The sequence below is a fragment of the Anomaloglossus baeobatrachus genome, chromosome 10 (assembly GCF_048569485.1).
Source record: "Anomaloglossus baeobatrachus isolate aAnoBae1 chromosome 10, aAnoBae1.hap1, whole genome shotgun sequence".
In the NCBI taxonomy this organism is placed as follows: Eukaryota; Metazoa; Chordata; class Amphibia; order Anura; family Aromobatidae; genus Anomaloglossus; species Anomaloglossus baeobatrachus.
The window spans coordinates 25232158-25520515 of record NC_134362.1 but is presented as its reverse complement, the minus strand read 5'-3'; the positions used below and the strand labels follow the sequence as shown (position 1 = coordinate 25520515).

General features: G+C 50.0%; 3 protein-coding genes and 1 long non-coding RNA gene across 5 annotated transcripts in view; 2 read left to right on the top strand and 2 right to left on the bottom strand.

Annotated features, from left to right (window-relative positions):
* Window positions 1–38135, bottom strand: part of LOC142255274 (embryonic protein UVS.2-like) — a 53562-nt gene extending 15427 nt beyond the window's left edge. Inside the window, exons 1-10 of one of the 2 annotated variants that reach the window (XM_075326804.1) lie at window positions 38023–38135; window positions 32162–32186; window positions 30504–30575; window positions 30290–30424; window positions 27701–27818; window positions 12859–13037; window positions 12460–12541; window positions 2995–3122; window positions 1402–1517; window positions 194–419 (exon numbers count right to left, since the gene is read on the bottom strand). In XM_075326804.1, the coding sequence (XP_075182919.1) occupies window positions 194–419; window positions 1402–1517; window positions 2995–3122; window positions 12460–12541; window positions 12859–13037; window positions 27701–27818; window positions 30290–30424; window positions 30504–30575; window positions 32162–32186; window positions 38023–38079 (1138 nt within the window). In that variant the 5' untranslated portion in view covers window positions 38080–38135. The remainder of the gene's footprint in view (window positions 1–193; window positions 420–1401; window positions 1518–2994; window positions 3123–12459; window positions 12542–12858; window positions 13038–27700; window positions 27819–30289; window positions 30425–30503; window positions 30576–32161; window positions 32187–38022) is intronic. The other variant, XM_075326805.1, reaches the window with a different exon arrangement.
* API5 (apoptosis inhibitor 5) lies at window positions 37786–78810 on the top strand. Its single transcript, XM_075326803.1, has 14 exons — window positions 37786–37998; window positions 51933–52094; window positions 52377–52470; window positions 52677–52742; window positions 53865–54016; window positions 54179–54388; window positions 68493–68597; window positions 68692–68781; window positions 69881–70062; window positions 70253–70346; window positions 71240–71296; window positions 71495–71571; window positions 77238–77374; window positions 78064–78810. Exons 1-14 carry the CDS (start codon window positions 37930–37932, stop codon window positions 78141–78143), a joined length of 1575 nt encoding a protein of 524 aa, XP_075182918.1. The 5' UTR covers window positions 37786–37929; the 3' UTR covers window positions 78144–78810.
* A 42791-nt stretch (window positions 78811–121601) lies between these two features.
* TTC17 (tetratricopeptide repeat domain 17) lies at window positions 121602–258421 on the top strand. The gene is made up of 25 exons (XM_075326381.1): window positions 121602–121936; window positions 148136–148225; window positions 148303–148472; window positions 150065–150176; window positions 150655–150786; window positions 153454–153563; window positions 154837–155002; window positions 155443–155582; window positions 155670–155830; window positions 159368–159480; window positions 165661–165798; window positions 167494–167609; window positions 175323–175491; window positions 176117–176194; window positions 176722–176946; window positions 209615–209801; window positions 225323–225442; window positions 233761–234005; window positions 234123–234285; window positions 241964–242084; window positions 242246–242405; window positions 242483–242566; window positions 255242–255361; window positions 255759–255902; window positions 256667–258421. Exons 1-25 carry the CDS (start codon window positions 121676–121678, stop codon window positions 256796–256798), a joined length of 3657 nt encoding a protein of 1218 aa, XP_075182496.1. The 5' UTR covers window positions 121602–121675; the 3' UTR covers window positions 256799–258421.
* On the bottom strand, window positions 206556–214843 carry LOC142254975 (uncharacterized). Its single transcript, XR_012727329.1, has 4 exons — window positions 214573–214843; window positions 213098–213173; window positions 209648–209881; window positions 206556–207441 (listed from the first exon to the last, which is right to left on the bottom strand). It is a non-coding gene; the product is annotated as an uncharacterized LOC142254975 (long non-coding RNA).
* Window positions 258422–288358: the final 29937 nt, after the last annotated feature.

Here is a 288358-nt window from a genome sequence, read left to right as displayed (position 1 = left end):
ATATACATATATATATATACATATATATATATATATATATATATACCACATATACATATATATATATACATATATATATATATATATATATATATATATATATATATATACATATACATATACATATATATATATATACACACACACACACACACAGTATATACACAATACAGTGTGGACCTGCTTCTCATACCTAAACCATAAGAAGCCTTTAAATCAACGGCTGCAGGAGGAACCTCATAAACGAACTCCACCAGCAAGGAGTTCCCAGATGCCACCAGTAGGGGGAGCTCCTGAGCACCGCACACTCGGTCCAGCAGTACGGGGGACGTCTTGCTCTGCCCATCGTATACCGTAATGTGATATGCGGCACATTCAGCAGAGGATGGAACATCAAACTGGTCAAATTGCAAGAACGCCTGTAAGACACGCAATATAGAATACTGTACTGTAAAAAGCGTGATTCAGGAAAGCAATGATACAAGCGCAATACATGGTCTAATATAATTGGATGTTATTTCATTGGCATCGGTTAATGTAACCCCAGTGATCTCTCTAACTGCAGGGTTGCCTTTCCTCTTTATTTTTATAAAAATATAAAAATTCAAGTCCTTTTATCTAGTAAACATATTTTGTATTGCTGCATCCACAAAGATCTGTTCTATTAAAATATACAATTATATAATGCAGCAAAGCAAAAAAAAGAAAGAAAAAAATTCGAAACAGAATTTATTTTACACTGCCTAGTTTAACTATGCAAGTATGGTAATGTGATGACTGTCACTAGGTGGCGCTAGACACTACTTGCATGCAGTAAATGGAGAGGTAGGCAGACAGGCCATGATCATAAACCAGGAGGATATGATAGTACACAGGGCCAGACAGAGACAAGGTCAAAATGCAAGCCGAAGGTCAGGGTTCCAGGAGAGTATGTACAAAATACAGGGAGCAGGCGAGGACGTGGTCAGGAGGAAGTCCAAGGTCAGAAGCCGGGAAGTCACAACAGAAACAGGGGAGGACAGGCAGAAATGGGTAAACAACAGTCCGGAGTTGAGAGGCCAAGCTCTGAACACTGAGCATCACGGGAGCCAACAACACAACTGTAACCAGGAAGTACGACAGGTTGCATCCTGAGCTAATACGCTCCCTAAAGAAGCAGAGCAATCACCGGGAATGAGAAGCATCTGTGAGAGCACCTCCCAGGACCAGCATGAAACCCAGTGCTGTGAAATAACCAGCAGAGCATTCATCCTGCAAAATGCTCTGCATCATAAGCAATGTATACCGGCTCTGTAGGAGAGCATAGCAGAACAATACAGAATGTTCTGCACGTAGGAATCATGACCGGTATTGCCATAATTGTACTGACCTGCAGAATGGTGTCGACGGAAAAGCACTCACCTTATTTCTGTTGACCCTTACAAGCCAGACGCAGCTCGTCGTATCCTTATAGGAGGAGGTGAATGTCTCCAAGTCTAAGGACCCATTGATACCAGTTAACAAGAAACTGCAAATATCTGAAAAACAATGATATATTAGAAAACTGACCATGTAAGCCCAATCTCACCCACAGGCAAAGCCCCTTGTGGTCTACGGGGAGGACACCCGTTACGGCATTGTGTTAGATTACTAGATACTGACACTAGTATTAATCCCGGGTTTATTTTCTATAATGTTAACAGTATTGTACGGGATATAAATGCCTGAACCTGCCAAAAACAGGGCAACATAAATCCACTGGTCATGGGGGTGCTGCAGCACAGCTCCATTGAAGTTACTGGGACTGAGCTGGAATTCACACTGAGGGGAGTTGGGTTAACAATGAAAGAACCAGTAGAGATAAAGCTTGTGGGGTTATTGTATTTGATACTTGGGGGGCTGGAGATTAGACTTTGGGGGTAATCGGGCTGATGCATAGGTAGGTGCCAGAGATAATATTTAGGGGGACACTGGGGATAGAAATGGAGATAACGCTGAGGATGATACTTGAGAAGAACATTGGATATTACACAAAGGGGAGTGCTGGAGATGATACTTGGAGACGCACTGGGGATCACAGTTGTGGGGTGCTGGGGATAACACTTGAGGGGTGCCAGAGGATGACACTTGAGGGGCACTGGGGATCACACTTGAGGGGGGCCGGAGGATGACAGTTGAGGGGGGCCGGAGGATGACACTTGTGGGATGCTGGGGATAACACCTGAGGGGGGATAGAGGATGACATTTGTAGGGTGCTGGGGATAACACGTGAAGGTGTCCAGAGGATGTCAGTTGAGGGGGACCAGAGGATGACACTTGAAGGGCACTGGAGATAACACTTGAGGGGAATCTGAGAATGACACATTGGGGGTGCTAGAGATAACATTTGAGGGGATGCTGGGAATTACATGTGAGTTGGTAATGAGGATGACACCTGAAGGGTCCTGAGGATGACATGTGAGGGGACACTGTCACTGAGGATGATACTTAAGAGGGACTGGGGATAACACTTGAAGGGGTCCAGAGGATGACACTTGTGGGGTCCTGGGGATAACATTTGAGGGGATGCTGGGAATTACACTTGGGGTCACTGGGGATCAAGTTTAAGGGGGCAATGAGGATGACATTATATTGCTTGACACAGATATATCACTTGTGTAGGACAATTATTAAAAGTTTTAATCCCATCCCTTTAATTTATGTATTGATACCCATCACCCCTGGTTCCTTTATGACCCGCCCCACATTGTATGGAGAGCTTGATACATAACATTCCGTACAGCGGTCATGTGACCTCAATATATGACTGCATACGCTACATATCTGTCATGAGACAAGCTCAGGTGACCGCTGTACACAGTGTTTGGTATCGAATAGACCTTCCATGTCCAGGTTGGTCCGTGGCCTCAGCGCTTGTATGTGGCCTCTGGTCTGTGGTATATTGTCCCGTATATTCAGTCTATATACACTGGTATATACGTGCTGTTTCTACAAGGAGTGCACCGGATCACGTACTGCAGTTATACAGCGTCTTCACTTTGGAGATGTCTAATGGGCTGAGCCCGTATCTCTGTCCTATCTCTACAGACTGGTCCGGTGTGGGATTAAGGCTCGGCTGACCGGACGTGTTAGAGTAAGAAAACCTGCAAATATAGGAAAGAAAGTGCTCTGTATCACACACAACAAGGCCGGAATTCTGCACTGAGGATCACACAGGCATCATGCAAAAATACAAAGGTCGAAAAGGACAAACGTAATTAATTATAGTGAGTAGAGTACAACGACTCACTAATTACTTATGTAATGTAAGTGACTGCACCAGCAGAATAGTGAGTGCAGCTCTGGAGTATAATACAGAATGTAACTCAGGATCAGTACAGGGTAAGTAATGTAATGTATGTACACAGTGACTGCAGCAGCAGAATAGTGAGTGCAGCTCTGGAGTATAATACAGGATGTAACTCAGGATCAGTACAGGATAAGTAATGTATGTACACAGTGAGTGCAGCAGCAGAATAGTGAGTGCAGCTCTGGAGTATAATACAGGATGTAACTCAGGATCAGTACAGGGTAAGTAATGTAATGTATGTACACAGTGACTGCAGCAGCAGAATAGTGAGTGCAGCTCTGGAGTATAATACAGGATGTAACTCAGGATCAGTACAGGGTAAGTAATGTAATGTATGTACACAGTGACTGCAGCAGCAGAATAGTGAGTGCAGCTCTGGAGTATAATACAGGATGCAACTCAGGATCAGTACAGGGTAAGTAATGTAATGTATGTACACAGTGACTGCAGCAGCAGAATAGTGAGTGCAGCTCTGGAGTATAATACAGGATGTAACTCAGGATCAGTACAGGGTAAGTAATGTAATGTATGTACACAGTGACTGCAGCAGCAGAATAGTGAGTGCAGCTCTGGAGTATAATACAGGATGTAACTCAGGATCAGTACAGGGTAAGTAATGTAATGTATGTACACAGTGACTGCAGCAGCAGAATAGTGAGTGCAGCTCTGGGTTGCGGGGAGGGGGGCGTGGGGGGGGGTACTGTCACGCTCCCCGGGTCCTCGGATCCCCTCCCCGGGTCCCCTGCTCCGATCCCCGGGTCCTCAGCTCCGCTCCCCGGCTCACCTGCCACGCTCCCCGCTCTCCAGCCTCCGGTGCCCGCACTTCCCAGGCCCCCTGGTCTCCGCTCCCGGTGCCCGACGGCTTCCCAGTTCCTGGCCGGCTCCCCTGCGTCCTCCCTTCAGCTTCCTGCCCTGGCTTCTGGCACCCGGGCTGCGCGCACGCGCATTAGGGCGCGCGCGCGGTCACTGAACCTTTCTTAAAGGGCCAGTGTCAATTAACAGGAAATCATGCACTCAGGTACAGGGTATATAGGGGGTTAATGTCCAAGGGAGCGGGGCCTGTTCTTCGTGTTTTCCCAAGCTAGGAGTCAGGTCTCCTTGTGTTCTATGAGATACTTACCTCTCTGTCTTCTAGAGCCGACCCTGCATCGCCATCCGGTCCTGCGGTACCTCGAACCCCGAACGCTGCCCATCTGCCATCCTGACAGTCCGTACCATCTCGGATCCCTGCGGTGACCCGTCATCTCGCTCCAACGGTTCCAGACCCTGCCTGACACCATCACGGCTTCCGAACCTGAGCTCCGTCACCCGGACCACCATCCGTGACCTCGTGGTCCCAGGGACTTCTCCATTTGCTCTCAGTGCACGGACTGTCCTGCTACCTACAGTGCTCCGGCTACCGGACTCCTTTCCCTCATCCGGGAGTTCGGCCCAGTGGATCCACCTCCAGGGTCTACCCGTCCATCTGGCCCTAACAGTAAGAACAGGCCATGGATCCCGCCGAAGCACTAGCGGCCTTGCATGAGGAACTCCAACGCCAGCGTGAAGTCCAGACCCGCATGCTGAACTTTATGACTTCCGTGGACACCCGCCTGACCACGCTACAAGCGGCAGTCACGTCTTCGACATCCCGAGCCTCCACTAGTCAAGCCACGACCCCCGCTCCCGTGGCCGCCTCTTCGGATGCTTCCAGACTGCGTTTGGCCTCACCACCCCGGTACGCCGGAGATCCCAAGACCTGCAGGGGGTTTATAAACCAATGCTCCCTCCATTTCACGCAGCTGCCACATCTGTTTGCCTCCGACCAAGCCAAGGTCGCCTTCATCATGTCTCACCTAGAGGGCGAGGCACTGGCGTGGATGAACCCCTTGTGGGAGAAGGAGGAACCTATGACCAAGAACCTCCAGGAGTTCCTGCAGGCCTTTCGCAGCACTTTTGACGAACCCGGACGCGCCTCCGCGTCTGCGTCTTCACTTCTCCGGTTACGTCAGGGAACACTGACGGTGGGTCAATACGCCATCCGTTTCCGCACCTTGGCTTCAGAACTCGGGTGGAATAACGAGGCCCTAACCGCCGCCTTCTGGGAAGGACTATCGGGTCGAATCAAAGATGAGCTGGCTGGACGTGATGTACCGTCCACTCTGGACGCCCTGATTACCCTAGCGACTCGAGTGGACATACGCTTTCAGGAGCGGTCCAAAGAACTGTCCCGTGAGAGACGTCCGGTAAGGCATTCCTCTCCTCCACCGAAGCCCACCGTACTCCAGTCAACGGCCTCTGGTGTCTCCGTCCATGAGCCCATGCAGATCGACCGTGTGCGACAGTCGGAACAACGTCGAGCAGAGCGGCTCGCCAAGGGTCTCTGCTTTTACTGCGGAGAGGGCACACACCTGCTACGCGCCTGTCCAGAGAGGCCGGGAAACTCCAAAGCCTAGGGTTGGTAGGAGAGGCCACCCTAGGTGCTGGAACTCTCTCAGACCCAGTTACATGGACTGTGCAAGTGACAACGGGAGAGACGCGGTTTACGGCTGAGGCATACCTCGATTCTGGGGCAGCAGGCAATTTCATCCAGCAGGCCACGGTGGACAAGTACCAGGTGCCTGTTACTCCACTCGACAAGCCCCTAGTGATTGCCTCTGTGGATGGGAGACCCCTCTCTGACACCATCTCCTGGATCACCAAGCCGCTTGAACTGCGTATCGGTGCTCTGCACACCGAGAACATCGCTCTCTACGTCCTCCCACACATGTCACATCAAATCCTGCTGGGACTTCCCTGGTTGCGGACACACGAGCCTTCAGTCAGCTGGGGCACTGGCGATATCACTCGATGGGGGTCTTCTTGCCATGAGAGATGTCTGAAGACCATACAACCCATCCGGCGACCTCCGGTTCCCGAGTCCCTACCGGGACTGCCCTCAGCCTATTGGTCCTTCGTGGACGTCTTTGATAAGAAGGAGTCCGAAGTACTCCCGCCACATCGTCCTTACGATTGTGCCATTGACCTGCTCCCGGGAACTACACCACCTCGAGGACGGATATATCCACTATCTCCAGCCGAAACAAGGGCTATGTCTACGTACATCACAGAGAGCCTGGCTAAGGGATTCATCCGGAGATCCTCCTCTCCTGCTGGAGCAGGCTTCTTCTTCGTAAAGAAGAAAGAGGGCGACCTACGCCCATGTATAGACTACCGGGGATTGAACCTAATCACCGTGAAAAACAAGTACCCCCTGCCGCTCATCCCCGAATTGTTTGATCGGCTCAGAGGAGCTCGTGTGTTCACCAAGTTGGATCTTCGGGGTGCCTACAACCTGGTCCGTATCCGTTCAGGGGATGAATGGAAGACCGCGTTCAACACTCGCGATGGGCACTATGAATACTGCGTGATGCCCTTCGGCCTGTGCAACGCACCAGCAGTCTTCCAAGAATTAGTGAACGATGTGTTTCGGGACCTTCTCTACGTCTGTGTGGTGGTATATCTGGATGACATCCTTGTCTTCTCTCCGGACCTCCAGACCCACCGAGAGAACGTGCAACTGGTTCTACAACGACTGAGAGAGAATCGTCTGTACGCCAAGTACGAGAAGTGTGTCTTCGAACAGTCTTCTCTCCCCTTCCTGGGGTACCTCATCACCGATACCGGACTGCAGATGGATCCCAAGAAGGTCTCCTCCATTCTCAACTGGCCTCCTCCTTCTGGACTGAAGGCAATCCAACGTTTTCTGGGATTCGCTAACTATTACCGCCAGTTCATTCCTCACTTCTCGGCTCTGACTGCTCCTCTCTCCGCCTTGACCAAGAAGGGGGCTAATCCAAAGGACTGGTCACCTGCGGCCGACGCCGCGTTTGGCGCTCTAAAGCGAGCCTTTGCCTCCTCTCCTGTACTCCACCGTCCAGAGTTAAACCGCCAGTTCACCTTGGAGGTGGATGCCTCCTCCTCGGGAGCCGGAGCAGTGCTCATGCAGAAGTCCTCCTCCGGGAAGATGGTGACGTGCGGTTTCTTCTCCAAGAGCTTCTCCGCGCCTGAACGCAATTACACCATCGGTGACCGAGAGCTATTAGTGGTCAAACTGGCTCTGGAGGAATGGCGCTATCTTCTGGAAGGAGCAGTGTACCCTGTCATTGTTTACACGGACCACAAAAACCTGGAATACCTGCGGACTGCTCAGCGACTGAACCCACGGCAAGCCAGGTGGTCCTTGTTCTTTGCCCGGTTCGACTTCCAGCTTCATTTCCGACCCGCGAACAAGAATGTACGCGCTGATGCCTTGTCTAGGTCTTTCGTGCCCCTGGAACAGGAGGAAGAGACATCTCAACCCATCATCTGTCCAAGTAAGATTATTCCGGTGGCTCCTGTCACCCTGGCCCAGATATCACCTGGGAAGACTTATGTCTCTGAGGCTGACAAGCAAAAAGTGTTACACTGGGGCCATGCCTCGAAAACAGCCGGTCATGCAGGTCAGAAGAAAACATGGAGCGCTATTGTACGTCATTACTGGTGGCCATCCCTGCGCACGGACGTCGCCTCTTTTGTCTCTGCCTGCTCCTCCTGTGCCAGGAACAAGACACTCAAACACCTGCCATACGGCCGTCTTCTGCCTCTGCCCATACCCTCAGTTCCCTGGCAACACATAGCGATGGACTTTATTACGGACTTGCCATTATCCTCCGGACACACAGTCATATGGGTCGTGGTGGATCGGTTCTCTAAAATGGCCCATTTCGTTCCTATGGCTGGACTGCCCTCTGCTCAGGAACTCGCGGACGCCTATATACAGCACATCTTCCGCTTGCATGGCTTTCCATCACACATAGTGTCCGACAGAGGAACCCAGTTCACCTCCCGCTTCTGGAGGGCTCTCTGCAAACATCTGGGAGTAACGCTGGACTTTTCTTCTGCCTACCATCCTCAGTCGAATGGCCAAGTGGAACGGATCAATCAGATATTGACCTCTTTCTTGCGTCACTACGTGAACGCCCATCATGACGATTGGTCCACGCTTCTTCCTTGGGCTGAATTCTCCCATAATCACCACGTCAGTGAGTCCTCCTCCAGTTCTCCCTTCCATGTCGTCTACGGACTTCAGCCGTCTGTCCCATTGCCTGTATCCTCTTCCTCGGACATCCCTGCTGCTGATGCAGTACTCCGTGACTTTACATCCATTTGGGACTCAGTTAAGGCCTCCCTTGCACGTGCCTCCCTGCGGATGAAGAGACACGCGGACAAGAGACGTCTGGATCCTCCGTGTTTCTCTCCGGGAGATCTCGTCTGGCTTGCTTCCAAGTACATCCGAATGAAGATACTACCATCCTACAAGCTGGGACCTCGCTACATCGGACCATTTAAAGTCCTCGGCAAGATCAATGAGGTCTCCTACAAACTGCAGCTCCCGGCCACGATGAGAATACCCAACTCCTTTCACGTCTCTCTGCTCAAGCCGGTTGTCCTTGGTCCCTTCTCCGCTGCCGCCAGTCCGGCCCCTCCTCCTATTGCTGAGGACGACGTCTATGCGGTAAGGGATGTCGTGGCCATGAAGACCGTACGTGGTCGACAGTTTTTCCTGGTGGACTGGGAAGGGTATGGTCCTGAGGATAGATCCTGGGAGCCCAGGGAGAACGTGGGCACTCCTCTGATCCGTGCCTTCCTGTCCCGGTTGCGGGGAGGGGGGCGTGGGGGGGGGGTACTGTCACGCTCCCCGGGTCCTCGGATCCCCTCCCCGGGTCCCCTGCTCCGATCCCCGGGTCCTCAGCTCCGCTCCCCGGCTCACCTGCCACGCTCCCCGCTCTCCAGCCTCCGGTGCCCGCACTTCCCAGGCCCCCTGGTCTCCGCTCCCGGCGCCCGACGGCTTCCCAGTTCCTGGCCGGCTCCCCTGCGTCCTCCCTTCAGCTTCCTGCCCTGGCTTCTGGCACCCGGGCTGCGCGCACGCGCATTAGGGCGCGCGCGCGGTCACTGAACCTTTCTTAAAGGGCCAGTGTCAATTAACAGGAAATCATGCACTCAGGTACAGGGTATATAGGGGGTTAATGTCCAAGGGAGCGGGGCCTGTTCTTCGTGTTTTCCCAAGCTAGGAGTCAGGTCTCCTTGTGTTCTATGAGATACTTACCTCTCTGTCTTCTAGAGCCGACCCTGCATCGCCATCCGGTCCTGCGGTACCTCGAACCCCGAACGCTGCCCATCTGCCATCCTGACAGTCCGTACCATCTCGGATCCCTGCGGTGACCCGTCATCTCGCTCCAACGGTTCCGGACCCTGCCTGACACCATCACGGCTTCCGAACCTGAGCTCCGTCACCCGGACCACCATCCGTGACCTCGTGGTCCCAGGGACTTCTCCATTTGCTCTCAGTGCACGGACTGTCCTGCTACCTACAGTGCTCCGGCTACCGGACTCCTTTCCCTCATCCGGGAGTTCGGCCCAGTGGATCCACCTCCAGGGTCTACCCGTCCATCTGGCCCTAACAATAATACAGGATGTAACTCAGGATCAGTACAGGATCGGTAATGTAATGTGTGTACACAGTGACTGCACCAGCAGAATAGTGAGTGCAGCTCTGGAGTATAATACAGGAGGTAACTCAGGATCAGTACAGAATAAGTAATGTAATGTATGTACACAGTGACTTCACCAGCAGAATAGTGAGTGCAGCTCTGGAGTATATTACAGGAGGTAACTCAGGATCAGTACAGGATCAGTAATGTAATGTATGTACACAGTGACTGCATCAGCAGAATAGTGAGTGCAGCTCTGGAGTATAATACAGGAGGTAACTCAGGATCAGTACAGGATCAGTAATGTAATGTATGTACACAGTGACTGCACCAGCAGAATAGTGAGTGCAGCTCTGGAGTATAATACAGGATGTAACTCAGGATCAGTACAGGATCGGTAATGTAATGTGTGTACACAGTGACTGCACCAGCAGAATAGTGAGTGCAGCTCTGGAGTATAATACAGGAGGTAACTCAGGATCAGTACAGAATAAGTAATGTAATGTATGTACACAGTGACTGCACCAGCAGAATAGTGAGTGCAGCTCTGGAGTATATTACAGGAGGTAACTCAGGATCAGTACAGGATCAGTAATGTAATGTATGTACACAGTGACTGCATCAGCAGAATAGTGAGTGCAGCTCTGGAGTATAATACAGGAGGTAACTCAGGATCAGTACAGGATCAGTAATGTAATGTATGTACACAGTGACTGCACCAGCAGAATAGTGAGTGCAGCTCTGGAGTATAATACAGGAGGTAACTCAGGATCAGTACAGGATCAGTAATGTAATGTATGTACACAGTGACTGCACCAGCAGAATAGTGAGTGCAGCTCTGGAGTATAATACAGGAGGTAACTCAGGATCAGTAATGTATGTACACAGTGACTGCACCAGCAGAATAGTGAGTGCAGCTCTGGAGTATAATACAGGAGGTAACTCAGGATCAGTAATGTATGTACACAGTGACTGCACCAGCAGAATAGTGAGTGCAGCTCTGGAGTATAATACAGGAGGTAACTCAGGATCAGTACAGGATCAGTAATGTAATGTATGTACACAGTGACTGCATCAGCAGAATAGTGAGTGCAGCTCTGGAGTATAATACAGGAGGTAACTCAGGATCAGTACAGGATCAGTAATGTAATGTATGTACACAGTGACTGCACCAGCAGAATAGTGAGTGCAGCTCTGGAGTATAATACAGGAGGTAACTCAGGATCAGTACAGAATCAGTAATGTTATGTATGTACATAGTGACTGCATCAGCAGAATAGTGAGTGCAGCTCTGGAGTATAATACAGGAGGTAACTCAGGATTAGTAATGTAATGTATGTACACAGTGACTGCACCAGCAGAATAGTGAGTGCAGCTCTGGAGTATAATACAGGATGTAACTCTGGATCAGTAATGTAATGTATGTACATAGTGACTGCATCAGCAGAATAGTGAGTGCAGCTCTGGAGTATAATACAGGAGGTAACTCAGGATCAGTAATGTAATGTATGTACATAGTGACTGCATCAGCAGAATAGTGAGTGCAGCTCTGGAGCATAATACAGGAGGTAACTCAGGATCAGTAATGTAATGTATGTACACAGTGACTGCACCAGCAGAATAGTGAGTGCAGCTCTGGAGCATAATACAGGAGGTAACTCAGGATCAGTAATGTATGTACACAGTGACTGCACCAGCAGAATAGTGAGTGCAGTTCTGGAGTATAATACAGGAGGTAACTCAGGATCAGTACAGAATAAGTAATGCAACGTATGTAAACAGTGACTGCACCAGCAGAATAGTGAGTGCAGCTCTGCAGTATAATACAGGCTGTAACTCAGGATCAGTAGAGGATTAGTAATGTAATGTATGTACACAGTGACTGCACCAGCAGAATAGTGAGTGCAGCTCTGCAGTATAATACAGGATGTAACTCAGGATCAGTACAGGATCAGTAATGTAATGTATGTACACAGTGACTGCACCATCAGAATAGTGAGTGCAGCTCTGGAGTATAATACAGGATGTAACTCAGGATCAGTAATGTAATGTATGTACACAGTGACTGCACCAGCAGAATAGTGAGTGCAGCTCTGCAGTATAATACAGGATGTAACTCAGGATCAGTACAGGATCAGTAATGTAATGTATGTACACAGTGACTGAACCAGCAGAATAGTGAGTGCAGCTCTGCAGTATAATACAGGCTGTAACTCAGGATCAGTAGAGGATTAGTAATGTAATGTATGTACACAGTGACTGCACCAGCAGAATAGTGAGTGCAGCTCTGCAGTATAATACAGGATGTAACTCAGGATCAGTACAGGATCAGTAATGTAATGTATGTACACAGTGACTGCACCATCAGAATAGTGAGTGCAGCTCTGGAGTATAATACAGGATGTAACTCAGGATCAGTAATGTAATGTATGTACACAGTGACTGCACCAGCAGAATAGTGAGTGCAGCTCTGGAGTATAATACTCACTGCTTTATGCAGATTAATTCTATTTAAAAAAAAAAACCAAAAACAATTCCATAAAAAATGCCATTTCCATTCATGCTTTTGAAAATGTTATCATGTGTTAAAAACGAACCACACAACATACAAGTCTATGAATAGAAGATAACATACTGTACCTTCCATAGTGCATGACTGATGCATAATCATACGGCAGATTCATGTTGTCTGTGTCGACCAAACTGAATTCACCCCAATCACCTGTAATTATAGAAGTGACAAGCTGCTCTTATAGATACAATAGTTACTTGTGGCCTCGTGTCCATACTATGTAGCAGAAAGGATTTGTATAAAGATACATGGCAGCAGTATAAAGGAATACTCCGGACAGGGCTGAGCGGGATCATGGAGCTCCGGAGTCATGTTCTGCACATTAGGTGGTGCACTAGGTTCTGTCTGGAGCATCCCTTTAATATGTACTTTATAGTGAATATCATAGATAAGAATTAAGTGTGATATATTATCGGATGAAGGATGGTGATATTCCCATGACACTGGCGACTGACGCTCACATGTACCTCCATCGATGTATTGCCACATGACGTCAACATGCTGATCGCGGTCACTCCGGCTCTGCTCATGGTAAAAGCCAAGTGCATGGTTAATCTCGTGCTGCACCACTCCCCTCGCCATACAGCCACTGCTCATTAGGGACAAGGGCTGAGCTCCCCCAACCTTCCCTATAGACGACCAGCACCTAAAGGCAAGAAATGGAACACAAAGAGTCACTAACAATGTAACATTTTCAAAGGAACCTTACAAATATATATAAGAGCAGAAAACCAAAACACAGATGTGAATGCATTTTTGCCACTTTTTATGCGTTTTTAGACCGCATTGAATGCATATGAGATGGCTAAGGTGCCCTAGTGTGAAATATCCCCTGGGTGTCCATGGGCCACATTGATATGGTAATTATTCTCCTGCATTGGCTGCAAATGTATTCACATAAAATAACAGTTATGTGTGGTTGTTAATTGATCCCCACTTGATTGCATCTCCTAAGTTCTCTCTTTGTGAGATTCCAAATTTTCACACCTTGGAGCCATTATTCATAAAGAACTTTTTTTTCTTTTTTTTGTATTTATATATATACCTGTTTACCTAATCACCCTGTTTTTCACAGTACAATCCATTATTTACATGTTATCTGTGTTTTAATATGTATATCCCTTTGGATTGTTGGACTAATAAAGGATTTTTACATTAGTCAATGGACACTAGTCTCTATTTTTTTCGGATCTATAGAAATAGCTAATAGATAGAAATAGATATACACTGAGTCCACCCATATCCTGTCCACCGCCATAAACTTGAGAACGGCGGCAGCTATAGGCATAGAAGTGGTGTCTAGGTATAGTAAAGTAGCCTTGAGTTATGCAATGAAACCACCAACAGCGCCACCTGGTGGAAAACAACGGAGTTAGAATTTTTATCTCGAAAATGGAACGAGATAGAGAAAAAAAGTGAATTACAAAGTTGTAGAGCATCATCAATTCAATACGAATCGACATCTTGCATACAGAAATGCTATGATTAGAATGTGTAAAACTCACAAGGCTGCGGACGTGAAGAGATACCTCATGGAGACGTTCCTACAAGTCACTGGGTATGGTGGCTGTGTGGAGTGGCCTCCACGCTCACCTGACCTGACCCCATTGGACTTCTTTCTGTGAGGTCACATCAAACAGCAGGTGTATGCGACCCCTCCACCAACATTATTATAGCAGTTATATTCTTGTATATAGAGGGCAGTATCATAGTAGTTATATTCTTGTATATAGGGGCAGTATTATAGTAGTTATATTCTTGTACATAGAAGCAGTATTATAGTAGTTATATTCTTGTACATAGAGGCAGTATTATAGTAGTTATGTTCTTGTATATAGGGGGCAGTATTATAGAAGTTATATTCTTGTACATAGGACGCAGTATTATAGTAGTTATATTCTTGTACATAGGGGCAGTATTATAGTAGTTATATTCTTGTACATAGGACGCAGTAATATAGTAGTTATATTCTTGTACATAGGGGGCAGTATTATAGTAGTTATGTTCTTGTATATAGGGAGCAGTATTATAGTAGTTATATTCTTGTACATAGGGGGCAGTATTATAGTAGTTATACTCTTGTACATAGGAGGCAGTATTATAGTAGTTATATTCTTGTACATAGGGGGCAGTATTATAGTAGTTATATTCTTGTACATAGGGGGCAGTATTATAGTAGTTATGTTCTTGTATATAGGGAGCAGTATTATAGTAGTTATATTCTTGTACATAGGGGGCAGTATTATAGTAGTTATATTCTTGTACATAGGGGGGCAGTATTATAGTAGTTATATTCCTGTACATAGGGGGCAGTATTATAGTAGTTATATTCTTATACATAGGGGTATTATTATAGTAGTTATATTCTTGTACATAGGGGCAGTATTATAGTAGTTATATTCTTGTACATAGGGGCAGCATTATAGTAGTTATATTCTTGTACATAGGGCGCAGTATTATAGTAGTTATATTCTTATACATACGGGTATTATTATAGTAGTTATATTCTTGTACATAAGGGGCAGTATTATAGTAGTTATATTCTTCTACATAGGAGCAGTATTATAGTAGTTATATTCTTATACATAGGGGTAGTATTATAGTAGTTATATTCTTGTACATAGGGGCAGTATTATAGCAGTTATATTCTTGTACATAGGGGCAGCATTATAGTAGTTATATTCTTGTACATAGGGCGCAGTATTATAGTAGTTATATTCTTATACATAGGGGTATTATTATAGTAGTTATATTCTTGTACATAAGGGGCAGTATTATAGTAGTTATATTCTTCTACATAGGAGCAGTATTATAGTAGTTATATTCTTATACATAGGGGTAGTATTATAGTAGTTATATTCTTGTACATAGGGGCAGTATTATAGCAGTTATATTCTTGTAAATAGGGGGCAGTATTATAATAGTTATATACTTTTACATAGGAGCAATATTATAGTAGTTATATTCTTGTACATAGGGGCAGTATTATAGTAGTTATATTCTTGTACATAGGGAGCAGTATTATAGTAGTTATATTCTTGTCCATAGAGGCAGTATTATAGTTGTTATATTCTTGTACATAGGGGGCAGTATTATAGTAGTTATATTCCTGTACATAAGAGGCAATATTATAGTACTTATATTCTTGTACATAGGGGGCAGTATTATAGTAGTTATATTCTTGTATATAGGGGCAGTATTATAGTAGTTATATTCTTATACATAGGGGCAGTATTATAGTAATTATATTCTTGTACATAGGGGGCAGTATTATAGTAGATATATTCTTGTACATAAGGGGCAGTATTATAGTAGTTATATTCTTCTACATAGGAGCAGTATTATAGTAGTTATATTCTTATACATAGGGGTAGTATTATAGTAGTTATATTCTTGTACATAGGGGCAGTATTATAGCAGTTATATTCTTGTAAATAGGGGGCAGTATTATAATAGTTATATACTTTTACATAGGAGCAATATTATAGTAGTTATATTCTTGTACATAGGGGCAGTATTATAGTAGTTATATTCTTGTACATAGGGAGCAGTATTATAGTAGTTATATTCTTGGGGTAAATAGCAGTATACCAAATTGTGAATCCACAGTAATTGAACGAAATTAGCTGGATCAGAAAATGAAAAAGGATAAAACCTAAAACATAACTTTTAATATTATGCTGATAAAGTGAGAAAGCTCACAGGTTATAAGCAATGGTGGCACAAAACCACCCGAACTAAAATTGGGCTAAATATGGTAGGCCCAAACAAACAGTATCCCAGACAGGTACCACGGTAGGACTTTCTACACCTTATAGTTGCTGGTCACCACCTGGGACATTGATACACAAAACATCAACGATCAGAACCCCAACCGTAGGGAAGATGTATGTCTATGTGTGTCAGAGCAATTAGAAGTTCCTAGACCATTACAAACCGTATTTTTCATAAATCCCACTATATGTGGGAACGGTCTTACCGGTCCGGAGCTCCGCAGGCATTGAACAATTGGTTTAGAGGTTCAGGCAGGGGGCTGTTTTACCAGCATGTCTAGATCCCTCGGAGACCTCAACCAAAGTCCTACCGTGGTACCTGTCTGGGATACTGTTTGTTTGGGCCTACCATATTTAGCCCAATTTTAGTTCGGGTGGTTTTGTGCCACCATTGCTTATAACCTGTGAGCTTTCTCACTTTATCAGCATAATATTAAAAGTTATGTTTTAGGTTTTATCCTTTTTCATTTTCTGATCCAGCTAATTTCGTAGTTATATTCTTGTCCATAGAGGCAGTATTATAGTTGTTATATTCTTGTACATAGGGGGCCGTATTATAGTAGTTATATTCCTGTACATAAGAGGCAATATTATAGTACTTATATTCTTGTACATAGGGGGCAGTATTATAGTAGTTATATTCTTGTATATAGGGGCAGTATTATAGTAGTTATATTCTTATACATAGGGGCAGTATTATAGTAATTATATTCTTGTACATAGGGGGCAGTATTATAGTAGATATATTCTTGTACATAAGAGCAGTATTAGAGTAGTCATATTTTTGTACATAGTGGCAGTATTATAGTAGTTATATTCTTATACATAGGGGACTGTATTATAGTAGTTATATTCTTGTACATAGGGGCAGTATTATAGTAGTTAAGTATTATAGTAGTTACATTCCTGTACATAAAAACACTCTAGTATACCAGAAAGGAATATAATTCATAATGATAAATTATATCATGTTTCAAAGTCATCACAGTTGATTTCCTTTTATGATCGCCATCTTTCAAAGGTTTGTGAACTTTCTCAATGTCCACTATCCTAAAGGAATCACTATCACCCCATGTCTGTCAATGCTTGGAGGCTGCAAAACCTGTAATGCTTAGGGTAAGTTGACACAGTGCGTTTTTCGCGGCGTTTTTGCGCAGTTTTCGGGTGCGTTTTTGCTCAGAAAACTGCATGACTTTGCTTCCCCAGCAAAGTCTATGAGTTTTCATTTTTGCTGTCCGCACACAGCGGTTTTTTTCAGCTGCGTTTTTGTGGTGCCACAAAAACGCAGCATGTCAATTATTCCCGCGTTTTTCACTGCGCTTTTCATCCATTGAGTTCAATGGGATGTTGAAAGACGCAATGAGAAACGCAAATAGCTGCGTTTTGGTGCGTTTCTAAGACCAAAAACGCAGCTATAAACGCAGGAGGTGGGTAGTAAAGTGACGTGTACAGGAAGAGGATTCCTTCTGTCAGTATATACAGAAGCGTGAATCCTCCCGGTACCGTCACCGCCGCTTCCACCTCCGGTCCTGTGCATGTATTCTGCCGTGCGGCGCCATGTACAGGCAGGAGGTGGAAGCGGCTGCGAAAACAAAAGTTAACAGTAGAAAAAAAAAAAAAAGTTATACTCACCTGTCTGCAGCCTCCCGGTGCCATGCCCGCTCCCATCTCCTCTCACGGTATCGCCGCTCCGGCTGTGTGCAGACGGCCGGGAAACCTCCGATGGATGCAGGACCTGGCGATGGATCACCTGATGCAGTCACCTGACGCATCAGCTGATCGTAAGTATTGCGGTGACGCGGGCGCCCGGCCGGTATCAGCGGATGCGTCAGGAGACTTCATCCCTGTTTACCGGCAGCTGCTGCAGCGATCGGACAGGATCAGACTCCCGCCCCATCGCTCCAGGAGCTGCCGGTAATCAGCACATAAGTGAGTATTTTTTTTTTTTTTTTTTTTGCACCGATGCATCAGCTGATTGTATAATCGGCTTTTATACAATCAGCTGATGTGTGATGGGATTCAGGCACTTGATACTGACACATCATCTGATCGCTTTGCCTTCCAGCAAATCCATCAGATAATATTGGATCCGGATTGGACGGCGCGGGACCCTTGATCCAGGATTACTGCGGAGGGGGGTTCTTTATTTCAATAAAGATGGAGTCACTAATTGTGTTGTGTTTTATTTCTAATAAAAATATTTTTCTGCGTGTTGTGTTTTTTTTTTATCTTTACTAGAAATTCATGGTGGCCATGTCTAATATTGGCGTGACACCATGAATTTCGGGCGTAGGGCCAGCTATACAGCTAGCCCTAACCCCATTATTACCCAGCGAGCCACCCGGCATCAGGGCAGCTGGAAGAGTTGGATACAGCGCCAGAAGATGGCGCTTCTATGAAAGCGCCATTTTCTGGGGTGGCTGCGGGACTGCAATTCACAGCGGGGGTGCCCAGAAAGCATGGGCACCCTGCACTGTGGATTCCAATCGCCAGCTGCCTAGTTGTACCCGGCTGGACTCAAAAATTGGGCGAATCTCACGTCATTATTTTTTTAAATTATTTCATGAAATTCATGAAATAATTTAAAAAAAAAAGCTTCCCTATATTTTTGGTTCCCAGCCGGGTACAAATAGGCAGCTGGGGGTTGGGGGCAGCCCGTACCTGCCTTCTGTACCCAGCTAGCAAACAAAAATATGGCGAAGCCCACGTCATTTTTTTTTTGTTTGGGGGGGGCAAAGAAATCCTGCATACAGTCCTGGAAGGAGGATGCTGAGCCTTGTAGTTCGACAGCTGCTGTCTTCTCTCCTGCATACACTATTGGATGGAGGATGCTGAGCCTTGTAGGTCTGCTCCCCCTGACTCTCCCTCAAGCATACAGTCCTGGATGGAGCATGCTGAGCCTTGTAGTTCTGCAGCTGCTGTCTGCTCTCCTGCATACACTATTGGATGGACTATGCTGAGCCTTGTAGTTCTGCAGCTGTCTGCTCTTCTGCATACACTAGTGGAGAATGAAGAACACATTGAAGAAGGAAATGACATCATACCTTTTTTCTTTGTTCACTGATAAATAAACGCATAAAGACGCAGTGAGCAAAACCGCAGCAAAACGCAGCAAAAAACGCACCAAATCGCGGCAAAACTCGTGCGTTTTTTGCTGCGTTTTTTTTGACGCGGGTGCGTTTTTGTGCAGTTTTTGCCGCAAAAAACGCACAAAAACGCAGCGTCAAAAAAACGCAGTGTGTGTCTCCTGCCCAAGCCACCCAGGGACCCATTGGACTGTGCTAATTATAGACCAATAGCCCTTTTGAACTCCGATTTGAAGATGTTCACCAAGCTCTTGGCGGCCAGGCTTAATCGATGGTTGCCCCAACTCGTGTATAAAGACCAGGTGGGTTTTGTCCCTTGCCGTCAGGGGGGGGACAACACCAGGAAGGTCATAGACCTGGTGGATGTGGCAAATCGGACGAAGCAACAGGCGTTGGTGTTGAGTCTAGATGCAGAGAAGGCTTTTGACCGCCTTGCGTGGCCTTTTCTCTTCAAGACAATGGAGGTCTTTGGGATCTCGGGTGGCTTTATGCGGGCCTTGAAGTCCCTATATAGCGCTCCTACGGCCTCTATCAAACTCCCCCTCCACATCTAGAAAACCACATAAACTAAACCTCAAAATAAATATCTTTATTAATAATATTGATTTAAAATATAGACACCATATGTCTTCCAAACAACAATAAACAAATACAAGGTGAGTGAAGCTTAGTTGAAAAATAGAAAAGCGTGATAGAATGAGTAAAAGATCAGTGGTAGGTAACGGGTTTCATAGAACCTAAGCTATATCTCAATGACCCTTCCTACCAGCGGAGGGTGTCATAATGTTTAGGACCCCCCCCGCTCCAGATGGCTGGCCCTCACTATCCCTATTTCCAACTGGCTTGTGTCCACCACCAACATCCAGGTGCAGAGTGTGTTAAAGACAAAACTACATGTAATACACAATAGCGTTAAATGTAGGTTTTTTCACTGAATAGATATTCAATCTGAAAACTTGATATTTGTTAGAAGGGAGCGACAGGGTCTGCCACGCAGGCTCCTGCAGCTCCTCCCTCCCGACGCGTTTCCCCCCCTTCTAACGCAATGAAAGGGGGTTCATCAGGGGTACAAGATAGAAGACACCTGTAAGAAAGACAGGCATGTGTCACTAATCAAATTCAGGATTAAACATGCTTCCTTGAACCAATGCGTGCAGCAAAGATGACTTACTTAGAAAATGATTAGAGCCAGTGACTCAATAAGTCTTCTGACCAGGATAGGTGCGACAGGTATTACTGTATCCTTTTTTCACAAGATCCCCTATTGTTCCATCAGGATAAGTGGACTTATAAGAGGAGTTATGTCTTTGGACTTACTACAAAACAAAAAGAGTGAAGAGGAAAAAGTCCCTTAGGGCAACATGCAGATTGCACAGAGTCACTATGACAAGGATGGCAATAAACACATAGAAAGAACCTGATTCCTCCTCAATGAACCATGGCCCAACGGATGTGTATTGGTCTCCAATTCACGTGAATAGAGAACCTGCGATGTATAATCAAAATATCACCATTAGAGTAATGATGGAGTAGGGGGCCATCCCCCCCCAGAGAGAAAAAAAAAATTTGCTGATTGTTCTTTCTATGTGTTTATTGCCATCCTTGTCATAGTGACTCTGTGCAATCTGCATGTTGCCCTAAGGGACTTTTTCCTCTTCACTCTTTTTGTTTTGTAGTAAGTCCAAAGACATAACCCCTCTTATAAGTCCACTTATCCTGATGGAACAATAGGGGATCTTGTGAAAAAAGGATACAGTAATACCTGTCGCACCTATCCTGGTCAGAAGACTTATTGAGTCACTGGCTCTAATCATTTTCTAAGTAAGTCATCTTTGCTGCACGCATTGGTTCAAGGAAGCATGTTTAATCCTGAATTTGATTAGTGACACATGCCTGTCTTTCTTACAGGTGTCTTCTATCTTGTACCCCTGATGAACCCCCTTTCATTGCGTTAGAAGGGGGGGAAACGCGTCGGGAGGGAGGAGCTGCAGGAGCCTGCGTGGCAGACCCTGTCGCTCCCTTCTAACAAATATCAAGTTTTCAGATTGAATATCTATTCAGTGAAAAAACCTACATTTAACGCTATTGTGTATTACATGTAGTTTTGTCTTTAACACACTCTGCACCTGGATGTTGGTGGTGGACACAAGCCAGTTGGAAATAGGGATAGTGAGGGCCAGCCATCTGGAGCGGGGGGGGTCCTAAACATTATGACACCCTCCGCTGGTAGGAAGGGTCATTGAGATATAGCTTAGGTTCTATGAAACCCGTTACCTACCACTGATCTTTTACTCATTCTCTCACGCTTTTCTATTTTTCAACTAAGCTTCACTCACCTTGTATTTGTTTATTGTTGTTTGGAAGACATATGGTGTCTATATTTTAAATCAATATTATTAATAAAGATATTTATTTTGAGGTTTAGTTTATGTGGTTTTCTGGTCATTCTACCTCGAATTTCTATTATTTTGTGGTTTTACGTCCCCCTCCACATCTCTAAGCCTTTTCTCATCTCCAATGGCACCAGGCAGGGGTGCCCCCTGTCCCCCCTCCTTTTTGCGCTATGCATAGAGCCCCTCGCGGCCTCGGTCAGGAGCAATCCAGACATCTCGGGGGTCCTGGTCAGGAATAAACCATTTAAAATCTCACTTTTTGCCGACGATGTGCTCATTACACTTACTAACATCCATGTGTCCCTTCCAATTTTAATGTGCACCTTGGGTAGGTATGGGAGCCTTTCGGGGTATAAGATCAACTCTAGCAAAACGGAGGCAATGCCCTTGAATCTCGACCCGGTGGCCCTGGATTACCTGCGTTTGAATTTTAAGTTTCGTTGGAAGACAGATGCGGTCAAGTACCTGGGGGTTAACCTCACATCTACTTATGATTCCCTCTATAACCTTAACTTCCCCCCCCTTTTCCGAGAGCTGAGAACTCTTTTGAGCAAGTGGTTGCCCCTCCCTCTTTCGTGGATGGGGCGCATTGCTGCGGTTAAAATGAGCTTGCTCCCAAAATTATTATATTTCTTTGAAACCCTCCCAGTTAAGGTACCAATAAAGGAGCTGAAGTCCCTTCAGGCGGCTATCCTTAGATTTATTTGGTGTAACAAACGTCATAGGGTGGCCAGGGAGGTGTTGATGGCTCGGAGAAACAGGGGGGGGCTTTCTGTCCCGGACATCCTAAAATACTATTGGGCGGCCCATCTTAGGAGGATCCCCTGTTGGGTGTCCCTTTGGGCATACAACAGGTGGACTAAGATTGAAAAACTTTGGCTGGCGCCTATACATCCAAACGCGCTCCTGTGGCCCCCGGCCCGGTGTGATTCGCCCCCCCCCTCTTCTTGGACCGATGCAGTTCACTAGGGACCTCTGGGCATTTTGCATTAGAAGATTTCCTTTGGCATCCCCCTGCTCCCCTCTGGTGTCCTTCATATACCAACCCTTGCTCCCAAGCAGTCTGGAGTCGGACATGGTGCACCCCTGGCTCAAGGCAGGTCTATTCAGATTTGCAGACATTATAGATGGAAGTACAATGCAGATCCATTCCTTTGAGTACCTTAGAGATAAATTCTCTCTCTCTAATCGAGAGTTTTTCCAATATCTGCAGATCAGAGACTTGGCTGGCTCCTTGTTTGGCAGGGCAGGGGCCTCGATTCCCACAGATTTTGAGAAAATTTGCAGAAGGGGCACTGATACTAAGGGGCTGATTTCAGAAATTTACATTTTGCTTTCTGAGTCACGGGAGGGGCCCGAGGGGTCTTTTCCATACATGCGGAAATGGGAGTCTCTATTGGGAAGGCGGATACTTCCTCAGGAATGGGCAGCAATCTGGGGAAACGCCGCCAAGACGTCAATATGCACACTATATAAGGAAAATATCTATAAAATTTTGCTATTTTGGTACCACACTCCAGATTTCCTTCATGGCATAGACCCCTCCATACCGGCTTGTTGCTGGAGATGCGGGGGAGGCAGGGGCACCATTCTGCACATATTCTGGTCCTGTCCAGGGATAGTCCCCTTCTGGGAGCGGGTTAGAGGGTTGATCCATAAAGTACTATATATAGAGGTTGATCTTGATCCCCTGATCTATGTTCTGGGTCTTGGGAATGGGGGATTGGGAAAAACGGCCTCTAAGCTTTTGTCCCACATCCTTACGGCGGCCAGATGCTTAATTGCAAAGAATTGGAGGCAGCCAGGGACACCCTCACTCCAGAGCCTCAAGTATAGATTACTGGACGTTAGACGCATGGAACATCTCACGGCACTATTGCATGACACAGTTGACCGTTTCCAGGCCGTGTGGGCACCATGGGACTACTTTGCGGGACAGGAGGATCTGTGAGACTGAGGCCTATGGGTCCTATGGAAGGAGCATGGACTCTTGAAACCCTTCCCTCTTCCCTCCTATTTCTCCTCTCCCCTAACCCTCCTCACCTGTCCTGTCATTGTTTGTCTAGGTTCGATAAGAATTGTGAATTTTATGTTTTATTTTATGTATGAAAAACGTAAATTGAAAATCTCAATAAAAATTCAAAGTTTAAAAAAAAAAAAAAAACGCAGTGTGTGAACCTAGCCTTAGTTTGCTCTTAGCATTAGATATGTGTCTGCGGGTCACGGTGCGTAACTATTCTGATGCTATTAACAAACTTAGGATCTGCAGCCTCCAAGTCTTTCATTGTCATTCACAATTCCATAATAAAGGTGTAAATAATTTGTAAACATTGACCATTTAATTAAATACATGAGTCAATTGCACACAATGAACCACACAACAACAATTAACCTTTGAATAGACAAACATTGTGAAACTACAACTTAAAGGCTATGATTGAAGAAAGAAGAAACAAACAAAAAAGTGTTTAGTTTCTCTAGAATACAGTAAGGGTACCTTCACACTTAGCGATGCAGCAGCGATCCGACCAGCGATCTGACCTGGTCAGGATCGCTGCTGCATCGCTACATGGTCGCTGGTGAGCTGTCAAACAGGCAGATCTCACCAGCGACCAGTGACCAGCCCCCAGCCAGCAGCGACGTGCAAGTGACGCTGCGCTTGCACGGAGCTGCCGTCTGGAAGCTGCGGAGACTGGTAACTAAGGTAAACATCGGGTATGGTTACCCGATGTTTACATTAGTTACCAGTGTGAGCAGGGAGCAGGGAGCCGCGCACACTGAGCGCTGGCTCCTTGCTCTCCTAGCTACAGTACACATCGGGTTAATTAACCCGATGTGTAATGCAGCTACATGTGCAGAGAGCAGGGAGCCGCGCACACTGCTTAGCGCTGGCTCCTTGCTCTCCTAGCTGCTGTACACATCGTGTTAATTAACCCGATGTGTACAGCAGCTACATGTGCAGAGAGCCGGAGCCGGCAGCACAGGCAGCGTGAGAGCTGCAGAGGCTGGTAACTAAGGTAAATATCGGGTAACCACCTTGGTTACCCGATGTTTATCTTGGATACAGCTTACCTCAGCTGTCAGACGCCGGCTCCTGCTCCCTGCTCGCTTCATTTGTCGCTCTCTCGCTGTCACACACAGCAATCTGTGTGTCACAGCAGGAGAGCGGCTTTGAAGAAAACGAACCAGGGCTGTGTGTAACGAGCAGCGATCTCGCAGCAGGGGCCAGATCGCTGCTCAGTGTCACACACAGCGAGATCGCTAATGAGGTCACTGCTGCGTCACAAAAAGCGTGACTCAGCAGCGATCTCGGCAGCGAGCTCGCTGTGTGTGAAGCACCCCTAACGCAAATGATATATTGTTGCAATTGATAACTTTTGTCATTGAATGTAAATGTAAAATAATGTGAATACACAGTCAAGTGTGTGACCATTTACATCACAACAATTTCACATCAGTTACAGGTAAAAGTTCACAAGAGACAACAATAAAATAAAGTTTTATCCACATTTGGAAAGCAACAAAATTCTACTTTCTTCCCAGTAATATATCAGTTATATTCCTGTACATAGGAGCAGTATTATAGTAGTTTTATTCTTGTACATAGGGGCAGTATTATAGTAGTTATATTCTTGTATATAGGGACAGTATTATAGTAGTTATATTCTTGTACATAGGGGCAGTATTATAGTAGTTATATTCTTGCATATAGGGGCAGTATTGTAGTAGTTATATTCTTGTACATAGGGGCAGTATTATAGTAGTTATATTCTTGCATATAGGGGCAGTATTGTAGTAGTTATATTCTTGTACATAGGAGCAGTATTATAGTAGTTATATTCTTGTACATAGGGGCAGTATTATAGTAGTTTTATTCTTGTACATAGGGGCAGTATTATAGTAGTTATAGTCTTGTACATAGGGGCAGTATTATAGTAGTTATATTCTTGTATATAGGGACAGTATTATAGTAGTTATATTCTTGTACATAGGGGCAGTATTATAGTAGTTATATTCTTGCATATAGGGGCAGTATTGTAGTAGTTATATTCTTGTACATAGGGGCAGTATTATAGTAGTTATATTCTTGCATATAGGGGCAGTATTGTAGTAGTTATATTCTTGTACATAGGAGCAGTATTATAGTAGTTATATTCTTGCATATAGGGGCAGTATTGTAGTAGTTATATTCTTGTACATAGGGGCAGTATTATAGTAGTTATATTCTTGTACATAGGAGCAGTATTATAGTAGTTATATTCTTGTACATAGGGGGCAGTATTATAGTAGTTATATTCTTGTACATAGGGGCAGTATTATAGTAGTTATATTCCTGTTTATAGGGGCAGTATTATAGTAGTCATATTCTTGTACATAGGAGGCAGTATTATAATAGTTATATTCTTGTACATAGGAGGCAGTATTATAATAGTTATATTCTTGTACATAGGAGGCAGTATTATAGTAGTTTTATTCTTGTACATAGGGGCAGTATTATAGTAGTTATATTCTTGTACATAGGGGCAGTATTATAGTAGTTATATTCTTGTACATAGGGGCAGTATTATAGTAGTTATATTATTGTACATAGGGGCAGTATTATAGTAGTTTTATTCTTGTACATAGGGGCAGTATTATAGTAGTTATATTCTTGTACATAGGAGGCAATATTATAGTAGTTATATTCTTTTACATAGGGGGCAGTATTATAGTAGTTATATTCTTGTACATAGGGAGCTGTATTATAGTAGTTATATTCTTGTACATAGGAGGCAGTATTATAGTAGTTATATTCTTGTACATAGGAGACAGTATTATAGTAGTTACATTCTTGTACATAGGGGCAGTATTATAGTAGTTATATTCTTGTACATAGGGGCAGTATTATAGTAGTTATATTCTTGTACATAGGGGCAGTATTATAGTAGTTATATTCTTGTACATAGGAGCAGTATTATAGTAGTTATATTCTTGTACATAGGGGGCAGTATTATAGTAGTTATATACTTGTATATAGGGAGCAGTATTATAGTAGTTATATTCTTGTACATAGGGGACAGTATTATAGTAGTTATATTTTTGTACATAGGAGCAGTATTATAGTAGTTATATTCTTGTACATAGGGGGCAGTATTATAGTAGTTATATTCTTGTACATAGGGGCAGTATTATAGTAGTTACATTCTTGTACATAGGGGCAGTATTATAGTAGTTATATTCTTGTACATAGGGGCAGTATTATAGTAGTTATATTCTTGTACATAGGGGCAGTATTATAGTAGTTATATTCTTGTACATAGGAGCAGTATTATAGTAGATATATTCTTGTACATAGGGGGCAGTATTATAGTAGTTATATACTTGTATATAGGGAGCAGTATTATAGTAGTTATATTCTTGTACATAGGGGGCAGTATTATAGTAGTTATATTCTTGTACATAGGGGCAGTATTATAGAAGTTATATTCTTGTACATAGGGGCAGTATTATAGTAGTTATATTCCTGTATATAGGGGCAGTATTATAGTAGTCATATTCTTGTACATAGGGGGCAGTATTATAATAGTTATATTCTTGTACATAGGAGGCAGTATTATAGTAGTTATATTCTTATACATAGGGGCAGCATTATAGCAGTTATATTGTATAATAGTGATGTAGAGTATGGGAAATGTATTCAGTTTAATGTCTACATACGCTGATAGAATAGCTGTAGGGCATTGAGGAGTGACAATCACCTGACCTGTTTTTTTTTGGCAGGACAATCCTAGAAATTGCTCCCAAGTCAAATAATGGATGAATGACAAAGTGATAGTCGCCATCTGCACAACTCTCAAGACTGTGGTTATAAGGAGGCAGCGTTTATGATCAGCACGTTCTTTCTGACTATTTTTTTGGCAATTGTCCTAATATAACTTTTTCACTGCTCATTTCTAGCGCTCCTGTCCTATGTGATACCGGAGCTTTGTCTGCGCTGCTCCAGTATACGCCGTCGTTGTATAGGATGGCACCAGCATGGCTGTCATTGGTGTGAGCTTATATAAACTATCCCCATACCCGCTTCCAGAGTGGATATCCAGATAGTCCTTCTCTTTGGTTCTTTCTATAAAACGGATACAAGTTAGGGTGGAGAAGGTCTCGAGGGCGGCGGTAATCAGTTCTTTATTTTCATCACCTGGAAGAATAATAAGATACATTTTTTAGCTTTGCTCCTGTATAAGATGATAAAATGTCAATGACCGTCCATGCAGTGACATAACAAGAACAAATGGAGTGACAAGCGCGACATGCAAAAATATCATCACATGCTGCAACCTTAGATCTTTAAATCACAAGCAATACTCCCCAAAATTAATACATTAGGATATATGGAGCATCTTTTATTGCCTCCTGCTTAGGCAACTGTAGACATATAAAGCATATATATATATATTTTTTATATATATATACAGTGCCTACAAGTAGTATTCAACCCCCTGCAGATTTAGCAGGTTTACACATTCGGAATTAACTTGGCATTGTTACATTTGTACTGTAGATCAGCCTGGAAGTGTGAAATGCAGCAAAAAAGAGTGTTATTTCTTTTTTTTTAATTTTTTTTTTAAATTGTGAAAAGTTTATTCAGAGGTCATTTATTATTCAACCCCTCAAACCACCAGAATTCTGTTTGGTTCCCCTAAAGTATTAAGAAGTATTTCAGGCACAAAGAACAATTGATAAGGCCGTAATTTAGGTTGATGCAATCTAGTCATGCATCCCTCTTAAACTGTCTGCAGTCCAAATTATGAGTCACTCGTGGTAGCATGCATAACCACTATCTTTCACACACACCAGAGAGACGTACTCGGATATGAATAGAAAGTAAGACTGACTTTTAATACGGAAGTTGTACGGATATATATAATCTTATTGGCTAGGTGCCAAGAATACGTAACACATCTCCTATTGGATAAAGTAGAACAGCTTATTCTGTGATATACAATTTACTGTAATGTGCTTGCTTCCTCATTTATATTAAGCAATGTCAGCATGATTCACTTGTCACAAGAATAGCCCAGACTGTCTGTCTGAGTCTTATGCCAAGAGATATGTGGGGTACAGTTCAAACACCATCTTAAATCCTGTTCTTTATGGATATCTCCATGTAACTCTTATATACTTATAATAATTCATAATCTTGTCCATAACACAATGAGCTTCACATGTTTGGATTAATTATCTCTTTTTCCAGCCTTTTCTGACTAATTAAGACCCTCCCCAAACTTGAGAACAGCACTCATACTTGGTCAACATGGGAAAGACAAAGGAGCAATCCAAGGCCATCAGAGACAAGATCGTGGAGGGTCACAAGGCTGGCAAGGGGTACAAAACCCTTTCCAAGGAGTTGGGCCTACCTGTCTCCAGTGTTGGGAGCATCATCCGGAAGTGGAAGGCTTATGGAACTACTGTTAGCCTTCCACGGCCTGGACAGCCTTTGAAAGTTTCCACCCGTGCTGAGGCCAGGCTTGTCCGAAGAGTCAGGGCTAACCCAAGGACAACAAGGAAGGAGCTCCGGGAAGATCTCATGGCAGTGGGGACATTGGTTTCAGTCAATACCATAAGTAACGTACTCCACCGCAATGGTCTCCGTTCCAGACGAGCCCATAAGGTACCTTTACTTTCAAAGCGTCATGTCAAGGCTCGTCTACAGTTTGCTCATGATCACTTGGAGGACTCTGAGACAGACTGGTTCAAGGTTCTCTGGTCTGATGAGACCAAGATCTTTGGTGCCAATCACACACGTGACGTTTGGAGACTGGATGGCACTGCATACGACCCCAAGAATACCATCCCTACAGTCAAGCATGGTGGTGGCAGCATCATGCTGTGTGGCTGTTTCTCAGCCAAGGGGCCTGGCCATCTGGTCCGCATCCATGGGAAGATGGATAGCACGGCCTACCTGGAGATTTTGGCCAAGAACCTCTGCTCCTCCATCAAGGATCTTAAGATGGGTCGTCATTTCATCTTCCAATAAGACAACGACCCAAAGCACACAGCCAAGAAAACCAAGGCCTGGTTCAAGAGGGAAAAAAATCAAGGTGTTGCAGTGGCCTAGTCAGTCTCCTGACCTTAACCCAATTGAAAACTTGTGGAAGGAGCTCAAGATTAAAGTCCACATGAGACACCCAAAGAACCTAGATAACTTGGAGAAGATCTGCATGGAGGAGTGGGCCAAGATAACTCCAGAGACCTGTGCCGGCCTTATCAGGTCTTATAAAAGACGATTATTAGCTGTAATTGCAAACAAGGGTTATTCCACAAAATATTAAACCTAGGGGTTGAATAATAATTGACCCACACTTTTATGTTGAAAGTTTATTAAAATTTAACTGAGCAACATAACTTGTTGGTTTGTAAGATTTATGCATCTGTTAATAAATCCTGCTCTTGTGTGAAGTTTGCAGGATCCAACTTATTTGCATCTTATCAAACCTGCTAAATCTGCAGGGGGTTGAAGACTACTTGTAGGCACTGTATATATATCTATATATATATATATATATAGATATCTATATATATATATATATATATATATATATGGGTCAAGTCATTGAGCCCTATGCTAGGCTGCCCCCAATACCAACACAATACCCCTTCCACACTTACTATAATCAGAGGCCAGGCTATAGGGCACCTTTACCACACCATCGTCAGATTTTTGCCACACACAATAGGGGCATTTTACGGCACTGTAGCTTGTGTCCATCACAATATCTCCATGATACAACTTAGCTGTTGAGTCTAAATGACAGAAAGGAGAAGGTGTGTAATAAAAACATAATTCTTACTTTATGTTCTGGGAAGAAAGGATGATAGTTACCTTTGTTGGACCTTAGTATTTGTGAGAAAACATCTTCAATCTCTTCAGCCTCTTTGTTGGTTATTGTTGGAGCTGAAGGATAAAAATAAATTACCTTTTATGCGGAATGCACTTATATGGAACATTATGGTGTGTTGTAGGCCCCCATTGCGGTACCTTTTCATTAAAATAGTATTAATGTACATAGGGTCTGACTGAATTTTAGAGCATATACAGTGTAGTGACAAAAGTAAGGTGACACATACAGATTACACTTATGAGCACTTTTTATGTTATACATTGGGGCAATCATCAAGAAGAGGCGGATTCCCCGGCACATAAAAAAGTCCATAGAAGCTTGAATTAAAATTAGAATTTCATTTTATTCCAAAATTGGTTAAAAAAAGGGAAGAGGGATTAAAACATAACTCCTATGATCAACGCGTTTCAGACACGGTCGTCCTTAGTCAGGATCGATCATGACTAAGGACGACTGCGTCTGAAACGCGTTGATCGGAGGATTTATGTTTTAATCCCTCTTCCCTTTTTATTTAACCAATTTTGGAATAAAATGAAATTCTTATTTTAATTCATGTTTCTATGGACGTTTTTCTGTGCTGGGGATCCGCCTCTTCTTGATTGATCACAGCCTCTCTGACCCACGAGCACCATCCGGAATTTCCTTCCAGGAATGACTACATGATGGTGAGCTGATTCACTCTTTTTTGACTATTGGGGCAATTATGACGGATGTTATACACTGAGGGTAGTGGGTTTGAATGAGAAAACAGAATTCAATGATGAAACCGTGTGCATGATACTTTTCTCCTGCATGTATGGTAGCCTGCTAAAGACATCCTTCTGTGGAGGTGGCACTGAGCTATAGCTTGTTTGTTCAAACGTAATAAGAATATCTGTGTATATAAATAATCAAAATGTAGATGTAGTTGCATAATTATCTGTCTGTCTATGTAGCCATCGCATATACCCATAATATAATTCAATGCTGTATAGTCATAAAGGGGTTACCAAGAATGAGTGAACAGATGTACAAATGATGGAAGTTTTTTAATAATGAGTAAAAGTCTTATCAGTAATGTTTACACAGAAAGAATGTTTTAATGAGCAAAGATATGTTTTATAATATGCTGGGAGAAAATAAGGAGTTGAATACTCCTTACTCCCTTGTTCTAGCTTCAAGGTTAGAAATGCAAATTGTATAATTGGGTGTCTTGCAATACACGAGTTCAGTTGATGATGCTGGCTCAAGGAGAACATGTCTGTGTGTTCAATGTCTGATACATTGATATATCGGCACTGATATACAGCTAATACGGCACCGTCTCTGGATTCCCCGTATGAAGACTCCATTAGCAGTCTTTACCTAAATTCCTCCATTGACACTTCCAGTACCATATCAGTACATTCACCGAGTGCAGGCAGATTAGGGGATTTGGCATCATTTTCCACAAAACCTTGTCAAAATGCTATTGTTAAAGATGGTTTTATATCATGTAACTACGACCTTACAAAACATTCAGAATAGTAGAAATAAGAGGCCTTTTCCGTTAATACTCTATTAATATTTTGCTACATAGGATTCTCGCCCATGAAAGCAGTATGGCTCCCAGTCTCTGCCGGCATTTAGCTAAAGTATACTATAGATGCCAATAACTCACCATCTGTTTCCAGTTTGTTTTGTAACTGAAAGGAAATAAAAGGTTATTAGCATAATCAATTGCAAGAACAAGAAAGTATGGAGTCCTGACCCCACTCATCACCATGTCTGTCCATACTCAGTATGGAGTCCTGACCCCACTCATCACCATGTCTGTCCATCCTCAGTATGGAGTCCTGACCCCACTCATCACCATGTCTGTCCATCCTCAGTATGGAGTCCTGACCCCACTCATCACCATGTCTGTCCATCCTCAGTATGGAGTCCTGACCCCACTCATCACCATGTCTGTCCATACTCAGTATGGAGTCCTGACCCCACTCATCACCATGTCTGTCCATCTTCAGTATGGAGTCCTGACCCCACTCATCACCATGTCTGTCCATACTCAGTATGGAGTCCTGACCCCACTCATCACCATGTCTGTCCATCTTCAGTATGGAGTCCTGACCCCACTCATCACCATGTCTGTCCATCCTCAGTATCCAGATAAAGATAATCTGAGAATCCAGCTCAAAACATAGGAGGTTTCTTTATTTATAGAAATTCTGCGTGTTCTGCATACAAATGTTACAGAAAACATGCAAATACAACACACAATGTACAAATAAAGTGAGATAACAACAAAGCAAATAAATGCAGATTATTCTGTACATTTGAATATTTATGGTCACAGGTATGCGTTTGTTACTTTGTTTTTAACATGTCATTGTCTTAGATCACTCCCTCCTTTTGATGAATCACCTGTAAAGGTTTTCTACGTTAGGGAGAATCTATTACCTGGACATACTCCTTTTAAATAATGTGTGTTACAATATGTGGATTGGACCTGAGGAAGGCGCTATCGCCAATATGCATTGTCCTCACTCCGAGCAATATTGCACCGTCAGTATGAATATGCCAGTGCCATTATAGATTTTTAATGCTATAACTAAAAGCTAAATTCTATTTTTTCTCTGTGGATGCCTAGCTGGATTTTTTCCTGTTTTCTTTTTTTCTGGAACACTGTGTATATATAATTTCCTATGCCTTAGAAAAGGCAGAAATCATGTAGTAAAAAGTTGCAATAAATAACATGTCGATAATGAGTTATATATTTAGTAAGAGGACATATCAAAGACTCTATGAAAAGCTATGAAGCGAAACATACGTCGGAGATTCAAGGGGGTCCAAGGTGGCCATGTTCTTTCTTATATCTGGTATGTATTCCTCCTGAATACATAAACCATTCTTGACATATTGGTTACTGCAACTTTTTGCCTTTTCTAAAGGTATAGGAAATTACTACTACTAATAATAATAATAATAATTGTATTCATTTATATAATGCTATCAATTCCACAGCGCTTTACATAGATTGGCAACACTGTCCCCATTGGGGCTCACAATCTAGAGTCCCTACCTGTATGTCTTCGGAGTGTGGGAGGAAACCAGAGAACCCGGAGGAAACCCACGCAAACACAGAGAGAACATACAAACTCCTTGCAGATGGTGTCCTTGGTGGGATTTGAACCCAGGACCCCAGTGCTGCAAGACTGCAGTGCTAACCACTGAGCCACCATGCTGCCCATGTATACTGTGTTTCCCCAAACGTTAGAGAATTATATATATATAATATATATATATTCAAGCATGCCCCAAAATCCTGTAAAATTTTGCTAGGGCTTATTTTCGGGGTATGTCTTATTTTTAGAGGGAAACATTTTATATATATATATATATATATATATATATATATATATGTTTCCCTCTAAAAATAAGACATACCCCGAAAATGAGCCCTAGCAAAATTTTACAGGATTTTGGGGCATGCTTGAATATAAGGGAATGATATATACCCCGTGTTTCCCCCCCTAAAATAAGACCTATCCCAAAAATAAGCCCTAGCAAAATTTTACAGGATTTGGAGTATGGGGCAGCACAGTGGCGCAGTGGTTAGCACTGCAGTCTTGTAGCGTTGGGATCCTGGATTCAAATCCCACCAAGGATGACGTCTGTAAGGAATTTCTATGTTCTCCCCTTGTTTGTGTGGGTTTCCGCTCCAAAAACATACTAATAGGGAATTCAGATTGTGAGCCCCAATGGGGACAGTGTTGCCAATGTATGTGAAGCACTGTGGAATTAATAGCGCTATATAAATGAAATTAATGAATAAATATAATTATATTATATACACCTGTTTTCCCCGAAAATAAGCCCTAGCAAGAGTTTACAGGATTTTGGGGCATGCTTGAAATATAAGGCAATGATATATACAACGTCTCCCCCCCCCCCCCCCCCGAAAATAATGCAAAATTTACAGGATGTGTGAAATATAAGGGAATGATATATACACTTGCCAAAAATAAAATAAGCCCTAGCATGATTTTACAGGTTTTTGGAGTATGCTTGAAATATAAGCCCTAGTTACAGTCAAGGCCGGAGCCTGCACAATTTCTTAGGGCCCCACTGTCTTAGGGACCCCAAAGTTTGTATTTTGAGGTTAATATTTAAGGACCTTTAGTAGTACATACCGTAGGGTGACTTATCCATATACTAGTACCTTCTACACCACCATTACAAATCCTACACCCTCACCCCCTTCTTCATCTGATGGGTCCTGTTTGCACTTTCTTGCTCAGTATCTTACATTCTGCCATGTTTATTCCGTTCCCTGCCATCAATATGTTTTATCTCTAAATAGAGTTTATTTTAATTATGTATTTATATAATAAAAAATATTCAATCTATACCGTATTATCCCTCTTTTTTGTGGTTTCCTCTTTGTTATCTACTATGTATTTCCAGTAATAACATCTGTCAGCAGCACCTGCTTGTTGATGGTTTCCATTCAGTAACATTATTTTTGTTTTTAAATAAAAAGAGAAAACTTAAATAAAACATTTTTAATTATATATTATTTATATATTTATATCATATTATATTATAATAATATTAATATATTATATATATTAATATTTTTATATATATATATATATATATATATATCTATCTAATAATATTTATATATTATATATTTTTATATATATATATATATATATATATATATATATAAAAAATAATATGTATATATATTTATATAATATTTATATATTATATATTTTTATATATATATATATATATATATATATATATATACATATATATACATATATATATATGTAATATATAATATATATATATATATATATATAATATATAATATATATATATAATATATATATAATAATATATATAATATATATAATATAATATATATAATATATATAATATATATATATAATATATAATTAAAAATTTATATATAATATATATTATTCAACAAGTACAGTGCCATAAATTTCTTATAGGTGTTAGCTCCGGGGACCCCACTTTTCCAGCTGCATTATCCATAGAAATGAATGGAGGGGTCCAATGGGGGACAAGGCAGTCACAAAACCAATGAAAGGTGAAAAGCAGCAGCCATCAGACTGGAATATCCCTTTAAGTGAGCGGCTACTGTACTTACCGGGAGGGTATTGGTCAATGGAAGAAATAGGAGGCAGATGAGGACCGGACTGCGCATTGTTCTGCTTCCGTGTAGCAGTGCCATCTGCTCGGCTCTGCTATATGTACCCGGCTCACCCACCAGCTGCCAAGGTTCCTCATTGATAAGGATGATGGGAGTCATTACAAAGTGTTCACTTGTGAATAACTCTGGAAGACCTTGGTATAAATAAATAGCCCCAGTCATCAAGGTGCTTCCATTATTGGCACCATTACCTGTAGTGGGATAGGCAACATGTTGGCTTCATATGCAGGATCATTTGCCTATTTGTGCCACCGACCCTCGCCCCCTTAAGCTATCATGGCACACTGCAAATATCTGCTCACGTAAAAGTTACAAACTCTCCAATTGGACCTTCAGAATAAGCTCACTGATAGATCCTCAGTTAACTCCAACAATAGACAATACAGCACAGAGACTATAGAAGGCAAACTGAACAAAATTTAGCATGAAAACTAATTACAAATGTTATTTTTAGCCTAAAATACATGATTTAAATTGTTTTAAAAAGAATTGCAAGTTGGTTTTAATACCCTTTTTTGCATTGTTTAGCATTTTTTTATGCACATTGAACTTTGATGTGGTCTGTGGTCATAAATCAGCTGAAAAGAGCTAAAAAAAAGACATAAAAGTTAAAAACCCTCCAACTGAACCTTCAGAACAAGCTCACTGATAGATCCTCAGTTAACTCCAACAATAGACAGTGCAGCACAGAGACTATAGAAGGCAAACGGAACAAAATTTAGCATGAAAAAAAAATTACAAAAGTTATTTTTAGCAGAAAATACATGATTTTGTTTATTTTTTAAAAATTGCAATTTGGTTTTAATAATAATTTTGCACCATTTTGCTTTTTTGACTTGCACACTCAACTTTGATGTGGTCTGTGGTCATAAATCAGCTGAAAAGATCTAAAAAAAAGACCTAAAACTTGGAAACTCTCCAATTGGACCTTCAGAATAAGCTCACTGATAGATCCTCAGTTAACTCCAACAACAGACAGTGCAACACAGAGACTATAGAAGGCAAACGGAGCGAAATATAGAATAAAAAATAATTACAAAAGTTATTTTTAGCCAAAAATGCATAGTTTTCTGTATTTATTTATTTTTTTTTAAATTGCAATTTGGTTTGAATAACATTTTTGCATTGTTTAGCATTTCATTCTTTGCACATTTGAGTTTGATGTGGTCTGTGGTTGTAAATCAGCTAAAAAGAGCTAAAAAAAGACATAAAAGTTATTAACTCTCCAATGGGACCTTCAGAATAAGCTCACTGATGGATTCTCAGTTAACTCCAACAATAGACAGCACAACACAGAGACTATAGAAGGCAAACAAAGCAAAATTTAGCATGAAAACCAATTACAAATGTTATTTTTAGCCTATAATACATAATTTAAGGCTTTTTAAAAATAATTGCAATTTGGTTTTAATAACATTTTTGCATTGTTTAGCATTTTTTTATGCACATTGAACTTTGATGTGGTCTGTGGTCATAAATCAGCTGAAATGAGCTTAAAAAAAGACATAAAAGTTAAAAACCCTCCAATTGGAGCTTCAGCATAAGCTCACTGATGGATCCTCAGTTGACTCCAACAGTAGACAGCGCAACACAGAGACTACAGAAGGTGAACGGAGCAAAATGTAGCAAAAATTTTGCCGTGCACATTCAACTTTGATGTGGTCTGTGGTCATAAACAGCTAAAAAAGGCATACAAGTTAGAAACTCTCCATTTGGACCTTCAGAATAAGCTCACTGATAGATTCTCAGTTGACTCCAACAGTAGACAGCGCAACACAGAGACTATAGAAGGCACATAAAAAAAATAGAATGAAAAATAATTACAAATGTTATTTTTAGGCGAAAATACAAGATTTTAGGTTTTAAATTAGAAAAAGTTTTTCCAGGGTGGAGAATCCTAGGAAACGCCCCCACAAAGACCACGCCTATACATAGACACGCCTCTTGTAGAGGCCACGCCCCCATAAAGACGTCCGCTCGCGCCGCCTGGGAGAGCCGCATTCTGCAGGGAACGCTCCAGGTGACGCGTGCGCACTGTGAGCTGCAGTACGTGCAGGGGCCGCCAGGTGACGCTGTGGTTTTGTAGCCCGGGCGCTGGGATCTGGTCTTTTCCCGCTTCGCCGCCTGTACAGTTGGTCTCTGCGCACACACTGAGGAGATTACCGTCACCGAGAACATCCCCGGAGCCAGATACAGACATGCCGACCGTGGAGGAGCTGTACCGGAACTACGGTATCCTGGCCGACGCCACGGACGACGTGAGCCAGGTAAGAACCGACGCGTGGTCATACCGTGCTCCGGCCGGCGCCTAGGCCTCTGTGCGGCGCCCCGGCCTCAGCCTTGGCCATGGACCTCCCTTTCGCGGGCTTTGCCTTCCCCCTTCTCGTTTTCCCAGGCTTGGTTGTCGAGGCACGAAGCATCTTTAATACTAGCCTGTGCGTAGCAACCAATCACAGAGCTTCTTTCATTTTGAAAGCGCACAGTACGGAATGAAAGCTGTGCTGTGATTGGTTGTTAGAAGAAAAGCTCTCCCTGCAGCTTTTAGGCCCCACCATAAAGCCCACTATTGTTTCTGCTGCCGTAGATTCCGTCTGTTTTGACTTGTGAAGGCTTTATTGTCTTTACAGGTGTCCTTTTTTTTGTTGCTTTGGGTGGGGGTCCTAGTCATCATTTCCTCCCTGTACCCCAAAAAAGGGCGCTATTGTTTGTCAACTGGTGGGGGGGAATGTTCTAGAACTAGAAACCCAATCCCCTCCCCCACAGCAGATGTGTATTCAAGGTTTCCAGACCTTTTATCGCTGTTTTTCACTCCGTTTTATACTTGAGATAGGTGATTATTGCTGGATCTGACACTAAAGTTTGTGATGGGGGCTGTGCAGACTGGTGCACATTCTGCGTCCTCTCCATTCATTGTCTATTAGACAAGGACAGTCCCATAGACAAGTAACAATGGTTTGCTGATATCTGGATGGTTCATATGACTTTGCTCCTGTGTATGGGCAGCAAAGCAATTTGGAAATATATTACTGATCTCTTCCAAAAACTGCACCCTACCTGTCCACAGGTTGTCTCGTATTGCAATACCACACACAACCTGTAAATGGGTGTGGCGCTGTTTCTGGGAAGGTCATTCGGGACTTTTTATCTGAGGGTCTGACACTCCTCAAAGGTACTATACTGATTAGTGATGAATGCGCAGTCCTATGTCAGGATTGCTCATTCCCAGGATATAACCAGGGAAATGGTCATGGCATGAAACTATGGGGTGCAGTTGTCTGTTTTCATGCAATATCCGTCTTTTGAGCGGCACATGTGACATCTACATACATATTATAAAGGACTCTTACTATTTTAGGTGGTAATTTTTTAGAAATTTCAGCCGACTTACCCCTTTAATAAGGAGTAGGATCATCCTTGTGCTGTATATGCTTAGTGACATTTTATGTAACCTTATACCTTTCCCTCCAGGCCTCACACCTCTGCTGTGATATGTGGCTGCCTTTTAGTGTTTTTTTTTTTATTTAAAGTTTAGTAGTTTTCTGTAGTAACTTGCCTTATTTGAATGTCTTCCCCCAAAAAGTCACATTTATGACATATCCTTTAATGTAGATAATGGCCAATTGGGCTAATTCCTTAAGATCAGCTTGATATCCGTTTTCTTCCTTCTAGAGGAGCGCTGGCTTGTGCACCTTCTCTGTACAAGGCTTCAGTTTAATTAGATTTATATTCCTTTCAGAAATAGCGCCGCACCAGTCTACAGGTTGAGTGTGGAATTGCAGCTCAGCCTAAGTCATATACATATACATTTATATTATAATATATATTATATATATATATATATATATATATATATATATATATATATATATATATATATATATATTAATTATATATATTTTCTTTGTCGCTCCATTGGGAGACCCAGACAATTGGGTGTATAGGCTATGCCTCCGGAGGCCGCACAAAGTATTACACTAAAAGTGTAAAGCCCCTCCCCTTCTGCCTATACACCCCCCGTGCTCCCACGGGGTCCTAAGTTTTTTGCTTTGTGCGAAGGAGGCAGACATGCACGCACAGCTCCACAGCTTAGTCAGCAGCAGCTGCTGACTATGTCGGATGTAAGAAAAGTGGGCCCGTATAGGGCCCCCAGCATGCTCCCTTCTCACCCCACTCTTGTCGGCGGTGTTGTTAAGGTTGAGGTATCCATTGCGGGTACGGAGGCTGGAGCCCACATGCTGTTTTCCTTCCCCATCCCCCTCGGGGCTCTGGGTGAAGTGGGATCCTAGCCGGTCTCCAGGCACTGAGACCGTGCTCCATCCACAGCTCCTGAGGACCCTGCTGGATAGGAGCCGAGTATCGTTCAGGGACATGGCCCTGCTACTTGGAGGTACTCTGTGTCCCCGTGGGAACCGCGCACAGCAACACTCCAGCATTGCTGGGTGTGCTAGTGCACCGGGGACCGCGGCGCTGACCGTGTTAAATGTGCCATTACACACTGCAGCGTCGCTGAGTGTGTTGTGTATGGGGACTACCGCGCTGACCGCCGCTGCCTTTGTTAACACTGCGGCGCGGCTGGGACTTGTAGTGCGCCGGGGACTTCCGCGCCGGCCGCGCTTGTACGGCGGCCGCGCTTATTACTCGAGTCCCCGGCTTTTGCGGCCTAGTCTTTCTTCCTCCCGCCCCCAGCCCTGCCAGTCAGGGGAAGGGCGGGACGCTGCACAGGACGAGCAGCACTGAGAGCTGGAGCATGCTTTGCATACTCCACCCCTCTCACTGTGCACAGTGGGGCACCAGTTCCCGCACTTTCTGGGTCACGCCCACGGCTCCCTCCTCTCCTCAGGACGCCGGCAGCCATTCCTGTCAGCTCCTTGAACGCTGCAGAGGGGGACAGATTCTGGGAGACCCAGGCAGGGATTCTGGTGGCCTCACAACCGCTTTAAGCGGGTGGTAAACAGCACCTGTGGTGCTAGCCCCATTTGTACAGAAGTGTAATTATAAATTATATGTTTATAGGATATACTTTACACTGTATGGTGCACAGTTGATTCTGGCTATATACCCTATTGTGTTGCTCAGAGAAGACAACAGCATGGCGCCCACAAAAGGCAGGGGTGCCAAACCACAGGCTTACTATGCTGCCTGCGCCGCATGTACGACCCCGCTACCGGCAGGTTCCACTGACCCTCATTGTGTGCACTGCTCGGCCCCTGTGGCACTTACTCAGCCGGAGCCTCTGCTAAGGGGGGCCCAGGGGGAACCACCTGCTAACACTGTACAGGTGACAGGGACGGAGTTTGCAGTTTTTACAGATAAACTCTCTGAGACTATGGCTAAGATACTAGAAGCCTTGCAGTCCAGACCGGTATCTCAGCACAGGGGCACTGTTGATTCATTGCTCCCTGGCCCCCCTCAGTTGGACCAGCAAGGTCCCCCCGGGGTGTCTCATAGATCCCAGGGTGAGGTCTCTGACACAGACCCCAGCCCCAGACCGACTAAGCGAGCTCGCTTGGAAATTCCCTCGACATCTTCATATTGTTCAGGGTCTCAGCGGGGGGAATCTCTGGATGATGAAGCGGAGGTAGCTGATCAGGATTCTGATCCTGAGGCCGCTCTCAATCTTGATACTCCTGATGGGGACGCCATAGTGAACGATCTTATTGCGTCCATCAATCAAATGTTGGATATTTCTCCCTCAGCTCCTCCAGTGGAGGAGTCAGCTTCTCAGCAGGAGAAATTCCGTTTCAGGTTTCCCAAGCGTACACCGAGTATGTTTCTGGACCACTCCGATTTCAGAGAGGCAGTCCAGAAACACCGAGCTTGTCCAGATAAGCGTTTTTCTAAGCGCCTTAAGGATACACGTTATCCCTTTCCCCCTGACGTGGTCAAGGGCTGGACTCAGTGTCCCAAGGTGGATCCTCCAATCTCCAGACTGGCGGCTAGATCCATAGTTGCAGTGGAAGATGGGGCTTCACTCAAAGATGCCACTGACAGGCAGATGGAGCTCTGGTTGAAATCCATCTATGAAGCTATCGGCGCTTCTTTTGCCCCAGCATTCGCAGCCGTATGGGCGCTACAAGCTATCTCAGCAGGTCAAGCGCAAATTGACGCAGCCACACGCACGTCCGCGCCGCAGATGGCGTCCATAACCGCTCAGACGTCGGCATTTGCGTCTTACGCTATTAATGCTGTCCTGGACTCTGCGAGCCGTACGGCGGTTGCAGCCGAGAATTCGGTGGTACTCCGCAGGGCCTTGTGGCTACGGGAATGGAAGGCAGATTCTGCTTCCAAAAAAGCGCTTAACCAGTTTGCCGATTTCTGGCGACCGGTTGTTTGGCGAGCGTTTGCATGAAATCATCAAACAATCCAAGGGAAAGGATACATCCTTACCCCAGCCCAAACCGGACATACCCCAACAGAAGAGGGGGCAGTCGTGGTTTCGGTCCTTTCGGGGCGCGGGCAGGTCCCAATTCTCCTCGTCCAAAAGGCCTCAGAAAGATCAAGGGAACTCCGATTCATGGCGGTCTAAGTCACGTCCTAAAAAGACCACCGGAGGTGCCGCTACCAAAGCGGCTTCCTCATGACTTTCGGCCTCCTCACTCCGCATCCTCGGTCGGTGGCAGGCTCTCCCGCTTTTGCGACACCTGGCTGCCACAGGTAAAAGACCGTTGGGTGAGAGACATTCTGTCTCACGGTTACAGGATAGAGTTCACCTCTCGTCCCCCGACTCGATTCTTCAGAACATCTCCGCCCCCCGAACGAGCCGATGCTCTTCTGCAGGCGTTGGGCACTCTGAAGGCAGAAGGAGTGGTGGTCCCTGTTCCTCTTCAGCAACAGGGTCACGGTTTTTACTCCAACCTGTTTGTGGTTCCAAAGAAGGACGGGTCTTTCCGTCCCGTCCTGGACCTGAAACTGCTCAACAAACACGTAAAGACCAGGCGGTTCCGGATGGAATCCCTCCGCTCCGTCATCGCCTCAATGTCCCAAGGAGATTTCCTTGCATCAATCGATATCAAGGATGCATATCTCCACGTACCAATTGCTCCAGAGCACCAGCGCTTCTTGCGCTTCGCCATAGAAAACGAACACCTGCAGTTCGTGGCACTGCCGTTCGGCCTGGCAACAGCCCCACGGGTTTTCACCAAGGTTATGGCTACTGTAGTAGCGGTCCTCCACTCTCAGGGTCACTCGGTGATCCCGTACTTGGACGATCTGTTGATCAAGGCACCCTCTCTAGAGGCATGCCAACACAGCCTCGACGCTACCCTGGAGACTCTCCAGAGTTTCGGGTGGATCATCAATTTTCCAAAGTCAAATCTGACACCGGCCCAATCGCTGACATATCTTGGCATGGAGTTTCATACCCTCTCAGCGATAGTGAAGCTTCCACTGATCAAGCAGCGGTCACTACAGACAGGGGTACAATCTCTCCTTCAAGGTCGGTCACACACCTTGAGGCGCCTCATGCACTTCCTGGGGAAGATGGTGGCAGCAATGGAGGCAGTCCCTTTCGCGCAGTTTCACCTGCGTCCTCTTCAATGGGACATCCTACGCAAATGGGACAGGAAGCCGACGTCCCTCGACAGGAAGCTTCCCTTCGGTGGTGGCTTCTTCCCACTTCATTATCGAAGGGGAAATCCTTCCTACCCCCATCCTGGGAGGTGGTCACGACGGACGCGAGTCTGTCGGTGGGGAGCGGTCTTTCTCCACCACGGGGCTCAGGGTACGTGGACCCAGCAAGAGTCCTCACTTCAGATCAATGTTCTGGAGATACGGGCAGTGTATCTTGCCCTGAAGGCGTTCCAGCCGTGGCTGGAAGGCAAGCAGATCAGAATTCAGTCGGACAATTCCACAGCGGTGGCATACATCAACCACCAAGACGGCACACGCAGTCGGCAAGCCTTCCAGGAAGTCCGGCGGATTCTGATGTGGGTGGAAGCCACGGCCTCCACCATCTCTGCAGTTCACATCCCAGGCGTGGAAAACTGGGAAGCAGATTATCTCAGTCGCCAGGGCATGGACGCAGGGGAATGGTCCCTTCACCCGGACGTGTTTCAGGAGATCTGTTGCCGCTGGGGGGTGCCGGACGTCGACCTAATGGCGTCCCGGCACAACAACAAGGTACCAGTGTTCATGGCACGGTCTCAAGATCCCAGAGCTATGGCGGCAGACGCCTTAGTTCAGGATTGGTCGCAGTTTCAGCTCCCTTATGTGTTTCCTCCGCTGGCACTGTTGCCCAGAGTGTTACGCAAAATCAGGGCCGACTGCCGCCGCGCCATCCTCGTCGCTCCAGACTGGCCGAGGAGGTCGTGGTACCCGGATCTGCGGCATCTCACGGTCGGCCAACCGTGGGCACTACCAGACCGACCAGACTTGCTGTCTCAAGGGCCGTTTTTCCATCTGAATTCTGCGGCCCTCAACCTGACTGTGTGGCCAATGAGTCCTGGATCTTAGCGTCTTCAGGATTATCTCAAGAGGTCATTGTCACTATGAGACAGGCTAGGAAACCAACGTCCGCCAAGATCTACCACAGGACGTGGAAAATGTTCCTGTCGTGGTGCTCTGATCAGGGTTTTTCTCCCTGGCCATTTGCCTTGCCCACTTTTCTGTCCTTTCTTCAATCCGGATTGGAAAAGGGTTTGTCACTCGGCTCCCTTAAGGGACAAGTCTCTGCGCGCTCTGTGTTTTTTCAGAAGCGCCTGGCCAGACTTCCACAGGTACGCACGTTCCTGCAGGGGGTTTGTCACATCGTCCCTCCTTACAAACGTCCGTTAGAACCCTGGGATCTGAACAGGGTGCTGATGGTTCTTCAGAAACCACCGTTCGAGCCAATGAGGGATATTTCTCTCGCACGACTTTCGCAGAAAGTGGTTTTCCTAGTTGCAGTCACTTCACTTCGGAGAGTGTCTGAGCTAGCAGCGTTGTCATGCAAAGCCCCTTTCCTGGTGTTTCACCAGGACAAGGTGGTTCTACGTCCGGTTCCGGAATTTCTCCCTAAGGTGGTATCCCCCTTTCATCTCAATCAGGATATCTCCTTACCCTCTTTTTGTCCTCATCCAGTTCACCAATGTGAAAAGGATTCGCACTTGTTAGATCTGGTGAGAGCATTCAGATTCTACATTTCTCGTACGGCGCCCCTGCGCCGCTCGGATGCACTCTTTGTCCTTGTCGCTGGCCAGCGTAAAGGGACACAAGCTTCCAAATCAACCCTGGCTCGGTGGATCAAGGAACCAATTCTCGAAGCTTATCGTTCCTCGGGGCTTCCGGTTCCCTCAGGGCTGAAGGTCCATTCTACCAGGGCCGTGGGAGCGTCCTGGGCCTTGCGGCACCAGGCTGCGGCTCAGCAGGTGTCAGGCAGCTACCTGGTCGAGCCTGCACACTTTCACGAAACACTATCAGGTGCATACCTATGCTTCGGCGGATGCCAGCCTAGGTAGGCGAGTCCTTCAGGCGGCGGTTGCCCACCTGTAGGACGGAGCCGTTACGGCTCTATTATGAGGTATTATTTACCCACCCAGGGACTGCTTTTGGACGTCCCAATTGTCTGGGTCTCCCAATGGAGCGACAAAGAAGAAGGGAATTTTGTTTACTTACCGTAAATTCCTTTTCTTTGTCGCTGCATTGGGAGACCCAGACAATTGGGTGTATAGGCTATGCCTCCGGAGGCCGCACAAAGTATTACACTCAAAAGTGTTAAGCCCCTCCCCTTCTGCCTATACACCCCCCGTGCTCCCACGGGCTCCTCCTCTGTTTTTTGCTTTGTGCGAAGGAGGTCAGACACGCACGCACAGCTCCACAGATTGGTCAGCAGCAGCTGCTGACTATATCGGATGGAAGAAAAGTGGGCCCATATAGGGCCCCCAGCATGCTCCCTTCTCACCCCACTCTTGTCGGCGGTGTAGTTAAGGTTGAGGTATCCATTGCGGGTACGGAGGCTGGAGCCCACATGCTGCTTTCCTTCCCCATCCCCCTCAGGGCTCTGGTGAAGTGGGATCCTATCGGTCTCCAGGCACTGAGACCGTGCTTCATCCACAACTCCTGGGAGACTGCTGGATAGGAGCCGGGTATCGTTCAGGGACATGGCCCTGCTACTTGGAGGTACTCTGTGTCCCCGTGGGGACCTCGCACAGCAACACTCCAGCATTGCTGGGTGTGCTAGTTCACCGGGGACCGCGGCGCTGACCGGGTTAATATGTGCCATTACACACTCAGCGCTGCGGAGTGTGTTTATGTATAGGGACTGCCGCACTAACCGCCGCTGCCAGGGAAACACTGCGGCGCGGCTGGGACTTGTAGTGCGCCGGGGACTTTCGCGCCGGCCGCGCTTTTACGGCGGCCGCGTTTATTACTAGAGTCCCCGGCTTTTTGCGGCCTAGTTTCCTTTCCTCCCGCCCACAGCCCTGACAGGCAGGGGAAGGGCGGGACGCTGCACAGAACGAGCAGCACTGAGGGCTGGAGCATGCTTTGCATACTCCACTCCCCTCACTGTGCACAGTGCGGGCACCAGCTCCCGCACTTTCTGAGCCACGCCCACGGCTCCCACCTCTCCTCAGGACGCCGGCAGCCATTCCTGTCTGCTCCTCGGACGCTGCAGAGGGGGACAAAGTCTGGGAGACTCAGGCAGGGACTCTGGTGGCCTCACAACCGCTTTAGGCGGGTGGTAAGCAGCACCTGTGGTGCTAGCCCCATTGTGAAGTAGTGTAACATTATATGTTTATGGTATATATGTTTTACACTGTATGGTGCACAGTTGATTTCTGGCTATATACCCTATTGTGTTACTCAGGGAAGATAATAGCATGGCGCCCACGAAAGGCAGGGGTGCCAAAACACAGGCTTATTATGCTGCCTGCGCCGCATGTATGACCCCGCTACCGGCAGGTTCCACTGACCCTCATTGTGTGCACTGCTCGGCCCCTACTGCACTTGCTCAGCCGGAGCCTCTGCTAAGGGGGGCCCAGGGGGAGCCACCTGCTGACACTCTCCAGGTGACAGGGACGGAGTTTGCAGTCTTTACAGATAAACTCTCTGAAACTATGGCTAAGATACTAGAAGCCTTGCAGTCCAGACCGGTATCTCAGCACAGGGACTCTGTTGAATCTTTGTCCCCTGGCCCACCTCAGTTGGACCAACAATGTCCTCCTGGGGTGTCTCATGGATCCCAGGCTGAGGGTTCTGACACAGACCCCGGCCCCAGACCGACTAAGCGAGCTCGCTTGACAATTCCCTTGACATCCTCATATTGTTCAGGGTCTCAGCGGGGGGAATCTCTAGTTGATGATGCGGACACAGCTGATCAGGATTCTGATCCTGAGGCCGCTCTCAATCTTGATACTCCGGACGGGGACGGCATAGTGAACGACCTTATTGCGTCCATCAATCGTATGTTGGATATTTCTCCCTCAGCTCCTCCGGTGGAGGAGTCAGCTTCACAGCAGGAGAAATTCCGTTTCAGGTTTCCCAAGCGTACACCGAGTATGTTTCTGGACCACTCTGATTTCAGAGAGGCAGTCCAGAATCACCATGCTTGTCCAGATAGGCGTTTTTCTAAGCGCCTTAAGGATACACGTTATCCCTTTCCCCCTGACGTGGTCAAAAGTTGGGCTCAGTGTCCCAAAGTGGATCCTCCAATCTCCAGACTGGCAGCTAGATCCATACTTGCAGTGGAAGATGGGGCTTCACTCAAAGATGCCACTGACAGGCAGATGGAGCTCTGGTTGAAATCCATCTATGAAGCTATCGGCGCTTCTTTTGCCCCAGCATTCGCAGCCGTATGGGCGCTGCAAGCTATCTCAGCAGGTCAAGCGCAAATCGACGCAGCCACACGCACGTCCGCGCCACAGGTGGCGTCCATAACCACACAGACTTCGGCATTTGCGTCTTACGCTATTAATGCTGTTCTGGACTCTGCGAGCCGTACGGCGGTTGCAGCCGCCAATTCGGTGGTACTCCGCAGGGCCTTGTGGCTACGGGAATGGAAGGCAGATTCTGTTTCCAAAAAGCGCTTAACCAGTTTGCCAATTTCTGCCAACCGATTGTTTGGCGAGCGTTTGGATGAAATCATCAAACAATCCAAGGGAAAGGATACATCCTTACCCCAGCCCAAACCGAAAATACCCCAACAGAGGAGGGGGCAGTCGAGTTTTCGGTCCTTTCGGGGCGCGGGCAGGTCCCAATTCTCCTCGTCCACAAGGCCTCAGAAAGATCAAAGGAACTCTGATGCATGGCGGTCTAAGTCACGTCCTAAAAAGGCCACCGGAGGTGCCGCTACCAAAGCGGCTTCCTCATGACTTTCGGCCTCCCCACTCCGCATCTTCGGTCGGTGGCAGGCTCTCCCGCTTTTGCGACACCTGGCTGCCACGGGTAAAAGACCGTTGGGTGAGAGACATTCTGTCTCACGGTTACAAGATAGAGTTCACCTCTCGTCCCCCGACTCGATTCTTCAGGTCATCCCCGCCTCCCGAGCGAGCCGAGGCTCTTCTGCAGGCGCTGGGCACTCTGAAGGCAGAAGGAGTGGTGGTCCCTGTTCCTATTCAGCAACAGGGTCACGGTTTTTACTCCAACTTGTTTGTGGTCCCAAAGAAGGACGGGTCTTTCCGTCCTGTCCTGGACCTGAAACTTCTCAACAAACACGTAAAGACCAGGCGGTTCCGGATGGAATCCCTCCGCTCCGTCATCGCCTCAATGTCCCAAGGAGATTTCCTTGCATCAATCGATATCAAGGATGCATATCTCCACGTACCAATTGCTCCAGAGCACCAGCGCTTCTTGCGCTTCGCCATAGAAAACGAACACCTGCAGTTCGTGGCACTGCCGTTCGGCCTGGCAACAGCCCCACGGGTTTTCACCAAGGTTATGGCTACTGTAGTAGCGGTCCTCCACTCTCAGGGTCACTCGGTGATCCCGTACTTGGACGATCTGTTGATCAAGGCACCCTCTCTAGAGGCATGCCAACACAGCCTCGACGCTACCCTGGAGACTCTCCAGAGTTTCGGGTGGATCATCAATTTTCCAAAGTCAAATCTGACACCGGCCCAATCGCTGACATATCTTGGCATGGAGTTTCATACCCTCTCAGCGATAGTGAAGCTTCCACTGATCAAGCAGCGGTCACTACAGACAGGGGTACAATCTCTCCTTCAAGGTCGGTCACACACCTTGAGGCGCCTCATGCACTTCCTGGGGAAGATGGTGGCAGCAATGGAGGCAGTCCCTTTCGCGCAGTTTCACCTGCGTCCTCTTCAATGGGACATCCTACGCAAATGGGACAGGAAGCCGACGTCCCTCGACAGGAAGCTTCCCTTCGGTGGTGGCTTCTTCCCACTTCATTATCGAAGGGGAAATCCTTCCTACCCCCATCCTGGGAGGTGGTCACGACGGACGCGAGTCTGTCGGTGGGGAGCGGTCTTTCTCCACCACGGGGCTCAGGGTACGTGGACCCAGCAAGAGTCCTCACTTCAGATCAATGTTCTGGAGATACGGGCAGTGTATCTTGCCCTGAAAGCGTTCCAGCAGTGGCTGGAAGGCAAGCAGATCCGAATTCAGTCGGACAATTCCACAGCGGTGGCATACATCAACCACCAAGACGGCACACGCAGTCGGCAAGCCTTCCAGGAAGTCCGGCGGATTTTGATGTGGGTGGAAGCCACGGCCTCCACCATCTCTGCAGTTCACATCCCAGGCGTGGAAAACTGGGAAGCAGATTATCTCAGTCGCCAGGGCATGGACGCAGGGGAATGGTCCCTTCACCCGGACGTGTTTCAGGAGATCTGTTGCCGCTGGGGGGTGCCGGACGTCGACCTCATGGCGTCCCGGCACAACAACAAGGTCACGGCATTCATGGCACGTTCTCACGATCACAGAGCTCTGGCGGCAGACGCCTTAGTTCAAGATTGGTCGCAGTTTCAACTCCCTTATGTGTTTCCTCCGCTGGCACTGTTGCCCAGAGTGTTACGCAAGATCAGGGCCGACTGCTGCCGCGCCATCCTCGTCGCTCCAGACTGGCCGAGGAGGTCGTGGTACCCGGATCTGCGGCATCTCACGGTCGGCCAACCGTGGGCACTACCAGACCGACCAGATTTGCTGTCTCAAGGGCCGTTTTTCCATCTGAATTCTGCGGCCCTCAACCTGACTGTGTGGCCATTGAGTCCTGGATCTTAGCGTCTTCAGGATTATCTCGAGGTCATTGCCACTATGAGACAGGCTAGGAAACCAACGTCCGCCAAGATCTACCACAGGACGTGGAAAATTTTCCTGTCGTGGTGCTCTGATCAGGGTTTTTCTCCCTGGCCATTTGCCTTGCCCACTTTTCTGTCCTTTCTTCAATCCGGATTGGAAAAGGGTTTGTCACTCGGCTCCCTTAAGGGACAAGTCTCTGCGCTCTGTGTTTTTTCAGAAGCGCCTGGCCAGACTTCCACAGGTACGCACGTTCCTGCAGGGGGTTTGTCACATCGTCCCTCCTTACAAACGTCCGTTAGAACCCTGGGATCTGAACAGGGTGCTGATGTTTCTTCAGAAACCACCGTTCGAGCCAATGAGGGATATTTCTCTCGCACGACTTTCGCAGAAAGTGGTTTTCCTAGTTGCAGTCACTTCACTTCGGAGAGTGTCTGAGCTAGCAGCGCTGTCATGCAAAGCCCCTTTCCTGGTGTTTCACCAGGACAAGGTGGTCCTGCGTCCGGTTCCGGGATTTCTCCCTAAGGTGGTATCCCCCTTTCATCTCAATCAGGATATCTCCTTACCCTCTTTTTGTCCTCATCCAGTTCACCAATGTGAAAAGGATTCGCACTTGTTAGATCTGGTGAGAGCATTCAGATTCTACATTTCTCGTACGGCGCCCCTGCGCCGCTCGGATGCACTCTTTGTCCTTGTCGCTGGCCAGCGTAAAGGGACACAAGCTTCCAAATCAACCCTGGCTCGGTGGATCAAGGAACCAATTCTCGAAGCCTACCGTTCGGCTGGGCTTCCGGTTCCCTCAGGGCTGAAGGCCCATTCTACCAGAGCCGTGGGCGCGTCCTGGGCTTTGAGGCACCAGGCTACGGCTCAGCAGGTGTGTCAGGCGGCTACCTGGTCGAGCCTGCACACTTTCACGAAACACTATCAGGTGCATGCCTATGCTTCGGCAGATGCCAGCCTAGGTAGGCGAGTCCTTCAGGCGGCGGTTGCCCACCTGTAGGACGGAGCCGTTATGGCTCTATTATGAGGTATTATTTACCCACCCAGGGACTGCTTTTGGACGTCCCAATTGTCTGGGTCTCCCAATTAGGAGCGACAAAGAAGAAGGGAATTTTGTTTACTTACCGTAAATTCCTTTTCTTCTAGCTCCAATTGGGAGACCCAGCACCCGCCCCTGTTTTTTGTATACACATGTTGTTCATGTTAAATGGTTTCAGTTCTCCGATATTCCTTCGGATTGAATTTACTTTAAACCAGTTTATAATTTTTTCCTCCTTCTGGCTTTTGCACCAAAACTGATGAGCCCGTAGCAGCACGGGGGGTGTATAGGCTGAAGGGGAGGGGCTTTACACTTTTAGTGTAATACTTTGTGTGGCCTCCGGAGGCATAAGCTATACACCCAATTGTCTGGGTCTCCCAATTGGAGCTAGAAGAAAAGGAATTTACGGTAAGTAAACAAAATTCCCTTCTTTATGTATATAAAATATATTTATTTTTTATATATAATTTTATAATATATATTTATTTTTAAATCTATATATTATATATATTATTTTATATATTTATATTTATTTTCTCATATATATATATATATATATATATATCTCTTCTTTATATTATATATAATAACATATAATATATTGCCCTTGCACCACTGAACCAGAAGCATTTATTGGAAGTTTTTGATCTGTCAGTGTCTTTAGTTGTAGTATGTCCAGCCTTTCTCCTGTTACCTGCCCTCTGTTACTTGCCCTTGGTTCGGTAGATGTTGGCATCGTGTGTCAGTAAATCTGCAGATTGTCTTCTCATCGTTGTCTCGGGCGGCAGCTGTTTCCATTGCCCCTGGGCTCGGCGTCCGCACTGAGCTAGAAACATCTGAGCACACAATGCTCGGCGGCGGTGCTGCATACTCAGCTGTCGGCTGATGCTTGGACGGGGTTTTATCTCCCAGTTCATTTCTGCCTTTTCAATTTCTTATCTGTAAAATTCATGCAAATTACCATTTTCTCTCTTGTATTTTTCTTCGCAGCACAAAGCTGCATATCAGGTTATCCTGGACGGGGTGAAAGGAGGAGCGAAGGAGAAGAGATTGGCGGCTCAGTTCATCCCCAAATTTTTTAAGCATTTCCCAGAGCTTTCTGACGCTGCTCTCAACGCTCAGCTGGACCTGTGTGAAGATGAGGATGTGTCGGTACGTAATAAGCTGTGCTTTTATCAGTCAATGCAAAGTTCAGCAACTGTTTAATATTTTGTCTTAAAGGGATATTGCTGACATTTTGCCTGTAGAGTAGTTTAAAGACTTAATGGTTATGCGCTGTTTTAGTGTGTTGATTTTTAGCTGACATTTTTTCCCATATCAAGGAGCAAAACGTTTCAGGTCTTGTGTTTGCTGCTGTAATAATAATAATTTTCTACGGGAATTGTAAACCCTATTCTTTTTTTTTTTTTTTTTTTCTCGTGTCTTCTTTTTTAGATCCGTCGTCAGGCTATTAAAGAACTGTCGCAGTTTGCTACAGGAGAGAACCTTCCCCGTGTGGCAGACATCCTTGCTCAGCTTTTGCAGTCAGGTATAGCTTTTCACTGACATTTCTTAATAAGTTGTGAGTAAAGAGGTATTGTTCTTCAGCGCACACTGCAGATGACACCACAGGGCACCTCTGCATGCAATACTTATGGCAGTATGGAAATGTCCAAATGTTGTGGTTTATTGTATTAATTGTGACCAAGCTTAACCTTCTCATTAATCTCAATAATGTTTTTTTTTTCTTTTCAGACGACTCCGCTGAGTTCACGTTGGTGAACAACGCTTTGCTGAGCATATTCAAGATGGACGCCAAAGGTAATTGCAGATATATATATAATTTTTTTTTTTTTTTGCTGGTTTAAAGCACCTTGTAGAATTGTAAAGTAAGAGTTTGTATACATCTAATAAAGGCATACTTTAAAAAGCGCCTGGTATGAAAAATCGCCCCCCTGTTTTGTTTTTTAAATTTAAAATTAAGCTATGTGCCCTAATTGCCTTTTTATGTCCAGAAAATCTGCCCAAAAAACATGTTTTGGCAGTAGAAAAGCAACTAAAATTTTTTTGTATTGCAATTGTGCGTTTTTTTCCCACATGCTTTTTTCCTTTGTGTGCGTTTTTTAATCATGGTGACCACGGGGGTTCATGTATTGTACCCCTGCAATCGCTGCTGGGTCACCAGCATTCAGGAGACGCTTACCTCTCTCTGGCGATCAGGTCCCTGTAATGCGATCACAGGGACCTGATTGCTGCCATGGTAACCCTGCGTCGTCACCGTGATGACCCTGGGTTACTGAGGTACGGATCGCCTCACTAACCCTGCGTCGTCACCATGACGACCCTGGGTTACTGAGGTACGGATCGCCTCACAGACCAGGGCACCTACGTCACTGAAGTTCCTTGTAGCAAGGTAAAGACCGAGAGATGAGAAAATGTCTGCTGACAACTGGCTGTGGCCTATGTGCAGGGAATCCTGGTGACGTCACAAGGTGAACAAAGCTCATGCCGGTGGATCTTTTGATGAACTCGATTCACCTTGTGATGTCACCGAAACTCCCTGCAGCAAGGTCCTGCGGTAAAAACCGCTAGATAAGGAAATGGCTGTAGGGAAACCGGTAACGTAAAAAAAAAAACAACCCTTCTATAGCTGCTGTGTCTTACTGTCTCTTGTTGGCTGCAAATGAGTTAACTGAGAAACTGTCAGTCAGCCCATTGTCTTTTTGTGAACTTTTCTCAGCTGATTTATGACATCAGAGTCGAATTTTCAGGAAAGTGATAAGCCTGTAAAAGCCAAAAGGTGCAAAAAAATTTAAGCAACGGAGTCTGAGAATTTTTTTTTTCTTTTAGACAAATACATGCATCAGTTTTTGCCCCATAAAAGTTGACAACCCCTTTTTAAGTTTAGAAATATATTTAAGTTGCTTCTTCTGTCTCACTTAGGTACATTGGGAGGCTTGTTTAGCCAAATCCTTCAAGGAGAAGATATAGTCCGTGAGAGAGCCATTAAATTTCTTTCCTCTAAGCTGAAAACCCTTCCAGACGATGTGATGACGAAGGAAGTCGATGACTTAATATTTACTGAATCAAAGAAGGTAATTGTTTAATATTATTGGTTTATTGCTCAGAAAAATCATCAAATGCAGTGTGGGTGACGGTGGCCAGAATGGTGGCACATAAATGCAATCTACCAATAATGTTTTTCCACGCAGTGGCGATGTCTGGTTACTCTGTATTAATTCCGTTTTTTCTCTTAGGTTCTGTATGACGTCACTGGAGAAGAATTCGTCCTGTTCATGAAAATTCTATCATCATTGAAGAATCTGCAGACGGTCAGTGGCAGACAGCAGCTGGTGGACTTGGTGTCTGAACAGGCGGGATTGCAGCAGACCCCGCTCAACCCCGCAGACCCAGACTCCGTGGACCGCCTGCTGCAGTGTATGCGCCAGGCCGTGCCACTGTTCTCAGTAAGTGTATAGCGGGGATGACCAATTGTCTGTGACCTATTGAAGTATCTGTACAATGAATAAGGCTATGTGCCCACGTTGCGTTTTTATGTGTAGAAAATCTGCACACACAAACCTGTTTTGGCAGGAAAAAAAGCTGAAACGCGCATTTTTTTATTACGTTTGCACGTTTTTTCTTTTTCGCTCCTAATTGGGAGACCCAGACAGTGGGTGTATAGCTACTGCCTCTGGAGGCCGCACAAAGAACTACACTTAAAAGTGTAAGGCCCCTCCCCTTCTGGCTATACACCCTCCCGTAGGAGTACGGATTCCTCAGTTTTAGCTTTGTGCGAAGGAGGTCAGACACGCACGCATAGCTCCATTGTTTTTAGTCAGCAGCAGCTGCTGACTATGTCGGATGGAAGAAAAGAGGGCCCATACAGGGCTCCCAGCATGCTCCCTTCTCACCCCACTGTATGTCGGAGGTGTTTGTAAGGTTGAGGTACCCATTGCGGGTACGGCGGCAGGAGCCCACATGCTGATTCCTTCCCCATCCCTTTTTACAGGGCTCTGGGTGAAGTGGGATTTACTGGTCTCCAGGCACTGAGACCGTGCTCCATCTACAGCCCCTGGAGAAGATGCTGGATGGAGCGGAGTACATCAGGGACATGGCCCTGCTTCCTCAAGGTACTCTGTGTCCCCGTGCATTTGGCGCTCACACCGCAGCATGCTGGGTGTTGTAGTGCGCCGGGGACATCAGCGCTGCGGCGCTTGTGCCATGGCCTCATTCAGCTTCGCTGAAGCAGGCACACTTCTGGGAATCGGTCGCGCCGGCCGCTGGGACTGCGGCGCGGCTGGCACTTGTGGTGCGCCGGGGACTTCAGCGCGGGCCGCGCTTTTACGGCGGCCGCGCTGATAACTCGAGTCCCCGGCTTTTGCGGCCTGCTTCCGTTCGTTCCCGCCCCCAGACCTGCCAGTCAGGAGAGGGGGCGGGACGCTGGTCAGTGCATCAGCGCCGAGGGCTGGAGTCGTTTTTACATACTCCAGCCCTCACAATCGGCACAGAGGGGACACTGTTTCCCGCACTTTTGTTTAGGAACTCCCACGGACCGCCCCTCTCCACAGACGCCGGCAGCCATTCCTGCTGACACGCTGAGCTGCAGAGGGGAGCCGGGGAGACCCAGACAAGGAATTCTGCGCCTCTTACCCGCTATTCAGCGGGCGGTAAGCAGCCCTCAGGGCTCACCCCCTCTTGTGCCAGTAGTATTCTTAGTATTTTGTTTCTACAAATACTTTGTATTGCATAGCGCTGGTCGCCCTTTGGCTATAGACTCTCTCACATTGCAGAGAGCCAGCAGCATGTCGTCCGTAAAACGCAAGGGTGCCAAGGCACAGACATTATATGCTTCCTGCACCGCATGTGGGACTTTTCTACCGGCAGGCTCCACGGACCCCCATTGTGTGCAGTGCTCGGCCCCTGCGGCGCTTGCACAGTCGGGACCTCTGCTGGACGTGACCCAGGGTGTACCACCTGTGAATGCTGTCCAGGTGACAGGAACTGAGTTTGCAGCTTTTGCTGACAGAATGTCTCTCACTATGTCACAAATTCTTGACACATTGCGAGCTAGGCCTGTACTTCAGGCCACGGACACTGTGCAATCATTGCCCCCTGGTCCCCCTCAGCTGAATTACCTCCAAGCTCCGGGACGGGCACATACACCTCAGGGTGAAGACTCTGACTCGGACGATGGCCCCGGGCAGCCTAAGCGGGCTCGCTATGACGGGCCTTCACATTCATCTCAATGGTCAGGATCCCAGCGAGATGAATCTATGGGTGATGAGGCGGACGTAACTGATCAGGATTCTGATCCTGGGACCGCTCTCAATCTAGATACACCAGATGGTGACGCCATAGTTAATGATCTTATATTTACATCAATAAGATGTTAAATATTTCCCCACCAGCTCCTCTTGTAGAGGAGTCAGCTTCGCAGCACGAGAGAATCCATTTCAGATACCCTAAGCGTACATTAAGCACTTTTCTGGACCACGCTGACTTTAGAGACGCAATCCAGAAACCCCACGCTTATCCTGAAAGGCGTTTTTCTAAACGGCTTAAAGATACACGCTATCCTTTTCCCCCTGAGGTGGTCAAGGGTTGGACCCAGTGTCCAAAAGTGGATCCTCCAATTTCCAGGCTTGCAGCTAGATCCTTGGTTGCAGTTGAAGATGGAGCGGCACTTAAAGATGCCACTGACAGGCAGATGGAGCTCTGGCTGAAATCCATCTATGAAGCGATTGGAGCGTCATTAGCGCCATCTTTTGCGGCCGTATGGGCACTCCAAGCTATCTCAGCCGGGCTTGCGCAAGTCGACTCAGTCACACGTGCATTTGCCCCGCAGGTAGCACCATTGACCTCGCAAATGGCGGCATTCGCGTCGTACGCGATTAATGCTGTTCTTGACGCTACAAGCCGCACGGCAGTGGCGTCAGCCAACTCCGTTGTTTTGCGTAGGGCCCTGTGGTTGAGACATTGGAAAGCAGATTCTCATTCCAAGAAGTGCTTAACCAATTTGCCTTTTTCTCGTGACCGATTGTTTGGAGAGCGTTTGGATGAAATCATCAAACACTCCAAGGGTAAGGACTCATCCTTACCGCAACACAGACAAAACAAACCCCAACAGAGGAAGGGTCAGTCTGGTTATCGGTCCTTTCGAGGACCGGGCAGGTCCCAATTCGCCTCGTCAAAAAAGACTCAAAAAGACCAGAGACGCTCAGATTCTTGGAGGTCTCAGTCACGCCCAAAAAGGACAGCCGGAGGAACCGTTGCCAAGACGGCGTCCTCCTGACTTGCAGTCTCCGATTCCCACACCCGCGGTCGGTGGGAGGCTTTCCCACTTTGGCGACATTTGGCTGTCACGCGTCAAAGACCGTTGGGTGAGGGATATTCTGTCTCACGGGTACAGGATAGAGTTCAGTTCTCGTCCGCCAACTCGTTTCTTCAGAACTTCTCCACCACCAGACCGAGCCGATGCTCTGTTGCAGGCGGTGGCCGCTCTAAAGGCGGAAGGAGTGGTGACCTCCGTCCCTCTTCAGGAACAAGGTCACGGTTTTTACTCCAATCTGTTTGTGGTCCCAAAAAAGGACGGATCGTATCGACCCGTCCTGGATCTAAAGTTGCTCAACAGACACGTAAAAGTCAGGAGGTTCCGGATGGAATCCCTACGCTCCGTCATAGCCTCAATGTCTCAAGGAGATTTTCTAGCATCAATAGATATCAAAGATGCGTATCTCCACGTGCCGATTGCACCAGAGCATCAGCGTTTCCTACGCTTCGTCATACACGACGAACACCTGCAGTTCGTAGCGTTACCTTTCGGTCTGGCAACAGCCCCCCGGGTCTTCACCAAAGTCATGGCAGCAGTAGTAGCTGTTCTGCACTCGCAGGGTCACTCGGTCATCCCGTATCTAGACGACCTGCTTATAAAGGCACCCTCTCAAGAGGCATGCCAGCACAGTCTGAAGGTGGCACTAGACACTCTCCAGAGTTTCGGGTGGATTATCAACTTTCCAAAGTCTCATCTAACCCCGACCCAATCTCTGACTTATCTTGGCATGGAGTTTCATACTCTCTCAGCGATAGTGAAGCTTCCACTGGACAAGCAGTGCTCGCTACGGACTGGAGTGCAATCTCTCCTTCAGAGCCAGTCGCACTCACTGAGGCGCCTCATGCATTTCCTAGGAAAGATGGTAGCAGCAATGGAGGCAGTCCCGTTCGCGCAGTTTCATCTGCGCCCTCTACAATGGGACATTCTACGCCAATGGGATGGGAAATCGACGTCCCTCGACAGGACTGTCTCCCTCTCTCAGACTGCCAAGGACTCTCTGCGTTGGTGGCTTCTCCCCACCTCATTGTCACAGGGAAAGTCGTTCCTTCCCCCGTCCTGGGCAGTGGTCACGACGGATGCGAGCCTATCAGGGTGGGGAGCGGTGTTTCTCCACCACAGGGCTCAGGGGACGTGGACTCAGGAAGAGTCCACCCTGCAGATCAATGTTCTGGAAATCAGAGCAATCTATCTTGCCCTGCGAGCCTTCCAACAATGGCTGGAAGGCAAGCAGATTCGGATTCAGTCGGACAATTCCACGGCGGTGGCGTACATCAACCACCAAGGGGGAACACGCAGTCGCCAAGCTTTTCAAGAAGTCCAGCGGATTTTGACGTGGGTGGAAAGCAGAGCGTCCACCATATCCGCAGTTCACATCCCAGGCGTAGAAAACTGGGAAGCAGACTTTCTCAGTCGCCAGGGCATGGACGCAGGAGAATGGTCCCTTCACCCGGACGTGTTTCAGCAGATCTGTTGCCGCTGGGGGACGCCGGACGTCGATCTGATGGCGTCACGGCACAACAACAAGGTCCCAGTTTTCATGGCACGGTCTCACGATCACCGAGCACTGGCGGCAGACGCCTTGGTTCAGGATTGGTCGCAATTCCGACTCCCCTATGTGTTCCCACCTCTAGCATTGTTACCCAGAGTTCTCCGGAAAATCAGGTCCGACTGCCATCGAGCCATACTCGTCGCTCCAGATTGGCCAAGAAGGTCGTGGTACCCGGATCTGTGGCATCTCACGGTAGGCCAACCGTGGACACTACCAGACCGTCCAGATTTGCTGTCTCAAGGGCCGTTTTTCCATCTGAATTCTGCGGCCCTGAACCTGACTGTGTGGCCATTGAGTCCTGGATCCTAGCGGCCTCAGGTTTATCTCATGAAGTTGTTGCCACAATGAGACAGGCTAGAAAACCATCCTCAGCTAAGATCTATCACAGGACGTGGAAGATATTCTTAGCGTGGTGCTTGGCTCAAGGGTTTTCTCCCTGGCCATTTGCATTGCCAATTTTTCTTTCCTTCCTGCAGTCTGGGTTGGAAAAAGGTTTGTCGCTTAGCTCTCTTAAGGGTCAAGTCTCCGCGCTATCCGTATTCTTTCAGAAGCGCTTGGCACGGCTTTCTAAAGTACGCACGTTTCTCCAAGGAGTTTGTCATATCGTTCCTCCTTACAGACGGCCATTGGAACCCTGGGATCTGAACAAGGTTCTCATTGCTCTCCAGAAGCCGCCTTTCGAGCCTTTGAAAGAGGTTTCCCTTTCTCGGCTTTCACAAAAGGTAGTTTTTCTTGTGGCAGTCACGTCTCTTCGAAGAGTGTCCGAGCTAGCGGCGTTATCTTGCAAATCTCCCTTCCTGGTGTTTCACCAAGACAAGGTAGTACTGCGTCCAATTCCAGAGTTTTCTCCCAAGGTGGTTTCTTCCTTTCATCTCAATCAGGATATCACTTTGCCATCTTTGTGTCCGCATCCAGTTCACCAATTTGAAAAGGGTTTACATCTGTTGGACCTGGTGAGAGCACTCAGGATTTACATTTCTCGCACGGCGTCTCTACGCCGTTCTGATGCGCTCTTTGTCCTAGTCGCTGGTCAGCATAACGGATCGCAAGCTTCCAAATCCACCCTGGCGCGGTGGATCAAGGAACCAATTCTTCACACATACCGTTCTGCTGGGCTTCCGATTCCATCTGGACTGAAGGCCCATTCTACCAGAGCCGTGGGTGCGTCCTGGGCATTGCGGCATCAGGCTACGGCTCAGCAAGTGTGCCAGGCGGCTACCTGGTCGAGTCTGCACACGTTTACCAAACACTATCAAGTGCATACCTACGCTTCGGCAGATGCCAGCCTAGGTAGACAGGTCCTTCAGGCGGCGGTGGCCCACCTGTAGGAAGAGGCTGTCTGACAGCCCGTTCATGTGGTATCTTTTTACCCACCCAGGGACTGCTTTTGGACGTCCCACTGTCTGGGTCTCCCAATTAGGAGCGAAAAAGAAGAAGGGAATTTTGTTTACTTACCGTAAATTCCTTTTCTTCTAGCTCCAATTGGGAGACCCAGCACCCGCCCTATTTGTTCTTAGGGTTTCGTTTTTCGGGTGCACATGTTGTTCATGTTGTTTCTTAAGCTCTCCGATCTTGTTATCGGATTGAATTTGTTTTTGAAACTGTTATTGGCTTTCCTCCTTCTTGCTTTGGTACTAAAACTGAGGAATCCGTACTCCTACGGGAGGGTGTATAGCCAGAAGGGGAGGGGCCTTACACTTTTAAGTGTAGTTCTTTGTGCGGCCTCCAGAGGCAGTAGCTATACACCCACTGTCTGGGTCTCCCAATTGGAGCTAGAAGAAAAGGAATTTACGGTAAGTAAACAAAATTCCCTTCTTTCACATGCTTTTATTTAGTCATGGCGACCGCAGGGGTTCAGGCGCTGTACCCCCCCAGTCGCTGCTGGGTCACCGGCTGATCTTACAGCCGGGACCCAGTTCTCTAAATGCTGTGATCAGTGTGATCGCATCATTCAGGAGGCAGTGAGAGGAATCGCTTACCTCTCCCTGGCCATCGGGTCCCTGTCATGCAATCACAGGGACCCAATCGCTGCCATGGTATTCCTGGGTCATCAGTGCAAAGAAACAAATATCCAAAGGTTCTTTAAACCGCACACCAGACGCGTTTCGAGCACATGGCTCTTAGACCTAGGTGCTCGAAGAGCCATGTGCTCGAAACCCGTCTGGTGTACGGTTTAAAGAACCTTTTGGATTTTTCCTGAGTCTGAGATGGTATACTTTTGTGGCTTATCTTTATTACAAGAAAAATATTCTTTGTTTCTTCAGCGCTCTATTGGGAGACCCAGACGATTGGGGTATAGCTACTGCCTCCGGAGGCCACACAAAGCACTACACTAAAAAGTGCAAGGCCCCTCCCCTTCTGGCTATACCCCCCCCGTGGTGTCACGGGTTCTCCAGTTTTCAAGCTTTGTGCGAAGGAGGTCAGACATCCATGCATAGCTCCACAGATTTTAGTCAGCAGTAGCTGCTGACTATTTCGGATGGAAGAAAAGAGGGCCCATATAGGGCCCCCAGCATGCTCCCTTCTCACCCGTTGATGGTGTTGTAAGGTTGAGGTACCTATTGCTGGTACGGAGGCTGGAGCCCACATGCTGCTTTCCTTCCACATCCCCCTGAGGGGCTCTGAGGAAGTGGGATCCTGCCGGCCTCAAAGCTCTGACGCCGGGCTCCATCCACAGACCCATTTGAACCTGCTGGATACGGAGCTGGAGTACCGTTCAGGGACATGGCCCTGCACCATTACAGGTACTCTGTGTCCCCGTACACACAGGCACAGCACACTCCAGACTTGCTGGGTGTGCTAGTGCGCCGGGGACAGTAATGGGTTACAGTCACTGCAGCTTTGCTGAGTGACTTTGTGTTTTGGGAACTACCGCGCCGGACGCTCCGGGAGCGGCGGCGCGGCTGGGACTTGTAGTTCGCCGGGGACTGGGCGCCGACCGCGCTTTTACGGCGGCGGCGCTTATAAATCCAGTCCCCGGCTTCTGCGGCCTAGTGCCGCTTCGTTCCCGCCCCCTCCCTGTCACTCAGGGAAGGGGACAGGCGCTGAGCAATCACCAGCGCCGAGGGCTGGAGCCTTATTTACATGCTCCAGCCCTCTCACTGCACACTGTCGGACGCCGGATTCCCGCTCTGCCTTGGGGGCACGCCCACGGCCCGCCCCTCCTCACACGAGCTGGGGAAGAAGCCGGCAGCCATTACTGCAGTCCGAGCTCGGACTTTCGGCAACCAGGCAGGACGGTGGCGATCATACACCCGCTTATAGGCGGGCGGTAAGCGGCACACATAGTGCTGACCACAATATAACTGCAGTGTGTACATATGTTGTTTTTAACTGCATAGGTCGCTATATGCCCGCTTGGGGAGCGACACATCAGCAGCAGGAAAGCAGGTGTGCTAAGGCACAGGCTTTCTAGGCTGCTTGTATTGCACGACTGAGGTGTTCATTTGTGTTTATGCTTATATGCTATACATTGCACTGTACAGTCGCTAGTCTTAGCTATATTCTCCTGGAATGGCTAGACTACAGCAGCAGAAAACCAAGGGTGCTGGGGCACAGGTTTTTTTCTATGCTGCTTGTATTGCATGGGCTGCAGTGTGCATTTGTACTTGTGCTTGTATGCTATACATTGCACTGTATGGTCACTCTTCTGGGCCATATTCCCCTAGATGACTAGTCTACAGCAGCAGAAGAGCTGGGGTGCCAGGGCACAGGCTTCTATGCTGCTTGTATTGCATGTGCTGCAGTGTTCATTCGTACTTGTGCTTGTATGCTATACATTGCACTGTAGGGTCACGCTTCTGGGCTATATTCCCCTAGATGACTAGTATACAGCAGCAGAAGAGCAGGGGTGCCAGGGCACAGGCTTCTATGCTGCTTGTATTGCTTGTGCTGCAGTGGTCATTTGTACTTTATGCCTGTATGCTATACATTGCACTGTACGGTCAAGAAGCAGTCCAGGAACACCACGCTTACCAGATAAGCGTCTTCTCCAAACGTTTTTAGGATACACGTTATCCCTTTTCCCCTGACGTGGTCAGCGCTGGACCCAGGGTCCAAAGGTGGATTCTCCAATCTCCAGGCTTGCGTCTAGAGCCATAGTTGCACTGGAGATGGGGCTTCACTTAAAGATGCCATTCACAGACAGATGGACTCTGGTTGAAATCTGTCTAGGAAGCTATCGGCGTGTCGGTTGCTCCGGCATCCACAGCCGTATAGGCAACCTAACCTTTTCAGCTGTTCTTGCGCAGCTGGCCTTGAGCACAGGGACATCTGTATCGCAGAGGCGTCCGTAACCCCGCAATGTCTGCACTGCGACTTACCCTGTTAATACTGTCCTAAAAGTACAGTCGAGGTTTCGGTCTTTCCCAAGCTCCGGCAGGTCCCAATTGTCCTCGTGCAAAAGGGCTACAAAACCTCAGACGGGCTCAGATTCCGGCCGGGCTCAATCACGCCCAAGGAAGGCAGTCGGAGGAACCGCTACCAAGGCGGTCTCCTCAGGACTCTCAGCTCTCTCTCTCTCTCCGCATCCGCGGTTGATGGCAGACTCCCCCGCCTTTGGCAACATTTAGCTGCCACAGGTCACAGACCGGTGGGTGACGGACATTGTGCTCACGTGCACAGGACAGTGTTCTGTTCTCGTCCTCCGACTCCATTCTTCAGAACGGCCCCACCCCCCACCGAGCAGATGCCCTGCTGCAGGCGGTGGACGCTCTAAGAGCAGAAGGAGTGGTGATCCCTGTCCCCCCTCAGGAACGAGGGCGAGGGTTTGTACTCCAATCTCTTTGTGGCTCCAAAAAAGGACGGTTCCTTCCGTCCTGTTCTGGTCCTGAAACTGCTCAACGAGCATGCGAACGCCAGGCGGTTCCGGATGGGATCCTTCCGATCCGTCATTGCCTCAATGTCTCGAGGAGACTTCCTTGCCTCAACAGACATCAAAGATGCCTATCTCCACGTGCCAATTGCTACGGAGCACCAACGTTTTCTACGTTTTGTGATAGGAGACGAACATCTTCAGTTCGTAGCTCTGCCATTCAGTCTGGCGACAGCCCCACGGGTGTTCACCAAGGTCATGGCAGCAGTGGTAGCAGTCTTGCACTCTCAGGGACACCCGGTGATCCCGTACTTGGACGATCTACTCGTCAAAGCACCCTCCCTCGAGGCATGCCAACGCAGCCTGAATGTTACGCTGGAGACTCTCCAGACTTTCGGGTGGATCATCAATTTGGCAAGGTCAAATCTGTCTCCGACTCAATCACTAACGTATCTCGGCATGGAGTTTCATACTCTATCAGCAATAGTGAAGCTTCCGCTGAACAAGCAGCGTTCACTGCAGACAGAGGTGCAGTCTCTCCTTCAAGGCCAGTCGCACCCCTTAAGGCGCCTCATGCACTTCCTAAGGAAGATGGTGGCAGCCATCGAGGCAGTTCTCTTTGCGCAGTTTCATCTGCGCCAACGGCAATGGGACATTCTCCGCCAATGGGACGGGCAGTCAACCTCCCTGGACAGGGAAGTCTCCCTTTCCCAGACGGCCGAGGACTCTCTGCAATAGTGGCTTATTCCCACCTCATTGTCATAGCCCCCATCCTGGGCAGTGGTCACGACAGATACGAGTCTGTCAGGGTGGGGAGCAGTTTGTCTCCGCCACATGGCTCAGGGGACGTGGACTCAGCAGGAGTCCACCCTTCAGATCGATGTTCTGGAAATCGGGGCAGGGTATCTTACCCTATTAGCTTTCCAGAAGTGGCTAGAAAGAGAGCAGATCCGAATCCAGTCGGACATCTCCACAGCGGTGGCATACATCAACCACCAAGAAGGGACGCGCAGTCAGCAAGCCTTCCAGGAAGTCCGGCGAATCCTCATGTGGGTGGAGGACACAGCATCCACCATATCCGCAGTTCACATCCCGGGCGTAGAAAACTGGGAAGCAGACTTCCTCAGTCGCCAGGGTATGGACGCGGGGGAATGGTCCCTTCAACCGGACGTGTTTCAGGAAATCTGTTGCCGCTGGGGGGTGCCGGACGTCGACCTAATGGCGTCTCGGCACACCAACAAGGTCCCGGCATTTATGGCGCGATCACAGAGCTCTGGCGGCAGACGCCTTAGTGCAAGATTGGTCGCAGTTCCGGCTCACATATGTGTTTCCACCTCTGGCACTCTTGCCCAGAGTACTGCGAAAAAATCAGATCCGATTGCAGCCGCGTCATACTCGTCGCACCAGACTGGCCGAGGAGATCATGGTACCCGGATCTGTGGCATCTCACGGTCGGCCGACCGTGGTCACTACCAGACCGACCAGACTTACTGTCCCAAGGGCCGTTTTTTCCATCGGAATTCTGCGGCCCTGAACCTGACTGTGTGGCCTTTGTGTCCTGGATCCTAGCGTCTTCAGGATTATCCCAAGGGGTTGTTGCCACCATGAGACAGGCTAGGAAGCCCACGTCTGCTAAGATCTCCACAGAACGTGGAAGATTTTCTTAATCTGGTGCTCTACTCAGGGAGTGTCTCCCTGGCCATTTGCATTGCCTACTTTTCTTTCCTTCCTACAATAGGAGTTAGAAAAGGGCTTGTCGCTCGACTCCCTCAAAGGGCAAGTCTCAGCACTATCCGTGTTTTTTCAGAAGCGTCTAGCACGTCTTTCTAAGGTGCGCACGTTCCCGCAGGGGGTTTGTCATATCGTACCCCCGTACAAGCGGCCGTTAGATCCATGGGATCTGAACAGGGTTCTAGTTGCTCTCCAGAAGCCGCCTTTCGAGCCTCTGAAGGAAGTTTCCTTTTCTCGCCTGTCACAGAAGGTGGCGTTTCTCGTTGCGATCACATCGCTTCGGCGAGTGTCTGAGCTGGCAGCTCTGTCATCCAAGGCTCCCTTCCTGGTGTTTCACCAGGACAAGGTAGTGCTGCGCCCCATTCCGGAGTTTCTCCCTAAGGTCGTATCCTCGTTTCATCTTAATCAGGATATCTCCTTACCGTCCTTTTGCACTCATCCGGTTCACCGGTATGAGAATGATTTACGTTTGCTAGATCTGGTGAGAGCACTCAGAATCTATATTTCCCGCACGGCGACCATACGCCGTTCCGATGCACTTTTTTTGTCCTTGTCGCTGGTACGCGCAAGAGGTTGCAGGCTTCTAAAGCCACCCTGGCTCGATGGATCAAAGAACCAATTCTGGAAGCCTACCGTTCTGCAGGGCTTCCGGTTCTTTCAGGGCTGAAAGCCCATTCAACCAGAGCCGTGGGTGCGTCCTGGGCACTACGACACCAGGCTTCGGCTCAACAGGTGTGCCAGGCAGCTACCTGGTTGAGTCTGCACACTTTCACCAAACATTATCAGGTGCATACCTATGCTTCGGCGGATGCCAGCTTAGGTAGAAGAGTCCTGCAGGCGGCAGTGACATCCCCGTAGGGGAGAGCTGTTTTGCAGCTCTAACATGAGGTATCTCTTTACCCACCCAGGGACAGCTTTTGGACGTCCCAATCGTCTGGGTCTCCCAATAGAGCGCTGAAGAAGAAGGGAATTTTGTTACTTACCGTAAATTCCTTTTCTTCTAGCTCTTATTGGGAGACCCAGCACCCGCCCTGTTGTCCTTCGGGATTTTTTTGTTGTTTGCGGGTACACATGTTGTTCATGTTGAACGGTTTTTCAGTTCTCCGATGTTACTCGGAGTTAATTTGTTTAAACCAGTTATTGGCTTTCCTCCTTCTTGCTTTGGCACTAAAACTGGAGAACCCGTGACACCACGGGGGGGTATAGCCAGAAGGGGAGGGGCCTTGCACTTTTTAGTGTAGTGCTTTGTGTGGCCTCCGGAGGCAGTAGCTATACCCCAATCGTCTGGGTCTCCCAATAAGAGCTAGAAGAAAAGGAATTTACGGTAAGTAACAAAATTCCCTTCATTTTAAACAAGTTTTTCATTAAAGCTGTATTTTTTTTTTTTTATGGAATTGTGAAGCTGGATCATTCCTTTTTTCACCTAACCCCTGGGTCATCACCATGATGACCCCAGGTTAGTGAAGTATGGGTCGCCTCACAGACCTGGGCACCTATGTCACTGGAGTTCCCTGCAGCAAGATCCATGGTAAATACCGTGAGGCCTAGGTGCAGGGAACCCTGGTGACGTCACAAGGTAAACAGAGTTCATGCTTGCGGATCTGCAGGACACTCCGGTGATCTGCCAGCATGAACTCGATTCACCTTGTGACATCACCGGACATCCTTGCAGCAGGGTCCCGCGGTAAAGACCACTAGATGAGGAAATGGCTGCAGGGAACCCCAGTGACTTCAAAAAAGCAACTTGGGCATTACATATGGGTTTTTCTTTGACGCTCCATTGGGAGACCCAGACAATTGGTGAAGTCTATTTATGAGGCTACGGGCGCGTCCTTCGCCCCGGCCTTTCCGGCAGTGTGGGCTCTCCAAGCTATATCGGCATGTCTGACTGAGATTAATGCCGTCACGCGTAATTCTGCTCCGCATGTTTCATCCTTGACCTCTCAGGCATCAGCATTTTCGTCCTACGCCATGAACGGCCTCCTCATGACTCTCGGCCTCATCTAGCCACATCCTCGGTCGGTGGCAGGCTCTCATGCTTTGGCGACGCCTGGTGGCCACACGTTCAAGACCGTTGGGTGAGAGACATTCTGTCTCATGGTTACAGGATAGAGTTCAGCTCTCGTCCTGCGGCTCGTTTCTTCAGAACCTCCCCACCCCCCGCACAGGCAGACGCACTTTTTCAGGCAGTGGACGCTCTAAAGACAGAAGGAGTTGTGATCCCTGTTCCCCCCCCAGGAACGTGGTCGCGGATTTTACTCCAACTTGTTCGTGGTGCCAAAAAAGGACTGATCATTCCGTCCCGTTCTGGACCTCAAGCTGCTCAACAGACATGTGAGAACCAGACGGTTCCGGATGGAATCTCTCTGCTCGGTCATCGCCTCGATGTCACAAGGAGACTTCCTAGCATCGATCGACATCAACGATGCTTATCTCAATGTGCCGATCGCACCCGAACATCAACGTTTCCTGCGTTTTCGCCATCGGGGACGAACACCTCCAGTTCGTGGCACTGCCTTTCGGCCTGGCAACAGCCCCACGGGTTTTCACCAAAGTCATGGCATCCGTCGTGGCGGTCCTACACTCTCAGGGCCACTCGGTGATTCCTTACTTGGACGATCTCCTAGTCAGCGCCCCTTCTCGGGTGGCGTGTCAACGGAGTCTTACCGTCACTCTGGCGACTCTCCAACAGTTCGGGTGGCTCATCAATTTCCCGAAATCCGAGTTGACGCCGACCCAATCACTGACTTACCTCGGGATGGAGTTTCATACACAGTCAGCGGTAGTCAAGCTACCGCGGGACAAACAGCTTTCTCTGCAGGCGGGGGTGCAGTCACTTCTTCGGGGTCAGTCACACTCCTTAAGGCGCCTCATGCACTTCCTGGGGAAGATGGTGGCAGCGATGGAGGCAGTGCCGTTCGCGCAATTCCATCTACGGCCACTCCAATGGGACATTCTTCGCAAATGGGACAAGAGTTCGGCTTCCCTCGACAAGAACGTGTGCACAGCAAGTCAGGATTATCATAGACTTTGCTGGGATGCTTTCTCCTTGCATGTATTGATTTAAAAGAAACAAGAAAAAAGCAACATGGGCACAAGGCCTTATTCTGAGTTTTTTTTTTTTTTTTTTTTTTCCTTTTGTAGAAAAACGTTCACTCCACAAAGTTTGTGACCTACTTTTGTGAGCACGTTCTGCCCATCCTCGGTACGCTGACCAGTCCAGCCGAGGGCATTGATGTGCAGTTGGAGGTAAGAAATAACTCTGGTTTGCAGTTCATGTAGTCTGGATTACAGGGTAAGAAGTGATGAGCGCCCGTTGTAATTCTGTGATGCTTTCTTTCAGGTATTGAAGCTGTTGGCTGAGATGAGCTCCTTCTGCGGAGACATGGACAAGTTAGAATCAAACCTGAACAAGCTTTTTGATAAGTTGCTGGTACGTACTTCACTCATCTTTACATAAGTGGTCTTGTTTTTCTTTTGCACTTTTCTATATGACGTTGACGTCATTTGACCACAATAATAGTCAATGACTGCACGGTCGCAAAATATAAGGCTACATGCGCACGCTGCATCTTTTTGTGTTCACAAACTGCACCTTGTCAGAGAGAGCCCGGAAACGTCAAAAAAAACGCAATTGTAGGTGTGTTTTTGCTGTTTTTTTGTGACAAATGTTTACAAAAACGCAGGAAGAATGAACATGCTGTATTTTTTTTGTGACAAACATTTGACAAATAAAACGCTGAAAAATAAACTGCAAGGTGCGCATAGCAAATCTGACTTCTCATAGACTTTGCTGGGAAGTCAAATGTCAAAGTTCTGACAACAAAACTGCAGCCAAAAACGCAGCGTGCGCATGTAGCCTAAAGCTAGGGTCAGACGTAGCGACGCAGCTGCGATCACGACGACGATCTGACCTATTAGGATCGCTGCTGCGTTGTTACATGGACGCTGGTGAGCTGTCAAACAGGGAGATCTCACCAGTGACCAGCCAGCAGCGACGCGTGGAAGCGATGCTGCGCTTGGTAACTAAGGTAAATATCGGGTAACCAAGGAAAGCACTTTTCTTGGTTACCCGATATTTACCTTGGTTACGAGCGCACACCGCTTAGCGCTGGCTCCCTGCACTCCTAGCCAGAGTACACATCGGGTTAATTAGCAAACCGCTTTTGCTTATTTACCCGATGTGTACTCCGGTTACGTGTGCAGGGAGCCGGCACTGACAGCGTGAGAGCGACGGACGCTAGTAACCAAGGGCTTCCCTTGGTTACCCGATATTTACCTTGGTTACAGCTTACCGCGGGCTGCCAGAAGCCGGCTCCTGCTGCCTGCACATTCAGGTCGTCGCTCTCTCGCTGTCACAGTGATGTGCGCTTCACAGCGGGAGAGCAACGAGCAAAAAATGGACCAGGACATTCAGCAACGAGCACCGAAGTAAAAAATCACAGAATCCTAAATGTAAAAAGAGGACTCTTATCTTTCAGCTGTGCTCCTAGCTTTACACTATTGTTTACCTTGTAATTATCTAATGACAGGAATACATGCCCCTTCCACCCGAAGAAGTAGAAAACGGGGAGAACTCTGCAAACGAGGAGCCGAAACTCCAGTTCAGTTATGTGGAATGCTTACTGTTCAGCTTCCATCAGCTCGGAAGGAAAATGCCCGACTTTCTGATCGGCAAAGTCAATGCTGAGAAACTGAAAGACTTCAAAATCCGGTAAGTGGTTAATAACAATCTGGAGTCTGTATTTAGAGGGTTAATCCCCCTCCCTAACCCTCTTAATAATGTGTTTACTGTTAAAAACGTATTGTCAATATGATGTAATATGTTACACATTTTGTTAATAAAAATGTTATGCTTTTAAAATGTGGATATTGCATTGTCTCATGTTTTGTTTGCTTTGCAGGTTACAGTACTTCGCCAGAGGACTGCAGGTGTACATCAGACAGCTACGCCTGGCTCTGCAGGGAAAAACCGGGGATTCGCTCAAAACAGAAGAGGTAGAAATTGATTTGATTTTTTTTTTTGTAAAACTTGCTTGGTTGTGTGGGTCTTTAAAGGGAACCTGTCACCAGATTTGGGGCCTATAAGTTGCGGCCAGCACCAGTGGGCTCTTATATACAGTATTCTAACATGCTGTATATAAGAGCCCAGAACACTGTGTAGAACATAAAAAACACTTTATAATACTCAACTAAACCGGTCGCTGCGTTGGATGTGGCATCCTCTGGTGCTGGCGCCGCCTCTTGCGGTCATCTTTAGTCGACGCGTCTGTCGTCCTTCTGAAGCCGTGGTGTATGATGCGTTCAACGTCATACACACTCATCAGCATTCAGGTCCTGAGCAGGCCAGATCAAAAGTATTGTAGTGCACATGCGCGGGACCGGCGAGTGTGTATGACGTAGGACGCGTCATGCACATAGGCTTCAGAAAGAGGACAAAGATGGCCGAAAGAGGAGGCGCCCATTTGAGCCACATCCACCGCAGTGACTGGTTTAGGTGAGGATTATAGTGTTTTTGTTTTTTTTATTTTCTACACAGCTGCCTGGGCTCATATATAATATAGTAAATTATATATATATATATATATATATATATCTCTATCCGCAGCTTATAGGGCAAAAACTGGTGACAGGTTCCCTTTAACACTGATCCTAAGGATAGGCCATTGATGTGTCTGATCGGTGGCGGCCCGGCACCCCCGCTGATCAGTTGCTCTCGGTGGTAGCCACAACTGACCTATTGCTTAGCAGCACAGCTCCATCAACTGTAAAGTGACCACGGATGGGTACTGCATGTCCGCCACCCACTCATATCTGTAGGGTGTGGATGTGCACACTATTCTGAAACCCTTTTAAGATTCTAACCTTGTCTTATGTTCTTTTCTTTGCAGAACAAGATCAAAGTGGTAGCCCTAAAAATAACAAACAATATAAATGTGCTCATCAAGGTAAGCTTTTCATCCTTTTGGGCTACATATGCAATTTATTGGACTTCAAAACTAACTATCATTTTACTGCGTTTTAATGGCCTGAGAGCCAAGACAAAAAATTGCCATTAGACACTTGCTAGAAATATATCTAAACTTTTTCCTTTCCGTCATCTGAGCCACGTCTTGTGTCCTTCTAATTTGAATGTGTTCCCGTAGGACCTGTTCCATAACCCTCCATCCTACAAGAGCACCGTGACTTTGTCCTGGAAACCAGTTCAGAAGGCAGATGTCGGGTGAGTAGATCACGGTCTGTTTTGTATCTTGTGCTAAGGCCCGAGCCACACTGTGATTACTGCGATCCCCTCGCATGACACTGCTCACGCTGGCAGTACAGCAGAGCTGAGTGTCCCTGCGACTGAGGTGCGAGCGGACCTCAGCTGCCCCCTGCGGGGGGGGATTTATCCCCCGCTCTCCTCAGTTGCCGGCTATTGCCATTCTTGCCCTGCACTTGCAGACACCGGTATACTGCAAGTGCAGTGCGTTTTTTTTTTGTTTTCTTCGGCGCTCCATTGGGAGACCCAGACGATTGGGTGTATAGCTACTGCCTCCGGAGGCCACACAAAGCATTACACTAAAAAGTGTAAGGCCCCTCCCCTTCTGGCTATACACCCCCAGTGGGATCACTGGCTCACCAGTTTTCTGCTTTGTGCGAAGGAGGTCAGACATCCACGCATAGCTCCACTGTTTAGTCAGCAGTAGCTGCTGACTATATCGGATGGAAGAAAAGAGGGCCCATATAGGGCCCCCAGCATGCTCCCTTCTCACCCCGCTTGTGGTTTGTAAGGTTGAGGTACCTATTGCTGGTACGGCGGCTGGAGCCCACATGCTGTTTTCCTTCCCCATCCCCCTGAGGGGCTCTGAGGAAGTGGGATCTTACCGGCCCCAAAGCCCTGAGGCCGGGCTCCATCCACAGACCCATTGAACCTGCTGGATACGGAGCTGGGTACCGTTCAGGGACATGGCCCTGCACCATTCAGGTACTCTGTGTCCCCGTACACACAGGCACAGCACACTCCAGACTTGCTGGGTGTGCTAGTGCGCCGGGGACAGTAAAGGGTTACAGTCACTGCAGCCTAGCTGAGTGACTTTATGTATTGGGAACTACCGCGCCGGACGCTCCGGGAGCGGCGGCGCGGCTGGGACTTGTAGTGCGCCGGGGACTTAGCGCCGACCGCGCTTTTACGGCGGCGGCGCTTATAAATCCAGTCCCCGGCTTTTGCGGCCTAGCTCCGCTTCGTTCCCGCCCCCACCCTGTCAATCAGGGTAGGGGAGAGACGCTGTACAATCAGCAGCGCCGAGGGCTGGAGCCTTATTTACATGCTCCAGCCCTCTCACTGGACACTGTGGGACGCCGGTTTCCCGCTCTGACTTGGGGGCACGCCCACGGCCCGCCCCTACTCACACGAGCTGGAGAAGACGCCGGCAGCCATTCCTGCAGTCCGAGCTGAGAGCCACGCTGACTTCAGAGAAGCAGTCCAGGAACACCACGCTTACCAGATAAGCGTTTTCTCCAAACGTATTAAGGATACACGTTATCCTTTTCCCCCTGACGTGGTCAAGCGCGGGACCCAGGGTCCAAAGGTGGATTCTCCAATCTCCAGGCTTGCGGCTAGAGCCATAGTTGCAGTGGAGATGGGACTTCACTTAAAGATGCCAGACAGATGGACTCTGGTTGAAATCTGTCTATGAGGCTATCGGCGTGTCGGTTGCTCCGGCATTTACAGCCGTATGGGCACCCTAAACTTTTCAGCTGTTCTTGCACAGCTGCTCTTGAGCATATGTACATTTGTGCCGCAGGGGCGTCCGTAACCTCGCAATGTCTGCATTGCGACTTACCCTATTAATGCTGTCCTGGAAGGACAGTCGAGGTTTCGGTCCTTCCCAGGCTCGGGCAGGTCCCAATTGTCCTCGTCCAAAAGAGCTGAAAAGCCTCAGAGGGGCTCAGCTTCCGGGGGCTCAATCACGCCCAAGGAAGGCAGCCGGAGGAACCGCTACCAAGGCGGTCTCCTCATTACTCTCAGCTCTCTCATCTCTCCGCATCCGTCGTTGATGGCAGACTCGCTCGCCTTTGGCGACGTTTAGCTGCCACAGGTCACAGACCGGTGGGTGAGGGATATTGTGCCCACGTGCACAGGACAGAGTTCTGTTCTCGTCCTCCGACTCGATTCTTCAGAACGTCCCCACCTCCCCACCGAGCCGATGCTCTTCTGCAGGCAGAAGGAGTGGTAATCCCTGTTCCTCTTCAGGAACAAGACACGGTTTTCCTCCAATCTGGTTGTGGTGCCAAACAAGGATGGCTCTTTCCGTTCCGTTCTGGACCTAAAACTGCTCAACAAGCACGTGGAGGCCAGGCGGTTCCGGATGAAAACCTCCGCTCCGTCATTGCCTCAATGTCTCAAGGATATTTCCTAGCATCAATAGACATCAAAGATGCTTATCTCCACGTGCCGATTGCTACAGAGCACCAATGTTTTCTACGTTTCGTGATGGGAGACGACCATCTTCAGTTCGTAGCTCTGCCATTCGGTCTGGCGACAGCCCCACGGGTGTTCACCAAGGTCATGGCGGCAGTGGTAGCAGTCTTGCACTCACAGGGACACTCTGTGATCCCTTACTTGGACGATCTACTTGTCAAGGCACCCTCTCAAGAGGCATGCCAACTCAGCCTGAATGTTGCGCTGGAGACTCTCCAGACGTTCGGGTGGATCATCAACTTCTCAAAGTCAAACCTGTCACCGACCCAATCACTAACGTATCTTGGCATGGAGTTTCATACCCTCTCAGCGCTAGTGAAGCTTCCGCTGGGCAAGCAGCGGTCACTACAGACTGGGGTGCAGACTCTCCGTCAAGGTCAGTCGCACTCCTTAAGACGCCTCATGCACTTCCTCGGGAAGATGGTGGCGGCAATGGAGGCGGTTCCGTTTGCGCAGTTTCATCTGCGTCCTCTTTATTGGGACATTCTCCGCCAATGGGACGGGAAGTCAACATCCCTGAACAGGAAAGTATCCCTTTCACAGACGGCCAAGGACTCTCTGCAATGGTGGCTTCTTCCCACCTCATTATCACAGGGAAGATCCTTCCTACCACCGTCTTGGGCGGTAGTCACGTCAGACGCGAGTCTGTCAGGGTGGGGAGCAGTTTTTCTCCACCACAGGGCTCAGGGTACGTGGACTCAGCAGGAGTCCACCCTTCAGATCAATGTTCTGGAAATCAGGGCAGTGTATCTTGCCCTACTAGCCTTCCAGCAGTGGCTGGAAGGAAGGCAGATCCGAATTCAGTCGGACAACTCCACAGCGGTGGCATACATCAATCACCAAGGAGGGACACGCAGTCGGCAAGCCTTCCAGGAAGTCCGGCGGATTCTGATGTGGGTGGAAGCCACGGCCTCCACCATATCCGCAGTTCACATCCCCGGCGTAGAAAACTGGGAAGCAGACTTCCTCAGCCGCCAGGGCATGGACGCAGGGGAATGGTCCCTTCACCCGGACGTGTTCAGGAAATCTGTAGCCGCTGGGGAAGGCCGGACGTCGACCTAATGGCGTGCAGGCACAACAACAAGGTCCCAACCTTCATAGCACGGTCTCGCGATCACAGAGCTCTGGCGGCAGACGCCTTAGTGCAAGATTGGTCGCAGTTCCGGCTCCCTTATGTGTTTCCACCTCTGGCACTCTTGCCCAGAGTGCTACGCAAGATCAGATCCGACTGCAGCCGCGTCATACTCGTCGCCCCAGACTGGCCAAGGAGGGCGTGGTATCCGGATCTGTGGCATCTCACGGTCGGCCAACCGTGGGCACTACCAGACCGACCAGACTTACTGTCCCAAGGGCCGTTTTTCCATCGGAATTCTGCGGCCCTGAACCTGACTGTGTGGCCATTGAGTCCTGGATCCTAGGGTCTTCAGGATTATCCCAAGGGGTCGTTGCCACCATGAGACAGGCTAGGAAGCCCACGTCCGCTAAGATCTACCACAGAACGTGGAGGATATTCTTATCCTGGTGCTCTGCTCAGGGAGTGTCTCCCTGGCCATTTGCATTGCCTACCTTTCTTTCCTTCCTGCAATCTGGGTTAGAAAAAGGTTTGTCGCTCGGCTCCCTTAAAGGGCAAGTCTCGGCGCTATCCGTCTTTTTTCAGAAGCGTCTAGCACGACTTCATAAGGTGCGCACGTTCCTGCAGGGGGTTTGTCATATTGTACCCCCGTACAAGCGGCCGTTAGATCCATGGGATCTGAACAGGGTACTAGTTGCCCTCCAGAAGCCGCCCTTCGAGCCTCTGAGGGAGGTTTCACTTTCTAGACTATCACAGAAAGTGGCTTTTCTGGTAGCGATCACATCTCTTCGGAGAGTGTCTGAGCTAGCAGCGCTGTCATCCAAGGCTCCCTTCCTGGTGTGCCACCAGGACAAGGTAGTGCTGCGCCCCATTCAGGAGTTTCTCCCGAAGGTGGTATCCTCTTTTCATCTTAATCAGGATATCTCCTTACCTTCTTTTTGTCCTCATGCAGTTCATCGGTATGAGAAGGATTTACATTTGTTAGATCTGGTGAGAGCACTCAGAATCTACATTTCCCGCACGGCGCCCCTGCGCCGCTCCGATGCACTCTTTGTCCTTGTCGCTGGTAAGCGCAAAGGGTCGCAGGCTTCCAAAGCCACCCTGGCTCGATGGATCAAAGAACCAATTCTTGAAGCCTACCGTTCTGCTGGGCTTCCGGTTCCATCAGGGCTGAAGGCCCATTCTACCAGAGCCGTGGGTGCGTCCTGGGCATTGCGACACCAGGCTACGGCTCAACAGGTGTGCCAGGCAGCTACCTGGTCGAGTCTGCACACTTTCACCAAACATTATCAGGTGCATACCTATGCTTCGGCGGACGCCAGCCTAGGTAGAAGAGTCCTGCAGGCGGCAGTTGCCTCCCCGTAGGGGAGGGCTGTCTTCGCAGCTCTAACATGAGGTATTTCTTTACCCACCCAGGGACAGCTTTTGGACGTCCCAATCGTCTGGGTCTCCCAATGGAGCGCCGAAGAAGAAGGGAATTTTGTTACTTACCGTAAATTCCTTTTCTTCTAGCTCCTATTGGGAGACCCAGCACCCGCCCTGTTGTCCTTCGGGATTTTTGGGTTTTTTCGGGTACACATGTTGTTCATGTTGAACGGTTTTTCAGTTCTCCGATGTTACTCGGAGTGAATTTGTTTAACCAAGTTATTGGCTTTCCTCCTTCTTGCTTTTGCACTAAAACTGGTGAGCCAGTGATCCCACTGGGGGTGTATAGCCAGAAGGGGAGGGGCCTTACACTTTTTAGTGTAATGCTTTGTGTGGCCTCCGGAGGCAGTAGCTATACACCCAATCGTCTGGGTCTCCCAATAGGAGCTAGAAGAAAAGGAATTTACGGTAAGTAACAAAATTCCCTTCTTTTTTTTAATTGCTCTCCACTCGCACCAATTTTCATGCCGTGTGGTTTAGGCCTAATAGTTGGGCACCTTGTACTTAATGACATGCTACATTGTTGTGTGCCCATATTTCTACCACTACTACTGTCAGGAAGGCAAACAATGCAATTCTGGCATATATTCTTCATATGCAGTCGACAAATTGAAAAGCCTAAACATCCTCTCTGTATTTGGCATCTCCTGCTGTTAATGTCAGTCTGGAAGCAAACATTTTAACAGGTGCAGTTTATAGGCAGCTGCGTTGCACAAATGGTGATTTGTCTTCTGCATATTTTGCAAAGGTTGCACATAATCTAGTCATTACCCGATAACTATAAATCTCCTTGGCCCTCATTATGAGACCTCGCCTGAGTGATGGCGGCTCGTGATGCCATACTTTGAGGTTTACTACTATATATCCAGTCTTTAGATTCTACACTCTTAATATGCAAGATGTTTTATTGTATTTTCTATATTTTCAGACAAAAGAGGTCAAGTGAAGACACTTCATCTAGCTCTCCTCCCAAAAAAATAATTCCAGGACCAAAGAGGGATTCCAGACAGATCTACAACCCTCCTAGTGGAAAATATAGTGGAAGCCTGGGAAACTTATCTTATGGTGAGTCTCATTAGTGAACATGTAAGGCTGCGTGCTCAGTGTTTTCGCTGTGTCCAAAGCATTGCTTTGTACAGTACAAGCACAGTGGATGGATTTATAGAAATGCCGTACTCACTGTGCTTGTTTTTTCCGCAGCATAAACTGACTTTCCCAAGCCGCAGCATGTCAATTTATTGCTGCGGAGCAGACCGCAGCGGCCCAAACCCTGATCGTGGGCACGGGCTGCCGCAGCCCCGCAGGGGAAGGACATGCATCCAGGACGCAGCATGTCCGCATTGTAGGCATGTACCCCAACTGTACATTGCACTTTCACCAGGTGAAAAGTGACAGTTTTTGTTCTTGGTTTATTCCAGCTGCTCTTCAGCTAATCAGCACAGTTCCAAAAATATGGGCCTTTGTATTTAGTGCTACTTATTGTCTTTGCCAAGGGGGTGTGGCTCAATAATGCAGAGCAGGCTAAAGACACGCCCCAGAGGAGCCTGTGCATGCCGCCCTCTTTATCACGAAGTAAAAAAAGTCCCATTTCTTTGGATAAAAATAAAATAAAAAATAGTCTCAAGAAGTGGTTTCTATTGCATCCAGTATTGTATAGTAAAATATTGCTGTTTAAAGGGACACCTTTTAAAATAGAAAGCAGCGGTATATTCAGACTTGGATCTCAGTAACCGTTTGATCTTTTAATCTTGCAGAACAGAGAGGAGGATTCCGCGGAGGCCGGGGGCGAGGCTGGGGAGGACGCGGGAATCGAAGCCGAGGCAGAGTTTATTGATGTGGACCCGCTAGCAGGCGACCTGCAGCCACACGCTGTAAATTAAGGATGGACTGCTGATCACCCGCCAACAGCAACAGACTTTTTAACATGAAAAGCGTTCTTTCTACCTTTGTATGTACCGACCGGTTTTTGTATACAGACGTTGCTGCACATCCAGGATCCAGAACTCCTAACACTCGCAGAACTCTAGAATTTACCGGACGGTCCACGAACATTCAAATGGTGTTGACATCCAAAATTTAAAGGGGGTGCAGAAATCCTTTTAAGCTAAGGTTTAATTTCGGAGTCCATACATTTTTTTTTTTCTTTTTCTTTGGTTCATTGCCAAAGTATGTCTTCATCACAAGGACCCGTGCATGTGTGCGATCGCAGAAGGTGCCGCTAGACATCGGCCTCCACCTGTCGCTCTGTTTGGTCCAAATTATTTTTTTTAATTTATTCTTACAGTAAAGCTGCGGCTCTACCGATGGTTTCCCCCCCTCCCCCTCGAGCTATATATATTTCTTTTTTGTATACTGTACCCATGGCTGTGTATATGAGGGCTTGGAAGTGTTTCTTTTCTTTCCTACTTGTAATTTTTCCTTGAACATTTTCAGAAGTGTTACCGCCGTGTGCGGTATTTGTCTTTTAAGTGGGAAAAATACCATTTTGGGCTTTGATATGAGATGTTTTCTGTTTTTCTTTTTCAATGACTTGAATTAGAAATTTAATGTTCAGGATATCCGGCGCCGCAAACACTCATGAAACATTCCAAAATTACACTCAGTCCTAGGCCACTGCATGAAAAGTCTTTGCTGCAAGCTTCCGTTATTACACCTTGGTCGTGACTCGCGGAGGCAGGAATCGAACATGTAGTTTTATGCAGCTCAACCACGAATAAATTCCTAAGGGATGGGGGAAGTCTTAGGCTATGTGCGCACAGTGCGTTTTTCGGGTGTGTCTTTGGTCTCAAAACTGCATGACTTTGCTTCCCCAGCAAAGTCTGAGTTTTCACTTTTGCTGTCTGCAGTGTTTTTTTTTTTTTTTTAAGTTGCGTTTTTGAGGTGACAAAAAAGCAACATCTCAAAATGCATTGGAAAAATGCATGGGTTTTTGCAGCCAAAAACGCAGCATCAAAAAAACGCAGCGTGCGCACATAGCCTTAAAGGAAGACTTGTGCTTCCTGCTGGATTGACTTCTGGCTACAGAGTTCTCGATGCCAAGCAGTGTCTTCTGGAAGGATAGATCAGTGCAGACGATGGATCTTCTGCCTTTCATAGGCAATAGGAACACATTAAACTGTGAAATGCCGTTCTTAAGAGCTCAGCAATGTTCTGGCTTTAGGAAAGTTAGTCAATAAGGATGGTTAATTGGAAACAGTCAGGAGGGCGCGACTGTTGGGGGCGGTCAGGAGGAGCAAGTAATTGAGGGAGGTCAGTAGGGGAGGCGGTCTGGAGGGGCGCCTATTGGGGAGGCGGTCTGGAGGGGCGCCTATTGGGGAGGCGGTCTGGAGGGGCGCCTATTGGGGAGGCGGTCTGGAGGGGCGCCTATTGGGGAGGCGGTCTGGAGGGGCGCCTATTGGGGAGGCGGTCTGGAGGGGCGCCTATTGGGGAGGCGGTCTGGAGGGGCGCCTATTGGGGAGGCGGTCTGGAGGGGCGCCTATTGGGGAGGCGGTCTGGAGGGGCGCCTATTGGGGAGGCGGTCTGGAGGGGCGCCTATTGGGGAGGCGGTCTGGAGGGGCGCCTATTGGGGAGGCGGTCTGGAGGGGCGCCTATTGGGGAGGCGGTCTGGAGGGGCGCCTATTGGGGAGGCGGTCTGGAGGGGCGCCTATTGGGGAGGCGGTCTGGAGGGGCGCCTATTGGGGAGGCGGTCTGGAGGGGCGCCTATTGGGGAGGCGGTCTGGAGGGGCGCCTATTGGGGAGGCGGTCTGGAGGGGCGCCTATTGGGGAGGCGGTCTGGAGGGGCGCCTATTGGGAGGGGCAAATATTCGGGGCGGTCAGGAGCAAGCAAAGTCTCAACTTTAAAAAAAATAAAATTAAAATAAAATTGGTGCCGTTTAAAAGTTTCTAAAGTCCTATTTGTGGTTAGTGTGTGTTCTCCAGATCGTCCATCACAGAAGTCAAACCTTTCATACTCCTTAATCTCCTTTCGGCATCCAGTGGAGCGAGACTGTGCTGCATAATGGGTAAGAAGTTTCTGCCAAGGCAGGTATTGTGCCTATTAATCAGTACAGGACTTGTGCCCCATACCTGCCAGGCGTCCGATGGTTGTAAAAGCAACTATCCCACCAGCTGCATGCATTGGCAACTCTCCGGCTGATCCGGGGAACAGTCGCTGCCTGTTATACCGTTCCTTCGGCCGGTGGTCAGATCTCCAGGGAGCTTCCTATCTGCTGTCTTCAGTGTTCTGGAGTGAGCTCCCTCTAGTGGTGACTACAGGAGACAACATTTTACAGTTTAGAATGTGTATATAATGAAACAAAGGTTCTCTAGGAAGATAAATGATTCTGAACTATTTGTTGGATTTATTTTATGAACCATAAGTGTTCTAAGCTGGACGTTCATTGTAACAATGTATTAGAAACACCTAGGGTAAGATGCTGGATAGACTGCTTGTATATAGTCCTCTGATGAGCAGCACTCGGGGGCTTCTTGATCCGGGGGGTGTCCGGCCAGCGTTTCACTTTGCAAATGAAAAAGCCTCCAATAATCTACATAATTTATAGCTGGTTCAAGGGCACAGTCGCACGCCAGTTTTTTGGGTGCAGGTTATCACAGGTACGTGGGAAGTTTGGGGGGGTAGACGACATTAATTAGAGGTATAGTGCAGCGATGGCTTCTATATATCTATCAGATCTCTTCCGCTCCTTGGGTTACACACCGGCCTCACTCTTCTTTTTCAGGAGGTTCTTCCATTCCCACACTATTTCTTTCTGTTATATAAAGGAGTTAATATAATGACTGGATTGTCTTGAAATGCGTCTACTACAAGCAGTCACTGGCTGAATAGGTGACGCGTCCACCTCGCAGCCGTGTGGAAGCGTTGAAGGATAACTGATAGTGCTAGGTGTTTTTAACCCATTTTCTGTTTCGTAAAAAGAAAAAAAAAATTTTACTTCTGACTCTCCATTTTTGTTATCTTGGATTGCTGATAAATAATGCCCTATTATGTCTTGGAAATGTATGATGTGAAAGGGAATAAATGTCATAAGAAAATTAACGAGTTTTTTTTTTTAAATCACAAATATTTTTTTTCTTTGTCGCTCCTTATTGGGAGACCCAGACAATTGGGTGTATAGCTTATGCCTCCGGAGGCCACACAAAGTATTACACTAAAAGTGTAAAGCCCTTCCCCTTCAGCCTATACACCCCCCGTACTGCTACGGGCTCATCAGTTTTTATGCTTTGTGTGAAGGAGGTCAGACATGCACGCACAGCTCCACAGCTTAGTCAGCAGCAGCTGCTGACTATGTCGGATGGAAGAAAAGAGGGCCCATAACAGGGCCCCCAGCATGCTCCCTTCTCACCCCACTCTTGGCGGTGTTGTTAAGGTTGAGGTATCCATTGCGGGTACGGAGGCTGGAGCCCACATGCTGCTTTCCTTCCCCATCCCTCAATTAGGGCTCTGGGTGAAGTGGGATCCTTTCGGTCTCCAGGCACAGGAGACCGTGCTCCATCCACAGCTCCTGAGGACCATGCTGGATAGGAGCCGAGTATCGTTCAGGGACATGGCCCTGCTACTTTGAGGTACTCTGTGTCCCCGTGGGGACCGCGCACAGCAACACTCCAGCATTGCTGGGTGTGCTAGTGCACCGGGGACAGCAGCGCTGACTGCGTTTGTGCCATTACACACTGTTGTAGCTGTTCTGTTTTGTCACAAGTCAGCTTATGGGATCACCAGTGAGGTCCTCTGAATTAGGCCTCTTCAGACCTAATCAAGATCGAGCGCTCGGAGAGAAAAGACCAGCATCCATGTGAGCATGATCAATTTCTTCTGTTTATTTAAGGAAAGTACAGTTTATTTATACCATTTACAGATCAATGTGATATTGCAAAAGAAAGAGAAAAAAAACTTCTAGCTGAACTTTACCAGTTGCTCATATGACCTTTAAGTTTTAGCAAAACAAAAATGTAGAGTCATGCATATGAGATAAGAAGATTAGAAGAACATTTAGAGACCATAATAATCCTTGAGCCAGTCTCTTATTCCGTAGGCTCCATGACTATGAACTACCATCAGATATACTTACTAATAACAATAAATCTTTAATGAAGAAATAGAGAAACTATTAACCCTTCTATATCACACACTTCAGCGTCGCTGAGTGTGTTCGTGTAGGGGGACTGCCGCGCTGACCGCCGCTGCCATGGTTATCACTGCGGCGCGGCTGGGACTGTTAGTGCGCCGGGGACTTCCGCGCCGACCGCGCTTATACGGCGGCCGCGCTTATAACTCGAGTCCCCGGCTTTTGCGGCCTAGTCTTGTTTTCTTCCCGCCCCCAGCCCTGCCAGTCAGGGGAAGGGCGGGACGCTGTACAGGACGGCAGCACTGAGGGCTGGAGCATGCTTTGCATACTCCACCCCCCTCACTCTGCACAGTGGGGCACCAGTTCCCGCACTTTTCTGGGTCACGCCCACGGCTCCCTCCTCTCCTCAGGACGCCGGCAGCCATTCCTCTCAGCTCTGCTAACGCTGGAGAGGAGAGACAAGCTCAGGGAGACCCAGGCAGGATTCTGGTGCCCACACAACCGCTTTGCGAAGGCGGTAAGCAGCACCTGTGGTGCTGGCCCCACTAGTGCAGAAGTGTACTTATAGATCATATGATTATAGTCTATACTTTACACTGTAGGGTGCACTGTTGATTTTCTTTGGCGCTCCATTGGGAGACCCAGACAATTGGGTGTATAGCTACTGCCTCCGGAGGCCACACAAAGCATTACACTTAAAAGTGTAAGGCCCCTCCCCTTCTGCCTATACACCCCCCGTGGGATCACGGGCTCCTCAGTTTTCAAGCTTTGTGCGAAGGAGGTCAGACATCCACGCATAGCTCCACTGTTTAGTCAGCAGCAGCTGCTGACTATGTCGGATGGAAGAAAAGAGGACCCATACTAGGGTCCCCAGCATGCTCCCTTCTCACCCCACTTTTGTCGGCGGTGTTTGTTAAGGTTGAGGTACCCATTGCGGGTACAGAGGCTGGAGCCCAAATGCTGCATCCTTCCCCATCCCCCTTAGGGCTCTGGGTGAAGTGGGATTTACCGGTCTCCAGGCACAGAGACCGTGCTCCGTCCACAGCCCCTGGGGAATCTGCTGGATATGGAGCGGAGTATCGTCAGGGACAGGGCCCTGCTACGCCAAGGTACTCTGTGTCCCCGTACAGACCGCGCGCACACTGCAGCATTGCTGGGTGTGTTAGTGCGCCGGGGACAACAGCGCTGCGCGCTTGTGCCACACTTCCACAGCTTGCTGAGGGAGTTAGTGTGTTGGGAACTGCCGCGCCGGCCCCTGCTGGCAGTTTTTACTGCGGCGCGGCTGGGACTTGTGGTGCGCCGGGGACTTCCGCGCTGGCCGTGCATATTTGTCGGCCGCGCTTATTACTAGAGTCCCCGGCTTTTGCGGCCTAGTTCCGTTTCGTTCCCGCCCCCAGACCTGCCAGTCAGGGGAAGGGCGGGACGCTGTACAGAACATCAGCGCCGAGGGCTGGAATCTGCTTTACATACTCCAGCCCTCACATTGAGCACAGTGGGAAGCCAGTTTCCCGCACTTTGTCTGAGGCACGCCCACGGTCCGCCCCTCTTCACAGAATGCCGGCAGCCATTCCTGTGTGCAGGCTGAGCTGGAGAGGGGAGACAAGTTCTGGGAGACCCAGGCACGGGATTCTGGCGACTACACACCCGCTTTTAGCGGGCGGTAAGCGGCACCTCCGGTGCTGACCCCACTAGTGACGAAGTGTTCAATTGTATTTTTATGCTTGCATGCTATACATTGCACTAAACGGTCGCTGGTGATTCTTGGCTATATACCCTCCTAGATTGCTCTGTGGAGAATACAGCATGTCGTCCGCAAAAAACAGGGGTGCCAAGGCACAGGCTTTCTATGCCGCTTGCACCGCTTGTGAGGCTGTTCTACCGGCAGGTTCCACTGACCCCCATTGTGTGCAGTGCTCGGCCCCTGTGCCCCCTGCTCGGCCGGGGCCTCTGCTGGAGGTGTCCCAGAGAGATCCACCTGTGAATTCTGTCCAGGTGACGGGGACAGAGTTTGCAATTTTTGCGGATAGATTATCTGTGACTGTCTCAGATTCTAAAAACTTTGCAGTCTAGACCAGTAACTCAGACCATGGGCACTGTTGATTCATTGCTCCCTGGTCCCCCTCAGTTGGAACAGCTCCGGGCTCCGGGGGTGTCCCATGCATCCCAGGGTGATGGCTCTGACACGGACGACAGTCCCAGACAGCCTAAGCGAGCTCGCTATGAGCGGCCCTCTACATCATCTCACTGGTCAGGGTCCCAGCAGGAGGACTCTCTGTATGATGAGGCGGAGGTAGCTGATCAGGATTCTGATCCTGAGACCGCTCTCAATCTGGATACTCCTGATGGTGACGCCATGGTGAATGATCTTATCGCGTCCATCAATAAAATGTTGGATATTTCTCCTCCAGCTCCTCCAGTGGAGGAGTCAGCTTCACAGCAGGAGAAATTCCATTTCAGGTATCCCAAGCGGAAATTAAGTACTTTTCTGGACCATTCTGACTTTAGAGAGTCAGTCCAGAAACACCACGCTTATCCAGATAAGCGTTTCTCCAAACGGCTTAAGGATACACGTTATCCCTTTCCTCCTGACGTGGTCAAGAGCTGGACCCAGTGTCCCAAAGTGGATCCCCCTATCTCCAGGCTTGCGGCTAGATCCATAGTTGCAGTGGAGGATGGGGCTGCACTTAAACATGCCACTGACAGACAGATGGAGCTCTGGTTGAAATCCATCTATGAAGCTATCGGCGCGTCGTTTGCTCCTGCATTCGCAGCCGTATGGGCACTCCAAGCTATTTCAGCTGGTCTTACACAGATTGACACGGTCACCCGTACATCTGTTCCGCAGGTGGCATCCTTAACCTCTCAAATGTCTGCATTTGCGTCTTACGCGATTAATGCTGTCCTGGACTCTACGAGCCGTACGGCAGTGGCATCCGCCAACTCCGTGGTTTTATGCAGAGCCTTGTGGTTAAGGGAATGGAAAGCAGATTCTGCTTCCAAAAAATGTTTAACCAGTTTGCCATTTTCTGGTGACCGGCTGTTTGGTGAGCGTTTGGATGAAATCATTAAACAGTCCAAGGGTAAGGATTCATCCTTACCTCAGCCCAGACAAAACAAACCCCAACAGAGGAGGGGACAGTCGGGGTTTCGGTCCTTTCGAGGCTCGGGCAGGTCCCAATTCTCCTCGTCCAAAAGGACTCAAAAGGATCAGAGGAGTTCAGATTCTTGGCGGGCTCAGTCACGCCCAAAAAAGACAGCCGGAAGACCCGCTACCAAGGCGGCTTCCTCATGACTTCCGGCCTCCTCCCTCCGCATCCTCGGTCGGTGGCAGGCTCTCCCGCTTTGGCGACATTTGGCTGCCACAGGTCCAAGACCGTTGGGTGCGAGACATTCTGTCTCACGGGTACAGGATAGAGTTCAGTTCTCGTCCTCCAACTCGATTCTTCAGAACGTCTCCGCCTCCCGACCGAGCCGATGCTCTTCTGCAGGCGGTGTGCACTCTAAAGGCGGAAGGAGTGGTGATCCCTGTTCCTCTTCAAGAGCAAGGTCACGGTTTTTACTCCAATTTGTTTGTGGTACCAAAAAAGGACGGGTCTTTCCGTCCCGTTCTGGACCTAAAACTTCTCAACAACCACGTGAGAACCAGACGGTTCCGGATGGAATCCCTCCGATCCGTCATCGCCGCAATGTCTCAAGGAGATTTCCTAGCATCAATAGACATCAAGGATGCTTATCTCCACGTACCGATTGCTCCAGAGCATCAGCGTTTTCTACGCTTCGTTATAGGAGACGAACACCTTCAGTTCGTAGCCCTGCCTTTTGGTCTGGCGACAGCCCCACGGGTCTTCACCAAAGTCATGGCAGCTGTAATTGCAGTCCTGCACTCTCAGGGACACTCCGTGATCCCTTACTTAGACGATCTGCTGGTCAAGGCGCCTTCTCAAGAGGCATGCCAACACAGCCTGAACGTGGCGCTGGAGACCCTCCAGGGTTTCGGGTGGATCATCAACTTTTCCAAGTCAAATCTAACCCCGACCCAGTCGATAACATATCTTGGCATGGAGTTTCATACTCTCTCAGCGATAGTGAAGCTTCCGCTTGTCAAACAGCGTTCACTACAGACAGGGGTGCAATCTCTCCTTCAAGGCCAGTCACACCCCTTGAGACGCCTCATGCACTTCCTAGGGAAGGTGGTGGCAGCAATAGAGGCAGTCCCTTTCGCGCAGTTTCATCTGCGTCCACTACAATGGGACATTCTCCGCCAATGGGACGGGAGGTCGAAGTCCCTCGACAGAAACGTCTCTCTCTCTCAGGCGGCCAAGGATTCTCTTCGATGGTGGCTGCTTCCCACCTCATTGTCGAAAGGGAAATCCTTCCTACCCCCATCCTGGGCGGTGGTGACGACAGATGCGAGTCTGTCAGGGTGGGGAGCAGTCTTTCTCCACCACAGGGCTCAAGGTACGTGGACTCAGCAAGAGTCCACCCTTCAGATCAACGTTCTGGAGATCAGAGCAGTGTATCTTGCCCTACAAGCCTTCCAGCAGTGGCTGGAAGGCAAGCAGATCCGTATTCAGTCGGACAACTCCACAGCGGTGGCATACATCAACCACCAAGGAGGAACTCGCAGTCGGCAAGCCTTCCAGGAAGTCCGGCGGATTCTGACGTGGGTGGAAGACACGGCTTCCACCATATCCGCAGTTCACATCCCAGGTGTGGACAACTGGGAAGCAGACTTCCTCAGTCGCCAGGGTATGGACGCAGGGGAATGGTCTCTTCACCCGGACGTGTTTCAGGAGATCTGTCGCCGCTGGGGGATGCCGGACGTCGACCTAATGGCGTCTCGGCACAGCAACAAGGTCCCAGTTTTCATGGCACGGTCTCACGATCACCGAGCTCTGGCGGCAGACGCCTTAGTTCAAGATTGGTCGCAGTTCAGGCTTCCTTATGTGTTTCCACCTCTGGCTCTGTTGCCCAGAGTGCTGCGCAAGATCAGGTCCGACTGCCGCCGCGCCATCCTCGTCGCTCCAGACTGGCCAAGGAGGTCGTGGTACCCGGATCTGTGGCACCTCGCGGTAGGCCAACCGTGGGCACTTCCAGACCGACCAGACTTGCTGTCTCAAGGGCCGTTTTTCCATCAGAATTCTGCGGCCCTGAACCTGACTGTGTGGCCATTGAGTCCTGGATCCTAGCGGGTTCAGGATTGTCTCAAGAGGTCATTGCCACCATGAGACAGGCCAGAAAACCTACCTCCGCCAAGATATACCACAGGACGTGGAAAATATTCTTGTCTTGGTGCTCTGCTCAGGGAGTCTCTCCCTGGCCATTTCGATTGCCTACTTTTCTTTCCTTCCTGCAATCCGGGTTGGAAAAAGGTTTGTCGCTCAGCTCCCTCAAGGGGCAAGTCTCAGCGCTATCTGTATTTTTTCAGAAGCGCCTAGCACGACTTCCTCAGGTACGCACGTTCCTGCAAGGGGTCTGTCATATCGTCCCTCCTTACAAGCGGCCGTTAGAGCCCTGGGATCTGAACAGGGTTCTAATTGTTCTTCAGAAGCCGCCTTTCGAGCCTATGAGGGATGTTTCCCTTTCTCGCCTTTCACAGAAAGTGGCCTTTCTAGTAGCGGTCACGTCTCTCCGGAGAGTGTCCGAGCTAGCAGCGCTGTCATGCAAATCTCCCTTCCTGGTGATTCACCAGGACAAGGTGGTTCTGCGCCCGATTCCGGAGTTTCTCCCTAAGGTGGTATCCCCGTTTCATCTTAATCAGGATATCTCCTTGCCTTCCTTGTGCCCTCATCCAGTTCATCAATGTGAAAAGGATTTGCATTTGTTGGATCTCGTGAGAGCGCTCAGGATCTACATTTCCCGCACGGCGTCCCTGCGCCGCTCGGATGCACTCTTTGTCCTTGTCGCTGGTCAGCGCAAAGGGTCGCAAGCTTCCAAATCCACCCTGGCTCGGTGGATCAAGGAACCAATTCTTGAAGCCTACCGTTCTGCTGGGCTTCCGGTTCCTTCAGGGCTGAAGGCCCATTCTACCAGAGCCGTGGGTGCGTCCTGGGCATTACGGCACCAGGCTACGGCTCAGCAGGTGTGCCAGGCGGCTACCTGGTCGAGTCTGCACACTTTTACCAACCACTATCAAGTGCATACCTACGCTTCGGCGGACGCCAGCCTAGGTAGACAAGTCCTTCAGGCGGCGACTGCCCACCTGTAGGGTAGGGCCGTTTTTACGGTCCTATCACGAGGGGTTATTATACCCACCCAGGGACTGCTTTTGGACGTCCCAATTGTCTGGGTCTCCCAATGGAGCGCCAAAGAAGAAGGGAATTTTGTTTACTTACCGTAAATTCCTTTTCTTCGGCGCTCCATTGGGAGACCCAGACGATTGGGTGTATAGCGTTTGGAACTCCATTCTATGTCTGAACTGGGTGCAAAAAACCTAAAAAACATCACTATGGGGAGATAAGGTATGCACACCAGTGACTATGGAAGGGGAATACATGGAATAGCAGAAACTGCTGTGTGAATACTGACATGAAAAATTCAATAGCTGTTTGTAAGAATGAAATGTGAAAAATGGAACCTGCATTACTGCCATGAATATATGAATAAAGAGAAATTTAGCTACTGAATTGATCAATGCAGAAGAGCCCCAACACTACGCCAAAGTATTTCTCTACGTTGGGGTCCCTAGCTTGTGTGTGTCCTCTCATGCAGTTAAAAAACTTACCGTGTATGGGACGCTGAGACCCAGGCTATATATGCGTATAATGTGGATTGGCAATAGGTGTGTATGGGGAGGGTTCACAAACGAAAAACTACTAACATTAAGGAATAACGTTTGGAACTCCATTCTATGTCTGAACTGGGTGCAAAAAACCTAAAAAACATCACTATGGGGAGATAAGGTATGCACACCAGTGACTATGGAAGGGGAATACATGGAATAGCAGAAACTGCTGTGTGAATACTGACATGAAAAATTCAATAGCTGTTTGTAAGAATGAAATGTGAAAAATGGAACCTGCATTACTGCCATGAATATATGAATAAAGAGAAATTTAGCTACTGAATTGATCAATGCAGAAGAGCCCCAACACTACGCCAAAGTATTTCTCTACGTTGGGGTCCCTAGCTTGTGTGTGTCCTCTCATGCAGTTAAAAAACTTACCGTGTATGGGACGCTGAGACCCAGGCTATATATGCGTATAATGTGGATTGGCAATAGGTGTGTATGGGGAGGGTTCACAAACGAAAAACTACTAACATTAAGGAATAACGTTTGGAACTCCATTCTATGTCTGAACTGGGTGCAAAAAACCTAAAAAACATCACTATGGGGAGATAAGGTATGCACACCAGTGACTATGGAAGGGGAATACATGGAATAGCAGAAACTGCTGTGTGAATACTGACATGAAAAATTCAATAGCTGTTTGTAAGAATGAAATGTGAAAAATGGAACCTGCATTACTGCCATGAATATATGAATAAAGAGAAATTTAGCTACTGAATTGATCAATGCAGAAGAGCCCCAACACTACGCCAAAGTATTTCTCTACGTTGGGGTCCCTAGCTTGTGTGTGTCCTCTCATGCAGTTAAAAAACTTACCGTGTATGGGACGCTGAGACCCAGGCTATATATGCGTATAATGTGGATTGGCAATAGGTGTGTATGGGGAGGGTTCACAAACGAAAAACTACTAACATTAAGGAATAACGTTTGGAACTCCATTCTATGTCTGAACTGGGTGCAAAAAACCTAAAAAACATCACTATGGGGAGATAAGGTATGCACACCAGTGACTATGGAAGGGGAATACATGGAATAGCAGAAACTGCTGTGTGAATACTGACATGAAAAATTCAATAGCTGTTTGTAAGAATGAAATGTGAAAAATGGAACCTGCATTACTGCCATGAATATATGAATAAAGAGAAATTTAGCTACTGAATTGATCAATGCAGAAGAGCCCCAACACTACGCCAAAGTATTTCTCTACGTTGGGGTCCCTAGCTTGTGTGTGTCCTCTCATGCAGTTAAAAAACTTACCGTGTATGGGACGCTGAGACCCAGGCTATATATGCGTATAATGTGGATTGGCAATAGGTGTGTATGGGGAGGGTTCACAAACGAAAAACTACTAACATTAAGGAATAACGTTTGGAACTCCATTCTATGTCTGAACTGGGTGCAAAAAACCTAAAAAACATCACTATGGGGAGATAAGGTATGCACACCAGTGACTATGGAAGGGGAATACATGGAATAGCAGAAACTGCTGTGTGAATACTGACATGAAAAATTCAATAGCTGTTTGTAAGAATGAAATGTGAAAAATGGAACCTGCATTACTGCCATGAATATATGAATAAAGAGAAATTTAGCTACTGAATTGATCAATGCAGAAGAGCCCCAACACTACGCCAAAGTATTTCTCTACGTTGGGGTCCCTAGCTTGTGTGTGTCCTCTCATGCAGTTAAAAAGGACACACACAAGCTAGGGACCCCAACGTAGAGAAATACTTTGGCGTAGTGTTGGGGCTCTTCTGCATTGATCAATTCAGTAGCTAAATTTCTCTTTATTCATATATTCATGGCAGTAATGCAGGTTCCATTTTTCACATTTCATTCTTACAAACAGCTATTGAATTTTTCATGTCAGTATTCACACAGCAGTTTCTGCTATTCCATGTATTCCCCTTCCATAGTCACTGGTGTGCATACCTTATCTCCCCATAGTGATGTTTTTTAGGTTTTTTGCACCCAGTTCAGACATAGAATGGAGTTCCAAACGTTATTCCTTAATGTTAGTAGTTTTTCGTTTGTGAACCCTCCCCATACACACCTATTGCCAATCCACATTATACGCATATATAGCCTGGGTCTCAGCGTCCCATACACGGTAAGTTTTTTAACTGCATGAGAGGACACACACAAGCTAGGGACCCCAACGTAGAGAAATACTTTGGCGTAGTGTTGGGGCTCTTCTGCATTGATCAATTCAGTAGCTAAATTTCTCTTTATTCATATATTCATGGCAGTAATGCAGGTTCCATTTTTCACATTTCATTCTTACAAACAGCTATTGAATTTTTCATGTCAGTATTCACACAGCAGTTTCTGCTATTCCATGTATTCCCCTTCCATAGTCACTGGTGTGCATACCTTATCTCCCCATAGTGATGTTTTTTAGGTTTTTTGCACCCAGTTCAGACATAGAATGGAGTTCCAAACGTTATTCCTTAATGTTAGTAGTTTTTCGTTTGTGAACCCTCCCCATACACACCTATTGCCAATCCACATTATACGCATATATAGCCTGGGTCTCAGCGTCCCATACACGGTAAGTTTTTTAACTGCATGAGAGGACACACACAAGCTAGGGACCCCAACGTAGAGAAATACTTTGGCGTAGTGTTGGGGCTCTTCTGCATTGATCAATTCAGTAGCTAAATTTCTCTTTATTCATATATTCATGGCAGTAATGCAGGTTCCATTTTTCACATTTCATTCTTACAAACAGCTATTGAATTTTTCATGTCAGTATTCACACAGCAGTTTCTGCTATTCCATGTATTCCCCTTCCATAGTCACTGGTGTGCATACCTTATCTCCCCATAGTGATGTTTTTTAGGTTTTTTGCACCCAGTTCAGACATAGAATGGAGTTCCAAACGTTATTCCTTAATGTTAGTAGTTTTTCGTTTGTGAACCCTCCCCATACACACCTATTGCCAATCCACATTATACGCATATATAGCCTGGGTCTCAGCGTCCCATACACGGTAAGTTTTTTAACTGCATGAGAGGACACACACAAGCTAGGGACCCCAACGTAGAGAAATACTTTGGCGTAGTGTTGGGGCTCTTCTGCATTGATCAATTCAGTAGCTAAATTTCTCTTTATTCATATATTCATGGCAGTAATGCAGGTTCCATTTTTCACATTTCATTCTTACAAACAGCTATTGAATTTTTCATGTCAGTATTCACACAGCAGTTTCTGCTATTCCATGTATTCCCCTTCCATAGTCACTGGTGTGCATACCTTATCTCCCCACATAGATTGGGTGTATAGCACTGCCTCCGGAGGCCACACAAAGCAATTACACTAAAAAGTGTAAGGCCCCTCCCCTTCTGGCTATACACCCCCAGTGGGATCACTGGCTCACCAGTTTTCTGCTTTGTGCGAAGGAGGTCAGACATCCACGCATAGCTCCACTGTTTAGTCAGCAGTAGCTGCTGACTATATCGGATGGAAGAAAAGAGGGCCCATATGGGGCCCCCAGCATGCTCCCTTCTTACCCCACTTGTGGTTTGTAAGGTTGAGGTACCCATTGCGGGTACGGAGGCTGGAGCCCACATGCTGTTTTCCTTCCCCATCCCCCTGAGGGGCTCTGAGGAAGTGGGATCTTACCGGCCACCAAGCCCTGAGGCCGGGCTCCATCCACAGACCCATAGAACCTGCTGGATGTGGAGCGGGAGTGCCGTTCAGGGACAAGGCCCTGCAACTTTCAGGTACTCTGTGTCCCCGTATGGCAGGCCACGCACACCCCAGGCTTGCTGGGTGTGCTAGTGCGCCGGGGACTGTAGCGCTGTGCGCTGGGCTTATAGTCCCCGCAGATTACTGGGGGACTTTATGTGTGTGGATCGCCGCGCCGACCGCCCCTGGAGCGGCGGCGCAGCTGCGACTTGTAGTGCGCCGGGGACGCGCCGACCGCGCTTTTACGGCGGCGGCGCTTCTAACTTTAGTCCCCGGTTTTCTGCGGCCTAGCTCCGCTTCGTTAACGCCCCCCACCCTGTCAATCAGGGTAGGGGAGAGACGTTGTTCAATCGGCAGCGCCGAGGGCTGGAGCACGATTTACATGCTCCAGCCCTCTCACTGAGCACAGTAGGACACAGGCTTCGCGCTTTTTCTCTGTGCACGCCCTAGGCCCGCCCCCAGGCTTGCAGCTCCCCAGGACGCCGGCAGCCATTATACACATGCAGTCTGGCTGGAGAACGGACGCAGGCTCTGAGGAACCCAGGCTAGGGGTTTCTGGCGACCACACACCCGCGCTAAGCGGGCGGTAAGCAGCACATACGTGCGGCCCCACTAGTGCCACAGTGTTATATTTGTGTACTGCACTGTAAGGTCGCTTCTTGGCTGTACACCCTATATTGCTTTGAGGAGACAACAGCATGTCATCCGCAAAACGCAAGGGTGCCAAGGCACGGGCTGTATACACTGCTTGTACAGCATGTGGGGCTAATCTACCAGCAGGCTCCAACGACTCTCATTGTGTGCAATGTTCAGTCCCAGTGGCACTTCGTCAGCCAGAGCCTATTGTGGTGGTAGCCCAGGCAGAGACGCCTGTGAACCCTACCCCGGTGACGGGGACAGAATTTGCAGTCTTTGCTGATAAAATGTCTGTGACTATGACAAAAATCCTGGAGACCTTGCAGTCCAGGCCAGTTGCTCAGACCATGGACACCGCTGTGTCTATGTTCCCCGGCCCCCCTCAGCTGGAATTAATCCGTAATTCAAGGGGGTCCCAGGCATCACAGGCTGAGGGCTCTGACTCCGATGACAGTCCCAGTCCACCTAAGCGAGCTCGCTGGGAGAGACCCTCCACGTCATCACGCGGATCAGGGTCTCAGCGAGAAGGGTCTCTATATGATGGCTCAGAGGTGGGTGATCAGGAGTCTTGTCCTGACGCCGCACTCAATTTGGATACGCCAGATGGTGACGCCATGGTAAATGACCTTATAGCGGCCATCAATAGGCTGTTGGATATTTCTCCCCCAGCCCCTTCTGCAGAGGAGGCAGCTGCACAGCAGGAGAAATTCCATTTCCTGTATCCCAAGCGTAAATTGAGTACTTTTCTGGACCACTCTGACTTCAGAGAATCCATCCAGAAACACAATACTTATCCGGACAAGCGTTTTTCTAAACGCCTTAAGGATACACGTTATCCTTTTCCCCCTGACGTGGTCAAACGCTGGACCCAGTGTCCAAAAGTGGACCCTCCAATATCCAGGCTTGCAGCTAGATCCATAGTTGCAGTGGAGGATGGGGCTTCACTTAAAGATGCCAATGACAGACAGATGGACCTTTGGTTGAAATCTGTCTATGAAGCTATTGGCGCGTCGTTTGCTCCAGCATTCGCGGCCGTGTGGGCGCTCCAAGCTATTTCAGCTGGTCTGGCACAGGTGGACTCTCTCATACGTCCAGCAGTGCCGCAAGTGGCGTCCCTAACTACGCAAATGTCTGCGTTTGCGACCTACGCTATCAATGCGGTACTGGACTCTACGAGCCGTACCTCAATGGCATCCGCCAACTCTGTAGTTTTGCGCAGAGCCTTGTGGTTAAAGGAATGGAAAGCAGATTCTGCTTCTAAAAAATGTTTAACCAGCTTGCCATTATCTGGAGACAGACTGTTTGGTGAGCAATTGGCGGAAATCATTAAACAGTCCAAAGGTAAGGACTCCTCCTTACCCCAGCCCAGATCAAGCAAACCTCCACAGAGGAAGTGGCAGTCAAAGTTTCGGTCCTTTCGAGGCTCGGGCAAGCCCCAATTCTCCTCGTCCAAAGGGACTCAGAAAGAGCAAAGGAGCTCTGATTCCTGGCCGGCTCACTCACGCCCCAAGAAAGCAACCGGAGGTACCGCTTCCAAGGCGGCTGCCTCATGACTTTCGGCCGCCTCCCTCCGCATCCTCGGTCGGTGGCAGGCTCTCCCGCTTTTGCGACATTTGGCTGCCACAGGTCAAAGACCGGTGGGTAACAGACATTTTGTCTCACGGGTACAGGATAGAGTTCAGTTCTCGTCCTCCGCCTCGGTTCTTCAGAACTTCCCCACATCCCGACCGAGCAGATGCCCTTCTGCAGGCGGTGAATTCTCTAAGAGCAGAAGGAGTGGTGGTCCCTGTTCCTCTTCAGGAACGAGGTCAAGGTTTTTACTCCAATCTCTTTGTGGTGCCAAAAAAGGACGGCTCATTCCGTCCTGTTCTGGACCTAAAACTGCTCAACAAGCATGTGAATGCCAGGCGGTTCCGGATGGAATCCCTCCGCTCAGTCATTGCCTCAATGTCTCAAGGAGATTTCCTAGCATCAATAGACATCAAGGATGCTTATCTCCACGTGCCGATTGCTACAGAGCACCAACGCTTTCTACGCTTCGTGATAGGAGACGACCATCTTCAGTTCGTAGCTCTGCCATTTGGTCTGGCGACAGCCCCACGGGTGTTCACCAAGATCATGGCGGCAGTGGTAGCAGTCTTGCACTCTCAGGGACACTCTGTGATCCCTTACTTGGACGATCTACTGGTCAAGGCACCCTCTCAAGAGGCATGCCAACTCAGCTTGACTGTTGCACTGGAGACTCTCCAGACATTCGGGTGGATCATCAACTTCTCAAAGTCAAATCTGTCACCGACCCAATCACTAACGTATCTTGGCATGGAGTTTCATACTCTCTCAGCGATAGTGAAGCTTCCGCTGGACAAGCAGCGGTCTCTACAGACTGGGGTGCAGGCTCTCCTTCAAAGTCAGTCGCACTCCTTAAGACGCCTCATGCACTTCCTCGGGAAGATGGTGGCGGCAATGGAGGCGGTTCCGTTTGCGCAGTTTCATCTGCGCCCACTTCAATGGGACATTCTCCGCCAATGGGACGGGAAGTCAAAATCCCTGGACAGGAAAGTCTCCCTTTCCCAGACGGCCAAGGACTCTCTGCAGTGGTGGCTTCTTCCCACCTCATTATCACAGGGAAGATCCTTCCTACCACCGTCCTGGGCGGTGGTCACGACAGACGCGAGCCTGTCAGGGTGGGGAGCAGTTTTTCTCCACCACAGGGCTCAGGGTACGTGGACTCAGCAGGAGTCCACCCTTCAGATCAATGTTCTGGAGATCAGGGCAGTGTATCTTGCCCTACTAGCCTTCCAGCAGTGGCTGGAAGGAAGGCAGATCCGAATTCAGTCGGACAACTCCACAGCGGTGGCATACATCAACCACCAAGGGGGGACACGCAGTCGGCAAGCCTTCCAGGAAGTCCGGCGGATTCTGATGTGGGTGGAAGCCACGGCCTCCACCATATCCGCAGTTCACATCCCCGGCGTAGAAAACTGGGAAGCAGACTTCCTCAGTCGCCAGGGCATGGACGCAGGGGAATGGTCCCTTCACCCAAACGTGTTTCAGGAAATCTGTCGCCGATGGGGAAGGCCGGACGTCGACCTCATGGCGTCCCGGCACAACAACAAGGTCCCAACCTTCATGGCACGGTCTCGCGATCAAAGAGCGCTGGCGGCAGACGCCCTAGTGCAAGATTGGTCGCAGTTCCGGCTCCCTTATGTGTTTCCACCTCTGGCACTCTTGCCCAGAGTGCTACGCAAGATCAGATCCGATTGCAGCCGCGTCATACTCGTCGCCCCAGACTGGCCGAGGAGGGCGTGGTATCCGGATCTGTGGCAGCTCACGGTCGGCCAACCGTGGGCACTACCAGACCGACCAGATTTGCTGTCTCAAGGGCCGTTTTTCCATCTGAATTCTGCGGCCCTCAACCTGACTGTGTGGCCATTGAGTCCTGGATCCTAGCGTCTTCAGGATTATCTCAAGAGGTCATTGCCACTATGAGACAGGCTAGGAAACCTACGTCCGCCAAGATCTACATTTCTCGAACGGCGCCCCTGCGCCGCTCGGATGCACTCTTTGTCCTTGTCGCTGGTCAGCGTAAAGGGACACAAGCTTCCAAGTCAACCCTGGCTCGGTGGATCAAGGAACCAATTCTCGAAGCTTACCGTTCCTCGGGGCTTCCGGTTCCCTCAGGACTGAAGGCCCATTCTACCAGGGCCGTGGGAGCGTCCTGGGCCTTGCGACACCAGGCTACGGCTCAGCAGGTGTGTCAGGCAGCTACCTGGTCGAGCCTGCACACTTTCACGAAGCACTATCAGGTGCATACCTATGCTTCGGCAGATGCCAGCCTAGGTAGGCGAGTCCTTCAGGCGGCAGTTGCCCACCTGTAGGACGGAGCCGTTACGGCTCTATTATGAGGTATTATTTACCCACCCAGGGACTGCTTTTGGACGTCCCAATTGTCTGGGTCTCCCAATAAGGAGCGACAAAGAAGAAGGGAATTTTGTTTACTTACCGTAAATTGCTTTTCTTCTAGCTCCAATTGGGAGACCCAGCACCCGCCCCTGTTTTTGTATAACACATGTTGTTCATGTTAAATGGTTTCAGTTCTCCGATATTCCTTCGGATTGAATTTACTTTAAACCAGTTTATAATTTTTTCCTCCTTCGGGCTTTTGCACCAAAACTGATGAGCCCGTAGCAGTACGGGGGGTGTATAGGCTGAAGGGGAGGGGCTTTACACTTTTAGTGTAATACTTTGTGTGGCCTCCGGAGGCATAAGCTATACACCCAATTGTCTGGGTCTCCCAATTGGAGCTAGAAGAAAAGGAATTTACGGTAAGTAAACAAAATTCTCTTCTTTTTTAATTTTTTGGGGAAAAAGGTTTATTGCCCCACCCCCTCCGTATTTAAACCCTTTATTAAAATTAAAAATAGAACTATTGTCACTGCTTTTTTTTATTATTATTATTATTATTATATACTCCTTCCTATTACCTGTACACTGGCAGCATTGATCATATTCTTACCACTACTTTATTGAAGCCTCTAATGAGCGTGTGCAAATGTCATTGTGAAAGGAGGAGGAGAGCTGTGGTATCCCCACCATGTGTTATCAGATGTGTATAGAGCAGTCATAATCCTGCCTCTGATAAGGAAAGAACAGAAGTGGCTAGTGTGTGAAAGGAAAAAATATTAATAGTGGGGGAAAAAAAGAGAATTTTGTTTACTTACCGTAAATTCTTTTTCTTATAGTTCCGACATGGGAGAGCCAAACCATGGGTGTATAGCTTCTGCCTCTGGAGGACACACAAAGTACTACACTCAAACGTGTAGCTCCTCCCTCCGGGCTATATACACCCCCTGGATGACAATCTACCCAGTTCAGTGCAAAAGCTGAAGGAGGACATCCACCCATAAGTAGAGATAGAGTAAACTCGGAATAACCGTAACTCTGTCTACTAACAACAGCCGGTGAAACACACGGAACAAAAAAACTGCCAACAGGCAACAGGGAGGGTGCTGGGTCTCCCATGTCGGAACTATAAGAAAAAGAATTTACGGTAAGTAAACAAAATTCTCTTTTTCTTTATCGTTCCTTATGGGAGACCCAAACCATGGGACGTTCCAAAGCAGTCCATGGGTGGGAAATAAACAGAAACTGAGAAGTAGGCAAAACCTAACTTCACAAATGGGCGACAGCCGCCTGAAGAATGCGTCTGCCCAAGCTCGCATCTGTGGAAGCATGAGCATGCACTTGGTAGTGCTTCGAAAAAGTATGCAGACTGGACCACGTGGCAGCCTGACAAACCTGCTGAGCCGTAGCCTGGTGCCTGAAAGCCCAGGAGGCACCGACAGCTCTGGTCGAGTGCGCCTTAATCCCTGGCGGGGGAGGCACCTGAGAACACTGGTAGGCATCGGTGATAGCCGACCTAATCCAACGAGCTAGGGTCGGTTTAGAAGCAGCGAGACCCTTGCGCTGACCAGTGGTTAGCACAAAAAGTGAGGTGCACCGCCTAAAAACGGCGGTGCGTGACACATAGATTCGGAGCGCCCGCACCAAATCCAAGGTATGCAACGCCTTTTCAAAGCGATGCACAGGGGCCGGACAAAGAGAAGGCAATGAAATGTCCTGGTTAAGGTGGAAAGGAGACACCACCTTAGGGAGAAAGTCCGGAGACGGACGAAGAACCACCTTGTCTTGGTGAAACACCAAAAAGGGGGATTCCGAAGAGAGCGCAGCCAAATCAGAGACTCTCCTGAGAGAAGTTATGGCTACTAGAAAAACAACTTTCTGTGAAAGTCGAAACAAGGGAACCTCCCTGAGAGGCTCAAAGGGGGGTTTCTGTAAGGCCGTAAGGACCAGATTAAGGTCCCAGGGATCCAAGGGCCGCCGGTAAGGTGGAATGATGTGAGATGCGCCCTGCATGAAAGTGCGCACCTGAGCCAGTCGGGCGATACGCCGCTGGAACAATACCGACAGAGCCGACACCTGTCCCTTGAGGGAATTGAGGGACAGTCCTAGCTGTAGACCGGACTGTAGAAAAGACAGGATGGTCGGCAGGGAGAACGGCCAAGGAGCATGGTCGGAAGAGCGACACCAGGACAGGAAAATCCTCCAAGTCCTGTGGTAAATCTTGGCCGAGGAAGACTTCCGAGCCTGAGTCATGGTGGAGATGACCTCAGAGGGAATGCCTGAAGCCGTTAGGATCCAGGACTCAAGAGCCACGCCGTCAATCTGAGAGCCGCAGAATTCTGGCGGAAGAACGGACCTTGAGAGAGAAGGTCTGGGCGGTCCGGGAGATGCCACGGCACCTCTACGGACAGACGGAGCAGGTCTGGGTACCAAGGTCGCCTGGGCCAGTCCGGAGCAATGAGTATGACTCGACGGCCCTCCATTCTGATCTTGCGCAGAACCCTGGGCAAGAGCGCTAGAGGGGGAAACACATAGGCCAGACGGAACTGAGACCAATCTTGAACCAGTGCGTCTGCTGCGAAGGCTTGAGGATCGTGGGAGCGAGCCACGTAAACCGGAACCTTGTTGTTGTGCCGTGATGCCATTAGGTCCACTTCCGGAGTGCCCCACTTGCGGCAGATTGATCTGAACACTGACGGGTGCAGGGCCCACTCGCCGCTGTCCACGGTTTGACGGCTGAGGTAATCGGCCTCCCAGTTTTCCACGCCTGGGATGTGGACTGCAGACATGGTGGACTTGGAGTCCTCCGTCCACTGGAGGATTCGCTGAACCTCCATCATCGCCAGACGGCTGTGAGTCCCGCCCTGGTGATTGATGTAGGCAACCGCTGTCGCGTTGTCCGACTGAACTCGAATGTGCTTGCTCGCCAACAGGTGGTGAAAGGCTAGGAGAGCTAGAAACACAGCTCTGATCTCCAGCACATTGATCGAGAGGGCTGATTCGGACGGAGTCCAAGTGCCCTGTGCTCGGTGATGGAGAAATACTGCTCCCCAACCGGAGAGGCTGGCATCCGTGGTGAGGATCACCCAGGACGGAGTCAGGAAGGAGCGTCCCTGAGACAGAGAGAGGGGCCGAAGCCACCACTGAAGGGAGCTCCTGGTCTGTGACGACAGAGCCACCTGCCTGTGCAAGGAAGAGATCCGCTTGTCCCAACAGCGGAGAATGTCCAGCTGCAGGGGACGCAGATGGAACTGAGCAAAAGGAACCGCTTCCATGGACGCCACCATCTGACCCAGCACCTGCATGAGGTGTCTGATGGAATGACGGCGGTGCCTCAGCAGAGAGCGCACCGCCAGACGAAGGGACTGCTGTTTGACTAAGGGCAACTTGACAAGTGCCGGCAGAGTCTCGAATTGCATCCCTAGGTACAAAAGCACCTGGGTCGGGGTCAGAGTGGACTTGGGCAGGTTGACAAGCCACCCGAACTGAACTAGCGTGGCGAGAGTGAGAGAGACACTCCGCTGGCAGTCTGCACTGGATGAGGCCTTGACTAGAAGGTCGTCCAGGTAAGGAATCACTGCCAACCCCTGGAGGTGCAGGACCGCAACCACTGCTGCCATGACCTTGGTGAATACTCGAGGGGCCGTGGCTAAGCCGAAGGGGAGAGCCACGAATTGGAAATGTTCCTCTCCGATCGCAAAGCGTAGCCAACGCTGGTGTGAAACCGCAATAGGCACATGCAGATAGGCATCTCTGATGTCGATGGATGCCAGAAAATCTCCTTGGGTCATTGAGGCAATGACCGATCTCAGAGATTCCATGCGAAAGTGCCGCACCTGAACATGCTTGTTGAGAAGCTTGAGATCCAGGATGGGTCGGAAGGAACCGTCCTTTTTAGGGACTAGAAAGAGGTTTGAGTAGAAACCGCTGAACCGTTCCCGGGCGGGAACCGGAACAATTACACCGTTGGCCTGCAGGGATGCCACGGCCTGAGAGAAGGCGGCGGCTTTGGAGCAGGGGGGGGTGGACAGAAAAAATCTGTTTGGCGGGCTGGAAGAAAATTCTATCCTGTAGCCGTGGGAGATGATATCCCGCACCCACTGATCGGAGACGTGTTGCAACCACACGTCGCCAAAGTGGGAGAGCCTGCCACCGACCAAGGACGTTGCTGGCGCGGCTAGATAGTCACGAGGAAGCTGCCTTAGTGGCAGCGGCTCCTCCGGTCTTTTGAGGACGCGGCTTTGCGCGCCAGTTGGATTTACGATCCTTGGCTGCGGTAGTGGACGAGGCCGAGGGCTTAGAGGACGACCAGTTAGAGGAACGAAAGGAACGAAACCTCGATTGGTTCCTGCCCTGGACAGGTTTCTTGGGTTTAGCTTGTGGCAGGGAAGTACTCTTCCCGCCAGTAGCTTCCTTAATTATGTCATCCAGCTGTTCCCCAAACAGCCGGGACCCAGCAAAAGGGAGACTCGCAAGGTACTTCTTAGAGGAAGCGTCTGCTTTCCACTCTCGAAGCCACAAGATCCTGCGGATCGCGAGGGAGTTAGCGGAGGCCACCGCAGTGCGGTGAGAAGCCTCCAGGATGGCAGACATGGCGTAGGATGCAAAAGCCGAAGCTTGAGAAGTTAAGGCATCCGTCTCAGGAATAGAGTCCCTGGAGAGGGAATGAATCTCCGCCAGAGAGGCAGAGACTGCCTTAAGAGCCCACACTGCCGCAAAAGACGGGGAGAACGAGGCTCCTGCCGCCTCATATACAGACTTGGCCAGAAGGTCAACCTGGCGGTCAGTGGGATCCTTAAGAGAAGTGCCATCAGCAACAGCTACGACTGTGCGGGCTGAGATTCTGGACACCGGAGGGTCTACCTTTGGGGACTGGGCCCAGTCCTTAACCACCTCCGGTGGAAAAGGAAAACGGTCATCTGAACTACGCTTCGGAAAACGTTTGTCAGGACAGGCCCTGGGCTTGTTAACAGTGGTGTGAAAGCTGGAGTGGTTAAAAAACATACTCCTAGGTTTCTTAGGAGAGGTAAACTGGTGTACCTCTACCAGAGAGGGTTGTTCCTCTGACTCTTGTGGGTTGAGGTTCAGTACGGAGTTAATGGACGCAATCAAGTCACTAACATCCGCATCACCCTCAGACAAGTCAATGGGGTACATAGAGGCAGCGTCTGAGCCCACAGTAAACGAATCTTCCTCGCCCTGCACCTCGGCCTGTGAATCAGAGCCGTGGGACGAGGAAGGAGAAGGTTCCCTGCGTCTCCGTTTAGGGGGACGGGGTCCTAGGACATGCTCTGAGGGCTCTGCAGAGCTAGGAGCCGCAGAGACACCCTGAGAGGGGGGCTGATGCATGGACAGCAGTGTCCGGGACAGCTGCCCCATGGAGTCGGCAAAAGACTGGGAAATAGCTTGTGAAAAGGAAGCTACCCAAGCCGGGGGTTCAGCCACCGGGGCCGGAGCAGCCGGAGGGACCCCTGAGGAAGCTCCAGGCTGAGACACAAACATGTTAGCACAGGCATCACAATGTGGGTATGTGCTTGGCTCTGGCAGAATGAGCTTACATGCAGTGCATATAGCGTACATGTTTGCAGCCTTGCTCCTAGTGACAGACATGCTGCTGAGGTGGGAGTTCTGCAGCCAGAATACACTCCTGTAGAATGCCTGAGAGTGTAATAAAAGTGCACAACCAGAGGTTGTGGCTTACCAGCCCGTGCTCTCTGTGTGCCCTCCGGATTCCACCGCTCTCCTATGAAGCGTCAGCCTTCCTAACAGTATGCAGCTGCAGCATCCAGCGCCCTCCAGTGAAAGAACGCTGAGAAAATGGCGCTGGGAGAAAGAGAGGGGGCGTGTATAAGCCCACGAGCGGGAAAAACGGAGGGCAGAGAGATACAGGAAGAAATACAGGGGAGGGAACATCTCCCCAGAGAGGAGTGCCCTCCCCTCTGCTGGTCGGGCGGTGGGCGGCGCTGTATGCAAAACATGCAGAGAAGCCAAAACCGAAACTAGGCCCAAACTGAAGCCGGGGCCTAGATTTTAAAATGCGGCCGTCGAGCAGGCACCTTCGGCGCAGTTCTCAGGGGAAACCCCCAGAACCGGCCGGAATTTACAGTAACGCTAAAGCACATACTGTCCCCCTAATAAAAGTACCCGGGACCCCTGAAAAACGTCTCAATACTTAGCTTTTTGAGACGCAGGGCCATGTCCCTGGAGAGGGGGGAATGCTCCTTCCAGCAGGAACCAGACAGGGCTGCGGATGGAGACCGGCCTTCTGCAAGCAGAGAGGACCGTGGAGGCTCCCACTTCAAACAGAGCCTCGACAGAGGATGTGAAGGAGCGCGGCATGTGAAGGCTCCAGCCTTATTAAGTCAACCTTAACAGCACCCCGCAGAGTGGGGTGTGAAGGGACATCCCGGGAGTCCAGACTGGACCCGCTTTTCTTCCAAATCTTTAAAATTAAAATAAAAAAATATCAGAGAATGCAAGTGTGTGTGTGACCTCCTGAAACACAAAGCAATGAACTGGTTAGATTGTCATCCAGGGGGTGTATATAGCCCGGAGGGAGGAGCTACACGTTTGAGTGTAGTACTTTGTGTGTCCTCCGGAGGCAGAAGCTATACACCCATGGTTTGGGTCTCCCATAAGGAACAATAAAGAAAAGTGTGTATGTACCGTATGTTTTGTTATTTACAAGTGTAATAATAGTTATATATAAATTAAATTTATTTAAGAGTACACCCCTCAACATTTTTTAAATATTGTATGTTTGACACTAAATTTGATGTGTGTATATATAATAATATATATTACACTTGTAAATAAAATATATTAGTTTTATTTACAAATTTAATATATTATATATACATCAAATTTAGTGTCAAACATACAATATTTAACCCCTTAACGACCCATGACGTACTGGGTACGTCATGGATCGTGTGCCGGTAAGCCCTGCCGCCGGTAGGCGGCGGCGATCCGCGCACATATCAGCTGTTATCAACAGTTGACATGTGTGCCTGCTTGCCGCGGGTGGAATCGCTTCCACCCGCGGCCATTAACCCCTTACATTTCGCTGCCAAAATCTAGCAGCGATATGTATATGGGCGCCGCCATGACAGTCAACTTACCCCGCCCCCACCGGAAGGCACGTGACATGATCACGTGACTTTCGGTGGTTGCCATGGTAGCAGAGGGTCATGTGATGACGCCTGTAGCTAACATGACTCACTTCCTCTCAATGCCGGAATACAGCCGGCATTGAAAGTAAAGCAGCAAATCTGCAGTTCTCAGCGCTGTAGCTGAGATCTGCAGATAGTGCAGAGCGATCGGATTGCTAATCGCTATAGCCCCCTAGGGGGACTAGTAAAATAAAAAAAAAGTAAAAAAAAAAAAGTTTTAAATTTAAAAAAAATAAAAAAACCTAAAAGTTCAAATCACCCCTGTCACGAACCACCGGGGGGGTCACTCAGAAATCCCCCGCGCTGGCTACCAGTACGTCACAATCGGGGGGTAACAAGTGGGGGTCACCCCTCCTTTATACCTCCCGACCGACAGACAGAGCACGTGACGCGCTCTCTAGCGCCCCTCTTATAGTCAGGCCAAGTATGGAATTGCCCGACAATAAGCAAGGAGGCCGCTATACTACTTATGCCGATTATTGAAGGGTCCCCGGTGAGAGTAGGGTATATATTCCCCCGACCTCCGCGGGCGGAATATATAAAACCTCCCCGAATCTCACTGGCCTCCCCACAATAATCCTTGGCACAACTCGCTGCCACCAACCGCTTCACGGTAACTATTAGCCGAACACACAGACGTGGGATTCAAGATCGAGATAACAGAACAGCCCAAGATTAATTATATAATTTAATCAGCCTAAAGCACACTAGAACTACAATATATACAATAGGGAATCTACAGAATATACAGTTATGTCAGAGTACAGTTACAATCAAAGCATGGGTTACAAACAGGCATACACAGTTCCAGCAGTTACCTTGTGCGTCTGGCCACAGGGGGGCGCTGTAGACCAGGTTTCCAGGAACTCCCTCACAGGTCTTTCCCAACCAGGCCCCCGAGCAGAAGAACGCTGGAAAATGGCCGAAGTAGGGTTATCAACCTGGGCAAATCCAGGTCCCCTCCTACCTTAGTGACCTCAGAGGGAGCACTGCTCCACCCCTGGCTTGAGTTATGGACAATATCCCAACATGGAATATGGGCCATAACTTTGCCTGGGAGCGTCGTAGGCGGACGCCAACGCTCTCATTGTGACAGCTATGAATTTAGCTACAGAACGAGAGGACTCATGACTTGTCTACTAGTTCCCCATTGGCTGATATCACGCCTGGGGTATTTCCCCAGGTCCTGCTCCCATAAAAAGGGTGTGCCAGCATCGTCCGCATGCGGAGACACCATTTTTATGGTTGCCATATTTATCGGAAATATGGCTTGCGAGATATGAACCATTTTTTACTGGAGTCGTCCTGTCTGGATACTTCCAAGCTTGCTAACTAGATAGCAGCCCCTACTACAGGGTCACGGCAGGGAGTCATCCTGTGTCCATTGTTCCCACATCACCTAATCTCCATATCACAGGAGATGGCCATGGGATGTGACACCTTCACAGATGCTGGACATCTGAGAACAAGAAGGGAGGGGGCACTGCCAGGGAGTGATGAGAGCGATTATGACTTCCAGTCATAATTCCTCTTCATATCCCAGGATTTGCCTCACACCTCCCCCCTTTTGAGGGCGCTAGGGGGCAGCACACTCCGGTGTTCCCCCGTGCGCCCGTCCGCGACCTCTCCTTGTCGGGACAGCCCGTCTGCGTTACCGTGGTCACGGCCCCTTTTGTGGCGAATGGTGAAGTTGTATTGCTGGAGCGCAAGGCTCCATCGCAACAATCGCCCATTCGTCCCAGAGACGGTGTGCAACCAGCTGAGGGGATTGTGGTCCGTCTCCACGATGAAGTGGCGCCCGTATAGATAGGGTTGCAGACGCTGCAGGGCCCACACTATGGCCAGGCACTCCTTCTCCATCGTGGAATAGGCCACTTCCCTTGGTAACAGCTTCCTGCTCAGGTACAAGACTGGGTGCTCTTGGCTCGCAGAGTCCACCTGGCTGAGCACCGCACCGAGGCCGAAGTCACTGGCGTCGGTCTGTACTACAAACGGCCGCGTGAAGTCGGCTGCCTGTAGCACGGGCGGGCTGGACAGGGCGTCCTTTAGGGCCCGGAAGGCTGTCTCGCAGTCCATTGTCCAATCGACTGCAGAGGGCAGCTTCTTCTTGGTGAGGTCCGTCAAGGGCTTTGCCAGGCTACTATAGCATGGAACAAACCTCCTATAGTACCCAGCGGTCCCCAAGAAGGACATCACCTGCTTCTTGGTCCTGGGGGTGGGCCAGGATGCGATGGCCTCCACTTTCTCAGGCTCGGGCTTCAGTGTTCTCCCACCTACCCGGTGACCGAGGTACTGGACCTCGCTCATGGCCAGCTGACACTTTCCCGGCTTGATGGTCAAACCTGCCCGGTGGATCCGCCTGAGCACCTGTGCTAGATGCTCTAGGTGGTCCTCCCAGGTGGGACTGAAGACGGCAATGTCATCCAGGTACGCGGCCGCGTACCCTTCAAGTCCCTTGAGCAGGGTGTTGACCATCCGCTGGAAGGTGGCAGGGGCATTCCTCATCCCGAATGGCATCACCGTGGACTCGTACAGTCCAAATGGGGTAATAAAGGCAGAGCGTTCCCTGGCCTTGCGAGTCAGGGGGATCTGCCAATATCCCCGGCTCAGGTCCATGATGGTCAGGTACTGAGCCCCGGCCAACTGATCGAGCAGGTCATCGATGCGTGGCATTGGGTACGCATCGGCGACCGTGACAGCATTGAGCCCCCTGTAGTCCACGCAGAACCGAGTGGTTCTGTCCTTCTTAGGGACGAGGACTACAGGCGAGGCCCAAGCGCTGTTGGATGCCTGGATCACCCCCAGCTTCAGCATCTCGTCAATCTCCTGGCGCATGTGTTGCTGCACCTCCAGGGAGACCCGATATGCTGAACGCCGGATCGGGGGATGATCCCCAGTGTCCACGTGATGGACAGCCAAGTTAGTCCTTCCGGGCTGGTTGGTAAACAACCCCCGGAAGGGGTGTAGGGTGGCCCACAGCTGGGACCGTTGGTCCTCCAAGAGCTGGTGGCCAACCTCCACATCCTCAATGGATCCGCCTGCCCTAACCTGGGCTAGCATATCCAAGAGGGTTTCCGCTTCTCCCTCCTCGGGCAGGTTGCACACGGGGAGCGCACATGCCTCCCGCTCATGATGTGCCTTCATCATGTTCACATGGAAGGGCTTCCGCCTTCCACGGGCAGGGTCCAGGGTGACCAGGTACGTCACAGGGTTGAGCTGCTGGTACACGAGGTATGGGCCTTCCCAGGCTGCCTGAAGCTTGTCCTGTGGTACGGGGACCAGTACCCACACCTTTTGACCCACTTGGTAGGTCCTCTCACAAGCGTTCTGGTCGTACCAACGCTTCTGATCGGCCTGGGCTTGAGCCATATTGTCGTGTACCAGTTGCGTCAAGGCCTGCATTTTGTCCCGGAAGCGCATGACATACTCGATAACCGACACTCCAGGGGTGGCCAAATCCCCTTCCCAAGCCTCTTTCACCAGAGCCAGGGGGCCCCGCACACGTCGCCCGTACAGGAGCTCAAACGGTGAGAATCCTGTTGAGGCCTGTGGAACCTCCCGGTAAGCAAATAACAGGTGTGGGAGATACCGCTCCCAGTCACGCCCATGGGAGTCGACCAACATCTTAAGCATCTGCTTTAAGGTGCCATTGAACCGCTCGCACAGGCCATTAGTCTGTGGATGGTACGGGCTGGCCACCAGATGTCGCACCTGGACTTGCTTACAGAGGGCCTCCATCAGCTGGGACATGAATTGGGTCCCCCGGTCAGTGAGCATTTCCTGGGGAAAACCCACTCGGGAGAAAATCTCCAGCAATGCGGTGGCCACCTTGTCAGCCCGAATGGACGACAAGGCCACTGCTTCCGGGTACCGGGTGGCATAGTCCACTACCGTCAGTATGAAGCGTTTCCCGGAGCTGCTGGGGATGGCCAGCGGGCCGACCAGATCCACAGCCACCCTCCTGAAAGGCTCATCGATGATTGGCAGAGATACCAGTGGGGCTTTGGGGTGTGGCCCCGCCTTCCCCACTCTCTGACAGGTTTCACACGAACGGCAGTAGGCAGCCACATCGGCCCCCATTTTTGGCCAGTAGAAATGCTGGTTTAACCTGGCCTTGGTCTTAGCGATCCCTAGGTGTCCGGCCATCGGAATCTCATGTGCGATCCGCAACAACTCCGTCCGGAACGGATAGGGTACCACCAACTGTCGGTCCCTGGGCCACGCCTCCGGTGAACCCTGCTGGACCGTGGCCCGGTACAGCCGTCCTTGGTCCCAGACCACTCGCTCCGGGTCCGATTCCGAGGGAGGCTGTGCCGCCTGCTCCTTAAGAGCTTTCAGGCTGTCGTCAGCTTCTAACGCTGCCTGAAACCCCTGACTAGATGTGGCCAGAATCGACGAGACTGTCACATCTTCGGTCAGTACCCCGGGGCCTGTGTCCTGGCCTCCACCTGACTCGGCTGCCACTGGGTCAGAAGGGGAAGAGCTATCGGACCTCTGGGAGGCCCCTTGGCTTCCAGCACTCCCACTGCGGGTGACAGCGGCCACAGCCGCTGCGACCGTGGGTCGTGCCTGCTCCTCCTCCGTTCCTGACCAAGTCGCCGGTTCAGGCAGACCTACCTGGCTTCCTGACACCCCGGTTGTGGGGGAACCATGCACCGAGATCTTACCTGGGAGCACTTCCGCTCCTGGACCGGCCCCAATCTCACCTGCCTGTTCCCCTCCTGCAGCAACAGAACCCCGCTGTGAAATCTCTGGGGACCCCACATTTGCTGTGGTAGCCCCCACCCCACACACTGGTCCTCCCCCTGCAGCACCCTGCTCTCTGCTTATCCCTGCAGAGGGCAACAGATCCCAGCTCACAGGCTGATTACTTGTAGAGGCATTGTCACACCTTTCTCTGACCCCCTCCCCTGTCACAGCTGCAGCTGTGTGTGTGTCTATGGTGTCTATGCAAGCAGAAATATCAGAGTTCACTCCCTCCTCCCTTACATCATTCATAGATAACACATTAACATTGTCCGGAGGCATGTCAGTACTGGCTGAAGGTTCAGCCCTTGGTTGGGGCCCAAACTGGGAGGTTATCTGCCCCAAATCTGTCCCAAGTAGCACGTTTGCGGGGATCCGATCAGTTACCCCCACCTCTCTCACCCCTCGCCCTGCGCCCCAGTCCACAAAAATGTCAGCAACAGGCAGCGCCGGGTCAATGCCTCCAATCCCGGAGACAGCGAGGGTTTTTCCAGGGATCAAGTCTTGGGGGGACACCATCTCAGGCCGCACCAGAGTCACCTCCGAGGCGCTGTCTCGCAGTCCCATGGTCACAGACCGGCCGACGGTGACAGGTTGGAAGCTGTCCAGGGACCTACCACCACCCCCACCCACACAATACACCTTGGGCGGCCCTTGGGACGGGGACGGAGCCGGGGCCTTGGGACGCTGAGGGCACATGGCCTTGAAGTGTCCAGGTAGGTTGCACTGGTGGCACCGTCTTGGTTCTGCCACGGGCCTGGAGAGGGGAGTTGAGGGGGACACCCCCTGCAGTCTAGGGGCAGGTGGGGCAGTCGCAGAGTTCATCTTACCCCCTCTCCAGGTGCTGCTGGTGGCTGCTCTCCTGGCCTCAGGAGCCCGATTGTTGGTGTAGTCATCGGCAAGGGCAGCTGTAGCCGTGGACCCCTTTGGCTTCTGGTCTCGGATGAACTGGCGGAGATCCTCAGGGCAGTTCCACAAGAGTTGCTCCGTGATGAACAAGTCCAGGATCTCCGGTCCGGTGGAAAGCTGCAGGCCTTGGGTCCAGTGGTCGGCAGCTCGGGCAAGTGCCCGCCTGTGGTCAGCCCAGGAGTCCTTTGGTCCCTTCTGTAGGCTCCGGAACTTCTTGCGGTAGGACTCTGGAGTGAGGTTGTACTGTTGGATCAGGGCCCGCTTGATGGTGTCGTAGCCCTGATCTGCCTCAGCAGGCAAGTCCCCAAGGATATCCAGGGCCTTACCCCTTAAACGGGGGGTCAGGTATTTGGCCCACTGGTCCTTGTCCAGATGGTGCTGCAGGCAAGTCCGTTCAAAAGCAGTCAAGAAAGAGTCCAAGTCTCCATCCTTCTCCAGCACTGGGAAGTCCTCAACACGGACCTTTGGAAGTTTGGTGTCTTGAAGGTCACGTGTGGCTGATGAGGGCCGGAGCTGAGCTAGCTGCAGCTGGTAGTCACGCTCTGCCTGGCGCTCTTCACGTGCTGCTTGCCGCTCCGCAGCCTCACGCACTGCTTGCCGCTCCGCAGCCTCAGCGTCACGCGCTGCCTGTCGCTCACGCTCGGCCATGAGTATCTCGTAGGTATCCCGGTCTCCAGCCTGGAGAAGGGCCATAGCCATTTGAAGAAGGCTATCCGAGCCTCCCAGGCTCGGTGGAATGGCACGTGGTGATCTGCGGCCCGCTGCGGAGCCTGGTGCTTCACTGTCCATTGCAGAGCGGAGGGCTGGCATCTGGCTCGTTGAGGACCCTTGGGTGAGCTGCTCCTCATCTTGTCCATAATTGCCAGGTTGTGCGCTGTCCTCTGCAGAACGGTTTTCTGGCGTCGAGCTCCTGGAGGGCTCGTGGACAACCTCCTCATCGTCTCTGGCCTGAGCATCGGCCATTCCTTTGGCTTTGCTCCTGGTGCTCTCAGCCATTGTTGCAGACTTTGGTCACTGACACAGAACTGACACCTGATGCCTCCACACACCTTACAGTATCTGCACTCTGACACTCTAGTGTTGGTCTGGTCTGAAGACCCCAGCAGCCACAGCTGCTGCAGGCAGTCTTTAGTGTCTGGGAGTATGGGTCTCACACTCACACACACTATTATCTCGATCCCACCGCTTGCCACCAATATGTCACGAACCACCGGGGGGGGTCACTCAGAAATCCCCCGCGCTGGCTACCAGTACGTCACAATCGGGGGGTAACAAGTGGGGGTCACCCCTCCTTTATACCTCCCGACCGACAGACAGAGCACGTGACGCGCTCTCTAGCGCCCCTCTTATAGTCAGGCCAAGTATGGAATTGCCCGACAATAAGCAAGGAGGCCGCTATACTACTTATGCCGATTATTGAAGGGTCCCCGGTGAGAGTAGGGTATATATTCCCCCGACCTCCGCGGGCGGAATATATAAAACCTCCCCGAATCTCACTGGCCTCCCCACAATAATCCTTGGCACAACTCGCTGCCACCAACCGCTTCACGGTAACTATTAGCCGAACACACAGACGTGGGATTCAAGATCGAGATAACAGAACAGCCCAAGATTAATTATATAATTTAATCAGCCTAAAGCACACTAGAACTACAATATATACAATAGGGAATCTACAGAATATACAGTTATGTCAGAGTACAGTTACAATCAAAGCATGGGTTACAAACAGGCATACACAGTTCCAGCAGTTACCTTGTGCGTCTGGCCACAGGGGGGCGCTGTAGACCAGGTTTCCAGGAACTCCCTCACAGGTCTTTCCCAACCAGGCCCCCGAGCAGAAGAACGCTGGAAAATGGCCGAAGTAGGGTTATCAACCTGGGCAAATCCAGGTCCCCTCCTACCTTAGTGACCTCAGAGGGAGCACTGCTCCACCCCTGGCTTGAGTTATGGACAATATCCCAACATGGAATATGGGCCATAACTTTGCCTGGGAGCGTCGTAGGCGGACGCCAACGCTCTCATTGTGACAGCTATGAATTTAGCTACAGAACGAGAGGACTCATGACTTGTCTACTAGTTCCCCATTGGCTGATATCACGCCTGGGGTATTTCCCCAGGTCCTGCTCCCATAAAAAGGGTGTGCCAGCATCGTCCGCATGCGGAGACACCATTTTTATGGTTGCCATATTTATCGGAAATATGGCTTGCGAGATATGAACCATTTTTTACTGGAGTCGTCCTGTCTGGATACTTCCAAGCTTGCTAACTAGATAGCAGCCCCTACTACAGGGTCACGGCAGGGAGTCATCCTGTGTCCATTGTTCCCACATCACCTAATCTCCATATCACAGGAGATGGCCATGGGATGTGACACCTTCACAGATGCTGGACATCTGAGAACAAGAAGGGAGGGGGCACTGCCAGGGAGTGATGAGAGCGATTATGACTTCCAGTCATAATTCCTCTTCATATCCCAGGATTTGCCTCACAACCCCCCTTTCACCCCATTGAAAATTAAAGGGTTAAAAAATACACATATTTGGTATCGCCGCGTTCAGAAATGCCCGATCTATCAAAATATAAAATCAATGAATCTGATCAGTAAACGGCGTAGCGGCAAAAAAATTCCAAACGCCAAAATTACGTTTTTTGGTCGCCGCAAATTTTGCGCAAAATGCAATAACAGGTGATCAAAACGTAGCATCTGCGCAAAAATGGTGCAGCAGCAGTGTGGGAGATACCGCTCCCAGTCACGCCCATGGGAGTCGACCAACATCTTAAGCATCTGCTTTAAGGTGCCATTGAACCGCTCGCACAGGCCATTAGTCTGTGGATGGTACGGGCTGGCCACCAGATGTCGCACCTGGACTTGCTTACAGAGGGCCTCCATCAGCTGGGACATGAATTGGGTCCCCCGGTCAGTGAGCATTTCCTGGGGAAAACCCACTCGGGAGAAAATCTCCAGCAATGCGGTGGCCACCTTGTCAGCCCGAATGGACGACAAGGCCACTGCTTCCGGGTACCGGGTGGCATAGTCCACTACCGTCAGTATGAAGCGTTTCCCGGAGCTGCTGGGGATGGCCAGCGGGCCGACCAGATCCACAGCCACCCTCCTGAAAGGCTCATCGATGATTGGCAGAGATACCAGTGGGGCTTTGGGGTGTGGCCCCGCCTTCCCCACTCTCTGACAGGTTTCACACGAACGGCAGTAGGCAGCCACATCGGCCCCCATTTTTGGCCAGTAGAAATGCTGGTTTAACCTGGCCTTGGTCTTAGCGATCCCTAGGTGTCCGGCCATCGGAATCTCATGTGCGATCCGCAACAACTCCGTCCGGAACGGATAGGGTACCACCAACTGTCGGTCCCTGGGCCACGCCTCCGGTGAACCCTGCTGGACCGTGGCCCGGTACAGCCGTCCTTGGTCCCAGACCACTCGCTCCGGGTCCGAGTCCGAGGGAGGCTGTGCCGCCTGCTCCTTAAGAGCTTTCAGGCTGTCGTCAGCTTCTAACGCTGCCTGAAACCCCTGACTAGATGTGGCCAGAATCGACGAGACTGTCACATCTTCGGTCAGTACCCCGGGGCCTGTGTCCTGGCCTCCACCTGACTCGGCTGCCACTGGGTCAGAAGGGGAAGAGCTATCGGACCTCTGGGAGGCCCCTTGGCTTCCAGCACTCCCACTGCGGGTGACAGCGGCCACAGCCGCTGCGACCGTGGGTCGTGCCTGCTCCTCCTCCGTTCCTGACCAAGTCGCCGGTTCAGGCAGACCTACCTGGCTTCCTGACACCCCGGTTGTGGGGGAACCATGCACCGAGATCTTACCTGGGAGCACTTCCGCTCCTGGACCGGCCCCAATCTCACCTGCCTGTTCCCCTCCTGCAGCAACAGAACCCCGCTGTGAAATCTCTGGGGACCCCACATTTGCTGTGGTAGCCCCCACCCCACACACTGGTCCTCCCCCTGCAGCACCCTGCTCTCTGCTTATCCCTGCAGAGGGCAACAGATCCCAGCTCACAGGCTGATTACTTGTAGAGGCATTGTCACACCTTTCTCTGACCCCCTCCCCTGTCACAGCTGCAGCTGTGTGTGTGTCTATGGTGTCTATGCAAGCAGAAATATCAGAGTTCACTCCCTCCTCCCTTACATCATTCATAGATAACACATTAACATTGTCCGGAGGCATGTCAGTACTGGCTGAAGGTTCAGCCCTTGGTTGGGGCCCAAACTGGGAGGTTATCTGCCCCAAATCTGTCCCAAGTAGCACGTTTGCGGGGATCCGATCAGTTACCCCCACCTCTCTCACCCCTCGCCCTGCGCCCCAGTCCACAAAAATGTCAGCAACAGGCAGCGCCGGGTCAATGCCTCCAATCCCGGAGACAGCGAGGGTTTTTCCAGGGATCAAGTCTTGGGGGGACACCATCTCAGGCCGCACCAGAGTCACCTCCGAGGCGCTGTCTCGCAGTCCCATGGTCACAGACCGGCCGACGGTGACAGGTTGGAAGCTGTCCAGGGACCTACCACCACCCCCACCCACACAATACACCTTGGGCGGCCCTTGGGACGGGGACGGAGCCGGGGCCTTGGGACGCTGAGGGCACATGGCCTTGAAGTGTCCAGGTAGGTTGCACTGGTGGCACCGTCTTGGTTCTGCCACGGGCCTGGAGAGGGGAGTTGAGGGGGACACCCCCTGCAGTCTAGGGGCAGGTGGGGCAGTCGCAGAGTTCATCTTACCCCCTCTCCAGGTGCTGCTGGTGGCTGCTCTCCTGGCCTCAGGAGCCCGATTGTTGGTGTAGTCATCGGCAAGGGCAGCTGTAGCCGTGGACCCCTTTGGCTTCTGGTCTCGGATGAACTGGCGGAGATCCTCAGGGCAGTTCCACAAGAGTTGCTCCGTGATGAACAAGTCCAGGATCTCCGGTCCGGTGGAAAGCTGCAGGCCTTGGGTCCAGTGGTCGGCAGCTCGGGCAAGTGCCCGCCTGTGGTCAGCCCAGGAGTCCTTTGGTCCCTTCTGTAGGCTCCGGAACTTCTTGCGGTAGGACTCTGGAGTGAGGTTGTACTGTTGGATCAGGGCCCGCTTGATGGTGTCGTAGCCCTGATCTGCCTCAGCAGGCAAGTCCCCAAGGATATCCAGGGCCTTACCCCTTAAACGGGGGGTCAGGTATTTGGCCCACTGGTCCTTGTCCAGATGGTGCTGCAGGCAAGTCCGTTCAAAAGCAGTCAAGAAAGAGTCCAAGTCTCCATCCTTCTCCAGCACTGGGAAGTCCTCAACACGGACCTTTGGAAGTTTGGTGTCTTGAAGGTCACGTGTGGCTGATGAGGGCCGGAGCTGAGCTAGCTGCAGCTGGTAGTCACGCTCTGCCTGGCGCTCTTCACGTGCTGCTTGCCGCTCCGCAGCCTCACGCACTGCTTGCCGCTCCGCAGCCTCAGCGTCACGCGCTGCCTGTCGCTCACGCTCGGCCATGAGTATCTCGTAGGTATCCCGGTCTCCAGCCTGGAGAAGGGCCATAGCCATTTGAAGAAGGCTATCCGAGCCTCCCAGGCTCGGTGGAATGGCACGTGGTGATCTGCGGCCCGCTGCGGAGCCTGGTGCTTCACTGTCCATTGCAGAGCGGAGGGCTGGCATCTGGCTCGTTGAGGACCCTTGGGTGAGCTGCTCCCCATCTTGTCCATAATTGCCAGGTTGTGCGCTGTCCTCTGCAGAACGGTTTTCTGGCGTCGAGCTCCTGGAGGGCTCGTGGACAACCTCCTCATCGTCTCTGGCCTGAGCATCGGCCATTCCTTTGGCTTTGCTCCTGGTGCTCTCAGCCATTGTTGCAGACTTTGGTCACTGACACAGAACTGACACCTGATGCCTCCACACACCTTACAGTATCTGCACTCTGACACTCTAGTGTTGGTCTGGTCTGAAGACCCCAGCAGCCACAGCTGCTGCAGGCAGTCTTTAGTGTCTGGGAGTATGGGTCTCACACTCACACACACTATTATCTCGATCCCACCGCTTGCCACCAATATGTCACGAACCACCGGGGGGGTCACTCAGAAATCCCCCGCGCTGGCTACCAGTACGTCACAATCGGGGGGTAACAAGTGGGGGTCACCCCTCCTTTATACCTCCCGACCGACAGACAGAGCACGTGACGCGCTCTCTAGCGCCCCTCTTATAGTCAGGCCAAGTATGGAATTGCCCGACAATAAGCAAGGAGGCCGCTATACTACTTATGCCGATTATTGAAGGGTCCCCGGTGAGAGTAGGGTATATATTCCCCCGACCTCCGCGGGCGGAATATATAAAACCTCCCCGAATCTCACTGGCCTCCCCACAATAATCCTTGGCACAACTCGCTGCCACCAACCGCTTCACGGTAACTATTAGCCGAACACACAGACGTGGGATTCAAGATCGAGATAACAGAACAGCCCAAGATTAATTATATAATTTAATCAGCCTAAAGCACACTAGAACTACAATATATACAATAGGGAATCTACAGAATATACAGTTATGTCAGAGTACAGTTACAATCAAAGCATGGGTTACAAACAGGCATACACAGTTCCAGCAGTTACCTTGTGCGTCTGGCCACAGGGGGGCGCTGTAGACCAGGTTTCCAGGAACTCCCTCACAGGTCTTTCCCAACCAGGCCCCCGAGCAGAAGAACGCTGGAAAATGGCCGAAGTAGGGTTATCAACCTGGGCAAATCCAGGTCCCCTCCTACCTTAGTGACCTCAGAGGGAGCACTGCTCCACCCCTGGCTTGAGTTATGGACAATATCCCAACATGGAATATGGGCCATAACTTTGCCTGGGAGCGTCGTAGGCGGACGCCAACGCTCTCATTGTGACAGCTATGAATTTAGCTACAGAACGAGAGGACTCATGACTTGTCTACTAGTTCCCCATTGGCTGATATCACGCCTGGGGTATTTCCCCAGGTCCTGCTCCCATAAAAAGGGTGTGCCAGCATCGTCCGCATGCGGAGACACCATTTTTATGGTTGCCATATTTATCGGAAATATGGCTTGCGAGATATGAACCATTTTTTACTGGAGTCGTCCTGTCTGGATACTTCCAAGCTTGCTAACTAGATAGCAGCCCCTACTACAGGGTCACGGCAGGGAGTCATCCTGTGTCCATTGTTCCCACATCACCTAATCTCCATATCACAGGAGATGGCCATGGGATGTGACACCTTCACAGATGCTGGACATCTGAGAACAAGAAGGGAGGGGGCACTGCCAGGGAGTGATGAGAGCGATTATGACTTCCAGTCATAATTCCTCTTCATATCCCAGGATTTGCCTCACAACCCCCCTTTCACCCCATTGAAAATTAAAGGGTTAAAAAAATACACATATTTGGTATCGCCGCGTTCAGAAATGCCCGATCTATCAAAATATAAAATCAATGAATCTGATCAGTAAATGGCGTAGCGGCAAAAAAATTCCAAACGCCAAAATTACGTTTTTTGGTCGCCGCAAATTTTGCGCAAAATGCAATAACAGGTGATCAAAACGTAGCATCTGCGCAAAAATGGTACCGTTAAGAACGTCAGGTCGAGACGCAAAAACTAAGCCATCACTGAGCCTCAGATCCTGAAAAATGAGAACGCTATGGGTTTTGGAAAATGGCGCAAAACGTGCGCCTCGTTTTTGGACAAGCTTGTGATTTTTTTAACCCCTTTTATATACAAGTAAACCTATACATGTTTGGTGTCTACAAACTCGCTCCGACCTGAGGCATCACATAGATACCTCCGTTTTACCATATAGTGAACACAGTGAATAAAATATCCCAAAAACTATTGTACGATCACACTTTTTTTGCAATTTTTCCGCACTTGGAATTTTTTTGCCGTTTTCCAGTACACTATATGGTAAAACTTATGGTTTCATTTAAAAGTACAACTCGTCCCGCAAAAAACAAGCCCTCATATGGCAAGATTGATGGAAAAATAAAAAAAATTACACCTCTCGGAAGAAGGGGAGCAAAAAACAAAAACGCAAAAATGGAAAGTGCCCGGGGGCTGAAGGGGTTAAACAATGTTGAGGGGTGTACTCGTAAATTTTAATTTATATAATTGTATTACACATGTAAATGTAAATATTATAATATATATTTACAAGTGTAATAAAAATATATATAATATTTTTATTACACTTTTAAATGTAAATATATATAATATATATATTTACATGTGTAATAATACAATTATATAAATTAAATTTATTTACGAGTACACCCCTCAACATTTTTTAAATATTGTATGTTTGACACTAAATTTGGTGTCCTCTAAATAACACACATAAATGACTGAACTGCTGGCAACAAAAGTGAGTACACCCCTTAGGTAAAATGGACAAATTGTGCCCTTGGTGTATTTTGACTGACCTCCATTATTTTCCAGCACGGCCTTAACACTCTTTTAGGCCTAGAGTTCGCTAGAGTTTCACAGGAGCCACTGGATCCTTTTCATCCTCCATGACGACATCCTGGAGCTGGTGGATGTTAAGTACTTTGTGCTCCTCCACCATTGATTTCAGGAGGAGGCTTCACAGATGCTCCATAGGGTTTAGGTCTGGAGACGCTCGGCCGGTCCAGCATCTTTACCCTCAGTTTCTGTAGCGAGGCAGTGGTGGTCTTGGAGTTGCTTGGGCTTATGTTGGAACATGAAGGGAGGGCAATCGTGCTCTGCTTCAGTATGTTACAGAACATGTCGGCATTCATGGTTTCCTCAATGATCTGTAGCCGCCACAGCTAGCAGCACTCATGCAGCCCCGAATCATGACCCTCCACCACCATGCCTGACTGTAGGCATGACACACTTGTTTGTCTTTCTCATCTGGTTTTTGGCACACACTCTTGACACCATCTCAACCAAATACGATTATCTTGATTTCATCAGTCCACAGGACAGTTCCAGGAATCCATGTCTTTAGTCTGCTTGACTTCAGAAAACTGAAGCTTTCTTGTGCATAATCTTTAGAAGAGGCTTCCTTCTGGGATGACAGCTGTGCAGAGCAATGTGATACAGTGTGCAGAAGATGGTCTGAGCACTGACCGAAAAGCTGCGTTCTGAGACTTATTGTAACTACAGAATTCATGTGTTCTGGATGCTTGCTCTGCCATGGGAAAAGCATCCAGAATGCACATTTTTGACAGTGCGGTCCAACTCGGCTCTGCTGCATCCCCATAGACTTGAAGCAGAGCCGAGTGGGACCGCACTGTCAAAAAGAGCATGGCTAGCTGCGAGAGAGAGCCGCGCGATGAGAATTAACTTCACCCGACTTCATTGTGATTGCGTTGCTCTGTGCGTGTGCCACGGCTTGATTTGCGATCACTGGTGAAGGACTCACCGGTGACAGCAAATCTCCTGAGTGACTGAAGTGAGCCGCGCGATCACTGGTGCCGTCACTCAGGTTACCCGCGGCCAGCTCGAGTCCTCCACCCGAGACCTGTGGCCGCGTGTAACCTGAGTGACGTCCCCGCTGACAGCGCGACTCACTTTAGTTGCTGCGTGGAGCTGACAGGAGCGGCGGTGTTCTACGATTGCTCCCGTCAGCTTCATGTAGCAGAGCTGGATGCATTGTGGGACCTCGTGAGGATTATGCCGGACCTGAATGGGTATTTGGAGATTTTAATAAAGTGGTGAAAGAGGGTGTTTTTTTGTCTTTTATTTCAAATAAAGGATTTTTTTTGGGTGTATGTGTTTATTTACTTTCACTTACAGGTTAATCATTGGTGGTGTCTCATAGACGCCTGCAATGATTAACGTAGGACTTAGTGGCAGCTATGGGCTGCCATTAACTCCTTATTACCCAGATTGCCACTGCACCAGGGCAGTTCTGGATGAGCCGGGTAGAGTCCTGGGACTGTCGCATCTAATCGATGCGGCAATTCCAGACAGCTGCTGGCTGATATTTTTAGGTTGGGGGGGCTCCCCATAAAGTGGGGCTCCCCATCCTGACAATACCAGCCTTCAGCTGTGTGGCTTTATCTTGAGCGGTATCAAAATTGGGGGGGACCGCACGCCTTTTTTTTTTTTTTAAATTTATTTATTTTACTGCACTACATAGACCCGCACACCAGCAGCTGTGATTGGTTGCAGTGATACAGCTGTCACTCAGCATGGGGGCGCGTCTTACTGCAACCAATCATACGTATCGGTGGGCGGGGGAAGCAGGCAATACGAGATTGAATAATGAGCGGCCGGCATTTTCAAAAGCTGGAGAAGCTGCCGCAGTGTGACAGGAGTGCAGCGCCGCGACGGTGTTCGGTCAGTGATCGGTGAGTATGCGAGAGGGGGGAGAGACCGACCGACCGACAGGGAGACAGAGAGAGAGAGACCGACATTACAACCAAAACGCACAAAAGTGACATGTTGCTTTTTAGAACGCAGTGATTTGGCAGCATGCAAATCGCTGCGTTCTAAAACGCAACGTGGGCATGAATTATGCACAATCTTCATAGATTGTGCTGGGGACACAGGACGCATGCAGTTATGCTGCAGTGCAATATGCAGCGTAACTGCACACAAATACGCAACGTGGGAACATAGCTTTAGACTCCTGCAATTAAGAGACCTTTGGTCATATGATGTGATGTCACAAAGGTCCTTATGCCGTCTTATCATCAGGGTATAAATGCTGGGGCCCCTAGGAGGATGAGGGCCTTGTGAAATTTCCCAGTTTGCTCTCCTTCCCCCCCTAATACCAGTCCTGAATACCAGATATTTTAGACTCCTGCAATTAACATTAGAAGTCGCAGAAATTTCGTGTCCATAGGGTTCCAATGGTAGAAATGTTACATGACCCCTTAAGAGACCTTTGGTCACATGACTGTGAAGTCACCAAAGGTCCTTACTCTTAACCTTGGAATACAACTGCCGGGGATCCTGAGATTGGGGGTCCAGATAAATTGTGCAGTTTGACTGCCCCTAATGCCAACTCTGTGAGCCCCTCCTGCTCATAGCCCACATGAACGACCCCTCTGACGCCTGTGAACCGAAAATAAAGTTACGGCTTCTTTGAAGAGAACCAGAAATGGTAAAAAAAAATGAAAAAATTGTTCATGGTAGGAAGAGGTTAAAGCAACATGCTGCAATGAAAGATAAAATATTGTGATTTCACCAAAATTGCTGTGGACCCCCCCCCCAACACATGCCCTTATTAGCCCCCCATAACTATGATGACGGCCGCTTGTGTCATGTGATTCCTCTCAGCCAGTCAGCAGCTCTGAAAATGGTCATGTGACAATCACTCACCCTGGTCTGGGTGGGTCCCAGCCTATCACATGATGTTTTGGACAGCGGCTGATTGGCTGACAGGGATCATGTGCTGCTGGTAGAGCGCTGTTCGGTGGAAGGTCCTATTCCGGGTTCTGTTCCCTGTGGACGCGTCTCCTCTCAGCCGGAAGCCGCCGCCGCTGCTGCTGGGACCTGTAGTGCCGCGTCTCACCGCTCTCCATGGAGCTTGCCTCTAGCAAGATGGCCGCTGTTTTGTTTCCTTTTCCTCTGTACGCGGGGGAAGTGATGTCAGCAGGAAAGATGGCGGAGAGCAGGAGCGGGCCGCAGTGCCCCCCCGACACCGGAGCGCAGGCGGCCGCAGTGAGGCGCCCTCAGGGCTGGGCTTGTGTGCTCGGACTCTTCTCTCTGCTCTGTGCTGTGGGGCCCTCTGGGGCCACAACACACTGGGTGGTGACTGAGGACGGCAAGATCCAGCAACAGGTAATAGGGCGCTGACAGGAGGAGGGAGGGGGAGACCCAGAGCAATGACAGGAGGAGGGAGAGGGGCACAAGACACTGACAGGAGGCGGGAGAGGGGCACAAGACACTGACAGGAGGAGGGAGAGGGGCACAAGACACTGACAGGAGGAGGGAGAGGGGCACAAGACACTGACAGGAGGAGGGAGAGGGGCACAAGACACTGACAGGAGGAGGGAGAGGGGCATAAGACACTGACAGGAGGAAGGAGGGGAGGCACAGGACACCGACAAGAGGATGGAGGGGGGCACAGGACACTGACAGGAGGATGGAGGAGGGCACAGGGCACTGACAAGAGGATGGAGGGGGGCACTGACAGGAGGAAGGATGGAGGGGGGGCACTGACAGGAGGAAGGAGGGGAGACACAGGACACTGACAGGAGGAGGGAGAGGGGCACAAGACACTGACAGGAGGAGGGAGAGGGGCACAGGGCACTGACAGAGGGAGGGAGGGGGAGATCCAGAGCAGTGACAGGAGGAGGGAGAGGGGCACAAGACACTGACAGGAGGATGGAGGGGGGCACAGGGCACTGACAAGAGGATGGAGGGGGACACAGGGCACTGACAGGAGGATGGAGGGGGGCACTGACAGGAGGAAGGAGGGGAGACACAGGACACTGACAGGAGGAGGGAGAGGGGCACAAGACACTGACAGGAGGGAGGGGGGCACAGGGCACTGACAGAGGGAGGGAGGGGGAGATCCAGAGCAGTGACCGGAGGAGGGAGAGGGGCACAAGACACTGACAGGAGGATGGAGGGGGGCACAGGGCACTGACAAGAGGATGGAGGGGGACACAGGGCACTGACAGGAGGATGGAGGGGGGCACAGGGCACTGACAAGAGGATGGAGGGGGACACAGGGCACTGACAGGAGGATGGAGGGGGGCACAGGGCACTGACAGGAGGATGGAGGGGGGCACAGGGCACTGACAGGAGGATGGAGTGGGGCACAGGGCACTGACAGGAGGATGGAGGGGGGCAAAGGGCACTGACAAGAGGGGGGCAAAGGGCACTGACAAGAGGATGGAGGGGGGAGGGGGGCACTGACAGGAGGAAGGATGGAGGGGGGGCACTGACAGGAGGAAGGAGGGCACAGGACACTGACAGGAGGAGGCAGGGGGAGACCCATAGCAGTGACCGGAGGAGGGAGAGGGGCACAGGACACTGACAGGAGAAGGGAGAGGGGGACGCAGGCCGCTGACAGGAGAGGGGGACGCAGGCCGCTGACAGGAGAGGGGGACGCAGGCCGCTGACAGGAGAGGGGGACGCAGGCCGCTGACAGGAGAGGGGGACGCAGGCCGCTGACAGGAGAGGGGGACGCAGGCCGCTGACAGGAGAGGGGGACGCAGGCCGCTGACAGGAGAGGGGGACGCAGGCCGCTGACAGGAGAGGGGGACGCAGGCCGCTGACAGGAGAGGGGGACGCAGGCCGCTGACAGGAGAGGGGGACGCAGGCCGCTGACAGGAGAGGGGGACGCAGGCCGCTGACAGGAGAGGGGGACGCAGGCCGCTGACAGGAGAGGGGGACGCAGGCCGCTGACAGGAGGAGGGAGGGGTGGACGCAGGCCGCTGACAGGAGGAGGGAGGTGGGGACGCAGGCCGCTGACAGGAGGAGGGAGGTGGGGACGCAGGCCGCTGACAGGAGGAGGGAGGTGGGGACGCAGGCCGCTGACAGGATTAGGGAGGGAGGTGGGGACGCAGGCCGCTGACAGGATTAGGGAGGGAGGTGGGGACGCAGGCCGCTGACAGGATTAGGGAGGGAGGTGGGGACGCAGGCCGCTGACAGGATTAGGGAGGGGTGGGGCCGCAGGCCGCTGACAGGATTAGGGAGGGGGGGCGCCGGCCATTAACAAGAGGAAGGAGGGGGGGGCTGACAGGAAGATGATGGAGGAGGCATATGACCATCTGGGTTTATTGCAGAATGTATCTGAATAATAAGCTCTTCCCAGTCTATTCTTTACAGTGTTTATATTTCTGGATATCCGCAGCCACCACAAGGGGGAGTTCTCTGTACACCGTTGAGGTTGTGGCTGCACGGTGATTTTGACCGTTGCACAGATCGTGAAGCCATAACTTGCTCTATGATGTTACTACATCTCAGTGTAATGCAGGTGGATGGGGCCACATTGCAGCCGACAATATACAGCAACTTCACAAAAATCCTCCATCTGCACTCGGACGTTTGTGTCTTCAGTTTTACGGTCGTAGTTCCTTGCGGGCTGCAATGTGACCGCTTTCTCCTGCATTACGCTGTGACGTAGCAGTGACATAGAATGATCATTGTCTGCACGACTTGTGTTGCAAGCAAAAAATGACGTTTGTCCCCAGCACTAGTATTTCGCTCCTTAAGCTCCCCCTAGTGGTGGCTGTGGATATTCAACAATTACTGTCTCTTATCACTGGGATTATGATTGTGTGATTATGCATTTAAAGTTTGTTGTTTTTTTTTTTAATTCGAGAACTATATTTGTTTACCTCATAAGCTTTGTTTTATTTCACCCCAGAGCTGCATTCCCAGATCCACTGCTCAGGGCTGCTGTATAATATCCTCCATGCTGCTGCTGATTCTGAACATATTACATAGAGACAGGAAGCCATCATGTCTGCAGTTGACTTGCTTTTTCTATCTGCTGTCATTCTCCTGCAATGGCAGCTTTTATCATACATAGTGTACAGCTGGTTTCAAAGGATCTTGGCCAGTGAGCAGTAATCACATTCCAGGAGTTAACGCCTAACATACCAGTTACCTTTCTCAAGCACATTCATTTCTATTCAACAGTTAGCTTCTCACGTCCTCATCTCGCTCAGCTTCGATATATGTAGAGACAGGCAGCGGAGGAGATGGGGAGAAACTGCTCCCTCCCTCTTCTCCGCAGCTGTGATCTCATCGCAAGATCGCATCACAGTCACATGACCCTTGGCAGACGCACGCAGCAGAGGGGCATGGATTAGGCACAATCTTCATAGATTGTGCCGGGGACGCAGGGCGCATGCAGTTACGCTGCGGTGCAGATCGCAGCGTAACTGCATGAAAATACGCTACGTGGGCACATACCCTTAAAGTGTATTGTTTGCTCATATTCAGATTATGTCTTTAAGATAAACTCTTTTTAGGTTTATTTGTGACTATAAGGCCCTGTGCGCACCGTTTTTTCCCTCGGATTTCCTGCGGTTTTGCTGCATGTTTTGCTGCAGAAAATGTTCATAACATCTCTGCAGTGATTCACCAGCAAAACCTATGGGAAAAAAAATGCTGTGCGCACGAGGCGGAATTTGACAGTTGCATGTTTTGCTGCGGGATTCCCGCACTAAAAACAATTGCATGTCACTTTTCCGCACGTCGCTGCGGGATTTCACTCCATTGACTGCAATGTAATCATGAAATCCTGCAGGGAAGTGATGTCATTGCAGGAAGAGGAAGCGGAGCAGAGAGTAAACACACACAGATCACACTCACACACAAACATATAGAATACACATACAAATCAAACGGAAATATAGAAAAAAAAACCATGTGGGCTCCGCTGTATTTTTACCTTCCAGTCGAGGTAAGCACACAGCGGCAGCTCGGTATTCTCAGGCTAGGGAGGGCGAGGGCCAGGGTTAATGTCCCCTCCCTCCTGCAGCCGAGAATATCAGCCGCAGCTGCCCCGGGACTGTCGCATGCATTATGCGGCAGTACCGGAGTATCCTCAGCTCTTCCAGATGCCGTGATGCGGTGGCTATCCAGGTAATAATGAGTTAATGACAGCGCATCGCCGCCATTAACTCCAGGCTTGATCATGGCAGCGTCTATGTAGCTGACATGATCAATCCGTAAGTAAAGTGAATAAACACACACCGAAAAATCCTTTATTTTAAATAAAACACAAAAAAGCCTCCTCTTTAACCCCTTTATTAACCCCTCCCATCACACAGCTCTGGAGTAATCCACGTCTTGCGCTGCTTGCATCCAGAAGCGAGTGACACAGACACAGGCTGAATGCAGCCTCGCAACGAGCCTGCAGAGGTAACCACAGGGCATTTCCCACGGCCGGTAATGTGAACTCACATTACCACTCGGGAGAAATGCAGCGTGTGCTCACAGGGACTCTGTCTGTCCCTCTGTCTGTCCCTCTGTCTGTCCCTCTGTCTGTCCCTCTGTCTGTCCCTCTGTCTGTCCCTCTGTCTGTCCCTCTGTCTGTCCCTCTGTCTGTCCCTCTGTCTGTCCCTCTGTCTGTCCCTCTGTCTGTCCCTCTGTCTGTCCCTCTGTCTGTCCCTCTGTCTGTCCCTCTGTCTGTCCCTCTCAGAAAGAAATGGGAAATGACCTTTTTTTTTCTTTTTTTCTTCAATGTGCTTTATTGCATTGAATGCATTAAAGCACACGTGGCAATGCCGCGGCAGACCGCACCCGAAAACTGCATAAGGTTTGCCGCGGCATTGCCACGTGTGCTTTAATGCATTCAATGCAATAAAGCACATTGAAGAAAAAAAGAAAAAAAAAAAGGTTTTTTACCGCCGGTGCGGTAATCTTTCAGACCCTGCGGAATTTTCTTAAGAAAATTCCGTTTCTTCGGCGCTCCATTGGGAGACCCAGACGATTGGGTGTATAGCACTGCCTCCGGAGGCCACACAAAGCATTACACTAAAAAGTGTAAGGCCCCTCCCCTTCTGGCTATACACCCCCAGTGGGATCACTGGCTCACCAGTTTTCTGCTTTGTGCGAAGGAGGTCAGACATCCACGCATAGCTCCACTGTTCAGTCAGCAGCAGCTGCTGACTATGTCGGATGGAAGAAAAGAGGGCCCATACTAGGGCCCCCAGCATGCTCCCTTCTCACCCCACTTGCGGTTTGTAAGGTTGAGGTACCCATTGCGGGTACGGAGGCGGGAGCCCACATGCTGTTTTCCTTCCCCATCCCCCTGAGGGGCTCTGAGGAAGTGGGATCTTACCGGCCTCCAAGCCCTGAGGCCGGGCTCCGTCCACAGACCCATTGAACCTGCTGGATAAGGAGCCGGGGTACCGTTCAGGGACAAGGCCCTGCAACATTCAGGTACTCTGTGTCCCCCGATGGACTGGCCGCGCACACTCCAGACTTGCTGGGTGTGCTAGTGCGCCAGGGACAGTAGCGCTGCGCGCTGGGGTTTGAGTCACTGCAGCTTGGCTGAGTGACTTTATGTGTTGGGAACTACCGCGCCGGCCGCTCCGGGAGCGGCGGCGCGGCTGGGACTTGTAGTGCGCCGGGGACTTAGCGCCGACCGTGCTTTTACGACGGCGGCGCTTATAAATCTAGTCCCCGGCTTTTGCGGCCTAGCTCCGCTTCGTTCCCGCCCCCTCCCTGTCAATCAGGGAAGGGGACAGGCGTTGTGCAATCGTCAGCGCCGAGGGCTGGAGCCTTATTTACATGCTCCAGCCCTCTCACTGGGCACAGTGGGACGCAGGTTTCCCGCTTTTTGTCTGAACACGCCCAGGGCCCGCCCCTCTCCACAGGACGCCGGCAGCCATTCCTGCATGCAGTCTGGCTGGGGAACGGACACAGGCTCTGGGAGACCCAGACAAGGGATTTCTGGCGACCACACACCCGCGTTAAGCGGGCGGTAAGCAGCACATTCGTGCTGGCCCCACTAGTGCCACAGTGTTATTTGGTGTACTTTTTCCTGTACCAGATATATCTATATATATTGCACTGTAAGGTCGCTTCTTGGCTGTATACCCCTATTGCTCTGAGAGACGACAACATGTCATCTGCAAAACGCAAGGGTGCCAAGACACAGGCTGTGAACGCTGCTTGTGCTGCTTGTGGGGCTAATCTACCGGCAGGTTACAATGACCCCCATTGTGTGCAATGTTCGGTCCCTGTGCCACTTCGTCAGCCGGAGCCTATGGTGGTAGTGGCCCAGGCAGAGTCGCCGGTGAACCCTGTCCCGGTGACGGGGACAGAGTTTGCTGTTTTCGCTGACAGGATGTCTGTCACTATGACAAAAATCCTAGAGACCTTGCAGGCCAGGCCGGTCACTCAGACCATGGACACTGCTGCGGCAACGTTCCTCGGTCCCCCTCAGTTGGAGTTAATCAGTGCTTCAAGGGGGTCCCAGGCATCTCAGCCTGACGGCTCTGATTCAGATGACAGTCCCAGGCAGCCTAAGCGTGCTCGCTGGGAGAGACCCCCCACGTCATCACGCGGATCAGGGTCTCGGCGAGAAGAGTCTCTACATGATGAGACAGAGGAGGGTGATCAGGAGTCTAATCCTGAAACCGCTCTCAATCTGGATACTCCTGATGGTGACGCCATGGTAAATGACCTTATAGCGGCCATCAATAGACTGTTGGATATTTCTCCCCCAGCCCCTTCTGCAGAGGAGGCAGCTGCACAGCAGGAGAAGTTCCATTTCAGGTATCCCAAGCCTAAACTGAGTACTTTTCTGGACCACGCTGACTTCAGAGAATCAGTCCAGAAACACCAGGCTTATCCAGACAAGCGTTTCTCCAAACGTCTTAAGGATACACGTTATCCCTTTCCCCCTGACGTGGTCAAACGCTGGACCCAGTGTCCAAAGGTGGATCCCCCAATCTCCAGGCTTGCAGCTAGATCCATAGTTGCAGTGGAGGATGGGGCTTCACTTAAAGATGCCAATGACAGACAGATGGACCTTTGGTTAAAGTCTGTCTATGAAGCTATTGGCGCGTCGTTTGCTCCAGCATTCGCGGCCGTGTGGGCACTCCAAGCTATTTCAGCTGGCCTGGCACAGGTGGACTCTATCATATGTCCAGCAGTGCCGCGAGTAGCGTCCCTAACCTCGCAAATGTCTGCGTTTGCGACTTACGCTATCAACGCTGTCTTGGACTCTACAAGCCGTACCTCAATTGCGTCTGCCAACTCTGTTGTCTTGCGCAGAGCCTTGTGGTTAAAGGAATGGAAAGCGGATTCTGCTTCCAAAAAATGTTTAACCAGCTTGTCGCTATCTGTAGATAGACTGTTTGGTGAACAATTGGCTGAAATCATTAAGCAATCCAAGGGTAAGGACTCCTCCTTACCCCAGCCCAGATCAAGCAAACCTCAACAGAGGAAGTGGCAGTCGAGGTTTCGGTCCTTTCGAGGCTCCAGCAAGACCCATTTCTCCTCGTCCAAAGGGACTCAGAAGGAGCAAAGGAGCTCAGATTCCTGGCGGGCTCAGTCACGCCCCAAGAAAGCAACCGGAGGAACCGCTTCCAAGGCGGCTGCCTCATGACTTTCGGCCTCAGCCCTCCGCATCCTCAGTCGGTGGCAGGCTCTCCCGCTTTTGCGACATTTGGCTGCCACAGGTCAAAGACCGGTGGGTAGCAGACATTTTGTCTCACGGGTACAGGATAGAATTCAGTTCTCGTCCTCCGCCTCGGTTCTTCAGAACCTCCCCACATCCCGACCGAGCAGATGCCCTTCTGCAGGCGGTGTGCTCACTAAAAGCAGAAGGAGTGGTGATCCCTGTTCCTCTGCAGGAACAAGGGCAAGGTTTTTACTCCAATCTCTTCGTGGTTCCAAAAAAGGACGGCTCGTTCCGTCCTGTTCTGGACCTAAAGCTGCTCAACAAGCATGTGAACGCCAGGCGGTTCCGGATGGAATCCCTCCGCTCAGTCATTGCCTCAATGTCTCAAGGAGATTTCCTTGCATCAATAGACATCAAAGATGCTTATCTCCACGTGCCGCTTGCTACAGAGCACCAACGTTTCCTACGTTTCGTGATAGGAGACGACCATCTCCAGTTCGTAGCTCTGCCATTTGGTCTGGCGACAGCCCCACGGGTTTTCACCAAGGTCATGGCGGCAGTGGTAGCAGTCTTGCATTCTCAGGGTCATTCGGTGATCCCTTACTTAGACGATCTACTTGTCAAAGCGCCCTCTCAAGAGGCATGCCAACACAGCCTGAATATTGCGCTGGAGACTCTCCAGACTTTCGGGTGGATCATCAACTTTTCAAAGTCAAACCTGGCACCGACTCAATCACTAACGTATCTTGGCATGGAGTTTCATACTCTCTCAGCGATAGTGAAGCTTCCGCTGGACAAGCAGCGGTCTCTACGGACAGGGGTACAGTCTCTCCTTCAGGGTCAGTCGCACCCCTTAAGGCGCCTCATGCACTTCCTAGGGAAGATGGTGGCAGCAATGGAGGCAGTCCCGTTCGCGCAGTTTCATCTGCGTCCACTTCAATGGGACATTCTCCGCCAGTGGGACGGGAAGACAACTTCCCTAGACAGGAAAGTCTCCCTTTCTCAGACGGCCAAGGATTCTCTGCTATGGTGGCTCCTTCCCACCTCATTAACGCAGGGAAGATCATTCCTGCCCCCATCCTGGGCAGTGGTCACGACAGACGCGAGTCTGTCAGGGTGGGGAGCAGTTTTTCTCCACCACAGGGCTCAAGGGACGTGGACTCAGCAGGAGTCCACCCTTCAGATCAATGTTCTGGAAATCAGGGCAGTGTATCTTGCCCTATTAGCCTTCCAGCAGTGGCTGGAAGGAAAGCAGATCCGAATTCAGTCGGACAACTCCACAGCGGTGGCATACATCAACCACCAAGGAGGGACACGCAGTCGGCAAGCCTTCCAGGAAGTCAGGCGAATTCTCATGTGGGTAGAGGAAAGAGCTTCCACCATATCAGCAGTTCACATCCCGGGCGTAGAAAACTGGGAAGCAGACTTCCTCAGTCGCCAGGGCATGGACGCAGGGGAATGGTCCCTTCACCCGGACGTGTTTCAGGAAATCTGCCGCCGCTGGGGGGTGCCGGACGTCGACCTAATGGTGTCTCGGCACAACAACAAGGTCCCGACCTTCATAGCGCGGTCTCGCGATCAAAGAGCTCTGGCGGCAGACGCCTTAGTGCAAGATTGGTCGCAGTTCCGGCTCCCTTATGTGTTTCCACCTCTGGCACTCTTGCCCAGAGTGTTACGCAAGATCAGATCCGATTGCGGCCGCGTCATACTAGTCGCCCCAGACTGGCCGAGGAGGTCGTGGTACCCGGATCTGTGGCATCTCACGGTCGGCAAACCGTGGGCACTACCAGACCGTCCAGACTTACTGTCCCAAGGGCCGTTTTTCCATCGGAATTCTGCGGCCCTGAACCTGACTGTGTGGCCATTGAGTCCTGGATCCTAGGGTCTTCAGGATTATCCCAAGGGGTCGTTGCCACCATGAGACAGGCTAGGAAGCCCACTTCTGCTAAGATCTACCACAGAACGTGGAAGATTTTCTTATCCTGGTGCTCTGCACAAGGAGTATCCCCCTGGCCATTCGCGTTACCTGTCTTTCTTTCCTTCCTACAATCTGGGTTGGAAAAGGGCTTGTCGCTCGGCTCCCTTAAAGGGCAAGTCTCGGCACTATCCGTGTTTTTTCAGAAGCGTCTAGCACGACTTTCTCAGGTGCGCACGTTCCTGCAGGGGGTTTGTCATATCGTACCTCCGTACAGGCGGCCGTTAGATCCGTGGGATCTAAACAAGGTCCTTGTTACTCTCCAGAAGCCGCCCTTCGAGCCTCTGAGGGAGGTGTCACTTTCTCGACTCTCACAGAAAGTGGCCTTTCTGGTAGCGGTCACGTCTCTTCGGAGAGTGTCTGAACTAGCAGCGCTGTCATCCAAAGCTCCTTTCCTGGTGTTCCACCAGGACAAGGTAGTGCTGCGTCCCATTCAGGAGTTTCTCCCTAAGGTGGTATCCTCTTTTCATCTTAATCAGGATATCTCCTTGCCTTCCTTTTATCCGCATGCAGTTCATCGGTATGAAAAGGATTTACATTTGTTGGATCTGGTGAGAGCACTCAGAATCTACATTTCCCGCACGGCGCCCCTGCGCCGCTCGGATGCACTCTTTGTCCTTGTCGCTGGTAAGCGCAAAGGGTCGCAGGCTTCCAAAGCCACCCTGGCTCGATGGATCAAAGAACCAATTCTTGAAGCCTACCGTTCTGCTGGGCTTCCGGTTCCATCAGGGCTGAAGGCCCATTCTACCAGAGCCGTGGGTGCGTCCTGGGCATTACGACACCAGGCTACGGCTCAACAGGTGTGCCAGGCAGCTACCTGGTCGAGTCTGCACACTTTCACCAAACATTATCAGGTGCATACCTATGCTTCGGCGGACGCCAGCCTAGGTAGAAGAGTCCTGCAGGCGGCAGTTGCCTCCCCGTAGGGGAGGGCTGTCTTTGCAGCTCTAACATGAGGTATTTCTTTACCCACCCAGGGACAGCTTTTGGACGTCCCAATCGTCTGGGTCTCCCAATGGAGCGCCGAAGAAGAAGGGAATTTTGTTACTTACCGTAAATTCCTTTTCTTCTAGCTCCTATTGGGAGACCCAGCACCCGCCCTGTTGTCCTTCGGGATTTTTGGTTGTTTTTCGGGTACACATGTTGTTCATGTTGAATGGTTTTCAGTTCTCCGATGTTACTTCGGAGTGAATTTGTTTAAACCAGTTCTTGGCTTTCCTCCTTCTTGCTTTTGCACTAAAACTGGTGAGCCAGTGATCCCACTGGGGGTGTATAGCCAGAAGGGGAGGGGCCTTACACTTTTTAGTGTAATGCTTTGTGTGGCCTCCGGAGGCAGTGCTATACACCCAATCGTCTGGGTCTCCCAATAGGAGCTAGAAGAAAAGGAATTTACGGTAAGTAACAAAATTCCCTTCTTTCCAGTGCGCACAGGTCCTAATACTTCTACTAACTACTATAATACTGCCCCCTATGTACAAGAATATAACTACTATAATACTGCTCCTATGTACAAGAATATAACTACTATAATACTGCCCCTTTGTACAAGAATATAACCACTATAATACTGTCTCCTATATACAAGAATATAACTACTATAATACTGCTCCTATGTACAAGAATATAACTACTATAATATTGCCCCTATGTACAAGAATATAACTACTATAATACTACCCCTATGTACAAGAATATAACCACTATAATACTGTCTCCTATATACAAGAATATAACTACTATAATACTGCTCCTATGTACAAGAATATAACTACTATAATACTGCCCCATATGTACAAGAATATAACTACTATAATACTGCCCCCTATGTACAAGAATATAACTACTATAATACTGCCCCTATGTACAAGGCTATAACTACTATAATACTGCCCCTATATACAAGAATATAACTACTCTAATACTGCCCCCTATATATAAGAATATAGCTACTATAATACTGCTCCTATGTACAAGAATATAACTACTATAATACTGCTCCTATGTACAAGAATATAACCACTATAATACTGCCCCCTATGTACAAGAATATAACTACTATAATACTGCTCCTATGTACAAGAATATAACTTCTATAATACTGCTCCTATGTACAAGAATATAACTTCTATAATACTGCCCCTATGTACAAGAATATAACTGCTATAATACTGCCTCCTATGTGCAAGAATATAACTACTATACTACTGCCCCCTATGTACAAGAATATAACTACTATACTACTGCCCCCTATGTACAAGAATATAACTACTATAATACTGCTCCTATGTACAAGAATATAACTTCTATAATACTGCCCCTATGTACAAGAATATAACTGCTATAATACTGCCTCCTATGTACAAGAATATAACTACTATACTACTGCCCCCTATGTACAAGAATATAACTACTATAATCAGGGTGGATTTGATTTAAATCTAAATCACTAGTCAGTAAGGCTTGATTTAAATCAGTGATTTAAATCAAAGTTTCTACCTAAACTAGTTCTTGCTACTTTAACATGCAAGTAGATGAAGATTTTTAGAATCACTTTTTATATTACTTTTTTCTCCCCAGTTTAATGGGTTAATCATTCATATTTGGACACCACTGTTCTGTTGTACTTAGGAAGGAGAAAAATAATCCTGACCTTAATAACAATTTAAATAGATTTATTCAACTGAAACAATAACAACATTACAGCATAAGTTATTTGCTTAAACAAACATCCATGTTTGTTAACTAATTTGGCTAAACAAAATATATATATATATATATATATATATATATATATATATATATATATATATATATTTTTTAAGAAACTTAGACTGTCAGCCCAGTCGACACATGAAAAACTTAAATACTACTGTCCCTGCTGTCCTCTGTAGCTCACTTGTCGTCATCTTCATCATCTTCTTCTTTGTTCCTATTCATAATCTGGAAAAGAAAAACAAGCTTTCCTGCTTTATTGGGTCCCAACCGATTTCTCAATTTAGAATGAATGAGTCCAAAGGAAGAGAATATTCTTTCAACGCCTGCAGAAGAAGCTACTGCTGTTAAAAGTGAAATCATTACTTGAACAGTCTCTAAATCCAAGCGCTTAAGTGACTTCCACCAGTTTACTGGTGTGACCTTCCTTAAAATATCTTCAGCAAACATGTATTTCTTGAATGGTTCCCCCTTAGCTCTGAAGTTTATTATAGTTGGCATTAAAGATGGATGATTGCTGGATACCCATGTCATAGCTAACTCCTCTTCCTCAGCACTTAGGTTTTGACCCTGATATTGGATATTGACAATATTTGCCAAAAAATGAGCTGGCGTCAGTGCTTGTCCCATTCGTTTGTTTACTGCTTGTAATTTAATTCTGTCCATGTGTAGTTCTGTTTTTAAGTGTTCACTCAGTTCCTTCCAAATTTCAACAGCATCCGCAATAAAACAGCTATTTTTCTGTATTTTGTTTAAAGCTTGAGAGATGGGCTTCAGGAAGCTCAGCATATGTTCAACATTTCTCTTAAGCCCAATGTTGAGGATTTTGGCCGTGACAGTGCCATCTATTTTATCTCGATTTTCTTCACAAAGTGTCATCAGAGTAGGCCAGTTTTTGATATACTGCTCAAAACAGTCCACCACAGAGTTCCATCTAACATCTTGTGGGAGCGTTAGCTTGGTTCCACCCATCCTTTTCAGAGCTGCTGCAGCAAAATGATTATTACGGAAGTATTTAGCAATTTCAACAACATTAGCCTTTATTTCTGGAACACTTAAGTCTTGGGCTAAGAGGTGCAGCAAATGAGCACTGCAACCATATGTTATTAGCAGCTTTGTATTCCCTCCCTGCTCTTCTAAATCTCTTCTCATCTTGGATACGTTTGCAGCATTGTCAGTGACCAAACTGCGTACTAGACATTTGAATTTTTGTTCACATGTCGTTATAGCTTTTACTGCCACTTCTTGTAAGTATTCTGCTGTGTGTGCATTTCCTGACGTATCCGTTGTTTGTGCAAGGAAGACTTTACCTTCTTCTGTTGTTATACAAGCACATACAATAGGATCATTGTGGACATTACTCCACCCATCAATACTTAGGGTAACAATTTTACCCTCCAGAGCTGTTGCACATTGCTCCATTTCTCTGTCATACACTTGATCCAGTAGTTTCCCTGCAACATCAGCTCTCCTGGGTGGACTGTATCCGGTCTCAGTGACTGAACCATATTAATGAAATGTGGGTTCTCAGTCAGACGGAAAGAAGAGTTCGTTGCATAAATAAACTGGGCAATTTTTTCATCAATCAACTCTTAATTAATCATCAATTAACTCTTTAATCTGCTAGTTCTTATCACAAACCTATCTGGTGGTTCCAGGAGGTAAAGGTTTTTTCTTTATCGTTCCTATGGGAGACCCAGACCATGGGGTGTATAGCTACTGCCTCCGGAGGACACACAAAGTTACTACATTCAAAACGTGTAGCTCCTCCCTCCTAGCATATACACCCCCTGCTAGCCAGTCCTAGCCAGTTTAATGCTTTGTGTTTCAGGAGGTCACACACACATGCATTCTCTGATTTTGATTTTTGATTTTTCCTTCTGGACAAAGATTTGGAAGAAAAGCGGGTCCAGTCTGGACTCCCGGCATGTCCCTTCTCACCCCACTGCGGGGCTGCTGTTAAGGTTGATTTCAGGGCTGTATCCCTTTCATGCCGCGCTCCTTCACCATCCCATGCTGGGGCTCTGGCTTGAAGTGGGAGCCAACACGGTTCTCACTGCTTTGCAGGAGACCGGTCTCCATCCGCAACCCTTTTGCAGGACCCTGCTGGACGGAGCTATCATCCCCCAGGAACCTGGCAACCTGCGTCTCAAGCTAAGTATATGAGACGTTATTACCACAGAAAGTGGTCTTTCCAGGGGTCCTTTATGTTTATTTATTGGGGGAATGTGTTTTATGTTTGGTGTTAACATTTCCGGCCGGTTCTCCAGTTTTCACTGGAGAACCGCGCCGATGGTGCCTGCACGCCGGCCGCATGTTTTACTCTAGGCCCCGGCTTCGCCTGAGGCCTAGTTTCGGTTTCCACTGTCTCTGCATGTCAGTCTTGCAGAGAGGCAGTGTAGCTCCGCCCAGCGGCTGCGCAGCACAGGGAAGGGACACTCCTCATTGAGGAAAGATTCCCTCCCCTGGCTACCTCACTGAGGGAATCCTTTTGCCGCTCTAAGAGTAGGCCCCGCCCCCTCTCCTCGCTCCGGTCGCCATTTTCTCGGCGTTCTCTGTGCCTGCATAGGCACAGAGATTCCACAGTGTGACAAATGGGGACCTGGGCTGAGGGACCAGGGGGCACAGACATGTCTGTTTAAACGATTGGCAGCCACAACCTCCGGTTGTGCAGCTGCTTGTTTTATCGGTTTATATATGCTGGGGGCCAGTCTTGACAGAGCCCCCACCTCTGCAGCATGTCTCACAGAGCAGGGCTGCAGGTTGTTTTTATTATGCACTGCAGGTAGTCTCGTACAGCTGTACCGAGCTCATAACCATGGTGGCCCCTCAGCTTGGAGGCAGAGCCGAATGATTGCTAATTAGTGGCCCCTCCATCTGCTCCGGTTTCGGTGGCTGACCCCTGAGGGAATCCTATTTCCAGGGGTCGGCTGTCCTGGCATCTGCTGAGCATGCAGCTCCCCTCTCAGGGCGTTTTCTGCTTCAGCTCGCTCAATAAAGCTCACAAAGGACTCTCCTTCTGGGCTCAGACCCCGTCCTCCTGACAGGGAGACGCAGGGTCCCCTGTCCTTCCCCGTCCCGCAGCTCCGATTACGAGCTGACTCACTGGACGAGGAGGATGTCTCTACCAGGGGCTCGGACGCTACTTTATGTACATTGATCCGTCCGTACGTGACGCAGAGCCGAATGATTGGATTGCGTCCATTATACTTTTACTGGACCTCCATCCGCCCGTATCAGGGGAGTATTCCCCGCTGGCAGAAAGGCATCAGTATGCCTTTAACAGGACGAGGAGTGTGTTCTTTAACCACTCCAGTTTTCAGCCTGCTGCGTCCAAGCTCACAGCCTGTCCTGCAGACCCCAAAGCGGGGTTCTGCGGCCTGTTTCCCCCTCCCATCAGAGGTGGTCAAGGAGTGTACTCATTCGCCAAACGTGGCCCCTCCAGTGTCCAGACTTTCAGCCCGGATAGTTGTATCAGTGGCTGACGGCACCTCTATAGGGCTCCCACGGTACATTAATTTTGTACTGGACCCCAATCCGCCGGAGTTACCTTACCTAGGAGAACACAAAGTGTGTTCCTTAACCACTCCAGTTTTCAGGCCCCTGTGACCAAGCCCAGGGTCCGCTCTGACAGTCGCTTCCCATGAAGCGTGATTCTGAGGACTGTGTTTCCCCTGTCCACCAATGGTGGTCAAGAAGTGGGCTCAGTCACCTCAGGTGGCTCAGCCCGGACCGTTATGTCAGTGGCTGATGGCTCCTCACTTAAGGTTTTGCGGTCCGCCCGGTTGTCCTTGGGCCAAGTCGGTATGGGGGCGGCAGGAGCTTCGTTCTCCTCAGCTTTACGGCAGTGCGGTTCTTTTGTACCTTCTCTGCTTGTCTGGAGGAGATGCATTCCCTCACAGGGACTCTATGCCCAAAACGGTTGCCTGAACTTCCAGACTTCAGTCTTTTCATCCTATGCCAGGTCTGCCATGCTGGACACCGCACGGCGGTGGTCTTGGCTACTTTCCTCGCTATCCACAGGCTCCTGTGGCTTCGGTAATGGAAAGCAGATGCCTCTATAGGGGTTCCTTGCTGGGCTCCCCTTTGGTGGGACCAGTCTCTTCGGAACCAACTGGATGAAATTCAGGAAGCTCTTGGCGGGGAGAGTTCTTCCTTGCCACAAACCTAAACCAGGGAACCTGTCCAGGACAGGAATCAGTTGAGGTTTTGGTGGTTTCCGTTCCTCCATCTGATCGTCCTCTAGCTCGGCCTTGGTTCATAGAACCAAATAGCTTGAAGCTGCGTCTTCAAAAGACCGCAGGAGATGCTACTACGGAGTCAGCTTCCTCCGAGCTATCTAGCCACGCCAACCACCTCCTTGGTCGGTGGCAGGCTCTCTCCACTTGGCGACGTATGGTTCTATCACGTCTCCGTTCAGTGGGGGCGGGATCATATCTCCCATGGCTACAGGATGGATTTCTGTCCACCCGCCAAACAGATTTTTTTTCTGTCACCTCCCGGCTCCAAGGCCGCCGCCTTCTCACAGGCCGTGGCATTTCTTGCAGGCCAATGGAGTAATTGTACCGGTTCTCGACTGGGAACGGTTCTGAGATTTTTGTTCAAATCTATTTCTAGTCCCCGAAGAGGGCGGTGCCTTCCGACCTAGATCTTTAGCTTTTTCAGCATGGTCAGGTGTGGCGTTTTCACATGGAGCCTCGGTCTTGTTCCGTGTGTTTTTTTTCACCGGATCAATCAAGAACCCAAGGAGATTCCCTAGCAGCCATCGGCATCAGAGATGCTTTTCGGCAGGGGTCAATCGCAGTTTCACACCAGCGTTGACTACGTTTTGCCATCGGAGTGGTCCAATTCGTGGCTCTTCCCTTGGGGTTAGCCACGGCCCCTCGAGTATTCTCATTGGGGCTGCTGTGATTAAGATCCTGCACCCCTAGGGATTGGCAGTGATCGTTTGCCCTGAACGGCCTTCTTCTCGGGGCTTCATCCAGTGCAGACTCTTAGCAGAGTACTTCGCTTACTCTCGCCACTCTAACCTATTCGGGTGGCTTGTCATTCTGTTCAAGTCCACTCTGACTTCGAACCAGAGGTTCTCAGGGACGCAATTCGAGACTCTGTCGGCTCTTGTGAAGCTGCTCTTAGTCGATCAGTAGTCCCTCCGCTGGCGGTCGACGTCGTTCTATCAGACACCAAATACAGGTGCTGGTCAGACGGTGGCGTCAATGGAAGCGATTCCTTGCCCAGTTTCTCCTGCGTCCTCTGAGACTGGATGTTTTCCGCTGTACACGCGAACTCCCTCCTTCCACGGGGTGGTGGCTTTGCCACTGACCAGGGGCTCGTTTTCAGTGGTGGTTTCGGCCACTCTGTCTCAGGGACGCTCCTTCCTGGCCCCGTCCCGGGTGATCCTCACCAGGGTGCTGGTCTTTCCGCCTTGGGAGCAGTATATCTCCACCGTGGAGCGCAGGGCGCTTGGACTCTGTCCGCATCAGCCCTCTGGATCAATAGGCTGGAAATCAGAGCTCTTTTTCTAGCTCTCTAAGCCTTCACCATCTGTTGGCGGCTAGGCACATTCGAGTCCAGTCGGAAAACGTGACAGCGTTTTCCTACATCGACTTCCAGGGCGGGACACTCAGCCGCCTGGCAATCTTGGCGCCTCAACATTCTTCAGTGGACAAGGGACTCCTAGTTCACCGTATCCGCAGCCCACATCCTAGATGTCAAAACTGCGAGGCAGACTATTTCAGCTGTCCAACTGTGGTCCACAATCCTCAGGTTTTGCGGTAGACACACTGGCTCATGTTTGATCCCAGCTTCGTCTCTACCTCTTGCCCAGAGTCCTGCGCAAGATCAGTAAAGGGGGCCGTCGGGTCATTCTCTTACTCCAGACTGACCCAGGCAGGCTTGGTACCCTGACCTGCTCCTTTTGTCCGTTAGGTTGCCATGGCATCTTCCGGACCGTCCAGACCTTTTCTCAAAAGGTCCGTTTTTTCCGTCAGAATTCTGGATTCTCAGATTGACGGCGTAGCTATTGAGTCCTGGATCTTGGCGACTTCTGGTATCCTTCCTGAAGTCATCTCCGCTATGACTCGAGCTCCAAAGTGTCCTTTGACCTTTTTGGCCTTGCCGACCCTCCTGTCCCTTCCACAGTCCGGTCTACAGCTAGGACTATCCCTCATTAAGGGACAGGTCTCGGCTCTGTCAGTATGTGCCAGCGGCGTATCGTCCGGCTGGCTCCGGTGCGCTCCTTTAAGGGCGCATCTCACATCATTCCGCCTTTCCGGCGGCCTATGGAGCCCTAGGACCTTAATCCGGTCCTCCCGGTTCCCGGAAACCCCCCTTTGCGCCTCTTAGGGAGGTTTCTTTGTTTCATATTTCACAGAAAGTAGTCTTTCTAGTGGCTATAATTTCCCGCCAGGGAGTTCTGGCGGCACTTTCTCTGAGTCACCCCCTTTTTTTGGTCTTTTGCATCAAGACAAGGTGGTCTCCGTCCGACTCCGGACTTTTTTCCCTAAGGTGGTTACAGCTTCCACCTTATCCGGGGCAATTTTCCTGCCTTCCTTTCGTCCAGCTCCTGTTCATCGCTTTGAGGAAGCGTTGCATATCCTGGATCTGGTGCGGGCGCCCCGGATCTATGTGTCTCGCACCGCCGTTATTAGGCGGTGCACCTCTCTCTAGTACTGACTGCTAGTCAGCGTAGCGGTCTCTCGGCATCTAAGCCGACCCTGGTTCGTTGGCTTGGGTCGGCCATTTCCGAGGCCTACAAGTGTCCTCAAGTGCCTTCCCCGCCGGGGATCAGAGCACATTTGATCAGACCTGTCGGTGCCTTTTGGGCTTTCACGCCAGGCTACGGCTCAGTAGGTCTGTCAGACTGCAGCTCGAATTAGTCTGCATACTTTTTCGAAGCTCTATCCAAGGCATGCTCTTGCTTTGGCAGACGCGGGCTTGGGCAGACGCATCTTTCAGGCGTCTGTCGCCCATTTGTGAAGTTGGGTTTGCCTGCTTCTCAGTTGTCTGTTTATTCCCACCCATGGACTGCTTTTGAACGTCCCATGGTCTGGGTCTCCCATAGGAACGATAAAGAAAAAGAGAATTTTGTTACTTACCGTAAATTCTTTTTCTTATAGTTCCGTCATGGGAGACCCAGCACCCTCCCTATTGCCTGTTGGCAGGTTTCTTGTTCCGTGTGTCTTCACCGGCTGTTATTGCTGTAGACAGAGGTTCCGGTTCTTCCGGATTTTACTCTGTCTCTTCTTGTGGGTGGATGTCCTCCTTCAGCTTTTGCACTAAACTGGCTAGGACTGGCTAGCAGGGGGTGTATATGCTAGGAGGGAGGAGCTACACGTTTTGAGTGTAGTAACTTTGTGTGTCCTCCGGAGGCAGTAGCTATACACCCCATGGTCTGGGTCTCCCATGACGGAACTATAAGAAAAAGAATTTACGGTAAGTAACAAAATTCTCTTTTTCTTCCTTTTGGGTGATGGTGATATGTGGCTGTGGGTGTCTGATGATGATGATGCTGCTGCTAATGAAGCACTATCCTGGATGGATAACTCTGAAACTGTAGAACAGGATGATGGGGGTCTTGGAGGTGGATAGTTTCCAGAATCCATGAATTCCCCTAAACAAAAAAAGTCAATGCTGTTATTTTATTGTTTATTATACAATTTCTGCTTATTGTGCACAACACATCACTGCCCCTGCCCCAAAAGGAATATTTGTTTATCTTCATAACTGTACCAAATGACAGTAACATGCAGTAATAATAAGAAATATAATTTTTCTTTCACACGACAGTTCAGTCTTTAGAAATAGGATTCAATAAAAATGTTTACCAACCTGAAGATCCTGCCTGTTCAGAAGTGTTTCTTTGGTCATCTTCATCACCGCACTTCTCATGATGTTGCCTCATTCGCGCCACCAGGCCTTGCATCTCTTTGTTGCATTGTTTGCATTTTGCACGCATGCCTGCCTTACCGATAGGCGAAGGAGCTTCATTAAAATATTCCCAAACTGGGTCTCTTTTACGGCCTGCTGCCATAATAAGGAAAGAATGTAATAAACCTCAGATTGTACACACAAACAGATCCAGACTTGTCTGTCTGTGGCTATGCTGCAGTATTGTGCTCAAAGTTTCACTTTCATTTTCTTGTCTGCTTGCCCTTCCTCCTCCTCACACTTAGGTTCACATTCTTCTTGTGTTGTGCAGATCTATTCCACTCCAAACAATCAGAAACATATTGTCTAACTTCTTGGACTTGGCACTGAATGGGTTGATTCTGTATTCATAGGTTTGTAGAACAATAGGATTAAGGTCTTTTTCTCAACTCTGTTCATGTTGTAATATTTTCTTTGTCGCTCCATTGGGAGACCCAGACAATTGGGTGTATAGCTTCTGCCTCCGGAGGCCACACAAAGTATTACACTTTAAAAAGTGTAACCCCTCCCCTCTGCCTATACACCCTCCCGTGGATCACGGGCTCCTCAGTTTTATGCTTTGTGTGGAAGGAGGCACACATTCACTCATGCATTCTCATATTAGTTATGTCGGTTGGAAGAAAAGAGGGCCCCCGGCATGTTCCCTTCTCACCCCACTACGTCGGCGGTGTTGTTGAGGTACCCATTGCGGGTACAAAGGCCGGAGCCTCATGCCGTCTCCTTCACCATCCCTTAGCGGCTCTGGCAGAAGTGGGATCCTGAGCGGTCATCCATTTACTGGGACCGTGCTCCCTCCGCAGCCCCTGTGGGAATCTGCCGGACCGGAGTCTATTCAACCTCAGGGACCGGGCCCTGCAACTCTAAGGTACTCTGTGTCCCCATTGGGGACTGTGCAGGGAGCGCACCTTCTTCCCGGACGCTGCGGCAGCTGCTGAATGAGAAGGCCGGCGGACTTCCGCGCCGACCGTGCCTGCTTGTCGGGCGCGGTCTCAAATTTAGTTCCCGGCTTCATCGCGGCCTAGTCGCAAAAATCCCGCCCCGGGCCTGCCTGTCAGGGGTAAGGGCGGGACTGCCGACCTGACGTCGGATGTGAGGGCCGGAGCATCCTGTATGTTTCCTACCCCCTCACTGATCACTGTGGGGACCCCAGATTCCCGCACTTTCCTGGCGCCGCCCACGGCTCCACTCCTCCCCTGAGAGCTCCGGCAGCCATTTTTTGGCATTCTGCCGGTGGAGGATTCTCAGTGAAGAGCTCTCCAGCTCCGGGGGACCTAAGGCAGGGAATCTGGAGGACACACACTCCGCTTTTTAGCGGTCGGTAAGCCACACCGGTCACCCGGTGCTGGTCCCCCTAGGGTGCCGGAATAGATACGTATTTATATATATATTTCTGTTCGGTCGGGCTGTATACCCTTTTTTGCCCATATACCCTCAGTGATCATTCTCCTAGGAGACAACAGCATGTCGTCCACAAGGAGCAAAGCTGTTAAGGCACAGGGGTTTTTTTGCGGCCTGTACCTCTTGTGGGGCTATGTTACCTGCGGGTTCCACCTACCCTCACTGTGAGCAATGCTCGACCCCTGTTTCGCTTGCTCAGCCGGAGCCTCGGTCACTAGTGGGCCCCTCGGCTCATGTAGACCCCCCTGCTCCCCCTGTCCAGGCGGCAGGGACAGAGTTCGCCTCTTTTGCTGAGAAACTCTCTTGAGTCACTTTCACAATCCATGGCTCAGTCTATGGACAAATGGTCTGCCAAGCTGCTAGAAGCTTTGCAGTCCAGACCGGTCCTTACACAGGCCCCGGCCCCTGTTGGATCGTCGCCTCCAGGCCCCTCTCGGTCCGCGCCGCAGCGCGCTCACAGGTTGGGCCCTAGGTCTCACTCGGAGGACTCCTGCCCGGACCACAGTCCTAGACAGGCTAAGCGGGCTCGCTGGGAATCTTCCCCGACTTCTTCACGCTGCTCGGGTTCTCAGCTTGAGGACTCTCTGGAGGACGAGGCGGACGTCGCAGCTCAGGGCTCTGACCCAGACGTCGCCCTTAACCTTGATACACCTGAAGGGGACGCCTTAGTGAATGATCTTATCTCGTCCATCAACCAGGTGTTGGATCTCTCTCCCCCGCCTCCTACTGTAGAGGAGTCAGCGTCTCAGCAGGAGAAACACCAGTTTCGGTTCCCCAAACGTACACGGAGTGCGTTTTTCGATCACTCTAACTTAAGAGATGCTGTCCAGAAGCCCAGAGCGGTTCCGGACAAGCGCTTTACTAAGCGCCTCACTGACACGCGTTACCCCTTCCCCTCTGAAGTCGTTAAGGGTTGGGCTCAATGTCCCAAGGTGGATCCTCCAGTCTCTAGATTGGCGGCTAGATCTGTGGTATCGGTTGCAGATGGCTCATCGCTAAAGGATGCCACTGACAAATCCTCTTCGTCCAGCAGGCCGGAGAAAGGCCAGAGGAACTCCTATGCGTGGCAGTCCAAGTCACGCCCCCAAAAGGCCGCAGGAGGCACTGCCTCCAAGGCGGCCTCCTCATGACTCTCGGCATCCCCAAGCCGCATCCTCGGTCGGTGGCAGGCTCTCCCGCTTTGGCGACGCCTGGTGGCCACATGTTCAAGACCGATGGGTGAGAGACATTCTGTCTCACAGTTACAGGATAGAGTTCAGCTCTTGTCCTCCGGCTCGTTTCTTCAGAACCTCTCCGCCCCCCGCTCAGGCCGACGCACTTTTTCAGGCAGTGGACGCTCTGAAGACAGAAGGAGTTGTGATCCCCGTTCCCCTTCAGGAACGTGGTCGCGGCTTTTACTCCAACTTGTTCGTGGTGCCAAAAAAGGACGAATCATTCCGTCCCGTTCTGGACCTCAAACTACTCAACAGACATGTGAGAACCAGACGGTTTCGGATGGAATCTCTCCGCTCGGTCATCGCCTCGATGTCACAAGGAGACTTCCTAGCATCGATCGACATCAAGGATGCTTATCTCCACGTGCCGATCGCACCCGAACATCAACGCTTCTTGCGTTTCGCCATCGGGGACGAACACCTTCAGTTCGTGGCATTGCCTTTCGGCCTGGCGACAGCCCCACAGGCTTTCACCAAAGTCATGGCATCCGTTGTGGCGGTCCTACACTCTCAGGGCCACTCGGTGATTCCCTACTTAGACGATCTCCTAGTCAGGGCACCTTCTCGGGTGGCGTGTCAACACAGCCTTACCGTCGCTCTGGCGACTCTCCAGCAGTTCGGGTGGATCATCAACTTCCCGAAATCCAAGTTGACACCGACCCAATCACTGACTTACCTCGGGATGGAGTTTCATACACAGTCAGCGGTAGTCAAGCTACCGCGGGACAAACGGCTTTCTCTGCAGGCAGGGGTGCACTTCTTCGGAGTCAGTCACACCCCTTAAGGCGCCTCATGCACTTCCTGGGGAAGATGGTGGCAGCGATGGAGGCAGTGCCGTTCGCGCAATTCCATCTGCGGCCACTCCAATGGGACATTCTCCGCAAATGGGACAGGAGGTCGGCTTCCCTCGACAGGAATGTCTCTCTTTCCCTTGCAACCAAAACGTCTCTTCAGTGGTGGCTCCTTCCCAATTCTCTTTCGCAGGGAAAATCCTTCCTACCCCCAACCTGGGCTGTGGTCACCACGGACGCGAGCCTGTCAGGGTGGGGAGCGGTTTTTCTCCACCACAGGACTCAGGGAACCTGGACTCCGATAGTCTTCCCTTCAGATCAATGTTCTGGAGATAAGGGCAGTATATCTAGACCTATTGGCTTTCCATCGGTGGCTGGAGGGCAGGCAGATCCGTATCCAGTCGGACAGCGCCACTGCCGTCGCATACATCAACCACCAAGGCGGCACTCGCAGTCGTCAAGCCTTCCAGGAAGTCCGGCGGATTCTGCAGTGGGTGGAAGCCACAGCCTCCACCATCTCCGCAGTTCACATCCCGGGCGTAGAAAACTGGGAAGCAGATTTTCTCAGTCGTCAGGGCATGGATGCGGGGGAATGGTCTCTACACCCAGAAGTGTTTCGAGAGATCTGTCGCCGCTGGGGAACGCCGGACGTCGATCTCATGGCGTCACGGCACAACAACAAAGTCCCGGCATTCATGGCTCGGTCTCAGGATCACAGAGCTCTGGCGGCGGACGCGTTAGTTCAGGATTGGTCGCAGTTTCGACTGCCTTATGTGTTTCCTCCTCTGGCGATGCTGCCCAGAGTGTTACGCAAGATCAGGTCCGACTGCCGTCGCGCCATTCTCGTCACTCCAGACTGGCCGAGGCGGTCGTGGTACCCGGATCTGTGGCATCTCACGGTGGGTCAACCGTGGGCGCTTCCAGACCGCCCAGACTTGCTGTCACAAGGCCCGTTTTTCCATCTGAATTCTGTGGCCCTCAACCTGACTGTGTGGCCATTGAGTCCTGGCTCCTAGCGTCTTCAGGGTTATCTCAGGATGTCATTGCCACCATGAGACAGGCCAGGAAGCCAACGTCCGCCAAGATCTATTACAGGTCTTGGCAAATCTTCTTATCCTGGTGCTATGATAACGGTTTTCCTCCATGGCCGTTTGCCTTACCCACTTTTTTTTTCATTCCTTCAATCCGGAATGGACAAGGGTTTGTCACTCGGCTCTCTCAAGGGCCAAGTATCGGCGCTCTCCGTATTTTTTCAAAAGCGCCTAGCCAGGCTTCCGCAGGTCCGCACGTTCCTGCAGGGAGTTTGCCACATAGTCCCACCTTACAAGCGTCCGCTGGAACCCTGGGATCTTAACAGGGTGCTAACGGCTCTTCAGAAACCACCTTTCGAGCCGCTGCGGGATGTCTCTTTATCACGTCTTTCGCAGAAGGTGGCCTTTCTAGGGCAGTTACATCACTTCGGAGAGTGTCTGAGCTTGCAGCGCTGTCATGCAAAGCCCCCTTCCTGGTGTTTCACCAGGATAAGGTGGTTCTGCGTCCGGTCCCGGATTTTCTCCCTAAGGTGGTATCTCCTTTTCATGTCAATCAGGATATCTCCTTGCCTTCATTTTGCCCTAATCCAATTCACCAATGTGAAAAGGATTTGCACTCCTTGGATCTGGTGAGAGCACTCCGACTCTACGTGTCTCGCACGGCGCCCCTGCGTCGTTCAGATGCGCTCTTTGTCCTTGTCGCTGGCCAGCGTAAGGGTTCGCAGGCTTCCAAGTCAACCTTGGCTCGGTGGATCAAGGAACCGATTTTCGAAGCCTACCGTTCTTCTGGGCTTCCGCTTCCTTCAGGGCTGAAAGCCCATTCTACCAGAGCCGTGGGTGCGTCCTGGGCATTGCGGCACCTGGCTACGGCTCAGCAGGTGTGTCAGGCAGCTACCTGGTCTAGTCTGCACACTTTCACGAAACACTATCAGGTGCATGCCTATGCTTCGGCAGACGCCAGCCTAGGTAGGCGAGTCCTTCAGGCGGCGGTTGCCCACCTGTAAGAGGGGGTCGTTTTCGGCTCTTTTTATCAAGGTATTCTGTTACCCACCCAGGGACTGCTTTTGGACGTCCCAATTGTCTGGGTCTCCCAATGGAGCGACAAAGAAGAAGGGAATTTTGTTTACTTACCGTAAATTCCTTTTCTTCTAGCTCCTATTGGGAGACCCAGCACCCGCCCCTGTTCCCTTCGGGCTGTTGTTTCTTTGTGTACACATGTTGTTCATGTTGAATTGTTCTTTTGGTTCATGGTCTTCAGTTCTCCGAACATCCTTCGGATTGAATTTACCTTAGACCAATTTATAAGTTTTCTCCTTCTTGCTTTTGCACCAAAACTGAGGAGCCCGTGATCCACGGGAGGGTGTATAGGCAGAGGGGAGGGGTTACACTTTTTAAAGTGTAATACTTTGTGTGGCCTCCGGAGGCAGAAGCTATACACCCAATTGTCTGGGTCTCCCAATAGGAGCTAGAAGAAAAGGAATTTACGGTAAGTAAACAAAATTCCCTTCTTTGCCGTGAAGAGGCTGGGACCTCTGCGGAGTCAAATTCAGTTTTGAGAACTGCGTAAGTAAAGCGAGCGTCTGTGATAATATAGGAGAGAAACTGCCCACTAATCCTACAGAAACCTCTGGAAGAGCATGGCATTGTGAATGTTACACATATACAGCCTTTATTCTACTGAGTTAAACAACTCAGCTTTATCTCATGATGGAAGAACCTTTTGGATGGTAAAATATTTTCCTCAAAAAGCAGTTTATTGAAAAAAATCCGATTTAAATAAAAAAAAATCCGTTTTTTTTTTAAAAAAAAAAACATTGATTTTTATCCACCCTGACTATAATACTGCCCCTATGTGCAGGAATATAACGTTTTCTTGCTTGTGCTGTTGCAGGTGGATTCACCCATGAACTTGAAGCATCCTCACGACTTAGTGATCCTCATGAGACAGGAGACCACTGTTGGATACCTGAAGGAACTAGAGGTGACTTCTCCCTCCCTTTCTTGTCTTTCTCCATCCTTCGCTTTTATTTCTCACCTTTTATCCTCTTCTCCCGGCAGAAGCACCTGGTCGCACAGAAAATTCACATTGAAGAGAACGAAGATCGGGACACGGGGCTGGAACAGCGACACTACAAGGATGATGCCGATTGTGTCCTGGCCAAGGTGCCTCTGGGCGACATGGACCTGTATGATGGGACGTACATGTCGCTGGAGGACAGGAGTATCAGGTGCGGAGACTATCGCTGCCTCTTGCCACTTGGAGCCAAATCCTTCCTAAAAATAGCCATGTCCCCTCCGTGCTACGGACGAGCTGCACCCCCTTTATTTGGTGACATATTAGACTGTGGTTTAGCCATAGTGACAGAGGGTAGCCCGAAAAACGCAGAGCCTTACAGCTGTCACCTCTCCAGAAATTAGCATGTGAGCAAAACCCACCAACAGCTGCTACTTTTATATTAGTTGGGGGGTTTTCCTCCATTTTTCATCTTGTTGCTTGCTGTCTGTGAATGAAAAATAGTTCTTTTGCATTTTGAGGATGAAAGTCCTGTGAAGGATTACGGCGGCTGCCAATTAGTTAGGCCATCTAGAAACGTACGTCAGAGAACATCGTCCCCTCTTCTGCCCGATGCATTTTCAGTTGCCTTTTAAAGGGGTTTTCCACTACTGGATAACAATTTGTTTATGGACCGAGGGAGGTGGGGAAAAAAAAAAATAAAATACCGTATTTTTCGGATTGTAAGACGCAAAAAATTTTGGATGAAAATGAGTGGTATGTCTTACAATCTGAATGTAGCTTACCGGGAGGTGGAGAATGGGCGCTGTGTTGGCGGCTGGGGTCCGTGCTGACTTTTGTGGAGAAGGCCGGTGCAGCTGTTTCATATGCTCTGTCGGCGGTGCAGGCTTCAAAGAAATGGCGTCTGGAGTCGGCACGTGTGCGCAGATGGAGCTCTCGGCTCAAGATCTCATCCACACACTCGCCACCTCCAGGCCATTGATTTCGGATTTAAGGAAAATGGCGCCTGGAGGTGGTGCGTGTGCAGATAAGACCTCAACTTGCCATTGAGTCAAGAGCTCAATCTGCGCAGGCGCCATTTCTTTAAAGCCCGCACCGCCAACAGAGCATCTGGCCGCACCGCCCTCTTCCGCAGCCAGGAGAGACCCCGCAGCCAGCACAGCCCCCGCCGCAGCGCCTGTAGCATTGCCCTACTCTGGCACCGTCCGTGTTTCCTTTGACCCCACTCCACCACCACTGGTGCCCCCCTCTGGTAAGACACAACCAGAGTATAAGACAGACCCCATTTTTTTTTTTTCACCTTTTTATTTCTCTAAATTTGGGGTGTGTCTTATAATCTGGTGCAGCTTATAAAACGAAAAATACGGAACACTCCTCACTGCCATCAATGCTCTGTGCTTAGCACCGTGTGTTCCACTGATCTGCTTGGATCTGTATCCATCATGGGCGTCAGCCAAACGGCCACTGATCGTCTGCAGCGGTCACAATTAATCTGAGTTGGAATATGAGGCGTGCAGCACTCGTGACTTCCTCACCAGTGCTATACGGGAGGTATGTGGTTTGTTGTGTGGTTTTTTTTGTTTTTTTTTCTCCCCACCCTGAGTCCATTTATAGGGGGGTGGCACACTCCTTTAATATCTATGGGAGGATCTTGAACCTCCTAGAGGTTGTTTGCTTTATTATCTCCCATTGGTATTAATGAGGCATGAAGGAACACACAATTGTGCTACAAACTGTATTAGTTCTGGAGCCATTTTTTTTATTAATAATATATAAAATATACAATTTTTATCTTTTAATTTGTAGTTCAGAAGATTACATGGATATGCACAGTCCTTTACCTCCAAACCTGAAGCAGCCCGACTGCACCGGCATCATAGCGCTTCCTTACAGCATTCACGCTTATCAGCACCTCCGGGTACAAACCTCTAACATTTTGAATTTAGAACATTTGAGACTTTGGGCTTCACGTGTAAAGAGGAGTCCGTGTATTAATGGGGCAGGGATCAGATGATCCGAGGCATAGTCCATATACAGAGCTCCTAATACTTGCATAGATTTATAGCTTATTGTTGAAATTCAGCCTTCTGGCAGCCACCACTAGGGGGAGCTCACTGTGAACAATTTTATCAATGAGGAGGTGAGCTCCCTCTAGTGGTGGCTGCAGGAAGGCTGAGATTTATTACATGATTCTATGTTATGAGTCTATACAGGGAAATAAAGGTTTGTTTTTTTAAGTAATTAGTTAAATCTTTGGCCTTCGAAACAACATAATGTTCAGAAGCTACAGTCGAAGATTGAGGTCTGGATTCTGCCTCATGACTTTTTTATTAGATGAGGCCCTTTTGTCTGTGATCACTCTGGTTGATAATATTTTACCTATTCTCTATCTGTAGGGCATTCAGGAAAGGAAGAACCTTTCTGCTCCGCTGCTACCGAAAGAAGACCCCATATTTAGCTCCCTGTCCTATAAGTTGGGGAAGAATGTGGAGGACATCGGTCACCGAATACACGAGGCCCTTGTGAAGGTAGTGAAAGGACTGATCTAGTAAATGTGAAATATGTCATATTGACGATACGTATGCTTGTCAGGAGCGACAGATACAGCATCACAATGAGCATGCTCATCACGTGTGACCTTGTGGGCAGCCCTGATGGTTTAGGTAGGACACTGGGCTCCAAAATCTCTTGAGTAGTGTGTGATAGTTGATCATTCCCTCCCCAGTCTGAGAGTCTGGCATCGGTCATCACCACCTGGTTTTTGAAGGAAAAGATTGATCCACCAGAAAGCAGAGCAATGGTTGACAACCACCAAAAAAGGTTTCGGTGGATTCGGATGGGGGAGACGGATGCATCAATCCAAGAGGTCCACCTGAGATCATCCTGGCCAGTACCCTCATACAAAAAGGGATGGCGCATGTGGTTCCTCCTTCCCGAGAAGATGTGTTTAGTGATGGAAGACCATAAGATGGAGAACCTGGAAAAAGTGGCTTCGTAGTCTACAGGCAAGCAGGCCAGGAAGCCATTTAAATGAGCGCTGATGAGAGTCAGAGGAGTCCCATGGAGAAGGGACCAAGTGCCGGAAGTCACAAGGAGAGCCCTGGATTAAAGTAGTTCTCCCACGACAAACTTCACAAAGCCGCAGTCTCAATAGATCAGCTTCCCGTTTGAATCCATCTGTGGCGTGGCAGCAGAGATCTGGAAAAAGAAGAGTAGAGAGTAAGGGGACTGAGCAGGACCCCACAGCAACAGAAACCCCATCGACACCAAATGTACAAACTCGCCCTTAAGGGAACCTGTCAGGGGCCATATGTACCCAGGATCACGAGCCGTTCTGGATGCATATTGCTAATCCCTGCCTAACCGTCCCTGTATACACTAGCATAGATAGAGATCTATAGGAAAAGTATTTCTAAAGATCCTTTATGATATGCTAATGAGCGCAGGGACTAATTTCAAGGGCGCTATTTCCTGCGCTCATTCCGCCCTCTTAGCATGTTAGCACGCTTCTGATCATGTGCACTGCCCGGCGTCTGATGTAGTATCAACAAACAGGTATGCATGTCACCGCTGATGATGCTGGGCAATGGACATTTAGCACGCCCCTGTGGACATGCTAACATGGTAAGAGGTCAGAATGAGCGCTGGAAGTGACGCCCCTGGGACTAGTCCCTCATATGCTCATTAGCATATCATAAAGGATCTTTAGAAATACTTTTTCTATAGATCTCTTTATCTATGCTACTAGATACAGGGACGGTAAGGCAGGGATTAGCAATATACATCCAGAACAGATAGTGGCCCTGGGTGCACGTTGCACCTGACACCTTTTAAGGTTACATTCACACTTCCGTTGTTTTGTTTCCGTCAGGTCCGTCGTTGCGACACAACGACGGATCCCTCGTTTTTTAGATGTCAACTGACGCAACGGATGTGTTATTTGACAGGATTCCGTTCACAGGAATCCAGTGAAAAAACTGATCCGTTACATCCGTTGTGCATCCATTTTTTGATGGATCTGTCGTGATCCGTTTGTGTTTGGGACAGCCCAATGGGTGTTCTAAACATGCTGGGCATGCTCAGTAGAGCATGATGGAATCCAGCACTGGATTTTGTCATGTGACGGATTACGCAGGAATCCAGAACCATAGACATCCATTATAGCGTTTGACGGATGGCGACGGAATCCTGCGGAGTCCGTTATTTTATTTTTTTTTGCCGCTCCAAAAAACTTTACATTCAGCGTTGCTCCCGCCTTGACGATCAGTCAGTAAACGACTGATCCATCACACGGTGGATGCAACGCACGACCATCCGTCACAATCCGTCACTAATAGAAGGCTATGGGGAAAAAACGGATTCCTGCAAAATATTTTGCAGGATACCGTAATTCCTCAAGGCGACGAATTGTGACTGATGCAAAACAACGGAAGTGTGAACATAGCCTAAGAAGCAATGGCAGTTGCATATAAATGGCCAACATGGAAGCCCCTGGCAGCCGGCAGCAGAGCGAGAGGCTCTTCCGGGAAGAGTTCCCAAAAGGGATCGAAAAGAGAGATGAAAACCTATGAGGAGGGAGGGGGGAGCAAAGAGCGTGCAGAAAAGGGGTGTTGTGACTGTACTCGCCATTCCAATGTTTCAGATGCTGACGGGGCCACGCTTTTGGTCATCTCTCACGTGGTCACCGCCACTTCACTGCCGTTTCATCGGGGGACAGAAGACTGGGGAAGATGTGGAGTCTGCAGGGTGGTACCTCCTGTGGAGTAGGGAAGGGAACAGGTGGAGGACATCTTCACCATCTAAGAGTAATAAGGGCTAAAACAAAATTGCGCAGGTCACGGTGTTTGGAAGTTAATATTGGATAGAGCGGGGCTTCTGAAACATTTTATACTGGAGCCTCACCAGAGAGCAACTCACCGTCTGCAGAGAAAGTCCACACTAAAATGTGACATGATCCTTTCTTTTTACTTGTGAACCTGAAATCTACAAAGCCTTATAATTACTAATAATAAACCGGACATTGTGCCGCCATAGACAGCACCGCGCATTTTATAACCACCTATGAGAATACCAGTAGGGGGCGCCTCACTGATGAGACAGCCCCAAAGTCTGAGACGCTCTGCTCCAGAATACACGTCTGTGATCATAAACTAAGGAATCGTGGAGAAATCATTGCTTTTCTGTCTGTTTTGCAGAATACGACCTCCTGGGTCCTGTATAACATGGCGTCTTTCTATTGGAGGATAAAGAATGAGCCGTACCACATGGTCGAATGCGCCATGAGAGCTCTGCACTTTTCCTCCAGGTAATGCTCCTTATCAATGCAATATAGTGACTATTGGTTTGATGCTGATTTAGGCATCAGGGTGGGGATGGGTCATAAATAATGATGAGCGGGCACTAACATGCTTGGGACTCTCAGTACTAATGACTAGTGATGAGCGGGCACTACCATGCTCAGGTGCTCTGTACTCGTAACTAGTGATGAGCGGGCACTACCATGCTCGGGTGCTCAGTACTGGTAACTAGTGATGAGCGGGCACTGCCATGCTCGGGTGCTCAGTACTCGTAACTAGTGAGTGGGCACTACCATGCTCAGGTGCTCTGTACTCGTAACTAGTGATGAGCGGGCATTACCATGCTCAGGTGCTCTGTACTCGTAACTAGTGATGAGCGGTCACTACCATGCTCGGGTGCTCAGTACTGGTAACTAGTGATGAGCGGGCACTACCATGCTCGGGTGCTCAGTACTCGTAACTAGTGATGAGTGGGCACTACCATGCTCAGGTGCTCAGTACTGGTAACTAGTGATGAGCGGGCACTACCATGCACGGGTGCTCAGTACTGGTAACTAGTGATGAGCGGGCACTACCATGCTCGGGTGCTCAGTACTAGTAACTAGTGATGAGCGGGCACTACCATGCTCGGGTGCTCAGTACTGGTAACTAGTGATGAGCGGGCACTACCATGCTCGGGTGCTCAGTACTGGTAACTAGTGATGAGCGGGCACTACCATGCTCGGGTGCTCTGTACTAGTAACTAGTGATGAGTGGGCACTACCATGCTCAGGTGCTCTGTACTCGTAACTAGTGATGAGCGGGCACTACCATGCTCGTGTGCTCAGTACTCGTAACTAGTGATGAGCGGGCACTACCATGCTCGTGTGCTCAGTACTAGTAACTAGTGATGAGCAGGCACTACCATGCTCGGGTGCTCGGTACTGGTAACTAGTGATGAGTGGGCACTACCATGCTCGGGTGCTCGGTACTGGTAACTAGTGATGAGCGGGCACTACCATGCTCAGGTGCCCAGTACTGGTAACTAGTGATGAGCGGGCACTACCATGCTCGGGTGCTCGGTACTCCCACTCTTATCAGTGCATATTCTGCTATGATGGGCACTGGTCTTGTCCCTGGTGTTGGTGTCCCACCATAGCTCCTAGCTATTGCAGTCACATTGGGTGATCTGGGATGATCAGTGACTGTCAGATCTCAGGACGTATGGGAAGGCTCCATATAAATGATGTTCCGAGCCTGCGTCCTCTTTATTACGATGGTCCTCTATCTCCTTCCTTCCAGGCTGAACAAGGGCATTGCCCTCCTGAACATGGCGAACGTCCTGCACCGAGCTCACTTTTCGGCCGATGCTGCTATTCTGGCTCACGCTGCTCTCGATGTGTCTCCGGGGCCGGATGTGTCCACGGACTCGTTGGTCAGTCACTACACGCTGGGGAATATATACGCAGTGAGTGTCCTGGTTTTGCAATTTCTACTTAATTCCTTTAATCCATAATCTGATGAAATCATCGGAATCTTGGGAAATTCTGCAAGGATTTGTTCGGTAATACAGATTATATAAGTGCAGATTACATTCTTTTCTGTGACAGTCGCAATATCTGACGACCCAGCCCTTTATCAATCCCATTACCCTTTATGAGGGTTGGGGCCAGGATGGCAAGTATTCATTTGTCCTGAGTGATAGTCACTGGGGACCCACCGATTCTGAGAGCGGTCCCTGCGGAGCCCCGTGTGGATGGAGCAGGGGTCACGCATGGACTCCCCTCGCTTTTTGTGCATAGTATGAGACGTTATAGTCGCAGCTATAGATTATGTGGTCTTATTAGTGCTGCCCAAGGAGAGAAGTGACGTAAGAGCAGATGTATAATTATACCTTGTGTCTTGCAGATGTTGGGCGAGTATAATCACTCCGTATTGTGCTACGACCGCGTCCTGGAGCTGCGTCCTTTCTTCTATGAGGCTGATAAAAGGAAGAAGGCCGTGTTGTGCCAGCAGAAGCTGGAGCAGAAGCTGGAGGCTCAGCACAGGCGAGTAGGACCACCCCATAATACGGCATGGCATCTATAAAGATCTGCAGGTGCTACATTGCCTCCTCACTATACATCTGTTACCAGGTCCCTGCAAAGGACTCTGAATGAGCTGAAGGAATATCAGAAGCAGCACGACCATTACCTGAGACAGCAGGAGGTCCTGGAGAAGCACAAGCTGATCCAGGAGGAGCAGATCCTCCGGAACATCATCCACGAGACGCAAATGGCCAAGGAGGCTCAACTAGGTAAATCCTGGGGCTACAGGGAGAATATTGCTTTTATATAAAAGCAAGTCTTACGAAGGAGAAATAATGGGAAAGGTTTGAGCTTCGTATTCTGCACAAAGGAAAGTTTGGGGCTCAGTGTCCTGTAGTAGGGAAGGGTTGAGGCTCTGTGTCCCGCAGGATGATGGAGGGATAGGGGCTCAGTCTCCTGCAGGGGGGGGGAAGGAAGGGGCTTGGTGTCCTTCAGGGGGAAAAGGAAGGAGCTTGATGTCCTGCAGGGAGGATGGAAGTGGTCATGTTTCTTGCAGAAGAGAAGACTTGAGGCTCTGGGTATTGCGGAAGGGTTGGTGCTCGGTGTATTGCGGGAGGGAAGGGTTGGGGCTCAATGTATTGCAGAAGGGAAGGCGGGACTCGGTGTATTGCAGGAGGGAAGGGTTAGGGCTCAGTGTATTGCAGGAGGGAAGTGTTAGGGCTCGGGGTATTGCGGGAGGGAAGGGTTGGGGCTCGGTGTATTGCGGGAGGGAAGGGTTGGGGCTCGGTGTATTGCGGGAGGGAAGGGTTGGGGCTCGGTGTATTGCGGGAGGGAAGGGTTGGGGCTCGGTGTATTGCGGGAGGGAAGGCATGGGGCTCGGTGTATTGCGGGAGGGAAGGGTTTGGGCTCGGTGTATTGCGGGAGGGAAGGGTTAGGGCTCGGTGTATTGCGGGAGGGAAGGGTTAGGGCTCGGTGTATTGCGGGAGGGAAGGGTTAGGGCTCGGTGTATTGTGGGAGGGAAGTGTTAGGGCTCGGTGTATTGTGGGAGGGAAGGGTTGGGGCTCGGTGTATTGTGGGAGGGAAGGGTTGGGGCTCGGTGTATTGCGGGAGGGAAGAGTTGGGTCTCTGTGTCCTGCAGGAGGGAAGTTTTTGAGGCTCGGTGTCTTGCGGGAGGGAAGGGTTGGGGTTTGGTGTCCTGCGGGAGGGAAGGGTTGGGGTTCGGTGTCCTGCGGGAGGGACGTTTTTGAGGCTCAGTGAATTGCGGGAGGGAAGTGTTTGGAACTTGGTGTATTGTTGGAGGGAAGGGTTTGGGCCTCTGTGTCCTGCGGGAGGGAAGGGTTGGGGCTCGGTGTCCTGCGGGAAGGAAGGGTTGGGGCTCGGTTTGTTGCAGGGGTGAAGGGTTGGGGCTCGGTGTATTGCGGGAGGGAAGGCGGGACTTGGTGTATTGTGGGAGGGAAGGGTTGGAGCTTGGTGTGTTGCGGGGGTGAAGGGTTGGGGCTTGGTGTATTGAAGGAGGGAAGGGTTGAGGTTCGGTGTCTTGCGGGAGGGAAGGGTTGGGGCTCGGTGTATTGCGGGAGGGAAGAGTTGGGGCTCGGTGTATTGCGGGAGGGAAGGGTTGGGGCGCGGTGTGTTGCAGGGGTGAAGGGTTGGGGCTCAGTGTAGTAAAGGAGGGAAGGGTTGGGGCTCGGTGTAGTGCAGGAGGGAAGGGTTGGGGCTCGGTGTAGTGCAGGAGGGAAGGGTTGGGGCTCGGTGTATTGCGGGAGGGAAGGGTTGGGGCTCAATGTATTGTGGAAGGGAAGGCGGGACTCGGTGTATTGCAGGAGGGAAGGGTTAGGGCTCGTTGTATTGCAGGAGGGAAGTGTTAGGGCTCGGTGTATTGCGGGAGGGAAGGGTTGGGGCTCAGTGTATTGCGGGAGGGAAGGGTTGGGGCTCGGTGTATTGCGGTAGGGAAGGCATGGGGCTCGGTGTATTGCGGGAGGGAAGGGTTTGGGCTCGGTGTATTGCGGGAGGGAAGGGTTAGGGCTCGGTGTATTGCGGGAGGGAAGGGTTAGGGCTCGGTGTATTGCAGGAGGGAAGTGTTAGGGCTCGGTGTATTGTGGGAGGGAAGGGTTGGGGCTCGGTGTATTGCGGGAGGGAAGAGTTGGGTCTCTGTGTCCTGCAGGAGGGAAGTTTTTGAGGCTCGGTGTCTTGCGGGAGGGAAGGGTTGGGGTTTGGTGTCCTGCGGGAGGGAAGGGTTGGGGTTCGGTGTCCTGCGGGAGGGAAGGGTTGAGGCTCAGTGAATTGCGGGAGGGAAGTGTTTGGCACTTGGTGTATTGTTGGAGGGAAGGGTTTGGGCCTCTGTGTCCTGCGGGAGGGAAGGGTTGGGGCTCGGTGTCCTGCGGGAGGGAAGGGTTGGGGCTCGGTGTATTGCGGGAGGGAAGGGTTGGGGCTCGGTGTATTGCGGGAGGGAAGGGTTGGGGCGCGGTGTGTTGCAGGGGTGAAGGGTTGGGGCTCAGTGTAGTGAAGAAGGGAAGGGTTGGGGCTCAGTGTAGTGAAGAAGGGAAGGGTTGGGGCTCGGTGTAGTGAAGGAGGGAAGGGTTGGGGCTCGGTGTAGTGAAGAAGGGAAGGGTTGGGGCTCAGTGTAGTGAAGAAGGGAAGGGTTGGGGCTCGGTGTAGTGAAGGAGGGAAGGGTTGGGGCTCGGTGTAGTGCAGGAGGGAAGGGTTGGGGCTCGGTGTAGTGCAGGAGGGAAGGGTTGGGGCTCGGTGTAGTGCAGGAGGGAAGGGTTGGGGCTCGGTGTAGTGCAGGAGGGAAGGGTTGGGGCTCGGTGTATTGTGGGAGGGAAGGGTTGGGGCTCGGTGTATTGTGGGAGGGAAGGGTTGGGGCTCGGTGTATTGTGGGAGGGAAGGGTTGGGGCTCGGTGTATTGCGGGAGGGAAGAGTTGGGTCTCTGTGTCCTGCAGGAGGGACGTTTTTGAGGCTCGGTGTCCTGCGGGAGGGAAGGGTTGGGGTTTGGTGTCCTGCGGGAGGGAAGGGTTGAGGCTCAGTGAATTGCGGGAGAGAAGTGTTTGGAACTTGGTGTATTGTTGGAGGGAAGGGTTTGGGCCTCTGTGTCCTACGGGAGGGAAGGGTTGAGGTTCGGTGTCCTGCGGGAGGGAAGGGTTGGGGCTCGGTGTATTGCGGGGGGGAAGGGTTGGGGTTCGGTGTCCTGCGGGAGGGAAGGGTTGGGGCTCGGTGTATTGCGGGAGGGAAGAGTTGGGTCTCTGTGTCCTGCAGGAGGGACGTTTTTGAGGCTCGGTGTATTGCGGGGGGGAAGGGTTGAGGCTCGGTGTATTGCGGGAGGGAAGGGTTGGGGCTCGGTGTATTGCGGGAGGGAAGGGTTTGGGCCTCTGTGTCCTACGGGAGGGAAGGGTTGAGGTTCGGTGTCCTGCGGGAGGGAAGGGTTGGGGCTCGGTGTATTGCGGGGGGGAAGGGTTGGGGTTCGGTGTCCTGCGGGAGGGAAGGGTTGGGGCTCGGTGTATTGCTGGAGGGAAGGGTTTGGGACTTGGTGTATTGTTGAAGGGAAGGGTTGGGGCTCGGTGTATTGCGGGAGGGAAGGGTTGGGGCTCGGTGTATTGCGGGGGGGAAGGGTTGGGGCTCGGTGTATTGCGGGGGGGACGGGTTGGGGCCCGGTGTCCTGGAAGAGCATTATTAATCGAGGCTATGCTTATTATTTGTATGGGGTTGTGCCGACCCTCTTCCAAAATAGGAAGAGTGACCTGAGTTGAGAACGTTTCTGCACAGTGTACAGGGACGTGTTATGTGATGTGTAAACCTGGTAATTGTTTTAGGAAACCATCAGATTTGTCAAATGAGCAGTGGTAAGCACAGTCTGCACTGCCCCTGGGACCTACCAGTGCGTTACCACCGGGGAGACATCTTTGAAAATGTGGAGCATGTGCTGGTGAGTACCGGCAAACCTAGAAGACAGAACCAAGCAATACACATCTGTTCTCACTTGTTTGTTCTTTTCTCCTGGTGCACAGACAAGTCACATTTGTTAGTAGTTTCCTTATTTCTTTGTCGCTCCATTGGGAGACCCAGACAATTGGGTGTATAGCTCATGCCTCCGGAGGCCACACAAAGTATTACACTAAAAGTGTAAAGCCCCTCCCCTTCTGCCTATACACCCCCCGTGCATCACGGGTTCCTCAGTTTACATGCTTTGTGCGAAGGAGGTCAGACATGCACGCATAGCTCCACAGCTTAGTCAGCAGCAGCTGCTGACTATGTCGGATGGAAGAAAAGAGGGCCCATAACAGGGCCCCCAGCATGCTCCCTTCTCACCCCACTCTTGTCGGCGGTGTTGTTAAGGTTGAGGTACCCATTGCGGGTACGGAGGCTGGAGCCCACATGCTGTTTTCCTTCCCCATCCCTTGATGGGCTCTGGGGAAGTGGGATCCTAATTCGGTCTCCAGACACTGAGACCGTGCTCCATCCACAGCACCTGGGATATCTGCTGGATAGGAGCCGAGTATCGTCAGGGACACTGCTGCTTTGAGGTACTCTGTGTCCCCGTGGGGACCGCGCACAGAATCACTCCAGCATTGCTGGGTGTGTTAGTGCACCGGGGACCGCGGCGCTGACCGCGTTTGTGTCATCACACACTACAGCGTGCTGGTGTGCTTGGTTTACTAGAGACTACCGCCTGACCGCGCGCTGCCATTGCAACACGGCAGCGCGCCTGGGATTGTTTGTACGCCGAGGACTTCCGCGCAGACCGAGCTTATACGCCGGCCGCGCTTATAACTTGAGTCCCCGGCTTTTCAGGCCTAGTCTCGGTCTTTTCCCGCCCCCAGGCCTGTCAGTCAGGGGAAGGGAGAGATGTTGTGCAGAACGTCAGCACTGAGGGCTGGAGCGTGCTTTGCATACTCCACCCCCCTCACTGTGCACAGTGGGGCACCAGACTCCCGCACTTTTTCGGGCACGCCCACGGCCTCCTCCTCTCCTCAGGACGCCGGCAGCCATTCCTGTCAGCTCTTCCGACGCTGGAGAGGGGAGACAAGCTCTGGGAGACCCAGGCAGTGTTTCTGGTGACCACACAACCGCTTGACCGGTCGGTAAGCAGCACCTATGGTGCTGGCCCCACTAGTGCAGTAGTGTACATATAGATTATATCCTTATATGCTATACTTTACACTGTATGGTGCACGATTGATTTTTGGCTATATACCCTCCGGGATTGCTCAGAGGACACAACAGCATGTCGTCCACAAGAAGCAATGGTGCCAAAGCACAGACTTGCTATGCTGCCTGCGCTGCATGTACGGCTATACTACCGGCAGGTTCCACTGACCCTCATTGTGTGCAATGCTCGGCCCCTGTGGCACTTTCTCAGCCGGAGCCTCTGCGAAGGGGGGCCCAGGGGGAACCACCAGCTAACACTGTACATGTGACGGGGACAGAGTTTGCAGTTTTTACTGATAGACTTTCTGAGACTATGGCTAAGATATTAGAAGCCTTGCAGTCCAGACCGGTATCTCAGACCATGGGCACTGTGGAATCACTGCACCATGGTCCACCTCAGTTGGAGCAACAATGTCCTCCCGGGGTGTCTCATAGGTCCCAGGGTGAGGTCTCTGACACGGACCGCAGTCCCAGACCACCTAACGAGCTCGCTGGGAAACTCACTCGACATCATCACATTGTTCACGGTCTCAGCAGGACTCTCTGTATGATGAGGCGGAGGTAGCTGATCAGGATTCTGATCCTGAGGCCGCTCTCAACCTAGATACACCTGATGGGGACGCCATAGTGAATGATCTTATCGCGTCCATCAATCAAATGTTGGATATTTCTCCCTCAGGTCCTCCAGTGGAGGAGTCAGCTTCTCAGCAGGAGAAATTCCGTTTTAGGTTTCCCAAGCGTACCACGAGTATGTTTCTGGACCACTCTGACTTCAGAGAGGCAGTCCAGAAACACCGAGCTTGTCCTGATAAGCGTTTTTCCAAGCGCCTTAAGGATACACGTTATCCATTTCCCCCTGACGTGGTCAAGGGCTGGACTCAGTGTCCCAAGGTGGATCCCCCAATCTCCAGACTTGCGGCTAGATCCATAGTTGCAGTGGAAGATGGAGCTTCACTCAAGGATGCCACTGACAGACAGATGGAGCTCTGGTTGAAATCCATCTATGAAGCTATCGGCGCGTCTTTTGCTCCAGCATTCGCAGCCGTATGGGCACTCCAAGCTATCTCAGCGGGTCAAGCGCAGATTGACGCAATCACACGTACGTCTGCGCCGCAAGTGGCGTCCATAACCACTCAGACGACGGCATTTGCGTCCTACGCTATTAATGCCATCCTGGACTCTGCGAGCCGTACGGCGGTTGCAGCCGACAATTCGGTGGCAATACGCAGGGCATTGTGGCTACGGGAATGGAAGGCAGATTCGGCTTCCAAAAAAGTGCTTAACCAGTTTGCCATTTTCTGGTGACCGTTTGTTTGGTGAGCGATTGGATGAAATAATCAAGCAATCCAAGGGAAAGGATACATCCTTACCCCAGGCCAAACCAAACATACCCCAACAGAGGAGGGGACAGTCGAGGTTTCGGTCCTTTCGGGGCGCGGGCAGGTCCCAATTCTCCTCGTCCAAAAGGCCTCAGAAGGATCAGACAAACTCCGATTCATGGCGGTCTAAGTCACGTCCTAAAAAGACCGCTGGAGGTGCCGCTACCAAAGCGGCTTCCTCATGACTTACGGCCTCCTCACACCGCATCCTCGGTCGGTGGCAGGCTCTCCCGCTTTTGCGACACCTGGCTGCCACAGGTAAAAGACCGTTGGGTGAGAGACATTCTGTCTCACGGTTACAGGATAGAGTTCAGCTCTCGTCCTCCGACTCGATTCTTCAGAACATCTCCGCCTCCCGAGCGAGCCGATGCTCTTCTGCAGGCGGTGGACACTCTAAAGGCGGAAGGAGTGGTGATCCCGGTTCCTCTTCAGCAACAGGGTCACGGTTTTTACTCAAACCTGTTTGTGGTTCCAAAGAAAGACGGGTCCTTCCGTCCTGTCCTGGACCTAAAACTGCTCAACAAACACGTAAAGACCAGGCGGTTCCGGATGGAATCCCTTCGCTCCGTCATCGCCTCAATGTCCCAGGGAGACTTCCTTGCATCAGTCGATATCAAAGATGCGTATCTTCACGTACCGATTGCTCCAGAGCATCAGCGCTTCCTGCGTTTCGCCATAGCAGACGAACACCTTCAGTTCGTGGCTCTGCCGTTCGGCCTGGCGACAGCCCCACGGGTTTTCACCAAGGTCATGGCTACAGTAGTGGCGGTCCTTCACTCTCAGGGACACTCGGTGATTCCTTACTTAGACGATCTCCTAGTCAAGGCACCCTCTCAAGAGGCATGCCAACACAGCCTCAATGCTACTCTAGAGACTCTCCAGAGTTTCGGTTGGATCATCAATTTTCCAAAGTCAAATCTGACTCCGGCCCAATCACTGACATATCTTGGCATGGAGTTTCATACTCTCTCAGCGATAGTGAAGCTTCCGCTGGACAAACAGCGTTCACTGCAGACAGGGGTGCAATCTCTCCTTCAAGGCCAGTCACACCCCCTGAGGCGCCTCATGCACTTCCTAGGGAAGATGGTGGCAGCAATGGAGGCAGTCCCTTTTGCGCAGTTTCATCTGCGCCCACTTCAATGGGACATTCTCCGCAAATGGGACAGGAAGTCGACGTCCCTCGACAGGAACGTCTCCCTCTCCCAAGCAGCCAAAGCTTCCCTTCGGTGGTGGCTTCTTCCCACTTCATTGTCGAAGGGGAAATCCTTCCTACCCCCATCCTGGGCGGTGGTCACGACGGACGCGAGTCTGTCAGGGTGGGGAGCAGTCTTTCTCCACCACAGGGCTCAGGGTACGTGGACTCAGCAGGAGTCCTCCCTTCAGATCAATGTTCTGGAGATCAGGGCAGTGTATCTTGCCCTAAAAGCGTTCCAGCAGTGGCTGGAAGGCAAGCAGATCCGAATTCAGTCGGACAACTCCACAGCGGTGGCTTACATCAACCACCAAGGCGGCACACGCAGTCGTCAGGCTTTCCAGGAAGTTCAGCGGATTCTGATGTGGGTGGAAGCCACGGCCTCCACCATATCCGCAGTTCACATCCCGGGCGTAGAAAACTGGGAAGCAGACTTTCTCAGTCGCCAGGGCATGGACGCAGGGGAATGGTCCCTTCACCCGGACGTGTTTCAGGAGATCTGTTGCCGCTGGGGGATGCCGGACGTCGACCTAATGGCGTCCCGGCACAACAACAAGGTCACGGCATTCATGGCACGATCTCACGATCACAGAGCTCTGGCGGCAGACGCCTTAGTTCAAGATTGGTCGCAGTTTCAACTCCCTTATGTGTTCCCACCTCTGGCACTGTTGCCCAGAGTGATACGCAAGATCAGGGCCGACTGCCGCCGCGCCATTCTCGTCGCTCCAGACTGGCCGAGGAGGTCGTGGTACCCGGATCTGTGGCATCTCACGGTGGGCCAACCGTGGGCACTGCCAGACCGTCCAGACTTGCTGTCTCAAGGGCCGTTTTTCCATCTGAATTCTGCGGCCCTCAACCTGACTGTGTGGCCATTGAGTCCTGGATCCTAGCGTCTTCAGGGTTGTCTCAAGAGGTCATTGCCACTATGAGACAGGCCAGGAAACCAACGTCCGCCAAGATCTACCACAGGACGTGGAAGATATTCCTTTCTTGGTGCTCTGATCAGGGATTTTCTCCCTGGCCATTTGCATTGCACACGTTTCTTTCCTTTCTTCAATCAGGATTGGAAAAAGGTTTGTCGCTCGGCTCCCTTAAGGGACAAGTCTCAGCGCTCTCTGTGTTCTTTCAGAAGCGTCTTGCCAGGCTTTCTCAGGTACGCACGTTCCTGCAAGGGGTTTGTCACATTGTTCCTCCTTACAGGCGGCCGTTAGAACCCTGGGATCTGAACAGGGTTCTGCTGGCCCTTCAGAAGGCACCCTTTGAACCTTTGAAAGATATTTCTCTTTCTCGCCTTTCGCAGAAAGTGGTCTTCCTAGTAGCAGTCACCTCACTTCGGAGAGTGTCTGAGCTAGCAGCGCTGTCATGCAAAGCCCCTTTCCTGGTGTTTCACCAGGACAAGGTGGTGCTGCGCCCGGTTCCGGAATTCCTTCCTAAGGTGGTATCCACTTTTCATCTCAATCAGGATATCTCCTTGCCTTCTTTTTGTCCTCATCCAGTTCATCAATGTGAAAGGGATTTGCATTTGTTGGATCTGGTGAGAGCACTCAGAATCTACATTTCCCGTACGGCGCCTCTGCGCCGCTCGGATGCACTCTTTGTCCTTGTCGCTGGTCAGCGTAAGGGGTTACAGGCTTCCAAATCCACCCTGGCTCGGTGGATCAAGGAACCAATTCTTAACGCCTACCGTTCTTCTGGGCTTCCGGTTCCCTCAGGGCTAAAGGCCCATTCTACCAGAGCCGTGGGTGCGTCCTGGGCTTTACGGCACCAGGCGACGGCTCAGCAGGTGTGTCAGGCAGCTACCTGGTCGAGCCTGCACACTTTCACCAAACACTATCAGGTGCATGCCTATGCTTCGGCGGATGCCAGCCTAGGTAGACGAGTCCTTCAGGCGGCGGTTGCCCACCTGTAGGAACGGGCCGTTTTACGGCTCTATTATGAGGTATTATTTTACCCACCCAGGGACTGCTTTTGGACGTCCCAATTGTCTGGGTCTCCCAATGGAGCGACAAAGAAGAAGGGAATTTTGTTACTTACCGTAAATTCCTTTTCTTCTAGCTCCAATTGGGAGACCCAGCACCCGCCCTGTTGTTTTTTCGTGTACACATGTTGTTCATGTTGAATGGTTTCAGTTCTCCGAGATTCTTCGGATTGAAGTTACTTTAAACCAATTTATTTGCTTTCCTCCTTCTTGCTTTTGCACTAAAACTGAGGAACCCGTGATGCACGGGGGGTGTATAGGCAGAAGGGGAGGGGCTTTACACTTTTAGTGTAATACTTTGTGTGGCCTCCGGAGGCATGAGCTATACACCCAATTGTCTGGGTCTCCCAATTGGAGCTAGAAGAAAAGGAATTTACGGTAAGTAAACAAAATTCCCTTCTTTTCCAGTTTGGTGATGACACCTCCTCCGCACAGATGACATCTGACAATGTAGATCTCCAGGCAAATCAGAGTGTTCTGCTGCAGCGCCCCCTAGTGTCCCGCTCTGCAGTGAAGGTGTGGGGCCTAGATGCCGCATCATTTCATGTAAGTGACATCACAGTACCATAAACAGATTGCGTGCACCCGTACATTAACTACCGTATGTCAATGTGTGTGTGTTTGTTTTATACCGAATTTTTCTGATTTACAAGCGCAATTTTTCCAAAAATTTGGAAGAAAAATGAGGGGTGCATCTTATTCGAAGGTAGCTTACCGGGAGGAGATGGAGAGGGGTCACAGGAGGCAGAGGCGATGCTGCAGGCGCCTGTGCTGCAGCAGGGGCCCTCCTGAAAATGTCAGCGGTGCGTCTTCAAAAAATGGTGCCCGGAGTCGTCATGTGCGCAGATGGAGCTCTCTGCTCAATATCTCATTTGTGCACGCGCAGACTCCGGTCGCCATTTCTTTGAAGCCTGCACCACCTACAATTTGTGGATGTTGCCTACATCTGCCTCACCGTACCCGCAGCAAGCATCTTGAACACCGGCCGCATCGCTCCTGCCTCCTGTGACCCTGGTCCACCACCGCTTCCACCCCCTCCCAGTAAGACACCACCGGATTATAAGACAGACCCCCTTTTTTACCTTTTTTTTTTTTTTTCTAAATTTGGGGTGGGTCTTCTAAAGCAAAAAATACAGTGTGTGTGTGTATATATGTATGTATGTATAGTGTGTCCACCCATATCCTGCCCACCACCATTAAATTGAGAACGGCGGCAGCTATAGGCATAGAAGTGGTGTCTAGGTATAGTAAAGTATCCATGCGCTACGCAATGAAACCACCTATAGCGCCACCTGGTGGAAAACAACAGAGTTACCATTTTTATCTCGAAAACGGAACGAGATAGAGAAAAAGTGAATTACAAAGTTGTAGGGCATCATCAATTCAATACGAATCGACACCTTGCATACAGAAATGCTATGATATGAAACCCATGCCCCCCCCAAAACATTGAATGCTGGTCACGCATATGGCGCTCATTTAACTTTGACGCTCAAAGTGGCCGCCGTCAGCTGCAATGCACATCTGGGCTCTGCACAGCATACTGTATCCTGCTGCACGTTGTGCAATATGGCAGGTGACACGTTTGCACAAGCATCTGTGATACATCGTCGTAGGTCCTGCAATGTTGGTGGAGGGGTCGCATACACCTGCTGTTTGATGTGACCTCACAGAAAGAAGTCCAATGGGGTCAGGTCAGGTCAGGTGAGTGTGGAGGCCACTCCATGCAGCCTCCATACCCAATGACTTGTAGGAAGGTCTCCATGAGGTATCTCTTCACGTCCGCAGCCTTGTGAGTTTTATACGTTCTAATCATAGCATTTCTGTATGCAAGGTGTCGATTCGTATTGAATTGATGATGCCCTACAACTTTGTAATTCATTTTTTTTCTCTATCTCGTTCCATTTTCGAGATAAAAATGCTAACTTTGTTGTTTTCCACCAGGTGGCGCTATAGGTGGTTTCATTGCGTAGCGCATGGCTACTTTACTATACCTAGACACCACTTCTATGCCTATAGCTGCCGCCGTTCTCAAGTTAATGGCGGAGGACAGGATATGGGTGGACACAATGTATAATATAAATATAATAAAGAATCTGATTGAATTTCCATAAAGGTGCACTGTCCACAAGTTCAACGTTCCCCATGGCTAGAAGGGGTTAAAGATTGCCGCTAACTTATTAAAATATAAAAAAAAAAAATAATAAGTCAATAATATTGTTGTTTATTTTTTTTTTTTAGGAAGAAACCGATGATCTTTGGCCCAAGAAAGTGGATTGTGCTAAAAAGTATCCAACGGTGCCACCTCCTGAAGAGCTTCCAAAATATTACCTACCTCCTGCGCAGCCTGGCCTGAGGTATGGACAGCTGACCGTACACGTGAGACAGCGGACGGCCATCTTTCCCTTCCACCCCATACATCTGAGCTCTCGGCTTAGTGTTTGGGTTTTCAATGCCCAATGTGGAGAACATCTCTGCCAGTGACTTACCTTTCATGAAAACAAGAGGTTCGGGCATTGACATTCCCACCCCTTTACCCTTTTCTCCCCAACATCTTCGGTTTGGGGAGTCGAGAGACCCCATACACGTCAGGTGGTTGGACACTACTACTGGAGGCAGGTTTGGGTGACTTTCCTTTTTGTGTGGGCGCCTTTACTGTTGTCAGTATACACCCCCTGATCAGATCTGCAACACTACACCGCGCCTCATAAACCATAATATATTTCTGTGGACGCTCTGGGGTCTCCAGGGCAAGAGACCACTGTTGCAGCCGTCCTCCACTCTGATTTATAGCAGGGAATTCCAAATATGAGGGCCAGAATAAAGGTCCTGCTGGTAAAATTATAGAAGGCCTGGACAAGCAGGGCCGCCACTAGGAATATCAGGGCCCCATATTGGCAGAATGTTCGGGCACCCTTGAGACTCCAACAAATGTTGGAAGAAAAAATGGATCCAGCTCTTTAACATTCAGCGTGCAATTTAATTATCCTTATTGGTGCACATTACAACATGTAGCGACACATCATTCACCCCCGGCGATCGTCCTGCCCCTGTCTCCAGCTCACGGAGCGCTTACCTTTCCCCACCGGCTGCCACGTCCTTGCCATCTTCGGGGCTCTGCGTTGCATGCAGCAGTGTGATGAGGTTGCACAGTGATAACCTAATCATGCTGCTGCACGCTGGGTCGTGGGATGCTCTGCTCCACTGACGTTTCCTTCAGAATCAGCACGAGGCTAATTTGCGTGCAATGTCCCTTTCTTTGTCGCTCTATTGGGAGACCCAGACAATTGGGTGTATAGCCACTGCCTCCGGAGGCCACACAAAGCACTACACCCAAAAGTGCAAGGCCCCTCCCCTTCTGCCTATACACCCCCTGTGGGATCACGGGCTCCTCAGTTTTCATGCTTTGTGCGAAGGAGGTCAGACATCCACGCATAGCTCCACTGTTTAGTCAGCAGCAGCTGCTGACTATGTCGGATGGAAGAAAAGAGGGCCCATACTAGGGCCCCCAGCATGCTCCCTTCTCACCCCACTTTTGTCGGCGGTGTTTGTTAAGGTTGAGGTACCCATTGCGGGTACGGAGGCTGGAGCCCACATGCTGCTTTCCTTCCCCATCCCCTTAGGGCTCTGGGTGAAGTGGGATCTTATCGGTCTCCAGGCACTGAGGCCGTGCTCCATCCACAGCCCCTGGGAATCTGCTGGACATGGAGCGGAGTATCCTCAGGGACATGGCCCTGCTACGTTGAGGTACTCTGTGTCCCCGTGGGGACCGCGCACAAACACACGGCAGCACTGCTGGGTGTGTTAGTGCGCCAGGGATGGCGGCGCTGCCCGCACTGGTGCCATCGCACACTACAGCGTGCTGGGTGTGTTAGAGTATTGGGGGACTGCCGCGCTAACCGCCGCTGCCATTTTTATCTCAGGCGCGGCTGGGACTTGTGGTGCGCCGGGGACTTCCGCGCCGACCAGGGCTTATATGCCGGGCCGCGCTTATTACTCTAGTCCCCGGCTTTTGCGGCCTTCTCTCACTTCGTTACCGCCCACTGGCCTGCCAGTCAGGGTAAGGGCGTGACGCTGCACAGCACGGCAGCGCTGAGAGATGGAGCATGCTTTGCATACTCCACCCCTCTCACTGTACACAGTGTGAAACCGGATTCCCGCACTTTCTGGGGCACGCCCACGGCCTCCTCCTCTACACAGGACGCCGGCAGCCATTCATGTCAGTTTTTTCTGTGACTGAGAAAAGAGACAAGTTTGGGAAGACCCTGGCAGGGATTCTGGTGGTCACACAACCGCTGTGAGCGGGCGGTAAGCAGCACCTGTGGTGCTGACCCCACTAGTACCGAAATGCACATATAGATATATGCTTGTACGCTATACATTGCACTGTTCGGTCGCACTTTTGTATTTTGGCTATATACCCTCCTTGATTGTTCGGGGGAGATAACAGCATATCGTCTGTGAAAAACAAGAGTGCAGAAGCACAGGTTTTCTATGCAGCCTGTACAGCATGTACGGCTATGCTGCCGGCAGGTTCCACGGACCCCAATTGTATGCAATGCACGGCCCTTGTGGAACTTACTCAGCCGGAGTCTCTGCTAATGGTCCAGGTGGCGGGGACGGAGTTTGCAGTATCTACTTCAGACTTTCTGAGACTATGGCTAAGATACTAGAAGCCTTGCAGTCCAGACCGGTCCCTCAGACCATGGGCTCTGTTGATTCATTGCCCCTGGCCCCCCCCCCCCAGTTGGTACAACAAGGTGCTCCTGGAGTGTCTCAGGGATCCCAGGGTGAGGGGTCTGACTCGGACCGCAGTCCCAGACCCCCTAAGCGACCTCGCTGGGAGCATCCCTCGACGTCACAGCATCATTCAGGGTCTCAGCATGGGGACTCTCTCTATGATAAGGCGGAGGTATCTGATCAGGATTCTGATCCTGAGAACGTTCTCTACCTGGATACACCTGATTGTGACACCGTAGTGAACGATCTTACGGCGTCCATCAATCATATGTTGGTTATTTCTCCCTCAGCTCCTACGCCTGAGGAGTCAGCTTCTCAGCAGGAGAAGTTCCGTTTCAGGTTCCCCAAGCGTACATTGAGTACGCTTTCTGGATCACTCTGACTTCAGGGAGGCAGTCCAGAACCACCAGGCTTCTCCAGATATCGTTTTTGCCTTAAGGATACACGTTATCTCTTCCCTTTTGACGTTGTCAAGGGCTGGGTTCAGTGTTCCAATGTGGACCTCCTATCTCCAGCGGCTAAATCCTTAGTTGCAGTGGAAGATATGGCTTCACTCAAAGATGCCACTGACAGACAGATGGAGCTCTAGGTGAAATCCATCTATGAAGCTATTGCCGTGTCTTTGCTCCAGCTTTCGCAGCCGTCTGGGCGCTCCAAGCGGTCTCAGCGGCTCAAGCGCAAATTGAGGCAGTCACACGTATGTCTGCGTCGCAGGCTGCGTCTTTAACATCTCAAACGTCAGCGTTTGCGTCATACGCCATAATGCTGTCCTGGACTCGGCGAGCCGGAAGGCGGTTGCGTCCGACAATTCAGTGGTAATACGCAGAGCCTTGTGGTTGCGGGAATGGAAGGCAGATTCTGCTTCCAAAAAAGTGCCTAACCAGTTTGCCATTCTCTGGCGACCGCTTGTTTGGTGAGCGACTGGATGAAATCATCAAACAATCCAAGGGAAAGGATACATCCTTTCCTCAGGCTAAACCGATCATACCCCAACTGAGGAGGGGACAGTCGAGGTTTCGGTCCTTGCGGGGCGCAGGCAGGTCCAATTCTCCTCGTCCAAAAGGCCTCAGAAGGATCAGAGGAACTCCGACGCGTGGCGGTCTAAATCACGCCCTAAAAAGACCGCCGGAGGCGCCGCTACCAAGGCGGCTTCCTCATGACTTACGGCCTCCTCACACCGCATCCTCGGTCGGTGGCAGGCTCTCCCGCTTTTGCGACACCTGGCTGCCACAAGTAAAAGACCGTTGGGTGAGAGACATTTTGTCTCACGGTTACAGGATAGAGTTCAGCTCTCGTCCTCCGACTCGATTCTTCAGAACATCTCCGCCTCCCGAGCGAGCCAAGGCTCTGCTGCAGGCGGTGGGCATTCTGAAGGCAGAAGGAGTGGTGGTCCCGGTTCCTCTTCAGCAACAGGGTCACGGTTTCTACTCCAACCTGTTTGTGGTTCCAAAGGAGGACGGGTCCTTCTGTCCTGTTTTGGACCTAAAACTATTCAACAAACACGTAAGGACCAGGCGGTTCCGGATGGAATCCCTCCGCTCCGTCATCGCCTCAATGTCCCAAGGAGATTTCCTAGCATCGATCGATATCAGGATGCTTATCTCCACGTACCAATTGCTCCAGAGCATCAGCGCTTCCTGCGCTTCGCCATAGGAGACGAACACCTTCAGTTCGCGGCACTGCCGTTCGGCCTGGCGACAGACCCAAGGGTTTTCACCAAGGTCATGGCTACAGTAGTTGCGGTCCTCCACTCTCAGGGTCACTCAGTGATACCCTACTTAGACGATCTGCTGGTCAAGGCACCCTCTCAAGAGGCATGCCAACACAGCCTCAACGTTACTCTGGAGATTCTCCAGTTTCGGGTGGATCATCAATTTTCCAAAGTCAAATCTGACACCGGTCCAATCGCTGACATATCTTGGCATGGAGTTTCTTACTCTTCCAGCGATAGTGAAGCTTCCGCTGGACAAACAGCGGTCACTACAGACAGGGGTACAATCACTCCTTCAAGGTCGGTCACACCCCTTGAGGCGCCTCATGCACTTCCTGGGGAAGATGGTGGCAGCAATAGAAGCAGTCCCTTTCGCGCAGTTTCACCTGCGTCCTCTTCAATGGGACATCCTACGCAAGTGGGACAGGATGCCGACGTCCATAGACAGGAACGTCTACCTCTCTCAAGCAACCAAAGCTTCCCTTCAGGCGGTGGCTTCTTCCCACCTCATTATCGAAAGGGAAATCTTGCCTAACCCCATCCTGGGCGGTGGTCACGACGGACGCGAGTCTGTCAGGGTGGGGAGCGATCTTTCTCCACCACAGGGCTCAGGGTACGTGGACTCAGTAAGAGTCCTCACTTCAGATCAATGTTCTGGAGATCAGGGCAGTGTATCTTGCCCTAAAAGCGTTCCAACAGTGGCTGGAAGGCAAGCAGATCCGAATTCAGTCGGACAACTCCACAGCGGTGGCTTACATCAACCACCAAGGTGGGACACGCAGTCGGCAAGCCTTCCAGGAAGTCCGGCGGTTTCTGCTGTGGGTGGAAGCCACAGCACCCACCATATCCGCAGTTCACATCCCGAGCGTAGAAAACTGGGAAGCAGACTTTCTCAGTCGCCAGGGCATGGATGCAGGGGAATGGTCCCTTCACCCGGACGTGTTTCAGGAGATCTGTTGCCGCTGGGGGAGGCCGGACGTCGACCTAATGGCGTCTCAGCACAACAACAAGGTCCCGGCATTCATGGCGCGGTCTCACGTTCACAGAGCTTTGGCGGCAGACGCCTTCGTTCAGGATTGGTCGCAGTTTCAACTCCCTTATGCGTTCCCACCTCTGGCACTGTTGCCCAGAGTGTTACGCAAGATCAGGTCCGACTGCCGCCGCGCCATCCTTGTCGCTCCAAAGTGGCCAACGAGGTCGTGATACCCGGATCTGTGGCATCTCACGGTAGGCCAACCGGGGGAACTATCAGACCGACCAGACTTGCTGTCTCAAGGGTCGTTTTTTCCTTCAGAATTCTGCGACCCTCAACCTGATGGAGTGGCCATTGAGTCCTGGATCCTAGCATCTGCAGGGTTATCTCAAGGGGTCATTACCACTATGAGACAGGCCAGAAAACACACATCTGCCAAGATCTACCACAGAACGTGGAAGATATTCTTATCTTGGTCCTCTGCTCAGGGAGTTTCTCCCTGGCCAATTGCCTTGCCCACTTTCTTTCCTTCCTGCAATTCGGTTGGAAAAAGGTTGTCGCTCGGTTCCCTTAACGGACAAATCTCAGCGCTCTCTGTATTTTTTTTCAGAAGCGCCTAGCAAGACTACCTCAGGTACGCACGTTCCTGCAGGGGGTTTGCCGCTTAGTCCTTCCTTACAGACGACTGTTAGAACCCTGTGATTTGAACAGGGTGCTGATGGTTCTGCAGAAACCACCATTCGAGCCTATGAGGGATTTTTCTCTCTCACGCCTTTCGCAGAAAGTGGTTTTCCTAGGAGTAGTCACTTCACTTCGGAGAGTGTCTGTCGGGGCTGCATTGTCGTGAAAAGTCCCCTTCCCGGTGTCTCACCAGGTCAAGGGGTTCTGCGTCCGGTTCCGGAATTTCTCCCTAAGGTGGAATCCCCCCTTTCATCTCAATCAGGGTATCCGTACCCTCTGTTTGTCTTCATCCAGTTCACCAATGTGAAAAGGATTTGCACTTGATTAGATCTGGTGAGAGCACTCAGACTCTTCATCGATCGTACGGCGCCCCTGCGCCGCTCGGAAGCACTCTTGTCCTTGTCGCTAGCCAGCGTAAAGGGTTACAGGCTTCCAAATCAAGACTGGCTCGGTGGTTCAAGGAACCAATTCTCTAGCTTATCGTTCTGCTGGGCTTACGGTTCCCTCAGGGCTGAAGGTCCATTCTACCAGAGCTGTGGGTGCGTCCTGGGCTTTCAGGCACCAGGCTACGGCTCAGCTTGTGTGTCAGGCGGATACCTGGTCCAGCCTCCACACTTTCACGAAACACTGTCAGGTGCATACCTATGCTTCGGCGGATGCCAGCATAGGCAGACGAGTCCTTCAGGCGGCGGTTGCCCACCTGTAGAAAGGGGCCGTTTTACGGCTCTATTACGAGGTATTATTTTACCCACCCAGGGATTGCTTTTGGACGTCCCAATTGTCTGGGTCTCCCAATGGAGCGACAAAGAAGAAGGGAATTTTGTTTACTTACCGTAAATTCCTTTTCTTCTAGCTCTAATTGGGAGACCCAGCACCCGCCCCTGTTTTTTTGTATACACATGTTGTTCATGTTGAATGGTTTCAGTTCTCCGATATTCCTTCGGATTGAATTTGCTTAAACCAGTTTATTGGCTTTCCTCCTTCTTGCTTTTGCACTAAAACTGAGGAGCCCGTGATCCCACGGGGGGTGTATAGGCAGAAGGGGAGGGGCCTTGCACTTTTGGGTGTAGTGCTTTGTGTGGCCTCCGGAGGCAGTGGCTATACACCCAATTGTCTGGGTCTCCCAATTAGAGCTAGAAGAAAAGGAATTTACGGTAAGTAAACAAAATTCCCTTCTTTGCATGCAAATTAGCCGTGTGTAGTGGCCAAAGCGACACGGCCGGGCCTCTCTGCTACGCCTGTGACTGGTGCCTGGTGAAGAGCAGGGTTCGAGCCGGGGCTTAAAAAAAGCTAAGTAATTATCCCGGGCCCGGCCGGGACCCTCTTCAGCGGGCTCCATACACCAGCCATGGTTGTAATGCCCTGATGGTGGTCCTGTGGACACGTATTTCTTACATCATCTATACTAGAATGCAGCACGGTGCACAGTACTATGCTGTTTCTGTAATGTCCATTGGAGTTAAGGAACCCACATGGCACAGGCTGCGCGGCTCTTTCCAGACTCCTCTCCTCCTCTTATGTCCAATACATGAACTGCATTTCCCTCTCTTTTAGCCATCAGCAATGTGTGTGCAGTGTGTTCAGTAACTGATCGCCGTCTTCTGCCGTGTTAAGCGCAGCTCCGGTCCTCTACTTCATTATGTGACCACAACTGTGCCCTGCAGAGGTCACTTTCTCAAAGTAAGTCTATGAGAGCCAGAACAGGGCTCTCATAGACTTGCATTAAGAACGGAACGAACAGTCTGCTGTGTGAGCCGACAAGTCAGTGATACAGTAGAGAGACCAGAGCAAGTGATACAGTAGAGAGATGGCAACCGGTAGGACTTTACTGCTTACGCTGCCCCCACAATGCTGATGGCTGATGCTGGGGGTGATGATAAGAAATAATGAAGTGTTTTTTTGGGATTTCAAGTGTCATAGATATGTGCCATCCTTACATATTTTATTTCTTATCCCCCATCTTAGTGTCAGCCCCGCTGTCTTGAAGCAATTGGATGCAATAAGTGACCTGCCCGCGCCGGACTGCACATCTGTTCCAGAAATGCGCAAGAATGAGTCTCTTCAGAGGCTGCTAATGGAGGTGGAGGGGAAGCTGGACCTGCAGCAGCTGAAGCCAGACAGACATGCACAGCAGGTATATATATGTATACGCACCACATTGCTGTATACGCACCTCATTGCTGTATACGCACCTCATTGCTGTATACGCACCACATTGCTGTATACGCACCACATTGCTGTATACGCACCACATTGCTGTGTACGCTCCACATTGCTGTGTACGCACCACATTGCTGTGTACGCACCACATTGCTGTGTACGCACCTCATTGCTGTGTACGCACCTCATTGCTGTGTACGCACCTCATTGCTGTGTACGCACGTCACTGCTGTGTACGCACGTCACTGCTGTGTACGCACGTCACTGCTGTGTACGCACGTCACTGCTGTGTACGCACGTCACTGCTGTGTACGCACGTCACTGCTGTGTACGCACGTCACTGCTGTGTACGCACGTCACTGCTGTGTAGGCACGTCACTGCTGTGTAGGCACGTCACTGCTGTGTAGGCACGTCACTGCTGTGTAGGCACGTCACTGCTGTGTAGGCACGTCACTGCTGTGTAGGCACGTCACTGCTGTGTAGGCACGTCACTGCTGTGTACGCACGTCACTGCTGTGTACGCACTACATTGCAGTATACACAACCGCTCTCCTATTGGCAGTCCAGCGTCTCATTCCCCTGGGTGTTTTTCCCTCAGGCCCTGCAGTCTCTCATTAACAACCTCAGCATCTCAGAAGATGAGTTAAAGCTTTCCTTATATCAGTCTCTTGCTCAGGTATGTGATTTTTTTTTCTCCATTTTTGATATTAAAGGTACTTGTATTGAATAGAGATACATTGGAATAATCCGTCTGAGGTGCAGATTCTGGAACCGAGCCCGCACGATCCACAGCGGGTGTCAGCGGTTTACCTTCTTAATAGGAACAGCATTCTCTAAGGCTATGTAGCCGTGGATGTATCCGCAGGTACGTCCGCAGGTTTCCCGCAGCTGATCCCCGGAATCCGCAGCTATCCATTGCCTCGGGATTCCAGTGAAATAGCTGCGGTAAACCTGCGGACATTCGTGCGGCTTACCTGCGGAAGTCCCGGCCTCTATCTCCATAGTGGAGAGGCGGCGTTTCCGCAGGAATAATGGACATGCAGTTACGTGCGGCTGCAGGAAATCCGCAGCATATTCCACAGCCGCACATACCGCAGCGGGACACCGCACTCCCCATGTATATTGCTATAATAACCATCTTCTCTTCTGTATATTTGTCGCGTGAGATAAGGAGCGTCAGTTAATATGTTGCTTCTCTTTTAGCCAGCAGGCCCGGTGTGGTCCGTGTTGAATGAAGCAGCTCTGTATTGGCGGGCCTTAGGAAACTGCACCCAGGCCATCGCTTGCCTGCGCCGAGCCTTGAACGTGGCTCCGGCTCAGCACCAACATGTGCCATTGGTGAATCTGGCGAATTTACTAATGCACCACGGACTTCACCTGGATGCCAGTAAATTATTAGTACAAGCAAGGACCTTGGAGCTGACAGAGGTGAGTGCACCGACGACACCTGGTACAGAGTCTCTTCTATGGCCCCTTAGGACCGGCAGCTAAATTATACAGAAAACCACTGCTTTATCACTAGAGCGTCCTCTTGGATTACATGGGGCCCAGTGAAATAAGTGGATCTCTATGTAATACACAGGAACCACCTGTATACAAGAGTAAGGGGTGCTGCTTACAGTCACTATCTGCACTGCACAGGTGATCACCTGGGGTGGCACAGTGGCTCAGTGGATAGCACTGCAGTCTTGTGGCGGCTCAGTGGTTAGCACTGCAGTCTTGTGGTGCCTCAGTGGTTAGCACTGCAGTCTTGTGGTGGCTCAGTGGTTAGCACTGCAGTCTTGTGGCGGCTCAGTGGTTAGCACTGCAGTCTTGTGGCGGCTCAGTGGTTAGCACTGCAGTCTTGTGGCGGCTCAGTGGTTAGCACTGCAGTCTTGTGGCGGCTCAGTGGTTAGCACTGCAGTCTTGTGGCGGCTCAGTGGTTAGCACTGCAGTCTTGTGGCGGCTCAGTGGTTAGCACTGCAGCCTTGTGGCGGCTCAGTGGTTAGCACTGCAGTCTTGTGGCGGCTCAGTGGTTAGCACTGCAGTCTTGTGGCGGCTCAGGGGTTAGCACTGCAGTCTTGTGGCGGCTCAGTGGTTAGCACTGCAGTCTTGTGGCGGCTCAGGGGTTAGCACTGCAGTCTTGTGGCGGCTCAGTGGTTAGCACTGCAATCTTGTGGCGGCTCAGGGGTTAGCACTGCAGTCTTGTGGCGGCTCAGTGGTTAGCACTGCAGTCTTGTGGCGGCTCAGTGGTTAGCACTGCAGTCTTGGAGCGCTGGGGTCCTGGGTTCAAATCCCACCAAGGACACCATCTGCAAGGAGTTTGTATGTTCTCCCCGTGTTTGCGTGGGTTTCTTCCAGTTTCTTCCCACACTCCAAAAACATACTGATAGGAACTCTAGATTGTGAGCCCCAATGGGGACAGTGCTGCCAATGTATGTAAAGCGCTGTGAAATAATAGCGCTACATAAATGAATAAATATTATTATATCTGGCATGGATGACATTAAATGCAGCTCTTGGCTTCGCTATTGCAAAAAAAACAAAAAAAAAATGGCATGGGTAGGGTTTCACAGCAGAGAGGAGCCCACGGTAACAAAAATTAAAAAGCCTCAAGAAAAAAACCCAACAAAATACATTGCGGCTGATTTACAAAAGCCGTGTAACTTTAATACTGTGCAGATATAAACTAAACAGTCTGAAATGCGGCCGACGTCTCAGCCTCTGGAGCCTCTTCAGTCTCATTTTACACCTTTCCTTGGCTTACTTTGCACCTCTGTTGGGCGACATGTCGTGGACCAATGGATTTCACTTTAGGCTTCACATCATCAATCTAGACCTTTTTAGGGGTTTATATACCCAAACCGTATGGCCAAGCACAGCCAAGCCAGGTGAGCACCACAGCTATTGGTCGCTGTTGTCAGCCCCTAATGTTCTGTCTGGACATATTTACTGTCCCGGATTTTAATGTAGGCCTCGCCCCATCATAGACCTCATTTTTGAAAAGACTCATCTAAAATGCATGAGAAACAGAGACTGTGTTTTTTTTTTTTTTTTTTGTGCGCACGGAACTTAGTAAATCTACGTCTGATTTATATTGTAGCATCATTTCTAAAGTACCGTATTTTCTTTGTCGCTCCATTGGGAGACCCAGACGATTGGGTGTATAGCTACTGCCTCCGGAGGCCACACAAAGCATTACACTAAAAAGTGTAAGGCCCCTCCCCTTCTGGCTATACACCCCCAGTGGGATCACTGGCTCACCAGTTTTCTGCTTTGTGCGAAGGAGGTCAGACATGCACGCATAGCTCCACTGTTTAGTCAGCAGCAGCTGCTGACTATGTCGGATGGAAGAAAAGAGGGCCCATATGGGGCCCCCAGCATGCTCCCTTCTCACCCGTTGATGGTGTTGTAAGGTTGAGGTACCTATTGCTGGTACGGAGGCTGGAGCCCACATGCTGCTTTCCTTCCACATCCCCCTGAGGGGCTCTGAGGAAGTGGGATCCTGCCGGCCTCAAAGCTCTGACGCCGGGCTCCATCCACAGACCCATTTGAACCTGCTGGATACGGAGCTGGAGTACCGTTCAGGGACATGGCCCTGCACCATTACAGGTACTCTGTGTCCCCGTACACACAGGCACAGCACACTCCAGACTTGCTGGGTGTGCTAGTGCGCCGGGGACAGTAATGGGTTACAGTCACTGCAGCTTTGCTGAGTGACTTTGTGTTTTGGGAACTACCGCGCCGGACGCTCCGGGAGCGGCGGCGCGGCTGGGACTTGTAGTTCGCTGGGGACTGGGCGCCGACCGCGCTTTTACGGCGGCGGCGCTTATAAATCCAGTCCCCGGCTTCTGCGGCCTAGTGCCGCTTCGTTCCCGCCCCCTCCCTGTCACTCAGGGAAGGGGACAGACGCTGAGCAATCAGCAGCGCCGAGGGCTGGAGCCTTATTTACATGCTCCAGCCCTCTCACTGCACACTGTCGGACGCCGGATTCCCGCTCTGACTTGGGGCACGCCCACGGCCCGCCCCTCCTCACATGAGCTGGGGAAGAAGCCGGCAGCCATTACTGCAGTCCGAGCTCGGACTTTCGGTACCAAGGCAGGACGGTGGCGATCATACACCCGCTTATAGGCGGGCGGTAAGCGGCACACATAGTGCTGACCACAATATAACTGCAGTGTGTACATGTGTTGTTTTTAACTGCATAGGTCGCTATATGCCCGCTTGGGGAGCGACACATCAGCAGCAGGAAAGCAGGTGTGCTAAGGCACAGGCTTTCTAGGCTGCTTGTATTGCACGACTGAGGTGTTCATTTGTGTTTATGCTTATATGCTATACATTGCACTGTACAGTCGCTAGTCTTAGCTATATTCTCCTGGAATGGCTAGACTACAGCAGCAGAAAACCAAGGGTGCTGGGGCACAGGTTTTTTTCTATGCTGCTTGTATTGCATGGGCTGCAGTGTGCATTTGTACTTGTGCTTGTATGCTATACATTGCACTGTATGGTCACTCTTCTGGGCCATATTCCCCTAGATGACTAGTCTACAGCAGCAGAAGAGCTGGGGTGCCAGGGCACAGGCTTCTATGCTGCTTGGATTGCATGTGCTGCAGTGTTCATTTGTACTTGTGCTTGTATGCTATACATTGCACTGTACGGTCACTCTTCTGGGCTATATTCCCCTAGATGACTAGTATACAGCAGCAGAAGAGCAGGGGTGCCAGGGCACAGGCTTCTATGCTGCTTGTATTGCTTGTGCTGCAGTGGTCATTTGTACTTTATGCCTGTATGCTATACATTGCACTGTACGGTCACCAATCTTGGCTATATACTTCTAGATAGCTAGTCGGCAGCGGCAAAAAAGCAACACAGATTTTCAGTGCTGTTTTTACTACATGGGATGCTGTTCATGACACCGTCCCATTGTGTGCATGCTCCCCTGTAGCACGTCGTCTGCCGGGGTCTCTAGCACTTCGTCTGCCGGGGTCTCTACTAGTTGTGGCCAAAGAAACCACCTGTCAACCCTGTCCATGGACAGGGACGGAGTAGTCATAATATAGAGACTTGCAGTCCAGACAGGCCATGGGCAATCTACTTGACCAAAAGGCAGCTCTTCAGGGCTTTGATACTGACATCGCTCTCAATCCGGATACACCGGGTGGTAACGCCATACGGAATGATCCTATACCGTCCATCAATGGAAGGTTGGATTTTTCTCCCTCAGCTCCCCCAGTGGAGATAGGAGACGAACAGGAGAAGTCCCTTTTCAGTATCTCACACAGATATTGAGTATTTTTCTGGCCACGCTGACTTCAGAGAAGCAGTCCAGGAACACCACGCTTACCAGATAAGCGTCTTCTCCAAACGTTTTTAGGATACACGTTATCCCTTTTCCCCTGACGTGGTCAGCGCTGGACCCAGGGTCCAAAGGTGGATTCTCCAATCTCCAGGCTTGCATCTAGAGCCATAGTTGCACTGGAGATGGGGCTTCACTTAAAGATGCCATTCACAGACAGATGGACTCTGGTTGAAATCTGTCTAGGAAGCTATCGGCGTGTCGGTTGTTCCGGCATCCACAGCCGTATAGGCAACCTAACCTTTTCAGCTGTTCTTGCGCAGCTGGCCTTGAGCACAGGGACATCTGTACCGCAGAGGCGTCCGTAATCCCGCAATGTCTGCACTGCGACTTACCCTGTTAATACTGTCCTAAAAGTACAGTCGAGGTTTCGGTCCTTCTCAAGCTCCGGCAGGTCCCAATTGTCCTCGTGCAAAAGGGCTACAAAACCTCAGACAGGCTCAGATTCCGGCCGGGCTCAATCACGCCCAAGGAAGGCAGTCGGAGGAACCGCTACCAAGGCGGTCTCCTCAGGACTCTCAGCTCTCTCTCTCTCTCTCCGCATCCGCGGTTGATGGCAGACTCCCCCGCCTTTGGCGACATTTAGCTGCCACAGGTCACAGACCGGTGGGTGACGGACATTGTGCTCACGTGCACAGGACAGTGTTCTGTTCTCGTCCTCCGACTCCATTCTTCAGAACGGCCCCACCCCCCACCGAGCAGATGCCCTGCTGCAGGCGGTGGACGCTCTAAGAGCAGAAGGAGTGGTGATCCCTGTCCCCCCTCAGGAACGAGGGCGAGGGTTTGTACTCCAATCTCTTTTTGGCTCCAAAAAAGGACGGTTCCTTCCGTCCTGTTCTGGTCCTGAAACTGCTCAACGAGCATGCGAACGCCAGGCGGTTCCGGATGGGATCCCTCCGATCCGTCATTGCCTCAATGTCTCGAGGAGACTTCCTTGCCTCAGCAGACATCAAAGATGCCTATCTCCACGTGCCAATTGCTACGGAGCACCAACGTTTTCTACGTTTTGTGATAGGAGACGAACATCTTCAGTTCGTAGCTCTGCCATTCAGTCTGGCGACAGCCCCACGGGTGTTCACCAAGGTCATGGCAGCAGTGGTAGCAGTCTTGCACTCTCAGGGACACCCGGTGATCCCGTACTTGGACGATCTACTCGTCAAAGCACCATCCCTCGAGGCATGCCAACGCAGCCTGAATGTTACGCTGGAGACTCTCCAGACTTTCGGGTGGATCATCAATTTGGCAAGGTCAAATCTGTCTCCGACTCAATCACTAACGTATCTCGGCATGGAGTTTCATACTCTATCAGCCATAGTGAAGCTTCCGCTGAACCAGCAGCGTTCACTGCAGACAGAGGTGCAGTCTCTCCTTCAAGACCAGTCGCACCCCTTAAGGCGCCTCATGCACTTCCTAAGGAAGATGGTGGCAGCCATCGAGGCAGTTCTCTTTGCGCAGTTTCATCTGCGCCAACGGCAATGGGACATTCTCCGCCAATGGGACGGGCAGTCAACCTCCCTGGACAGGGAAGTCTCCCTTTCCCTGACGGCCGAGGACTCTCTGCAATAGTGGCTTATTCCCACCTCATTGTCATAGCCCCCATCCTGGGCAGTGGTCACGACAGATACGAGTCTGTCAGGGTGGGGAGCAGTTTGTCTCCGCCACATGGCTCAGGGGACGTGGACTCAGCAGGAGTCCACCCTTCAGATCGATGTTCTGGAAATCGGGGCAGGGTATCTTACCCTATTAGCTTTCCAGAAGTGGCTAGAAAGAGAGCAGATCCGAATCCAGTCGGACATCTCCACAGCGGTGGCATACATCAACCACCAAGAAGGGACGCGCAGTCAGCAAGCCTTCCAGGAAGTCCGGCGAATCCTCATGTGGGTGGAGGACACAGCATCCACCATATCCGCAGGTCACATCCCGGGCGTAGAAAACTGGGAAGCAGACTTCCTCAGTCGCCAGGGTATGGACGCGGGGGAATGGTCCCTTCACCCGGACGTGTTTCAGGAAATCTGTTGCCGCTGGGGGGTGCCGGACGTCGACCTAATGGCGTCTCGGCACACCAACAAGGTCCCGGCATTTATGGCACGATCGCGCGATCACAGAGCTCTGGCGGCAGACGCCTTAGTGCAAGATTGGTCGCAGTTCCGGCTCACATATGTGTTTCCACCTCTGGCACTCTTGCCCAGAGTACTGCGCAAAAATCAGATCCGATTGCAGCCGCGTCATACTCGTCGCACCAGACTGGCCGAGGAGATCGTGGTACCCGGATCTGTGGCATCTCACGGTCGGCCGACCGTGGTCACTACCAGACCGACCAGACTTACTGTCCCAAGGGCCGTTTTCTCCATCGGAATTCTGCGGCCCTGAACCTGACTGTGTGGCCTTTGTGTCCTGGATCCTAGCGTCGTCAGGATTATCCCAAGGGGTCGTTGCCACCATGAGTCAGGCTAGGAAGCCCACGTCTGCTAAGATCTACCACAGAACGTGGAAGATTTTCTTAATCTGGTGCTCTACTCAGGGAGTGTCTCCCTGGCCATTTGCATTGCCTACTTTTCTTTCCTTCCTACAATAGGAGTTAGAAAAGGGCTTGTCGCTCGACTCCCTCAAAGGGCAAGTCTCAGCACTATCCGTGTTTTTTTCAGAAGCGTCTAGCACGTCTTTCTAAGGTGCGCACGTTCCCGCAGGGGGTTTGTCATATCGTACCCCCGTACAAGCGACCGTTAGATCCATGGGATCTGAACAGGGTTCTAGTTGCTCTCCAGAAGCCGCCTTTCGAGCCTCTGAAGGAAGTTTCCTTTTCTCGCCTGTCACAGAAGGTGGCGTTTCTCGTTGCGATCACATCGCTTCGGCGAGTGTCTGAGCTGGCAGCTCTGTCATCCAAGGCTCCCTTCCTGGTGTTTCACCAGGACAAGGTAGTGCTGCGCCCCATTCCGGAGTTTCTCCCTAAGGTCGTATCCTCGTTTCATCTTAATCAGGATATCTCCTTACCGTCTTTTTGCACTCATCCGGTTCACCGGTATGAGAATGATTTACGTTTGCTAGATCTGGTGAGAGCACTCAGAATCTACATTTCCCGCACGGCGCCCATACGCCGTTCCGATGCCCTTGTCGCTGGTACGCGCAAGAGGTTGCAGGCTTCTAAAGCCACCCTGGCTCGATGGATCAAAGAACCAATTCTGGAAGCCTACCGTTCTGCAGGGCTTCCGGTTCTTTCAGGGCTGAAAGCCCATTCAACCAGAGCCGTGGGTGCGTCCTGGGCACTACGACACCAGGCTTCGGCTCAACAGGTGTGCCAGGCAGCTACCTGGTTGAGTCTGCACACTTTCACCAAACATTCTCAGGTGCATACCTATGCTTCGGCGGATGCCAGCTTAGGTAGAAGAGTCCTGCAGGCGGCAGTGATTTCCCCGTAGGGGAGGGCTGTTTTGCAGCTCTAACATGAGGTATTTATTTACCCACCCAGGGACAGCTTTTGGACGTCCCAATCGTCTGGGTCTCCCAATAGAGCGCTGAAGAAGAAGGGAATTTTGTTACTTACCGTAAATTCCTTTTCTTCAGCGCTCTATTGGGAGACCCAGACGATTGGGGTATAGCTACTGCCCTCCGGAGGCCACACAAAGCACTACACTAAAAAGTGCAAGGCCCCTCCCCTTCTGGCTATACCCCCCCGTGACATCACGGGTTCTCCAGTTTTAGCTTTGTGTGCGAAGGAGGTCAGACATCCATGCATAGCTCCACTGTTTAGTCAGCAGTAGCTGCTGACTATGTCGGATGGAAGAAAAGAGGGCCCATATAGGGCCCCCAGCATGCTCCCTTCTCACCCGTGGATGGTGTTGTAAGGTTGAGGTACTTATTGCTAGTACAGAGGCCGGAGCCCACATGCTGTTTTCCTTCCCCATCCCCATGAGGGGCTCTGGGTGAAGTGGGATCTTACCGGTCTCCAGGCACAGAGACCGAGCTCCATCCACAGACCCAAAAGAACCTGCTGGATATGGAGCTGAGTATCGTCAGGGACAGGGCCCTGCTACATCAAGGTACTCTGTGTCCCCGGGCAAGCGCGCACACACACACCAGCATTGCTGGGAGTGTTAGTGCGCCGGGGACAACAGCGCGGAGCGCTGGTGCTATTATTCACTGCAGCTTTGCTGAGTGAATTTATGTATTGAAAACGGCCGCGCCGGCCGCTGCTGATTGTTTTTTACATTGTGGCACGGCTGGGACTTGTGGTGCGCCGGGGGACTTCGGCGTCGGCCGTGCACATAGGACGGCCGCGCTTATTACTCGAGTCCCCGGCTTTGCGGCCTAGCTTTCGTTTCGTTCCCGCCCCAGCCCTGCCAGTCAGAGGAGGGGCGGGACGCTGTACAGAAGCTCAGCGCAGGGAGCTGGAGTCTGCTTTGCATTCTCCAGCCCCCTCTCACTGAACACAGTGAGACGCCGGGTTCCCGCTCTTGGCTGGGGCTCGCCCACGGCCCGCCCCTCTGCACAGGACGGGGAAGAGAAGCCGGCAGCCATTATGGTTTCCACTCTGGGAGAACGGAACCAGTCACAGGTTTTTGGGCGACCTCACACCCGCTCTTGTGCGGGCGGTAAGCAGTACTGACACCACTAATGCTGAAGTGGGCTTTTGGACTGTGTGCTGATATGCTATGCACTGTACTGTACTGTCGCTATTCTGGGCAACAGCAGCAAATAAGCAATGCTGCTGAGGCACAAGCTTTCAATGCTTCGTCGTTTGCATGTGCTGCAGTGTTTACTGTCAGATTGGGCAACAGCAGCAGTAGAGCAATTTGTGCTAAGGCACAAGCTTTCAATGCTGCTTCGCTTGCATGTGCTGCACGGTTTATTGTTATGCTATACATTCACTGTATGTCGCTATTCTTGGCTAATGCGCCCAGATAAACAGACAAAAGCAGCAGTAGAGCAATGGTGCTACGGCACAAGTTTTCAATGCTGCTTGACTTGCATGGGCTGCAGTGTTTACTGTCATGCTTGTATGCTATACATTCACTGTATGTCGCTATCCTTGGCTAATGTTCCTGGATAAATAGACAACAGCAGCAGAAAGGCTAGGGTGCTAACGCGCAAGCTTTCAATGCTGCTTGGATTGCATGGGCTGCAGTGTTTACTGTCAGGCTTGTATGCTATACATTCACTGTATGTCGCTATCCTTGTCTCATGCTCCTAGATAAATAGACAACAGCAGCAGAAGAGCAAATGTGCCAAGCCACAAGTTTTCAATGCTGCGTGTACTACATGTACTGAAGTGTTTATTTGTACTTCATGCTTGTATGACTATTCACTGTACGGTCGCTATCCTCGGCTAGGCTCTTAGATAGCTAGACAACAACAGCAGAAAAAGACAAGTTGCCAATGCACGGGCTTTCTATGCTGCTTGTACTGCATGTCATACGGTTCCAGGACCCCCAGTGCGTGCAATTGCTCAACCGGGGTCTCTGCTATATGTGGCCAAAAGAACCACCTGTGATCTCTGTCCAGAGACAGGGACGAAGTTGCAGTTTTTCCGCTGATATATTGTCTGTGACTATGACTGACATCTTACAGACTTTGCACCCCAAGCAGACTGTGGGCAATATGGTTGCAATGACCCTGGCCGCCCTGATTTGGAGCATCTCAAGGCGCCAGAGTGATTCCAGGCATCCCAGAGAGCAGGCATCCGACACGGTCGACAGTCCCAGATGGCCTAAGCGGGCTCGCTGGGATTAGCCCTCGACTCCATCACTGGTCAAGGTCCCAGCTGGAGTACTCTCTGTACGTTGAGGCAGACGTAGCTGTTCAGGACTCTGATCCTGAGACCGCTCTCAATCCGGATACACCGGATGGTGACGCTATAGTGAATAATCTTATTGCGTCCATCAACGAAAGGTTGGGTATTTCTCCCTCAACTCCTCCAGTGGAGGGGTCAGCTTCACAGCAAGAGAAATCTCTATTTCAGTATCTCAAGCGTATATTGAGTACTTGTTTAGCACTCTGACTCCAGAGAAGCAGTCCAGAAACGACACGCTTATCACGATAAGCGTTTCTCCGACCGTATTAATGAGACACGTGTCGCTCCCCCCTGACGTGGTCAAGCGCTAGACCCAGTATCCAAATGTGGATCCCCCAATCTCCATGCTTGCAGCTAGATCTATAGTTGTAGTGGTGGATAGGACTTCACTTCAAAATGCCATTGACAGGCAGATTGGCCTCTGGTTGCAATCTGTCTATGAAGCTATCGGCAGGTCGGTTGCTCCGGCAGTCGCAGCCGTGAAGGCACTCCAAGCTATTTCAGCTAGTATTGCGCAGGGGGTCGCTGTCACAGGTACTCTCGGTCCCAGCAGCGTCTTTAACTCGCAATGTCGGCATGGCGAATCATGCTGTTATTGCTGTCCGAGACTCTACGAGCCGGACGTCAGTGGCACCCGCCAACTCCGTGTTTTTACGCAGAGGCTAGTAGTTGAGAGATTGGAACAGAGGCTGCTTCCAACGAAGTGCTTAACCAGGTTGCCTTTATCTAGTGATAGTCTGTTGGTAAGGGTTGAATGAAATCATTCAACTATCCAAGACGACTCAAAAAGCCCAGAAGGGCATAGATTCCTAGCGGGCTCAATCACGCCCGGGGAAGGCAGCCGGAGGACCCGCTACCAAAGTGTTTTTCCTCATAATTTTCAGCCCTCTCACTCCGCAACCGCGGGGGGGCAGACTCCCCCGCTTTAGCGGCATTTACCTACCGCAGGTCAAGGGCCTGTGAGTGAGAGTCAGTTTGTTTTCAAACTACCGCACCGACCGAGCCGAGGCTCTTCTGCAGGCGGAAAGAGCGGTAATCCCTGTTCCTCTTCAGGAACCAGATACGCATTTTGCTCCGACCTGGTCGTGGTGCCAAAATAGGACGGCTCCTTCCGTCCCGTTCTGGCATTTATACTGCTTAACAAGCACGTGAAAACCAGGCGGTTCCGGATGGCATCACTCCGCTCCGTCATTGCCTCTCTGTCTCAAGGAGTTTTACTAACATCAATAGACATCAGGATGCTTATCTACACGTGCCGATTGCTCCGAGGCACCGGCGTTGGCTACGATTCGTTATTAAAGACGAGAATATTTCGTTTCGTAGCCATACCCTTTGGCTGGCGACAGCCCCACGGGTGTTCACCAAGTTCGTGGCAACAGAGGGAGCAGTCCCGCGCTCTCACGGTCACTCTGTGATCCTTTACTTGGGCAATCTACTGGTCAAGGCACTCTCCTTTAGAAGCATGCCAACACAACCTGAACATGGCGCTGGACCCTTCCCAGAGTTTCGGGTGGGTCTTCAACTTTTCAAGGTTGAACCCAATCGCTGGCATCTCCTGGAGAGTTTTCACACTCTCTCAGCGATAGTGAAGCTTCCGCTGGACAAACAGCGTTCACTACAGACGAGGGGGCAGTCTCTCCTTCAAGGAGGCGCCTCATCCAGAGGCGAGCTTTTTTCACGCAGTTTCATCTGCGTCCGCCTCAATAGCACATTCTTCGCTTATGGGAGGGAAGTCGATGTCCCTACACAGGAACGTGTCACTTTTCCAGACGGTCAAAGACCGTCTTCAGAGGAGTCCACTCTTCAACTCAGTGGGCTGGAGCTCTGGGCAGTGTATCTTGCACTGCAAGCCTTCCTGCAGTGGCTAGAATGCAAATAGATCCGAATTCAGTCGGACTATCCACAGCGGTGGCATACACCAACCACCAAGGCGGACTACGCAGTCGACAAGCCTCCCAAGAGGTCCGGCGGATTCTGCTATGGGTAGAAGACAGAGCATACACCATATCAGCTGTTCATATCCCGGGCGTACAACACTAGGAAGCAGACTTCCTCAGTCGCCAGGGCGTGGACGCAGGGGAATGGGCTCTGCACCCGTTTGTTTTCAAGAAATCTGTAGCCGCAGGATGAAGACGGACGTCGACGTCATGGCTTCTCGGCAACAACAAGGTCCCGATTTTCATGACGCGGTCTTACGATCAAAGAGCTCTGGCGACAGGCGCCTTGGCTCAGGATTGGTCACAGTTCCAGCTACCGATTGCTGCCACACCATCCTCGTCGCCCCAAACTGGCCGGGGAGGTCGTGGTACCGAGATCTGTGGCACCTCACCGTCGGTCGACCGTGAGCACGACGTCATTGCCACCATGAGACGGGCTAGCCAGCCGCGGTCTGCCAAGATCTACCACAACTCGTGGAAGATATTCTTATCTTAGTGTTCTGCTCAGGGAGTGTCTCCCTGGCCATCGGCATTGCCTACTTTGCCTTCCCTCCTGCAATCTGGTTGGGAAAGAGGTTGGTCGCTCGGCTCCCTTTAAGGGCAAGTCTCGGCACTATCCGTGTTCTTTTCAGAAGCGTCTAGCACGTCTTCCTAAGGTGCGCACGTTACTACAGGGGGTTTGTCATATTGTGCCCCCGTACAAGCGGCCGTTAGATCCATGGGATCTGAACAGGGTACTAGTTGCTCTCCAGAAGCCGCCTTTCGAGCCTCTGAGGGAAGTTTCCCTTTCGCGCCTGCCACAGAAAGTGGCCTTTCTGGTTGCGATCACGTCGCTTCGGCGAGTGTCTGAGCTGGCGGCTCTGTCATTCAAGGCTCCCTTCCTAGTATTCCACCAGGACAAGGTGGTGCTGCGCCCTATTCAGGAGTTTCTCCCTAAGGTTGTATCCGCGTTTCTTCTTAATCAGGATATATCCTTACCTTCCTTTTGTTCTCATCCGGTTCTCCGGTATGAAAAGGATTTACAGTTGTTAGTTCTGGGGAGAGCACTCAGAATCTACATTTCCCGCACGGCGCCCATGCGCCGTTCTGATGCATTTTTTGTCCTTGTCGCTGGTACGCGCAAGGGGTTGCAGGTTTCTAAAGCCACCATGGCTCGATGGATCAAAGAACCAATTCTTGAAGACTACCGTTCTGCGGGGCTTCCGGTTCCTTCAGGGCTGAAGGCCCATTCTACCAGAGCCGTAGGTGCGTCCTGGGCATTACGACACCAGGCTACGGCTCAACAGGTGTGCCAGGCAGCTACCTGGTCGAGCCTGCACATTTTTTCACCAAACATTATCAGGTGCATACCTATGCTTCGGCGGACGCCAGCCTAGGTAGAAGAGCCCTGCAGGCGGCAGTGGCTTCCCCATAGGGGAGGGCTGTCTTGCAGCTCTAACATGAGGTATTTCTTTACCCACCCAGGGACAGCTTTTGGACGTCCCAATCGTCTGGGTCTCCCAATAGAGCGCTGAAGAAGAAGGGAATTTTGTTACTTACCGTAAATTCCTTTTCTTCTAGCTCTTATTGGGAGACCCAGCACCCGCCCTGTTGTCCTTCGGGATTTTTTTGTTGTTTGCGGGTACACATGTTGTTCATGTTGAATGGTTTTTCAGTTCTCCGATGTTACTCGGAGTTAATTTGTTTAAACCAGTTATTGGCTTTCCCCCTTCTTGCTTTGGCACTAAAACTGGAGAACCCGTGATGTCACGGGGGGGTATAGCCAGAAGGGGAGGGGCCTTGCACTTTTTAGTGTAGTGCTTTGTGTGGCCTCCGGAGGGCAGTAGCTATACCCCAATCGTCTGGGTCTCCCAATAAGAGCTAGAAGAAAAGGAATTTACGGTAAGTAACAAAATTCCCTTCTTCTTCTAGCTCTTATTGGGAGACCCAGCACCCGCCCTGTTGTCCTTCGGGATTTTTTTGTTGTTTGCGGGTACACATGTTGTTCATGTTGAACGGTTTTTCAGTTCTCCGATGTTACTCGGAGTTAATTTGTTTAAACCAGTTATTGGCTTTCCTCCTTCTTGCTTTGGCACTAAAACTGGAGAACCCGTGACACCACGGGGGGGGTATAGCCAGAAGGGGAGGGGCCTTGCACTTTTTAGTGTAGTGCTTTGTGTGGCCTCCGGAGGCAGTAACTATACCCCAATCGTCTGGGTCTCCCAATAAGAGCTAGAAGAAAAGGAATTTACGGTAAGTAACAAAATTCCCTTCTTTTTACACTGTGGCGCGGCTGGGACTTGTGGTGCGCCGGGGACTTCTGCGCTGGCCGTGCACATGGACGGCCGCGCTTATTACTCGAGTCCCCGGCTTTGCGGCCTAGTTTTCGTTTCGTTCCCGCCTCCAGCCCTGCCAGTCAGGGGAGAGGCGGGACGCTGTACAGACAGTCAGCGCCGAGGGCTGGAGTCTGCTTTGCATTCTCCAGCCCCCTTCACTGGACACAGTGGGACGCCGGTTTCCCGCTCTTGTCTGGGGCACGCCCACGGCCCGCCCCTCGTCACACGAGCTGGAGAAGGACGCCGGCAGCCATTCCTGCACGCAGTCCGAGCTGGGGAACGGAGACATGCTCTGGGCAACCAACACAGGGCTCTGGCAACCACACACCCGCGTTATAGGCGGGCGGTAAGCAGCACCTGAAGTGCTGACCCCACTAAATACCGAAGTGTCCATTTGTATGTTATGCTTGTATGCTATACACTGCACTGTAGGTCGCTATCTTTGGCTATATGCCCTCCTAGATGGCGAGACAACAGCAGCAAAAACGCAAGGGTGCTAAGGCACAGGCTTTCTATGCTGCTTGTATTGCATGTGCTGAAGTGTTTATGCTTGTATGTTGAACATTGCATAGATGACTAGAATACAGCAGCAAAAAAGCAACACAGGCTTTCTATGCTGCTTTTCCTGCAGATACTGTTCCACCGGCAGGTTTCACTGACCCCCATTGTGGGCAATGCTCCCCTGTAGCACTTGGTCAGCCGGGGTCTCTACTAGAGGTGGCCAAAGGAACCACCTGTGAACCCTGTCCAGGGACAGGGACGGAGATTGTCATGGGATGGAGACTTTGCAGTCCAGACAGGCCATGGGCAATCTTGATTAATGCTCCCTGGCCACCCTCATTTGGAACGTAATCAGTGCTCCGGGGGGGTCCCAGGCATTCCAGGTGAAGGCTCTGACACGGACGGCAGTCCCAGACAGCCTAAGCTAGCTCGCTGGGTACGACACTCGGCTTCATCACTGGTCAAGGTCCCAGCAGGACGACTCTCTGTATGATGAGGCAGACGTAGCTGATCAGGGCTTTGATCCTGACACCGCTCTCAATCCGGATACACCGGATGGGGACGCCATAGTGAATGATCTTATAGCGTCCATCAATGGAATGTTGCATATTTCTCCCTCAACTCCCCCAGTGGAGGAGTCAGCTTCACAGCAGGAGAAATCCTTTTTCAGTATCTCATGCGTAGATTGAGTACTTTTTCTGACCACGCTGACTTCAGAGACGCAGTTCAGAAACACCACGCTTACCAGATAAACGTTTTCTCCAAACGTATTAAGGATGCACGTTATCCCTTTACCCTGATGTGGTACAGCCCTGGACCCAGGGTCCAAAGGTGGATCCCCCAATCTCCAGGCTTGCGGCTAGATCCATAGTTGCAGTGGAGATGGGAATTCACTTAAAGATGCCATTGACAGACAGATGGACCTCTGGTTGAAATCTGTCTGTGAAGCTATCAGCGTGTCGGTTGCTCCGGCATTCGCAGCCGTATGGGCACCCTAACCTATTTCAGCTGGTCTTGCGCAGCTGGTCTTGAGCACATGTACATCTGTGCCGCAGGTGGTGTCCTTAACCTCGCAATGTCTGCATTGCGACTTACCCTAGTAATGCTGTCCTGGGGGGACAGTCGAGGTTGGTCCTTCCCAGGCTCGGGCAAGTCCCAATTGTACTCGTCTAAAAGGGCTCAAAAGGCTCAGAGGGGCTCAGATTCCGGCCGGGCTCATTCACGCCCAAGGAAGGCAGCAGGAGGAACCGCTGCCAAGGCGATCTCCTCATGTATTTCAGCTCTCTCTCCCCGCATCCGCGGTTGATGGCAGAATCTCCCGCTTCTGGGTACATTTAGCTGCCACAGGTCACAGACCGGTGGGTGAGAGACATTGTGTCTCACGTGTACAGGATAGAGCTCTGTTCTCGTCCTCCGGCTCGATTCTTCAGAACTCCCCCCCCCCCCCCCCCCCCACCGAGCCGATGCTCTTCTGCAGGCAGAAGGAGTGGTAATCCCTGTTCCTCTTCAGGAACAAGACACGGTTTTTTCCTCCAATCTTATTGGGGTGCCAAAAAAGGGTGGCTTTTTCCGTTCCGTTCTGGACCTAAAACTGCTCACCAAGCACGTGAAGGCCAGGCGGTTCCGGATGTAACCCTCCGCTCCGTCATTGCCTCAATGTCTCAAGGAGATTTCCTAGCATCAATAGACATCAGGATGCTTATCTCCTCGTGCCGATTGCTCCAGAGCACCAGCGTTTGCTACGTTTCGTTATTGAAGACGAGCATCTTCAGTGCGTAGCCCTGCCCTTCGGTCTGGCGACAGCCCTACGGGTTTTCACCAAGTTCAGGGCAGCAGTGGGAGCAGTCCTGCACTCTCAGGGTTACTCTGTGATCCTTACTGGACGATCCACTTGTCAAGGCACCCTCTCAAGAGGCATGCCGACACAGCCTGAACGTGGCGCTGGAGACTCTCCAGAGTTTCGGGTGGATCATCAACTTTTCAAGGTTACATCGGGCACCGACCCAATCGCTGACATATCTGGGCATGGAGTTTCACACTCCCTCAGCGATAGTGAAGCTTCCGCTGGACAAGCAGCGTTCACTACAGACGGGGGTGCAGTCTCGCCTTCAAGGCCAGTCACACCCCTTAAGACGCCTCATGCAGAGGCAGTCACTTTCGCGCAGTTTCACTGCGTCCACTTCAATGGGACATGCTTTGCCAATGGGTTGGGGAGTCGACGTCCCTAGAAAGGAACGTTTCCCTTCTCAGACGGTCAAGGACTCTCTCCAGAGGAGTCCATCCTTCAGATCAATGTTCTGGAAATCTGGGCAGTGCATCTTGCCCTGCAAGCCTTCCAGCAGTGGCTGGAAGGAAAACAGATCCGAATTCAGTCGGACAATTCCACAGCGGTGGCAGACATCGCCCACCAAGGCGGAACACGCATTGCCAAGCCTACCAGGCAATCCGGCGGATTCTGATGTGGGTGGGGGACAGAGCATCCACCATATCCGCAGTTCACATCCCGGGCGTAGAAAATTGGGAAGCAGACTTCCTCAGTCGCCTGGGCATGGACGCAGGGGAATGGCCTCTGCACCCAGTATGGTGTCAGGAAATCTGTAGCCGCTGGAGGATGCCGGACGTCGACCTAATGGCGTCTCGGCACAACAACAAGGTCCCGATTTTCATGGCGCGGTCTCACGAGCAAAGAGCTCTGGCGGCAGGCGCCCTAGTTCAGGATTGGTCGCAGTTCCAGCTACCCTATGTGTTTCCTACTCTGGCACTGTTGCCCAGAGTGCTACGCAAGCTCAGCTCCGCTTGCCGCCGCGCCATCCTCGTCATCCCAGACTGACCGAGGAGGTCGTGGTCCCGGATCTGTGGCATCTCACGGTCGGCCAACCGTGGGCACTCTCAGACCGGCCAGACTTACTGTCCCAAGGGCCGTTCTTTCCACTGAATTCTACGGCCCTGATCCGGACTGTGTGGCCATCGAGTCCGAGATCCTAGCGTCTTCAGGATTATCTCAAGACGTCATTGCCACCATGAGACGGGCTAGGAAGCCGACGTCTGCCAAAATCTCCCACAAGACGTGGAAGTTATTCTTATCTTGGTGCTCTGCTTAGGGAGTGTCTCCCTGGCCATTTGCATTGTCTCCTTTTCCCCCCCTTCCTGCATCTGGATTGGGAAAAGGTTTGTCGCTCGGCTCCCTTAAAGGACAAGTCGCAGCGCTGTCGGTATTCTTTCAGAAGCGCCTAGTACGACTTCCTCAGGTACGCACGTTCCTGCAGGGGGGTTATCACATTGTCCCTCCGTACAAGAGGCCGTCAGACCCATGGGATCTGCACAGGGTATTAATTGCTCTCCAGGAGCCGCCCTTCGAGCCTCTGAGGGATGTTTTCACTTTCTCGACTTTCACAGAAAGTGGCCTTTCTGGTAGCGGTCACGTCTCTTCGGAGAGTGTCAGAACTAGCAGCGCGGTCATCCAGAGCTCCCTTCCTGGTGTTCACCAAGATAAGGTAGTTCTGCGTCCGATCCCAGAGTTTCTCCCTAAGGTGGTATCCCCTTTTTATCACAATCAGGGTATCTCCTTACCTTCCTTTTATCCATTTCATCGATATGTAATGGCTTTGCATTGTTGGATCTGGTGTAGAGCACCCAGAATCTACATTCCCGCACGGCGCTCCTGCGCCGCTCGGATGCACTCTTTGTTCTTGTCACTGGTCAGCGCAAGGGATCGCAGGCTGCAACATCCACCCTGGCTCAATGGATCAAGGAACCAATCCTTGAAGCCTACCGTTCTACTGGGCTTCCGGTTTCATCAGGGCTGAAGGCCCATTCTACCAGAGCCGTGGGTGCGTCCTGGGCATTACGGCACCAGGCTACGGCTCAACAGGTGTGCCAGGCAGCTACCTGGTCGAGTCTGCACACTTTCACCAAACATTATCAGGTGCATACCTATGCTTCGGCGGACGCCAGCCTAGGTAGAAGAGTCCTGCAGGCGGCAGTTGCCTCCCCGTAGGGGAAGGCTGTCTTGCAGCTCTAACATGAGGTATTTCTTTACCCACCCAGGGACAGCTTTTGGACGTCCCAATCGTCTGGGTCTCCCAATGGAGCGCCGAAGAAGAAGGGAATTTTGTTACTTACCGTAAATTCCTTTTCTTCTAGCTCCTATTGGGAGACCCAGCACCCGCCCTGTTGTCCTTCGGGATTTTTGGTTGTTTTCGGGTACACATGTTGTTCATGTTGAATGGTTTTCAGTTCTCCGATGTTACTTCGGAGTGAATTTGTTTAAACCAGTTATTGGCTTTCCTCCTTCTTGCTTTTGCACTAAAACTGGTGAGCCAGTGATCCCACTGGGGGTGTATAGCCAGAAGGGGAGGGGCCTTACACTTTTTAGTGTAATGCTTTGTGTGGCCTCCGGAGGCAGTAGCTATACACCCAATCGTCTGGGTCTCCCAATAGGAGCTAGAAGAAAAGGAATTTACGGTAAGTAACAAAATTCCCTTCTTTAGCTTTATAAGACGCACCTGATTATAAGACGCGCCCCCAAATTTAGTGAAGGAAAAGAATTTTTTTTTTAATAAATGGGGTCCATCTTATAATGCCAGTGTCCGTCTAACAAATCATATAGGGTATATGTCCCTCATAGCCCACTTAATCTGGATATGGCCCCCTTATATTGAATATAGCCCCCTTGTGCTGACACACGTCCCCCAGTGATGCCACATGTCCTCTTTGGCTGGCACACGGCCCCCTGTGGCTGGCACACGGGCCCCTATTGCTGCACATGGCCCCCTGTGGATGGCACACGGCCCCCTATTGCTGTCCATGGCCCCCTGTGGGTGGCTCACGGCCCCCTATTGCTGCCCATGGCCCCCTGTGGGTGGCAGACGGCCCCCTATTGCTGCCCATGGCCCCCTGTGGGTGGCACACGGCCCCCTATTGCTGCCCATGGCCCCCTGTGGGTGGCACACATCACCCTGTGTTTGATATGGTCCCCATGTTGCTGCTTATAGTAAAATAAACTCTTTCCTTACCTTCTCCAGCACCGTCCTCCCTCATGTCTCCCTCCATGCTGCTGAGCTCCTGCACTTCCTGGTTCTCGGTGCCGGTCATGTGATCGGCACAGCAGAGTGAAATCTCTGCGTGCATGATCACAGCAGCAGGAGGGAGACCGGGGAGACACACTGGAGGAGGTAAGTAAAGAGTTTATTTTACTATGGGCAGCAGCATGGGGGCCATAGCTAACACAGGGGGGATCCTGTGCGATCAAAGGGGACCACAGGCTCATATAATTTGCGCTGATCCCCCAGCCCATCACCGCGGTGCGGTTTCAGCACCACAGTGATGGACAGCGGCAGTGCATATTATATGAGCGGGAGCAGGAGATCTAATGCTGCAGCCTCTACCAGCCTCCCTCAGCCTCCAGCACCGCTCCAGAGCTGCCCCCACCTCCCCTGGACCCTGCAGTATATAATCCGTATATTCGGATTATAAGACGCACCCCCTACTTTCCCCCAAAATTTGGGGGAACAAAAGTGCGTCTTATAAAGCGAAAAATACGGTAACATCTGATTGCAAAATAAAAAAAGCAGCAAATAATGAAAAAACCAAACAAACCCCATGGAAATACTACGCATGAATTGATGCAACAAGAAGTATCAGTCTTTTTTTTTTCTTTTAACCCCTTCACGACCGCGGGCCGTAAAATTACGTCCTATTTTAACGTGACTTAACGACCAGGGACGTAATTTTACGGCCTAAACTTCATTTGATTGCCGTGGCCATAGCAACGGCTTTCAAATGATGTCCCCTGCTGTTTCTTACAGCAGGGGACCTTTGCTTGACCCCAGGGGGGGCGGCATCGCCACCCCCTATCGACGATCGATGTGATTGGCTGTTCAAATCTGAACCGCCAACCACATCGATCGCACTAATTTCGGCAAAAATAATGCCCGAATTAGTGCGATCCTGTGAGATCCAGCTATGAGATGCCGCAGCTGCTGCAGCATATCATAGGTGGACCTCAAACATGCCGCCCCCAGCCCCTGCAGCACTGATTGGAGCGATCGTGCTATGACGCGCAATCGCTCCAATCAGTGTGCAGTGGGGCGGTCTGATCTGCCGGTGGCCGCCCTCCCCAGGCCTGTGCTGCTCTGGGGACCCTCCCCCAACATGGCTGCAGCGTGGAGTGGCTGGTACTTTTGGTACCACGCCACCGCTGCTGCCGCCGCAGACGCCGCCTCTGCTGTCACCGCGCCAGCTCCAAAGGTAAGTATTGCGCTCCGGCGATGGCCCCTGCGCGCTCCCGTGAAGGGCCCTGCGCGCTCCCGTGAAGGCCCCTGCCCGTGCCCCCCCAGATCTGCCCCCCTACGCCCCGATCTGCCCCCCTACGCCCCGATCTGCCCCCCGGCATCCCGATCTGCTCCCCACGCGATCTGCCTGCCTCCTCTGTCATCTCTATTCTGCTTCCAAGGTTCCTTCCTTCTGCCTTTGCTTCTCCGCCCCCTCTGCTCTCCCTCTAACCCCCCCCATCTGCCCCCCCTCTGCCCCCCCCCACTCCCCATCCCCCCCTGCCCCCCCCGACGTCCTCTTACCTGCCTTCACGGGTCGTCCGAGGTCTTCACTGGCCCGATCACATCTGCCTCCATCGCTGGGTCCTTCTGCTGATCTGTCCAACGTCCTGCCTGCTGCTGGTGTAAAGCTGTCTATCTCACTGCCTTCTTGTTCCTCTGCAACTCTTCTGGTCAGTGATCCTCTTGGTACTGTGAGTATAACTTTTTTTTTTTTTTTTTTTTCTTGTATCCTGTCCATTTTTACACTTCATCTGTCCGTGCGTCCCGCCAAGCGCTGATCAGGGATGCAGATAACGGATCTGCATCCGTGGTCAGTTTTTGGCATGACTTTTTTCCGTATTCGCGACGCTTTTTGTATCGCGTCCGTCCGTGCGTCCCGCCGAGCGCTGATCAGGGATGCAGATAACGGATCGGCATCCCTGCTCAATTTTTGGCGTGACTTTTTTCCGTATTCGCGACGCTTTTTGTATCGCGTCCGACCGTGCGTCCCGCCGAGCGCTGATCAGGGATGCAGATAACGGATCGGCATCCCTGCTCAATTTTTGGCGTGACTTTTTTCCGTATTCGCGACCCTTTTTGTATCGCATCCGTCCGTGCGTCCCGCCGAGCGCTGATCAGGGATGCAGATAACGGATCGGCATCCCTGCTCAATTTTTGGCGTGACTTTTTTCCGTATTCGCGACAATTTTTGTATGGCATCCGTCTGTGCGTCCCGCCGAGCGCTGATCAGGGATGCACATAACATATCTGCATCCATGGTCAATTTTTGGTGTGACTTTTTTTTTTACGTATCCCCGACGCTTTTTTTATCGCATCCGACCGTGCGTCCTGCAGCGGCCGATCAGTGCACTGCGTCTGTGCGTTTGAAAAGTCAAATGGCGCTCCTTCTCTTCTGAGCCCCGCCATGCGCCCAAACAATTACTTTCCACCACATATGAGGTATCTGCGTACTCAGGAGAAATTGCACAATACGTTTTATGGTGCATTTTTTCCTGATAGCCTTGTGAAAAAAAAAGCTACCTAGTTGAAGCAACCGTTTTGTGGTAAAAAAAAATGTTTTCTTTTCACGGCTCAACGCTATAAACTTCTGTGAAGCCCCCAGGTGTTCAAAGTGCACATCAAACATCTAGAAAAATTATTTGAGGGCTCTAGTTTCCAAAATGGTGTCACTTGTGGGGGAGCTCCACTGTTTAGGCACCATAGGGGGTCTCCAAACGTGACATGGCGTCCGCTAATGATTCCAACCAATTTTGCTGTCAAATGGCGCTCCTTCTCTTCTGAGCCCCGCCATGCGCCCAAACAATTACTTTCCACCACATATGATGTATCTGCGTACTCAGGAGAAAATGCACAATACATTTTATGGTGCATTTTTTCCTGTTACCCTTGTGAAAAAAAAAGCTACCTAATTGAAGCAACCGTTTTGTGGTAAAAAAAATTTTTTTTCTTTTCACGGCTCAACGCTATAAACTTCTGTGAAGCCCCCAGGTGTTCAAAGTGCTCACCAAACATCTAGAAAAATTATTTGAGGGCTCTAGTTTCCAAAATGGGGTCACTTGTGGGGGAGCTCCATTGTGGGGGAGCTCCCAATAGGAGCTAGAAGAAAAGGAATTTACGGTAAGTAACAAAATTCCCTTCTTCTTCGGCGCTCCATTGGGAGACCCAGACAGTGGGACGTCCAAAAGCAGTCCCTGGGTGGGTAAAAAGATACCACATGAACGGGCTGTCAGACAGCCTCTTCCTACAGGTGGGCCACCGCCGCCTGAAGGACCTGTCTACCTAGGCTGGCATCTGCCGAAGCGTAGGTATGCACTTGATAGTGTTTGGTAAACGTGTGCAGACTCGACCAGGTAGCCGCCTGGCACACTTGCTGAGCCGTAGCCTGATGCCGCAATGCCCAGGACGCACCCACGGCTCTGGTAGAATGGGCCTTCAGTCCAGATGGAATCGGAAGCCCAGCAGAACGGTATGTGTGAAGAATTGGTTCCTTGATCCACCGCGCCAGGGTGGATTTGGAAGCTTGCGATCCCTTATGCTGACCAGCGACTAGGACAAAGAGCGCATCAGAACGGCGTAGAGACGCCGTGCGAGAAATGTAAATCCTGAGTGCTCTCACCAGGTCCAACAGATGTAAACCCTTTTCAAATTGGTGAACTGGATGCGGACACAAAGATGGCAAAGTGATATCCTGATTGAGATGAAAGGAAGAAACCACCTTGGGAGAAAACTCTGGAATTGGACGCAGTACTACCTTGTCTTGGTGAAACACCAGGAAGGGAGATTTGCAAGATAACGCCGCTAGCTCGGACACTCTTCGAAGAGACGTGACCGCCACAAGAAAAACTACCTTTTGTGAAAGCCGAGAAAGGGAAACCTCTTTCAAAGGCTCGAAAGGCGGCTTCTGGAGAGCAATGAGAACCTTGTTCAGATCCCAGGGTTCCAATGGCCGTCTGTAAGGAGGAACGATATGACGAACTCCTTGGAGAAACGTGCGTACTTTAGAAAGCCGTGCCAAGCGCTTCTGAAAGAATACGGATAGCGCGGAGACTTGACCCTTAAGAGAGCTAAGCGACAAACCTTTTTCCAACCCAGACTGCAGGAAGGAAAGAAAAATTGGCAATGCAAATGGCCAGGGAGAAAACCCTTGAGCCAAGCACCACGCTAAGAATATCTTCCACGTCCTGTGATAGATCTTAGCTGAGGATGGTTTTCTAGCCTGTCTCATTGTGGCAACTACTTCATGAGATAAACCTGAGGCCGCTAGGATCCAGGACTCAATGGCCACACAGTCAGGTTCAGGGCCGCAGAATTCAGATGGAAAAACGGCCCTTGAGACAGCAAATCTGGACGGTCTGGTAGTGTCCACGGTTGGCCTACCGTGAGATGCCACAGATCCGGGTACCACGACCTTCTTGGCCAATCTGGAGCGACGAGTATGGCTCGATGGCAGTCGGACCTGATTTTCCGGAGAACTCTGGGTAACAATGCTAGAGGTGGAAACACATAGGGGAGTCGGAATTGCGACCAATCCTGAACCAAGGCGTCTGCCGCCAGTGCTCGGTGATCGTGAGACCGTGCCATGAAAACTGGGACCTTGTTGTTGTGCCGTGACGCCATCAGATCGACGTCCGGCGTCCCCCAGCGGCAACAGATCTGCTGAAACACGTCCGGGTGAAGGGACCATTCTCCTGCGTCCATGCCCTGGTGACTGAGAAAGTCTGCTTCCCAGTTTTCCACGCCTGGGATGTGAACTGCGGATATGGTGGACGCTCTGCTTTCCACCCACGTCAAAATCCGCTGGACTTCTTGAAAAGCTTGGCGACTGCGTGTTCCCCCTTGGTGGTTGATGTACGCCACCGCCGTGGAATTGTCCGACTGAATCCGAATCTGCTTGCCTTCCAGCCATTGTTGGAAGGCTCGCAGGGCAAGATAGATTGCTCTGATTTCCAGAACATTGATCTGCAGGGTGGACTCTTCCTGAGTCCACGTCCCCTGAGCCCTGTGGTGGAGAAACACCGCTCCCCACCCTGATAGGCTCGCATCCGTCGTGACCACTGCCCAGGACGGGGGAAGGAACGACTTTCCCTGTGACAATGAGGTGGGGAGAAGCCACCAACGCAGAGAGTCCTTGGCAGTCTGAGAGAGGGAGACAGTCCTGTCGAGGGACGTCGATTTCCCATTCCATTGGCGTAGAATGTCCCATTGTAGAGGGCGCAGATGAAACTGCGCGAACGGGACTGCCTCCATTGCTGCTACCATCTTTCCTAGGAAATGCATGAGGCGCCTCAGTGAGTGCGACTGGCTCTGAAGGAGAGATTGCACTCCAGTCCGTAGCGAGCACTGCTTGTCCAGTGGAAGCTTCACTATCGCTGAGAGAGTATGAAACTCCATGCCAAGATAAGTCAGAGATTGGGTCGGGGTTAGATGAGACTTTGGAAAGTTGATAATCCACCCGAAACTCTGGAGAGTGTCTAGTGCCACCTTCAGACTGTGCTGGCATGCCTCTTGAGAGGGTGCCTTTATAAGCAGGTCGTCTAGATACGGGATGACCGAGTGACCCTGCGAGTGCAGAACAGCTACTACTGCTGCCATGACTTTGGTGAAGACCCGGGGGGCTGTTGCCAGACCGAAAGGTAACGCTACGAACTGCAGGTGTTCGTCGTGTATGACGAAGCGTAGGAAACGCTGATGCTCTGGTGCAATCGGCACGTGGAGATACGCATCTTTGATATCTATTGATGCTAGAAAATCTCCTTGAGACATTGAGGCTATGACGGAGCGTAGGGATTCCATCCGGAACCTCCTGACTTTTACGTGTCTGTTGAGCAACTTTAGATCCAGGACGGGTCGATACGATCCGTCCTTTTTTGGGACCACAAACAGATTGGAGTAAAAACCGTGACCTTGTTCCTGAAGAGGGACGGAGGTCACCACTCCTTCCGCCTTTAGAGCGGCCACCGCCTGCAACAGAGCATCGGCTCGGTCTGGTGGTGGAGAAGTTCTGAAGAAACGAGTTGGCGGACGAGAACTGAACTCTATCCTGTACCCGTGAGACAGAATATCCCTCACCCAACGGTCTTTGACGCGTGACAGCCAAATGTCGCCAAAGTGGGAAAGCCTCCCACCGACCGCGGGTGTGGGAATCGGAGACTGCAAGTCAGGAGGACGCCGTCTTGGCAACGGTTCCTCCGGCTGTCCTTTTTGGGCGTGACTGAGACCTCCAAGAATCTGAGCGTCTCTGGTCTTTTTGAGTCTTTTTTGACGAGGCGAATTGGGACCTGCCCGGTCCTCGAAAGGACCGATAACCAGACTGACCCTTCCTCTGTTGGGGTTTGTTTTGTCTGTGTTGCGGTAAGGATGAGTCCTTACCCTTGGAGTGTTTGATGATTTCATCCAAACGCTCTCCAAACAATCGGTCACGAGAAAAAGGCAAATTGGTTAAGCACTTCTTGGAATGAGAATCTGCTTTCCAATGTCTCAACCACAGGGCCCTACGCAAAACAACGGAGTTGGCTGACGCCACTGCCGTGCGGCTTGTAGCGTCAAGAACAGCATTAATCGCGTACGACGCGAATGCCGCCATTTGCGAGGTCAATGGTGCTACCTGCGGGGCAAATGCACGTGTGACTGAGTCGACTCGCGCAAGCCCGGCTGAGATAGCTTGGAGTGCCCATACGGCCGCAAAAGAAGGCGCTAATGACGCTCCAATCGCTTCATAGATGGATTTCAGCCAGAGCTCCATCTGCCTGTCAGTGGCATCTTTAAGTGCCGCTCCATCTTCAACTGCAACCAAGGATCTAGCTGCAAGCCTGGAAATTGGAGGATCCACTTTTGGACACTGGGTCCAACCCTTGACCACCTCAGGGGGAAAAGGATAGCGTGTATCTTTAAGCCGTTTAGGGAAACGCCTTTCAGGATAAGCGTGGGGTTTCTGGATTGCGTCTCTAAAGTCAGCGTGGTCCAGAAAAGTGCTTAATGTACGCTTAGGGTATCTGAAATGGATTCTCTCGTGCTGCGAAGCTGACTCCTCTACAAGAGGAGCTGGTGGGGAAATATTTAACATCTTATTGATGTTAAATATAAGATCATTAACTATGGCGTCACCATCTGGTGTATCTAGATTGAGAGCGGTCCCAGGATCAGAATCCTGATCAGTTACGTCCGCCTCATCACCCATAGATTCATCTCGCTGGGATCCTGACCATTGAGATGAATGTGAAGGCCCGTCATAGCGAGCCCGCTTAGGCTGCCCGGGGCCATCGTCCGAGTCAGAGTCTTCACCCTGAGGTGTATATGCCCGTCCCGGAGCTTGGAGGTAATTCAGCTGAGGGGGACCAGGGGGCAATGATTGCACAGTGTCCGTGGCCTGAAGTACAGGCCTAGCTCGCAATGTGTCAAGAATTTGTGACATAGTGAGAGACATTCTGTCAGCAAAAGCTGCAAACTCAGTTCCTGTCACCTGGACAGCATTCACAGGTGGTACACCCTGGGTCACGTCCAGCAGAGGTCCCGACTGTGCAAGCGCCGCAGGGGCCGAGCACTGCACACAATGGGGGTCCGTGGAGCCTGCCGGTAGAAAAGTCCCACATGCGGTGCAGGAAGCATATAATGTCTGTGCCTTGGCACCCTTGCGTTTTACGGACGACATGCTGCTGGCTCTCTGCAATGTGAGAGAGTCTATAGCCAAAGGGCGACCAGCGCTATGTAATACCAAGTATTTGTAGAAACAAAATACTAAGAATACTACTGGCACAAGAGGGGGTGAGCCCTGAGGGCTGCTTACCGCCCGCTGAATAGCGGGTAAGAGGCGCAGAATTCCTTGTCTGGGTCTCCCCGGCTCCCCTCTGCAGCTCAGCGTGTCAGCAGGAATGGCTGCCGGCGTCTGTGGAGAGGGGCGGTCCGTGGGAGTTTCCAAACAAAAGTGCGGGAAACAGTGTCCCCTCTGTGCCGATTGTGAGGGCTGGAGTATGTAAAAACGACTCCAGCCCTCGGCGCTGATGCACTGGCCAGCGTCCCGCCCCTCTCCTGACTGGCAGGTCTGGGGGCGGGAACGAACGGAAGCAGGCCGCAAAAGCCGGGGACTCGAGTTATCAGCGCGGCCGCCGTAAAAGCGCGGGCCGCGCTGAAGTCCCCGGCGCACCACAAGTGCCAGCCGCGCCGCAGTCCCAGCGGCCGGCGCGACCGATTCCCAGAAGTGTGCCTGCTTCAGCGAAGCTGAATGAGGCCATGGCACAAGCGCCGTAGCGCTGATGTCCCCCGGCGCACTACAACACCCAGCATGCTGCGGTGTGAGCGCCATATGCACGGGGACACAGAGTACCTTGAGGAAGCAGGGCCATGTCCCTGATGTACTCCGCTCCATCCAGCATCTTCTCCAGGGGCTGTAGATGGAGCACGGTCTCAGTGCCTGGAGACCAGTAAATCCCACTTCACCCAGAGCCCTGTAAAAAGGGATGGGGAAGGAATCAGCATGTGGGCTCCTGCCGCCGTACCCGCAATGGGTACCTCAACCTTACAAACACCTCCGACATACAGTGGGGTGAGAAGGGAGCATGCTGGGAGCCCTGTATGGGCCCTCTTTTCTTCCATCCGACATAGTCAGCAGCTGCTGCTGACTAAAAACAATGGAGCTATGCGTGCGTGTCTGACCTCCTGCGCACAAAGCTAAAACTGAGGAATCCGTACTCCTACGGGAGGGTGTATAGCCAGAAGGGGAGGGGCCTTACACTTTTAAGTGTAGTTCTTTGTGCGGCCTCCAGAGGCAGTAGCTATACACCCACTGTCTGGGTCTCCCAATTAGGAGCGAAAAAGAAAATTTTTTTCTTTTCACGGCTCAACGTTATAAACTTCTGTGAAGCCCCCAGGTGTTCAAAGTGCTCATCAAACATCTAGAAAAAATATTTGAGGGCTCTAGTTTCCAAAATGGGGTCACTTGTGGGGGAGCTCCATTGTTTAGGCACCTCAGGGGGTCTTCAAACCCGACATGGCGTCCGCTAATGAGTGCAGCTAATTTTGCGTTCAAAAATTCAAATGGCGCTCCTTCCCTTCCGAGCTCCGCTGTGCACCCAAACAATTGATTTTTACCACATATGGGGTATCGGCGTACTCAGGAGAAAATGCACAATAAATTGTAGGGTGCACTTTCTCTTTTCTCCCTTGTGAAAATGAAAATTTTATGGCTAAAGTAACATTTTTGTGTTAAAAAGTAAAATTTTCATTTTTTCCTTCCACATTGCTTTGGTTCCTGTGAAGCACCTAAAGGGTTAATAAACTTTTTGGATGTGGTTTTGAGCAGAGTGAGGGGTGCAGTTTTTAGAATGGGGTCACTTTTGGGTATTTTCTGTCACCTCGGTCTCTCAAAGTCACCTCAAATGTGATGTGGTCCCTAAAAAAAATTATTTTCTAAATTTTGTTGGAAAAATGAGAAATTGCTGATGACCTTTGACCCCTTCTAACTTCCTAACGAAAAAAAAATTTGTTTCGAAAATTGCGCTGATGTAAAGTAGACAAGTGGGAAATGTTATTTAGTAACTATTTTGTGTGACATATTTCTCAGATTTATGGGCATAAATTTTCAAAGTTTGAAAATTGCGAAATTTTCAAAATTTTCGCCAAATTTCCTAAATTTTCACAAATAAACGCAAAAAATATCGGCCTAAATTTACCACTGACATGAAGTACAATATGTCACGAAAAAACAATCTCAGAATCGCCAGGATCCGTTGAAGCGTTCCAGAGTTATAACCTGTCAAAGTGACACTGGTCAGAATTGCAAAAAATGGCCCGATCATTAGGGTGTTTTAGTGGCCGGGGGTGAAGGGGTTAAAGGGTTATTTTCGATAGTGAGAGAAAGCGGTGGGGTTCTAACAGCTGAGACCCTAATATTCCCCTAAATATGAGTGTCAAGACCAAAGTTATACTCCACTTCTATCCTGATTAATCAGATTATCCAAAAAATAAATAGAATTCATAGATTCCTCATATAGTTAATCTTTATCACAGAGAGACAAAAACCAGAGAAATCACTAATGCCATATCTCTTTTTAAAAAATATTTTTATTCCATAATATGAATAAATCAAACATTAAATAAAATACAGAGGTGACTCAGTGGAGAAGGGCATAACACACCAGTGGGTAACATATATTCCTGACATAACCGCTTATCACCGGGATGTGCCACTTCTGGGGCAGCTGCAGACTACTATTTTTAGGCTGGGAAGGGCCAAATAACCATGGGCCTTCCCACCCTGATAATACCAGCCCCCAGCTGTCTACTTTTACCTTGGCTGTTTTTCAAAATCTGTTATGTTTTTCTTTTAACTATTTTTAATTTTTTTGTTTATAGCTGGAAAATCATTGTATCTAATAAGAGTTACAGCCACACACTGAAATGCCAAAGTTTTCAACTACCAAAAAAGATCTACTAAAAAATTGAGATATTTTGCATATCAAAATAGCCACTATCTATCTATTTATCTGTCGTTGCACATTTTTAACACAATGAAATGTTTTTGGAGCCGGCAGTTCTTCAGTATGTGGTACTGTAAAGTCCACTTATTCTTACTTGAACGGCATTCCTCATGGGGCCCACCATGCAGAAATAGCAATTGGTAGTGTCATCGGTGGCTCTCTCCAGATCATTCGGACTGCAGAAGGCATAGATTGCCTCTTCCTATGCAACCACTGGGTACGATGTGTTGCACGTCTATAGCAGCAGACGTGTAACTCTGGTCCTGGTCGCTAGAGTTGAGCGGACTTCTAATATTCCGGGTCCGGCGGATCCATCGCGGGTTGGAAAAGAAGTCCCGAATCCGGACCCATGTATGTGAGAGTGAGAGTGAAAAAAAAAACGGATCCGGATCGTGCAGCCGGATTCTCGCGACACTACTGGTCACTTATTCTGCAGCCAAAATACAGGTTGTAGGTTTTCCTTATCATGGCCTTTGTGACACAAAAGTGACATCTCCACATATGTAGCAAAAACTTTGTTACTGCAAGAACAAGGCATAGCTGAAAAAACAGATACTGTACCAACATGTCAATATGCTAAGAAATCCTGAAGCTGTATACCTCACATACAGAGCATGTATACAAGGAGGTTACGCAACTGTAATCAGAGCAGAATTGGCGTTTTTTGATTGGTCGACCTAAAGATGATAGAATACTGAAGGCTCAATAGACTAAATAGAGGATGCAATAGACTAGATACTAACAATGCAATACTTATAATGACATAATAAAGATGCAATTTTTCTATCAGCCTGCATAAACGGTGTCATAAGTAATTACAATCTCCTCTCGATCTCGAAAAATTAGAGCCAATCAGCAAATATAAGCATCATATTTAGTTTTCAGCAAAACAAAAGTAGTTGGGTTTAATTTGGCTGTGGAACAGAGTAATCAGATCAGTCAACAGCAGCAGCATTTACTGTCTGTACTCTAGAAATTCTACCAATATCGAAATAGACAAAATATTGATAAATGATGTGACTGATACAGTGCCTTGTGAAAGTATTCCGTCCCCTTGAATTTTTCAACCTTTTCCCACATTTCAGGCTTTATACAGAAAGATAAAAATGTTAATGTTCTGATGAAGAATCAATAACAAGTGACACAATTGTGAAGTTGAACGATATTTATTGCTTATTTTAAACTTTTTTAAAAAATTATAAACTGAAAGTTGTGTTGTGCAATATTATTCTTCCCCTTTACTGTCAGTGCAGCAAACTCACTCCAGAAGTTGATTGAGGATCTCTGAATGATCCAATGTTGTCCTAAATGACTGATGATGATAAATATAAGCCCCTGTGTGTAATCAAGTCTCCGTATAAATGCCCCTGCTCTGTGATAGTCTCAGGGTTCTGTGTAAAGCGCAGAGAGCATCATGAAGACCAAGGAACACAACAGGCAGGTCCATGATACTGTTGTGGAGAAGTTTAAAGCTAGATTTGGTTACTAAAAGATACCCAAAACTTGAAACATCCCAAGGAGCACTGTGCAAGCGATCATATTGAAATGGAAGGAGCATCATACCACTGCAAATCTACCAAGACCCGGCCGTCCATCCAAACTTTCATGTCAAACAAGGAGAAGACTGATCAGAGATGCAGCCAAGAGGCCCATGATCCCTCTGGATGATCTGCAGAGATCTACAGCTGAGGAGGGAGAGTCTGTCCATAGGACAACAATCAGTCGTACACTGCACAAATCTGGCCTTTATGGAAGAGTGGCAAGAAGAAAGCCATTTCTCAACTATAACCATAAAAAGTGTTTAAAGTTTGCCACAAGCCACCTGGAGACACCAAACATGTGGAAGAAGGTGCTCTGCTCAGATGAAACCAAAATCGAACTATTTGGGCACAATGCCAAACGATATGTTTGGTGTAAAAGCAACACAGCTCATCACCCTGAACACACCATCCCCACTGTCAAACATGGTGGTAGCAGCATCATGGTTTGGGCCTGCTTTTCTTCAGCAGGGACAGGGAAGATTGGTAAAATTGATGGGAAGAAAGATGGAGCCAAATACAGGACCATTCTTGAAGAAAACCTGTTGGAGTCTGCAAAAGACCTGAGACTGGGACAATGATTTGTCTTCCAACAAGACAATGATCCCAAACATAAAGCAAAATCTACAATGGAATGGTTCACAAATAAACGTATCCAGGTGTTAGAATGGCCAAGTTACAGTCCAGACCTGAACCCAATCGAGAATCTGTGGAAAGAGCTGAAAACTGCTGTTCACAAACGCCTCCATCCAACCTCACTCAGCTCCAACTGTTTACACAGAATGGGCGAGAATTTCACCCTCTCCATGTACAAAACTGATAGAGACATACCCCAAGCGACTGCAGCTGTAATTGCCGCAAAAGGGGGCGCTACAAAGTATTCACTTACAGGGGATGAATAATATTGCACGCCCCAATTTTCAGTTATTTATTTTTTATAAAAGTTTAAAATAAGCAATAAATTTCGTTCAACTTCACAATTGTGTCCACTTGTTGTTGATTCTTCACCAGAACATTAACATTTTTATCTTTATGTTCGAAGCCTGAAATGTGGGAAAAGGCTGAAAAATTCAAGGGGGCTGAATACTTTTGCAAGGCACTGTACATTTACTGACTGTAGATAGTCTGTGACTGATTCATTGTGCTTCTTCTCCAGCCGCTGGCACTGCTGAGCCTGGGCAATGCTTACCTGTCTCTGAAGAACCTGTCTGCCGCTCTGCAAGTCTTCCGTGCTGCCCTGGATCTGAACCGAGGATGTCCGGAGTGTAGAGCGAGCCTGCAAATAATCCGGTGCCTCCAGCTGTACCCCCTCCTGTACAACGCCTCGTCCTCCGTGTGCAGCGGTAAGCATATAGCCCGGCCTCCTATCATCTTTCATCCATTGATCATACCGCACAATCTCACTGGTAGATGCAAATAAATGCTGCAAAAAACAAAATTGCTTTATGTTCATGACGTTATAGGTTTCAATGTAGCCTTAGCTTAAAGGGAATCTGTCACCAGGTTTTTGCTCCCCCATCTGTAGAGACAGAGACCCTGATTCCAGCGATGTGTCACTTACTGAGCTGTTTGCTGTCATTTTGATAAAATCACTTTTTTCTCTGCTGCAGATCTAGAATATGCTGGACTACCTGCAGTAGTCCTGTAATGATGATAATCTGCTGATTAAACATTGATTTTATCAAAACTACACTAAGCAGCCCAGTAAGTGACACATCGCTGGAATCAGGATCTCTACCCCTACATTATGCTGCTCTCAGATTAGGTGGCACAAACCTGGTGACATGTTCCCTTTTTAAGATTGCCTATAAAGGACTGATATGTAGTGAATCCGGGTTTTGTGGATTACCCTAGACTTTGAAAACTACATCAACATTGGCAAAATTATTTACTCCCCCGCATTATAAATTTGGGTTATGTGCAAAATGTACTAATTTGTAAGCTTTTTTTGCAATGAATAAAAAATGAGAAACGCATTAAACACATATCCATAATCCAATATAATGGCTTATATGCATTTAAAATTGACAAACTCTTAAATATAGAAAAATGCAAGCCCAAATAGTATAAAAACACATATTTATCGAAAGATTTCTTTAAAACTGTTCACAAATAAGTAAAAATCACAAGTGCAGGAGAAAAGATGGCGGGGATCCCTGGTAAAAAAAAAAAAAATATATATATATAAATGGACCACAATTTATAAGTGGACTAAGGTAAGGCCTGGGTAAAATGTAACTAGAAAAACATATTATTTGACAATAGTCCTGGACAAAGCATTCCTTGCGAAACGCGCGTCGGTGTATACAAATATCAAGAAGTGATTTTCCTTTGAGATGCCATGTGTATACAATAATATACAAATATAGATATATCAACACAACAGATCAAACCAGTGGTTTCTCAAAATTCAGCACAACATGCCAGTTTTACTGACTCCGAATTAGTAGTAATACTTAGTAGAGCCCCTCTAGCTGTTATGACCTGCTTCAAGGATGATGCAAAGCCTGACACCAGCTTCTGGACATGTTCCTGAGGGATTTTAGCCCAGTCCTCATAAGCAGTGGACTCCAGGTCATTAATATTTCCATACTGCAACCACCTTCTTCTGATCCCACCAACGTTTTTTTTTCTTGTGGGATTCAAGTCAGGCGACTGATGGCTGATACAGAATCTTCCAGGAATTCTAAAAACTGTTTCTAGAGGTACAGCTAAAAGTAGAGTTTAGAGTTAGAGGAGCATCGGTGACCCTACCTGGACGTGGCAGAAAAAGGAAGCTGTCACCGGCTGCCACCACATTCCCAAGTAGAGAGGGGGTCAAATTACCCCCAGAGTGGCTGCAAAAAACCTGCAGCAAGATTTTGTGGCAGCAGGAGCGGAGGTTTAAATTTACTCAGTAAGGCACATAATAAAAGCTTGAAGGTCTTCATGTCCGAACTCCAAGATGTCACTTCTACTGACCTACAGGTACGAGACATGATGCCTCCAATGTTGTCAAAACCATAGAGGTACAAAATCACAGACGTTTTGGTATTCTCTTCTGTGGAGCGATTGGAAAAAAATTGAACTTTTCAGGCCCATGGATCAGCGGATGTGATGCCTACAGTGAAGCACGGCGGGGGCTCGGGTGACGCCTACAGTGAAACACGGCGGGGGCTCGGTGACGCCTACAGTGAAGCACGGCGGGGGCTCGGTGACGCCTACAGTGAAGCACGGCGGCGGCTCGGTGACGCCTACAGTGAAGCACGGCGGCGGCTCGGTGACGCCTACAGTGAAGCACGGCGGGGGCTCGGTGACGCCTACAGTGAAGCACGGCGGGGGCTCGGTGACGCCTACAGTGAAGCACGGCGGCGGCTCGGTGACGCCTACAGTGAAGCACGGCGGGGGCTCGGTGACGCCTACAGTGAAGCACGGCGGGGGCTCGGTGACGCCTACAGTGAAGCACGGCGGGGGCTCGGTGACGCCTACAGTGAAGCACGGCGGGGGCTCGGTGACACCTACAGAGAAGCACGGCGGGGGCTCGGTGACGCCTATAGAGAAGCACGGCGGGGGCTCGGTGACGCCTATAGAGAAGCACGGCGGGGGCTCGGTGACGCCTATAGAGAAGCACGGCGGGGGCTCGGTGACGCCTTTAGAGAAGCACGGCGGGGGCTCGGTGACGCCTTTAGAGAAGCACGGCGGGGGCTCGGTGACGCCTATAGAGAAGCACGGCGGGGGCTCAGTGACACCTATAGAGAAGCACGGCGGGGGCTCGGTGACGCCTATAGAGAAGCACGTCGGGGGCTCGGTGACGCCTACAGTGAAGCACGGCGCTGGCTGAGAAGCAGCTCCAGATTTAGCGACATTGGATCTTCAAACAGGCCTTCACGTGGAAACTTCACACGAGTCCTCCCGAGATTATGGAGTAGTGTATCATATTGTATTGTAGCTGGACTCCTCTAGTCTTCACTCCACTTAGTCTATCAGCTCAGTGTTACATTGATTTGGTGGTGGAGCCGTGGTACAGCCATTTCTCCAAAGTGTCCCAGGATCCATTTTTCAAAAACAAGAACCGCAGGCTGCATGGCCTAAACGTGCTGCCATGGGAGACAAGTCTGGAGACACCGCAGCCATCGGTGATGTCATAGGCCGGTGATTACACAGGAGCCGCCAGCAGAGGATCTTGATGATTTGCCCAAGTGCACTCAGCAGCAGAACCTTCCTCTGACGACCATTAATAACCTCAGTGATGGCGGCCGAGGCTGTGAGTGCCGGGATTTCAGCACCTGATTCATACCCCACACTGAAGAAATTGAGATGTTATGAACATTTTTCTTTTTTTTTTTTTTATCCTGATTTGCAGATCAGAAATTCACGTTTATCCACCCCGATATTTGCATCACTTCTACCACTTTTCCTTCTTTGTGCTGCAATTTTCATGTATATTCATTGTTCTTGTTTCATTGTTTTAGTGCAAAAATCATTACGTTTGTAAATCTTACGATTAAACTCCATTTACAACAGCGGCAGAATAATTCTGATCACGTGGACTTCAAGAGAGGCTGGATTGTTGGTTTTTCGGATATAGGGAAAAATATTTTTAGTATGCATTATTAAAAAAATTTTTAAATTTTGCAATGGGGGCTGTGCTTTTAATTACCTCGTCATCGCCGCTGTCTTCCAAAAGTCATTATTCCTAGTTTCCAATGACACCGTTCACTTTATAATAAAATGTGCTGAAAAGGGGCAAAAATTTCTGCTTTCAATTGCATGTCTGTGCAGTTACTTTGAAAAAGTATGAACCCAACACTTGTTTTTCTCCCATTTTCAAGATCTCAACTGAAAGATCGAAGCATGATTATTGCACAGGTGCGCCTTAGGCTGGTCAGCATGATTATTGCACAGGTGCGCCGTAGGCTGGTCAGCATGATTATTGCACAGGTGCGCCGTAGGCTGGCCAGCATGATTTTTGTACAGGTGCACCGCAGGCTGGCCAACATTATTATTGCACAGGTGCGCCTTCCCTTAGACTGACCAGCATAATTACTACACAGGTGCGCATTAAGCTGGCCAGCATGATTATTGCACAGTTGCGCCTTAGGCTGGCCAGCATGATTATTGCCCAGGTGCACCTTAGGCTGGCCAGCATGATTATTGCCCAGGTGCACCTTAGGCTGGCCAGTATGATTATTGCACAGGTGCACCTTAGGCTGGCCAGCATGATTATTGCACAGGTGAACCTTAGGATGGCCAGCATGATTATTGCACAGGTGAACCTTAGGCTGGCCAGCATGATTATTGCATAGGTGAACCTTAGGCTGGCCAGCATGATTATTGCATAGGTGTGCATTAGGCTCACCAGCATGATTATTGCACAGGTGTGCCTTAAGCTGACAAGCATGATTATTGCACAGGTGCACCTTAGGCTGGCCACAATAAAAGGCCACTCTAAAATGTGCAGTTTATCACACAGCACAATGCCACAGATGTTGCAGGTTTGGATGGAGCGTGCAGTTGGCTGCTGACTGCAGGAATGTCCACCAGATCTGTTGCCCGTGAAATGAGTGTTCATTTCTCTACCATAAGCCGTCAGGCGTATCAGAGAATTTGGCAATACATCCACCCGGCCTCACAACCGCAGACCACGTGTAACCGCACCAGCATCATCACCTCCAAGATGAGACCGGCCCCCCGGACAGCGGCGGAAACAATCAGTGCAAAACCAAAGAATTTCTGCACATACTAAGAAACCGTCTCGGGGAGGCTCAGCTGCAGCTTGTCATACTGATCGGGGACTCCACCGGACTGCAGTTAGTACAAGGGCCTGCTGATAAGTCTTTGGCTTTACCCAGAAAGAAACCAGATAGGATGAAGAAACTTTCCATTTCTTCCACATACACTCCACTGATGACAACACACTTCTTACATCGGTATTCCAAGTTCTGTAAGCCTAGCAAAAAGAAGGATTTCAGTTGTGCCTCACACCAGGCATCCGTAGCTAACAACGCCTTTTGTGGACATAGAAAAAGTCTGAGATCTTAAGAGTTCAGCTCATAGAAAATGGGAGCAGAAGCAAGTGCTGCGGATAGATTTTGTTCAGTGTACATATTTTTACGGTTTCTCCACTTTTTATACCTTTCCTTAGAATTTGTAACCATGCCGATTACTGTGGTTGGGTGGAACTACAAGTCCCAGCATGGTGTCTCTGGAGGGAATCCTGGGACTGGCTTGGCGATGGCGTCTTTTATGATGTCCTTTCTGTCTTCCTTGCGCTCTCCTTGCTCGTCGTCCCCTCCCTCCGTCTCTGGCTCGTGATCTCTGCTGGAAGCCGAGCTGTCTGAGGCCGGCATTAATATTCCGGGCACGGCCGCCCTCTCTGTGTGTAGCGGCAGCGCGCCGCCGTGTGTGAGAGGCATCCGCAATCGTATCCTCTCTCTTATCTGCACACGGGGCTGGAGAGTTAAATTTAGCTCAGTGTTTGGGCCCGGAGAGCGGAGGGAAGGCACTGCTGCTCCCACGTCACACAGCGAGCCGCAGCCAGTGCAGAGGGGACATCAAAGGAGCCGCACAGGGGAGCGCAGGCATTTCATACAAAATAAGCAGAACCCCATTAATTATTGAGCCCACTATATTTAGATTGTCTCCCTATGTGCTGCAAGATGTAAGTCATATACACGGAGCCCCCCAACACCCAACCCCCCCCTTTGGTCCCCGTGTCGTCAGTCATCTCATAGCCAAACATGGAGGATGAGCGGCACCTAAGCACAGACACTGTGCAACTATTTATCCACCGTAATCATTAACAAGCCCACCGCAATAGAGGACGTCGGGGAAAACGCAATCATGTATCAACACATGAAGATACTCATTGTACAGTTCATATTCCTGTACATAGGGGGCAGTATTATAGTAGTTATATTCTTGTACATAGGAGCAGTATTATAGTAGTTATATTCTTGTACATAGGAGCAGTATTATAGTAGTTATATTCGTGCACATAGGGGCAGTATTATAGTAGTTATATTCTTGTACATAGGAGCAGTATTATAGTAGTTATATTCTTGTACATAGGAGCAGTATTATAGTAGTTATATTCTTGTACATAGGAGCAGTATTATAGTAGTTATATCCTTGTACATAGGGGGCAGTATTATAGTAGTTATATTCTTGTACATAGCAGCAGTATTATAGTAGTTATATTCTTGTACATAGGAGCAGTATTATAGTAGTTATATTCTTGTACATAGGAGCAGTATTATAGTAGTTATATCCTTGTACATAGGGGGCAGTATTATAGTAGTTATATAGTTGTACATAGGAGCAGTATTATAGTAGTTATATTCGTGTACATAGGGGCAGTATTATAGTAGTTATATTCTTGTACATAGGAGCAGTATTATAGTAGTTATATTCTTGTACATAGGAGCAGTATTATAGTAGTTATATTCTTGTACATAGGGGCAGTATTATAGTAGTTATATTCTTGTACATAGGAGCAGTATTATAGTAGTTATATTCTTGTACATAGGAGCAGTATTATAGTAGTTATATTCTTGTACATAGGAGCAGTATTATAGTAGTTATATCCTTGTACATAGGGGGCAGTATTATAGTAGTTATATTCTTGTACATAGGAGCAGTATTATAGTAGTTATATTCCTGTATAAAGGGAGCAGTATTTTAGTAGTTATATTCTTGTACATAGGGGGCAGTATTATAGTAGATATATTCTTGTACATAGGAGCAGTATTATATTAGTTATATTCTAGTACATAGGGGCAGTATTATAGTAGTTATATTCTTGTACATAGTTATCAGTATTATAGTAGTTATATTCTTGTACATAGGAGCAGTATTATAGTAGTTATATTCTTGTACATAGGGGCAGTATTATAATAGTTATATACTTGTACATAGGGGGCAGTATTATAGTAGTTATATTCTTGTACATAGGAGCAGTATTATAGTAGTTATATCCTTGTACATAGGGGGCAGTATTATAGTAGTTATATTCTTGTACATAGGAGCAGTATTATAGTAGTTATATTCTTGTACATAGGGAGCAGTATTATAGTAGTTATATCCTTGTACATAGGGGGCAGTATTATAGTAGTTATATTCTTGTACATAGGAGCAGTATTATAGTAGTTATATCCTTGTGCATATGGGTCAGTATTATAGTAGTTATATTCTTGTACATAGGGGGCAGTATTATAGCAGTTATATTCTTGTATATAGGGGCAGTATTATAGCAGTTATATTCTTGTATATAGGAGAAGTATTATAGTAGTTATATTCTTGTACATAGGGGGCAGTATTATAGTAGTTATATTCTTGTATAAAGGGAGCAGTATTTTAGTAGTTATATTCTTGTACATAGGGGGCAGTATTATAGTAGATATATTCTTGTACATAGGAGCAGTATTATATTAGTTATATTCTAGTACATAGGGGCAGTATTATAGTAGTTATATTCTTGTACATAGTTATCAGTATTATAGTAGTTATATTCTTGTACATAGGAGCAGTATTATAGTAGTTATATTCTTGTACATAGGGGCAGTATTATAATAGTTATATACTTGTACATAGGGGGCAGTATTATAGTAGTTATATTCTTGTACATAGGGGCAGTATTATAGTAGTTATATTCTTGTACATAGGGGGCAGTATTATAGTAGTTATATTCTTGTACATAGGGGCAGTATTATAGTAGTTATATTCTTGTACATAGGGGCAGTATTATAGTAGTTATATTCTTGTACATAGGGGCAGTATTATAGTAGTTATATTCTTGTACATAGGGGGCAGTATTATAGTAGTTATGTTCTTGTACATAGGGGCAGTATTATAGTAGTTATCTTCTTGTACATAGGGACAGTATTATAGTAGTTATATTCTTGTACATAGGGGGCAGTATTATAGTAGTTATATTCTTGTACATAGGGGGTAGTATTATAGTAGTTATATTTTTGTACATAGGGGCAGTATTATAGTAGTTATATTCTTGTACATAGGAGCAGTATTATAGTAGTTATGTTCTTGTACATAGGGGCAGTATTATAGTAGTTATCTTCTTGTACATAGAGAGCAGTATTATAGTAGTTATATTCTTGTGCATAGTGGGCAGTATTATAGTAGTTATATTCTTGTACATAGGGGCAGTATTATAGTAGTTATTTTCTTGTACATAGGGGGCAGTATTATAGTAGATATTTCTTCATCGTTCCTTATGGGAGACCCAGACCATGGGTGTATAGCTTCTGCCTCCGGAGGACACACAAAGTACTACACTAAAAGTGTAGCTCCTCCCTCCGAGCATATACACTCCCCGGATGACAAATCCAACCAGTTCAATGCTTTGTGTTCAGGAGGTCACACACACACATGCATCCTAAACCTGTCCAGGGCAGGAACCAGTCGAGGTTTCGTTCCTTTCGTTCCTCTAACTGGTCGTCCTCTAAGCCCTCGGCCTCGTCCACTAACTCAGCCAAGGTCCGTAAACCAACTGGCGCATGAAGCCGCGTCCTCAGAAGTCCGCAGGAGCTGCGGCCACCAAGGCAGCCTCCTCTTGATTATCTGGCCGCGCCAGCAACGTCCTTGGTCGGTGGCAAGCTCTCCCTCTTGGGCGACGTGTGGTTTCACAACGTCTTCGATCAGTGGGTGTGGGTTACCATCTCCCACGGCTACAGAATAGAATTCTATCTAGCCCGCCAAACAGATTTTTTCTGTCAACTCCCCCCTGCTCCAAGGCCGCCGCCTTCTCACAGGCCGTGGCATTCTTGCAGGCCAATGGAGTAATTGTACCAGTTCCCGACTGGGAACGGTTCTGAGATTTCTACTCAAATCTCTTCCTAGTCCCCGAAAAGGACGGTGCTTTCCGACCTGGATCTCAAGCTTCTCAACAAGCATGTCAGGTGCGGCTTTTTTGCATGGAATCTCTGCGATCAGTCAATGTCCCAAGGAGATTTCTTGGCATCCATCGACATCAGAGATGTCTTTCTGCTTGTGCCAACCGCAGTTTCTCACCAGCGTTGGCTACGTTTTGTAATCGGAGAGGAACATTTCCAATTCGTGGCTCTCCCCTTCGGGTTCGCCACGGCCCCTCGGGTATTCACAAGGTCAGGGCAGCAGTGGTTGCGGTTCTGCACCTCCAGGGGTTGGTAGTGATTCCTTTCCTGGACGACCTTCTAGCAAGGCTTCATCCAGTGCAGACTGTCAGTGGAGTGTCTCGCTCACTCTCGCCACGCTTGCAAGTCCACTCTGACTCCGACCCAGGACCTTGCGTCCCTAGGGATGCAATTCGAGACTCTGCTGGCACTTGTGAAGCTGCCCTTAGTCAAACAGCAGTCCCTTCATCTGGCGGTTCGCTCTCTGCTGAGGCTCCGCCGTCATTCCATCAGGTGCTGGGTCAGATGGTGGCGTCAATGGAAGCGGTTCCATCTGCGTCCCCTGCAGCTGGACATTCTCCGCTGTTGGGACAAGCGGACTTCTTCCTTGCACAGGCTGGTGGCTCTGTCGCCACAGTCCAGGAGCTCTCTTTAGTGGTGGCTTCGGCCCCTCTCTCTGTCCCAGGGACGCTCCTTTCTGGCCCCGTCCTGGGTGATTCTCACCACAGATGCCAGTCTATCCGGCTGGGGAGCAGTGTTTCTCCACCACCGAGCACAGGGCACTTGGACTCCGTCCGAATCAGCCCTCTCAATCAATGTGCTGGAAATCAGGGCTGTACTCCTAGCTCTCGTAGTTTTTCACCACCTGTCGGTGGGCAAGCACATTCGAGTCCAGTCAGACAACGCGACAGCAGTTGCCTACTTCAATCACCAAGGCGGGACTCGCAGCCGCCTAGCAATGTTGGAAGTTCAACGTATCCTTCAGTGGACGGAGGACTCCAAGTCCACCATATCCGCAGTCCACATCCCAGGCGTTGAAAACTGGGAGGCAGATTATCTCAGCCGTCAAACCGTGGACAGCGGCGAGTGGGCCCTGCATCCGGCAGTGTTCCGGTCAATCTGCCGCAGGCGGGGCACTCCGGAAGTGGATCTAATGGCATCCCGGCACAACAACAAGGTCCCGGTTTACGTGGCTCGCTCCCACGATCCTCAGGCCTTGGCAGCGGACGCGCTGGTTCAAGATTGGTCCCAGTTCCGTCTGGCCTACGTGTTTCCTCTTTAGCTTTCTTGCCCAGAGTCCTGCGCAAGATCAGAATGGAGGGCCGTCGGGTCGTACTCATCGCCCCAGACTGGCCCAGGCGAGCTTAGTTCCCAGACCTGCTCCGTTTGTCCGTAGAGGTGCCGTGGCATCTCCCGGACCGGCCAGACCTTCTCTCACAGGGTCCGTTTTTCCGCCAGATTTCTGCGGCTCTCAGATTGACGGCGTGGCTCTTGAGCCCTGAATCCTTACGGCTTCAGGCATTCCTTCCGAGGTCATCTTCACTATGACTCAGGCTCGGAAGTCTTCCTCGGCCAGGATTTACCACAGGACTTGGAGAATTTTCCTGTCCTGGTGTCGTTCTTCCGGCCATGCCCATTTTTCCTTGCCGACCATCCTGTCCTTTCTACAGTCCGGTCTGCTGCTAGGACTGTCCCTCAATTCCCTCAAGGGACAGGTCTCGGCTCTGTCAGCGTTGTTCCAGCGGCGTTTCGCCCGGCTGGCCCAGGTGCGCACCTTCATGCAGGGCGCATCTCACATCATTCCGCCTTACCGGCGGCCTCTGGATCCCTGAGACCTTAATCTGGTCCTCACGGCCTTACAGAAACCCCCCTTTGAGCCTCTTAGGGAGGTTTCGTTGTTTCGTCTTTCACAGAAAAGTGGTCTTTCTGGTGGCCATATTTTCTCTCAGGAGAGTCTCTGATTTGACTGTGCTCTCTTCGGAGTCACCCTTTTTGGTTTTTCACCAAGACAAGGTGGTTCTCCGTCCGACTCCGGGCCTTCTCCCTAAGGTGGTGTCTCCTTTCCACCTTAACCAGGACATTTCATTGTCTTCCCTTTGTTCGGCCCCTGTGCATCGCTTTGAGAAAGCGTTGCATGCTTTAGATTTGGTGCGGACGCTCCAGATCTATGTGTCACGCACCGCTGTTCTTAGACGGTGCACCTCTCTTTTTGTGCTGACCACAGGTCAGCGCAAGGGTCTCTCGGCTTCTAAACCGACCCTAGCTCGTTGGATTAGGTCGGCCATATCCGATGCCTACCAATGTTCTCAGGTGCCTCCCCCGCCGGGGATTAAGGCGCACTCGACCAGAGCTGTCGGTGCCTCCTGGGCTTTCAGGCCCAGACTACGGCTCAGCAGGTCTGTCAGGCTGCCACTTGGTCTAGTCTGCACACCCTTTCGAAGCACTACCAAGTGCATGCTCATGCTTCGGCAGATGCGAGCTTGGGCAGACGCATCCTTCAGGCGGCTGTCGCCCATTTGTGAAGTTAGGTTTTGCCTACTTCTCAGTTTCTGTTTATTCCCACCCAGGGACTGCTTTGAGACGTCCCATGGTCTGGGTCTCCCAAAGGAACGATGAAGAAAAAGAGAATTTTGTTTACTTACCGTAAATTCTTTTTCTTATAGTTCCGACATGGGAGACCCAGCACCCTCCCTGTTGCCTGTTGGCAGTTTCTTGTTCCGTGTGTTTTCACCGGCTGTTGTTGTAGACAGAGGTTCCGGTTATTCCGGGTTTTACTCTATCTCTACTTATGGGTGGATGTCCTCCTTCAGCTTTTGCACTAAACTGGTTGGATTTGTCATCCAGGGGGTGTATATGCTCGGAGGGAGGAGCTACACTTTTAGTGTAGTACTTTGTGTGTCCTCCGGAGGCAGAAGCTATACACCCATGGTCTGGGTCTCCCATGTCGGAACTATAAGAAAAAGAATTTACGGTAAGTAAACAAAATTCTCTTTATTCTTGTACATAGGGGCAGTATTATAGTAGTTATATTCTTGTACATAGGGGCAGTATTATAGTAGTTATATTCTTGTACATAGGGGCAGTATTATAGTAGTTATATTCCTGTACATAGCGGGCAGTATTATAGTAGTTATATTCTTGTACATAGGGGGCAGTATTATAGTAGTTATATTCTTGTACATAGTGGACAGTATTATAGTAGTTTATATTCTTGTACATAGGAGCAGTATTATAGTAGTTATATTCTTGTACATAGGGGGCAGTATTATAGTAGTTATATTCTTGTACATAGTGGACAGTATTATAGTAGTTATATTCTTGTACATAGGGGGCAGTATTATAGTAGTTATGTTCTTGTACATAGGGGACAGTATTATAGTAGTTATATTCCTGTACATAGGGGGCAGTATTATAGTCGTTATATTCTTGTACATAGGGGGCAGTATTATAGTAGATATATTCTTGTACATAGGGGCAGTATTATAGTAGTTATATTCTTGTACATAGGGGCAGTATTATAGTAGTTATATTCCTGTACATAGCGGGCAGTATTATAGTAGTTATATTCTTGTACATAGGGGCAGTATTATAGTAGTTATATTCTTGTACATAGGGGACAGTATTATAGTAGTTATATTCTTGTACATAGGGGGCAGTATTATAGTAGTTATATTCTTGTGCATAGTGGGCAGTATTATAGTAGTTATATTCTTGTACATAGGGGCAGTATTATAGTAGTTATATTCTTGTACATAGGAGCAGTATTATAGTAGTTATATTCTTGTACATAGGAGGCAGTACTATAGTAGTTATATTCTTGTATATAGGGGCAGTATTATAGTAGTTATATTCTTGTACATAGGAGCAATATTATAGTAGTTATATTCTTGTACATAGGGGGCAGTATTATAGTAGATATATTCTTGTACATAGGGGCAGTAGTATAGTAGTTATATTCTTGTACATAGGGGCAGTATTATAGTAGTTATATTCTTGTACATAGGGGCAGTATTATAGTAGTTATATTCTTGTACATAGGGGCAGTATTATAGTAGTTATATTCTTGTACATAGGGGACAGTATTATAGTAGTTATATTCTTGTACATAGGGGGCAGTATTATAGTAGTTATATTCTTGTACATAGTGGACAGTATTATAGTAGTTTTATATTCTTGTACATAGGGGGCAGTATTATAGTAGTTATATTCTTGTACATAGTGGACAGTATTATAGTAGTTTATATTCTTGTACATAGGAGCAGTATTATAGTAGTTATATTCTTGTATATAGGGGCAGTATTATAGTAGTTATATTCTTGTACTTAGGGGGCAGTATTATAGTAGTTATATACTTGCACATAGGGAGCAGTATTATAGTAGTTATATTCTTGTACATAGGAGCAGTATTATAGTAGTTATATACTTGTACATAGGGGGCAGTATTATAGTAGTTATATTCTTGTACGTAGGGGCAGTATTATAGCAGTTATATTCTTGTACATAGGGGGCAGTATTATAGTAATATTCTTGTACATAGGTGGCAGTATTATACTAATGTAAAAATTGATTTCATTTCTTGATGTGTATGTGATTGGGATAGTTTCTTGGAAGTATCGTTCTGGTGATGTGCGCTCCGGTATGGGCCGAGGCTGTGACGTGGCTGTAGCTGTCAGGATGAAGTCTCGTCTGATGAAGAGCAGAGACGTAAATTGTCATTAATCTGCTTCACTGCACTAAAAAAAAAATTAGCGTTTCCTTGATGTGAAGTCGGGGCTAATTTTAGCTGTACGGCAGGAGGGGCGGCACGTCACCGCGCTCATGAATTACACATCTTCTGCCGGTTGTTTCACATAAGTGTAAAACAGATTGTCGTTAGTGGAGGAGCGGAGCCTGCGTCGTCCAGCACCGGGAGTGACGACTGTCCCTGTCTGCGCAGGAATTAATGGAATTACACCTAAAGGTTCTTTTTTTAATCCATTTATGTTTTATGCTTATCAGAGGCTACGAAAACCGTCGCTCATTACTAAAGCTTACAATGCAAAAGTATACATTTTACCGAAATAACATTATTGATTTTGCTTTAATGTGATTTAAAAAAATACAGATCAGCATTGATCTAATTATCGTTAATGTTTTGTAACAAGCAAAGTCTATGAGTTATAGGGCCGGCCATAGAAAAATCCAAACAAGGAGTCACTATTATTATTAATAATAATAATAATAATAATATTATTATTATTATTATTATTATTATTATTATTATTTAGGGGCCCGAAGTGCAAAAAAAAATAAATCGATTTTTATAGATATTTTGGTGATTTGTGGTGACATTTTCTGCCGTTTACGAACTTGGAGAGGACCCAGTGTAATAACTTGCCATCATGCTTGGTTAATTAGGAACATGTGGCACCATGGGTGTGCGTGCGGGGTAACTACATTTGTTGCGTCTGACAGGACATTTTCACAGTATTCACCACCAAAGCCTGTGTGAAGTATAGTGCAAAGAACTTTGGATTGATGCCGTCCTTTTTCAAAGTCTGATGTAAATTTTTATGGAATGCAAATAAAACACACACATTTTCTTTTTTTTTACAGTATTGCAATTTGTATTATGCTCCAGAGCTGCACTCACTATTCTGCTGGTGCAGTCACTGTGTACATACATTACATTACTGATTCTGTACTGATCCTGAGTTAGATCCTGTATTATACTCCAGAGCTGCACTCACTATTCTGCTGGTGCAGTCACTGTGTGCATACATTACATTACTTATCCTGTACTGATCCTGAGTTACATCCTGTATTATACTCCAGAGCTGCACTCACTATTCTGCTGGTGCAGTCATTGTGTACACACATTGCATTACTGATCCTGAATTACCTCCTGTATTATCCTCCAGAGCTGCACTCACTATTCTGCTGGTGCAGTCACTGTGTACACACATTACATTACTTATCCTGTACTGATCCTGAGTTACTTGCTGTATTATACTCCAGAGCTGCACTCACTATTCTGCTGGTGTAGTCACTGTGTACATACATTACATTACTTATCCTGTACTGATCCTCAGTTACCTCCTGTATTATACTCCAGAGCTGCACTCACTATTCTGCTGGTGCATTCACTGTATACATACATTACATGTCCTGTATTTTACTCCAGAGCTGCACTCTTTATGGTATTCTGAGCTTGAGTCGTTTTCTTTTTTGCTTGCTCTGGTGATTTGCATGCTGTACTCCAGACTCTGTGATATCTGCTGCCCATGTATCTTGCAGGGAGTGTGACTTTTTCCTCCTGTACTGGTTTAGCACTATGTGGCGGTATGTAGTGATATTGGAGGCTGTTTGTGGCTGGTGATCACTCTTGTATCATTGTCGGTTACTTTTGATGTTACATTTGTGATGTGATTCTTCTATATGGGGAGTGCTGTTCTCTGCTGCCTCTGGCAGGTAATGCTGATTGCTGCTGGATGATGATGACGGCGGCGGCGGGCACATGATGGCCGGTGTGTGGCACATCCTGCTCTGAGTCATGTAAGGACACATAATTGGCTCTTGGCTTTCTGCCGCTTGTCATAGCTTTTAAGAGTCATCTGAGTGACTGGTGGCACACGTAATGCGCTCCGTCACCGTAAGACCTGTGAGCACCTCGCCGTCTGCTGACGAACTTTCTGCTTTCTTCCAGTGCTTGTTACTGAATCGTCCGGTGCGTCTGCTCATTCACAGACGTCCGTCCTGCGCTAATGTACAAGTCACGTGACACATGACCCGGGACGGCTCACACTGCAAAGACATAATTGTCACAACTAAACATATTGGGAGTTGTAGCCCCTCGCGGGTCGTAGCCGCCGCTCCACATTACGGGAATATTCACAACCATATCAAGGCCTCGCCAGCAAGTTTCCACGCCTTGCTTAAGGAATGCGTCCGCACTCGTGCTTTTCTGCTTTATGAATGTGCGGTAAATGCAGGCGTCTCGTATTCTGTATTTTCAGGACACTGCCACAATCAGGATCAAGGGCAGGACGCACAGAAATACTTCCAAAGTTATACACAAGAGGACGGCAAATCTCCGGCGGAGGAAAGGACGACCGCCTCCACATTGCATCTAGAAAGTAAGTGCTAACCTGGGGAGGGCGCTACAGGGGCACAAATACCTGCATGGGCACTGAGGAGACCACAAAAAATACTGATATTTTCCAATCACCAAGAAAACAAGAGGCTTCAACCTTCTCAATTCCAGGCAGCTACAATCCCATAGGATCTCTTATGAAAAATGCTTCAACACTCCTGTGAGGCAAATCCCGGGATATGAAGATGAATTATGACTCCAGTCATAGTCCCTCATCACTCCCTGGCAGTGCCCCCTCCCTTCCTGTTCTCAGTGTTCCACTTACACCTTAATGGCCATGTCCTGTGATATGGAGATGAGGTGGTGTGGGAACAATGGACACAGGATGACTCCCTGCCGTCACCCTGTAACAAGAGTTGTATCTCATTAGCAAGGCTATGGAACTAGCTAGACAGAACGACTCCAGTAAAAAATGGTTCATATCTCGCAAGCCATATTTCCGATAAATATGGCAACCATAAAAATGGTGTCTCCGCATGTGGACGATGCCGGCACCCCCTTTTTATGGGAGCAGGACATTGGGAAATGCCCCAGGCGTGATATCAGCCAATGGGGAACTGGCAGACAGGTCATGAGTCCCCTCGTTCTGTAGCTAAATTCATAACTGTCACAATGAGAGCGTTGGCGTCCGCCTACGACGCTCCCAGGCAAAGTTATGGCCCATATTCCATGTTGGGATATTGTCCATAACTCAAGCCAGGGGTGGAGCAGTGCTCCCTGTGAGGTCACGAAGGTAGGAGGAGACCTGGATCTGCCCAGGTTGATAACCCTACTTCGGCCTTTTTCCAGGGTTCTTTCGCTGGGGGTCACGTGTAGGAAACATCTGTGGGAGTTCCTGGAAACCTGGTCTACAGCGCCCCCCTGTGGCCAGACGCAACAAGGTAACTGCTGGAACTGTGTATGCCTGTTTGTAACCCATGCTTTGATTGTAACTGTACTCTGACATATGTATATTCTGTAGATTCCCTATTGTATATATTGTAGTTCTAGTGTGCTTTAGGCTGATTAAATTATATAATTAATCTTGGGCTGTTCTGTTATCTCGATCTTGAATCCCACGTCTGTGTGTTCGGCTAATAGTTACCGTGAAGCGGTTGGTGGCAGCGAGTTGTGCCAAGGATTATTGTGGGGAGGCCAGTGAGATTCGGGGAGATTTTATATATTCCGCCCGCGGAGGTCGGGGGAATATATACCCTACTCTCACCGGGGACCCTTCAATAATCGGCATAAGTAGTATAGCGGCCTCCTTGCTTATCGTCGGGCAATTCCATAATTGGCCTGACTATAAGAGGGGCGCTAGAGAGCGCGTCACGTGCTCTGTCTGTCGGTCGGGAGGTATAAAGGAGGGGTGACCCCCACTTGTTACCCCCCGATTGTGACGTACTGGTAGCCAGCGCGGGGGATTTCTGAGTGACCCCCCCGGTGGTTTGTGACAACTCCTGATCTCACTAGATTGACTTGTGTTATCTTATACATCATTATACCTGTACTGATCCTGAGACATATCCTGTATTATACTCCAGAGCTGCACTCACTATTCTGCTGGTGCAGTCACTGGGTACATACATTATATTTCTTTATCGTTCCTATGGGAGACCCAGACATTGGGTGTTTAGCTTCTGCCTCCGGAGGACACACAAAGTACTACACTCAAAAGTGTAGCTCCTCCCTCTGAGCTTATACACCCCCTGGAGAACCAGATCTAGCCAGTTCATTGCTTTGAGTTCAGGAGGCATACATCCACACATGCATTCTCATCTGATTTTTGATTTTTGGAAAGAGTTTGAAGAAAAGCGGGTCCAAGCCTGGACCCCCGGCATGTCCATTCTCACCCCACTGTGTCGGCGGTGCTGTTAAGGTTGATTCCAAGGCTGGAGCCTTACATGCCGCGCTCCTTCACCATCCCTCCTGGGCTCTGGCTTGAAGTGGGAGCCAGCACGGTTCTCCATGCTTGGCAGGAGACCGGTCTCCATCCGCAGCCCTTCAGGATCCTGCTGGACCGGAGCACTCATCCCCAGGGACTTGGAACCCTGCGTCTCAGCAAGCTAAGTACCTGAGACGTTTACATATTGGGGGTCCCTGTACTTTATTGTGGTGGGAGAGTGTGCTGAGTGAGTTTTATGACATTCCCGGCGGGTTCTCTGGCTGTCGCCTGAGAACCGCGCCGCACCGCTCAAATTTAGGCCCCGGCTTCGCCGGAGGCCTAGTTTAGGTTTCACTGCCCTCACATGTCATTCATGCAGAGTGACAGTGTGGCTCCGCCCAGCGGCCGTTCTGCACAGGGGAGGGACACTCCTCACTGGGTACATGTCTCCTCCCCTGTAGGTCTCTATGGCCCTCCAGATCCCGCTCTTAGAGTGAGTCCCGCCCCCTCTCTTCGCTCCGACGGCCATTTTCTCAGCGTTTCCCTGCGATCAGCACTGGTCTGCAGCATCCCTGCTGAGGTGCTTGGGGGTCCGGGCTTCGGGATCTGGAGGGCACACAACACCGCTCCAGCGGTCTGGTAAGCCACAACCTCTGGTTGTGGACCTCTGTATATACTCTCTGGGGGTCCTTCTGGCAGAGCCCTCACTCCAGCAGCATGTCTCACACGAGGAGCAAGGCTCCAAAGCTGTATTCAGTATGCACTGCATGTAAGCTCGTACTGCCTGAACCGAGCACCTATCCACATTGTGATGCCTGCTCTAACCTGACAATGCCTCAGCCTGGAATCGCTCCCCCCAGGGGTCCCTCCGGCTGCTCCGGCTCCTGTGGCTGAGCCCCCGGCTTGGGTAGAATCCTTTTCTAGGTCTATCTCCCAGTCTTTTGCCGACTCCATGGGACAGCTGTCCAGGACTTTGCTGAACATGCATCAGCCCCTTCACAGGGTGCCTCTGCTGCTAGGGCTCTCTCGGGACCGGAGCTCACAGAGGATTCCTCATCTGGTCCCAGACCCCGTCCTTCTAAGAGGAGACGCAGGACTCCCTCTCCTTCATCGTCCCACGGCTCTGTTTCAGAAGCTGACTCGCAGGACGAGGAGGATGCCTTTACAGGGGGCTCGGAGGCGGCCTCCATGTGCCCCATTGATCTGTCCGAAAGTGACGCAGATGTTAGTGATTTGATTGCGTCCATTAATTCTGTACTGGACCTCAATCCGCCAGTATCAGAGGAGCAACCCTCTCTGGCAGAAAAGCACCAGTTTACCTTGCCTAAACGGACAAAGAGTGTGTTCTTTAACCGCTCCAGTTTTCAGGCCGCTGTGACCAAGCCCAGGGCCTGTCCTGACAAACGCTTCCCAAAGCGTGGTTCTGATGACCGTTTTCCCTTTCCACCTGAGGTGGTCAAGGAGTGGGCTCATTCACCAAAGGTAGACCCCCCGGTGTCTAGACTCGCAGCCCGGACCGTTGTATCAGTGGCTGATGGCACCTCGCTTAAGGATTCCGCTGACCGCCAGGTTGACCTTCTGGCCAAGTCTGTATATGAGGCGGCAGGGGCCTCGTTCTCCCCATCTTTTGCAGCAGTGTGGGCTCTCAAAGCCATCTCTGCTTCTCTAGAGGGGATGCATTCCCTCACCAGGGAATCTATGCCTGAGATGGTTACCTTAACTTCCCAAGCTTCAGCTTTTTCATCCTATGCCATGTCTGCTATGCTGGAGGCTTCTCACCGCACTGCGGTGGCTTCGGCTAAGGGCTAAGCCACACGGCGAGAAAAACAGTGCGAGTGGAGTGCGATAAAACATCGCATTCCCCTCGGACCAATTCTAGCCTGTGTGTCAGCACACATGGGCGATTATTTTCTCAGCCCTAATCGGACTGAGAAAACAATCGCAGCATGCTGCGATTGTAAGCGGAGTCTCTTTCTCTCGCACCCATTCAAGTGAATGGGGCGAGAGAAAAATCGCACTGCACTCGCGGTACACCGGTGTACTGCTAGTGCAGTGCGAGAATGGCAATAGCCGGCTACGCAGTAGAGAGGGAGAGAAATCCCTCCCTCCCCTCCTGAGTGCCGGCCCGCCCCCCGCAGCTGAGGTCTGCTCGCACGAACGGACCTCAGTTGCAAGGACACAGGCATGACACTCGGCTCTGCTGTACTGCCAGCACGAGCCGAGTCTCATGCAAGTGGATCGCAGTAGTGCCCGTGTGGCCCCAGCCTAATTCCCTCGCTATCCGCAGGATCTTGTGGCTTAGAGAGTGGAAGGCAGATGCTTCTTCCAAGAAGTTTCTTGCTGGGCTCCCTTTTGCTGGGTCCCGGCTGTTCGGTGAACAGCTGGATGAAATTATTAAGGAAGCTACTGGCGGGAAGAGTACTTCCATGCCCCAAACCAAAACCAGGAAACCTGTCCAAGGTAGGAATCAGTCGAGGTTTCGTTCCTTTCGTTCCTCCAACTGGTCGTCCTCTAAGCCCTCCGCCTCGTCCACTAACTTAGCCAAGGACCAAAAATCCAACTGGCGCACAAAAGCGCATCCACAGAAGACCGCAGGAGCTGCTGCCACTAAGGCAGCTTCCTCTTGACTATCTGTCCGCGCCAGCCACGTCCTTAGTCGGTGGCAGGCTCTACCACTTTGGCGACGCGTGGTTTCAACACGTCTCCGATCAGTGGGTGCGGGATATCATCTCCCACAGCTACAGGATAGAATTCTCTTCCAGCCCGCCAAACAGATTTTTTCTGTGAACTCCCCCCTGCTCCAAGGCCGCCGCCTTCTCACAGGCCGTGGCATCCTTGCAGGCCAACGGAGTAATTGTACCGGTTCCCGCCCGGGAACGGTTCAGAGGTTTCTACTCAAATCTCTTCCTAGTCCCCAAAAAGGACGGTTCCTTCCGGCCCATCCTGGATCTCAAGCTTCTCAACAAGCATGTTCAGGTGCGGCATTTTCGCATGGAGTCTCTGCGGTCAGTCATTGCTTCAATGACCCAAGGGGATTTCCTGGCATCCATCGACATCAGAGATGCCTATCTGCATGTGCCAATTGCAGTTTCACACCAGCGTTGGCTACGTTTTGCAATCGGAGAGGAACATTTCCAATTCGTGGCTCTCCCCTTCGGGTTAGCCACGGCCCCTCGGGTATTCACCAAGGTCATGGCAGCAGTGGTTGCGGTTCTGCACCTCCAGGGGTTGACAGTGATTCCTTACCTGGACGACCTTCTAGTCAAGGCTTCATGCAGCGCAGACTGTCAGCGGAGTGTCTCGCTCACTCTCGCCATTCTAGCCCAATTCGGGTGGCTTGTCAATCTGCCCAAATCCACTCTGACTTCGACCCAGAGGCTCACGTACCTAGGGATGCAGTTCGAGACTTTGCCGGCACTTGTGAAGTTGCCCTTAATCAAACAGCAGTCCCTTCATCTGGCGGTGCGCTCTCTGCTGAGGCCCCGCCGTTATTCCATCAGGCACCTGATGCAGGTGCTGGGTCAGATGGTGGCGTCAATGGAAGTGGTTCCCTTTGCCCAGTTCCATCTGCGCCCCCTGCAGCTGGACATTCTCCGCTGTTGGGACAAGCGGCCTTCCTCCTTGCACAGGTTAGTGGCTCTGTCACCACGGACCAGGAGCTCTCTTCAGTGGTGGCTTCGGCCCCTCTCTCTGTCTCAGGGGCGCTCCTTCCTGGTCCCGTCCTGGGTGATCCTCACCACGGATGCCAGTCTATCCGGCTGGGGAGCGGTATGTCTCCACCACCGAGCGCAGGGTACTTGGACTCTGATCGAGAGGGCTGATTCGGACGATCTGCTGGAAACCAGAGCCGTGTTTCTAGCTCTCGTAGCTTTTCACCACTTATTAGCGGGCAAGCACATTCGAGTCCAGTCAGACAACGCGACAGCGGTTGCCTACATCAATCACCAAGGCGGGACACGCAGCCGCCTGGCAATGTTGGAGGTACAACGCATCCTTTAATGGGCGGAGGACTCCAAGTCCACCATATCCGCAGTCCACATCCCAGGCGTGGAAAACTGGGAGGCAGATTATCTCAGCCGTCAAACCGTGGACAGTGGCGAGTGGTCCCTGCATCCGGCAGTGTTTCAGTCAATCTGCCGCAAATGGGGCACTCCGGACGTGGACCTAATGGCATCCCGGCACAACAACAAGGTCCCGGTTTACGTGGCTCGCTCCCACGATCCTCAGGCATTCGCCGCGGACGCTCTGGTTCAAGACTGGTCCCAGTTTCGTCTGTCCTACGTGTTTCCCCCTCTAGCTCTCTTGCCCAAAGTCCTGCGCAAGATCAGAATGGAGGGCCGTCGAGTCATCCTCATTGCTCCAGACTGGCCCAGGCGAGCTTGGTACCCAGACCTGCTCCATCTGTCCGTAGAGGTGCCGTGGCATCTTCCGGACCGTCCAGACCTTCTCTCACAAGGTCCGTTTTTCCGCCAGAATTCTGCGGCTCTCAGATTGACGGCGTGGCTCTTGAGTCCTGGATCTTGACGACTTCTGGCATCCCCCCTGAGGTCATCTCCACTATGACTCGGGCCCATAAGTCTTCCTCTGCCAAGATCTATCACAGGACTTGGAAAATTTTCCTGTCCTGGTGTCGCTCTTCCGGCCATCCTCCTTGGCCTTTTTCCTTGCCGACCCTTCTGTTTTTTCTACAGTCCGGTCTGCAGCTGGGACTGTCCCTCAACTCTCTCAAGGGACAAGTCTCGGCTCTGTCAGTGTTGTTCCAGTGGCGTCTCGCCCGGCTGGCTCAGGTCCACACCTTCTTGCAGGGCGCGTCTCACATCATTCTGCCTTACCAGCGGCCCTTGGATCCCTGGGACCTCAATTTGGTTCTCACGGTTTTGCAGAAACCCCCCTTTGAGCCTCTTAGGGAGGTTTCTTTGTTTCGTCTTTCACAGAAAGTCGTCTTTCTAGTGGCCATAACTTCCCTCAGGAGAGTCTCTGATTTGGCTGCGCTCTCTTCAGAGTCACCTTTTTTGGTTTTTCATCAAGACAAGGTGGTTCTCCGTCCGACTCCGGATTTTCTCCCTAAGGTGGTCTCTCCTTTCCACCTTAACCAGGACATTTCATTGCCTTCCTTTTGTCCGGCTCCTGTTCATCGCTTTGAAAAAGCGCTGCATACTCTAGATCTGGTGCATGTTCTCCGGATCTATGTGTCTCACACCGCTGCTATTAGGCGGTGCACTTCTCTTTTTGTGCTAACCACAGGTCGGCGTAAGGGTGTCTCTGCTTCTAAGCCGACCTTAGCCCGTTGGATTAGGTCGACCATATCGGATGCCTACCAGAGTACTCAGGTGCCTCCCCCGCCGGGGATTAAGGCACACTCGACCAGAGCTGTCGGTGCCTCTTGGGCTTTCAGGCACCAGGCTACGGCTCAGCAGGTCTGTCAGGCTGCCACTTGGTCTAGTCTGCATACCTTTTCAAAGCACTACCAAGTGCATGCTCATGCTTCGGCAGATGCGAGCTTGGGCAGACGCATCCTTCAGGCGGCTGTCGCCCATTTGTGAAGTTAGGCTCCGCCTACTTCTTAGTTTTTCTGTTTATTCCCACCCATGGACTGCTTTGAGACGTCCCATGGTCTGGGTCTCCCAAAGGAACGATAAAGAAAAAGAGAATTTTGTTACTTACCGTAAATTCTTTTTCTTATAGTTCCGTATTGGGAGACCCAGCACCCTCCCTGTTGCCTGTTGGCAATTTCTTGTTCCGCGTGTTATCACCGGCTGTTGTCGTGGACAGAGTCTCCGGTTGTTCCGGTTCTGGCTCTGTTTTTACTTGTGGGTGGCTATTCTCCTTCAGCTTTTGCACTAAACTGGCTAGATCTGGTTCTCCAGGGGGTGTATAAGCTCAGAGGGAGGAGCTACACTTTTGAGTGTAGTACTTTGTGTGTCCTCCGGAGGCAGAAGCTAAACACCCATTGTCTGGGTCTCCCAATACGGAACTATAAGAAAAAGAATTTACGGTAAGTAACAAAATTCTCTTTTTCTGATCCTGTACTGATCCTGAGTTACCTCCTGTATTATACTCCAGAGCTGCACTCACTATTCTGCTGGTGCAGTCACTGGGTACATACATTACATTACTGATCCTGTACTGATCCTGAGTTACCTCCTGTATTATACTCCAGACCTGCACTCACTATTCTGCTGGTGGAGTCCCTGTGTACATACATTACTGATCCTCAGTTACATCCTGTATTATACTCCAGAGCTGCACTCACTATTCTGCTGGTGCAGTCACTGTATACATATACTCGGGCACTTGAGTTGCGCTCATCGAGCTCTGAACGATTACATGAGCATGAAATAATATAGTGAGCGCAGCTCTGGAGTATAATGCAGCATCGGTACATAAGTTACGGTGCTCGTAGTTTTACCTACACCGGACCTTTACTCTCTTCACAGATGTGGTTATGGCTGAAATCAACAACACGGAGGATGTGACCCCGGAGGCTCCGATATCCGAGGAGATGCTGGCTCTCGTGGATGAGTTTGAGAACTCGTGGCCTCTTGAGGCTTTTGAAGGTGCGCTGGAGCTGAAAGGTCGTCGCATGGACCTCCAAGGAATTAGGGTCCTGAAGAAGGGGGCTCAGGATGGCCAGTCGGGGTCCTGCTTTGGCGATTGTGACGATGACGAGGAGGCGGAGTGGGTAGGTTTGGGACCATCTCTCGGTGGTCAGCGGTGACTCTTCTCGCTGCAGTTTGGACTTTGTGTCTTTTCCCGTCTTAACTTTACTGAGTCCCTTGTTTTTTCTCTTCCTTTTAAGATCACTTTCCAGGTGAAACGCGTAAAGAAGCCGAAGGCGGATGGCTCTAATGCTGCCGACCTCTCAGAGGCAATCGCAGAAGACGTCATTGATGGAAATAATGATGACTTTCAAGCTGCACTTGAGATCAGCGGACCAAAAATACCGTCTCCTGGTCCTCTAGGTACACATGCTCCTCCGGGCGAGGGTGGGGGGCGCCTCCGGGAGACGGGAGCGGGCGGCTTTCAGGTTGTTGATTTCATTTTAAGTATTAAATTATTGTTTCATATAATCATCTGTTATTTAGAAGAACTTTAGTTTCCATTGCCCGGACCGGTCACCCCAGTCACCCCACTCTTCAATTCATGATGGTGCGGAGCCCACTCCATGCTGTGTCCTTGTTATACAGCGGCCGCCCAATGTATGTGCCGCCACCGCCGCCAGCGAAAAGGGGAGAAAATCAGCCATCACAATGGCGGGCCCGCCGCCGCCATACCACTGCTTATCCCCCACCTTCCCCACAATGTGACCACGTCCTGGCCGTCCAAGGCGCTTTTTAAATTTTTTTTTTTTATTTATTTTTGTGTAAAATCAAAGTTTTTTTTGTTTTTTTTGTGTAAATCAGAGTTTTATATATTTTTATATATTTTTTGCGGATTATTAAGGAATCGGTAAAATGAGCAAACGGCAACACTGAAGTATCCGAGCAGCAATCAGGAGCTCGCAGGCTCAATTTTCTTAAGTGCTATGGGGAAAAAAAAAAATCCTATTTCCTTTTCTCTGACTAAAATAAAAATCGAAAAAAGTCGCAGTTTTGATGTTGGACGGAACGTCTGTAAAAGTCACAACTTTTCCAACATTACAACATATTTTAATGCGCAAAATAAAAGAAAATATATTCAATATTTTTAATAATTTTTTTTCTGACGCATCTCAGCTGCTGCAGAACCTCATGATACACAGCTCGGCTGCTGCAGAACCTCATGATACACAGCTCGGCTGCTGCAGAACCTCATGATGTACAGCTCGGCTGCTGCAGAACCTTATACACGGCTCAGCTGCTGCAGAATTTCATGATACACAGCTCGGCTGCTGCAGAACCTTATACACAGCTCAGCTGCTGCAGAACCTTACACACGGTTCAGCTGCTGCAGAACCTTACACACGGCTCAGCTGCTGCAGAACCTCATGATACACAGCTCGGCTGCTGCAGAACCTTACACACAGCTCAGCTGCTGCAGAACCTTATACACAGCTCAGCTGCTGCAGAACCTTACACACGGCTCAGCTGCTGCAGAACCTTACACACAGCTCAGCTGCTGCAGAACCTTACACACAGCTCAGCTGCTGCAGAACCTTACACACAGCTCAGCTGCTGCAGAACCTTACACACAGCTCAGCTGCTGCAGAACCTTACACACAGCTCAGCTGCTGCAGAACCTTACACACAGCTCAGCTGCTGCAGAACCTTACACACAGCTCAGCTGCTGCAGAACCTTATACACAGCTCAGCTGCTGCAGAACCTTACACACGGCTCAGCTGCTGCAGAACCTTACACACAGCTCAGCTGCTGCAGAACCTTACACACAGCTCAGCTGCTGCAGAACCTTACACACGGCTCAGCTGCTGCAGAGCCTTATACACGGCTCAGCTGCTGCAGAACCTTATACACGGCTCAGCTGCTGCAGAACCTTATACACGGCTCAGCTGCTGCAGAGCCTTATACACGGCTCAGCTGCTGCAGAGCCTTATACACGGCTCAGCTGCTGCAGAGCCTTATACACAGCTCAGCTACTGCAGAGCCTTATACACAGCTCAGCTGCTGCAGAGCCTTATCCACAGCTCAGCTGCTGCAGAACCTTACACACAGCTCAGCTGCTGCAGAACCTTACACACGGCTCAGCTGCTGCAGAACCTTACACACAGCTCAGCTGCTGCAGAGCCTTATACACAGCTCAGCTGCTGCAGAGCCTTATCCACAGCTCAGCTGCTGCAGGACCTTATACACGGCTCAGCTGCTGCAGAGCCTTATACACTGCTCAGCTGCTGCAGAACCTTACATACGGCTCAGCTGCTGCAGAGCCTTATACACAGCTCAGCTGCTGCAGAACCTTACACACGGCTCAGCTGCTGCAGAACCTTACACACAGCTCAGCTGCTGCAGAGCCTTATACACAGCTCAGCTGCTGCAGAGCCTTATCCACAGCTCAGCTGCTGCAGAACCTTATACACGGCTCAGCTGCTGCAGGACCTTATACACGGCTCAGCTGCTGCAGAGCCTTATACACTGCTCAGCTGCTGCAGAACCTTATACACAGCTCAGCTGCTGCAGTGCCTTATACACGACTCAGCTGCTGCAGAGCCTCATACACGGCTCAGCTGCTGCAGAGCCTTACACACGGCTCAGCTGCTGCAGAACCTTACACACGGCTCAGCTGCTGCAGAACCTTACACACGGCTCAGCTGCTGCAGAGCCTTATACACGGCTCAGCTGCTGCAGAGCCTTATACACAGCTCAGCTGCTGCAGAGCCTTATACACAGCTCAGCTGCTGCAGAGCCTTATACACAGCTCAGCTGCTGCAGAGCCTTATACACCAGCTCAGCTGCTGCAGAGCCTTATTCACAGCTCAGCTGCTGCAGAGCCTTATACACGGCTCAGCTGCTGCAGAGCCTTATACACGGCTCAGCTGCTGCAGAGCCTTATACACGGCTCAGCTGCTGCAGAGCCTTATACACGGCTCAGCTGCTGCAGAGCCTTATACACGGCTCAGCTGCTGCAGAGCCTTATACACGGCTCAGCTGCTGCAGAGCCTTATACACGGCTCAGCTGCTGCAGAGCCTTATACACGGCTCAGCTGCTGCAGAGCCTTATACACGGCTCAGCTGCTGCAGAGCCTTATACACGGCTCAGCTGCTGCAGAGCCTTATACACGGCTCAGCTGCTGCATAGCCTTATCCACGGCTCAGCTGCTGCAGAGCCTTATCCACGGCTCAGCTGCTGCAGAGCCTTATCCACGGCTCAGCTGCTGCAGAGCCTTATCCACGGCTCAGCTGCTGCAGAGCCTTATCCACGGCTCAGCTGCTGCAGAGCCTTATCCACGGCTCAGCTGCTGCAGAGCCTTATCCACGGCTCAGCTGCTGCAGAGCCTTATCCACGGCTCAGCTGCTGCAGAGCCTTATCCACGGCTCAGCTGCTGCAGAGCCTTATCCACGGCTCAGCTGCTGCAGAGCCTTATCCACGGCTCAGCTGCTGCAGAGCCTTATCCACGGCTCAGCTGCTGCAGAGCCTTATCCACGGCTCAGCTGCTGCAGAGCCTTATCCACAGCTCAGCTGCTGCAGAGCCTTATCCACAGCTCAGCTGCTGCAGAGCCTTATCCACAGCTCAGCTGCTGCAGAGCCTTATCCACAGCTCAGCTGCTGCAGAGCCTTATCCACAGCTCAGCTGCTGCAGAGCCTTATCCACAGCTCAGCTGCTGCAGAGCCTTATCCACAGCTCAGCTGCTGCAGAGCCTTATCCACAGCTCAGCTGCTGCAGAGCCTTATCCACAGCTCAGCTGCTGCAGAGCCTTATCCACAGCTCAGCTGCTGCAGAGCCTTATCCACAGCTCAGCTGCTGCAGAGCCTTATCCACAGCTCAGCTGCTGCAGAGCCTTATCCACGGCTCAGCTGCTGCAGAGCCTTATCCACGGCTCAGCTGCTGCAGAACCTTATAATTAACCTGCTGCAGAACCTTATGATATACAGCCAAGAATCTCTTGATACAGAAATCAACTGCTGTAAAAGCTTAACTCCGCTGCTGCTGCTGCAGAACCTCATAATAAACATCTTAGCTGCTGTAGAAAACCTACACTCATCTGCTGCAGAACCTCTTGATAGACAGCTCGGCTGCTGCAGAACCTCATGATACACAGCTCGGCTGCTGCAGAACCTTACACACAGCTCAGCTGCTGCAGAACCTTACACACAGCTCAGCTGCTGCAGAGCCTTATACACAGCTCAGCTGCTGCAGAGCCTTATCCACAGCTCAGCTGCTGCAGGACCTTATACACGGCTCAGCTGCTGCAGAGCCTTATACACTGCTCAGCTGCTGCAGAACCTTATACACAGCTCAGCTGCTGCAGTGCCTTATACACGGCTCAGCTGCTGCAGAGCCTCATACACGGCTCAGCTGCTGCAGAGCCTTACACACGGCTCAGCTGCTGCAGAACCTTACACACGGCTCAGCTGCTGCAGAACCTTACACACGGCTCAGCTGCTGCAGAGCCTTATACACGGCTCAGCTGCTGCAGAGCCTTATACACAGCTCAGCTGCTGCAGAGCCTTATACACAGCTCAGCTGCTGCAGAGCCTTATACACAGCTCAGCTGCTGCAGAGCCTTATACACCAGCTCAGCTGCTGCAGAGCCTTATTCACAGCTCAGCTGCTGCAGAGCCTTATACACGGCTCAGCTGCTGCAGAGCCTTATACACGGCTCAGCTGCTGCAGAGCCTTATACACGGCTCAGCTGCTGCAGAGCCTTATACACGGCTCAGCTGCTGCAGAGCCTTATACACGGCTCAGCTGCTGCAGAGCCTTATACACGGCTCAGCTGCTGCAGAGCCTTATACACGGCTCAGCTGCTGCAGAGCCTTATACACGGCTCAGCTGCTGCAGAGCCTTATACACGGCTCAGCTGCTGCAGAGCCTTATACACGGCTCAGCTGCTGCACAGCCTTATACACGGCTCAGCTGCTGCATAGCCTTATCCACGGCTCAGCTGCTGCAGAGCCTTATCCACGGCTCAGCTGCTGCAGAGCCTTATCCACGGCTCAGCTGCTGCAGAGCCTTATCCACGGCTCAGCTGCTGCAGAGCCTTATCCACGGCTCAGCTGCTGCAGAGCCTTATCCACGGCTCAGCTGCTGCAGAGCCTTATCCACGGCTCAGCTGCTGCAGAGCCTTATCCACGGCTCAGCTGCTGCAGAGCCTTATCCACGGCTCAGCTGCTGCAGAGCCTTATCCACGGCTCAGCTGCTGCAGAGCCTTATCCACGGCTCAGCTGCTGCAGAGCCTTATCCACGGCTCAGCTGCTGCAGAGCCTTATCCACGGCTCAGCTGCTGCAGAGCCTTATCCACGGCTCAGCTGCTGCAGAGCCTTATCCACGGCTCAGCTGCTGCAGAGCCTTATCCACAGCTCAGCTGCTGCAGAGCCTTATCCACAGCTCAGCTGCTGCAGAGCCTTATCCACAGCTCAGCTGCTGCAGAGCCTTATCCACAGCTCAGCTGCTGCAGAGCCTTATCCACAGCTCAGCTGCTGCAGAGCCTTATCCACAGCTCAGCTGCTGCAGAGCCTTATCCACAGCTCAGCTGCTGCAGAGCCTTATCCACAGCTCAGCTGCTGCAGAGCCTTATCCACAGCTCAGCTGCTGCAGAGCCTTATACACCGCTCAGCTGCTGCAGAGCCTTATCCACGGCTCAGCTGCTGCAGAACCTTATACACGGCTCAGCTGCTGCAGAGCCTTATAATTAACCTGCTGCAGAACCTTATGATATACAGCCAAGAATCTCTTGATACAGAAATCAACTGCTGTAAAAGCTTAACTCCGCTGCTGCTGCTGCTGCTGCTGCAGAACCTCATAATAAACATCTTAGCTGCTGTAGAAAACCTACACTCATCTGCTGCAGAACCTCTTGATAGACAGCTCGGCTGCTGCAGAACCTCATGATACACAGCTCGGCTGCTGCAGAACCTTACACACAGCTCAGCTGCTGCAGAACCTTACACACAGCTCAGCTGCTGCAGAACCTTACACACAGCTCAGCTGCTGCAGAACCTTACACACAGCTCAGCTGCTGCAGAGCCTTATACACAGCTCAGCTGCTGCAGAGCCTTATCCACAGCTCAGCTGCTGCAGGACCTTATACACGGCTCAGCTGCTGCAGAGCCTTATACACTGCTCAGCTGCTGCAGAACCTTATACACAGCTCAGCTGCTGCAGAGCCTTATACACAGCTCAGCTGCTGCAGAACCTTACACACGGCTCAGCTGCTGCAGAACCTTACACACAGCTCAGCTGCTGCAGAGCCTTATCCACAGCTCAGCTGCTGCAGAACCTCACAATGCACAGATTAGCTGCTGCAGAACCTTATAATTAACCTGTTGCAGAACCTTATACACGGCTCAGCTGCTGCAGAGCCTTATACACGGCTCAGCTGCTGCAGAGCCTTATACACGGCTCAGCTGCTGCAGAGCCTTATACACGGCTCAGCTGCTGCAGAGCCTTATACACAGCTCAGCTGCTGCAGAACCTTATACACAGCTCAGCTTCTGCAGAACCTCAGGATACACTCTTCAGCTGCTGCAGAACCTCACAATGCACAGATTAGCTGCTGCAGAACCTTATAATTAACCTGTTGCAGAACCTTATACACGGCTCAGCTGCTGAAGAACCTTATACACAGCTCACCTGCTGCAGAACCTTATACACAGCTCACCTGCTGCAGAACCTCAGGATACACTCTTCAGCTGCTGCAGAACCTTATAATTAACCTGTTGCAGAACCTTATGATATACAGCCAAGAATCTCTTGATACAGAAATCAACTGCTGTAAAAGCTTAACTCCGCTGCTGCTGCTGCTGCAGAACCTCATAATAAACATCTTAGCTGCTGTAGAAAACCTACACTCATCTGCTGCAGAACCTCTTGATAGACACTGCAGGCAGCCTCAGAACATTTTACTATGCACCCCAGCTGCTGCTGTTTACATTGTATACCTTGATGTTCCCAAGAGGGATTTATCCACAACCTCATTCCAGATCATGACTAGAGTTGTGTATCTCACCCCGTCGGTCCTGGTTCCAAAGTACCTAACGAGAATAGCGATGTAATTAATGTTCCGATCGCTCATTAAACCCTTGAAGTCAGTGACAAAATAACGACTGAAAAATCGCAACTCGTGAAGAAAACCCTAAACTTGTCCCTGCCGTGCTGCGGTGGAGGGTTCAGCTTGCGGTGGAGGGTTCAGCTTGCGGTGGAGGGTTCAGCTTGCGGTGTAGGGTTCAGCTTGCGGTGGAGGGTTCAGCTTGCGGCGGGGGGGTTCAGCTTGCGGCGGGGGGGTTCAGCTTGCGGCGGAGGGTTCAGCTTGCGGCGGGGGGGTTCAGCTTGCGGCGGGGGGTTCAGCTTGCGGCAGAGGGTTCAGCTTGCGGCGGGGGGTTCAGCTTGCGGCGGGGGGGTTCAGCTTGCGGCGGGGGGGTTCAGCTTGCGGCGGGGGTTCAGCTTGCGGCGGAGGGTTCAGCTTGCGGCGGGGGGGTTCAGCTTGCGGCGGGGGGTTCAGCTTGCGGCGGGGGGTTCAGCTTGCGGCGGAGGGTTCAGCTTGCGGCGGGGGGTTCAGCTTGCGGCGGGGGGTTCAGCTTGCGGCGGGGGGGGTTCAGCTTGCGGCGGGGGGGTTCAGCTTGCGGCGGAGGGTTCAGCTTGCGGCGGGGGGTTCAGCTTGCGGCGGAGGGTTCAGCTTGCGGCGGGGGGGTTCAGCTTTCAGCTTGCGGCGGAGGGTTCAGCTTGCGGCGGGGGGGTTCAGCTTGCGGCGGGGGGTTCAGCTTGCGGCGGAGGGTTCAGCTTGCGGCGGAGGGTTCAGCTTGCGGCGGATGGTTCAGCTTGCGGCGGATGGTTCAGCTTGCGGCGGGGGGTTCAGCTTGCGGCGGAGGGTTCAGCTTGCGGCGGAGGGTTTAGCTGCGGCGGAGGGTTTAGCTGCGGCGGAGGGTTCAGCTAGCGGCGGAGGGTTCAGCTTGCGGCGGAGGGTTCAGCTGCTGCGGAGGGTTCAGCTGCTGCGGAGACCCCTCACATATGTTTTAGACAATTTGACTACTAAATATTCTGTCTTTAGGCCGGAGACCGGATTACCGTAGTCTTGGGTGGCCAAGTCCTGACGAGTGCCTAAAACTTCGCCGCGTCGAGCTGTCCACTGTGGCCAGTACCTGGTTGGCCGTGTCCGCCAAAAATATAGAGTAAGTCCTGAGCTTTATCTGTTTCTTCTGTTTCTAGGCTTTTGCACTATGTTGCGGTTCACACTGCCAGGTTATCGTGTTTCGGATCAGTGTCACTCTTTTTCTGCTTTCTGTTCAGGATCTTCCTCCCGTCGTCTTATTCTCGTATCTTATTCTTGTAGTATTACAGAACACGTGGATTTTGCCACCAACCTGCAGGAACCCGGCGTGGAGCCGCTCTGCAACGCCAACCTGCCCGCCAGCATGCACACGCTGGACCACCTGTACGGGGTGGCAAACAGAGCGGCCGTACACTACACCGGAGAGAGCCAGCTGAAGGAGGCGAGTGCCCCGCACCCTCACCAACTCAAGGAGGGTCTCACCGGCGGGGGGCTGCTAATAATACTATTGTTCTTTAGGTTTTACAGAACCTTGGTAAGGACAAGTACCCACCACAGTCTCTAGAGCAAGTGGGCACCAGAATAATGAAAGTGCTGGAAAAGGTGAGTCTGCAGAAAAGGCTAAGTTAGATGATGGTTTAACTCCTTACTACCTGAGCATGGTAGTGCCCGCTCATCACTAGTTACCAGTACAGAGCACCTGAGCATGGTAGTGCCCGCTCATCACTAGTTACCAGTACTGAGCACCCGAGCATGGTAGTGCCCGCTCATCACTAGTTACCAGTACTGAGCACCCGAGCATGGTAGTGCCCGCTCATCACTAGTTACCAGTACTGAGCACCCGAGCATGGTAGTGCCCGCTCATCACTAGTAGTGCCTGCTCATCACTAGTTACGAGTACTGAGCACCCGAGCATGGTAGTGCCCGCTCATCACTAGTTACCAGTACTGAGCACCCGAGCATGGTAGTGCCCGCTCATCACTAGTTACCAGTACTGAGCACCCGAGCATGGTAGTGCCCGCTCATCACTAGTTACCAGTACTGAGCACCCGAGCATGGTAGTGCCCGCTCATCACTAGTTACCAGTACTGAGCACCCGAGCATGGTAGTGCCCTCTCATCACTAGTTACCAGTACTGAGCACCCGAGCATGGTAGTGCCCTCTCATCACTAGTTACCAGTACTGAGCACCTGAGCATGGTAGTGCTCGCTCATCACTAGTTACGAGTACTGAGCACCCGAGCATGGTAGTGCCCGCTCATCACTAGTTACAAATACTGAGCACCCGAGCATGGTAGTGCCCACTCATCACTAGTTACCAGTACTGAGCACCCGAGCATGGTAGTGCCCGCTCATCACTAGTTACCAGTACTGAGCACCCGAGCATGGTAGTGCCCGCTCATCACTAGTTACCAGTACTGAGCACCCGAGCATGGTAGTGTCCGCTCATCACTAGTTACGAGTACTGAGCACCCGAGCATGGTAGTGCCCGCTCATCACTAGTTACCAGTACTGAGCACCTGAGCATGGTAGTGCACGCTCATCACTAGTTACTAGTACTGAGCACCTGAGCATGATAGTGCTCGCTCATCACTAGTTACTAGTACTGAGCACCCGAGCATGGTAGTGCCCACTCATCACTAGTTACCAGTACTGAGCACCCGAGCATGGTAGTGCACACTCATCACTAGTTACTAGTACTGAGCACCTGAGCATGATAGTGCTCACTCATCACTAGTTACCAGTACTGAGCACCTGAGCATGGTAGGTCCCGCTCATCACTAGTTACAAGTACTGAGCACCCGAGCATGGTAGTGCCCGCTCATCACTAGTTACGAGTACTGAGCACCCGAGCATGGTAGTGCCCGCTCATCACTAGTTACGAGTACTGAGCACCCAAGCATGGTAGTGCCCGCTCATCACTAGTTACGAGTACTGAGCACCCGAGCATGGTAGTGCCCGCTCATCACTAGTTACGAGTACTGAGCCCCCGAGCATGGTAGTGCCCGCTCATCACTAGTTACGAGTACAGAGCACCTGAGCATGGTAGTGCCCGCTCATCACTAGTTACCAGTACTGAGCACCCGAGCATGGTAGTGCCCACTCATCACTAGTTACCAGTACTGAGCACCCGAGCATGGTACTGCCCGCTCATCACTAGTTACCAGTACTGAGCACCCGAGCATGGTAGTGCCCACTCATCACTAGTTACGAGTACTGAGCACCCGAGCATGGTAGCGCCCGCTCATCACTAGTTACGAGTACTGAGCACCCGAGCATGGTAGTGCCCGCTCATCACTAGTTAAGAGTACAAAGCACCCGAGCATGGTAGTGCCCACTCATCACTAGTTACGAGTACTGAGCACCCGAGCATGGTAGCGCCCGCTCATCACTAGTTACGATCTCCAGTATAATGGGACTTTCTTTTGTCGCTCCATTGGGAGACCCAGACAATTGGGTGTATAGCTTCTGCCTCCGGAGGCCACACAAAGTATTACACTTAAAAGTGTAAAGCCCCTCCCCTTCTGCCTATACACCCCCCGTATATCACGGGCTCCTCAGTTTTTATGCTTTGTGCGAAGGAGGCTGACATCCACGCATAGCTCCACATCTTAGTCAGCAGCAGCTGCTGACTATGTCGGATGGAAGAAAAGAGGGCCCATAACAGGGCCCCCAGCATGCTCCCTTCTCACCCCACTCTTGTCGGCGGTGTTGTTAAGGTTGAGGTACCCATTGCGGGTACAGAGGCTGGAGCCCACATGCTGTTTTCCTTCCCCATCCCTTAATGGGCTCTGGGTGAAGTGGGATCCTAATCGGTCTCCAGGCACATGAGACCGTGCTCCCTCCGCAGCCCCTGGGGAATCTGCTGACAAGAGCCGAGTATCGACAGGGACAAGGCCCTGCTACTGTGAGGTACTCTGTGTCCCCGTGGGGACCGCGCATAGAGCGCTGATGCCACACACACTGCAGCACTGCTGGGTGTGCTAGTGCGCCGGGGACTACTGCGCCGGCCGCGCTGTGAGGTACTCTGTGTCCCCGTGGGAACCGCGCATGGAGCGCTGGTGGCCATATACACTTCAGCACTGCTGGGTGTGTTTGTGCGCCGGGGACTACCGCGCCGACCGCACTTATATGCCGGCCGCGCTTATTACTTTAGTCCCCGGCTTTTGCGGCCTAGTATCGCATATTCCCGCCCCCAGGCCTGCCAGTCAGGGGAAGGGCGGGACGCTGCACAGGACGTTAGTTTGTATCCTCCTCCCCCCTCATACAGCACACTGGGGCTCCAGATTCCCGCACTTTCTAGGGCACGCCCACGGCCCCCTCCTCTCCACAGAACGCCGGCAGCCATATGCAGTCACACGTACATCTGCTCCGCAAGTGGTGTCCTTAACCTCTCAGGCGTCGGCGTTTGCGTCCTACGCCATTAATGCGGTCCTGGACTCTACGAGCCGTACAGCGGTAGCATCCGCCAATTCGGTGGCAGTCCGCAGGGCCATGTGGTTACGTGAATGGAAGGCAGACTCCGCTTCCAAAAAGTTCTTAACCGGTTTGCCATTTTCTGGCGACCGCCTGTTTGGTGAACGATTGGATGAAATCATTAAACAATCCAAGGGAAAGGACTCTTCCTTACCCCAGTCCAAACCAAACAGACCTCAACCACGGAAGGTACAATCGAGGTTTCGGTCCTTTCGGCCCGCGGGAAGGTCTCAGTTCTCCTCGTCCAAAAGGCCTCAAAAGGATCAGAGGAACTCCGATGCATGGCGGTCTAAGTCACGTCCTAAAAAGACCATCGGAGGAACCGCTCCCAAGGCGGCCTCCTCATGACTTTCGGCCACCTCACACCGCATCCTCGGTCGGTGGCAGGCTTTCCCGCTTTTGCGACGCCTGGCTGCCACAGGTAAAAGACCGATGGGTGAGAGACATTCTATCCCACGGTTACAGGATAGAGCTCAGCTCTCGTCCTCCGACTCGTTTTTTTCAGAACATCCCCGCCCCCCGAGAGAGCCGATGCTCTTCTTCAGGCGGTGTGCACTCTGAAGGCGGAAGGGGTGGTGATCCCTGTGCCTCTTCAGCAACAGGGTCACGGTTTTTACTCCAACTTGTTTGTGGTACCGAAAAAGGACGGATCCTTCCGTCCTGTTCTGGACCTAAAACTGCTCAACAAACACGTAAAAACCAGGCGGTTCCGGATGGAATCGCTCCGCTCCGTCATCGCCTCAATGTCCCAAGGAGATTTCCTAGCATCAATCGACATCAAAGATGCTTTTCTTCGTCGCTCCATTGGGAGACCCAGACGATTGGGTGTATAGCTACTGCCTCCGGAGGCCACACAAAGCATTACACTAAAAAGTGTAAGGCCCCTCCCCTTCTGGCTATACACCCCCAGTGGGATCACTGGCTCACCAGTTTTCGGCTTTGTGCGAAGGAGGTCAGACATCCACGCATAGCTCCACTGTTTAGTCAGCAGTAGCTGCTGACTATATCGGATGGAAGAAAAGAGGGCCCATATGGGGCCCCCAGCATGCTCCCTTCTCACCCCACTGGTGGTTTGTAAGGTTGAGGTACCTATTGCTGGTACGGCGGCTGGAGCCCACATGCTGTTTTCCTTCCCCATCCCCCTGAGGGGCTCTGAGGAAGTGGGATCTTACCGGCCCCAAAGCCCTGAGGCCGGGCTCCATCCACAGACCCATTGAACCTGCTGGATGTGGAGCGGGAGTGCCGTTCAGGGACATGGCCTTGCACCATTCAGGTACTCTGTGTCCCCGTACACACAGGCACAGCACACTCCAGACTTGCTGGGTGTGCTAGTGCGCCGGGGACAGTAAAGGGTTACAGTCACTGCAGCCTAGCTGAGTGACTTTATTTATTGGGAACTACCGCGCCGGACGCTCCGGGAGCGGCGGCGCGGCTGGGACTTGTAGTGCGCCGGGGACTTAGCGCCGACCGCGCTTTTACGGCGGCGGCGCTTATAAATCCAGTCCCCGGCTTTTGCGGCCTAGCTCCGCTTCGTTCCCGCCCCCACCCTGTCAATCAGCAGCGCCGAGGGCTGGAGCCTTATTTACATGCTCCAGCCCTCTCACTGGACACTGTGGGACGCCGGTTTCCCGCTCTGACTAGGGGCACGCCTACGGCCCGCCCCTACTCACACGAGCTGGAGAAGGACGCCGGCAGCCATTCCTGCAGTCCGAGCTGAGAGAACGGACTCTGGGCAACCAGGCACAGGACTAGGGCGACCACACACCCGCTTATAGGCGGGCGGTAAGCGGCACCTGAAGTGCTGACACTAAATACCGCAGTTTGTCCATTTGTATTTTATGCTTACACTGCATAGGTCGCTATTTTTGGCTATATGCCCTCTTAGATGGCGACACATCAGCAGCAGGAAAGCATGGGTGCTAAAGCACAGGCTTTCTATGCTGCTTGTATTGCACGTACTGAGGTGTTCATGTGTATTTATGCTTGTATGCTATACACTGCACTGTACGGTCGCTAGTTTTGGCTATATTCGCCATAGAATGACTAGACTACAGCAGCAGAAAAGCAAGGGTGTTGAGGCACAGGTTTTTTTCTATGCTGCTTGTTTTGCAGGGGTTGCAGTGTTCATTTGTACTTATGCTTGTATGCTATACATTGCACTGTATGGTCGCTATTCTGGGCCATATTCCCCTAGATGGCTAGTCTACAGCAGCAGAAAAGCAGGGGTGCCAAGGCACAGGCTTTCTATGCTGCTTGTACTGCATGTGCTGCAGTGTTCATTTGTACTTTATGCTTGTATGCTATACATTGCACTGTACGGTCGCCATTCTTGGCTCTATAAGTCGGCAGCAGCATATAAGCAACACAGGCTTTCGATGCTGTTTTTACTGCATGTGATACTGTTCCACGGCACTGAACCCCATTGTGTGCAATGCTCCCCTGTAGCACTTGGTCAGCCGGGGTCTCTACTTGACGTGGCCAAAAGAACCACCTCTCAACCCTGTCCAAGGACAGGGACGGAGTTGCGATGGGATAGAGACTTGCAGTCCGGACAGGCCATGGGCAATCTGGATCATTTCTCCCTGGCCACCCTCATTTGGAATAAGATCGGTGCTCCGGGGGGGGGTCCCAGGAGGCTCTCTGTATGATGAGGCAGACGTAGCTCATCAGGACTTTGATCCTGACACCGCTCTCACTCCGGATACACCGGATGGTGACGCCATAAGGAATGATCCTATAGCGTCCATCAATGGAATGTTGGATTTTTTCTCCCTCAGCTCCCCCAGCGGAGGAGTCAGCTTCACAGCAGGAGAAGTCCCATTTCAGTAGCTCAAACGTATATTGAGTACTTTTCTCGCCACGCTGACTTCAGAGAAGCAGTCCAGGAACACCACGCTTCCCAGATAAGCGTTTTCTCCAAACGTATTAAGGATACACGTTATCCCTTTCCCCCTGACGTGGTCAAGCGTTGGACCCAGGGTCCAAAGGTGGATTCTCCAATCTCCAGGCTTGCGGCTAGAGCCATAGTTGCAGTGGAGATGGGACTTCACTTACAGATGCCATTGACAGACAGATGGACTCTGGTTGAAATCTGTCTATGAGGCTATCGGCGTGTCGGTTGCTCCGGCATTCACAGCCGTATGGGCACCCTAAGCTTTTCAGCTGTTCTTGCGCAGCTGGTCTTGAGCACATGTACATCTGTGCCGCAGGGGCGTCCGTAACCTCGCAATGTCTGCATTGCGACTTACCCTATTAATGCTGTCCTGGAAGGACAGTCGAGGTTTCGGTCCTTCCCAGGCTCGGGCAGGTCCCAATTGTCCTCGTCCAAAAGGGCTGAAAAGCCTCAGAGGGGCTCAGCTTCCGGCCGGGCTCAATCACGCCCAAGGAAGGCAGCCGGAGGAACCGCTACCAAGGCGGTCTCCTCATGACTCTCAGCTCTCTCATCTCTCCGCATCCGCGGTTGATGGCAGACTCGCTCGCCTTTGGCGACATTTAGCTGCCACAGGTCACAGACCGGTGGGTGAGGGACAGTGTGCCCACGTGCACAGGACAGAGTTCTGTTCTCGTCCTCCGACTCGATTCTTCAGAACGTCCCCACCTCCCCACCGAGCAGATGCTCTTCTGCGGGCAGAAGGAGTGGTAATCCCGGTTCCTCTTCAGGAACAAGACACGGTTTTCCTCCAAGCTGGTTGTGGTGCCAAAAAAGGATGGCTCTTTCCGTTCCGTTCTGGACCTAAAACTGCTCAACAAGCACGTGGAGGCCAGGCGGTTCCGGATGATACCCTCCGCTCCGTCATTGCCTCAATGTCTCAAGGAAATTTCCTAGCATCAATAGACATCAAAGATGCTTATCTCCACGTGCCGATTGCTACAGAGCACCAATGTTTTTTCTACGTTTCGTGATAGGAAACGACCATCTTCAGTTCGTAGCGCTGCCATTCGGGCTGGCGACAGCCCCACGGGTGTTCGCCAAGGTCATGACGGCAGTGGTAGCAGTCTTGCACTCACAGGGACACTCTGTGATCCCTTACTTGGACGATCTACTTGTCAAGGCACCCTCTCAAGAGGCATGCCAACTCAGCCTGAATGTTGCGCTGGAGACTCTCCAGACGTTCGGGTGGATCATCAACTTCTCAAAGTCAAACCTGTCTCGACCCAATCACTAACGTATCTTGGCATGGAGTTTCATACCCTCTCAGCGGTAGTGAAGCTTCCGCTGGACAAGCAGCGGTCACTACAGACTGGGGTGCAATCTCTCCTTCAAGGTCAGTCGCACTCCTTAAGACGCCTCATGCACTTCCTCGGGAAGATGGTGGCGGCAATGGAGGCGGTTCCGTTTGCGCAGTTTCATCTGCGTCCACTTCAATGGGACATTCTCCGCCAATGGGACGGGAAGTCAACATCCCTGAACAGGAAAGTATCCCTTTCACAGACGGCAAGGACTCTCTGCAAGGGTGGCGTCTTCCCACCTCATTATCACAGGGAAGATCCTTCCTACCACCGTCTTGGGCGGTGGTCACGACAGACGCGAGTCTGTCAGGGTGGGGAGCGGTTTTTCTCCACCACAGGGCTCAGGGTACGTGGACTCAGCAGGAGTCCACCCTTCAGATCAATATTCTGGTAATCAGAGCAGTGTATCTTGCCCTACTAGCCTTCCAGCAGTGGCTGGAAAGAAAGCAGATCCGAATTCAGTCGGACAACTCCACAGCGGTGGCATACATCAATCACCAAGGAGGGACACGCAGTCGGCAAGCCTTCCAGGAAGTCCGGCGGATTCTGATGTGGGTGGAAGCCACGGCCTCCGCCATATCCGCAGTTCACATCCCCGGCGTAGAAAACTGGGAAGCAGGCTTCCTCAGTCGCCAGGGCATGGACGCAGGGGAATGGTCCCTTCACCCGGACGTGTTTCAGGAAATCTGTCGCCGCTGGGGAAGGCCGGACGTCGACCTAATGGCGTCCCGGCACAACAACAAGGTCCCAACCTTCATGGCACGGTCTCGCGATCAAAGAGCGCTGGCGGCAGACGCCCTAGTGCAAGATTGGTCGCAGTTCCGGCTCCCTTATGTGTTTCCACCTCTGGCACTCTTGCCCAGAGTGCTACGCAAGATCAGATCCGATTGCAGCCGCGTCATATTCGTCGCCCCAGACTGGCCGAGGAGGGCGTGGTATCCGGATCTGTGGCAGCTCACGGTCGGCCAACCGTGGGCACTACCAGACCGACCAGACTTACTGTCCCAAGGGCCGTTTTTCCATCGGAATTCTGCGGCCCTGAACCTGACTGTGTGGCCATTGAGTCCTGGATCCTAGCGTCTTCAGGATTATTCCACGGGGTCGTTGCCACCATGAGACAGGCTAGGAAGCCCACGTCCGCTAAGAACCACAGACCGTGGAGGATATTCTTATCCTGGTGCTCTGCTCAGGAAGTGTCTCCCTGGCCATTTGCATTGCCTACCTTTCTTTCTTTCCTGCAATCTGGGTTAGAAAAAGGTTTGGCGCTCGGCTCCCTTAAGGGTCAGGTATCGGCGCTATCCGTCTTTTTTCAGAGGCGTTTGGCACGCCTTCCTAAGGTGCGCACGTTCCTACAGGGGGTTTGCCATATCGTTCCCCCGTACAAGCGGCCGTTAGATCCATGGGATCTGAACAGGGTACTAGTTGCCCTCCAGAAGCCGCCCTTCGAGCCTCTGAGGGAGGTTTCACTTTCTAGACTATCCCAGAAAGTGGCTTTTCTGGTAGCGATCACATCTCTTCGGAGAGTGTCTGAGCTGGCAGCGCTGTCATCCAAGGCTCCCTTCCTGGTCTTCCACCAGGACAAGGTAGTGCTGCGCCCCATTCAGGAGTTTCTCCCGAAGGTGGTATCCTCTTTTCATCTTAATCAGGATATCTCCTTGCCTTCCTTTTGTCCTCATGCAGTTCATCGGTATGAGAAGGATTTACATTTGTTAGATCTGGTGAGAGCACTCAGAATCTACATTTCCCGCACGGCGCCCTTGCGCCGTTCGGATGCACTCTTTCTCCTTGTCGCTGGTAAGCGCAAAGGGTCGCAGGCTTCTAAGGCCGCCCTGGCTCGATGGATCAAAGAACCAATTCTTGAAGCCTACCGTTCTGCTGGGCTTCCGGTTCCATCAGGGCTGAAGGCCCATTCAACCAGAGCCGTGGGTGCGTCCTGGGCATTACGACACCAGGCTACGGCTCAACAGGTGTGCCAGGCAGCTACCTGGTCGAGTCTGCACACTTTCACCAAACATTATCAGGTGCATACCTATGCTTCGGCGGACGCCAGCCTAGGTAGAAGAGTCCTGCAGGCGGCAGTTGCCTCCCCGTAGGGGAGGGCTGTCTTTGCAGCTCTAACATGAGGTATTTCTTTACCCACCCAGGGACAGCTTTTGGACGTCCCAATCGTCTGGGTCTCCCAATGGAGCGACGAAGAAGAAGGGAATTTTGTTACTTACCGTAAATTCCTTTTCTTCTAGCTCCTATTGGGAGACCCAGCACCCGCCCTGTTGTCCTTCGGGATTTTTGGGTTGTTTCGGGTACACATGTTGTTCATGTTGAACGGTTTTTCAGTTCTCCGATGTTTCTCGGAGTGAATTTGTTTAAACCAGTTATTGGCTTTCCTCCTTCTTGCTTTTGCACTAAAACTGGTGAGCCAGTGATCCCACTGGGGGTGTATAGCCAGAAGGGGAGGGGCCTTACACTTTTTAGTGTAATGCTTTGTGTGGCCTCCGGAGGCAGTAGCTATACACCCAATCGTCTGGGTCTCCCAATAGGAGCTAGAAGAAAAGGAATTTACGGTAAGTAACAAAATTCCCTTCATCTCCACGTACCAATTGCACCAGAGCATCAGCGCTTCCTGCGTTTCGCCATAGGAGACGAACATCTTCTGTTCGTGGCACTACCTTTCGGCCTGGCGACAGCCCCACGGGTCTTCACCAAGGTCATGGCAGCAGTGGTAGCAGTCCTACACTCTCAGGGACACTCGGTGATCCCTTACTTAGACGATCTGCTTGTCAAGGCACCCACTCAAGTGGCATGCCAACACAGCCTGAACATTGCTCTGGAAACTCTCCAGAGTTTCGGGTGGATCATCAATTTTCCAAAGTCAAATCTGACACCGGCCCAATCTCTGACATATCTTGGCATGGAGTTTCATACTCTTCCAGCGATAGTGAAGCTTCCGCTGGACAAACAGCGTTCACTACAGACAGGGGTGCGATCTCTCCTTCAAGGCCAGTCACACCCCTTGCGGCGCCTCATGCACTTCCTAGGGAAGATGGTGGCAGCAATGGAGGCAGTTCCTTTTGCGCAGTTTCATCTGCGTCCTCTTCAATGGGACATTCTCCGAAAATGGGACAGGAAGTCGACGTCCCTCGACAGGAACGTCTCCCTTTCACGGGCAGCCAAGGCTTCCCTTCAGTGGTGGCTTCTCCCCACTTCTCTGTCGGGGGGGGAAATCCTTCCTTCCCCCATCATGGGCTGTGGTCACGACGGACGCGAGTCTGTCAGGGTGGGGAGCGGTTTTTCTCCACCACAGGGCTCAGGGAACCTGGACTCCGACAGAGTCCTCCCTTCAGATCAATGTTCTGGAGATAAGGGCAGTGTATCTTGCCCTAAAGGCGTTCCAGCCGTGGCTGGAAGGCCAGCAAATCCGAATTCAGTCGGACAACTCCACAGCGGTGGCATACATCAACCACCAAGGGGGAACACGCAGTCGGCAAGCCTTCCAGGAAGTCAGGCGAATTCTTATGTGGGTGAAAGCCACGGCCTCCACCATATCCGCAGTTCACATCCCGGGCGTAGAAAACTGGGAAGCAGACTTTCTCAGTCGCCAGGGCATGGACGCAGGGGAATGGTCCCTTCACCCGGACGTGTTTCAGGAGATCTGTTGCCGCTGGGGGATGCCGGACGTCGACCTAATGGCGTCACGGCACAACAACAAGGTCCCAACATTCATGGCACGGTCTCAAGATCACAGAGCTCTGGCGGCAGACGCCTTAGTTCAGGATTGGTCGCAGTTTCAGCTCCCTTATGTGTTTCCTCCTCTGGCACTGTTGCCCAGAGTGTTACGCAAGATCAGGTCCGACTGCCGCCGCGTCATCCTCGTCGCTCCAGACTGGCCAAGGAGGTTGTGGTACCCAGATCTGTGGCATCTCACGGTGGGTCAACCGTGGCCACTACCAGACCGACCAGACTTGCTGTCTCAAGGGCCGTTTTTCCATCTGAATTCTGCGGCCCTCAACCTGACTGTGTGGCCATTGAGTCCTGGATCCTAGCGTCTTCAGGGTTATCTCAAGAGGTCATTGCCACTATGAGACAGGCTAGGAAACCTACGTCCGCCAAGATCTACCACAGGACGTGGAGAATATTCTTATCCTGGTGCTCTGATCAGGGTTTTACTCCCTGGCCATTTGCCTTGCCCACTTTTCTTTCCTTCCTTCAATCCGGATTGGAAAAGGGTTTGTCGCTAGGCTCTCTTAAGGGACAAGTCTCAGCGCTCTCTGTGTTTTTTCAGAAGCGCCTGGCCAGACTTCCACAGGTTCGCACGTTCCTGCAGGGGGTTTGTCACATAGTCTTTCCTTACAAGCGTCCGCTAGAACCCTGGGATCTGAACAGGGTACTGATGGCTCTTCAGAAACCACCTTTCGAGCCAATGAAGGATATTTCTCTTTCACGCCTTTCGCAGAAAGTGGCCTTCCTAGTAGCAGTCACATCACTTCGGAGAGTGTCTGAGCTAGCGGCGCTGTCATGCAAAGCCCCTTTCCTGGTATTTCACCAGGACAAGGTGGTTCTACGTCCGGTTCCGGAATTCCTCCCTAAGGTGGTATTCCCCTTTCATCTCAATCAGGATATCTCCTTACCCTCTTTTTGTCCTCATCCAGTTCATCAGTGTGAAAAGGATCTGCACTTGTTAGATCTGGTGAGAGCACTTAGACTCTACATTTCTCGTACGGCGCCCCTGCGCCGCTCGGATGCACTCTTTGTCCTTGCCGCTGGCCAGCGTAAAGGGTCACAGGCTTCGAAATCAACCCTGGCTCGGTGGATCAAGGAACCAATTCTCGAAGCTTATCGATCTTCTGGGCTTCCGGTTCCCTCTGGGCTGAAAGCCCATTCTACCAGAGCCGTGGGTGCGTCCTGGGCTTTGCGGCACCAGGCTACGGCTCAGCAGGTGTGTCAGGCGGCTACCTGGTCGAGCCTGCACACTTTCACGAAACACTATCAGGTGCATACCTATGCTTCGGCGGATGCCAGCCTAGGTAGGCGAGTCCTCCAGGCGGCGGTTGCCCACCTGTAGGAAAGGGCCGTGGTACGGCTCTATTACGAGGTATTATTTTACCCACCCAGGGACTGCTTTTGGACGTCCCAATTGTCTGGGTCTCCCAATGGAGCGACAAAGAAGAAGGGAATTTTGTTTACTTACCGTAAATTCCTTTTCTTCTAGCTCCAATTGGGAGACCCAGCACCCGCCCCTGTGCCCTTCGGGCTGTTGTTCTTTGTGTACACATGTTGTTCATGTTGAATGGTTTCAGTTCTCCGAAGTTCCTTCGGATTGAATTTACTTTAAACCAATTTATAACTTTTACTCCTTCTTGCTTTTGCACCAAAACTGATGAGCCCGTAGCAGCACGGGGGGTGTATAGGCAGAAGGGCAGGGGCTTTACACTTTTAAGTGTAATACTTTGTGTGGCCTCCGGAGGCAGAAGCTATACACCCAATTGTCTGGGTCTCCCAATTGGAGCTAGAAGAAAAGGAATTTACGGTAAGTAAACAAAATTCCCTTCTTTCCTGTGTTTCTCTGCTGCTCTAGAACCAGACATCGTGGGTTTTATCCAGCATGGCGGCTTTATACTGGAGAGTCAAGGGCCAAGGGAAGAAAGCCATCGACTGCTTACGCCAAGCGCTGCACTACGCGCCTCATCACATGAAGGTCTGTTGGATTTTGCTTTCCTTGTTATCTCCTCGTATTGTCTTTGACTTTTAGCTTCCTGCCCACCTCTACCTCTACCTGGCAAAGAGCTAATAACTAGGAGATTTTCTCTTTCAGGACCCTCCTCATCGCTTTTTGCTTTGTTACAGCCTTTGTTTCATAGTAGCAGGATGCGTGACTGATGATCTCTCGTGACTCTTATCTCTCTCCTCCTGAACCATCTTTCGGCCGATTCCGCTATGAGAGCGCCGCTGTCAGACATCGCTGCCGGCAGCTCACCTCCAGCAGAACAAAGCGCCTGTCGGTCCAAAATCGGACATGTCCGATCTCCATCTTCCCCAGAATTGGTCGCCGTCGCCCCCATATACATTATTTTTTTTCTTCTTATGTCTCGCAGGACGTTCCGCTCATCAGCTTAGCAAACATTTTCCACAATGCCAAGTTATGGAACGACGCCATCATCGTGGCCACCATGGCGGTGGAGATCGCGCCTCACTTTGTGGTGAATCATTTCACATTGGCCAATGTATACGTCGCCATGGTGAGTCCAGACGGGAAAAACTTTGTTGTTTTTTTCTGTCTTTACATTTTGCTTTTAACTTTTTCAAGTCAAATTATGGAACAGAATATTTTTTGTGAACCATGAGGGTCACTGCTTCATCTCAAATTTCAAGCATTGGGTTGATATCAAATTTTTAGAAATCCCGGTCTCCTCGGTACAGTTAAAAAAAAAAAAAAAGTGCCTTACTCACTGTCCTCAGGTCCAAAACAAAGTCTTCCTTGCTGCTTCTGGTGTCTGTTGTTATCGCCTCAGGAGCTGCAGACTATCGGTGAGCTCAGCGGATCCTGCTGTTAGCTCAGTGGCTGCAGCTCTGTCAATATGATGGACACCGGACATAGCAGTGGAGACTCAGCGCTGTACCTGGGAAGGGTGAGACTCGAGCACTTTTTTTTTTTTTTCTTTAATTTTTTAATAATCCCCTCCTTCATCTTTAACAGGTTTTGGGAAATCAAGGTCTCCTGGGTGCAATTTGTTTAAAAAAAAAAAAAAGTTCTTTACTCACCATTCCCAGGTTCAATACTAAGTCTTCATTGCTGCTGATGTTGTCAGTTGTTATTGCCTCAGAGCTGCAGACAGTCGGTGAGCTCAGTGGATTCTGCCGTTAACTCAGCAGCTGCAGCTCTGTCGATAGGATGGACACCGGACGCAGCAGTGGAGACTCGGTGCTGGACCTGAGAAAGGTGAGAAAAGCACTTTTTTGGATTTTTTTTTTGATCTTGAACATTTATTCTCTGTGCCCCTAGGAGGAGTTTGAGAAGGCGATGAGGTGGTACGAGTCCACATTGGAACTCCAACCAGAATTTGCCCCCGCCAAGGACCGAATCCGTGCCATCCAGTGTCACCTCCTAATGAAGAAGGGAAGACGCAGCCCTTAGTCCTCCTCCACCTATAATCCCATTTTTTTTTTTTTTTTTTCTAAAATGATAAGTTAATGGTAAATGATAAGTTCTGCGTTGCATTATGGGCCAATGGATAAGGGTTTACAAAATAATCGGAGAGGGGTCTCCTCCGGGATGATGTATGGGGAGGAGGGGGTGAGGGGCTTTATCCAAATGATATTATATTGCCACTTGTATCCTACGTACGGGGCTCCTGTCATTGTGAACAAATTATAATTGGGCTTTAATTTTGTCTTCATCAATTTGGTTGTTAATTTTTTTTTTATTTTTCCATTGTCCTAAATTGCATCACTACAAAGTAATAATTTGTAGTAAAATGTTACCTTGCAGGAAATCGTATATCTCTATTTGGACCATATTAAGGGCACCATTTGGCACCACACGTATATTTAAAGGGGCCTGCAGATGAGATCGGTACGTGCCCCCTTTAGATCGTGTAGGGGTCATGTCTTGCACTTTAAAAGCATAAAGAAGTGCATGTATGACATCACAGCGCAATCATGACATCAGTAAGGGACGGAGGGGGGCGGTGGTTAGACTGTTAGAAAAATACCTAAAAATCTCATATCGCGTTGCGAATCCATCTCAGCCGAGGAGGCCGGACCATTGGGAGGATTCGTCCTAAAACTGTTTCAGCTGTGATATCAAAAAACCCGATCAGGAGGATTTTTTTGGGATGGGGGAAGGGGTTAATGCTCTGGGTTTTATAGGGAAAACTACGTCCATTTCTAAGAATCTCTAAAGGTGAAGAAAATGCCGAGACGTTTCATGATCTTAATACTGTAGTTTTTGCTCCTAATCCATCACCATGATAAGCTCACGCTCGCTTTCCCTCTCTCTGTTCTCTCCACTCTCCTCTTTATATCTCCCTTTCTTTCACTCTCCTCTTCCTTGTCTTTCTCGACTTCACCTTTTCTCTCCTCTCCTTCTCCCTCCTCCTTTTTTTCTCTCCCCCTTCTTTTTTTCATTTCTTTCTTTCTTTCCCTCTCTCTCTTTCATATCTTTCTGTCTCTGTCATCTTTCCCCTTCTCACTCTGCTATTTCTCTCTACCTCCCTTTCACTTTCTCTCTCGTCTCTCCTTTCTCCTTCAATCATGTCCTCTTCTTTTTCCCTCTCTTTCTCTCTCTCCTCTCTTTTTTTTCTTTTCATCTTCTTTTTCTCTCAACCTTCTTCTTTTTTCCTATTTTCCTTTTCCTATTTTCCTTCTCCTCTTTATCTTTCCTTTCTCTCTCTTTCCTTTTTCTCTCTCCTCTTCCCTCTTTCCCTCACCTCTTCCCTCTTCCCCTCTACTCTTCCCCTCTCCTTTCTTTCCTCTTTCTTTCCCCCTCCTTTTCTCTCCCTTCTCTTCTCTTCTTCTCTCTTCTTCTCCCTTCTCTTCTCTTCTTCTCCCTTCTCTTCTCTTCTTCTCTCTTCTCTTCTTCTCCTTCTCCCTTCTCTTCTTCTCCTTCTCCCTTCTCTTCTTCTCCTTCTCTCTTCTTCTTCTCTTTTCTTTTCTCTTCTTCTTCTCCCTTCTCTTCTCTTCTTCTCCCTTCTCTTCTCTTCTTCTCCCTTCTCTTCTCTTCTTCTCCCTTCTCTTCTCTTCTTCTCCCTTCTCTTCTCTTCTTCTCCCTTCTCTTTTCTTTTCTCTTCTTCTCTTTTCTTTTCTCTCTTCTTCTCTTTTCTTTTCTCCCTTCTTCTCCCTTCTCTTCTCTTCTTCTCTTTTCTTTTCTCTCTTCTTCTCCCTTCTCTTCTCGTCTTCTCTTTTCTTTTCTCTCTTCTTCTCCCTTCTCTCTTCTCGTCTTCTCTTTTCTTTTCTCTCTTCTTCTCCCTTCTCTCTTCTCGTCTTCTCTTTTTTCTTTTCTCTCTTCTTCTCCCTTCTCTTCTCTTCTTCTCTTTTTCTTTTCTCTCTTTTCTCCCTTTTCTCTCTTTTTTCTTTTTTCCCTTTTCTCTTTCCTCTTTCTGTCTCTCCTTAGCATTTAGACTTGCGCTCGCTGCTTTCAGTCTGACTTATGTCCCATTAGTAATCATTAAAGGAGTTGTCTAAAGTTCTTAAATGGGTAAAATTCCACAAGAAAGAGGGACTTTAGTTTACAGCTATTGCCTCTGTTACCAGCCTCCTGCGCAGTGTCGGGTGGCCGGTTACCGAGGTGTGGCGCATGCACGTCCTGAAGGTCAGTGGTTTAGTCTCTGCTCTCGCTGCTCTGAGGTTGGATGGGTTCCCGAATCCCCCTGTGCTTCTCTCATTTTGTAGCCTGGCGAGGGCTCGGATCGTCCAGCAGGGCGTCCATGCTGCCACTTTGTCTTCAGGAGCGCACCGCTCCCCCACCAAGGAGGAAGGTGGGAGGCCGAGGATCGGTGCGCTCCTGAAGAAAGCTGGAGACGACATCTTTACTAATAAGATCTAGCAGCGCACAAACTACTTGTTGGGTTTGATGTAAGAGTTGGGGGTTATTTTTTTCCTGTTTGCACAGAATATAAAGAATCTTTAAAATAATAAGTGAAAAATATTAATTAAAAATTAAATTATTTTAAGATCTAGTATAAAGCTTGAGTTTTTCCCAATTTGCTGCTTTTGCCAGTCCAGGTTACTGGTCCTTACACTGGTTTATACCGTCATGGGCATTATGGCCCTGCTTAAATCTGTGGGACTGAAGATGCACCTTGGTTGTATACCATTAGTGGGGTCACTGATCCCCCTCACCTCTATATGGAGGCATCTGGCCTGAAATGTATGTTACGTCAAAGGTCTTACAAAATCAAATGTCCACGGATAGCGATAATCCACCCCCTGATGGCGGTTCTGCTCAATCCCAATCATTTCCATTAGTTAAATATATATATATTCACCTATTCATAATAGCGATCAATGACATTCTCCGATCAAGCGTCCGTCGCCCTCCTGCCACCTGAGCCGATACTGTGATCACACAGGAGCAGCGCTGCCAGATCCAATGCTGATTACACCGGGATCTCGGCAGTGATTCCTGTACAGGGCACATACGTATCCAATAAATTCCTCTAATAAATATTGTGGGTTGTGTTTTTTTATTTTTTATTTAATAAAGTGCGTCTAGTGATGTGTGTGTTGGAGAGCATTGCCCCCAATTAGGTTCACTCAATGATTTGCAAGTTTTCAACATTACATCTTGTATTCTACTCCAGAGCTGCACTCACTATTCTGCTGTAGCAGTCACTGTGTACATACATTACATAACTGATCCTGAGTTATATCCTGTATTATACTCCAGAGCTGCACTCACTATTCTGCTGGTGCAGTCACTGTGTATATACATTACATTACTGATCCTGAGTTATCTCCTGTATTTTACTCCAGAGCAGCACTCACTATTCTGCTGGTGCAGTCACTGTGTACATGCATTACATATCTTGAGTTACATACTGTACTATACTCCAGGGCTGCACTCACTATTCTGCTGGTGGAGTCAGTGTACATACATTACTTATCCTGAGTTACATCCAGTATTATACTCCAGAGCTGCACTCACTATTCTGCTGGTGCAGTCACGGTGCACATACATTACATTAATGATCCTGAGTTACCTCCAGTATTATACTCCAGAGCTGCACTCACTATTCTGCTGGTGCAGTCACGGTGTACATACATTACATTAATGATCCTGAGTTACCTTCTGTATTATACTCCAGAGCTGCACTCACTATTCTGCTGGTGCAGTCACTCTGTACATACATTACATTACTCATCCTGCACTGATCCTGAGTTACATCCAGTATTATACTCCAGAGCTGCACTCACTATTCTGCTGGTGCAGTCACTGTGTACATTACATTACTGATCCTGAGTTACCTCCTGTATTAAGCTGGTGTCACACATAACGACGACGACAACGACGTCGCTGCTACGTCACCATTTTCTGTGACGTTGCAGCGACGTCCCGTCGCTGTCGCTGTGTGTGACATCCAGCAACGACCTGGCCCCTGCTGTGAGGTCGCCGGTCGTTGCTGAATGTCCAGCTTCATTTTTTGGTCGTCACTCTCCCGCTGTGACACACACATCGCTGTGTGTGACAGCGAGAGAGCGACGAAATGAAGCGATCAGGAGCCGGCACTGGCAGCTGCGGTAAGCTGTAACCAGCGTAAACATCGGGTAACCAAGGGAAGACCTTTCCCTGGTTACCCGATGTTTACGCTGGTTACCAGCCTCCGCTCTTGCTGCCAGTGCCGGCTCCTGCACTGTGACATGTGGCTGCAGTATGCATCGGGTAATTAACCCGATGTGTGCTGCAGGAGAGCAAGGAGCCAGCGCTAAGCGCGGCTCCCTGCTCTCTGAACTGTGACATGTAGCTGCAGCACACATCGGGTTAATTAACCCGATGTGTGCTGCAGGAGAGCAAGGAGCCAGCGCTAAGCGCGGCTCCCTGCTCTCTGAACTGTGACATGTAGCTGCAGCACACATCAGGTTAATTAACCCGATGTGTGCTGCAGGAGAGCAAGGAGCCAGCGCTAAGCGCGGCTCCCTGCTCTCTGAACATGTAGCACAGCGACCTTATGATCGCTGCTTCTGCTGTGTTTGACAGCTAAGCAGCGATCATAACAGCGACTTACAAGGTCGCTGTTACGTCACCGAAAATGGTGACGTAACAGCGACGTCGTTGTCGCTGTCGTTTAGTGTGACACCAGCTTTATCCTCCTGAGTTTCTTTACCTATACGTCTCTCCTATGTGTGAGGTTTGGGCTGTGCTTGGGTTGGAGGGTTATGATCCCATGAGCCAGTAGGGGGCGACATTGCCCTATTCTCGCCCTTGTATTACAGTATAGTACATATTCGGGAAGGGTCCAGATTGAGCCGCCTTGAGGAGATTTATGAAGACTGGTATTGTTTATGCCTTATGATGTCTTAAGGGCGGTGGATAAAGAAATGCACCAAATGTATTAAAATCTTGGTCTTTTCTAGAGGCAGGAGTATAAATCTTGTGTTGTTGCGTCTCCGTCTCCCACGTGTTATCTGGCGTCCGCGCTGCATCACAATACCGGTGCCTTGAACCAACCTTTACCTGCGTTTTCCTACAGCTTCAGTCGAGCGATTCCTCGCAAAATCCACAACACATCTCAAGGTGAAATTGTCCTGCGTCACTGATGTAAATAACAAAACTGAAATCCTCTCCTCGTATGTTGCTATGTGCGTGATACAAGGTAAAGGACTAATAAACACCTGCCCGTGTCACCACTATTCTAAGCAGCGAAATGTTAGCTATTGTTCTCTGTTATCTGTCTCCATGCCCTTTTCTTCAACGGGGTAAAAGAAAGGGCGTCGAACACCTGATCGATCATCCAAAATTACTACGGTGGCATATCGATCATGGATACAGTTTAAATCAATGGTTGAGTAGAGAGCCGCCAGCTCCCTGCTCCACCGACAATCACGGATATAGTTGAACTCAATGGTTGAGTAGAGAGCCGTCAGCTCCCTGCTCCACCGTCGATCACGGATACAGTTGAACTCCATGGTTGAGTAGAGAGCCGCCAGCTCCCTGCTCCACCGTCGATCACGGATACAGTTGAACTCAATGGTTGAGTAGAGAGCCGTCAGCTCCCTGCTCCACCGACAATCACGGATACAGTTGAACTCATTGGGGAGCAGAAAGCCACCAGCTCCCTGCTCCACCGTCGATCACGGATACAGTTGAACTCCATGGTTGAGTAGAGAGCCGCCAGCTCCCTGCTCCACCGTCAATCACGGATACAGTTGAACTCATTGGGGAGCAGAGAGCCACCAGCTCCCTGCTCCACCGTCGATCACGGATACAGTTGAACTCCATGGTTGAGTAGAGAGCCGCCAGCTCCCTGCTCCACCGTCGATCACGGATACAGTTGACTTCCATGGTGGAGCAGAGAGCCGCCAGCTCCCTGCTCCACCGTCGATCACGGATACAGTTGAACTCCATGGTTGAGTAGAGAGCCGCCAGCTCCCTGCTCCACCATCAATCACGGATACAGTTGAACTCCATGGTTGAGTAGAGAGCCGCCAGCTCCCTGCTCCACCGTCGATCACGGATACAGTTGAACTCAATGGTTGAGTAGAGAGCCGCCAGCTTCCTGCTCCACCGTCGATCACGGATACAGTTGAACTCAATGGTGGAGCAGATAGCTGGTAGCACCCTGCTCCACCATCAATCACGGATACAGTTGAACTCAATGGGGGAGCAGAGAGCTGGTAGCACCCTGCTCCACCGTCAATCACGGATACAGTTGAACTCATGGGGGAGCAGAAAGCCACCAGCTCCCTGCTCCACCGTCGATCACTGATACAGTTGAACTGAATGGTGGAGCAGAGAGACAGCAGCTCCCTCCTCCACCATCAATCACGGATACAGTTGAAAATGGGGGAGCAAAGAGCCTGCAGCTCCCTGCTCCACTGTCCAGCATGTTTCTGTCCACGGCTCTTACTATAAGATATCTGCTGATATAAGCATGGAGCGTTGTAGTCATTATGGGACAGGAGATAGGTGAGCAATTTGTATTTTGGGGAAGGCCCTTTTCAGTTCCCTATGACTGTGCCGAGTGCACATCATCTCTGGTTGGGCGAGTTTGGTGGAAGAACATGACCAGCTACATAGAGCCCCCTACTCGATCCAACACCTTTACCAGAGATATAATGAACCCGGCTTCTCTTCAACATCAGGGTCCGACCTCAAAAATGCTCTTTTCGAAAAAGGGGTGAAAATTTGACAGACGCCACCAAAATTTTGTAGAAATCCTTCCCAGAAGAGCAGAGCTGTTATATCCTCAGAGGGGCCAACTTCATATTGTCTATGGATGTCGAATGTGAGGTCAGAGAAGCTCCTGTAGGGGGAATGTGGAGGGTACACATACTTTTGTTTTATACTGAGTGGGTTGGGGATTTTATATCTTATACTTAGGACTGCATGGAAACTTAGCTCAGATTGTTGAACTTTTGGGTCATTGTTCTTGATCTGGCAGCTTGGTGGAAGAACCTAGGTTGTTCCGACAAATATTGGAGCTCCTTATGGCCTTGTTGACTTGACACAGAGCCAAAGCTATTGACCAATTTTGGAACAAATTGAAAAGCATCTGTCAGCCAAGCCTTACTGACCAGTGACCACCCTACCAAATGGTCATGAGTAGCTGTCAGCCAAGCCTTACTGATCAGTGACCACCCTCCCAAATGGTCATGAGCAGCTGTTAGCCAAGCCTTATTGATCAATGGCCACCCTACTGAATGGTCATGAGCAGCTGTCAGCCAAGCCTTACTGACCAGTGACAAACCTACCGAATGCTCATGAGCAGCTATCAGCCAAGTCTTACTGACCAGTGGCCACCCAACGGAATGCTCATGAGCAGCTATCAGCCAAGCCTTAATGACCACTGGTATCTACCGAATGGTCATGAGCAGCTGTCAGCCAAGCCTTAGTGGCCAGTGGCCACCCTACCGAATGCTCATGAGCAGCTGTCAGCCAAGCCTTATTGACCAGTGGCCACCCTACCGAATGCTCATGAGCAGCTGTCAGCCAAGCCTTATTGACCAGTGGCCACCCTACCGAATGCTCATGAGCAGCTGTCAGCCAAGCCTTATTGACCAGTGGCCACCCTACCAAATGCTCATGAGCAGCTTTCAGCCAAGCCTTATTGACCAGTGGCCACCCTACAGAAGGGTCATGAGCAGCTGTCAGCCAAGCTTTATTGACCACTGGTATCTACCGAATGGTCATGAGCAGCTGTCAGCCAAACCTTACTAACCAATGGCCACCCTACCGAATGGTCATGAGCACCTCCAGCCATGGTCAGCTGTCTCGAGTGAGGTCTTGGCTGAAACGCCATAGTATTGCCCATATGAATGACATGTTTGAGTGTCCACAAACTATAAAAAGTGTGCACCTTGGGTGCGTCTTGTGCCACAACCTCTTTTTCCATCTCCTACTGGTGCCGGATCTCGGGATTGCACACCTCAGTAATAAATGCGGCCCCTTTAATCCTCTGCACTATCGATTTAGAGGTCCATTGACTGATTCGTGATTGTGCTGCCATTTCAGGGTTTTTTCCATGTATTTTTTTTTCTGCGGAATATTTTCTGCAGTTCCCCTATTGTCCTGTTGGAGGCAGTGGTGTCCCAGGTATTCTCCGCTCCTGGTAATTCTCACTGCTGGGATACCCTCTCAGTGTTTGCATTTCATGTGGTTATAAATAGCTTTCACATTGTATAAGGTGAGCGGACTAGTTAAGTGAATGCTGACGAGCAATGGCCGCCACCAGCGCAGGTTATGTGGGGTCTTCTGCATTACCGATCATGCGCCCACCCCATCCCATACCCTCATACAGTGATGGTGTAGGGGTGGCGGAGATTATTCTATGTCATTGAGATGTTCTAGCTTTACGTGAAGGTGATCAGAGGACCAAGGGCAGTGAGAATTGCATCAGCCGTAGTGCTTTACCCTCCTATTCTAGATCGTCATCTAACGCTGGGGGGTAACGGATACGCTCTGGCGTTTTACTGAGATTGTCGCAAAAAATGCACCGTGGCCTCATGTGAATGCAGTGATAGGAAATCTAAGCATTTGTGAGTCACCATCAAAGGCTTTAATGTCAATTAAAGTGACAAAGGGAGCGCAGGAGAGGAACAGTAAAACGCCCCCAAAATGGTGCAGGTGATGGCCGAAGACCAGACCCCCAAACACATCGGATAGCTGACAGCCGAGTGCAACTTCTAGTGACTACAATACATAGGAACGCTCAGCTCAGCGAATCTATGTGGGGGACGTAAGGAAAGTTGCTGAGAGTCTCCTTTGTCCTCTTCTAGATTAATCTATCATGTCTACTGTCCTCTCCATAATCCTCTGATTTCCTCTAGACTCCTTTGATATCCTTCAGACTCTTCTGTCCTCCAAACGTTTTGGTCCTCCTCCAGACTGCTATGACCTCTTCCAGACTCATCTGTCATCCGCTAGATTCCTCTGTCCTCCTCCCGACTCCTCTGATCTCCTCCGGACACTTCTGATGCCCTCCAGGCTTCTCTGGCCTCCCCTGGACTCCTCTGATCTCTTACAGATTCTTCTGATTTCCTCAAGACTCCTCTGTCCTCCTCCAGACACCTTTGTCCCTGTGCACATTCCTTTGTCCTTCTCCAAACTTGTTTCATCCTCCAGACTCCTTTGTCCTTCCTCCAGACACCTCTGTCCTCTTCCAGACCCTTCTGTCCTTTTACACACTTTTCTGCCCTTCTCCAGGCACCCATGTCCTTTTCCAGATTCCTCTATCATCCTCCAGACTCATATGATCTCCTCTGTACTTCTCTGATCTCTCCAGATTCTTCTGATCTCCTCAAGACTCTGTTGTCCTCCTCCAGACTATGCTGTCCTTTCCTAGACCTAGTCCTTTCCCAGACACCTCTGTCCTCCTCTAGACTCCTCTGAACTTCTACAGTCACCCCTGTTCTTTTCCAGATGCCTCTGTCCTCCTCTAGACCCTTCTGATTTCCTTTAAACTTCGCTGTACTCCTCTTATCTCCTCCAGATTCTTCTGAAATCCTCAAGACGCCTCTGTCCTTCTCCAGACACCTCTGTCCTCCTCCAGACCCTTCTGTCTCCAGACTTTTCTGTCCTCCTCCAGACTCCTTTGCCCTTTTACAGACACCCTTGTCCTTTTCCAGATTCCTCTGCCACCTCCAAACTCCTTTTTCCTCCTGAAGATGTCTCTGTCCTTCTCCAGACATCTCCATCCTTTTCCAGATATTTTTATTCTCTTAAAGACTTTCTGTGCTTCTCCAAACACCTCCGTCCTCTTCCTAATTCACCTGTCCTCCTCCAGATTCCTTTGTCCTAATCCAAGCTTTTCTGTCCCCTTCTGACTCCTCTGTCCTCCTCCCAACTCCTATGTCCTCTTTCCAGACTCCTCTACCTCTCTGCAGACACCTCTGTCCTCTTCCAAGCTTTGCTGTCCTCCTCCAGACTTCTCTATTTCTCTGCAGACTCTTCTGACCTCCTCAAGACTCCGCTGTCCCATTCAAACTCCTCTGTTTTCCACATTCCTCCACCTCTCTAAAAACAAAAAAAAAGCTGCAGCTCCAAATAAAAAATAGCAAGTGTGAACAGCGCCAATTGCTATAACTACACAAAGCACAAAGGGATACAGCAGCCTCTGTAAGCGCCAAGACATATGCAAACATAGAATATATGAAATATAAACGGCATTTATGCTATATAGAATATACTTAGAAAAATGAACATTCTTAGAGCAAAAATTGGCCAATTCTTGTGTGCCCATCATCCATGGCACGGTGTCCTTTCTTTGATGGGAGCCTATCCTATTTTATTCCTCTCCTGGAGGTAATTAAAACAACCCTGGGGCTGATGGGAGGAGAGCACAGTCAGAATAGGAGGCTGTCTACACTTCCAATATATACACTGGAAAAAAAAACCTGCATCTCCAAATATAGCATAGCAAGTGTGAACAGGTGCCAGCTGCTATAACTACACAAAATACAGTCAAAAGGTCCCCTTGCTGCAGGTGATGGGCACACAAGATTTGGACAATTTTTGCTCTAAGAATTTTTATTTTTCTGTATATTCTGTATAGCATTGGTGCAGTTTAAATTTTCATATATTCTGTTTGCTTATGTCTTAGCGCTTACAGAGTGCGGCTCTATTCTTTTGTTTGTTTTCTCTATCTCTCTGCAGACTACTCTGTCCCCTCCAGACTCCTCTTTCCCTCTGCAGACTCCTCTGTAGTCCTCCAGACATCTCTGTCCCTTTCAGACTCCTCCCCTCTTCCAGACGCCTCTATCTCTCTGCAGACTCCTCTGTCCTCCTTCAGGCTCCTCTGTCGTCCTCCAAACTCTGCTGTCCCCTTCAGGCTCCTCGGTCCTCCTCCAGACTCCTTTGTCCCTCTGCAAAGACCTCTGTCTTCCTCCAGACTCTTCTGTCCTCCTCCAGAATCCTTTGTCCCTCTGAAGACTTCTCTGTTTCACTCCTCTGTCCCTTTTGGACTCCTCTGTCCTCCACACTCCTCTATATCTCTGCAGAATCCGCTCCTCCTTCAGACTCTTCTATCCCTCTGCAGAATCCTCTGTCCTCCACTAGACTCTTCTATCCATCTGCAGTCTCCTCTGTTCTTCTCCAGACTATTCTATCTGTCTGCAGACTCCTCTATCCTCCTCCACACTCCTCTATCCCTCTGCAGACTCCTTTATCCTATTCCAGACTCTTCAATCCCTCGGCAGACACCTCTGTTCTCCTCTAGGCTCTTCTATCCCTCTGCAGACCCCTCTCTCCTCCTCTAGGCTCTTTTATCCCTCTGCAGACCCCTCTCTCCTCCTCTAGGCTCTTTTATCCCTCTGCAGACCCCTCTCTCCTCCTCTAGGCTCTTCTATCCCTCTGCAGACCCCTCTCTCCTCCTCTAGGCTCTTCTGTCCCTCTGCAGACTCCTGTCCTCCTCTAGGCTCTTCTATCCCTCTGCAGATTCCTGTCCTCCTTCAGGCTCTTCTTTCCCTCTGCAGACTCCTGTCCTCTTTCAGGCTCTTCTTTCCCTCTTCAGACTCCTCTGTCCTCCGGACTCTTCTATCCCTCTGCAGATTCCTCTATCCTCCTCCAGGCTCCTCTGTCCCTCTGCAGATGCCTCTGTCCTCCTCTAGGCTCTGCTATCCCTTTGCAGACTCCTTTCTCCTCCTCCAGGCTCTTCTATCCCTCTGTAGACCCCTCTCTCCTCCTCTAGGCTCTTCTATCCCTCTGCAGACCCCTCTCTCCTCCTCTAGGCTCTTCTATCCCTCTGCAGACCCCTCTCTCCATCTCTAGACTCCTCTCTCCTCCTCTAGGCTCTTTTATCCCTCTGCAGACTCCTCTCTCCTCCTCTAGGCTCTTTTATCCCTCTGCAGACTCCTCTCTCCTCCTCTAGGCTCTTTTATCCCTCTGCAGACCCCTCTCTCCTCCTCTAGGCTCCTCTGTCCCTCTGCAGACTCCTCTGTCCTCCTCCAGGCTCTTATATTCCTCCCTCTGCAGACTACTCTATAGTAAAGGACAGCCTGTATGGATGCCATCATCTGCTCCACATCAGCAGAATAATATATTTTGATCCAGGACTGGTTGAAGGAGAGGGGCAAATTTGGCATTTGCCCTGGGCCCCCTCTCTTTTGGGGTCCCCCAGTGTCTACAGCAGGAGCTGCATTAAAGCAATTTAAAAAACAAACACCACATTTGGTGTCGCTGCCTTCGTAAAAGTCAGATCTATCAAAATATAAAGTAAATTAATCCGATTGGTAAATGGAGTAATCAGTAAAAAATTCAAAATGCACGAATTGGGGATTTTTTTTTTGGGCTGTTGGAACATTGCAATAAAATGCAATACGAGGTGCTCAAAACCTCATATCTACCCCCCCGAATTGTATTAGTAAAAATGTCAGCTCAGGAAGCAAAAAAAAGCCATCATACAGCCCCAGATCCAGAAAAAAGGAAAACATTACAGGAAAATGGCGACAAAAGTTAACTTTTAGTGCCTCTACCACTGCTCGCCCCATCACCACCGAGCATTACAGGATGCACAGGACTCCGTCATGCTTTTCCTTCCTGCGCTGTATCGGGAGATGTTGCAGATTCAGGAACAGCAGGATCAGATACTGGTCTTTCTGTGGATGGTGAACACTTGTTTGAACGACCTGGCCACGTCTGGCTCATCTGCATCCACCCAGCCTGCAGCTCCAGCACCAACAGCACGCGTGCCTCGCCTGTCCACGCCACCATGATTCGACGGCGACCCCAAACAATGCTGAGGGTTCATAATTCAGTGCACCCTGCACTTTGAACTTTTGCCCTACCAATCTTGTTTGGACCAGGTCAAATGGGCATTCCTCATGTCACACCTCTCCCTAGGGTCAACCCTCTTTGGGAAAGAAGAGACCCGATCACCTCCAATGTCCTAGACTTCCTGGAAACCATCTGGAAAGTTTTCAATGAGCCGGGTCATTTTGCCTCTGCTGCGTCCTCTCCTGCAGTTACGGCAGGGTCTACTCGCTGTCGATCAGTATGTGGTTCAGTTCCGCACCCTCTCCTCCAAACTGAGATGGAATAATCAGACGATGGTGGCCGCCTTTTGATAAGGTTTATTCAGGAGCATCACGAATGAACTGGCAGGCCGTGATATTTCCGCTACTGTGGATGACCTGATTTACTTGGCTACGTGGGTTGACCTCAGGTTCCAGAAGCTACCTTGGAGGGGAAATGTGAAAGGGAACTTCTGCACCTGGCTCCATCCCTCCAGAAGCCACTGGTTTCCCAGTTTCCAGTTGCCATTTCTGGTCCTGAACCCATACAAGTTGACCATATCAAGATGTTAGAAAGTCAGGACCATTGTTATGCCCATGGCCTGTGCTTCTACTGTGGAGGTGCAGAACATTTCATCCATGCATGTTTCGCAAGGCTGGGACCCTCTTGCCTAGGGCCAGTGGAAGGTTCTACCCTTGGAGAGAAGAAATCCTCGTTGTCTGTCCATGTCTGAATTGCATAAAAGTATTCAGTTCTCTTAGATAGCCCACCTAGATTATGGATCTACTGGGAACTTCATTCAACAGGCTGTGGTGGAACAGTACCAGATCCTCATTCGATGCTTCCCAAATTCCTTGACAGTGTCTTTGGTGGATGAAACACTCTGGACAGAATCGATGCGCTTTGCTTCTGAGCAGGTGGAACTTCAGGTTTGAGCTTCACTTCCACAACCATCGGTGTGTATCTCTGCCTTATCCTGGGGCCTGTGCACACCACACCTGCCCTACTCTTAAAGAGTCAGCAGACCATTTTCTGAAAGTGCCTCTCAGCCTATGGATTACTCTGGAATTCTACAATTAATAGTGCTGGAACTTTTCTCCCTTTTTCTGAATAGGTCCAAACAACACGATGAAGACATAGGAGATGTCCAAACAACACCATGAAGACCAAGGAGATCTCCAAACAATACCATGAAGACGTAAGAGAGCTCCAAACAACACCATGAAGACCTAAGAGATCTCCAAACAACACCATGAAGATCAGGGAGATCTCCAAACAACACCAAGAAGACCAAAGATATCTCCAAACAGCACCATGAAGACCTAGGAGATCTCCAAACAGCACCATGAAGACCTAGGAGTTCTCCAAACAACTCCAGAAGATCAGGGAGATCTCCAAACAATACCATGAAGCCCAGGGAGCTCTCCAAACAACACCATGAAGACCTAAGAGATCTCCAAACAACACCATGAAGACGTAGGAGAGCTCCAAACAACACCATGAAGACCAAGGAGATCCAAACAACACCATGAAGACCTAAGAGATCTCCAAACAACACCATGAAGACCTAGGAGATCTCCAAACAACTCCAGAAAATCAAGTAGATCTCCCAACAACACCATAAAGACCAGGAAGATCTCCAAACAACACCATGGAAACCTAGGAGATCTCCAAACAACACCATGAAGACCTAAGAGCTCTCCAAACAACACCAGAAGATCAGGGAGATTTCCAAACAACACCATGAAGATCTAGGAGATCTCCAACCAACACTATGAAGACCTAGGAGATCTATAAACAACACAATGAAGACCTATGAGAGCGCCAAACAACGCCATGAAGACCAGGGAGATCTCCAAACAACACCATGAAGACCTATGAGAGCTCCAAACAACACCATGAAGACAAAGCGCTGCGGAATTTGTTGGCGCTATAGAAATAAAGATTATTATTATTATTATTATTATTATTACGACATCTCCAAACACCACCATGTGGATCAGGGAGATCTCCAAACAACATCATGAAGACTAAGCAGATGTCCAAACAACACCATAAAGACCAAGGAGATCTCCAAACAAGTCAGAGACAAAGTGCTGAGAAGTACAAGTCAGAGTTAGGTTCTAAAACAAATATCCCACTCTCTGATGATCCCCCATGCATCATAAAATCCATTATCATCAAATGGAAAGAACATGGTACCACAACAAACCTGCTGACAGAGGAACGCCTACAAAAACTCTCGGGCCACGCAGGAGGGCATAATCAGAGAAGCAGTCCAAAGACCAAAGGTAGCCCTGAAAGAGCTGGAGAGTTCCCCAGCACAGACTTGAGTATCTGTCCACACGACCACAATAAGCCGTACACTCCATACAGCTGGCCTTTATGGAAGAGTGGCCAGAAAAAGTTTTTACTTACAGCCAAAAATTGAAAGGCTCATTTTGATTTTGCCAAAAGATATGTGGGAGACTCCTCAAATGTATGGAGGAAGGTTCTGTGGTCAGATTAGACCAAAATTTAACTTTTGACCACTGAGGTAAACATTATGTCTGGCGCTAAACCAACACAGCTCTTCACCTCAAGAACACCATCCCCACAGTGAAACATGGTGGTGGCACTCTGACATAAGATGTAATTGAGCTTTATGTCAGAGTGAATGCAGCATGGTGGCTCAGTTGTTAGCACTGTACACTAGGCAGCATGGTGGCTTAGTGGTTAGCACTGCAGTCTTGCAGCACTGGGGTCCTGGGTTCAAATGCCACCAAGGACACCAGCAAGGCAGCTCACTGAGGGGTCTGATGAGAGCTGACTATTGAAGTCTATGGATAGGGGAGAGGGAGGTGAAGAGAGAAAGGGGCTCAGATACACAGACATTGCCTTGTAGTAACTGTTATGTCTCTGCCCCGTGCTGGATTCACAACTACACTGCTCAGTACTGTTATATAATGTCCTCCATGTGGCTGCTGCTTCTGAACATGTTACATAGAGTCAGGAGAGCAGGAATCCATCATGTCTCTGTGTGCTGTACATAAGATACATGTATAGGGACACTGACTTACTCACCGCCCCAGCCTGGTCGGGTACTTCCCTGCTGCCGCGTGGCCTCACACGTGGTCTCCTGCCTTCCTCCCCTCTCGGGCCCTGTGAATGCCACACAGGGTTCCCGGGAGTGCACCTAAAAGGGAGTGCACCTAAAATGTGCGTGCACACCGGCCCTCCTCTTAAAGGGCAGGCCGGCCATTTCCTGGAAATGCCTTTCAGCCTATGGCTGAGAGGCACTGTGTATTTAAGGCACCCTCCCATGAGGGGAGGTGCCTGCACAATGCTTCTAGTTAGTCAGTGGTCCAGTTTGGTACTTAGCTAGTTGTCAGGTCCTGAGCTCCTGCCTTCCCAAACCTGACTACCCCTCCCGTGCCCACCATTCCGGTCCGTACCCACCTTTCGAGCCTGCCTCAGTCACCCCGCCTGTACCCGTCTATCCCTGAGTCCGTCACCTGCCCTGGGAGTGGAGATTATTGCATCCAGTTTATACCATGATAATAAAATTTCAGGTCTGGAAGACGCAGAATTATGAATGCAGCTCTGGATTACATGTTGCTAATGCTGACTGTGTTTTGCTAAACTTGACAACATGTCCCCTCCAAACCTGAAATACATTGTTGATCAAAACAAAAACCTCATTATGGTCGGGGTTGTAATGGAAAAGAAAGAGCAGAAAATAATGAAAATGTGGATCCAAAAATATCCGCGGTCTCATCCCTGCCAAGTCCATTCACATCTCACTTAAAAATATTTGTTTTCTGGCCGCCATCTCTTATCGTGGGGGTGGAGGGCGGCATCGCGGGTGAAAACATCAACATGGTGGAGCGGGTGTGAGCGGAGCGCCAGTGACCGGCACTGTTATTAATTGTGATTAGAACATCCAAGTCTCCGGCGCTCCGGTATCATTGAGCGTGGAGCGTCGGCGATCATAATATTTACTCGTAAGTTGGTGTTGATCATCTGTTGGGATGTTGACCCAGACATCTCCCGTCCTCCCCTCCCCCGGCTCTTTCAACTCTTCGGAAATTGCTTGTTCTTGTTTAGCAGAAGTAATGAGACGGTTTGAGTGGCTGTTTAGTGTTTCGGAGTTTTCCTATGTTTGTTTTTCCACCGTCTCTTCCTAATGGTGACAATGGGAGCGGAGGCTCGGGGCTATATATAACCTCATGTGACCGAATATAACCTGGTGTCTGGATAAACCTGCGGGCAACAACCTGGCTGCAAGGATTTTCCATGGAGACTGTTTATACTCCAAACTTATCAGCGCTATTTGTAGTAGTACCCCGAAATAACATGGCAGCAGGACCTCATCCATGGAAATCAATGGAGCGGGACGAAAAATCGGCTTTGACTGCAGCACAAAATAGTGATGAAGATGAGCGCAAAAATCCTAACGTGAAATTGCACCAATTTTATACAAACTTATTAGGATGTTTGTTCCGTCCCTCCACCCCGGGGTCTCCGTCATTATAGTTTCTATTATATCAGCATATTACACAACAAGCACAGAATAGCAACACAGTCTAGGGACACTATTCAGCACCATTTTGCAGTTTACATGTCAATTTATTCTACCAATAAAACACTGTGTACATACAATACATTACTGATATTGAGTTACATCCTGTATTATACTCCAGAGCTGCACTCACTATTCTGCTGGTGGGGTCACTGTGTACATACATTACATTACTGATATTGAGTTACATCCTGTATTATACTCCAGAGCTGCACTCACTATTCTGCTGGTGGGGGCACTGTGTACATACAATACATTACTGATATTGAGTTACCTCCTGTATTATACTCCAGAGCTGCACTCACTGTTCTGCTGGTGGGGTCACTGTGTACATACAATACATTACTGATATTGAGTTATATCCTGTATTATACTCCAGAGCTGCACTCACTATTCTGCTGGTGCAGTCACTGTGTACATACATTACATCACTTATTCGTCTGATTTTTAATTTCCTAGTATCATGTTTGCCCCTAAAATTGTAGGCTGTTCAGCCCTCGTAGAAGCATAAGTAGGTGGGGACCTGATATACAGTCATATGAAAAAGTTTGGGCACCCCTATTAATGTTATTCTATTTTCTTTATAACAATTTGGGTTTTTGCTATTTCAGTTTCCTATATCTAATAACTGATGGACTGAGTAATATTTCTGGATTGAAATGAGGTTTATTGTACTAACAGAAAATGTGCAATCCGCATTCAAACAAAATTTGAGCGGTGCAAAAGTATGGGCACCTCAACATAAAAGTGACATTAATATTTTGTACATCCTCCTTTTGCAGAAATCACAGCCTCTAGTCGCTTGCTGTAGCTTTTAATGAGTTCCTGGATCCTGGATGAAGGTATATTTGACCATTCCTGTTTACAAAACAATTCCAGTTCCGTTAAGTTTGATGGTCGCCGAGCATGGACAGTCGCTTCACATCATCCCACAGATGTTCAATGATATTCAGGTCTGGGGACTGGGATGGCCATTCCAGAACATTGTAATTGTTCCTCTGCATGAATGCCTGAGTAGATTTGGAGCGGTGTTTTGGATCATTGTCTTGCTGAAATATCCATCCCCTGCGTAACTTCAACTTCGTCACTGATTCTTGCACATTATTGTCAAGAATCTGCTGATAGTGAGTTGAATCCATGCGACCCTCAACTTTAACAAGATTCATGGTGCTGGCATTGGCCACACCGCCCCAAAGCATGATGGAACCTCCACCAAATTTTACTGTGGGTAGCAAGTGCTTTTCTTGGAATGCCGTGTTTTTTTGCCTCCATGCATAACGCCTTTTTGTATGACCAAACAACAAAATCTTTGTTTCATCAGTCCACAGGACCTTCATCCAAAATGTAACTGGCTTGTCCAAATGTGCTTTTGCATACCTCAGGCGACTCTGTTTGTGGCGTGCTTGCAGAAACGGCTTCTTTCGCATAACTCTCCCATACAGCTTCTCCTTGTGCAACGTGCGCTGTATTGTTGACCGATGCACATTGACACCATCTGCAGCAAGATGATGCTGCAGGTCTTTGGAGGTGGTCTGTGGATTGTCCTTGACTGTTCTCACCATTCTTCTTCTCTGCCTTTCTGATATTTTTCTTGGCCTGCCACTTCTGGGCTTAACAAGAACTGTACCTGTGTTCTTCCATTTCCTTACTATGTTCCTCACAGTGGAAACTGACAGTTTAAATCTCTGAGACAACTTTTTGTACCTTCCCCTGAACAACTATGCTGAATAATCTTTGTTTTCAGATCATTTGAGAGTTGTTTTGAGGAGCCCATGATGCCACTCTTCATAGGAGATTCAAAGAGGAGAACAACTTGCAAGTGGCCACCTTAAATACCTTTTCTCATGATTGGATGCACCTGCCTATGAAGTGCAAAGCTCAATGAGGTTACAAAACCAATTTAGTGCTTTAGTAAGTCAGTAAAAAGTAGTTAGGAGTGTTCAAATCAAGAAATTGATAAGGGTGCCTATAGTTTTGCACCGGTCAAATTTTGTTTGAATGCGGATTGCACATTTTCTGTTGTGCAATAAACCTCATTTCAATCCAGAAATATTACTCAGTCCATCATTTATTAGATATATGAAACTGAAATAGCAAAAACCCAATTTGTTATAAAGAAAAAAGGTTAACATTAATAGGGGTGCCCAAACTTTTTCATATGACTGTATGAGATACACCTTGATGCTGGCTGCTGGGCTCTTTAAAACTCTAAGTGCCTCAATTGTTACATATATTTCCTCAGCAGAATGCATGTCCAGGTTCCTGTCTTCAGTGTCTGTATACCTTAGCGTCTCAGAGTGCAGCTGTTTATTTGTTTGTCTCTACGTCAGTGTGGCTGGAGATGATTCTGCTGAACGCTCTGTCTTAGTAAATGAGAGGTAACGTAAAGGCAGAATAAGCCCCAGTTTTCACTTTATGGGATTGTGGGATTTTTATAGTTTACATTCATATCTTCGACTTTCCTGTGAGGCTGAGAGTGCGGACGGACACATGCGATTAAGGAGCTATGGGGCTTACAGGAGCAGCCGCACTCCATGCCTGAAGGATATGCCTGCTGCCACCCCCCCCCATAGATGATCAGGGGATCCCCCACTATTCTTATAGGAGCAACCACACTCTGTGCCTGAAGGATATGCCTGCAGCCCCCCAGAGATGATCAGGAGATCCCCCACTATTCTTACAGGAGCAGCTTCACTCCTGGCCATAGACATTGTCTGGTATTACAGCTCAGCCCCGCTTCTCCCACACCTCCGCCCTTATCACTTTGGGATGTCACTGGCACCTGCATGGCTGCATTAAGTCCTCCAGAGCAGCATGCACTCTTACCAATAACCCTTTGATCTGGTTAATTCAGTGGGAAAACCCCCTTCCCTCCATGACTATAATCTGCTGTAATCCTTCATAGAGGTAGAAGATGCCCCAAAAATGCAATCTATACCACAAGGATGACCGGACTGGGACAATCCCAATTTACGAGACCTTCAGAGCCAAACTCACCCCCCAGTATAGGCACTGGAGAGGATGCATTGTAGCCCGCCCATGATTCATCTATTGTTTTACCCCCACCAGAGCCGATCAGAAGATCCCCCACTATTCTTACAGAAATGATAACATGGGGATGTTCACAGCTAAAGGTGTAAGTGAAGCTCATGGGCCCCAATGTAAAGTCTCCAACCGGGCCCCGAACTATCATGGGTCTGTATTAGAACCGGTCTTCTATTTTTGACCAATGGGACCATTTGGGCCTTTGGACCTGCAACCTCTGCACTTATCCTTACGCCCCCGTCCATAGCACAGAGTGACGTGACGCGGTGCTGTCTGCGGTGCTGAAATCACAGCAGGACCATGGACAGTTCCAGCTATAGAAGCCTATATGGTGCCTGGACACAGGACACAAGGCTTCTCATTGGCTCCTCACCACTGTACAAAACCCTTTCATATCAAAACACATTTAGTGGTTGTTGCCTTGTTCCACTTTGCACAATCCCTTTAAAGGGATTCTCTATGGTTAGATGATCACATGAGATCCTGCTGCTGGGACCTTTACTGATGGAATCCAGAAGTGAGCGCTCAATTTCTCTGCAGAGCCCTCACAGGGGAAAGATAGCATTATACAGTTCCCACTGAAGTCAATAGGCTCTTTGTTTAATGCATGGACACGTCGGATCCCCCAAGAGGTGAAACGCTCTTTGCAGCATTGAGCAGGTAATGAGGTACAGGAGACCCAAAACCAGACATGCAACCTGCAATAACCTCCTGGAAGCTGCCGCAACCTGCAAAAACCTACTGCAAGCTGCCGCAACCTGCAATAACCTACTGCAAGCTGCCGCAACCTGCAATAACCTACTGCAAGCTGCTGCAACCTGCAATAACCTACTGCAAGCTGCCGCAACCTGAAATAACCTCCTGGAAGCTGTTGCAACCTGCAATAACCTGCTGCAAACTGCCGCAATCTGCAATACCCTGCTGCAAGCTGCCTCAACCTGCAATAACCTGCTGCAAACTGCCACGACCTGCAATAATAACCTGCAATAACCTGCTGCAACCTGCAATAACCTGCAATAACTTGCTGCAATGTCTGCAACCTGCAATTACAATCTACAATAACCTGCTGCAAGCTGCCGCAACCTGCAATAACCTGCTGCAAGCTGCCGCAACCTGCAATAACCTGCTGCAAGCTGCTGCAACCTGCAATAACCTGCTGCAAGCTGCTACAACCTGCAATAACCTTCTGCAACCTGCAATAACCTGCTGCAAGCTGCTACAACCTGCTATAACCTGCTGCAACCCGAAATAACAACCTGCAATAACAACCTGCAATAATAACCTGTAATAACATGCTACAAGCTGCTGCAATCTGCAATAACCTGCTGCAGGCTGCTGCAACCCGCAATAACAACCTGCAATATTAACCTGCAATAACGTGCTGCAAGCTGCCGCAACCTGCAATAACCTGCTGCAAGCTGCTGCAACCCGCAATAAGAACCTGCAATAATAACCTGCAATAACGTGCTGCAAGCTGCCGCAACCTGCAATAACCTGCTGCAAGCTTCCGTAACCTACAATAATAACCTGCAATACCCTGCTGCAAGCTGCAATAACCTGCAATACTTTGCTGCAAGCTGCCGCAGCCTGCAATGACCTGCTGCAAGCTGCTGCAACCTACAGTAACTTGCTGCAAGCTGCCGCAACCTGCAATAATAACCAGAAATAACCAGATGCAACCTGCAATAACCTGCTGCAAGCTGCAATAATGTGCTGCAAGCCGCAGCCACCTGCAATAATAACCTGCAATAATCTGCTGCAACCTGCAATAACCTGCAATAACGTACTTCAAGCTGCCGCAACCTGCAATAACTTGATGCAAGCTGCAAAAACTTGCTGCAAGCTGCCACAACTTGCAATAATAACCAGCAATAACCTGCTGCTACCTGCAATAACCTGCTGCAAGCTGCCGCAACCAACAATAACCTACAGAAAGCTGCTGCAACCGTCCACAACCTGCTGCACCCTGCAATAACCTGCTGCAAGTTGCCGCGACCTGCAATAATCTGCTGCAAGCTGCCACAACAAACTGCTGCAATTATTTTTAATCAATCAAAATATTTTAAAATTTTGATTGACTTTATTGGGCAAATGATACAATTGTGAGTGGCCGGTGGCGCTGGCTGTGTGGGGTATTTTCCTGTTTATCTGATGGGCACACATCTATTTGGTACTATTGATATTTGCAGTCACTGGGAGATATACAGTATATTGTATTTTTACATTCATTGTGATATAATGCGCCATAGGTGAAGAACCTAGTAGATAAACTTGAGTTCCCACCTTGCACCAATAATGCCCCCTCCAAAGATTAGAACAACACGTTCAGCTCTGCTACATTAACAGCAGGAATGAAAGAACAACTTCAGCTCTGCTACATTTACATTATTGGAGATGATCGGGCGCAGAAATTCTGAATGATTCTATCGCTATATACTAAATAATCCCCCTACGCTGCCAAAAAAAAAAAATCCAATCTAATGAATCTAATTCATAGATGCCAGGCTGAGCACATTGAGGTTTCTGATCACATGTATCACCGCATATCACGATCTTATCTCATCCTCAGCCCCCTCCTGCCTGGATTCATTTAGAAGAAAGCTGGGGGTCCGCCCTGCCGTCTATAAATAGATCTGAGACTTCATATCTCCCAGAAATAATCCACAGCAAGTCTCTCAGCCCTGCAGAAGGGGGCAGCTGATCGCACCCAGCCTAGCCCCTGTTTATGAATGTGCAAATTATTAATGACTTGGGCTTTGTGTTTCTGTCAATGAACCTGGGGGAATGGAGGAAGGGAGGGGGGGGGCACAAGAATGAAGAAGTAGATACAAATCCTGATGACATGTATCTGTTAATTCATTAGTGATACAAGTTTGGTATTAGACTGGAGGGGGGAGGGGGCTATGATGACATAGGGGGCACTTTGCAGAATGTACTTGGTGCAATAGTCTGCAGGTGTTGGATGTGCAGTGGGCAATGCATAGGCTGCTTTACCTTAGATGAACCCACTTAGTCTGGTGCAATACTCTCTATACAAAGCGTGCACAAGCTGCCCCCCAGCTATCAATTGATCAATATCTACTGAGCTTGCTCCAATGTATCATACATCCCAAAAACAGAAAATGCAACACAAAAGATCCAGCTCCACTAAAGTAGATGTTATTTATAGAACAGGAGAGGAGATGGGGAGAGAAGGAGAAGGGGGAGAGGAGGGAGGAGAGAGGGGGGAGAGCACCTGGGGGAGCAGGGGGTGCAGACTGCAGGGGAGAGGGGTGCAGCCTGCAGGAGGGGGTGAGGCTGCTGCACACTGCGGGGTCTGGGGGGCTCCTGTGCGGGGGGCAGTCAGTGCAGGGGCTGCAGCAGCGGCGCTCACTCCAGTCCTCAGCTCCATCCAGACCGCAGCTTCACTCTCACTGCTGAATTAATTTGATACTATTTTTGAAAGTCAGTGTTTCTAAGGGAGACCTAATGACGCAATGACGTCAATGCAGGTCAATAGCACACTGGTGGAGAAGAGACAGCCCGAGCGAGGCGAGAGACTGCAAGAGACAGCGGCGAAGGAGAAAAAGACAGCTCGAGTCAGGGGAGATAGCCCGAGCCAGGGGAGACTGGCAGGGATAGCAGCGAGACAGGGAGAGACAGCCCGAGCCAGGCGAGAGACTGCAAGAGACAGCCCGAGCCAGGCGAGAGACTGCAAGAGACAGCGGCGAAGGAGAAAAAGACAGCCCGAGTCAGGGGAGATAGCCCGAGCCAGGGGAGACTGTCAGGGATAGCAGCGAGACAGGGAGAGACAGCCCGAGCGAGGCGAGAGACTGCAAGAGACAGCGGCGAAGGAGAAAAAGATAGCCCGAGCCAGGGGAGACTGTCAGGGATAGCAGCGAGACAGGGAGAGACAGCCCGAGCCAGGCGAGAGACTGCAATAGACAGCCCGAGCCAGGCGAGAGACTGCAATAGACAGCCCGAGCCAGGCGAGAGACTGCAAGAGACAGTGGCGAAGGAGAAAAAGATAGCCCGAGCCAGGGGAGACTGGCAGGGATAGCAGCGAGACAGGGAGAGACAGCCCGAGCCAGGCGAGAGACTGCAAGAGACAGCCCGAGCCAGGCGAGAGACTGCAAGAGACAGCAGCGAAGGAGAAAAAGACAGCCCGAGTCAGGGGAGATAGCCCGAGCCTGGGAGACTGGCAGGGATAGCAGCGAGACAGGGAGAGACAGCCCGAGCGAGGCGAGAGACTGCAAGAGACAGCCCGAGCCAGGCGAGAGACTGCAAGAGACAGCAGCGAAGGAGAAAAAGACAGCCCGAGTCAGGGGAGATAGCCCGAGCCTGGGGAGACTGGCAGGGATAGCAGCGAGACAGGGAGAGACAGCCCGAGCGAGGCGAGAGACTGCAAGAGACAGCCCGAGCCAGGCGAGAGACTGCAAGAGACAGCGGCGAAGGAGAAAAAGACAGCCCGAGTCAGGGGAGATAGCCCGAGCCTGGGGAGACTGGCAGGGATAGCAGCGAGACAGGGAGAGACAGCCCGAGCCAGGCGAGAGACTGCAAGAGACAGCGACGAAGGAGAAAAAGACAGCCCGAGTCAGGGGAGATAGCCCGAGCCTGTGGAGACTGGCAGGGATAGCAGCGAGACAGGGAGAGACAGCCCGAGGCAGGCGAGAGACTGCAAGAGACAGCGGCGAAGGAGAAAAAGACAGCCCGAGCCAGGGGAGACTGTCAGGGATAGCAGGGAGACAGGGAGAGACAGCCCGAGCCAGGCGAGAGACTGCAAGAGACAGCCCGAGCCAGGCAAGAGACTGCAAGAGACAGCGGCGAAGGAGAAAAAGATAGCCCGAGCCAGGGGAGACTGGCAGGGATAGCAGCGAGACAGGGAGAGACAGCCCGAGCCAGGCGAGAGACTGCAAGAGACAGCGGCGAAGGAGAAAAAGACAGCCCGAGTCAGGGGAGATAGCCCGAGCCTGGGGAGACTGGCAGGGATAGCAGCGAGACAGGGAGAGACAGCCCGAGCCAGGCAAGAGACAGCCCGAGCCAGGCGAGAGACTGCAAGAGACAGCGGCGAAGGAGAAAAAGACAGCCCGAGTCAGGGGAGATAGCCCGAGCCTGGGGAGACTGGCAGGGATAGCAGCGAGACAGGGAGAGACAGTCCGAGCCAGGCGAGAGACTGCAAGAGACAGCGGCGAAGGAGAAAAAGACAGCCCGAGTCAGGGGAGATAGCCCGAGCCTGGGGAGACTGGCAGGGATAGCAGCGAGACAGGGAGAGACAGGGAGAGACAGTCCGAGCGAGGCGAGAGACTGCAAGAGACAGCCCGAGCGAGGCGAGAGACTGCAAGAGACAGCGGCGAAGGAGAAAAAGATAGCCCGAGCCAGGGGAGTTAGCCCAAGCCAGGGGAGACTGGCAGGGATAGCAGCGAGAGAGGGAGAGACAGCCCGAGCGAGGCAAGAGACTGCAAGAGACAGCCCGAGCGAGGCAAGAGACTGCAAGCGACAGCGGCGAAGGAGAAAATGATAGCTCGAGCCAGGGGAGACTGCTACGATTGTCTATAGAGAGAAGGGTGCAGGGATGTAATGGAGAGCAGAGACAGGCTGAGAGTTGGACGCGACAGGAATGTTCATACAAAAGAGACAGCAGGACACTGCACAGGAGCTGCAGAAATAGTGCTGTAGACAGGGGGCGCTGTGACTTCCCATGCCCATGTCTCTAATGAGCCCTCAATGAGTCTTTGACTACTGGTCCCAGCAATGCCCTATGGTGGACCCAGATGACTGTGCTCATGTACAATGCATCTCAATAAATTAGAATATCATCAAAGCGTTAATTTATTTCAGTTATTCAATACAAAAAGGGAATCACATACAGTGGGTACAGAAAGTATTCACGCCCCTGTATATTTTTCTCTCTGTTTCATTGCAGACATTTGGTAAATTCAACAAAGTTCCTTTTTTCTCATTAATGTTCATCCCCCATCTTCACAGAAAAAACAGAAATGTAGAAATTTTGCAAATTTATTAAACAAGAAAAACTGAAATATCACATGGTCATAAGTATTCATACCCTTTGCTCAGTATTGAGTAGAGGCGCCCTCCCTTTTGAGTTGGTACAGCCATGAGTCTTCTTGGGATCCTGGATTTGGGGATCCTCGGCCATTCTTCCTTGTAGATCCTCTCCAGTGCCGTCAGGTTGGATGGTGAACGTTGGTGGACGCCATTTACAGGTTTCTCCAGAGATGCTCAGTTGGGTTTAGGTCAGGGCTCTGGCTGGGCCGGTCAAGAATGGTCACAGAGTTGTTCTAAAGCCACTCCTTTGTTATTTTAGCTGTGTGCTTAGGGGTCATTGTCTTGTTGTCAGGTGAACATTCGTCCAAGTCTGAGGTCCAGAGCACTCTGGAAGAGGTTTTCTACCAGGATATTTCTGTACTTGGCCGTATTCATCTTTCCTTCAATTGCAGCCAGTCGTCCTGTCCCTGCCCACATAGCATGATGCTGCCACCACCATGTCTCACTGTGGGGATAGTATTGGGCAGGTGATGAGCAGTGCCTGGTTTTCGCCACACATACCACTTAGAAACATCACCAAAAAGTTCTATCTTCGTCTCATCGGACCAGAGAATCTTATTTCTCATAGTCTGGGAGTCCTTCATGTGTTTTTTTTTGTAAACTCTATGCGGGCTTTCATATATCTTGCACTGAGGAGAGGCGTCCATCGGGCCACTCTGCTATAAAGGCCCGACTAGTGGAGGCTGCAGTAATAGGTGACTTTGTGGAACTTTCTCCCATCTCCCTACTGCATCTCTGGAGCTCGGCCGCAGTGATCTCGGGGTTCTTCTTTACCTCTCACCAAGGCTCTTCTCCCACAAATGCTCAGTTTGGCTGGACGGTCAGGTCTAGGAAGAGTTCTGCTGGTCCCAAACTTCTGTCACTTAAAGATTATAGAGGCCACTGTGCTCTTAGGAACCTTGAGTACTGCAGAAATTCTTTTGTAACCTTGGCCAGATCTGTGCCTTGCCACAATTCTGTCTCTGAGCTCCTTGGGCAGTTCTTTTGACCTCATGATTCTCATTTGGTGTGACATGCAGTGTGAGCTGTGAGGTCTTATATAGACAGGTGTGCGCCTTTCCAAATCAAGTCCTATCAGTTTAATTACACACAGCTGGACTGCAGTGAAGGAGCAGAACCATCTCAAGGAGGATCACAAGGAAATGGACAGCATGTGACTTACATATGAGTGTCTGAGCAAAGGGTCTGAATACTTATGACCATGGGACAGTTCAGTTTTTCTTGTTTAAGAAATCTGCAAAAATGTCTACATTTTAGTTTTTTTCTGTCACGATGGGGGATGGGGGCAGAGTGTGCATTAATGAGAATTTACCAAATGGCTGCAATGAAACAGAGTGAAAAATTCAAAGGGGTCTGAATACTTTCTGTATTCACTGTATGTTATACAGAGTCATTACACACAGAGGGATCTATCCCTATATATTATATAGAGTCATTACACACAGAGGGATCTATCCCTATATATTATATAGAGTCATTACACACAGAGGGATCTATTCCTATATATTATATAGAGTCATTACACACAGAGGGATCTATTCCTATATATTATATAGAGTCATTACACACAGAGGGATCTATTCCTATATATTATATAGAGTCATTACACACAGAGGGATCTATTCCTATATATTATATAAAGTCATTACACACAGAGGGATCTATTCCTATATATTATATAGAGTCATTACACACAGAGGGATCTATTCCTATATATTATATAGAGTCATTACACACAGAGGGATCTATTCCTATATATTATATAGAGTCATTACACACAGAGGGATCTATTCCTATATATTATATAGAGTCATTACACACAGAGGGATCTATTCCTATATATTATATAGAGTCATTACACAGAGGGATCTATTTCACATGTTTATTTCTGGTAATGTTGATGATTACAGCCAATGAAACCCCAAAAGTCATCATCACAGAAAATTAGAATATTATATAAGAACAATTGAAAAAATGATGTTACACTCAGAAATGTTGGCGCCTCCTGAAAAGTCTGTACAGTAAATGCCTCAATACTTGGTCGGGTCCTTTTGCCTGAATTACTGCATCAATACGGCAATGTGGCATGGAGGCGATCAGCCTGTGGCACTGCTGAGGTGTTATGGAAGCCCAGGTTGCTTTGATAGCCGCCTTCAGCTCGTCTGCATTGTTGGCTCTGGTGTCTCTATAGATTCTCTATGGGGTTTAGGTCAGGAGAGTTTTCTGGCCAATCAAGCTCAGTGATACTGTGGTTAGGTACTTTTGGCAGTGTGGACAGGGGCCAAGTCCTGCTGGAAAATGACATTTCCATCTCCACAAATCTTGTCGACAGAGGGAAGCAATTCCTGGTAGACGGCTGCGCTGACTTTAATCTTGATAAAACACAGTGGAGCTACACCAGCAGATGACATGGCTCCCCAAACCATCACTGATTGTGGAGGCTTCACACCAGACCTCAGCAGCTTGGATTGTGGCCTCCACTCTTCCTCCAGACTCTGGGACCGCGATTTCCAAATAAAATGCAAAATTTACTTTAATCTGAAAACAACACCTTGGACACTGAGAACAGTCCGGTTCTTTTTCTCCTTGGCCCAGGTAAGACGCTTCTGGCGTTGTCTATTGGTCATGAGTGGCTTGACACAAGGAATGTGACACTTGTAGCCCATGTCCTGGATACGTCTGTGTGTGGTGGCTCTTGATGCACTGACTCCAGCAGCGTCCACTCCTTGTGAATCTCTCCCAAATTTTTGAATGGCCCTTTCTTAACAATCCTATCAAGGCTGCGGTTATCCCGGTTGCTTGTGCACCTTTTTCTTCCACACTTTTTCCTTTCTCTCAACCTTCCATTAACATGCTTGGATACAGCACTCTGTGAACAGCCGGTTTCTTTAGCAATGACCTTTTGTGGCTTATCCTCCTTGTGGAGTGTGTCAATGACTGCCTTCTGGACATCTGTCAAGTCAGCAGGATTCCCCATGATTGTGTATCCTACTGAACCAGACTAAGGGACCATATTAAATGCTTAGGAAGCCTTTGCAGGTGCTTTGTGGTAATTATTCTAATTTTTTGAGATAATGACTTTTGGGTTTTCATTGGCTGTAAGCCATAATCATCAATATTACCAGAAATAAACATGTGAAATAGATCCCTCTGTGTGTAATGACTCTATATAATATATGAGAATAGATCCCTCTGTGTGTAATGACTCTATATAATATATAGGAATAGATCCCTCTTTGTGTAATAACTCGATATAATATAAAGGAATAGATCCCTCTGTGTGTAATGACTCTATATAATAGATATGAATAGATCCCTCTGTGTGTAATGACTATATAATAGATAGGAATAGATCCCTCTGTGTGTAATGACTCTATATGATATATAGGAATAGATCCCTGCTCCCTGTGCTGTGTTTGCCTGTGCATCTTGTGTAGTCATTGCTCCCTGTGCTGTGTTTGCCCGTGCAGTCACTGCTCCCTGTGCTGTGTTTGCCCGTGCATCCTGTGTAGTCAGTCACTGCTCCCTCTGCTGTGTTTGCCCGTGCATCCTGTGTAGTCACTCACTGCTCCCTGTGCTGTGTTTGCCCGTGCATCCTGTGTAGTCAGTCACTGCTCCCTGTGCTGTGTTTGCCCGTGCATCCTGTGTAGTCACTGCTCCCTGTGCTGTGTTTGCCCGTGCATCCTGTGTAGTCAGTCACTGCTCCCTGTGCTGTGTTTGCCCGTGCATCCTGTGTAGTCAGTCACTGCTCCCTGTGCTGTGTTTGCCCGTGCATCCTGTGTAGTCAGTCACTGCTCCCTGTGCTGTGTTTGCCCGTGCATCCTGTGTAGTCAGTCACTGCTCCCTGTGCTGTGTTTGCCCGTGATTCCTGTGTAGTCAGTCACTGCTCCATGTGCTGTGTTTGTCCGTGCATCCTATGTAGTCTCTGCTCCCTGTGCTGTTTGCTCGTGCATCCTGTGTAGTCAGTCACTGCTCCCTGTGCTGTGTTTGCCCGTGATTCCTGTGTAGTCAGTCACTGCTCCATGTGCTGTGTTTGTCCGTGCATCCTATGTAGCCTCTGCTCCCTGTGCTGTTTGCCCGTGCATCCTGTGTAGTCAGTCACTGCTCCCTGTGCTGTGTTTGCCCGTGCATCCTGTGTAGTCAGTCACTGCTCCCTGTGCTGTGTTTGCCCGTGCATCCTGTGTAGTCACTGCTCCCTGTGCTGTGTTTGCCCGTGCATCCTGTGTAGTCACTGCTCCCTGTGCTGTGTTTGCCCGTGCATCCTGTGTAGTCAGTCACTGCTCCCTGTGCTGTGTTTGCCTGTGCATCCTGTGTAGTCAGTCACTGCTCTCTGTGCTGTTTGCCTGTGCATCCTGTGTAGTCACTGCTCCCTGTGCTGTGTTTGCCCGTGCATCCTGTGTAGTCAGTCATTGCTCCCTGTGCTGTGTTTGCCCGTGCATCCTGTGTAGTCACTGCTCCCTGTGCTGTGTTTGCCCGTGCATCCTGTGTAGTCAGTCACTGCTCCCTGTGCTGTGTTTGCCCGTGCATCCTGTGTAGTCAGTCACTGCTCCCTGTGCTGTGTTTGCCCGTGCATCCTGTGTAGTCACTGCTCCCTGTGCTGTGTTTGCCCGTGCATCCTGTGTAGTCAGTCTCTGCTCCCTGTGCTGTGTTTGCCCGTGCATCCTGTGTAGTCAGTCACTGCTCCCTGTGCTGTGTTTGCCCGTGCATCCTGTGTAGTCTCTGCTCCCTGTGCTGTGTTTGCCCGTGCATCCTGTGTAGTCAGTCACTGCTCTCTGTGCTGTGTTTGCCCGTGCATCCTGTGTAGTCAGTCTCTGCTCCCTGTGCTGTTTGCCCGTGCATCCTGTGTAGTCAGTCACTGCTCCCTGTGCTGTGTTTGCCCGTGCATCCTGTGTAGTCACTGCTCCCTGTGCTGTGTTTGCCCGTGCATCCTGTGTAGTCAGTCACTGCTCCCTGTGCTGTGTTTGCCCGTGCATCCTGTGTAGTCAGTCACTGCTCCCTGTGCTGTGTTTGCCCGTGCATCCTGTGTAGTCACTGCTCCCTGTGCTGTGTTTGCCCGTGCATCCTGTGTAGTCAGTCTCTGCTCCCTGTGCTGTGTTTGCCCGTGCATCCTGTGTAGTCAGTCACTGCTCCCTGTGCTGTGTTTGCCCGTGCATCCTGTG

Excerpts from the sequence above, each read along its gene's own strand:
- API5 (XM_075326803.1), top strand. The coding sequence starts at position 37,930 with ATGCCGACCGTGGAGGAGCTGTACCGGAACTACGGTATCCTGGCCGAC. Across the intron at positions 52,471-52,676 it reads TGCTCAGCTTTTGCAGTCAG|ACGACTCCGCTGAGTTCACG; the intron begins GTATAGCTTTTC and ends TTTTCTTTTCAG. Across the intron at positions 71,297-71,494 it reads ATATAAATGTGCTCATCAAG|GACCTGTTCCATAACCCTCC; the intron begins GTAAGCTTTTCA and ends GTGTTCCCGTAG.
- TTC17 (XM_075326381.1), top strand. The coding sequence starts at position 121,676 with ATGGAGCTTGCCTCTAGCAAGATGGCCGCTGTTTTGTTTCCTTTTCCT. Across the intron at positions 121,937-148,135 it reads ACGGCAAGATCCAGCAACAG|GTGGATTCACCCATGAACTT; the intron begins GTAATAGGGCGC and ends GTGCTGTTGCAG. Across the intron at positions 155,583-155,669 it reads AAGCTGGAGGCTCAGCACAG|GTCCCTGCAAAGGACTCTGA; the intron begins GCGAGTAGGACC and ends ATCTGTTACCAG.